The sequence below is a fragment of the Amblyomma mixtum genome, chromosome 3 (genome assembly GCF_055824585.1).
Source record: "Amblyomma mixtum isolate Tamu chromosome 3, ASM5582458v1, whole genome shotgun sequence".
Taxonomy (NCBI): domain Eukaryota; kingdom Metazoa; phylum Arthropoda; class Arachnida; order Ixodida; family Ixodidae; genus Amblyomma; species Amblyomma mixtum.
The window spans coordinates 2,533,436-2,821,793 of NC_143014.1; the positions used below are offsets into that span (position 1 = coordinate 2,533,436).

A 288,358-nucleotide genomic window follows, 5' to 3' on the forward strand; every position below is an offset into this window, starting at 1 on the left:
AAGCAAGGTGCCGATCAGCGCTAGAATCGTTTCCACAGTCTGCCTTACAGTGGGTTTGGCAGAAACTCCTGACACATTGTTTCCGCGTGTCCTCCTCTGGTTTTTCGTTCCTTCCTGCGGCGTTCGTGCTCCGCTGCGGCCACTTACTGGCTTATCCGCCAGCTTCTCACAGCTGCTTACTTCGTTCTCGCATGTTTCTTGCGAAAAGGGTTTCTCTTGCGCGGAACGTTCCTGCGCTACATTTTGCCGATCTTCCTCCTTGGGGGATTCTTTTATTTCTTCCTTTCTTGCGCTAGCTCGCTCGCGCTTCCTTCGCCGCTTTTTTTCCTGTCGATCACTGCGACGCTCTGACGTGCAGGATTCGGATGTTTCGCCCTCGCGGCGACCGTCTCGGTCCTTGGGAAATTTTGCGCCCTTGATGTTACCCAATATGAGGTCGTATATGGGGCGTTCCATGCAAAGTGCAGTCAGTTCTCCGCTGTAGTAGGGAGTCTGCACCTGCACTCTAGCTTCCGGTAAGCGCTTAAATGAGCCGTCTACTAGGCGCACGAGGCTCTTCGATCCAGTGAGATCCTTTTCTTGCACCAAGCCTCGCTTTATGATGACCGCGCTGCTTCCTGTGTCTCGCAGCACTGAAATTCTTTGTGGCCCTACTTTCCCTTCCGAGACAGGCATCCTGTGCATTCCGGCTTCGGGTCGCGCGTTCACTACGGCGTTCACGACGGGCACCTTCTTGCCGTTCTTCAGCTCAACAAAGCCGTTTTCGTCTTCTTCCTCCAGGTGATCACCTGAGGAGGCCCGCACGCACGATACCTGGGGAACGGACTTGCCCGGGTTGGAACAAGCCGCGGCTTTGTGCCCCTTCTGGCCGCACTTAAAACAAGCTGCAAGGCTACTGTTCGTAGCGCTGTTGCGGCAGTTAGATGCGTAGTGGCCTGTCTTGTTGCGCAGGTAGCACTTCGGTGGAGGCTTTAGGCTGGATCGAGTATCGCGGCTGTCGGATTTCTGTGCGCTTTCTGAATTTGCATTCTTAATTTTGGTCAGATTCGTTCCCCCTTGGGCTTCAAGAAATTGGTCGGCAAGTTCTAGCATTTCGGAGAGGGTCTTGGCCCTTCTCTCTTTGAGGTATAGCGCCAAGTTCGGGTGACAACTGCTCAGGAATTGTTCCTTGATCAGCAGCTCGCGGAGTGCACTATATTCCTGTGCGATTTCCGACAGTTCCGTCCACCGATCAAAATAGTGGCTTAATCGCGCCACACATTGGGTTGCCGTTTCGCCGTCTGTGGGCTTTCCTGTCCGGAATTTGTCCCGAAATCCCTCGGTGGTGAGTCGGAATCGTTTAAGCAAAGCGGCTTTCACCTTGCTATAACTTGCTGCGTCTTCAGGAGACAGTCGCCCGAATACACTTAGTGCTTCACCGCTCAGACACGTGCTAAGAACGGTACGTAGCGCATTCACTGTCTGACCAATTCTGGCTCACCGCGATCCCTTCGAAACGCTTAAGGAATGCGTCCAGATCGTCCCTTTTTTCATCAAATCTAGGGAGCAACCTGCTGGCATCTATCCGGAAACTGCTACATTCTTCCCTAGTGCTATGCACTTCAGCTGAGTGGTTCGCAGCACGTTGCAGTTCCAGTTTCGCGGCAAGCAGCTTCATTTCGCGTTCAAATTCTCTCTCTTTTTCTTTCTCGGCTTCTTCTCGAGCCTTCTGCTTTTCTTTTTCAATTCTCTCTCTCTCCTTTTCGGCTTCTTCTCGAGCCTTCTGCTTTTCATTTTCAATTCTCTCTCTCTCTTTTTCGGCTTCTTCTCGAGCCTTCTCCTTTTCTTTTTCAATTCTCTCTCTTTCCTGGTCCACCCATTTACGCAGACCGGCTCCGGACAACCCCATCTGGGTGCCGACCTCTACAAGCTCATTTAGCTCCTTGAAGCTCATATCTGGAGACCGAACTCTACATTCAAGGCAATGGATACCTCTAAAAGGAGAACATCCCTAACCGCTTCGGCGCGGCACCTCACAATATCGCTCTGCTGCTAACGCTCGTTTACGACCTCTTCGTAAACTCCTTCCGACTCTTTCTCCGTTCTCTGTGCTTGCAAACACCAAACGTCCTGTCGCAGACGCCAGAATATATTGTCACCCACACTTCGCGAACATTTAGTGGGAAGCTCCCAGACACCCTTAGAGCGTGTGGGGGTAGCGGTCTCGGACTCAAAGGAGATGCCCTCGGCTCAGCGTGGCAAACTCAGCGGAGACCAGCTACCAAGTGACAAGAGGTTTTTGGGCGTTTGGTGCCCAGCTTTCGCCGGTCGCAAGCCAGAGAATGGGTCGGAGCCAAAGGTTCACAAAACAAAACAATGTTTATAAAGCATTGAGACGATACAGAGGATTTCACAATCACTAGTACAAACACGTACAAAGTGATTAATAAAGCAATGCAACTCGTGCAAAGTTCAACTCGAGAGAGAATACAAGACAAAGGCAATATTGCACCTAAAGTGCACTAACACAAGAGAGAGGTAAACAAACAAAACACAATTTGTTCACCGGGCACTGCGGCAGTCCGACGACCAGAGTTCCACGACGATGCCGTCCCGCAGACTGGCGAACGTTGCCTCGTTGGTCCGATGCTGGCCGAGTGGTGTTTTCCCGGGAGTCGAACGGGCGCGCTTCGATGAAGCTTAAACGGCGGTCCGGACTGACTTGACAGCGGTCAACGTCCTTCTTTATAGGCTCGCTCTCCCGTCTGTTTGTTGTACGCGCCTAAGTAGGCGCTCACATACACGCAGCATCTCCCGTGCAGTTTCCCTTCCTTTCTCTCGCCAGCCGCGTGTCCCCATTGGTCAGAGGTCGGGGGTCGCGTCTCGAAGTTTCAAGCGTATTCTGGCGTGGCGCCATCGTGGCGGCGTCGCCGACGTCCGAGTGCAGAGGAGGGGGACATGTCTTAGCGCACGCAAGGCTTCCCCCTCTTCCCCCCGTCAGCTGTAGAAGCAACTCGGATGTTCTAGAGAAATCTTCGGCGTGGATGACTCATCCCCTCGGCGCACGCCGTGTCGGTGAGCGGTGGTGGAGGGGAGAGGGAGCACACGCACACAGGCTAGGTGCTCCGCGGGGGTTTCCTCCTCTCCCGTTCGTCTCGTGCCAGCGAGACGCGTCCGCGCGGCGCTGTTTTTCTTTGTTTGCTTCAAAAATGCGCCGAATTTTGTGACAGTCGTCTTCCACTGTTTTCCGCAAGATCATAAGCTCGCAGCGCAAGCGCTCGCTGCTGCGACGAAGAATTCAAGCCGACCAAAGCAAGCCTACTCTGCTCGAAGCACTTTCGTAAGAGCTGCTACATGCAGAGCTTGTCCCTAATGTGATCTCTGGAGATTTCTGTCGAAAAAGCGCGGCTGAACTATGACACAGTTCCTTCGATTTTTTCGCGCATGAAAGGCGTGTCCCCCTTCCGAAGAAGCGCCTCTTCTAAGAGTAGAAACATGCTCACTTAGCCCCCGCAGAAACCTTATAGAGGCTCAAGCATGTGTCGCTCTCCTCAGCTTAGGTGCGGCCAGACCACGTGAGGCGTGCTCAGCAAGGTTCGGTTAGTGATTTTATACTCGGCTCGACGTGTCCAAGCAAGCAAGCAAAGCAAAGTACGACAAAGTAAAGCAAGCAAGCATCGAAGCTCTTCATATGCGGCATCTCGTTTAATCGTAGCTAAGCGATGAAAATGAAAGCGTTCCACGTTGATTTCGGATGCAAATTTAAGCGAGAAATGAATGCCAACCAGGTTTTTGCAAAAAAAAAACAAAAAAACACCATGTTTCGCAACCTTACTCGGTTTCTTCATCAAGTTGTGGCAGCGGGCGAGTTGCAGCTAGCTTGGCTTTTAAACACACATATAGTTGGCCACTACTTCACTGAACCTAACCTGCAAATCTAGGAAGCGCGAATGTTTCCGAGGCAGCGATTAATATTTTCTGGCATCTGCTGAACGCTCCACGAGTGAAGCAGCAGCCTTGTGTGCTCTCAGCGTTCTCAGGCTTGGTTTCCAGCGCACAATGATTGCGTCACTATCCTGTGGTCTCATGCCTTGCAGTGCTTGGCCACTGCGCTTCGCTAATTTTTACATCAACTTTGTGTTGCTTCATCGTTTCCATGAAATACTTTTTTGCCCCAACCTACAACGCCAGGTACTGAGAAGAGGATTTTTTGTACACAGCGCTTTGGGCCTTTTCTTTAGGATGCCGCTCTTTCGGGCGAGCCAGGAGGCGTCCGGTGGTGGTAATTGACTTGAGTATTGTTCGCACCCCTTTCCTTCCGAGAATACGAGCCCAGGGTTGCGCTGGCACCTTTCACGCATGGTCTGCATACGCGTCTTTCACGCTGGCGTAGAATTTTTTGCTTGTGTCTTTTTTGCTTTCAGGGGATACGTGGAATGAACAAACTGTAGTATCCTTTTCTTTGGAGGTCAGTAAAAAAACAATCGCCATATTCGCTTTTAAAACACCACGGAAGGCTGCGATCTGCACTCAATGCAGCGCCGGATCCGCATCGGCAGCTTCTCTAGTCCTCAAAGTGACGTCACGACCTATCTTGACCAATCACGGGCGGCGGCGCGCCGCGCGGCGTGCCCCGCGGCACAGGCCGCATATTTCTGCTAAAAAAGGCAATTCGTGCTTGTTTTTGCCTTATTTGGACGCGATATTCCAGTATACAGCATGAAAAACTATAGGACGACGCTGCCAGCCTGATTTTCAAAAAAAGTGCTTCTGTCTCCCTTTAAAGAAACAACATGTCCAGCGGTTCTTAAACTACCTCAATGGCATAGAAGCCTCCATCAAGTTCAATGTAGAAGAGGAGGCGAATGGCTGCATCGCTTTTCTGGACACCCGTGTGACGCGAAAACCCACGAGCCTGGAGTTAACCGTGTACAGGAAGCCTATGCACAAAGGCCGTTATCTTGACTTCTATTCTGTCCACCAGATGGCACACAAGCGCTCTGTCGTCTCCTATTTAGTCAAAAGAGCAATAAACACGTGCTCTAACGAGCAATCCCTTAAGGAAGAGCTAACCCTGCTGAAAAAAAAGTTCTATGATGCAATAACCTCATAGATCATTCATCATAGAATATCATACAATCTGTATGATATATCATCAATTCGTATGATATTCTATGACATCTCTATGATGACTGTATGATTTTACAGAAATGTATGACATTTGAATGATAATATTCTATGGCCGCCGCGGTGGCTCAGTGGTTACGGTGCTCGGCTGCTGACCCGAAAGTCGCGGGTTCGATCCCGGCCGCGGTGGTTGAATTTCTTTGGAGGAGAAATTCTAGAGGCCCGTGTACTGTGCGATGTCAGTGCACGTTAAAGAACCCCAGGTGGTCGAAATTTCCGGAGCCCTCCACTACGGCGTCTCTCATAGCCTTAGTCGCTTTGGGGACGTTAAACCCCATAAACCAACCAACCATTATATTCTATGATTTGTATGATAAGTCTATGATATTTGTATGATAAACTATATGAGTTTATTGCATCATAGAACTTTTTTCAGCAGGGAAGCACTGTCGAAAGGGATTTGACGAGAAATGGCTATTCAAGAAGCTTTGTGGCGAACACAAAAAAGAAACTACTGAAGCGACCGCCACCTTCTGACGTCTACAACGCTTCTAAGCCAAAACGCGCCTCCGTCCCTTACATCCCACAGATCACTGAAGTGTTTGGTCGGGTACTTCGAAAGTACGGCGTGCAAGTTGCCCACGTTCCAACAAGGAAGCTTAGACACGAGCTCGTCAATGTGAAAGACCCGCTTCCCCCTGACAGATATCCTGGGGTCGTGTACAAGATTCCGTGTGAAGATTGCGACCGCAATTATATCGGGGAATCCGGAAACTGAGGAAAACGAATCCAGCAGCACAAAAATGACGTGGCGAGAGGACGCAGTGCTGCTGACGCTCTTGACGAACACATGCAAGAAACTGGACATGTCATCAACTGGGACGGGGCACGTGTGCTTGCCAGAAAACAGATCACTTCTAGACGCTTGTTTCTAGAGTCTTTGATGATACAGACCACTCCCGGCACACTAAATCGGACGCAAGGAAATCTGTCATCTGATCATGGAAGACAGTTGGGCTAGTTGGTGTGAATTCGTTAGTGACTGCTGGTTTTGGTTTTGGTTTTGTGGGGTTTAACGTCCCAAAGCGACTAAGGCTATGAGAGACGCCGTAGTGAAGGGCTCCGGAAATTTCGACCACCTGGGGTTCTTTAACGTGCACTGACATCGCACAGCACACGGGCCTCTAGAATTTCTCCACCAAAGAAATTCTAGCCGCCGCGGCCGGGATCGAACCCGCGTCTTTTGGGCCAGCAGCCGAGCACCATAGCCGCTGAGCCACCGCGGCGGCGTTAGTGACTGCGACATTGCAACTAGCGTGGAAAGCACAAGGACAGCGACAAAAGGAACCGACGGGACAGCACGCTAGACTTCAACTGACGTTTTAATGCACACATAACAGATTTTTACACTTCTATTCAGCGCATGCTCAGGAGACTGTACCCCCGCCCCCTTCTCTTTATCACGAAGCAGGTTGTCATAACAAAGAGTAAACAGTTAAACCAAATTGACGCGCAAGTTTTTTGACCAATACATTATCTCTTTTTTCGTGAGGGCTACTGAGGGTGTGCTCACGCACTTGTCCCCTGCCTTATCAATGCAAAAAGCTTCAAATATCTCCCTATCACCCTGCCTATGAAGCCGCCTCAGCACTCTCGTGTCGCTAAAGAGTGGAACGCATTTTTCTTCATTACCGCCTGTTGTTTTTACTATGCATTTGCGGCAATGTGCGGCCAAATGGCCCCCCGCCATCAGAGCTGCGACTGTAGTCCGGTGTTTTCGTAGCCTTTCGTTCAGGCACTGGCCTGTTTGGCCAATATAACATTTACCACAGGTCAGTGGGATAAGATACACTACACCGATGGTGCAGTTCACAAACCGCGTGGCGTGTTTTGTTGCGCAGGTTTTTGCCTGGTAAGCACTGTTGACCATTCGGCACATCCTAGACAGCTTTTGTGGGGCTGTCAAAACGACAGGGATGCCGCACTTTCCCGCGGCCTTTTTGAGGCGATGGGACAAGTTGTGCATGTAGGGCACAGGCACCGGACGTCCCCCCAGGCTGTCATTGCAGCAGCCTGCTGTCTTGCGTCCCTGTCGGAGCTCTTTAATAAGGCTCTCAGCGACAGACGCGAGTATGCTGTCAGGGAAGCCAGCGCTACGCAGACGGAGGACCTGCTGCTCAACACTCACGTTCACTTTGTGATCACAAGACTTCTGAAGAGCGGCTCTTAGGCAGTTCAGTGCTATCCCTCTTTTTACGGTTCTCGAATGGGCCGAATTATAGCTAAGAACAGGCTTTTTTGAACGAGGGAAGTATGTCCAGCATACTCAGCTACTACTAAAGCTAATGCTGAGGTCAAGGTAACGTAAGCAACCCTCATCAGGAACCTCAGGAGTAAAACTCAGACCCTTACCACATTCTTGGAAAACACTAAAAACACTCTGCACAATGTCATCTCTTCCATCAGGCGTCACACTTTTTAAAACAACAAGATAATCATCAACATATCTAAAAATTTTGGCAACAAAAGTCTTGTCCAGACGCGAAAAAATTTCTTTGTCAATAGACGCTAAAAACAAGTCGCTTAAAACCGGTGCAATACGCGAACCAATACATATGCCTTGCTTCTGCAAGTAAGAAGCATCGTCAAATTCAACAAGTGTAGAAGAAAGGTAAAAGCTAAGCAATTCTAAAAAATTATCTGCTGAAATCCCAGATGAATTTTGGAAGACAGTCACACCCAGCGCTTCAATTCGCTCTCTGACAGCTGTGCAGAGTTGTGTCTGTGGTATAGAGTAAAAAAGATCTACTACGTCAACGGAAAAGGCATAAAACGCATCACAGGTTTTTTCTTGTCTCGAAAGGAAGTCTATTACCTGATTGGAGTTCCGAATTAAAAACGGGTCATCCGGAGTCAACAAGTTAAGGTGTTTTTGTAGAAACTTGGAAAGCTCTCCCTGCCAGCAGTGTTTTTCAGTAACTATTGCCCTAAGAGGTATCCCTTCCTTATGGGTCTTAGCAGAAAAAAATAAGCTCAACCTATCCCTTTCCGAGCCCCCAATACTTTTTCCGAGTTTTTCAAGGTTCATGTCTTGGCATAGGGCTGACGCTCTTTTCTTCACTTTAGAAGGATGACTCATAACGCGGACGAAATTCTTGCTTATAGCTGCGGCTGCTTTCTCACCAAAAACTGACTTAGGCATAACAACAAAACCGCCCTCTTTATCAGAAACAAGCAAAGTCAGTGAATTACTCTTTAAGAACTCTACCGTATTTTTGACCGCTAAATTTTTTTGCAGATTTTAAGGGACCTGAAGGAAGACAGTCGACGCCATCTGACACACACCTACACTTTTCTTCACTGCTAGCACGGTTCGCTATGTTCCTTACAATACTTAGAAGAGAAGCAGGGTTCTCTTCGGGCTCAACGCAAAATTTTGGACCAAGTTTTAACACTTCTTCGACCTTATTAGGTAGCTTCTCCAGACCAATACAAGTTACCGGTGCAGCCCTAGCAGGCAATTTTTTGCTACAGTTCCTCCAAGTAGTTAAGCTCGGCAAGCACTGCTTCCACAAAAATTCGCAAACATTTGAAGCCTCACGAGTTCTCGTCCTAAGCACAGCCTCACAGTCCCGATGTACACTCACTTGCGACGAGGTGACGACACGTAGGCACACATGCAAGTGCCTCACTTGTCGCGTCTGTCGCTGAGAGCCTTATTAAAGAGCTCCGACAGGGACGCAAGACAGCAGGCTGCTGCAATGACAGCCTGGGGGGACGTCCGGTGCCTGTGCCCTACATGCACAACTTGTCCCATCGCCTCAAAAAGGCCGCGGGAAAGTGCGGCATCCCTGTCGTTTTGACAGCCCCACAAAAGCTGTCTAGGATGTGCCGAATGGTCAACAATGCTTACCAGGCAAAAACCTGCGCAACAAAACACGCCACGCGGTTTGTGAACTGCACCATCGGTGTAGTGTATGTTATCCCACTGACCTGTGGTAAATGTTATATTGGCCAAACAGGCCAGTGCCTGAACGAAAGGCTACGAAAACACCGGACTACAGTCGCAGCTCTGATGGCGGGGGGTCATTTGGCCGCACATTGCCGCAAATGCATAGTAAAAACAACAGGCGGTAATGAAGAAAAATGCGTTCCACTCTTTAGCGACACGAGAGTGCTGAGGCGGCTTCATAGGCAGGGTGATAGGGAGATATTTGAAGCTTTTTGCATTGATAAGGCAGGGGACAAGTGCGTGAGCACACCCTCAGTAGCCCTCACGAAAAAAGAGATAATGTATTTGTCAAAAAACTTGTGCGTCAATTTGGTTTAACTGTTTACTCTTTGTTATGACAACCTGCTTCGTGATAAAGAGAAGGGGGCGGGGGTACAGTCTCCTGAGCATGCGCTGAATAGAAGTGTAAAAATCTGTTATGTGTGCATTAAAACGTCAGTTGAAGTCTAGCGTGCTGTCCCGTCGGTTCCTTTTGTCGCTGTCCTTGTGCTTTCCACGCTAGTTGCAATTCCACGCTAGTTGCAATTCAAAATACTTTCCATACATAGCCTTTATTATTTCACCTTGGCCAGAAGATATAAGCAAGATCTTCATAGCGAGGAGGCTCTTATTCCATCCATAGCAAACTTAAAATTAAGAGAAGGCAGGTTGACGTCTCGGTCTCCAGAAATTTGGAAGGTTCCTTTTTTGCGTACAAATTTTAGCCGTCAAATGTTAGAGTATTCCCTTCCATCGTTACTTAACTATCTTCACAGTCATAACATCCATTTAGAAAATATTAGCATGTCAATGTTGAAGACTTTTTTTTCGTCATAATAGAGATGGTACCTTCACTAAGAATTGTATAATGATGATGTATTTTTTTTCCTACTTTTATATATGTATTGTGCCTATGCTATCTTCCGACATGAAAATGCAATATTCTTATTTTGCTATTTTGCTTCAGTTCGTGCAGTGGCTTTGCACATTCATTTTTTTTTTTGTGTGTGTTGAGTGTGTTTGGAAAATTAATCACTACGCTGCGCAACCGTTGTATGCCTTGTAAAGAGGGGCTTGAACCTCGTCAAGTGAACTATTTTTCACTTTTGTTCAAGCCCCTACCGCTTTGACGGAAATAAATCATATCATATCATAATGTCGCAGTCACTAACGAATCTGTCATCTGATTACGCAAGATCCTTAAGACGCGTTTTGAAGAAGACAAAAACGTATGCTTTCTGCCTGGTTTCGCCATTGTGAACAAGGAAGAGTAGGGCTTCCGAAACATCAGTACGATTCATTAAACTTTGACTTGGTCAGTGACCCTATGTTTTCATTACTTCAGTAGGCTTGTATAGTCTTTGAGACAGGTGAAATTTTTTTCCCACCTGACGGCTGAGTTGGATCGCTCAGCATTGCGAAAAAGGCATTTTTTTTTGCGTGAAAGCTTCTTTAGGGTACTACTGAACCATGGTTTACCAGCATCACCACGAATGAAAATGACTGGGACATGGGTTTCAATTAATGCAAAAGTTTCTGCTTGAATATTAACCAGTTTTGGTTGACAGTTCTTGAAGAAGCGAGCTGTTGAAAAGTGTCGAAGAAGTTGTCCAGTTCGGCGTTTATAAAAGTGAAATTTTCCCTCTTATAATCACGAATGCTTAGTGGAAGAGAAGCGAAGCGGCTTCGGCACTGCCACATTAAATAACATAAGGTTGTGATCGCTGGGAAAGTTTGTAGAAGACATTGAGTGGATCATTTCTGGATTCGAAACAAAAACCAGGTCAAGCCTGTTGCTGATCCTAGTTGGCATGTTAACTGTCTGGGTGAGGTTAAAGAAAAGTGCAAAATCGATGAATTCTTTGGATTTACGAGCAGTGGCGGTTAAATTGTCTCAAACAATGCTTGGGAATTCAAATCGCCACAAAGTATGAAATTTGCTCTGAGAAAGCGGCTGTTTAAGTCGAGAAGTACAGAATACAGTTCCTTGACGAAGGAAAGATCACAATCAGGTGCTCGATAGCAAGCGATGAGTTTGACAGAGCTTCCAGGAAGGAATATGCATACGCTGAGAATTCCATGATGACTTTTAATATCAATAGTAAATGAAGGAAGGGCTCGATTAAAGAAAAAAACTAGGATACCACCGCCTTTACGTCCCACCCTGTCACGCCTCTGTATTGTGAATGACACATTATTCAGCAGCTCTTCGGATGAGCAATATCAGTGATGGCTTCGACGCATTCTCTTTTGGGTAAGTAGACACGGATGTCTGTGAGAACAGCTGATATTTCGGAGTGCGCAGCTACGCGGACGGGTTGTTGTACTGGCTTATGCGATGTAGATTGAGTAGGGAACTCTATGATTTCAACTCGTGGACAGAATCTGACTCGGCATTGTAGGTGTACTGTTTTTGTTTTCCATGACCAACTTATCGAAGCGTATCTTAAAAGGTAAGTTGCTATCAAGGCCATACGAGTATCGTTTTGTTCGAGCTGTACGTCCACGCACTGAATAATCTTCCCGAATTTAAAATGTGGTTTCCTTTACCTTAGATCCGGAGTAAAGAATGTTTGACTTGGCTTTAAGCGGCCAAGTCGATGAGCTCGCTCAATATCTGAGCTCTGGATAGGTACTTCGATGTGCTCAGCGCAGAAAGACACGACTTCCGATTCCGACCTCGCCCACGTTTCGTCACTGGAATGAGGGATTACAAAAAAAAGGCAGATTGTTGCGGCGAAAGCGGTTTTCGGAATCGTCGCATTTCCCTGCGAGCATCTTGACTTCGGCGGTCAGCTTTTTAATGACAGTGTTAGATGCAGGTTGGTCTTCAGATTGGCATGCTTCGACTTTTTTTTCTAGTATGTCGACATGGCAGGAAAGATGGCTAACAAGGGATTCAATATTTGTTTGGGCAGAACGTATCAAAGCAAGCTCGGACAACATGGTGTTTTGTGAGAGCTCCATTCGCGCAATGGCCTCTGATATGGATTCCAGGTTTAGTGGTCCGGGGTTCAACTCAATGCCACCAGACGAAGCAAGTAAAGGCAAAACCAGGTGTGCATTGACACAGAAAGAACAAAGCATCGGGCCAAACAGATTCCGCCAGCTGCCACGGGTGTCAAGGGGGCACGACACCGCAAGTAAGAAAGGATCATTAAACCGAAAGCATTTAGCGTTCGGATGATAACTGACCTACAGCAGAATGGGCATCTTTGTGACCTTGCTTGAAGCGGTGGCGTGCCCGGTGGCGGTCGCATTTCAATGGAAGCGAAACGCTAGAGGCCCGTCAACTGTGCGATGTCAGAGCCCGTAAATGAACGAAATTTCCGGAGCGCTTCACTACGGCGTCCCTGGGACGCTCTGGGACATTCAACCCTCATCTTCCAGCAGCGCGCTACCATTAGAGATCCCTCCCGCTCGAGTGCTCCTTCTTTGTGAAATTGCTTCTGCCTGCGTGCCCATACATGCGGAATTGGTCATTCTTCACTTTTCACTAACAGATCGCGGGGAGCTCTGGCATCACTACTGGCGCAGCTTTTAAGCGATGCGCCTCTGACCCGGCGGGTGGCTGTTTCAGACACCGTGGAACTTGGAGGACTGAGGTTGCTCTTCCCGATTAACCTCTCGCGACCGACCACTAACTGCCACGGTGGGCAGTTTATGGTGACTTCATAAGGTCGCGTGACTTAGGTGGCAAGTGGGCCACCTATTTTTCAATCACAGCACTTTCTCGCTGACAACGCTACTGAAGCCACACGGTGTACGAGGCAATGAGGCCGCTGACGCGGCCGCCCGAGCGCTTACACACCGGGCTCCTCATACTAGCTCAGAAGCTCAAACCGCTTATGCGGTTCAGCGAAATCTTAATTCCTTACTGCGACAGCCACCGCCTCTACCCTGCCCCTAACATGCATCGCCTGCAAACTAATCGAACACATGATTTAATCTCAAGTTGCCCTACACCTTTATAACAAAGCATTCTTCTTAGCTAATCAACACGGCTTCCGCTCTGGTTTTTTTTTGTGTGAATCGCAGGTTTTTGAATTCTCCACTGATCTTCATTTGAACCTCGATTCATTTTTTCAGACTCATTTTATATTCTTACACTTTTCAAAGGCTTTTGATCGTGTTCCTCACTAGCGACTCATCTGTAAACTTTCTTCTCTCAGCCTGGACCCATTAATCTTATATTGGATTAAATGTTTTCTCACCGGCCGCTTTCAGTACGCCTTCATAGGAGGGCATCCTTCAGCCTCCAGCAAGGTTCTTTCTGGCGTTCCACAAGGTTCAGTCCTTGGCCCGCTTCTTTTTCTCATCTATATTAACGACCTCCCCTGGGGCATTTCATCATCAATACGTCTCTTCGCAGATGACTGCGTCCTCTATAACCGAATTTCATCTCAAACCGACCAGAACATGCTTCAGGATAACTTAACTTTAATAGATGACTGGTGTAATAAGTGGCTGATGCAGCTTAATATTTCAAGGCGCAAGTTTATGCAAGTTTCGCGCAAACGCTCTAGCATCACCCACGTCTACTCTTTAAAGTCAGTCAATATTTCACAAGTACTAATGATACAGTAACCTCGGTGTCTTAATCTCAAGCAGTTTAAATTGGTCCGAACATATTAAACTGCTCGCTGAGAGCTCTAAAACACTAGGCTTTATTACAATATTATCGTTGCACCCCCCCCCCCCCCCCCCGTCCGTCCGTCCGTAAACTGGCATATGAAACCTTCGTACGATCTAAACTTGAATACGCGTGCGCAATCTGGTGTCCACATCACACTTACCGTATTAATTCTTTAAAATCTGCGCGGAACCGCGCCGCTCGTTTTATATTCTCAATGTACGACAACAAAATCAGTATCAGCAGTATAAAATCATCACTGGATCTTCCCTCGTTGGTCTTCCGCCGTACGATATCACACCTAATGCTTCTTCCACAAGATATTCTATCATTTCACGCATCTGCGCCGATCTCTTCTTCACCCACCAGCGCGTTCACCTCTACGTTTATTCAATAGCTTAGGGGAACACCGCCTGCATGGATCAACAACTGCTTTTAATAAATCCTTTTTTCCAACACCAATACAGGAATGGAATGAATTGCCAAATACTGCTGTCATGGAAAGTGACCCTGTCCGATTCAAAGAGCGGTTTCTGTCTGGCTTTGAGCATTAAATTTGTCTAAATTTCTTTTCTCACCCTTAGTTTGATGCACTTGAGCAACTCATTTGTAATTCCCCTTGCTCTACTCGACTGCAATTTTTTTGTTTTGTTACTGTGTTAACTGGGTTCCCATTTGATTTTACTGATTGTATTCGTTGTCATCATTGCTCTCATTGTATGTTTATATATATATATATATATATATATATATATATATATATATATATATATATATACTGTAGTGTGCAAACTGTGACAGGTTCCGCTACCGCCATGCGCCGACACCGCGCTGCGCCTGACGACGACGAAGTTATGCGCCGACACTACGCTGCGCCTGACGACGACGAAGTTGCCCCGCTCTCTTAGTGTTCGCTACGCCCGTCTACGCTGCCAGATCCTGCACGGCGGTTCGGTCTCTTGAGGACGCCAATAAACGCACCCCTACAATTGGTGGAGGTGCGGGGTAAGTCCCCTACCAACCTGGAACTCCGGAGCCGTACGCTGCCGCCTGTGTCAACCATGCCAGATGAGACTGCCCCAACACCGGCGGCCAGTTCAACCACCGTCATTTGCTCTGGCGCCATCCGGCAGCGTGACCCTGCCCTCTTCAGTGGGACTGCCGACCAAGATGTTGACGACTGGTTGTCATCGTATGAGCGAGTGAGCAGCTATAACAAGTGGGATGACACTATCAAGCTGAGTAACGTCATCTTTTATCTCACGGACGTGGCGAACCTCTGGTTTCGAAACCATGAGGCGGACCTACCCACTTGGCCCGTATTTAAGAAGAGCTTTGCGGAAGTATTCGGCCGCCCTGCGGTGCGCAAGCTCCGTGCCGAACAGCGCTTACGGGACCGCGCTCAACACACCGACGAGACCTTCACAAGTTACATTGAGGACATCGTTGACCTCTGCAAACGTGTCAACGTCGCCATGCCAGAAGCGGACAAGATCCACCATATCCTCAAAGGCATCGCTGACGACGCATTTCAGATGCTCCTCGCGAAAAATCCCACCACCGTTAGTGAGGTTATTAAGCTTTGCCAGAGCTACGACGAGCTCCGCAAGCAGCGCGCTTCTACACGGCGTGCCGGTGTCTGCGACGAAGCCCTCTCCACACTGGCCCTGGGCGGTACTGCTCCTGAGGACTCCCCTCTTCTCAACCAAATCAAAGCCTTCGTTCGTGAAGAGGTCGCTCGCCAGCTGTCCCTCATATCCCATTTTCAAGACCCCGCCCGCCAAGTTCCTGACTCGACCCCGTCTTTGGCTCCTACCATTCGACGTGTCGTGCAAGACCAAGTCGCTGATCTGCTACCGTCCAGCCCTGTGCCCGCGCCTGTGACAGCACCCCTGACGTACGCCCAAGCGGTGGCCAGGCCACGACATACGCCGGCACCCGATTCCTACCAGGCCGCCCCTTCTTTCCGTCCTCCGCCGCCGTCTGAGCCCCCGTCTCAAGCTCCGTTCTCAAGGGTTCGCCCACATCCTACCAATCCCTGGCGTACTGCGGACAACCGACCCATCTGTTACGCCTGTGGTCTGCCCGGCCATGTCGCGCGGCTTTGCCGCCAGCGCCTTCCGCCTTCTCGACCTGATCTGCGCTCCTACCCGTACGATGCCGAACTATCCTCGCCGAGAAGGCCACCTGGTCCCCCCTTTGTTTCCCCTGATCGCCAAATTTACACCACTCGCCGATCGCCTTCCCCTCGACGCCGTTCCCCTTCTCCGATGCTGCGACGTTCTAGCTCCGCGCTTGAGGGAAACTAACAGCCGCAGTTCCGGGGGCAAGAACTGCGCTTGTTTCGAACTCCTCAAGTCCTCCGTGTCGTCCCGCTAATGTGATCGTAGTGTTCGTGGAAGGTGCCAAGGTTCTCGCCCTCGTCGACACGGGCGCTGCAGTATCTGTCATAAGTGAAGCTCTCTGCCGCCGACTCCGCAAAGTGACTACCCCACTTTCTGACTTTTCGCTTCGCACCGCCTCATCACAGCGCATTCATCCCTCAGCTGCATGTACGGCCCGTGTCCTCATTCAAGATGTTTTGTACACCATCGAGTTTATTGTGCTGTCTCACTGCTCACACGACATCATCCTGGGATGTGACTTCCTTTCGACTCATCGTGCCGTTATTGACTGCGCCCGAGCTGAAATCGCCTTTTCTCCGCTGTGTGACGCTCCCTTTTGCGACGTACCTACGCAGTCTGCCAAACTTGTGGTCGCGACTGATACCGACATTCCTCCGTTTTCTGCTGCCCTCGTGCCGCTCTCCTGTGTCGGCGTCCCTCATTCAACTGTTTTCTTCACGCCTTCCGAAACCGCTTCCCGCCATCCCTGCCTCCTGCTTCCCTTTGCAGGGGTGCGTTTATTGGCGTCCTCAAGAGACCGAACCGCCGTGCAGGATCTGGCAGCGTAGACGGGCGTAGCGAACACTAAGAGAGCGGGGCAACTTCGTCGTCGTCAGGCGCAGCGTAGTGTCGGCGCATAACTTCGTCGTCGTCAGGCGCAGCGCAGTGTCGGCGCATGGCGGTAGCGGAACCTGTCACAGTTTGCACACTACAATATGTATATATATTGTGGGGATACACATCAATCCCCTGTCCCATTGCAACGGCCGCGCGTAATTATCACGCGATGCTATGCGCGCGCCGTTCGGGAGGTTTTGCGAGGGAGGGCACTCACGCCACCCCCACTTCCTTCCTCGCCCCGCCGCGACGCCGCAGCGGGGACTTTCCCTCTTTCCCCTTTCACAACGGAGAGACCTCCTCTCCACAGCCCGGGAAGAAGGCGCGTTTCTCCCGAGGCTCGCTCGTCTTCTGGCGGGAGCCGTGCACACGCACGGTTCAGAGATCTGCCACGGAGACCGCTGCCCTTATCGCCCGGCCACCGTGTGTGACTTGACCGCCGCGGGCCGTGAGCGAGGAACCACGCGAGGTGAGCGGAACCCTCTTCCCCCACATTTTTGCGTGCGTTCTTTCCTTTGTGTTTTTCACCCCCGTACGCGAGCGGAACCCTCTCCATCGTTACGGCGATTCTATTGTTGCTGCTGCTTGTATTGCTCGGGAGCAATAAACGCTCATCCGAGTAGCATACTCGTGTTTGTCCCCTCTGGCCCGAACCCGCCCTGGTTGCGACTTACCGCACCGCGGGTTGGGGGTCACAGCTCTGACTGCTAGGGCTGGCACGCTGGTGCTAGAGAGCGACAACTGCTTCTAGCCCTTTGAGCGTTATCGCAAGAATAACCCCCATATTCTTGGCGCCCAACGTGGGGCCAGAGGTGTGACAAACCGAGTGTCTGTGTGACCGACTGCCGACATACAGACTAGCCATGGCGGCGAGCGGGTTTGACTTCCAGTCCCTGCTGTGGTTGTCCAATACGGCTTCTCAGCAGCAACATCCTGGTCACGGCACTCACTTGGCTGAGACGCCTAGGCGAGCCGTCCGGACGCCTAGCGCGATGGGCGCTACTCCTCCAGCGTTACGACTTTACCGTGCGCTACAGGAGGGGCAAGAACAACGTGGTGGCGGACGCACTTTCGCGCGCGCCCGTTGACGGCTTGGGAAGTAACAACACTGCCCACTCCGCCGCGCCCGACAGCCAGAGCAGCGCGACGGCCGCGCAGCTCACACAGCGCCCCGAGGGAAGGGACACCCCGCCTTCCCAGGGCGAAAGCGTGAACCACTTGGAAGGCGTCAGTTCCGTGGTGAGCGTTTTCAGCAGAAGGGAGCTATTTGAGACACAGCGGGAGGATCCATTTTGTCGAAAAGTGTTCGACGGGCTCAGGGAGCCGGGCGGCACGGCCGCGGCGCACATGGAGGCAACTGGTATTGTTGTCCGTGCGGGGCGCTCGAACACAGCTGGTGATGCTGTGAGCGCGATGGATTCCTACCTGCTCGACTCCAATGGCATCCTGCTGAGATACATCCCCTCCGAGAAGGATACACACGAGTCCTTCAAGGTGGTGATTCCACGCACGTTGAGAGGAGCACTTTTACGCTACTTTCATGACACGTGCATCGCTGGGCATGCGAGTGGCCCTAAGACTTACCTCAAGTTGTGCCGCCTCGCTACCTGGCCGGGCATGAAGCGGGATGCGATACGTTACGCCCGCTCGTGCGACGTGTGCCAAAGGGTCAAGCCACGTGGTGGACGCCCACCTGGGCTCATGCAGCCGATCAATAGCCAGGTTCCTTGGCAAATTGCGGCTTGTGACGTCATGGGACCTTACCCCAGGACCCTCCCCCGCCAGCAGGCAGCCGCACCGAGACGCAAGGCTCGACAACAGAGCCCGGCGCCTCGTTACAACTTGCGCCCACGGCAGAAACAACTCTGACCAACGCGCAGGGAGTAATTTCTCCTGCTTAATATGGACGTAACACCCCTTCCATATTTCGCACCACGGCTTCCTGAGCAAGCACACGCTTTCTCGTCGGAAAAGACCGAGCGGGGTTAGACTAGCTAAAAAAAAATGTGTAAATTGGTAATGTAACTAGAAAGAAAAGATAGCCTTACAGCCGCAGGCCAGCCTTCACAGCGTGCCCGGAGGAGAGCCAGCGGACGCCGCAACGACCATTGCTGCTTCGAACACCGAGAGCCAGGCCGTTTGGAGGGCGGCCGCATTCCAAAACCAAGAGCCCGCTGTCACCACCGGACAGCCATGCCGAAAAACAGCTTCCGGTCGGCCGCGGGACGAGCGAGCGAGAATTCGGAGAAACAAGGACCTGTGTCTACCATGGCGAAAACTGCAGCAGAGAGGCTGCCTTGGAGTCCCCCTGTCCCCGCGGCAGCGGCTTCACCCGTAAGAGAAGCTTGGTGCCCCGCTGGGCCGGCCTCGCAAGTCCTCTGCGGCAGAGGGAAAATGGGTCGGCGCGCCTTTGTCACCCCCCAACGAGAGGAAAAGAGGGCGAGCCAAGAGCAAGCGGTTCATCCAGCTGAGTGGGGGCCTGCCGTACGCTACGACAAAGTGCGTAATTGCCCTGAGCCTGCCTGCCGCCCGCGCGTCCCGACAAAGCTGCCCTGGCCGAATCACGGGACCTGCGGTCATCGACCCCCTTCAGTACTTGGCTCCACAGTCGTCCATGGCGGTCGTCTACACTGCCTTCCTGCCCTGGCGTCCAAGGCCTTCGACGACGGCACTGCTGGCTGTGAGCTGAATCTTTTCTTTATTGGTTTTTAAAGTTAAACGGTGTTTCGCCGGCCCCACTCGGTATACCCTTTTGTGTGAACGCGGTCACTTCTCGGCCGTAGGGCAGTTTTAAGGAGGGGGGGATGTGGAGATACACATGAATCCCCTGCCCCATTGTAACGGCCGCGCGTAATTATCACGCGATGCTATGCGCGCGCCGTTCGGGAGGTTTTGCGAGGGAGGGCACTCACGCCACCCCCACTTCCTTCCTCGCCCCGCCGCGACGCCGCAGCGGGGACTTTCCCTCTTTCCCCTTTCACAACGGAGAGACCTCCTCTCCACAGCCCGGGGAAGGCGCGTTTCTCCCGACGCTCGCTCGTCTTCTGGCGGGAGCCGTGCACACGCACGGATCAGAGATCTGCCACGGAGACCGCTGCCCTTATCGCCCGGCAACCGTGTGTGACTTGACCGCCGCGGGCCGTGAGCGAGGAACCACGCGAGGTGAGCGGAACCCTCTTCCCCCACATTTTTGCGTGCGTACTTTCCTTTGTGTTTTTCACCCCCGTACGCGAGTGGAACCCTCTCCATCGTTACGGCGGTTGTATTGTTGCTGCTGCTTGTATTGCTCGGGAGCAATAAACGCTCATCCGAGTAGCATACTCGTGTTTGTCCCCTCTGGCCCGAACCCGCCCTGGTTGCGACTTACCGCACCGCGGGTTGGGGGTCACAGCTCTGACTGCTAGGGCTGGCACGCTGGTGCTAGAGAGCGACAACTGCTTCTAGCCCTTTGAGCGTTATCGCAAGAATAACCCCCACAATATATATATATATATATATATATATATATATATATATATATATATATATATATATATATATATATATATATATATGCGTGTTTTACTACATTTCTTTTTTTTTCAACATCTTTGTCTTTGTTCATGTATTGTTCTATGTATGTGATGTGCTCGGTGGATCTGGAGCCGGGTCTTTTCACCGCATGAGGATGAGGTGGGCAGACAGCGGAGGGAAGCCTTCAGGAGAGATAGCAAACTTGATGGTTTATTTACATTATTTACAATATAAACAGGGAGACCAAAGGTCAGGAAAGAATCTCTTGACACACCACAGATTGCTGCTAAATACAGTTGATATTCCCCAAGCACCTAGCTAGAGAATCCGGTAGCTGGTCGAGCGTCCAATGGGCCTCCAGCCTCTTCATAGGCTCCGCCCTCACCACGTGGCCACGCACATCTCATAGAAACACGGACTGGCAAGGAGGAATCCCGGCGCCTTGCAGTCGCGGACGGCGTGGTTTCTCGCGGGCCGACCAGGCCCAAGGGTCGTCGGCTTCTGTGCGGTGATCCTGCCGTTAAAAACACGAGATCTGATGGCTCGCCACGGAGGGCTCTTCAGGAAGGATGAATCAGCCGTGACCACCCCCGCTTTGTCGGCTGCTCAGGGAGCACGCGGGCAATGGGTTGGCACCGCCGTCGCCTCTGCCGTCGCTGCAACTGGGTGTCGAGTCCGTCGGTCCGCGGGAATGCGCAGTTCGCGAAGCCGCATTCAGCATCACCGGCGAAGGGGATTATACGCCTTTGTTGACGGTGACGCCGTCGCCAGAAGCCACCCCCACGCCGACGTTTCTTGCGTCTTCCCCGAACCATAGCGCTTTTGGTCACGGTAACTCGATGGCGCCTGCCTGGCTCGCCTGTTTCCGCTGGCTGGGACCCCGATGACAACAGTATGTCACCTCCCCCCCCCCCCCTTATGCAATACCCTGTAAAGGATCCCTAAGGGTTCAATAAATGATGATGACCCGCGTCTTTCGGGTCACGAGCCGAGCGGCATAACCACTGTATCAACGCGGCGGCTACTCTATCGCAATGTAGTCTTAAGCGTTATGTGACGGAGAAATGAACAGTATCCGTGTGGGGACGCTAATGACGATATCGCGTCAAACACTTAAGGCGGAGCTTCAGTGCCTCCTCGAGTTTTTAAAACTGGCGCTCAGAAAAAGAAAGTAAATGACACAATGACACATAATTAGGGACTCAATAGCTTCAGGTCTAACTGACAAAACGCAAGCATATTTGGCATATTTGTGGATTGTGCACGTGTCGTTAAGTGGGAGCGACGACGGCATGGTAGAGACCATGCGGCTAAACCTACGGCTTCTCGAGCAGGCGCTGCTGGTCCGAGTACGGAGCCAAGGAAACACACGGAACAAGTGCCTCGTTAAGCCAGCTTCCAATACGGCTGTAATCAACGCATCGCCACAACCGCCGTCACGTGGGATCAAGCACATCCCCAGCTGGGCTTAGAAGCCACGTGCCATTGGCAGCCAGCTCCAGTGGGCGCGGCAGCAGCTGAGGCAATGCGCCTAATGCGCTATATTGCGCAGGTTATTAACTACTTAACCTGCCTACTGTTATCGTTGCGACATCCGCTTTTTGCTGCTGCTGCCCTTTCCATTGCGTTTGATGAATGTGTTAGCGCACGTTTTCTCTTTCCAAGAGGATCTTTTAAAGTGTGGCGACATGGAGTCAAACCCAGGCCCAGACATGTCTGAAAAGGAAATGCTTCACCAAGTTTTCCTGGGTCAAAACACTCTGACGTCGTTTGTCAGTGACATTCTTGCGAAACAGGGCACTTTTGAAGAAAAGATCGATGGCTTGACGGAGAGAATTAGAATCCTGGAACATGAGGTAGCAACTATCAATATTTTAAAAACAGAAGTAAAGGATCTGAAATCAATCGTTGCTAAGCTTGAGGCAAATATTTCATACCTGCTAAATAAAACTGACTTAGAAAACAGGAGCCGTAGGAACAATCTACTCAGTTATGGCATAAAAGAAGACGAAAAAGAATCGGAGCTAATAGAAAATATAACAAAGGATATTTTTGATGAGATGCTGGGAGTTACAGTCAATAGCATGTGTTGTATCGGCGCAGCGCTTATCAAGTTGCTAGTGTGCGCCGCGTATCTGATGTTCGCGATTACTGTTCACGTGTGCAGTTGTATCCCTGGCTAATGGCATGCCTCGATCGGTTGCACCCAGACTGTCTTTATACGGCGAAGCCACTGAATTGTTTCTGTCTGTTGTGTTCGGGTTGCTGCCCGAATAAATACTTGACTTCGCGGCGTCTGAGTCCAACATGGCGACGAGGATGGGATAGTTCGTGCAGAAGCATTGATCCAGCCTGCACAACCGACGAAGACGCCACGGCTAGCGAGGACATCAGAGATGACCACCACCCTGGGATCTTTGGCAGAGTTCTGCCCAGACTCTGGCAATATCGACGTCTACCTGGAAAGGTTCGACCTGTACGCAACCGCCAACGGAATAGACGCAAGTAAGAAGTTGCAAGTCTTCCTAACAATACTGGGTGAAAAGGCTTACGTGACTCTGCGTAGCCTGCTGCTGCCGAAAAAACCAACAGAAGTCAAGTACGAAGAAGCTGCCGAAGTTCTTCAAAAGCACTATGCTCCAAAACGGTCTGTGGTTACTGAACGGTATCGCTTCTACCAGCGAAACCAAGAGCCGAACGAAAGCCTGAAACAGTTTATCGTCGAGCTCAAAAGGCTGGCTGCTACGTGCTCGTTTGGAACATTCTTGGAAGAAGCGCTTCGAGATCGACTGAATCCGTACGGATTCGATTCGATGTCTCCTTCTTGCCCTGTCAGATGACGAAGTCACCTGGGAGCGAGTGTGCAAGGTCGCCACCGCCTTGGAAACGGCCCAGAAAGACACCCGGGAAATGCTGCCAGAGGGGTCAACCGCGAGTACTGCCCACGTCTACTGGCATCGGGAACCTGCCACGCAAGGCAGAAGACACTCGACTAAGGAGAAGACCGCGAGCAACGTCCAACGTAGAAGGTAACGTAGGAAAGGCACTGTTGTCATAAGTGTGGCGGACTGCACGAGTTGTCCTTTTCTCAAAAGCATATGCTTCAAATGTTCGAAGCGAGGTGCAAAACAAAGGTCGTTCACAAAGTTGAGGAAACGTTGTCGGAAACTCCTGAGTTGCTTACGGTTTGTACTACAAACAAGGTTCATAGCTCACCGCCCATCGTGCTTAATGTAAAGGTAAACGGCAATGATATCCCAATGGAATTAGACACGGGAGCCGCTGTGACCATAATGTCTGAAAGAGTCTTCGATGCAAATTTCCCAAACTACCCATGTTCCCAAGACGACGTACGTCTAGGAGTGGATAATGGCACTGCACTCAAAGTAAAAGGTGTAGCGAACGTGAGTGTCTCTTATCAGAACCGAAGCTACGATCTGCCTCTGATAATTGCAAAGCAAGAAACTCAAGCTCGCATGCCGACGCTTTTAGGTCACGATAGGATTGCGACACTAACAGTTGACTTGCAGAATGCTGTGCAGCATTTGCAGTATGACATAGACAACGTACAGTACGGCAGGCAGATGGTAGCAGCGGAATCCGAGAAAAGGTTAAAACAGCTCTACGGTGATGTGTTTGAGCCAGGCTATGGTTCTATCAAGGGATTCACTGGTAGCATCCAAATGAAAAGCGATGCGCATCCAACCTTTTGTAAGGCGAGACCAGTACCATATGCTTTGCGCGAACAAGTGGAAAATGAATTGAGCGACCATGAGAAAGCTGGTGTGGTGTACAGAGTCAGACACAGCAATAGGGCTACACCGCTCGTGATCGTACCGAAGAAAGCTGGAAAAGAGATTACGCTATGTGGAAACTACAGAGTCACAGTCAATAGGGATATTGAACTCGACCGCTATCCGCTGCCTCTGCCAGAAGACATATTCGCGTCACTGGTTGGGGGAACAGTGTTCACTTTGCTGGGTTTGTCAAAGGCGTACCTGCAACTTTAGCTGGATGAGCAGGCACAGGAATTGCTGACGGTGAATACGCACCTGGGGCTTTTCAGGCTTAGACGATTGCCTTACGGAGTGGCAAGCGCGCCGGCAATGTTTCAGGCCGTGATGGATCAGGTTTTGCGAAGCATCCCTGGGACTGCCTGTTACCTATACGATGTTTTAATAGTAGGTAAAGACCTCACAGAGTGCTATCGCCGTTCCGAGCAGGTGCTACAAGCACTTAGTAAGCACGGCATTCGTGTAAACACAGGGAAATGCAAATTTTTCCAAGAAAGTGTGTGTTACTTAGGACAGGAGATAGACAAGCATGGCGTACACCCAGCAGCGGAAAAAGTGAAAGCAATTCGAGACGCGCCGAAACCAAGTAACGTGACTCATCTAAAGGCATTTTTGGGCCTAATAAACTACTATGCCAAATTCTTGCCTGATCTAGCAAATGTGCTAGAGCCTCTGCACCAACTGTTGCGCAAGGGCAGCACATGGAAATGGTCAAGCCAGTGCGATGCATGTTTCAGTCGCTGTAAGAATTTGATCCGTGAAGACATGGTCTTGGAACTGTACGATGTAAGGAAGGAAATACAGTTTACATGTGACGCTTCTGCTTACGGCATAGGCGCAGTGCTGACGCACGTGGTTGAAGGTGTAGAACGACCGATTGCGTTCGCATCCCGGACAATGACTCCTGCCGAGCGTAACTACGCGCAAGTGGAAAAAATGGCTGAGGCTTAGCTAAGGTTAAGCCTAGTCAGATGCGAAGCATATTGATGGCTAGGCTTGGTAATACATGGCTTTCCTTGGTTGAATACTTGGTCATTTTAATACAACCACTAGAAGTGTAGCAAGGATTGCCGTGGCAGCTATATACGGGATCATCGGTGAATTCAATGCAGAGTGTACAACCGCTGCCCCAGCACCGGCTACAACAGCATTCTTGGCACCCATGGAAAGTACATTGGAAACACCCTTAGTTATTCCACCACCGCCACCATTCCCTATAGACTGTATTGATGTACCCCCAGCAGCAGCAGCAGTAGCTGTAGTACCGGCGGTTGTAGCAATATTTCCCCTCGACGTACGCCTATTCCGTTTCGTAGCATTCCAGCGTTCCGAACTTGTAGAACTACTGACGGACTCGGTGGCAGCACTAGTGGAAGCATTGCTGACAAGTTCCTCGCTTTGTTCTTCAGTTGTTGTAGAACGTTGTCGCCGAGCCGCATATTGAGCAAGCCGCTTAGCCAGACGTTCATCCCGCTCTTCATCGGTCTCTGTGGCACGCTGAAGCTTTCGGTTCTCGTTCAAATCAGCCCTGCTTCTAGGCGGCATCCCAACACCTGGCCGCCTCGTAAGTGCCCGGAGAGCGAGGCAAGCTCAGCTTTATATCGCTGCTGTAGCGTCACGTGGTCAGCTGCAGCGCCTCTGATGTGGAGCCTCCACCGCCGCGGCCAACCGCGCGAGCCGGCAGCCCATATCTCCTCTGCTGTGACGTCATGTTGTCACGTGGTCAGCCGCCGCGCCTCTGATGTGGAGCCTCCACCGCCGCGACCGACCGCGCGAGCCGGCAGCCCATCTCTCCTCTGCTGTGACGTCATGTTGTCACGTGGTGTCACGTGGTCACGCTAAAGGTCGATGGTAGCTCCACCGCCGCGCTCGACGGGCTGTAGTGTAGCTCTAGTAATATGCTTCGCATAAAAGCTCTAGTAGTTGTTTATGGAGCGCGGAAGTTTCATAAATATCTGTACGGGCGGAGCTTCAATGTAGTCACTGATCACCAGTCCCTTACCGTCCTTTTTGAGGCAAAGCATCACACAAATGCAGTAGCTGCAGCTCGTGTACATCGCTGGGGAGTTTTTCTTGCAAACTACAACTTTCGCATTCCGCACCGAGCAGGAATAAAGATAGCCACGCCTTCCACTGCCGGAAACCGGTGACGAGGCAGAAGAAATCTATTTCTCGCCTGTCAACAAACTCCCCGTTACAGCTAAAGATATCGAGCGAGAAACTGTGAAAGATCCAGTGCTCAGCGCTGTTCGTGAAATGGTATGGCATGGATGGCCGCGTGCTGTTTATTCAAGTTACTCACAGGCTCCTTTACATTGGAGCATTGTGTGAGTGGGGCAGTACATAGAAGTTTGAGAACAGCGCAAAAACAAAACACAAAAGAACAAAAAAAACGACAGAAGAAAAACGTTATACAATAGTTAGCAGGAGGCACTCAGTAGAATACAAATAAAGTAATACAACACACAATAATTACAAGTTTCAAAATTTGGCAACATGGAAATGGAACACGATTTGACAGTGAGGCTAAAGAGTGCACAAGTTAGTTCACACTAAGCAGCAATAAAACATTTTTCGCAAGAATACAGAGAACTGAGACACTAGGCGAGGATTGCGGTTATTTTATCACGAAATGTAGCAGGATTTCTGGTATTAGTAGCATCGTCAGGAAGGCTGTTCCAATATTTTATGGCACGTGGGAGAGCAGACATGTTGAATGCTTTTGTATGACCAAAAATACGCGTAAAGCTGCTATGATTATGGAGGCGATGAGATGTGCGACATGGCCGTGACAAAGGTAATGTGTGACTGTGAATACTGAAAATCATTTTATGAAATAAGCAAAGAAGAGCTACGGTACGACGTGATTCTAAAGACTCAAGTGATAGCGATAACTTGATGTTAGTGACGCTGGAATGGCGGTTATAATCGCGAGCGATGAAGCGTGCAGCACGGTTCTGTATAGATTCGAGATTACGTGTTAGATACGCTTGGTGAGGTGACCAGATGGGTGATGCAAATTCTAGTTGTGGGCGGACAAACGTCTGGTAGGCTAGTTTTCGAGTGTCAGATGGTGCACCATGAAGATTACGCTTTAAGTATCCAAGGGTTCGTGAAGCCTTAGCTGTAATTTTATTAATGTGTGTCGACCAGGAAAGGTTTTGATTTAGGTGAATGCCGAGATATTTATATGAGGACGCTGTTGTCACATGATTACTGGTTGGTTTTGGTTTTATGGGGTTTAACGTCCCAAAGCGACTGAGGCTATGAGAGACGCCGTAGTGAAGGGCTCCGGAAATTTCGACCACCTGGGGTTCTTTAACGTGCACTGACATCGCACAGTACACGGGCCTCTAGAATTTCTCCTCCAAAGAAATTCCAGCCGCCGCGTGTCACATGATTACTGCTGAGCGAGTAGGTGAAAGAAGAGTTTGAAAGTTTACGGCTGAAAGTCATTAATTTACACTTATCAGTGTTGACCGGCATTAGCCACATGGAACACCAGTTTGTTATATGGTCTAGATCTTTCTGTAAAGCGATATGATCGGATGGATTAGAAATTCTGCGGTAAATAATACAGTCGTCAGCAAACAAACGGATGTTAGAGGTAATGTCGGTTGGCAGATCGTTAATATATATTAAGAATAGTAACGGGCCCAGGACACTGCCCTGGGGAACACCGGACGATACTTCAGAGAGAGAGGATGAACAATTATTTATACTGGTAAATTGTTTGCGAAATGAGAGGAAATTTCTAATCCATGATAGCGTTAATGAGTCGATATTTCAAGCAGAGAATTTGGCAATTAAACGACAATGTGCTACCCGATCAAATGCCTTAGAAAAGTCGATGAAAATGCAATCAGTCTGTTGGTTATCATTCATGTTAGTCAGAATTTCGTGCGTAAATTCCATGAGTTGTGTATCGCACGACAGTCCTTTTCTAAAACCGTGCCGATGAGGGTAAAAAAAGCGGTTTTGTTCAAGGTGCTGCGCAACATTTGAAGCAATGATATGTTCTAGAAGCTTAAATGCAATACTGGTTAAAGATATAGGTCGGTAGTTACTGATGTTACTTCTGTCTCCGGATTTGAACACGGGGATGACTTTGCCTATTTTCCAATCAAACGGAAGTTCACCTGTAGATAAAGACTGCTGAAAAATGTGATACAAGATTAAGCTGCTCGAGTTTATAGTGAGTTTAAGAATTTTGGAGTTGATTCCGTCAGCACCAGAGCTAGTGGACATTTTAAGGTTTTTGATTAGTGACGCGATGCCTTCAACAGTTAATTCAATAGGGGTCATATATCTGTAGTCGACTTCGGCGGTGGCAGGAATGTTAGAAAGATCTTCATGGGTGAACACTGAAGTAAAATAATTGTTAAAGATAGTCGCACTTTCTTCGTCAGTAATCAAATTTCCGGTATTGTCCTGTAGAGCGATTTGGGCATGAGTGTTAGCTGGGGATATTGTACGCCAGAATTTTTTAGGGTTGTTGCGCATAAGGGATTGAAGATCATGAGAATAAAATTGATGTCTCGCTTTACGAACGGCACGGCAGTATTGTTTTTCGCAGTCTTTCTGTTGCAGTTTCAGAGAGGGAGATCCAGATTTTTTCATTGCTTTAAATAAGCGCTTCTTTTTATTCTTAATTGTGCGAAGTGACCTATGATACCATGGCTTAGAAATGTTGACCCGAAATGAAATTTGTGGTACGTGAGCAACCATTAATGACAGCAACTTTTCTTTAAATAAGGTCCAGTTTTCATTGACGGTACGGGAAGAGAAAGTGGAAAGGTGCGAGGAGCAAATTTCTTGCAGACCAACGTTAAGAGCATTGCAATCAGCTTTTTTATAGTTGAAGATGAGCTTAGACGTGAGATGCCGCGTATGTGATGGGATGCTAACTGCAAAATTAAGAATCAGATGGTCACTGAATCCCTCACTAGTAGAGACGGTGCTTGAATTGTCGGGGCATGAAGTCAAAACAAGGTCAAGAATATTCGTTCCGCGTGTGGGTTGGTTTACTAACTGAGTTAAAGAAAAATCTAAAGTTAAGTCGATGAAGTTTTTAGAACAGCGAGAGTCAGAGGTGAGGTTAGACCAGTCAATGTACGGGAAATTGAAGTCCCCCATCAGAAATATATTTGCTTTAGGAAACTTGGTCCTTATGGCACTTAGGTTATCGCGCAAGTGAGATATGAAAGCTGCGGAGCTATCTGGTGGTATGTAACATGCACCTATTATTGAATTAACGAATGATGACGTAATGCAGATCCATATAAACTCAAGGGGACTGGGTAAATTAACAAGATGAGATGCTATACGCTTCCTGACGGCTATTAGGACACCTCCTCCTCTTTTGTTTTCTCTATCTTTTCGGAAGATTATGTACTCGTTGGTATCGGGCAGTACCACAGTGTCAGAAATATCAGGATTAAGCCACGTTTCAGTTAATGCTAAAATGTCACACTCACTGTTCTCCAGGTAAGAACATAGTTCAACACGTTTGGGTAGCAAACTACGCATATTAGTACATGATAAGTGTAAACGTGATGGCGTGTGATTACGAGAAGTAGAGTTTGAATGATCGATTGTACCAGCTATCTTTTCCCGTGTGAGCTATCTTGTAGATCGAATGACGCTCCCAGATGCAGCATCAAATACGAAGGTGGCGTCACCGATGTGCAGTCCTACGCTAAGCTTATACGTGGCGTTTTGTGACTTCGCAAAATCAAGTAGGTGTTTCCTTGATATTCGTGTTTTTAACGAAAAATCTTCTCGTACAGCATAATTTGTATTCTTGAATTTGGGCCCCTTTTCCAGAACGAGCTGTTTGTCTTTGAAAAGTGCAAATTTAACAATGACAGGTCTGCATTTGCCTTCCTGGTACTTCCCGAGGCGAGGTGCGCGCTCTATTTGAGACGGCTCGACTGTTATACCGAGGGTTTCCGAGCATAAGTTCATAACTTTTGTCTCAGCGGATGACCAGGTTTCGTCAGAGGTGTCAGGTAGGCCGAAGAAAAGGAGATTGGAACGGCGTAGACTGTTTTCGGCGTCATCGCAGCGCGATTCGATAGACTTTAACTTGTCCGAGATTTCGAGAGCAACCTCAGGTGCCTGAACTGGTGAAGCACTACTGTTTTTTAGAGCAGCAGTGTCCACCTCTAGCACCCGAATTCGAGCTGACAGCTGTCTCAACTCGACATCAACGGACGCCTGCCAATTCTTTAAAGCGCGAAGGTCGTTGCGGATATTATCCTGGCCTAATTCAATTATTTGCACAGTTTCCAAAACAGTTGCTAGAACTTCTTCCGTTCCCGGGCCAGGATTCGATTCAACATCCCCTGACAGAAGCAATAAAATTCTACACAGCAGGTCTTTTACAAAATTGTCACAGTTCATGAAAGCAACAGACCACTCACTGGGGCACAACACCACAATAAGAAAACGATTGTCGCTCTTTACGCGGCAGTAGGAGCAGTCAAGGTAACTGACCTGAAAGAGCAACATCGGTGAGCGCTCCATTGCAGTCGTGGTGCTGTGCCCCAGCGGGGCGCGGTGAAATGGCGGTTGATATACTGTGCATCCTGTGGTGATAGCGTCGACACGTGTGGTCCATCCCGGTTGCCAGCAGAGGCGGTGGCAGCTGTCCAGAAGTGGCGACCGCTTCCAATTTTCGCGTCCATCAGGCCCGGTAGAGCTCGCGCAGGATTTTGCGGACTGTGCCTCCAGAGACGCGCCGAGAAAAAGGGCCACCTGAAAGAGCAACATCGGTGAGCGCTCCATTGCAGTCGTGGTGCTGTGCCCCCTGTGACGCTCCTTATCAGCCTTTCTTCGTGAGGCGATTTGAACTTACTGTGGATTGTGGTTGTTTGGTGTGGAACAACAGGGTTGTGATACCCCAGTCGCTTCAAAGTGAAGTTACGTGTTTGTTGCATGAACAACACATTGGCATTACTAAGCTGAAAGCACTTCCAAGGTCAATGGTTTGGTGGCCACAGATAGACAACTGCCTGGAACAAGCTGCGAAGCAATGCGAAATTTGTCAAAGCACAAAATCTGTGGGGCCACGAGCACCGCTTTCATCTTGGAAATTGTGCACAAACAGTTGGGAGAGGGTACATCTTGATTTTGCGAAAAAATAAAACCCGATGTTCCTTTTAGCTGTCGATTCCTATTCCAAATGGTTGGAAATCATGATCATGACGTCAACGACAGCGCAAAGCACCATCGAAACAGTGCGCTCGTTGTTCGCAAGTCATGGCTTACCGAGGGAGATAGTCACAGATAACGGACCGCAGTTTCGTGCAAAAGATTTTGAGGAATTTCTGTTGGCAAACGGGGTTAAGCACACGCTTACTCCGCCATATCATCCTCAGTCGAACGGTTCGGCAGAACGCGCGGTTCAAACAGTAAAGCAGTCGCTGTTGAAGCAATTACTCGAAGATCAGAGGAATAAAAGTTCCAGGTCAATGCAGCACAGAATCGGTAATTTTCTGTTCGCCTATAGAACAACGCCGCACACATTCACCGGCCAAACGCCAGCTGAACTCTTCCTGAAAAGGAAGTTGCGCACAAGATTGTCGTTATTGAAGCCAAGACTACAAGATGCAATCAATGCCAAATCGGAGAGGAATGTAGTACGCAGTGCAAACAAGCGGAGGAGTTCACCTAAAGCATTTTCTGTCGGGGATAGGGTGTTTGTGCGTTCAGTACGTGGGGAACAGGTGAAGTGGCGTCCAGGCAAGGTTGTCGATGTGAAATCTGCTATGACATATCTTGGCGTGGTGGATGGACAGACTCGGTTTGTGCATGCGGACCATTTGCGACATATTTGTGTGAAGCCTGCTGTTGTTAAAGAAAGTGAGATACATTTACCGCTTGCTAGTGATATGTTAGAAAGTGAGTGTTCCCTTGGACCCGCCTCAACTCCACAAGTGTTGAATGGTTGTGATGGTTGCCCACTCGTACGTGAAGCCCAAAGTGCGTCAACATCGGAACAGAGCGATGCCTGTTCGCCGGTGCTACCCAGGCGCAGCATGCGTGAAAGGCGGATCGTCTGACGTATGACATCAAGGCGGAAAGCTGGGCTAGTTGGTTTGTCATAGTTAATTAAAAGACTAGCGCAAAAAACTAGGACAAAGACAGAGGAGACAGGACGAGCGCTACAGACAGTTAGCGCTCGTCCTGTCTCCTTCTCTGTCTTTGTCCTAGTTTTTTGCGCTAGTCTTTTAATTAACTATGACGTATGACAGTTTCTGATCTTGTCGGAGGGGGAGTGTTGTATCGGCGCCGCGCTTATCAAGTGTGCTGCACTTTGCTACTGTGCGCCGCGTATCTGATGTTCGCGGTTACTGTTCACGTGTGCAGTTGTATCGCTGGCCAATGGCATGTCTCGGTTGCACCCAGGCTGTCCTTATAAGGCGAAGCCACTGAATTATTTCTGTCTGTTGTGTTCGTGTTGCTGCCCGAATAAATACTTGACTTCACGGCGTCTGAGTCCAACAGTATGGAAATGTGTCATCGAATAGATATGAAATCAAACAAGAATTGTTCTGTCATCATAAAATTGCGTGACTATTGAGAGAAGAATTCGATAACGAAGGCATGCCCGAAATTGAAAGGTGCAGAGTTTTCAGTCAGCGAAGACTTTTCCAAGAGAATGCGTGATGTCAGAAAAAAAATAATGGGAAAGCGCTTCCCAGGAAAAGAGTACCGGTGCTAAAGTGACGCTGTTTTTTTTTTTTTTTGAGAAAATAAGTATTGATGGTAATATGTTTGGACGGAATAGCGCAAAAACAAAAGGTTTAAGATTCCGAAGAACCAAAAATGACACCTGAGAAAGAACAGTCTGGCATTCAGAACTGTAAACACATATTGTCGTAGCGTTGTTAATAAAGTTGTAGAACTTAAGGGTATGCTGTTCTCGCACGACGCGGACGTTGCCATGCTTACAGAGACCTGGTTGAGCAGTGAAATATTTGACAGCGAATTTGTTCCTAAGGACAATAAGGTTTTGCGTAGTGACCGCGACAGAAGAGGGGGAGGAGTAGCCATTTTGTTCACAAAATCAACAAAACTTTTTAGACTCCCTGATGCGCAAGGCATTGGAGCTGTTTCCTGCAAAACGTACATCAACAAGGTCCGCTTTATTCTTGGAGTCCTTTATAGGCCCCCGAGCTCCTCTGCTGCGGTCCTTGAAAACCTAAGATAATACTTACAGCGTCATGTAAGATTAGACGATAGAATAATACTAGCAGGCGACTTTAACTTACCAAACATCAATTGGCACAATTTTTCATCTCATCCTGCCCATACTGTTGATAACACAATATTCGACATTATGTTCACATATGGCTTCCTGCAAGTGGTAAATAATTTCACGAGTGTACAAGGACCCACAGGATCAAATTCTCGATCTGTTTTTCATAAGCAGTGTCAGTAAGGCATGTTGACGGGCTAGTTGGTTTTTCGTCTTGAAACTTGGGAAAAAACCCACCTAGGCGCAAATGATTTCACGACACAAAAAGAGACGAGGAGACAACGGACAGGCGCCTGTCCGTTGTCTCCTCGTCTCTTTTTGTGTCGTGAAAGTCATTTGCGCCTAGGTGGGTTTTTTTCCCCAAGTTTCAAGATAAGCGGTGTCATCCGAAATATGTCTACCTGTGGGGTCACAAACGGAATTTCGGTCATGATGCAGTGCCCTTGAGCTTATCAAATGTGCATCCAGACTGCCACAATAGTGTTCAATTCTTTCCCAGTTTTTCGCGTGCTGACGACGAATCGCTTCTCGACATGCTTGATTTCTACTTGGATAATTTCAGAAACAGCACTTGTAGTGCAAATGACTTATGGCTTTCCTTTAAAGAAATCGTCTCTGAATGTATCCACCTTTTTGGTCCCAAAATTGCGAAAAAATCTGTACAACGCAACCCATGGATTTCTCGGGAGGCGGTACGATTGCAGAGAAGACTTAAAGGGCCAAAGAAGAAATCAAGAACAAATACATTTTTAAAATCAATCATGAAGATATTTCACAACAACTTAAGCAGAAAATAATTTACGACGAAGAAAAATATTATAGAAAGCTCCTGCCTTCGCTCATTAGAACGTCTCCCGAAAGATTCTGGCGCCAAATCACACTGAAGTCTTTTTCCTCCAATGAGTTCATTATTAACGACAAATGTGTGCATGATGAAGGTGTTGTTTGTGGTGCTTTTAACAAATACTTCCAGTCCGTAATTACAATGGTTGTTCCCTTCCGACACTTTCCATATCGCTGCCTGCCATATGCACCTGCCAAGCCCACTCTGTGCATGCGGCAGTGCAGGCGTCCCCGTGATGTGACGTTCCAAAAGATGGCGCAGTTGCACAAACGGAAGGCAGGACGAGGTCGAAGCCAACGTCGCTGGCTCGGTGCGAGGGCGGCAAGATGCATAAAACCCGCGCAATGAATCAAAATGGCTTGCTGAGCATTGTGCATTCCATTTCTTCCTCACTTCACTCGCGCCAAAAGTAATTGCTGTTAAGAACGCACGCCATTCAATAAATACATTTATCTTTTTAAGGAGCCAGAAGGGCTACACTGATTGCGCGAACAATCAAACAATGCCCAGTGGCCGAGAAAGCCTCGCCTTAAGCACAGGCTAAAACAACTGGTAGGGTTTTAATGTACTCACACCGAGGGGCATACGAAAGTATGTGTTTAGCCTGGTTGACTCATGGTTTTGCTTTGCTGGGTCGACGGCACATCTGGAAACGATATTTATTTATTTATTTGGAGATACTGTCAATCCTTTTAGGGATTTTTACAGGAGTGGATTAAGGACGTGTATACATTTGCTCATACAGCCATACACACGTTTGTACACAAGAGTATGCGAAGACCACTACAACAAAGAAGAGGCAAGCACATAAAAAAACACTTAAGATACCGTCATTCACGCACTGACATTATCCCAGATTTACATTTAAACATACAAGGGAAAAGAAAGATACATTAGTGATGACATTACACCCTCGTTGTTGACAGGACAGAATTGCCAGCAAGTTAAACAAATTTTTCAATAGTAGACTGCGAGACCACACTCTGATCTAAAGAATTCCACTCACGCACATCTCGCGGGAAAAACGCAAAACTGTATGTATTATGGCACAAAAATATTCTTGGAGTGTGAATTGATGCTTATAACGGGTTTCTCTTGAAGTATTGGAAGAAATGTAGGTATCAGGATTTACTTTAATCATGTTATGAAAGATAAGGTACAAAAATTTCAGACGTTGTAGCATCGCACGGCTGGTTAGTGTATGAAGCCCAATCTCGGTCAGCATCTGCGTGGGTGAGTCGGTGCGCTGGTATCTGTTGCAGATAAAACGCGTGGCCTTCCGCTCAACAGCTTCGAGCGTAGATATTTGATTTTTGGACAAACGGAAACCATGCCACGTTCGCATATTCCAAGATCGGGCGAACACACATCACATAAGTCAAACGTTTGACTTCCCTCCTAGGGTACCGCAGGGCCCGTTTTAGATACATTAACTTCCGCATCGCTTTGTTTGCCACATAGTCTACATGAGGTGACCATCCCAGATCTGATGAGACCACGACGCCCAAGTGCTTATACTCAGTGACTGTTGTCAGGATTTTACTGTCACATCCGTACGAAAAACAAAGCTTAGATTTCTTTTTTTGTTATAGACATTGACACTGTGTTGCTAAGGTTTATGGTCATTTGCCAGTCCGTGTACCATTGGGCTATCAAGCCAAAATCCTTGTTGAGAGCAATTCGGTCTTGCCGGTTCAGAACTTCTCTATACAGGACGCAGTCACCTGCGAATAGTCTTATCTTGGAATCCACCTGACTAGTTATGTCGTTTATATACAAGAGGAACAGGATAGGCGCTAAAACGGAGCCATGTGGTACACCTGAGAGGACTGGCATTGTTCGGGAAGTATGGGCGCCGAACTGAACAAACTGGCAGCGGTCAGATAAGTAACATCGGATCCATTGCACAACTGGCCCATCCCCTAAAATATATGTGAGTTTCAGAAGCAATTTTGCATGGCAGACATGGTCAAAGGCTTTTCAAAAGTCCAGGTAAATTACGACTATTTGTGTTTGGTCAGTATTGCTTTAGCCAAATCATGTAGAATCTCAACAAGTTGGGTGACAGTAGACAGACCTCTTCTGAAGCCATGCTGATGAGGGTGAATAATGTTATTTTCTTCGACAAACTGCGTAATAAATTGTAAAATTGCATGTTCTAAAATTTTGCAGCAAGTACACGTCAGAGAAATGGGCCTATAATTTGACTGGCAAGAAATATCTCCCGACTTGAAGATAGGCACTATTTTTGCACTTTTCCAATCCGCTGGGAGGCATTGTTCACTGATGGATTTATTGTAAATTAGGCATAAAATTTGCTTATAGGTTCCGCATAACGTTTAAGAAAACAATTAGGGATACCGTCTGGGCCACTGCACTTTTTGTCACCTAAATTTAACAGCAGCGAGAACACTCCTGCTTCAGTTATAACTGGTGCACCTAATGCATCGTTTTGCTACATAATTTCTGGCCTGTAATCATGCATCGTGTCATTATCAGGAGTAAATACGGAATGGAAGAAGGCATTGAACGCTTCAGCTTGCCTCCTTCCTTCCGTCGGTGACAACGCTTCTCGGGGGTTATCTTTGTGACTAATATAGCGCCAGAATTTCTGAGGCGAATCTTTGATAAAAGTTCTCAGCGTTGTACTGCAAAAGCGTTGTTTGGCTGCTGCTGTTTGTTCCTTTATTTGTCTGTTTAATGAATTCGCTTTTTTGTGGTAAGCTGGAACTGCGCGTAATTTATTAGATTTCCTTAAGCTTTTAATTCTGCGGTTTAAATGGATCACTTCACGTGTAATCCAAGGATTGTGTTTATTTATAGTCTTTATTACCTGTGGTGCAAATTGCCTCAAGCAGTGCATTACATGTGCTTTGAACTGTAACCAGATTTCATCTATGCTAGCAGAGCCCTTTGTAAAGAGTTCATGGAAATCGTAGTGCCAAGTCATAATGGCATCATTATCTGCTTTGTTAAATGCGTACACGCGCTTTCTAGTGCTGGGTTGGCGAATCTGATTTGTAATCGATAGCTTGCACAGAACCATATCATGGTCAGATAAACCTTCTAGTATATCGACATTAATACTTCCTTTTAAGAAGTAGTCACTGACGAAGATAAGATCTAAAATGGAACTTGAAGTGCCCTGCACACGAGTAGGCTTGGAAACTATTTGGGTCAGGTTGAAGGTAAACAGAAAACTGAGCAAGATGTTGTTTGTAACATTCGATGGGCTCAATGAGCTCCAGTTCACGTCCGGGAAGTTAGTCTCCTCCCATTATTATGGCACTTCCCACCATATGTATGCGCATATAGCCTAGAAACTGTTCAAGATAAGATACCTCAGCCTGGGGGGGGGGGGGGGGGGGGGGGGGGGGTCTGTACACGGCACCGACACAGACATAGCTCCGGCCTGCCTGGATCTTACACCAGACCGCTTCCACGCCTGGGACATCTGGCATTACTGAGTCGCTTACGCCTTGTTTCAGGAGCAAAGCAACACCACCGCCTCTAGATGCTCTATCTTTACGCACAATAGTATAGCCCGGTGGAACCATTCGTGGTTTTCAATGTCAGCGTGCAGCCACGTCTCAGTCAGGCAGATAATATCATGCGCGTGGGCGATAAGGATCGCCTCTAACTGTTCAATTTTGTTCACAAGGCTGCGCGCGTTAACATTGAGGACAGTTACGGCCGACGGCGGTTTCGAGTCCGCTTGGCTGGTCCCTCGTCCATGCCTTCGTTTTTTGCAGCTTCCACTATGTCATCGGTTTGTTCGTCCCAGATGTACAAGCGGTTATTAATTTTGACTTTGTCATAAGACAGAAATACCTTTTCTTTCCGGTCCCGATGAACTTTCGTTCTTTCCCATAGCTTCTTTCTAAGTCCCTTACTGTTCGCGAGAAGTCCTCACTCACTGAGTATTCTGATCCTTTTAGCTTGTTACAATTGCTAAGTATGGTGGCTTTATCGCGATTAGTCGAGTAACTTCATAATGACAGGTCTGGGCTTGGGATTATCAGTCTCTTGCTTTCGGCCGAGGTGGTGTACTCTTTCGAGACCAGCCGTTTTTATTCCTAACTTATCTTCAAAGATTGTTTTTTCGATAGCATTCAGTAGATCTTGAGGAGTTTCATTTTCGTGTTCTGTAATAGACCCTTTGCAAAACTTCAAGCAACATTGTACCACAGTCTGGCACCACTGTGCACCGTCCGCCATGGTGAAGGATAGGTGTTCGGATCGTCTATCTGTCGATGCTCAGTGACCTGCTTTATAGTTGCGTCTAAATTGTTATTTTTTGCTGCAACAGGTCCGTCGATGCTTCAATAACGTGTGTCAAATCTCTGCCACGAATGTGATTCAACATGCCAACTCACTGCTGCGTTCCGATGTGTGTAATCAATGCGGTTATGTCGACAAGGACGGACGAAAGGTACGCGTACTACATGCGTGTCTTTGTAGCGTTGATGCTTGTCGGTTTAAAGCGTAGCATGCGCGCTTACAGCTTTACAGAACCTCCGTATGTATTGCGGCATTTCACAGAGTTTCCAGTTTCAATCGGCAGAAAGCCGCGTTCTATACAAACTAAGCGCCGAACGGCAAGACGCGCGCGTCATCCAGGTGACACGATTTACTTCTGCGATTTGTTCTTCGCTCACAACGTTTATGGAGTCTACACCTGCACCCTTAGGTTAAACGAAACACCATAGGCTACGCATTCTTGTAAAACAGGGAGAACTACGACGGATGAGGGAGAACTACGAACGAGTGCTCGATCGTCCCCTGACCTTCGTGTTCTTTTCCATCGATCTTGCGCTGTTTTTGCAAGAACGCGTGACCCTAGCTAGATGTGTGCGATCTGCGGAGACACTACCGGTCCGCGGCACAGATCTCCCCTCCTTGCCTTACTACATAAGGTAAATTGAAAGGTATTTTCGGCAACCCCTGTGACAACTGATTTGTTGTCTGAAGAAACATCAGCGAAGTAATTTTTGGCAACTTTATTTCACAATTGTTCAACATAGCAGGCTACAGTACTGTGTTGCTTTGCCACAGCAATCGACGTGCATTGTTCACAGTGTACATTTACATAGTGATGACCAAGAACCGGGGTGTGTATTAACAGCAGTGGTTATTTTCAGGTTTCGTTTCACAGATTTCCCACAGACAAGGATTTGAAAAGAAAATGGATAGCTGCAATACGCAGAGATGAGGGACCCCTTTTCAAAATCTCAAATGCGACCAAAGTGTGTTCCCGTCATTTCACTGAGTCAGACTACTGGAAAAGTGTGGCAAGTGGCCTTCGCCTCCTCCATCGCTCTGCTGTGCCTTCAGCGCTTGCATTTTGCAAACCTAAGCCCTCACGGAAACCACCATGTGACCGCTTGGAATGCCATACTCCCAAGAAAAAACGACGCAAGCCGATGCAAGATTCACAGGGCAGCGTGCTTAGAGAGAATGAAGCACCATCCCCGGATGCACTTCCCAGAAGTCCATCTTCACAGCACGGTTCCATTTCCAGAACCCCTAGTCCGCTAAAGCAGATTTTCCCTCCAAATGCGCCTTCGCAGGAACAGAGTTTTTGTGGCTCGTGCACATGCAATGCTGCTATTATTGAGTTAAAGGCACAACTTGCAGGTAGCAATGAAAATGAGCGGCGGCTACAGGAACAGCTTGCTGCGAGCAGACGAGAACTGCTTGAGCTGAAAGGAAAGGTGGAGTATGTAGAAAATAAAATATATGCACAGACTCAGGAGCTCAACCTTCTTCGTAACGAGCTTGTTGATGCCCAGCACATTGTGGTAAAGCTTAAAGAAGAGTCTATGCCCTTTGGAATAGAGAAGTTTGTGGAGAGCGACGAGGATATGCAGTTTTATACTGGTCTACCGGACTACAGCAGCTTTACTGCCCTGCTCGATTATCTTGAACCTGGTGAAAATGGAAAAAAAACATTAAACAGCACAAAGCCAAAAGCAGAAGCCAGCGATCGAACGAGTACTGTGGCAGACCGCAAAAGTTGAGAGTGGAGAATCAGCTGTTCTTGGTCCTCGTGAAACTTCGACTCGGTGTGTTTCACCGACATCTAGGCCATCTGTTTTGCATATCACCTAGTACCGTCTCGCGGATATTTTCTGCATGGATAGATTTCATGTACTTGCAACTCACAACATTGCCACTTTGGCTGTCACGGCAAGCTATTGATGAAGATATGCCGCAGGCGTTTAAGGACTATGCCTCAACTCGTGTCCTGCCCGATGCTATCGAGATACGCTGCAATGTGCCAACATCTTTCGTGACGCAGAGCCAGCTGTACTCCCACTACAAGTCGGCCCACACACTCAAAGGACTTATTGGAGTTTCTCCCTCTGGTCTGGTTACTTTTGTGTCCGAGCTTTTCACAGGCAGCACATCGGACAGAGAGTGCGTGATTAGGAGTGGTTTCCTAGACCTGGAGTTTGACCCAGGTGATTCAGTGATGGCTGACAAAGGCTTCCGCATTGCAGACATGTTGCAACCAAAAGGTGTGGCGCTGAATCTGCCACCCTTCCTGAGGAGCAACCAATTCACGTCCACTGACGTGAGCAAAACTCAAGACATTGCAACTCTTCGTATCCATGTGGAAAGGCGAATACAACGTATAAAGGCCTATCACATATTTGACCGTCCATTGCCAATTTCTTTGGCTCCGTTAGCCAACCAGATGTGGACTGTTTGTGCAATATTGAGCAACTTTCAAGAGCCGTTGCTGAGGGAAGTTGACGAGACAGATGGAAACTGAAGACTTTTCAGGATTTGAAATGAACATGTTGGCACTGTAAGGGGCTTTACTGGCAAAAGACGCTTGGCCGGGACGACCAGGCGGAGCAGCGAAATCGCACGTCCAGGCTCGAACAGTCAGCGCTCTCGTCTTGCGCTAGGCGTTGGCGCTCCCACTGCGGGCGCTGATCGTCTTCTTCTTTACAGTCGGCCCCCCGGGGAAAAAAGAGCCATCCTGGCGACTTAAGGGGACGTCAATACGCATGGGTCGTAATGTGGCTTCAAGCGAGACACATGGACTGTCTCGCGCCCACGTCGTCGGTGATCTGGCGAAGGCGTTACAGGCTCGATTATGTAGGTAACTGGGGAAGTACGCTCCAGAACACGGTAGGGCCCATGGTACTTCGGAAGCAGCTTGGAAGAGAGGCCAGGTGAGGCAGGAGGAGCACAGAGCCAAACAAGGGATTGTGGTAGAGAAGTGTCATTGTCATGCGTGCTGTCGAAGCGGTATTTTTGACGCCCCTGGTCGGCGGATGTGAACGCCCGAGCGAGCTGCCGGCACTCTTCAGCGTGGCGAGAGGCTGCGGAAACAGTTGTGGATTCCGAGGAATCGGGCTGGTAAGGAAGAATGGTGTCAAGGGGGGACGAAGGTTCACGCCCGTAGAGCAGGAAAAATGGCGAAAAACCAGTTGTGCTCTGAATGGCAGTGTTATAAGCGTAAGTGACATAGGGTAGTACGGCGTCCCAGTTGGAATGGTCCGCGGCCATGTACATTGAGAGCATGTCACCTAACGTACGATTAAACCGTTCAGTCAGCCCGTTAGTCTGCGGGTGGTAAGCCGTCGTGGTGCGATGGGTAACGTTGCACTGCTTTAGAAGGGATGAAACGACTTCGGACAGGAAGACACGTCCACGGTCGCTCAGAAGTTCACGTGGTGCTCCGTGGCGAAGTATGAAGCGGTGCAGGAGGAAGGCTGCAACATCCCGCGCCGTAGCAGAAGGAAGGGCAGCGGTTTCGGCGTACCGTGTCAGATGATCGACAGCGACAATGATCCAGCGGTTTCCTGTAGCCGTGTAGGGAAGCGGCCCGTACAAGTCAGTTCCAACCCGGTCGAAAGGCCTGGATGGGCAAGGTAGATGCTGCATGGGGCCGGTCGGATGGTGGTGAGTGGGCTTGCGGCGTTGCCAGTCTGAGCAAGAACGGAAGAATTTGCGGACGTAGGTGTACATACCGCGCCAGTAATAACGGAGGCGAAGGCGTCTATAAGTTTTGAAGCCACCGGCGTGAGAGGCTGTTGAGTCATTGCGAAAGGAACGTAATTGTCTCGGGATCACAAGGAGCTGTTTGCGGCTGTCAGAGATATAATTGCGGCGGTACAAGAGCCCATCACGAATTTTGAAGGGGGCAGCTTGACTGCGCAGTGCTCGTGCGACCGAGGTGAGGGAAGGGTTCGAAAGAAAGTTGAAAATAGAAGCGATCCATGGGTCCTTGAGCTGCTCGGTGGCCATGGTGGTCATCGATAAGGAAGCGCAGTCGACGCGGGGAGGGAAAGCAGGTTCAGTGGTCAGAGGTGAGCGTGACAAAGCGTCGGCGTCTTGATGCTTTCGGCCAGAGCGATATACCACATGAAGGTCATACTCTTCAGGCGTAGTGAGGCGTCCATTGGGGTCCTTCATGGTGGACAGCCAACGCAATGAATGATGGTTTGTGACGACGTCAAATGGTCAGCCGTACAAGTAAGGCCGAAATTTTTCTATCGCCCAAACGATTGTCACACACTCTTGTTCAGTCACATAGTAGTTCAAATCCGACTTCGTGAGTGCGCGACTCGCGTATGCAGCAACATACTCAGGAAAGCCCGGTTTGTGTTGCGCAAGGACGGCACCAATACCAACGCCACTGGCATATGTGTGGATTTCAGTGGGCGCATTGGGGTCGAAGTGGCGTAATATGGGCGGAGAGGTAAGCAGGCGGCGCAAGGTTCTGAATGCGTCGTCAGAGGCAGGATTCCAGCCGCTGAGGTCGTTGCTGGCGCGAAGAAGCGTAGTCAGAGGCGCGATGATTGAAGCGAAATTACGGATGAAACGCCGAAAGTAGGAGCATAGGCCGATGAAACTGCGAAGTTCCTTCATCGTGGAGGGCTTCGGGAACACAGACACAGCACAAAGTTTTGCTGGATCGGGAAGCACGCCGTCCTTAGATACTATGTGGCCTAAAATTGTCAACTGTCGGGCCGCAAAGCGACATTTCTTCAAATTCAGTTGTAGCCCAGCTTGTGAGATATTTCAACACATGTTCCAGACGTGCGAGATGAGTCTGGAAGTCCGGGGCGAAAACAACAATGTAATCGAGATAGCACAAACAGGTTTTCCATTTGAGGCCGCGTAGTATAGTGTCCATCATGCGCTCAAATGTTGCGGGGGCATTACATAATTCGAACGGCATTACGGTGAATTCATACAGCCCGTCTGGCGTCATAAAGGCTGTTTTGGCGCGGTCATCGTCGGCCATCGGGACTTGCCAATATCCGGAGCGTAGATCTAGAGATGAAAAGAATTCAGCGCCCTGCAGACAGTCCAGGGCGTCATCTATTCGGGGCAGAGGATAGACGTCTTTGCGAGTGATTTTGTTGAGGCGCCGGTAGTCCACGCAGAAGCGGATAGAGCCGTCTTTCTTGGTGACAAGAACTACGGGGGAGGCCCAAGGACTGTGGGAGGGTTGTATAACGCCACGCTGCCGCATGTCGTTCACCTGTTCATCGATGACATGGCGTTCGGCCGGTGACACACGGTACGGGCGTTGGCGCAACGGCGAGTGGGAGCCGGTGTCGATCCGGTGGGTTACGGCCGATGTACGGCCCAAACTGTGGGTAGCGAGGTCAAAGGTGGAACGAAACTGGGCCAGCAGGGCAAGAAGCTGGGTCTTTGAGCTGGCGTAAGGGTAGCGTCGATAGAGCTGGCGAAGACGTCCACGAGAGCAGGATCAGTCGGAGCGGCACAAGGAGTAAGTGAATCCATTGGGAGACCGCCGCACTCGTCCTCGGAGTAGTCGCAGACGAGTAGAGAAGCAAATGGCTGTACAAAGCCCAGGCATTGGCCGCGATGCAAAGCAAAAGGGCACATGAAGAGGTTTGTGATGGGCATTTCACTGCAGCCAGCTGCGACTGTGAGCACGGCGGAGGGCAGGCAGAGACCGGTGCGAGCAAGAAAGGTGTCGGACGGGCTGAAGACGACAGGTCCGTCGGAAGCAGAGGCGCAGGATACAGAGATGAGCACAGATGAACACGGCGGTATCGCGATATCGTCGACCACAGTTAATTTCGCGCACGTTGTTTGGGGCGGGCCAATCAGGTCATCGTGGAAGGGAAAAAACTCGACCTCGGCTCGAGTGCAGTCAATGACGGCGTGATGTTGGGAAAGAAAGTCCAACCCTAAGATGACGTCATGAGAGCATGAGGAAAAAACGATGAATTCAATGATGTACAGAGCGTCCTTAATAGTGACCCTGGCAGTACAGGCGGCCAACGGATTAATCAGGTGCGAATTGGCGGCTCGCAGCGAAAGTCCAAATAGCGGCGTTGTCACTTTGCGCAACTTGCGGCACAGTTTCTCACTCAATACGGATACAGCAGCGCAAGTATCAACCAGGGCAAAAGCATCGGTGCCCTCTACAGAAACTTCAGTGACATTGCACGGAGATAGGCGAGGTCTTGAACTTTTCGTCAAACACGCAGCTCTTGCCTCCGGAACTGCGGGGGCTAGTTTTGCGGTGGGGAAGTAGGACGACGGTGCATCGGAGAAACCGAGCGACGACGGAGAGATGGGGAACGGTGGCGAACAGTCCGGGGGCCATCGGAAGTGGGGACGGTGTCAGGAGGGGAGGGAGGCTGAAAGTGCTGGGGAGGGGCGTAGGTGTAGGCGCGAGGGTCGGAGGTATCAGGAGGGGGAAGGTAGCGCCGGCGGCAGTGACGCATCACGTGACCCGGAATGCCGCAGGCGTAACAGATGGGAAGGTTGTCAGGCGTCCGCCAAGGGTGGTAGCGTTGGGGTGGCGGCCGAGTAGCAGGAGGGAACGGGGTCGGCCGCGGTGCAGGTCAAGACGGCACAAACGCCGCAGGGCGAGGTTGCCGGACGGCCTCGGCATAGGTAAGAGGGGCAGTAACGGAAGGTGGGGGACAACCAGATGGCAGGGCCTCAGACACTTGCTCCCGTATTTCTTGCTGAAGTATAGGCGCAAGATGAGATGGTGAACTCGGAACGGACGGAAGGAGCGACAGCTGCCGAGCGACCTCCTCACGAGCAAATTGCTTGATCTGAAGCAAAAGGGTGCTGTCTTCGGTACACACAAGGCCAGCGAGCGTCTTGGGCTGTGCAGAGGGTGACCGAGTGAAAACACGCAGGCAGCGGAGCTCGTCGTAGGCTTGGCACAGGTCGAATATGGCGCTCACGGTGGTGGGGTTCTTAGCCACAACCATGTGAAAGGCGTCCTCCTCGATGCCCTTGAGGACATGCTTGATTTTTTCTTCCTCTGTCATCGACGCGTTGACACGCTTGCAGAAGTCGATGACGTCCTCGATATAGCTCGTGAACGTTTCGCCGGTCTGCTGGGCGCGAACTCGAAGACGCTGCTCAGCGCGAAGCTTGCGGACGGCCGGGCGGCCGAAGATATCCGTGAAACTGGCTTTGAAGGCGGACCAGGTGGTAAACTCCGCTTTGTGGTTCTTATACCAGAGATTGGCTTCTCCGGTGAGATAAAATATCACGTTGGTTAGCTTCATTGGGTCGTCCCACCGGTTATGGGCGCTCACCATTTCGTAAGAGGAGAGCCAATCCTCGACGTCGTTGTCGTCCATACCGCTGAAGATGGTAGCATCGCACTGGCGGAGCGTACCAGGACAAACAACGGGCGTCGGTGAAGTGCCGACGGGCTGGGTCAGGGTGGTGTCAGATGGCATGGTGGTAGCGAGGGTACGGTTGCGTCGAGCCAGGATGGAACTCCGCGACCTCCACCAAGATGCAAGGGGCTTTACTGGCAAAAGACACTTGGCCGGGACGACCAGGCGGAGCAGCGAAATCGCACGTCCAGGCTCGAACAGCCAGCGCTCTCGTCTTGCGCTAGGCGTTGGCGCTCCCACAGCGGGCACTGATCGTCTTCTTCTTTACAGCACCACTTATGTTGCAGAGGTTTGAAACACTTCAGCTTTGTGAATTCCTCTCCAAATAGGGCATCAGTGTATCAAAGTAAAAGCTGTCCAGCATTTCCCTCATGCCCTCCCACTCCACCTGGTCGAACCTTATTCTTTCTACAAGAATAAAGTCTTTGCTGTAAACGACAAAGTCGCCCCAGCTTAGCCCAGGTATGGCCATTGTCCGATGATCTGAGCATAGTAAATGTGCTCTCTCTTGAGCATTGGGCCGCTGGATGTCATTTCTGAGCAGAAACTGTGTGCCGTGAGTTCGTTCCCCTTGACATCACGCAAGGAATAGGGACATTTGATTTCAAGTACCCCATGGCTCGACTCGACAGGATCAAATACAATTCTGTCCGGTGAAGCACCGAGCCATGGGAACTCTGGATTCACCAGTAGGCCGCAAGTGCTAGTTGTCACATCATGCCCCATGGACTTCATGACATCCTCGTAACGGTTTGCTGCCATGGTCTCGTTGGCAATTCCATACCTGCATGCAACAAAGAGTTGGCCATGAGCATAACAAAATATGGTCTCCAGAAGGGTCGGTTGTCTTAAGCAGGGTGCAAATGTTTGGTCCATCAGTCCTTTAGGATTTCAGCCCTTCCATGGCATGCAGTAAGCACAGCACTGTACTCTTGCATAGACTCAATTCTAGTTGTCACAGCTATTGTGTCTTTCAAGTCAAATTTTACTTGCACAACTCATTCACATATTACAGAAGTGCGGTATTGAAATAAACTCGTTTACAAAAAAAGTTTTGTTTTTTGCATACCTAATAGCCGGCACCTTTGATAGGTCTTTGGAGCTTGCTATGCCATTCAGACCTTTCAAAGTCCAGTTTTTTCTGTTGAGCACCACACCAAAATTTGATGCTGTCAGCCGGTGGCTTCGCTGCCTCTTCCATGTAGCACTCTTTGCCTGCGGCCGTGTGCTCTTTCCAAGCCCCAGTGATGTCTGATGTGTTGTACGCACCTCCTGCAGAGCGCATGAAAGTGGACATAACAGCTGCAATCAGTCTGTTGCAGCTTACATAACGTATCACAGAAACACATGAAATGATGCAAATGTGTGTGGGATTGAGAGCATTTTTGCAGCTTTTTGTCCTGTGGCTCTTTAGTGCCCACTTTCACTGGAAATGAATTAGAACATCATTTGCAAGTGAAACTGCTACCGCAGTTCCCTCTGTAAATTCTGTTTCACGTGCCTATAACACAAGACTTGCATATTTTGCTTCAAAATTTCTTTAGAAATTTCTTGCGGATGCCGAGTTCTAAATATGCACAACCATTTCTGCATACAAAAAAAAAGGTGGGAGAGGTGAACAGAAATTGACATGGTGAAGACAGAGTGAAAGAATAAATTTTGATAATATACTGTTTACAATGCTGAACGCAGAAATTACCTTCAGAAATTTATTTGCTTCTAGGTGGGCGGGTGGTGTCCATGCACTGCAACCTGCAAAAAATTCTGGAGGAGGTATAAGTTGCGCGTCATGAAGCTCGGCAAATGAAATGCCTGCCACATAACTTTTAAAGCCATGTGGCTGGAGTGGCTGCTGGTAAGCCAATGGTGCTGACGCTGGGGCCAAGCCATATTTTGTTTTTTTGAAAGGCTGCCCTGGTGTTGCAAGCAACGCCTTTGCAAATTTGTTTCCGGGTGCCAGTGCCAGCAGCCTAGTAGCAAGCTGCTGTTTTGCAGCATCTTGCTGCTGCTCATTGCGAGGGTGCCACCTGCGCTCCTTTGGTGTGGCAGGTTTTGGAACACTAACACCTCCCTCTCGCACACTTCTCCAGTCTACAGCCTGAACAGAGCCACCCTGAATGGTGCTTCTCCGAGGCACCCTCCACTGCTGGGGCAGGTCTGTACAGGAAATGTGATCGGGTGCTTCCGAAAAGCCTTTTGACTGCAGTAGCTGGACAGTCCGCAGCATCGCCATGAGATGGTTGCATGCCAGTTTGCCAGCTGGGCATTCACACGTCCCATGAACTATGTCGCCCTGGTCGTTGATGGCTGCAGTGACTGTGTACGGTGGGCTGTTTTTCTTTTTGCTGCGATAACGCGCAGCCTTTATGAAGACAAGCCTGCTGCTGAAAAAGAACAAAAAGAGTTTATTTAAGCAATTAAACTGCATGTTTCACGTGGTGCAACTTCATCCCCAAATTTCACGTAGTTTAATCAAGTGGCTGCATGCTAGCAATGCTTGGCTCCCACGTTTTGTCTGAAGTGTAGAAAACACCCAGTGTCAGCTGGTGTGTCACTTATTTTTTATTTATATCAGGGCCACGGTTCATTGAGTTACCGCAAAAAAAAGCACTAAACCCCACAAAGTACCGGCCATACGGCGGGGTTGAAAAGTTGTTTACCTTGCTCGAACGTTGGACGATTTTGGCAGCTTGCTAGGTATGCAAAGCACCGGGGGCTCTTTTTAACATGGGACAAGCGCGCTGAACTGTGCTGAAGCCGCATGCAGGCTGGATGACATTTTCCGCATGGACAACATTGATCGAACTTGGGATGGAAGGACTTAACAGGCACCTTTAACTGTGTAACGAAATGGTACATGGGGCTTAACGTCCCAAATTGATATCGGCTACGAGAGACGCCGTAGTGGAGGACTCCAGATTAATTTCGACCACGTGGGGTTAGCACGATGCACGGGCGCCTTGCATTTCGCCTTCATCGAAACGAAGTCTCGGGATCAGCATTCGAGCGCCCTAATCACTGCGCCATCGGGGCGAGTTAACTGCTGAATGTCGACGCCGCAAGAGGTAAATGCTCCCCCTACGAATGTGTGATCGCCCTGCATCTTCCACTCGCTCAGCTCAAGCATTCTTAAGTTTGAGGCGAAGAAATTAGCCGAGGGCATGTATGAAACCATCCAGGAGAAACCACAAAGCGCGTGTCTGTTCGAACTGGTTTGTTCTGCGACCCGCACAACTCTCGCAAGCTCCGTATTGACAACGATCGAAAAATGCATACGCCGCGCTCCAAACCGTACAGACGTAGTACATACCTTTGACTGGAACTGCATGTCTGCAGAGACGAAGGACGCAAGAAAGACTCGATGCTAAAATTGTAGCTTCGCCCGAGTGAGCGCTCCGATCCCGACCGGCTGCTATAGAAGAGCTGCATCTTCTGCTCTGTAAGGCGCGGAAGCACCGCGAGATTATTTTCCCATCCTGTGATCGGGATCACTATCGGGGCCGTAGTGCTCGCCATGCCGTTCAAACGCTGTAGCGTGCGCACGGTGTGCAAGTGACTGCCAGGCAGCTGTCGAACTCAACACATGCACGTAGACACAGACGCGAGCAACACTACGCCGCTCCTTCACGATGGCGGCGCTCTCAGGTTGCCAGACCGGAGGCTGACTAACTGCAAGGATTTGCAAAGGGTCTATACCATACACGATAAGGTTATGCGGCTTCTGTTTTCTAATGCGTCGACTTTTTTAGTCAAGGACAGAACCAGTTGTTCCAGATTGTCAATTCTATCCACGCATTCTGATAGCTGTTTTTCTATTTTTCTTATTTTTTCTAGCTTTTCGTCTATCGCGCCTAGCTTTTGATTGGTGACCGCTTTTTCATTCTTTATCTCTTGGATGTCTTTCGCAATTGCTTAAAGTTGCTCGATGAGTGTGGTATCGTCGGGCCCAGGGTTAGTCTCGACATCCCCTGCTAGCACCAGCAGAAATTGCAAGGAAACTAGCAGATCACAAAACCAATCAAGCAAAAGGTGTGGGCACGGCAGCACAAGAAGGCAGACATTGTTGCTGCGAAATGATTTGCTAAGCGTTTTCTCATCTGGGTTGCAAACAAGAACGGGTTTGAACGAAGCATCTTGGCATTGCTGCCGCATCCAATGAAGGTTTCGTCGCAGAAACAGTTCCTTAAGTAGCCATCTCGTGACGTCACCGTCGATCCCACAGATAGCGTTGCACTGTTCGGGGGGGGGGGGGGGGGGGCGTAGCCGTTGGCTCTATCTGGTATTTGATGAAAGTCCCAGTCATGACCCGGGATCACAGGCAGCCGGAACAATTCCGTCGTAGAATTGCTTGTGGAAGTCGTCGAAGAGGGTCCGGAAAAAGCCAGCAGCAAACCAAGCGAAACCTGGGTTGCAAACAAGAACGGGTTTGAACGAAGCATCTTGGCATTGCTGCCGCACCCACTCGACAGTAGTATTAGTTGACGACAGCGCGCGATTGCGTTGCAGCTTCACACGAGGCGCGGTAGGTGATATGCCGCGCAGGACCGGCCACCTGAATGGTTGACTCTTTTGACGCATGTGTGTCTCCCGTAATTTTGATGTGCAGGTGGAGTGCAGAGCCCGAAGGCATGAGAATGTGTGCCTGCATCGCGGAGTAGTATGTGTGTACGCAAAGCATCTGTAGGGTTATTCGTTTTCGGGTTTTATATTTTTTCAAATTCTGGGGGTAAAAATCGGGCGTTATTTTTCGGCTTGATAATAGGGCAGAAATCGGGTTTTCCGTGGAAAAACTCCGAAATTCGGGTTTTATCGGGTTAAATTTGCAAACTAAATTTGCTTAAATTTGGTTAAATTTGGTTAAATTTGCTCTAAACGTGGTATAACAATTAGAGCTATATTTTGGGCTGCTTTCAAGAAAGTATTGCAAAATTTGGCGTTTCTTTGGTAATTAATTATTACTCGCAATGAGAGGCAACGGTCAGTTTTGAGAAAAGAAACATTTTATTCACGAGGGCTGGTCATCGACGTTCTACACGGCCTTATTACCGTGCATGATCATCTGCATGCGCAACATCTCGGTTTCCATCCGAGACTCGTCTGGTCTCTGCAGGTACCTTAGCGGAGAGAACGTTCGCTCAACGTCACAGCTGCCATTAGCTAGGCACAACAATAGAGACTGCAGACCAGTTTAATCAGTTCTTCACAACCTACGGTCAGAACAGTGCGCAACCTACTTCCTTAGCTCCAGTGCCATCCGGCATACCTCGATGTATTAATAATGAATTCAGTTTCTTGAACATTACTCGCGATGAAGTTGCAAGTGTTGTGGCGAACATGCCCACGAATAAAGCGGCCGGGCCAGACGGCATAATGGCTAAGGTAATCAAGGACAACATTGATTTCTTTTCTGTTCCTTTGTGCAGAATATTCAATCACGCGATACACTCTAGCTTATACCCCGATACTTTAAAAGTTGCAAAAGTTGTTCCGATATTTAAAACTGGTGACCCTAACAACCCATCTAGTTACAGGCCAATATCTGTACTGAGTGTTGTCAATACCATTTTTGAAAAATTAATTGCTTTCGAACTGAAAACCTTTCTTGATGCTAATCATATTATTTGTCCTCAGCAACACGGATTTGTTTCTAGCAGGTCCACGTCCACGGCTGTAGTTACTCTATCAAAGCTTATCCTATCTGCTCTTCATAACCATAATGTTGCTGTAAGCGTATTTATAGACATCAAAAAAGCTTTCGACACAGTCTCACACTCCATTCTTTTAATGAAACTGGAAGCATATGGTGTGCGTAGCGGGGCACTTGAAGTCTTCAAAAGTTATCTTTCTACACGACAGCAGCAAGTTGTCCTCAAACAGTTCAAGTCTGCATACCAAACTGTTACGTGTGGTGTACCCCAGGGCTCAGTTCTGGGACCGCTTTTATTTTCACTCTTTATTAATGACCTCCCCAATGCAATACAGTGTTCTCAAATTTTGATGTATGCGGATGACACTGCACTTATCTTTACTGGTAACTCACTTGAGTCAATAAAAAATCCTATTAACAATGAACTCCAACGTATCTCGACTTGGTTCCGTAATAATCATCTAACTTTAAACACTGAAAAAACTAAATATGTTATTTTTTGTTCAAAACAAAAGTGTATTGAATCAAGTGATTTTTCTATATGTGTTGACAACAACGTTATTGATAGTGTGTCTTCTTTTAAATATTTAGGGGTCATGTTTGACTGCCACTTGTCTTGGAAGGAACAGGTGCACAGTGTGTGTAAAAAGGTTGCGTACGGTTGTTTTACGTTGGCAAAGGCACGGCGGCACTTTCCACCTGCTATTCTTAGATCACTGTATTTTTCATTATGTCACAGTCATCTCAGTTATTGCAGTGAATTAAGGGGGATCACATACAAAACGTATTGATCACCATTGCTAAGACTACAAAAACGTGCCTTGGAAACCATGGGATTACCATCTTCGAATAGTTCTAACAATAACATTTTTGACGCAATGCAAATCATGTCATTCACAACCTTACGCGATTACAAAAAAGCTCTTATGGTTAATAATATTATAAATACAAACTACCCCTTACCTCTTGGTGCATTCAGTATTCCCGTCCGCAACACTAGGCAAGCAAGCAATGGCAATTTTAATCTTCCTATTTGCCATAATGCGTACGGAGAAAGACGAACAGAATTTACAGGAGCGAAAATTTGGAACTCGTTGCCAATTGAAATAAAGCAAGCTAGGAATTTCAAACTGACATGCAAGAAACATTTCTTGGGAATGGAAGCAAGGCTACAAAGTTAGTTTTCTTCAATGTGTTTGTGATTGCTGTCCTATATGTTATTTTGTATTGGACCGCTGACTAGCCTCATTGGCTATCGGTCCAAATATCTGTGTATACATTTTGTTTGTGTTACTCAATAAAGACTTCTTGATTCTTGAATGACAACGCTGCATTTGCTAGCCTTGGGTAACGCACAGTTGCGTTGTTCCAATAGTCCATCACTTCAACACCTTCATTTGTGGGGCTTGCTGCCAGCAAGTACTGGTTAAACTCCTCACGAAGCGAGCCTACATCGTCCATCAAGGAAATAAAGAGAGGTCGGTAGTCATCAAATGACTGACTCAGCAGCCGCCTCTGGAAGGGATGGAGTACGGCTCCCAGTTTCCACAATGTCAACTGGTTTTCTTCTTTGTCTGAGACATTCCGTTTCAAAGTGCAGTCCCATTTTGTGGAGATTTTGGCGGTGTCTTGTCTGTCGGCCGCCTTGGCTGCCTTTCACCTGCGCGCCAACTGGAGGCACAGCAATTCCGTGGGCACAATTGTTTCAAAAATTGGGAGAAACCGGGTTTTACCCGATATTTTATGAACACGTTCGGGGTGCCAAAATCGGGTCAAATGGGGCTTTACCTGAAAACGAACAACCCTAACTGCATCTGATAGCTCAGCGGGATTGAATTCCATGTAATAAATAAAAATAAATTCCAGCGGTAGCATTGTGCTTTCGTGCACAACCAGCGAAGCTGACCTATTCTCGACGCCGCGGGTTCGAAACCCAGTCTCGGCGACATTTATTTATTTATTTATTAAAATCAGGCTGTAGCGATGAAACTGCTTTTGCTGCTTTGGTCGTGAAGTGGAGCTTTCGCTCTTAAAAAAAGAAGTCTGCCGTCGGATTTCACGCGCCCTTCTCGGCGCCTCTTGAAATTGATAAGCATGTGCCAGGTGCAGGAAAGAAGAAAGCCGTGGCATGAAATGCGTAGAGTACACTGCCCCGACGCCTTGAAAGCATTACTGGACCGGGAGAATGGCACAAAATTATTCCATGCGCAGGTCAGTTTGGAGAAGAAATAATTGACGCCTATGCAGTAAGACGAAGAGAGATCTTTATTATGCGTTCTGATACACTTAAGGTTCAGTAGGAAAACGGCGCAAAAAAACGTGGACGGAGCCGTTTTCCTCCTGAATCATGAACCAACTAGCCCAAACTGGAGTTCTTCTTGAACCCTTAAGGAGACCTGGGGGAGAATGAAGTAGATGCCAGAAAAGGGTCATCATCATCAGTCTGACTACGTCCACTGCAACACAAAGGCCTATCCATAAGGTTTGGGCTTGTTGGTTGCACATGATGTACAAAATAAATTGGAAGACACACAAGCTTCGCCTTAAGGAGTGGAACGCGACAGCGTGTTGCAGCGCTGCCAGGGAGTACAAGGAACGCCATCGCCCGTTCAGCGCGACGCTTTGCCCTTTGGAAACAGCTTTGAACACAGCGCATTTTGGAGCGCAGCTCTTCGGCGCCCGTTTCTGCGTTTCGCGGGGCGTCGCCATCGCCGTCGCCGTTGTAAGCAGCAGTGGACACCTTAGTCGCGTTTTAGCTACGAATCCAATGAAGCGAGAGCTTGGAAAGCAAAAGAAAGGCGCATAACTGCCCTATTGGAACAGTGGACACCTCAATCGTGCTTTAGGCTACGTGGGGGTGTGCTGCATGCGTTGGCATTGACAACGTTGTGCCCTTTTAAGGAAAGGAAGTGCGCATAACTGGCTCCCTGGGTTATTGGACTCTTGAATCGCGCTTATAATATAGGTACGTGGGGTGATGATACAGATGTGGGCTGCAGCTATTGACAACGTTGCCAGAAACGCGGCACTGAAGCCATAGGCCGTCGGCGTTCATTGTGTTGGCGTTAAAGTTTTACACTCCGATCATTTTAAGGAAAGGAAGTGCACATAACAGGCTCCCTGGGTCAGCGGATGCCTGAACCGTGCTTATAGGTACGTGGGGTGATGAGAGAGAGATGGGGGCTACATGCGCTACCGCTGACAACGGTGAGCGAACTCTCGCGATCAACCATTTACTGCAACCTGCCAGGGTGACAGGGTTAGTGGGGATTTTAACGTAGATATAAAGACAGACAGGAATTTCTCACTGCTTATGCGGAAGAACATCCCCTTCCTCTCGCTCGTAACGCCTCCCACGGCTGCCTCGCGAAATACTTGCCTAGACCTCGCCTTTGAGAACGAGGCTTTGGCATTTGTGCAGCAAGTCGAACATATATCCATCTATTTCTCCGACCAAAAACTTCCTTCATGGCACTCAAGGACTGTTAGTGGATGTTACTTGAAGAAGGAAAATGTGTGAAGAATAACAAGTTGTCTGTAATTGTACATACATGTCTTGCTCGAATTCTTTGCCTCAACCTATCGAAAAGCTGAAACAGCTGACGAGCTGCGCTCAAATTTCGCATTAGGCAGTAACGTAATAGTCGGCATTTTTTTTTTTAGGGGAGGAAATCTCAGTAATTGTCTCACATCTCGGTGGGCACCCAAACCCTACCGTAAGGAAAGTGAGGTAGGTGGGAGTGAAAAAAGAGAGACAGAGAAAGAGGTGCCGTAATGAAGGAAACGAAAATTGTATTTGAGAAAGGAAGTTGCAGTAACTGCCTCACACATCTGGGTGGACACCCGTAGCCCCGATTATAGGTCACCGGTTCGAATTCCTGCCGCAAGTTCTCTAACTTAACTAGTAAGTTTATGCTGCTCGAAACGCTGAATGGTATTACACCATCTGGAACATTCTGCGGCAAACGGTTGGCATGATAGACTTTTTTCCAAAGCGTGGTGCCGACAAGTACTAACTACGACGCCGACGGCTTTTCGACTGAACGAACTGTATACGCTGGTGTGTAAACGACTATGTGTGGAATACCGAAAAGAGCACCATAGAGCTACACAGATGAGAGGTCGCGCTCATATTCTCAACTCAAGCATATCGCATTAACAGCTGTCGCTGAAAATCGTCTTGGCATGTGGTGACCGTCATGTCATTTGTTTTTTGTTTGTTTTTTTACATTAACCCCAGAGTAAGAGACATGCAGGTTGTGAGGCATCACACGCGACCGTGGAGCGCTAGTCTTCGGTCGCAAGGATGCAGATGAGCAGTGGAAGTAGAAATTAAAAGATGGCCAGGCCACCCACGCGTGCTTTAAATCATGGCGCAGGGGTGCGAGTGTGTGAAAGCAACTGGTTGAAGCAGTAGTGTGTGAAGTTTGTACGGCTGTGTGCGTGCATCCTCCTCCCCCCAATAGTGTTGTGCGTAGAAACTTGCAGAGGCACCCGGCGAACGCGGTAGCTGCATTTCCGTACCCACGAAAGCCTGCATGACAAGCTTTGTATACGGCAGGACGTCCTGGTAGTCAATACACTAGATCAGTTAAAACTAATCCAAGCTACGACGCGAAAGACTTATGGGGTTTTTCGCTCAACGCCGCCGACGCCAGCTTTTCTGCGACACGGGGCCCCTAACGCTACCGCGTTCAAATAGCGCAACAGTACAAAGGGGCAAGCAAGAACACACACAAGCGGTTCACAATAAAGTGTTCGCTATCAAACATCTGCAATTAACCTCTCCTGTTGCAGCTGCGGCCACCTTATCAACGCAGACTTCTTAATCTCATCTGCCCACCTAAGTGCCCCCCTACGCTTCCGCTCTCTTGGCATAGAGTCCGTTATCCTTAATAACCATTGGTTACCTTGCCTTCGCCATATATGCCCTGCCCAAGCCCACTTCTTCCTCTTGATTTCGACTAGGACGCCATTAACCCGCGTTTGTTCCCTCACCAACTCTGCCCTATCCCTGCCCCTTAACGTTACATCTATCACTTTCTTTTCCATAGCTCAGTATGTTGTCCTCAACGTATTTGCTAGCCTCCACGTTTCTACCTCACAGGTGAGTACCGGTATCATACAGCTGTTTTATACTTTTCTCTTGAGGGATATTGGTAAACTGCCATTCATGATCTGAGAGGACCGCGGCCCAAACGCGCTCCATCCATTCTTATTCTCCTTGTTTCCCTCTCGTGATCCGGATCTGCGGTCCCTACCCGCCCTAAGTAGATGCTTACCACTTACTGCGCCTCGCTACCAATTGTAAACTGCTTTCCCTTACGACAGTCTTCAACATTCATTTGGTTTTCTACAGATCAATTTTTAGACCAACAGTTCTGCTCTGGCTAAGCCATTCATCATGTTTTGCAATGCGTTCACTGAGGTACTCTGTAAGGGAATGTGGTCAGCAAATCGCAGATTGCTTTGGTATTATCCATTAGCTCTTATCCCCAACTGTTCCCAATACAGGCCTCGGAATACCTCCTGCAAACAGGCGGTGAATAGCATTGGCGAGATCGTGTCTGCCTGCCTTACACCGTTCCTTATTGGAATTTTATCGCTGACTTTATCGAGGACAGTAGCGGCTGTGAAGACTTTATAGACACCTTCGAGTATTTTTTACATAACAATAATTTACAGCTTGATTCTGTAATGCTTGCATGACTTGTCAGATTTATACTGAGTCACATGCGTGCTCGTAACCAATGAAGCAAAAGGAAGATGAGAATTCATTGGGTACATATTGGTTACATAAACCCAGTACACAGGCGAGGGCCCCAAAGTGAAGCGACTGCCACGGGACCCCCGGCAGATTAACATTAACCTAAATAAAAAACAAGCAGCATCACAGACAGGCACAATTAGCAGTAATAACAATGGTAACTTATATAAGGAATATTTATATAATGGAAATGAAATAGAAGATTAGCAGGGCGAAAAACAAACAGATAAGAGAAACAAAAATAACAAACCACTATAAATAATATTGTACAAAATACAGCGTTGTGAAAAGACATGTAAAGAAAGAATTTAGAATACAAGGATAGAGTTGTCAAACCCCAAAAAACCAAATCGAAATTTCTAGCAGATAATTAAGGACAAGAATTTTCTAAAGTGAATAGAAGCAGTTCACTCCTCTTATTGTTGCAAAAGAAAACTTTTTAAATTCGTTTTAAACACAGATAAAGACATAAGCGATTTTTTAAAGATATGCGCGAAAAGACACTGGCGGCCGCCGCTGGGAGGGACAGAGCCCAAAGCTCGACCGGTCAACGCCGTGCGGCCGGTCGTATTTGACCAGTGGAAAGCACTTGAAAGTCACGAGACCAGCTGCACCAGGGTGGCCCAGGGGGAGCAGGCCACGCCGACCGCGCGGTCTTCCGCCAGCCGCACGGCTCGCCAGCTCTCCTGCGTCGTCCCGTTGGGCCCAAGCTGGCCATAGTCGTTGCTGCCCCAAGCCCAGGCCGAGCCGTCCCCTGTGCGGCACAGTTCCGTCACATAGCTGGCTACGCAACATGCTCATGGTACTCAGGTGACCCTGAAGACAGCTGCTCACTGTTTTTTTTTTCAACGATCCACCTTCCGTAACAATCGCCCTAAGTGGGCAGTCCACCTTGTGGGTCTTCGCCGCGAAGAAACCTTTAAGCCGGTCGTTGCCGCACTTTTCCTTATCTATGTTTTTACAAAAGAATGGAATTTTACAAAATCCCGTTCTTATGCTAGACCCGTTTAATAAAAAATAACGCGTCTAGCATATAGCACCTGTTTTGTGCAGTATTTTCCCGGCTAACAACCTCATTAGCACATCTTTCTTTCTTTCTTTATTTCATTTTCTCACAACAGAGAAAAAAGGAGCAGGAGCTAAAGGCTCATAGCCTGACAGAGGCTCCTGCCCCAGGTAACACAATTCGGCATTTCAGTGCACAAAGAAAAAATAGACAGGGAAACAGTTCTCAATTACAAAAACACATTTGAACATATAAATATTTCAACATATAAGAGTGAACATATAAATACGGAATTAGACAACACTTAGTGGAATTTAAGGGAAAAAAGAAACGCTAGATGCACATCTCGGCACTCTGCAAAACTCATGTAATTGCAAACACACGCACACATAGAGCCGCCGCGGTGGCTCAGCGGCTATGGTGCTCGGCTGCTGACCCAAAAGACGCGGGTTCGATCCCGGCCGCGGCGGCTAGAATTTCTTTGGAGGAGAAATTCTAGAGGCCCGTGTACTGTGCGATGTCAGTGCACGTTAAAGAACCCCAGGTGGTCGAGATTTCCGGAGCCCTCCACTACGGCGTCTCTCATAGCCTTAGTCGCTTTGGGACGTTAAACCCCATAAACCAAACCAAACCAAACACGCACACATAGATTACAGACACTTAGCACACCGTACTGTGATAATATATATACACCTTGATTACACCAAAAATTAATTAATACAAACAATGTCTTATTGAAGAAAAGAAATGGGTTTTTTTAACAAATACGATTTGACATATTTCTTAAACTCCGGTTTTTGGAAATTAATTTCTTCTCCTATGAAATTTAGCAAATAAGGAACTTGGAAATGTAAGATCTGTCTGCCATAATTGGTCCTAGTGAGCGGTATTCTTCTTGTGTGTTTACGTAAGGTGTATTTTGATTCTTGGAAGTTTGCTTCAGCGAGGTACAATTTATTGTTTTTTATGTATTGTAATAACTTGAAATAATATATTTGCGCAGCTGGAAGCATTTCATGTTTAATAAATAGCTTGTCTGTTGGAAGATCAGATGGTTTTCCTTGATAATTTTCAAATATTCGCAACACCTTTTTTTGGAGGATCGTTAGTTTGTTATAGTTATGAGCTGTAGTAGTACCCCACACTAGACTACAGTATGATAACTTGGAGAGGAAAAGAGAGGAATACAATGTTTTCTTCAACCACAAAGGAATGAGCTTACCAATTTTATACATACAGCCCACGGTTTTTCCTAACTCTGCAGCTAATTTATTCACATGCGTATTCCAGGACATATCATTTTGAAACCATACGCCTAAGAACTTTTGAACTGTCACCTCATGCAGTCGTGTGTTGCGAAATAATATTACAATATTTGCAAAAGACTGTTTATTTATAGGTTTAAATATCACATATTTGGTTTTACTTACATTTAACTGTAACTTATTTGTGTCCAACCAGTAAGAGAGGTTGTCTAAGTAATCATTTACTGTTTTTTCTAAGTGAGGCAGTGACGCATTTGAAAAGAATAGGTTTGTGTCATCTGCATACATGACTATTCGAGGGGAAGAAAGTATTAATGGAAGATCATTTATGTACAGATTAAATAACAAAGGCCCCAGTATCGACCCTTGAGGAATACCATTTACAATTACTGATCGTGGCGAGGACAGTTTATTGAAAGACACATATTGATACCGTTTGGTCAAGTAGCTCTCTAAGAGTTTGTGCGCATTCCCCCGTATTCCATACCTCTGCAGTTTACATAAAAGAATGTCATGATTAACGGAGTCGAATGCTTTACGAAGATCTAGAAATAAGCCTATTGTGTATAAACGATTTTCGATGTTCTTTATTATTTCTTGCTTAACGTTGAGTAGTGCGAGTTCACATGATTTGTTCTTCTGGAAACCGTACTGAGCATCGCTCATTATACTGTATTTATCTATGAAGCTTATTAATCTTAAATTTATGATAGTTTCGAACACTTTTGAAAAAATTGGAAGGACAGATATGGGCCTGAAGTTATTTACTGAACTATCATTCCCACCTTTATGAATAGGACATACTCTAGCTATCTTAAGGCTTTCGGGAAATATTCCCGTCTCAAGCATACAATTGATAATGTGAGTTAAGACTGGTGAAATAATGTCGGATACATGTTTGATGGGGACAGCTTTGATATCATCAAAACCAGGGGCAGAATCATTCTTTAGTTTATCAATAATTTTGCTGACTTCATGAGGAGAGGTAGGGGACAATATAAGCGAGTTTACCACGCTTTCACTTGGCGGGACAGTAGAAAGAGTAGGCTGATGGAGACTGCAAACTTAATTTCCACAACTGATAAAATGTTCATTCAGCGCTACCAATGAATCTTTGACATTCAGACTATGGTCATTTTGAGTAACACTCAACGTGTGTTCCTGCCCATTTTTACCAGTTAAGTTTCTCACTTCATGCCAAATTTTTCTGGGATCATTAAAAATACGCGTAAATAGTTCTTCATAGTATTTAAGTTTGGCCGTTTTTATTTCCGTATTAACCTTATTGCGAAATTTCTTGTACCGAACAAGTTCACTCGCATCGCGACTCTTTATAAATGAATGGAACATTTTATTCCTCTCTTGTATTTTCCTGTACAGTGTGACATTTATCCATGGTTTCCTTACTTTTTTATGCTGGCTAGCAGTTGTTTGCACAGGGAAAGCTCTTTCGTAGCACGTAATAAAATAACTAAAAAATTTATTGTAAGCATCATTTGGGTTTGACTCATTTATTACCGATATCCAATTGATATTTTCAATAACGATGCGAAAATGTTCCAGTGAACTTGAATTTATGCGGCGGTAATAATAAACACTCCTTCTACTTATGCTATTATGGTGCGGTATGAAGAAAAAAATTGGTAAATGGTCACTAATGTCTACAGACATAACGCCGGCTGACGAGTTTGGGGGATGTACATTTGTGATACACAAGTCTATCAGAGTGGAACTATGCTGGGTGTTACGTGTGGGTATAGTGATAGCGTTTGAACATGCGTAAGAGTTTATTAAGCGGTTAAGCTGCCTTGAACACGTGTCGTCGATCAACATATCTATATTCATGTCACCTAGAATTGCAAACGCTTTGCCGGAGTTATTCAGATACGTCAACAGGTCCTCAAGAAAAGAAAAGAACTGGATTTTGCTCCCGCATGGCGGTCTGTACAGCACTGCGACTAAGGCACCGTTTAAGCGAAGTAGGAGGCATTCTACATTCTGATTTATCAGGGAAAATTCAGGGATGACTTCGTGTTTTATAGTCTTTTTTACATATGCTGCCACGCCACCACCACGGTTGATGGCTCTGTTTCTTACGTGACATACATAATCTTTAACCTGCATGGGACTATCGCGTTCGGTTAGCCATGTCTCCGAGAAGAACAATATGTCAAAGCGAGATCTAGTGTGTACAATTAAATCATGTATGCAGTCTTGTTTGTTTCTCATACTACGAGCGTTTATGTGTATCATAGAAAGAGACCTATTAAAGTCTGAGTAAGTCTGATTAAATGTTCTGTAATCATAATAGCAACACTGAAAGTTGTTTACAGAGTCCATTTTCCTTAGTCATCTATGCCGCTCGTGTTCAAGTAATCTAACCTGTCATTTGATCTAGGTCTGCAGTACAGGCAATGTGGACAATAGTCGACGTGTCATCTTGTCGAGCTAGCACTTTTCCTCCGGCTGTCCACACATACTTCCATCCTATGTCCTTCTTCTTTTTCTTAGCAGCCCCTAACAGTTGTTTTGCCTTCCTTGTCAGATGTTCGTTGACATAGATATCTCCTGTTTCATCAAACCCAAGCGTTTTTGCGTCGATTTTTGTTTTCCGTGCTTTGGCGAGAAAGGCATTCCTCTTGGTGCGTTGCACAAAGCGGACAATGAGGTTTGTCTCGTTATGTCTAGAAGTAGGGACTTTGTGGCATACATCAATATCCTTTTCATCGATTTCTTCTTTCAGAAGTTCCCCAATTTTCTTTACTGTTTTCACTGGTTCCGCATCAAAAGGAATACCTTTGATTTCCAAATTATTGGACCGCTGATAGCGCTCAAGTTCCTCAATTTTTTCTGTCAGTTGAGCATTTTCAGCTTTAAGAGCCCTGTTCTCTTTTAAGACTTGCTGGATTTCTTGTCTTAGGTTCTTAATGTCTGCAATGTCTTGTTTCAATGTCTTGATTTCATCCAATGCCTCTTTTATCTCTTCAAGCTCCTCAAACAGCTCAGTGCGAAGATCTTCAATAGCCTTTTTAGCCATGGCTAATACACTTCACGCGACATGCACAGCGTTTACAAGCATGAAATTTCACTTTCTTTCGGCAGCAGTGCACAAAGAGATAAACAGAAATACGATATTGATTTCCCTTACCTGCAAAAGCAGATTCGTTTAGTTGCGTTCTCGAGGTGCACTGCTGCCGAAATGCGGGTAGCGCTCGCCGTCCAGCCGTTTATGTAGCCCACAGAATCTCTGGAAACGCCCCCCACGTGGTCGCGTTGGTATCAGCTGTATCAGCAGGTCAACGAATTGCAGAAACCGAAATGACGACGTCGTCTTGCGGCCGCTGCCTCGCTCCTTTCCTTCAGCTGGTTTATATCGTCGCCGTGGCCTGGCCCAGGATTCCGGAGATGGCTGCAAAAGCAGATTCGTTTAGTTGCGTTCTCGAGGTGCACTGCTGCCGAAATGCGGGTAGCGCTCGCCGTCCAGCCGTTTATGTAGCCCACAGAATCTCTGGAAACGCCCCCCACGTGGTCGCGTTGGTATCAGCTGTATCAGCAGGTCAACGAATTGCAGAAACCGAAATGACGACGTCGTCTTGCGGCCGCTGCCTCGCTCCTTTCCTTCAGCTGGTTTATATCGTCGCCGTGGCCTGGCCCAGGATTCCGGAGATGGCTGCAAAAGCAGATTCGTTTAGTTGCGTTCTCGAGGTGCACTGCTGAACGAAGATCATCTGGTCCGCGTATTTACGCATGTTGATGATTTTTTTTTTAGTTTCCTAAAAATTCTTTTTCGCTGCTACCACGTTCAGGCAGCGTCATACAACGGACAGTGCAAATGATGCACTCGGTGCCACGAGCGCTGCGCTGCTTTCGTCGCTGCATGAGCCCAGGAACGACAGAATAAGCTCGAAAATACACGTGACCAGACGCATGTAGATTTCCGGCAACACTTTGTTGATGCGCAGCTGGCCAGATGTTTCCTCGGATATCTACCTTCCTGCGAACCACAAAATCGCAGTAGCGCGTGCTCTGACGAAGACGTTGAACACCAAGTACGAGCACTCCCGTACTGCCAGGACACTTCAACCACGATTAGTTATACCCCGTCCCTAAATTGATAGCTGGCAGCAATCTGAACGAGGATTAAATGGCCGCCCTAGATAGCCTCGAAAGAGCCACAACAGGCTCTACTTTGCACAAGTAGGCGCGCATAACGCAGTTTTATAAGAAATAAACGCCACTTTTAGCGGCCTTAGTATTTTTTGCTGTTATACAGAGAGTCCACTTACTACCAACATCAGATATAACGAACGGAATCCGCGTGACCGTCAGGATCGTTTCGACTGGGCTCGACTGTAGCTTCGATCGGCCACACAAATATTTTTCACGCTTCAATGATGCACCTTACGCGCTATAGGCCCGTAACTTCGCGCCAAGGATGCGTTTGTGCCGTAGTCAGTGAATTGCTGCCTGTGCGATCAACGAGAAATCATTGAGAAATACAATGATTTTTTGCTGTCATGATGCAGTGTTTTTCTGGAAATACATCAGCAGTCTCTTAAAAAGGACATTGAGATCATGCACTTCACTATAACATTTCTGTCTGCGATGGAAGACTCCAGAATTCTGTGCGAACTCTTCGTGTTCATAGGACTGCTTAGCGTGTGGAAAACCCGCATGATGGATGAACAAGCAGAACCGCAGCGTTAAACGAGAACAGTGCTCTTTATCACAGGAGAAGTATGCTGCGCAAGTTCAACCTCCTGACTTGTTCCGGAATTTTGATGGGCGGGCTGAGTAAGGAAGTCATGGCGGCGTAAGGACTTATGCCAAGATACCTGAATTCGACAAGATCAAGCAAGGCACAAGGAAGGTTAGAGAGTTCCCTAATATTCCATGCAACAACGATAAAAAGAAGCCTCGGAGATGGCCGAGTAGCCTAAGGCATCTCTAAACGGAGCTTTCCTGTTGCGCCGCCACTGGTACGACTCCAACTCTGAGTATGCACGCTCTTTTGATTGTTCTTTTTACTGCGTTAGCAGTATAGCCTCCTTTCCCAAAAATAACTGCACTGTGTGTGTAAGTGTGCGTGTGTGTGTGTGCGTGCGTATGTGTGTTTGCGCAGGTGCGCGTGCACGCGTGCGTGCACCGCCACCCTTGACGCACGCTCCGGTGGGCGCACATCCGGGCACTCACTGGTAAAAATTCATCTTCAACAATCCGTCCCCCACCTGTACTCGATGCAGCCGAGGCGGATTGTTGCAAAGTGTGCCGTCGCCCAAGCGTTCTACGAAAAAATGGCGACAAGCGTAAGCCTCTCCTCTCAGATATCAAGAAGCGGCAGTATGACAGGCAGATATAAGCCGCCAGAATGAGAATTCAAGATCCACCAGTCCGAGAACAGCGAGATGAAGCTGCCCGCTAGCGACTGGCATCAATTCTTTTACAAGCAGAACAATTCAGCTAATCGCCGTAATGAAATCATTTCATCGCAGCTACATTTCATTGCAGTAGCATCTCTCTGGCGGTAATCGCTATCACGTGCCAGCGAGCGCATGTACTCGGCCACTGCCCCTTTGTGTAATCGGTACTTAATTTTTTTCCTCCAAGTGTATCTCCACCACTGAGCTGTTATCCCACTACTGTGGCACGTCCCCTGAATGCTCCCTATGCTGTAATCCTCATTATCTAAAAAAAATTATCTATTGCTGAGACAAAACTTGAGCAGCTCGCGCTGAGTTCATCGACGTCGAGGGGGGTGCGACCAGGAAGACCGCTCTCTGCTTTCAGGGTTTCTCTGCATCTGGCTACTGCCAAATACACTGGGACAGTAGTGAAAATATAACGGCGTCGAAAGAAACCATGACGTCCCTTAGCTTCGCTACAAATGCGGATGAATTTTCGACATGCGTCGGCTAGGAGGCTCAACATCTGGTGAGGGTAGCCCGATAGTCGGCACAGCTGTGGTCTCGTGAAGTCGACGATAGGCCGAAGAGACACGCCAGGCTTGTGTACTTTAGGCAGGCCGTAGATTGCAGGTGCTGAGCCGTTCGTGCAGCGCAATCGGTAGTAGGGGCCCTTGTGGTGCAGAGGAACCAATATGGACAGCCTGGCTAGTAGTTGCTGCAGCTTGCTCTGCAGTTGTAGGCTAGAAGCCCGTACTTCTGTTCGTCTTCGAGAAGAGCCAACATTTTTTCGTGGTAGTCGCTCTTATCAAGCAAGACTAGCGTCGCTTTTGGCGGAAGGAAGAATGGCGACGCTACTCCAGAGTCTCCTGATGGTTTGCTTCTCCACTACTGGCGACCGCGTTCTTGCAACATGTTTTCGTAAAGTGGAGGAGAGCACACTAATGGCACGCGTGCGCGCTTCCTCTCGCGCTTCAGAGGGAAGTTGACTGCCCACCCGTTGGACCACACAGACCACATCTCTTGGCCTCGGTGGTGTTTCCGTGTTGAAGTTCCAAACCACGGGACATTTCCTAGGCCCCCTCCTCGGTCGGTGAGTACGAGGATAGACATCTTGTGCGACTTGTGACATTTCCGGCCGCAGTGCCTGCAGTTTAATATTTTGCGACGTTCTATGACGACATTCTCTCGTGTTTGAGGTGCTGTGTATAAGATACCATGCGCTGATTGCCATCAAGTGTACATAGGCGAAGCCGTAAAGTTTTCAAGACGGCTCAGGGAGCACAACGTGATGTCAGAAATCATAGTCACACAAAGAACGCCATAACCGAGCATGCACGTGAACATAAAAGATTGACTGAGACACCAAGAAAAAGAATGTGTCATCCCGGTGGCTGCTAGAATCATTAATCATCCAGTCAACGCTAGCTACGCTGAACCGGACAGAAGGGACTATGCCGGCCGTTTACGCAGGCTCATTGCGTAACGTTCTGGCTACATAGCTGACGACGATTCCTTGTCCAACTCAGTAAGCAAGGAACCCGAAGCGTCTATATACTTCTTCAGACTTGTTCAGTGACCGTCATTCACTTCTTCCTCAGTTAAAGCTGGATCTGTGCTAGCACACAATGTACCAAAGATACATACGACTTGCAACTAACGCGGTCGGACACCTTTCGGGGTAAAAGGCGCAACATAGCCGGGTCAGCCCTTCCAATGGTAGGACTGCGTTGGTCCCTGACTGGAAAAAAGTCGTGCACTTGACCTTCAGAAGCGACAGTTTTTCACTCCTTTCAAGAGTACAGAAGATGCGTAACTCGAAAAGAGGAGTCGGAAAACTGCGGTCACAGTGGGAAAAAGATGATGCTTAACGGGACAAATGTACCCGACAAATGAACAAAGACGGATCTGTGTTGAATGATGCTAAGGAACGGTGATCAATGCCGACGGAAGTAATTCAAAACGTGCCGCTCAAAGCAGCTAGACTTGGATTCTCGAGTTTGATCCGGGGAATAAGTGTCCATCTAAATTCTTCCCAATGAAGATGCACCAACAAAAATTTTGCACGCCGGTGTGTCAGAAGGAAGAGTTGCAAAGTTGTGCAGCCCTAACAGTTAATGTTGAGAAACAACGGAAGGAATTCGCAGCTCACTGCTATACAGACAAATCTTGAGGAAGCTTTAAGGATCACGACCTGTGGGGGTTCATCTTGCGCATGTAGCCACAGTATAAAGTCGTACCCACATAACAATTTCTTCTGAATCCCTGCAAAGCTGTTGACCTCTACAATAGTGGGTTCCAAGCTGTCGAAGAGGACGGATGCAATGTGTTTGTCGGAAGTGGTTCGCAGTAAGCGCAGAAAATTTCATGCTGAGTATTATGAGAAAATGTAATGGCGGTCAAGATGAAATCAGCGCGTTTTCTCACCTAACAAAGCGACTGTGTGGCGCGAGCCGAGCGCGACGGCAGCCACGTCGTCGAGGGGCAGCAGGCGTGGGTTTGCGGCCAGCGGCAGCTCGCAGGGTGCGCCACCCAGCTGCCCGTCGCGGTTCCAGCCCCAGAGGTAGAGGTCACCGTGGGCGAGCGCCGCCGAGTGCCAACCGCCCGCGGCGACCGCCGCCAGCCGAAGGCCAGCCAGGGCCTCGATGGGGCGAGGTGCTTCCTCCGTGGCCACGCCGCCGTGTCCCAGCTGCCCACGGCCGCCGTCACCCCAGCTCAGGGCGCCGCCATCAGCAGTCAGCGCCAGCTGGTGGCCATGGCCGCAGCTCACCTGCCGCACGGCCCGGGCCACCGGCCGTGCAACCGCCAGACCGTCCAGCCGGAGCTCCAACACGCGTCCCCCTGCGTCCCGAAAATGCGTTTTAAAACAATGCAGACCTTCTTAGAAAGCGTTCTTGTGCACATATAGTTGAAATGTTTTATGAGGATCAAACATTGCAGCGGAAGCCTGTCAATTATAAACTTCCCCGCAGGGGGGGGGGGGGGGGGGGGGCATCTGCAGGATGCAGACGTGGGTGAGTGGCGACACCACGGGGTTTCCCGAGCGTCCGCAGGGACATCCCGCAGGGGGGTGATTGTGAGCAATGCGTCACCACGGACCCGAGCATCCGCGCTTAGCCGTGTGTGGCATCGCCGTGTCCGGGGAAAAGGGGATCCGGTGGTTGAGCCAATGCCGAGCGTTCGGACCTTTAAGGCCCCTTGGCGGAGGCAACACACCACTTTGGCCACAGCTTCCTGTAGAGGGCACCTCCGGCTTGACCCGACCGGGGGAAATCGGCAGTCGCCTTTTCCTATCCTATCATCCCCTCTATCTTTAACTTTCCTATCTTTTTCTTACAACTCTCCTGTCTCCTCCTCTTCGTTTTTTCACTCTTCATAGGCGGCTAGGGTTAACGTTGTGTGGCCAACTACCCTGAGTTGCGTCATATTTGGTTATAGTTGAGGTGTACAGCTGGCGTGGGCAGGGCTTGCTTGTAAGTTCCTGTCCCGTCTCCTTGTTGGACTCCATGCTGGGTGGCTGGCACCATGACCAAAAAACTTGAATTTTTTATGGCTCACCCTTTTTCCAAACCAGATCGCTCTCTCAATAGAAGGCGGAACGATGCAGATGATTTTTTTTCAGAAGAGAAAGCTATCTTTCCCAAAATTTCATGTTGTCCATAGCGCAGCAGAAGGAAAACAAGCAAGACTGATATCCCCGTTCCTGGTAGCAAAGTGCCTTACAGATACCTTGGGCCTTGGGTACAAGGTATCCAAAATGGCCAGCGGTGACTTACTGCTCGAACTACGTGACACTGTCCAACACTCTAAACTCTCAAACCTTGTGTCCATTGGGCAAATTCCGGTCTCTGTCACTTCACATCGATCTTTAAACACTGTCCGAGGCGTCATATCTGAAATCGACTTTATCCACCTCTCTGAGAAAGAAATGCTTGAGGGCCTTACTGACCAAGATGTCATAATATGTTCAGCGCATAAAGATCCGGAAGGATAACAAGGAAATAGACACGAAGCACCTGATCCTCACTTTCAATACCAGCACACTGCCTGAAAGCATTGAAGCTGGTTACCTGAAAATAAATGTAAGACCATATATACCCAACCAACGAAGATGTTTCAATTGTCAGAGATTCGGCCATGGCTCACAGAGTTGTCGCGGCCGCAAAATATGCGCAAAAATTACGAGGAACTTTAGCGGCTAAAGTGGTGAAAGGCGAAAGCCTGAGTGCTGCATTCTGCTACGCGATTGTTCACTTCACATTCTGTTGGTGCATTAATTAACTGCAAATTAATGACGCTTTAGCTTCGCCTTTAGAAGTGGAACGCGACAGCCTGTTGTAGCGCTGCCAGGCGGTCCACGGAACGCCACCACCCGTTAGGCGCAATGCGTTGCCCTTTGAATGCAACGCTTTTTGAGGAAAGGTTTTACGCCTTGCTCGTCAGTAAATTGGTTTTTGAGGAAAGCAAATGTATCAGTGTCTCATATCTCGGTGGTCACGTAAACCTCACCGTAACGGGAAGGGAGGAAGATGGGAGTGAACGAAGACACCGTATTCACTAGACGCGCCTTTGTTCATTCCAAGCCATCGAGCTAGCATGGCGGAGTGGTAGCGTGCTCGTCTCGCACTCCGGAGACCGGGGTTCGATTCCCGAGCTCGGCCACTTTCCTACTCGGTTTTATTTATTTATCTGGTCTGACTAGGAAGGTTAATTAGGCTAATTGGTTAGGTAAGTCCCACTAACTTGGAGAATCACTATACAATCCCTTTAATTGGTTGCATGGTTAGTAGCCAAAGTACAATTGGCCCCGTTTGAAATTCGCGCACTGTGACGTCACGACCAATTCGACCAATTGAAAAGCGTGACATTTTCTGTCGACAACTTCTGCTTACAACGATGAGGCATTAAAGGCTTCCGCCTTAAAATGCTCGTCAAAGTAACACCAATCCGAAGAATGTGTTGCTACACCGCGGTGTGCAAACTGTTAAGGAGACCATGCTGCCTACTCCAGAGCTTGTCCTTCTTGGAAGAAAGAAAAAGAAATAATTACTCTCAAGACTACTGAAAACATTTCTTTCAAGGAAGCAAGAAGGCGATATGCTCAAACAAACACATTCTCCTTCAGTGCAAAAACAAACTTCGCCGATGTGGTGCGTGGGCGCGGCACACCACACCAAGGCTTCGGCATCTGTCCAGGCCGCCACACAGTGAGCCTGTGGCGGGGCCACCCGCGCCCCCTTGTGGAGTAGCTAGCGCTACTCCGCAAGCCCCAAAGGAGGCAACGCAGACCCCCGGGTCGGCGGGCCTCAAGACCTCTTCCCACAGGTCGAGGTCTAACTTGAAAATCAACATGCCTCCTGCACGGTCGTCCAGCGCCTCTGCAGAGGCGCTGGACAAAACCCAAGGCAGCCCCGTGCCGTCCACCTCGGACGGACGGAGAAGCTCCTTGGATCGATTGAAAAATTTGAGGTCCCGAGTCACGGGGCCGAATCCAAGTTAATTCAGTTTTTTCTTGACGCACACACAACATAAAGATGGCTTTCATAATACACTGGAACTGCCGACGACTTTTAAATAACTATACAGATATCAAAGACATTTTAAACACGAATTCTCCTGTTGCTTTATGCCTGCAGGAAACCAATTTAGGTCCTCGGCACACAAAGGTGCTAAAGAAATACATTGTCTTCCGCCATGACCGAGAAGGGGCGAGCAGACTCTCGGGAGGCGTAGTCATCGTTGTGCAGCCTGGAGTAGCAGCTCGCGAGCTCAAACTGAAAACCAGATTCGAAGCCGTATCAGCCACTGTGGTTGCTCACAAAACCATCACACTTTGTTCCAAATATCTTCAACCGCACCTCGAAGTAACACAGCATGAATTAGAGAACCTTTTAGAACAGTTGCCAGCGCCATACATGGTGGTAGGAGATTTTAATGCACGCTCTTGTTTTTGGGGCAGTGATAAAACCGATAGCAGGGGCCATGTCGTTGGGGATTTTATTCTATCTAATAATATTTGTCTACTGAACACCGGTAAGCCCACTTATTGCTGTCCTAGCTCAGGAAAAATGAGTGTTTTAGATTTGTCTTTTAGTTCTCCATCTCTTTTCAGGGATTTTAAATGGGATGTTTTAGACAACCCCTATCGAAGCGATCATCTGCCTGCCTGTCATCCCCACCATCAGTCATCCCGATAAAACCACGGCGCTGAAAGCTTCATTTAGCAGACTGGCAACTTTTTAGAACACAAGCCACTTTACAAAAAATTGTTTTAGAGAATCTTAATGTCAATGAAAAAATCTCTGCCTCTCCCGTGTTGAGGACGGAGGGGCCCCGCGAGTTGTGGGGGGGGGGGTCGTTCAGGGCAGCAGGACCCGACTCGGAAGGACGATGGCGAACTCCATTTAGGAGGAAAGTGTACAGAAGGTTTATTCACATATTTACAAGCTTAAGAGAAGTGAGCGACCCTGACACCGCATCTGGCTTCCCGATGACACACGTCGGGAAGTAGTCTTTCCAGGCCCGTGTACTAGGACCTTAACACCCGTAACTCAGAGTAGATGTTGGAGGGGAGGAATAACCGCTAGCTTGACAGGACTGAAGAACGAGAAGAGGAAAGGACGAGCGGTAACTAGCAACTGAAGTTTATTGAAAAAGACGTGTAGCAGCAAAGGTTGCATCTGCGCATAGCGTACGAGAACGGAGATAGTGACACGTGGAACACACGAGATAGTTAAATCGAAAGGAACAAAAAACGAACAAAAACAATGAAATGCCCGTCACAGGTTTAACAGAAACCGGGTCTCTTTATCTAAAAGCGCCACGGAAGGCTCACTCACACACATATCAAGCCCAAGTTTGCGCATGTGTGCCGCTTCTAAAATCTCTCTTTCAAGCCTCGACCTGCCCCTTCCGATGATGGTGGCTTTGTTGAACTGTGGGTAGCAGCCATCGCATTCCCTGCAGTGTCTCGGCAGATTAGCGCCATTATCAGGTTTCAAGGACCGGAAGTGCTGTCGTAGCCTATCGTTTAGACATTGACCCGTCTGGCCAACGTATATTCTGCCGCATCGCAACGGGAACTGGTATACCACATCAGTGGCACAGTTGACATATATGTGCTCATGTTTCGTCGTGCACGCGACCCTGCGCCTACCTTCCGCCACGCGCCCGCAGAGCTGCGATAGCTTGCAAGGGGCTGAAAAAACAACTTGAAAAAGTTGAAAAAGTTTTCAGATATGTGGATGATTTCTTACTCCTTTTAAATGTTGGCCACGAAGCCCGTCATGACACAGTCGCGGGGGACGTACTTGCGGTTTTCAAGCATTGTGCCCATTCCTTAAACTTCACCCTTGAAAAGCAGCAAGAACAGTGCATTCAGTTTTTGGACTTGCAGCTTTCTTTTAGCGCCAATGACCACGTGTGCTGGGCCTACAGGCCGCGTTCAAAAAAGGCCGTGTTACCCTTCTCTTCCTGCCACTCCAAACTAATTAAGAGAGGCATAGCCATGACCTGTATGAGGTCAGCTCTCTTGAAGTCATGCCAGCACAAAGCTGCAGGTAGTTTTCAGGGCCAAGTGGAAGTTGCTGCAGTCAGGCTTTCCACCACCCGTTCTCCAAGCAGTGGCGGAATCTCTGTTGTGGAAACTGCGGAACAAGGTGCGTGGCCATGAGGAGGCGATCCCTCTGGACAAAAGGCCGCTTGAAGTTGTGCCCTATGTTCACAAGATGGTCCATAACCTCAAGAGGGTGGCAGGTAGGCAAGGCATTCAAATTGTTTTTTCAGCCCCTTGCAAGCTATCGCAGCTCTGCGGGCGCGTGGCGGAAGGTAGGCGCAGGGTCGCGTGCACGACGAAACATGAACACAGATATGTCAACTGTGCCACTGATGTGGTATACCAGTTCCCGTTGCGATGCGGCAGAGTATACGTTGGCCAGACGGGTCAATGTCTAAACGATAGGCTACGACAGCACTTCCGGTCCTTGAAACCTGATAATGGCGCTAATCTGCCGAGACACTGCAGGGAATGCGATGGCTGCTACCCACAGTTCAACAAAGCCACCATCATCGGAAGGGGCAGGTCGAGGCTTGAAAGAGAGATTTTAGAAGCGGCACACATGCGCAAACTTGGGCTTGATATGTGTGTGAGTGAGCCTTCCGTGGCGCTTTTAGATAAAGAGACCCGGTTTCTGTTAAACCTGTGACGGGCATTTCATTGTTTTTTGTTCGTTTTTTGTTCCTTTCGATTTAACTATATCGTGTGTTCCACGTGTCACTATCTCCGTTCTCGTACGCTATGCGCAGATGCAACCTTTGCTGCTACATGTCTTTTTTCAATAAACTTCAGCTGCTAGTTACCGCTCGTCCTGTCCTCTTCTCGTTCTTCAGTCCTGTCAAGCTAACGGTTATTCCTCCCCTCCAACATGTCAGACCGACTGGCCCAAAGCTTCCCCTTGTTGAACCCCAGAGTAGAGTAAGCATAAAATGTTTAAGGACATAACACATTGGCTATAGATGGTACTTGTCAAAATCTTGAAATGGGTCTAGTGTTCAACACACCACACTCTTCTCGTTGCGTCGAAGCGATCGCCTGCAATACTGCGGGCTTAGGTAGGCAGCCGGGAACCATGGAGGACTTGTCGCTTTCGGCAGCGGCCGCATATCATGGCGTTTTCGGCAGGGGCGAGCAGTATTCTGCTGTGGCGTATCATCCGCAAAGCGATCGCTTTCCGCAAGACGCTTCCTATCTCTCCTTTCATCAGTGCTTGGCTTAAGCAGCTGTGACGGTGGCGGCATTGAAATGCAGGACGATGCAGAAGCGTACAAGGACACGACGAGACGCAGGCCTGACAAGAATGTATCTGCAGCGCGCTCGAATACTCCACGAGCGTGTATTCATCTGCCTGCCAAAGGGGGAAACTTCATTAGCTGAAGGCCCAGCGGCCGGTCTTTTACATGCATGAGTGTGGGACCGTAGCGCCATCCTTGGGGACGGCGCGGAAGCGCGGCCCTCTGTCTTAGAGAGTCTCGTTAAATCTCGTACGGTGCCCGGATGCTCTCGTTTCAGTGCCCGGATGAGTGGAATTCAGTGCCCGGATGAGTGGAATTCAGTGCCCGCTTGTTGGCTCTCGGTCTCGGCGTGACGTCACCACACTGCCGACAACGGCAGCTAAAAGCATTTCATGCTTAAAATGAAAAGTTCACAACTTGCATTCTCGCTGCCGTACACTCGGCTATACCTCAATCTTCAGGAATAGTACGGCAGGATCATAAAGTGTGCTGGACTCAAGATTGCAAAAAGCAAAAAACTGCAAAACAAAGCTGGGGGTATATTTCGCAGATACCCTACGCAGGAGAACCTTATTAACTTTAAAAAAGCAAGAGCTAGGGCTCGACACGTATGCCGAAATGCCGAAAAAGCATCATGGCAGAGCTTCGTTTCATCAACCCAGCAAACCACAAACCTCCCATAGATGTCCAGATTAAGTCTGAACGTCTATGTACCAAAGCAAAATCTCTCAGACGTCTTACCTACCAACCTTTTTTCGTGGAAAAGCTGGAGACGTACCCACGACATTATATCTGCCTTAACCTAGACTCCTTGTAGATATTACTTGTCACATCCTGGGTATGTAAGTGAGATATATAATTTAAGAATTCCATATTTTTCAATCGTTCGATATTTCGTGTCGTCTTACTGCATTTAAAGTTGCAAATCGCTGTTGACTACAAATTGGAGGCATGACCAGCGCTGCCTGTGTTGTTGTGTTTTTTCGTGCTCGCTTCACGGCAACATTATCCTACCTAGAAAGAAGAAAAATACGGGAAATAGTAAAGACAAATCTGAATGCACACGCATCAGGTTTCTGACTGAACTGTACGCAGTTGGTTTGAAATGCCAGTCACTTTGGTCAGGATTCGCATTGTTATTTCATTACTATTCTTACATTCAATTTATACCTTGTGCTACAGCCTGCAAGCTATCTCAACCACACTGAAAAGTGAGGACACACTAAAAAACTTTTTTGTTATTTAGCAGCCAGGACTATATAATAACCATTTTTTCTGATTAAGCATGTTTTATTCAACTTATCCAACTACTTAATGTACAAAAATTGGACAGTTCAATTTTTGGGAGTTATTTTTTCTCAAAAATGTCTTAAATCTGCTAATCGCGCTAGCAATGATAACTAACTATTGGAATGTTGAAATGAGGAACGCTTAGGCATTTGTGTAGCTGAATGTGTGACCTCATATTTCTTGAGAATAAACTTCTTGATTCCCGCTTTTTATCATCATGTCAACACTGTAATCATGTCCAGTACAGGCTAAAAATTTCTCCAGCTAACCCTGTGCCAGGGGCGGCCCCCTTATCCCAGCAAACTTCCCAACCTCATCTGCCCACCTGCCCTGATCCTCTCTGCTCTGCTTGCATTCTCTCTGAATCCAGCCCGTTACCCTAACGATAATTGGTTATCTTGCCTTCATGCTACATGCGCTGCCGATATGCCTGTTCTATGCCGCGGACAGGCGGCGGCGGGGAAAGCGGGGTACGCCGCCAACGCGTTGTAGTTCGTATCGTATTTTATCAATAATAGCGCAAACTGCGTATGGCGATTGCAGCTGTGAAAAAAGTAATATGCTACAATTTAAAAATTATCAACTTATTTTTCGTGCCACAGCAAGCCTGCTACTAAGTACAAAAAAGAGACGATACAAAATGTGTCAGTTTCACACATCCGCACGAGGCTAGGTTCAGCCATGGCGGCAGTGGTAGAGCGCACGGCGTGTGCGATTTCTCATCGTGTTCCGTGGGAACGTTGTGTTTGAAGAACCTCGACACAGAATTAATTATTCCCTTATTATTGCTGGCGAGATTGTTCAACCGTTCTTTCCTTGATGGAGCTGAAGGAAGGCAGTTTGCTTGCGTTTACTACTCAGCGAAGTGGACCCGTCAGTACGAATTAGGACTACAAGTCGTTTTCACCGGCTGGAATCGTGACCTTTCCTGGTGCGTACTCAGTCTCAGTTTACTCATTGAAGTGTATTTTATGCTATTCTTGCGCTCGTAATGAAAAAATTATAACGCATTTATCGGCACTCGTTTGGCTGTTTTGCCAAACTCGCTGTGTATTGAAACAAAGGCTGGTGATGTATGCAACTGGCCTCTACTACCGAAATGTGGGCATGCGTTCGGATGGTGTGCCGAAGTGCGTGTGCAAGGACACTCCGCTCAGCACGACTGCCTTTTAGTGCTTCAAGGGCAACCTTTGACGCTTCACAGACTTGCGTCGGTAAAAGTGGCGTAAATTACTGGGTTTGTTGTGGTTGCTGTGCCATTCTCTTGTCACCTGTAAAAGTGAACAATTATGTTTTCTTTTGCAGCAACCCTGACTTATTGGGCTCGGCAGAAGAGTATTGATGCCACCGCAGCTGTAAACTGACGATTATGCTCAACGAGAAGATTCAGTGAAAGCGCCGTGCGCAATAAAATACTGACGCACTCGGAAGTCATCTGCAGTGTTTAGGGCTCCCGTGATGGCCATGAACTCGCTTACTCAACTGTATTTGAGCTAGCTGGAGTGCTTGGACGTCCCGACGACTCCATAGGGAAGTCTGTGGCTGGGATGCAGTAGGTCTCCGTTCCATCTGGAATTGTAACAGGTGTCAGCTGCATCTCGTATTGCAGCTGGTTCCAGTCGCAACTGGTTTAAGGAACAAATTTCCAGTTGCAACAACTGGAAATGTGTCCCTTAAAACAGTTGGACTGGAACCAGTTCGAAATTTTCACCTGGGTATTGATCTATGTATAGTCATATTCTCTTTATATAGACGTCTAGGCTACATAGACTGGGCGTACTTGCATGTTCACAAATATCTGATAAATGTCGAGCGTGATGTCTGCAGTACGTACTTATAACGTGAACTGGACCCCAATTTTCATGTTGTAGGTACGTAGATTTTTCGTAAACGGTACTAAAATGGATGTCTAATGGAGGTGTCTAATGTCCAGCGTAAATATCTCGCTGATGTCTATGGTACGTTTTATGGTTTACTTGGAATAAATAGCCACATCACATAAAAAAAAATGTGGGAGCAGGTACACAAATTAGATGGTCGTTACTTCCCATTCACGGTTCCTCTTCTGACGGCTCCTGGTGTGCAGACAAATATAAAAGAACAAGCAGATATATTAGGTGAACATTTTTCCACTATATCGAGTTCCTCTCACTACACACAATCATTTTTAAAATATAAAAACACAGCCGAAAGACAGAGACTGCCGACAACAGGCAATGCTCACGAAGCATATAATATCCCAATTATAATACAAGAAATTAAGAGCGTACTTTCTTCCTGTAGAAAGACAGCACCAGGACCAGATGGCATTCATTACGAAATGCTCGCCCATCTGTCTGAACCTGCTGTGGTATCACGTCTGAAATTTTTTAACAAAATATGGGTATCAGGAGAGATACCAGAGGCTTGGAAAAAAGCCATTGTGGTACCATTGTTGAAGCCCGGAAAGCTGCCTACATCCCCTGGCAATTACAGACACATAGCCCTGACAAGCGTACTTGCAAAATCCGTTGAAAGTGTTCTGAACATTACGTTAATGTTTGTGTTTGATTCGTGTGAACTTCTCGACATTCATCAATGTGGGTTAAAAAAAAACATGCTTTACAACCGACCATCTTGTTCGCCTTGAGAACACAGTTCGAGAAGCATTTATACACAGACAACACTGCCTTGCGGTTTTTTTTTATTTAGAGAAAGCTTATGACACCACATGGAGGTTCGGCATTCTGCGGGACCTTGGAGACCTCGGCATACGTGGTAGGATGCTGAAATGCTTGAGTGACTTTTTGTCCCACCGATCATTTCAAGTACGTCTCGGTGCCACCCTTTCTAAGTTCACTCAAGAGAATGGCGTACCTCAGGGATGCATATTAAGCACTACGCTCTTTACAGTAAAAATGAACTCCCTAGCAAAAATAATTCCAAAGTCCATCATGCATTCAGTCTGTCGACGATATCCAGATTGCTTGCACATCCTCTAGCGTTACATCATGTGAAAGGCAAATACAGCTGACAGTAAACAGACTAGCAACATGGGCAGATAAAAATGGTTGCAAGTTTTACTCGCTAAAGTCAGTAGCTGTACTCTTCTCGCTTAGAAGAGGGCTGCACACTGATCCCACTCTTTTCCTGAATGAGGTCACATTACCAGTGAAAGATGAACACAAGTTTTTAGGAGTAACTTTTGACAAAAAAACTCACATTCCTGCCACACATAAACACCCTCAAAAAGAAAGCTTCTCAATCCCTGAATATATTAAAAGTACTGTCATGAAAACACTGGGGTTCCGATAGGACATGTCTTTTACAAATTTATCGCTCTGTAGTACGGTCTACCTTAGATTACGGGTGTATAGTTTATGGGTCAGCGAGACCATCTTACCTTAAGCGGCTGGATCCAATACATAATTTAGGGTTGCGCCTTTCCACTAGTGCATACAGAACGTCACCAATAAACAGTCATTATGTAGAAACTAACGAACAATCACTTGCTGGGTCAGCGAGACCATCTTACCTTAAACGGCTGGATCCAATACATAATTTAGGGTTGCGCCTTTCCACTGGTGCATACAGAACGTCACCAATAAACAGTCATTATGTAGAAACTAACGAACAATCACTTGCTGGGTCAGCGAGACCATCTTACCTTAAACGGCTGGATCCAATACATAATTTAGGGTTGCGCCTTTCCACTGGTGCATACAGAACGTCACCAATAAACAGTCATTATGTAGAAACTAACGAACAATCACTTGCTGGGTCAGCGAGACCATCTTACCTTAAACGGCTGGATCCAATACATAATTTAGGGTTGCGCCTTTCCACTGGTGCATACAGAACGTCACCAATAAACAGTGTTTATGTAGAAACTAACGAACAATCACTTGCAGACAGAAGAGCCATGCTCACATGTTCCTATACATGCGAAAAATCCGTTCACTACAGAAGCATATATGTTACCCCATCGCTACAAAGTGCCCCTCTAGAACGCTTTTTAACAACAAATCGCAGGCTTCCCGGCCACTGCTTTTGCGATTTGAAGAGATATGCCAGGACCTCAGCGTACTTAACACATTGCCAAGCATTGCCCAAAGGCGAGACCCACAGCCACCATGGTACAATTTTCGTACAATCTGTGATTTCACTTTTACAAAATTCCGTAAAACCCAAACGCCTCAACAACATATCATACAAGAATTTATTACACTTCAGGAAAAGTACAATACTTTACAGCTTTTTACACCGATGGTTCAAAAAAGGATGCCTACGTTGGAAGTGCAGTGGTACAAGGCAATTGGAATGAAATAGTAAGGCTTCCAGAGTGTGCGTCTATCTTCACTGCTGAATGTCACTCCATCTCTCTAGCCATAAAAAAAATTGTAAATGAGAACCTCACAAACAGTATTATATACACAGACTAAGTGCACTTACAGCCCTTCACTCTAGAAATGCAATCAGTCCGCTACTTCGTGACCTCATACACAACATAACAACAGCCCTAGCTCAAGGACAAAACAATAAATTCAGGGGGCACTTAGGCTCTCTAAAGTGCTGCAAGGCGAAAGCGTTTCCTGGCCACTGTTTGTTTTTATTTCCTTTTTTATTTTTCATATTTTGTTTCATATTTATTTTTGCTCCTCTTCTTAATTTTATTTTTTTATTTTATTTTCACATCTTATTTTTATTTTGTTCTATTTTTGTTTATTTTCTTATTTTTATTTTTTATTTTCCTTTTCTTGACTTTACTCCTTTTATTTTATTTATGAAGCCCATGCATTCACTAGATGCGCCTTTATTCATGCTGGAACCTTGAGCCTTTTAAGCAGTGACGCCGAAAGGCGGACGAATCTGCCGACGCGTCTGTCGACACTCCCGCCGACGCGTCTGTCGACACTCCCGCCGACGCGTCTGTCGACACTTCTGCCGACGCGTCTGTCGACACAGCTGCCGACGCGTCTGTCGACACGGCTGCTGACGCGTCTGTCGACACTCCTGCCGACGCGTCTGTCGACACTCCTGCCGACGCGTCTGCCGACGCGTCTGTCGACACTCCTGCCGACGCGTCTGTCGACACTCCTACCGACGCGTCTGTCGACACGGCTGCCGACACGGCTGCCGACGCATCTGCTAACGACAGTATGAGGCATTAAAGTCTTTCGCCTTAAAACTCTGCTGGGTACCAAGTCATATTGGAATTCAGGGCAACGACAGAGCAGACTTGTGTGCTGCTAAAGCCTTTAAGCGCAGGTATATTTCAATATGGCAAACCAACTCGCCCAACAAACCACTCTGCTAAAGCCCGTTGCAGGCAAATAGACAGCGTAGACATACCCTTTGAAGACTGCATGCACTTGGTACACCATGAATTAAGGAAGAGGTGGCAGTTAACTTGGAACAGTGAGGTAGGTAACAAACTACATTTTATAAAGCCAGTGTTGGATGAATGGAAGTCTTGCACACACCAAGAACGTTTTAAAGAGGTTATTCGCTGCCGGCTTCGTATAAGACATACACACCTTACTCATAACTTTTTATTGACAAAACAAGAAAGACCTCTGTGAAAAATGCGGAGAAGAATTAACAGTAAATCACTTTTTACTCTCATGCACTAAAGTCGAGAAACTAAGGAAAATTTATTTTACTGAGTTTTATAATAAGCACATTCCTTTACACCCAATGTTACTCTTGGATGAAGATACAATTGTCGCTATATCTTGTGTGTTTAGCTTTTTGAGAGAGATAGGTTTTCTCAACAAGCTCTAGATTTCAGCCACTGCTTTGCTTCATTTTTATACACCTCAGCCAATTTCTCAATCCTGAGAAAAAGGCTGAGGCCTTTATTTTATTGGCTGGGAGCCTCGAGATCCTTGCTCAGCCAAGGATTGTCACAGAGGTTACCCAACCTCTTTTAAATCCTTTACTAGTGAATACTTTTAAAATTTCCTTCCTTCATCATCATCAAGCAGTAATAAGTAACATTTTAGGCCCTTTACACCACCCACCGCTCTTCACTTCAGTTAAAATGTCCCCTCTTCGGCTGCGCCAGTTGAAATCCTCTCTGAAGATCTCATAGAGGGGAATTGCTGTTGAAGATAATTGTAGGATGCTTGACGTCTTGCAGATTCGAATTGCTCAATCACATTGCAAGAGGACACTTCTGGAGAGGTTAACTTTTTATAACAATTAAAAGCACAAAGGAAGATACAAGCAAGGAGAAAACATATTTACATAGTATATAAGTGAAATGCGCAACAACTTAGACAGGACACAGAAAGAAACACGTACAACAGTTCACGAGCGTTGTATGTGTTTCTTTCTGTGTCCTGTTTAAGTTGTTGCGCATTTCACTTATATACTATGCAGAACCAACTAGCCCGACAACACGCTCTTCTGAACACATTTACACTTGACTGGCTCGTACTTCTACGTGACGAAACCAGCCCTCGGTCCTGCCGAAACAGCTGGTTTTAAAACCTAAGTCCCCGTCCTCGGTGGGGAGAATAACCAATCAGGTCACTGTACAAACATCCACCGAATAACTTATTGGGGAAAGGAAAACACAACCAATCAATGATTGGGGAAAGACGGTAGCTCATCACGACACCGTACACATATGCACACTTTCCACCATCACGATTTCGGATAATTATGCTTTCCTGCTGCGAGCTTCACGAACACTCGCTTTCCCAATGTCCGGTTGCCCCAAGTTCAAGGAAAGCCACTTCAACCCATCTGTTTCTCATCGTCGCTCCTCATGCCTGCAGCTAGCGTGACAATATGTCAAAGCACGCCGCTGCAGACATGGCACAAAAGCCACGCACTGTGACGCGGGTTCGCCTCGCCGTAAACACGTGCACACAGGATGCGACCTAACGACTCCGTCCATGAGGGGAGTTTGACCTCTCCCTTAATCCCCCGCCATCCGGCGCCCCCCGTATCCGGCTGGGTTGAGCTCACCCCTTCTGTGCGGTTGTGCAGAGGGCCCAAGAGAAAGGACGAAATGGGCATTCCACTACGCGACCGGATGCGGCAAACAAAATACAGCACCGCGTACTTCACTCCTCCCAACCAAGAATGTCACACGGACACTTGTTGTCAGTGGGGCATTGAAGTTCAGCCATGGTGTCCGACAACAAAAGTACATACACACGCACGCACCCGTACACCGGCTGTCCAGTCAGTCCACCAACACGCACACATGCGCCGGCTGTCCGGTCAGTACACCATGGATGGATAGGAGCGCCCCCTTTGAAACGGGGTGGTGGCAATTGCCACCATGCTCAGCTTTTCTTTATTTATTATTTTTTGTTTACTGTGTTGGCAATTCTCATTAAGATTCTGCATCACCTCTGCCTACGGTTTCCTACAATTCTAACCTTATGCCACATCTCTGCTTTTCAGCCACCAATCCTCCAATCGCTTTTTGCTGACTTCCACTGCAGATTTATTTACATGACCATTGTTATCTTTAAACCCTAGGGCCTCCGGAAGAGTGACTGTGCCTGCATCGACATCCGGATGGATACCATCACATTTGATTATGAGGTGTTCAATTGTTTCCACAGATCTACCACACACTGCACCAGCACGCACACATGCGTGCACAAAGCGGATATTTCAACCCGCACACACAAGGCCGGAAACCAATCTGCACATTCCAGAATCCACCATGTCAGATCGGTGCCCCAAACTCGCAGAAATTACTTCTAGCCGCCTACATCTCGAAACAAAAGTTGTTTCTTTTGGGCTTTGTCCAGAAGACTGGTCCAAAATTCCGAATTATCTGGGACAACGCCGGTTTCAAAGGCTGCCGCCACCGTCGGAGCAATAGAGCTCACCTGCTCCCCGCGGGCTACGAAGATTGCTGCTGCCCTCGCGTCTGCATTCTCCACTTCTTTCAATTTTACAGTTCGCTCAGGCCTCTCATCCGCTACTTCACATGCAGTTTTGCATAGAGATTCAAGTAGCGCTAGCTCTTCGTACAACTGCCCACCGATGTACGCTTGAAAGAAAATCGTGCCTTCCAGTTTTCTTTTCTCAAAATTGCCTTCACCAGATTGCTTCCGCACCGCTGATAATGAAGCATGTTGCTCCATATCGAAACATGCAGAGATGGGTACATTATTCAAATCCCCCAGTTCCTTACCTGCCGCGAAACCCAGTGCAGCGATCCCTGTTAGTTCACAATCTTCTGCAAAAACTTTTGCAGCTTCCAGATCTGCCTGAAAATGTACTGGGGCCTCAGGTGTATCTAGAACAGATTCCCGGAAAATTTGGAAATGCTCTTCACAATCAGGTTGCTCTGTTTCTTCATGCAGCCGCTCCTTTTCTGGCTGCTCTAGCAGCGAGAGCGTTTCAGATGATATCAACTTGCCTACACCTTCGGGCAATATTGTGAACACCGGCTGGCTAACCCCCTCATCTTTCAGAGATAGTTTACCATCACCTGCAAAAGGTGTTCCCATTATCCGCGCCTGCTCTACCTCTTCGTCGAGCGTTACAGCTGCCCCGGAGTTTGCGCCAACCTGCTCTGGCCCAATGCTGAACTCTTGTTCACAAACAATGCACTCATGTGTCTCTCGGGTCTGCTCTGACAGGCAGTGCTTCACAGGCGTAACTAACGCCCCTATGCCCTCAGCCATCTCTCCTGGCACGGCACACACGGTTGGGCCCTGCTGCCTAACCGCTGCAGCTTTCACACCTATAGCCATTGGCACACCCGTCATTCTCACCACGGGAACATCCTGTTTTTGCTTTGAGTAGGGACAGTCAGTCATAAAATGCCGAAATTTCATGCAGTCAAAACATTGAACTGCTGCAAATAACATCCCTCTATCAGATTTCGTTCCCTGGTTTAATTTAGATTGCATCTGTGCAAGTTTTATCTTTTCTCGCTCAATTTCGAGTTTCAACTTGCCAATTTCAAGCAGCTGCTCTGCCTTCTGCTCAACCTCCACGCATCGCATCATGCCCTCCCGATTATACCGTACGGCAGCCATCTCCCTTTTCCGCGCTATCCTTTATAGCACGAAACCACTACACCGACATGGTGAATTCGGAGAAAGCAGAAAGGCTCCTACCTCGCTGGTTGCTTTCCTCTGCCACGGTAAACTCGTCGCCCTGAGTGACGACAGCGGGCTCCTCGACGCGGATGAGTTGAGCCCCGGCTTCCACGGCAGCTCGCTGACTTGAACCTCCCTGATGTCACCTTGCAGCTTGCAGTTTCTCGACGCGACAGCCCGGTTCATACAGCAGCTTGCTGACATGTGCCTCGTTTTACTCGCTGGTCGCCTGGTTCTCTTGAACCTCAACGTGGACGCCTGGTTCCTTCCACAGCTCACGGACTTGGCACCTCCACGACACGTCGGTCGCCTGGCTCCTTCAGCTCCTCGCTGACTTGAGCCTCCTACGTCCCGTTGACCTTGATCAGCAGTCTCCGAAACTTCCAACGTCAATCTATGACTCTGACTCACGTTCCTCCTTTAGGACCTACCGCTCTGCAGCTTGTCCACCGACTTGATCTTGCGCCCTCCGTCAGATACCTCGAGCAGAAAGACGTAGCAAATCCCGTCTCGACTGCGCCAGTTAAAATGTCCCCTCTAACGTCTGGAGGGGTTACACAAAGGATCATAGCAAGGAGGAAACATATTTACACTTGACTGGCTCGTACTTCTACGTGACGAAACCAGCCCTCGGTCCTGCCGAAACAGCTGGTTTTAAAACCTAAGTCCCCGCCCTCGGTGGGGAGAATAACCAAACAGGTCACTGTACAAACATCCACCCAATACCTTATTGGGGAAAGGAAAACACTACCAATCAATGATTGGGGAAAGAAGGTAGCTCATCGCGACACCGTACACATATGCACACTTTCCACCATCACGATTTCGGATAATTATGCTTTCCTGCTGCGAGCTTGGCGAACACTCGCTTTCCCAACGTCCGGTTGCCCCAAGTTCAAGGAAAGCCACTTCAACCCATCTGTTTCTCATCGTCGCTCCTCGTGCCTGCAGCTAGCGTGACAATATGTCAAAGCACGCCGCTGCAGACATGGCACAAAAGCCATGCACTGTGACGCGGGTTCGCCTCGCCGTAAACACGTGCACACAGGATGCGACCTAACGACTCCGTCCATGAGGGGAGTTCGACCGCTCCCTTAATCCCCCGCCATCCGGCGCCCCCCGTATCCCGCTTGGTTGAGCTCACCCCTTCTGTGCGGTTGTGCAGAGGGCCCAAGAGAAAGGACGTAATGGACATTCCACTAAGCGACCGGATGCGGCAAACAAAATACAGCATCGCGAACTTCACTACTTCCTTATAAGATTCTGCAGAAGACTATTTTCTATACCCTGTGCTTGGCGCATGATAGCCTTGGCCGCTTAGGCGCCATTAAACCCAACACAACACACAACCGAACGTTTAAACTACAGCATGAATTGGAGTCCGGCGGTTTTGAAATGTGTCAGCCGCGGGTACTTACTTCCCCCAATTAAAACCCCACAGAATACCGCACGCCACTCTCCTGCGGGAAGTGAGCACCATGCACCCCAAGAAAGCGCTGCGGGTATGTGATGCCACGTGTGTGCTTGGTGGATCGAGGTCGGGAGAAGCGTGGAAGGCCGCGTCATTCTATTGCTTTGTCAGAAAAAGAGAAACGGTTTGCCACGCCTGGTTATATGTGCTACGGAACTGCATTTGTGTTCCGTTTGTCCAAGCAAAATTTCAGCTGTGGCTTAGCGCTCGTCCTGTCTGTTTCTACCCTTTTGTCCCAGTTTCCTGTGCTAGCTAGTCCCTTCATTCAATCCGTATTGAGCTTGATTTCGTGGGTTACAACCCAGATCTCAACTACAACACCAACGCTTCCAGAGAGCCCACTTGCCTGTTAACGGTCACGGTCTCCTGTATACACAGTGCTACATGAGACGAAATTGATTTTTTTAGGCGCAAAGGCATCTGCGGCCAAAGAGCGCCACAGCAAAAGGTTTTTCCCTTTCACTCAAGGTGCTGTCAAAGACCCGGTTTCCAAGCATTTCAACCTAAAGAAGCCGAGCCCCAGGCAGGGGATCCCCGGCCGCTCTGGGGATCGAACCCCGCACCTCCCCCATGCGAAGCCGCTCACACGACTAGGCCATCGCTGAGGTGAGACAGAATTTAAGAGGTCTGTTGCATCGCTATAGTTGTTTAGAACTCTACGGCAGTTCCAGTGGATAAAGAACACTAGAATAATTTTGGTAGGGATACATTCAAAACCTTGGGTCCCGCCTTGCTGAGGGCTCGCGGTTTTTTTGTTCACTCATTGTGTCCGTGGCCTCACGTTCCGCGGAGAACCCACGGGAAGAGGAGTTGCGGGCTTGTCCCGAAGGGCCTGCAGAGCCTTTTTCAGGGGTGACAGCAGCTTTCGCTGCGTCTGCCAGAGGTGCAGTTGGCCCTCTCTCAGCCTCACTGTTTGTGAACTGGGCAGGTGCCGGACACTGGTGCGGTGGGCCGCGCCTACGCATCCTATTGGCGAAGTTTGTAGGGGCTGTGAAAGAGAATGTTTTTTTTTTTTGAAGCGAAAAGTTTCATTAGGCTCGTCAACACCGGGTCTGGCGTGCGCCGTGATCAATTTTGGCCACAGCTGCGCATGCGCGAAACCGAGCGACGTCACGAGGAGCGCAGGTGGCCGCTGCTGCCGCAGCCGTCGCCGCGCGCTGATTCCGTCGTCTGAGCGTCGACGCTGCTCCTCCTCGCCACCGTTTTTACCCTTCGCCGCTGCCGCGCGGTCGCCGCCGCCGCCCCAAGAGGAGAAGGTTCTTTCGCAAGGCGTTGTGAGAACGCGTGAGCGGCGGCGGCGGCCATAGAAGAGGCGGCCATCCTCGCCCCCGTTTGACCTTTCGCCGCAGCCGTGCGCAGTGCACATTTGAAAGGAGGGGTATATAAGGCGCGCTTGCCCATAGAACAGCCGCTGACACTCGCCATGGAAGGAGAAGAAGCAACAGTCGGACGGCGCAGAAACACCGATCCAGAAGTGGTAGCTTGGGAGTTGGCTAAAAAGCAGCGGGAGCTTTTCGCTTATCCAGGCTTAACCTTAGCTAAGCCACAGCCAATTTTTTTATGGCGCTTTAACATCCCAAAGCGACTCAGGCTATGAGGGACGCAGTATTGAAGGGCTCCAGAAATTTCGACCACTCGGGGTTCTTTAACGCGCACTGATATCACACAGGACACGGGTCTCTGGAATTTTGCCTCCTTCGAAATTCAGCCGCCGCGGCCGGGATCGAACCCGCGTGTTTAGGGACAGCAGCCGAGCGCCATAACCACTGAGCCACCGCGCCGGCGAAAGAGAATGTGTTGAGTCATTGTGTAATGGTTTCTGACCTCTTTAAATGTTACATTCTCTTTGGTCTTCATGGTAACTATTTCCTTTTTTTCCAGGAAGAACATTACCTTGAATAACCGGCGTGCTCAGTCGTCGGATCATTTGCGGCACATTAGGCACAAGCATCACAGCCGCGACAGCTTTGTGAGCCGTGGACAAACTTCTGGCATTTGAAGTAGCATCGAGGGTTAGGTATATATGGACGGACGGAGATTTTTGCGTACGCAAACTCGACTGACTCGGGCAGGGTGCAGGAGGCGAAGGTAGGACCAGGTGTGTTGTTGGAATTTCCTTTTCTTTGCGGATTTTAATTGCGTCGCAAGAAGAAGACAACTCAGCCCTGTCGCGCTTCGTCGTCATCGCTGGTGGCTAGGGCGCGAGAGAGAGAGAGAAAAACTTTATTATGGCAAGTGTGTTTAGACCCCCCTTGGGTCCCTGGACCACCGCACGGTCCCACTCTACGTCGGAACGTTCATGTGGTGTTTGTCCATGACGTCGACACCCCGAAGCACCGCAGCAAGCTGCGATGGCGGGTCCGGAGACGAGAGCACGACCTCCCAGTCCTCCCAACTTGATAACGCGAGTCTTGTGCTGCAGCTGCTGCCTCTGGCTGGCACTCCCTTCCTGCTGCGACCTGACTGTGCCAGCGTTGGTCGCCGTGACCAATCAATAAATAGACTCTTCACTCAGTGGAGGTGCGGAGTGGTTCAAGAGCTCCTCTCAGCTTGCACATACGTTCACCGTGCGACTACAGCTTACCACCCGCAAACCAGCGGCCTCACAGAGCGGTTCAACTGCCCTCCAGGTGACATGCTCGCAATTGCTAGAGAATTTGCTGTCGGCAGGAACCCAAGCTAAACGAGGGTTTCGGCGGAGTATATCGGAGCAGGCTCGGCATTGTCGTGCAGGTCTTTGAGGTAGCCTTGGGTGTCGGAAGTAAAGGTGCGGACAACTGACGGCACTCCTCAGCCTTTTGAGCGACGTCACTGATTGCTGCGTGCTCATAAGGATCAGGAATCGTGTCGATGGTACAGGATGGCTCACTGCCGTATAAGAGGAAGCAGGGGGAGAAGCCTGTAGACGTTTGATGGGCCGTATTGTACGAAAAAGTGACAAATGGGAGCACTTAATCCCAGTTGGAATGGTCTGACGTAACTTGCATTGCCAGCATGTCACCCAGACTGCGGTTGAACCGCTTTTTGAGGCCGTTTGTTTGCGGGTTGTAAGCTGAAGCCGTACAGTGAACGAATGTACACGCTGAGAGGAGCTCTTGAACTACCCCGGACAAAAAGAAACGGGCTCTGTCACTCAGAAGCTCCCGGGCACGAAGTGGTGTAGAATAAAGTATGCGACGTCACCGGCCTCCGCATAACGGGTTAGGTGATCGACGGCGATGATTACCCATCGGTTACCGGCGGGGGTGCAGGGAAATGGGCGTGTGGGGGGCGATGCTGCAGCGGGCCATCCGAGCGACAAGGTGATGCTGAGAGGCGCTGCACCCACGGACAAAATTATATAGCGCTGATAGGTTTTCAGGAGCATGACCTCAGCGTGATGACGGGCACAAACTTCGGAGTGCAGGATGGAAAGTAGCCATTTTCTGCCGCCAGAGTTGTGAAGAATACCATCCCGGACGGAGAAATGGGAAGCGGAGGGCCCGAAGATGTGCAGCCATGGAGGGGATATCCAGCAGGGAAGCAAGGATCTCGCCGCTGCTCGGAGGGCATATCCGAGATTGTGAGGGCGGGAGGGTTGGGCGTGGGAAGAGTAAGGGTAGGAGATGGCACCGGAGACCGAGTGTTGGCGTCAGAACGCTTGCGGACCGAGCAATACACGACACTGACGTCACCAAGACAACACCAAACATCCTGAGGACGTCCTCAGATGGTCCGAATGTCCTCAAGGCTTCTAAAATATCCTCAATATCTCCTCATAATGTTCTAGGTTGGAGTGTCCTGGAAACCACCTCAGAATTATGTCCTCAGGTCATACGAGTGGGTTAGTGGTCCTCAAAATGTCATTTCGAGGACATATCTGCGAACACGCATGCAAGAAAAATCACCAGTAAAATAATGCATGTAATTTGCATTCTAGCATATAATTAGATGCTTTTGAGATGCATTACTGCGCGGCGCTAGCCTTGAGTCTGAACTCTCCATTTGACAACCTCATGTAGAAAAGGTTTTTTTTTATTAACGACAGCAAGCCTAGTCCGCAAATTGCTGCGCGCGGAAACGAGAGCAACCGCATTCAGCTGAATGCAGCGCACTCATGCAGGCTCCTTAACGTAAGTACGTTCTACTTGAACAAAGAACATGCTTGCTGCGCACGAAGTGCAAACGATACAGAGAAAAAAGTTTGGGGCCGGTCCGGTTCGGGTTATGCAACGTCATACTGAACCTTATGCTACAACCTGCACCGCTGCTTGTTTATATGCGCTAGGAGTTCTGGTGTCTCGCAGTTGCGAATGCGGTTCTTTATGCGATGATGCAATCGTGCTAATCGTTTCCTGCTCTCCGTGATGTAAACAATGCCGCTAGCCATAGAGTTAATACATGGCTTGCACTGACGTCACTTCCGCAAACGCGATTTTGTTTGCCGGCATCGTGGAGCACCGCACCGCGGACCAGCGGAGCACCATTGCCATTGCAGTCGTGTGAACACACTGTTTTGAAATGGCTATCTGCGCTGTTGTTGGCTGCAGCAACCGCAGTAAAAGCAGTTCGAGGAAGGAGTCGGCCAACACAAACCTTTTTCGCCTTCCGAAGGTCGTCGAGGGCCAATGCGAGCGAACGAGAACACTTAGCGTGAAGCGGCGCAGCCTGTGGCTTGCGCGTATCAAGCGCTCCGATCTAAGAGTCGATCTTCCAAACATCCGGGTGTGCGGCGCCCACTTTGTTACAGGTAAGCCTTCGCTATTATTACATAAGGCGCACTTGACACTGCGCTAGAATAACGTTTGCTTGCATTTGTAGGGAGACCCTCCAAGCTCTGGGACGAAACCAACCCGGATTGGGCCCCAACTCTTTTGCTGGGATACAGCACGAATCACGAAAGCACTGCGCGTTACGAACGGGCTGCAAAGCGCCGTTTCAAGCAAACAGCCGAGGTTGACAAGGAGATCACAGCACCTGCAGGAGCATCCGGAGTCGCCACCACGCCATCTGGCAACCGCTGCGACGGCGATGACGACGACAGCACATATGCTGAGAACAACCTGTCACTACCGCGAGCTGAATCTGAAGTCAACGTTGTCGAAAATGAATCAGGTCAGGGTCTCCTTTGACTTTGTTTTAAGTCTGGAAGGTAGAATTCGTTCATTCTAGATCTTTGTTCTGTTTGTTTATATTACTGTTATGATATGTCTGCATGCTGGTGAGCCACTGATTTCATCACTCATGTTTGCATTGTTAATTTCAGGAGTTGCTGTACAGGCAGATTTGACAATGAGACACATTGCAGCCTTGGAAGAACAGTGCACTACACTCAATGACAACTTGTATGCACTGCGTACTCAGATGGACAAACTACAATGGACGGAAGCCGCATTCAGCAAGAGCAATGCAAGGGTCGTCTACTACACTGGGATGGCAAACTTTGACATTCTGTATGGGATATTTGAAATCTTGCAGTGCTATGTCCCACACGGTGCCAAAAACAGCTTAACTAAGTTCCAGGAGTTTATTCTTTTTTTAATGAAGCTGAAGCTGAATTTTCAAAACACTGATCTTGGCTTCAGATTTGGAATTTCAGAGGCCACAGTGTGTCGAATTTTTGATAAGTGGCTGCATGTTGCAGACTGTAGGCTGAAGTCTTTTGTATCATGGCCAGAGCGAGTCTCACTGCAGGACACAATGCCACAGGCTTTTTTTATTCATTTGGTGCTAATGTGGCAGTCGTAATAGACTGCTTTGAAATAAAAATAGAGCGGCCATCATCGTATTCAGCACGAAGCGAGACATGGTCACAATATAAGCACAGTAACACAGCGAAGTTCCTGATTGGCATTGCTCCTCAAGGTGTCGTCACCTTTATATCTAAGGGTTGGGGTGGGCGCTGCAGTGATAACCACATCACAGAGCATAGCGGCATTTTAGATAACCTGCGCCCTGATGATGTTGTGCTTGCCGACCGGGGATTCAACATCTCAGAGTGTTCGCTTCTATTGTGCACGGTTGCATGTACCTGCATACACTAAAGGAAAAAGCAGCTGTCCGCAGCAGAAGTTTTGAGCACCAGAAAGCTTGCTAAAGTGAGAATACATGTTGAACGTGTGATTGGTCTAATCAGAAACAAGTTCACCATCCTCAAAGGCACTCTTCCCATACAGTATGTTGCCCGTCGAGAGGGTGATGATGCACCGCCACTAGATAAAATAGTGTCTGCTGTGCTTTGTCGAACTTGTGTCCGTCAATTGTAGCAGAGCTGAAGGAAGCTGACAGTGAAGTGCCTTCACCTACATCAGAGCTTCACTAATGTCTCTTAATGCTAAATATAAAAAATCTGGCTACTATGTAGTGCTACAATATCACAACTGCCTTACTATTTGTTCTGCAGATAGAATGGTTCTGAAAATAAAATTTATTTATTGCAGAGTTTGTGCACTTCTTTATTTACTAAAGTGAATAGTTCAGCAGAATGAAACACCAATGCCAAGCGAACTAATTCTCTTTATTTTGCTTGCATTGTGGACAATGCCACTTCTTGGACTTCGGCGCCCGTGTGATTCCTACACACGAAAAATGAAACCATTTAAATTTGCATGTCGGGTTATCCCATGCAATCATGCGCCTTGTCTCCGGTCCTTGGCAGAAACAGTAAACATCTGCGGATGGCGATGAATTCTCTGGGACTGTCTGTTGCCGTGTGTAAAACTTTGTGAACAGTTCAGGAAGAATAACTTTGATGAAAAATTCCTTCGCAGTTGCAAAAATTTGACTGCAGAACTCATCGTCTCTCCAAATCCTTTGTACATGGAAAAGGTTTGGAGCCCACACAATGAAGTCGCAATATTCTACCTTGCATATAGCCATCTGGGCTTGAACTTGGTAGTAGTACTCATGTTGCTTTGAAAGCTGCAGAGTACCATTGATGCTGGTCAAACAGGACCTGGCATTCCGCAGCAAGTAAGGGCACTTAACCTCGGCTACGCCTCTACCACAGCACGAGATCAGTGCGTCTGGTGTCGCTCCAGCGAATGGATAGGAGGCACTGAGATGGAGACCTGACTTGGAACAGTTGAAGTTGTCGTGCTTCTGCTTGTAGTAATCTTCATAAGCCTTCAGAGCATCCTGTTCATGCTCTAAACCCGATACAATGGCTGGAATCTTCAGTGATTTTTTTTTCAGGATAGCATATTGATTTCACTAAGGATAGACTAGGATTACCTAGAGCTGTTCGGCACACATTTTTCATAACTGACGCAGTTACTCTGCCGGCTCGGTATAGATACCAGTCTGGGGAATTGCTCTGGTTTTTTGTTTTACTTTCGATAAGTTTCACTGTTTCATCAGTGATGTGAAACTTGCCCAGAAATTCGTTAGCCTTGTTAACAAGCGCGTCAAGTCCTTCGGATAAAGCGTCTTTCATGTACAAATTCCGAAGGTGTGCTGGCTGTGTGGGCACTGGCTTTTTGAAGGCAGCACAATGGCTGGGCAGCACAGAAAAAATTGCAGGCACAACACCACTTTTTTAAAGACGCTGCACAAGCGTTCCACCTCTGCTGGTGAGGCTGGTGGCACATCCAGTCTCTGTCTTGCTATTTTGCTTGTGGGGGTGCTCTCAATCCTGTCGTCAAGCTGTTGTTTTTTTCCCTTTGGCGGATGTGAAATCTATCTCTCTCAACCTTTTAAACTGGACTTTTTCCACATAGGTGGGGAGCCATATGTTATCTTTCTGAGTGCAAGTAACTGATTTCCTCATCCTTACACCTGTGTCGACAGCAAACAAACAGGCATCGACATGGGAACAAGCTTCTCCCACACCGGCCATACAGGTACAATGTGCAGTCAGCACGGATCCATTTTCCTTGCACAGAATCCACACCTTCAGTGGATGCTCTCCGAGCCGTTGTGAGTGGTTCACCTACAAAGCAAATCGAGGAAAAATTAAAATGGTGAGATCAAAATGCAGTTACTGCACACAATGCAGAGGTATGCGAACAAAAAGCATGACAAGCACACAACTGTGCATTTGTTCAGCCATAAATCACTCGCGCCAACGTCTGTCTTTCTTGTTTTTGAAGATTATGGGACCTGAGGCACTGCACACAATGCAGAGGTACGCGAACAAAAAGCATGGCAAGCACACATACTGTGCATTCGTTCAACCATAAAGCACTGTCGCCAACGTCTGTATTTCTTGTTTTTGAAGATCATGGGACCTGAGGCATTACACATGAACAGTGCTTGCGCGATTCTTTTAATCTTAAAATGGTTGAGTTGATTTCTCTGCACAGCGCTGCAATGTCGCGCGTCTCTTGTACACACCATCGGCTAATCAGGAAATGCCTCTGAATGCTGTGGACGAAATGCGACGCCAAAAACGATGGCTTCAGCTTACCTCTCCCAGTGGCAGCACCTTTTCTCCTTGCAGCCGCTTCGCCGACAGAGTTTCCACCCAGCCGCCGCTCGTGAAGTAGTTGTGGGCTTCAAGTCTTTCATCTCTTGCAGAGTGACGAAACTTGAAGAAAATACCAAATAGTTCACTCCGTGCGAAACCTCGGGGAAAGCGCTGACGTCCATCATCGTATCCGCACCGGGTCGCAACGTGTACGGGTCCACATCGTCGCAGAGTTCTATCTTTTCTTCGTATCGCGCACGCGCCGACCCGATCAGACCCGCGTAATATGCCTCGTTGAACGCAGGCTTACTGTATACAGGCGGCATTTCTCACAAGAAGCGGCGACAGTCGCATAAAAACGCAACGACAAACAGGAACACTGCGCGATCAGCCAACGCAAGGGTAGCAAGGGTAGCAGCGGCGGCGGCGCGCGCGGTGCTCGAGCATGGATCCGACGCGTCGGCCCAGACGGATGTGACGTCACGTGCCCGCTAGCTATTCCTTAAAGGGACTATGCAGGAAATTAATTGAGACTACGTAAAGCAGAAGAGAGATATTCAATCCATCACTCGTCACCCCAGCGCAAGAACTTTTCAGCTAGCATCAATAACAACGAAGTTATAGACGATCAAAAATCACGCTCCTCCTGTCCCCCTCAACTCGTACGCGCGGGGCACCATAAAAAAATAAAGAAAACAGCTCCGGGACTGGGCTCCGCCCACGAATACGTCATTCGCTGACGTTCCGTTTACGACTTCCCGTTGCCGCACTCCCGAGGAGTAGCGTGCGTCGTCTCTCCGGTCTCTGCGCGCGTTGGTCGAAGCTTCAGGTGCTTGACATTCATGCCTGACTGTCGAACGAGCGCTGGGTTGTAGTAGTAAGCGTCAGGTGCGAAGTGTCGACCGCAAACGCGGAGTCTTCGGCGGGCGTGCGACGCTGGCAGTCCGATGCGCGCACTCCAGGCTGCTCGCTCACGCACGTCTCTTGGAATAAAATGCCTGAGTTGAACACCTCGCCAGTCACTGGGTTTGCAGCCGACGACACAGCAAGGCGTATTCATCTTGGGCAGTCGAAAAAGGCACTGCGAGTGGCTCCCGAACTCGCGACAGAAAGAGGCGGCAGAGGTAAATTAAATCATATGCGCGAAGGAAATGCCCTGGCTCGCACTTCCCCGAGGGGGTCGCGCGGCGGCTCGAGCAGACGATTTTCACCGCTACCGGAAGTGTGCCCGTGACGTCGTAGCTGCCGCGGCTCGAGCGAATGACAGCGTGTGGTGGCCTGCCGACGTCATGGGTCTAGTGACGTCTGTTTTCCCGATTTTTCCCTACGAAGACACCAAACGGGCCGCGAATTTTAAAACGCGGTTTTTAAAAATTCATAATAAATTGCCGGCTCAGTTCCGAAGGCTCATACTTGGTGTGAATGCTTCTGAGCATCACTTCTAACATTTACAAGCTGCTTTGTTCACATGCAAGCGACTGAGCCATTAAGCGGCGCGTCGCTGCGAACATTTCCAACTTGGAACCTCGTCGCTCATCTCAGCGACGACTCAAAACAGGTTTTTCCGCCGCGGCGGCAGGATTCGCTAGCATTTTCGCTTGCATGTGAAACAGGCTTTAGGCGAAAGAGCCCGCGCCACAGGCTTGAATTCTGGGGGGCCTAGGGCCCATCTGTGTGTTGATGGGTAGACAAATTTCGATAAATAGTTTGCATTTCGGCAATATAAAATTTGTTTTTCATAAAGTCAATCGTTCCGTAATATTTATTGCCTCATAAAATCGCATACCGACCGCAACGTCATCATCATCATATTGTGTGCGGCCAGTTTGCATTCAAGCCAAGCCAAAGTCCGCATCCGCAACGCCGACTCACGCAAGGCGCGCGTTGTGCTGCGCAAATCATAAATACACGCAAAAAAAAGTGAGTGATGCCTTTGTATATTTTCACGATGTCAGCCGATAGCCATGGCCGGCAATTTTGTGCTGTCTGCGTGTGCCAAAGCTGATCAATTGTCAGAACAGTGCAACCAGCTTCACTGTGAGCAAACATTTTTTCCCGGACATAGGACGTGCCGAAGACTGGTTTCAGAAGCGATTCGCCGACGTGGCATGCTTGCGCCATCTGACGACGAAAACCAATACCAACTCGGTCTCTTCGTGGCCTCCGCGATCTCGATATTCACGTTCGCCTGTCGGCGCCATATTGCCTCTCAGAAGTGTCAGTCACCGTTAACGGGTGTGTCATTCGCGTTGACGTCGAATTGTCGTGGCAGTGAAAATGTATTTTTTGCAGCGCTATTCTTGGTGCCCGGCTGGTACATATGTGACGTTCCCGCCTGTCGAGGGTCAGTCTGAAAGCAACCCAATTAGTTGCTGTCTACGGGTCCTGCTGAAGGGAGAATTGAGCCAACAAGGCGGTAACCTGGCAAAATATTATTTATTTCTCTGCCTGTAGGCGAAACTGGGAGTCCGCTCACCGCTGGCTTTTGGCAGAACTGGTTGTCCGTCCGGCAGGTCGGGGCTTCACTCGGCTCATCTTGCTTGGACAGGCCTCGGCTGCTTCGGCTCGCCCATAGTCTGCCTCTCTTCTCGGCTGATCGTCTCTCTCTGTCCGTTGTTCTTTTCCCGCGACCACCGCGTCTCTCCAGCTTCTCCTCTCTCGGGGTCCTCCTCTCCCAACGGTCTTTTTCGCCTTCCTAATTCGTTGCCCCTACAGCCGGCAAGGGGCGTACGCCGAATTTCCACGAAGCCGCCGCCATTACGACGGGAAAGACGACGGCCTCGTTGTCGGGGGGATCAGGTGCCCCTCGTAGGGGTGCACTCTCCTGCAGCCAATGCCTTGCCTCCTCTGCTGGCAGCCCGACGAATTCCTTCGCCACTTCGAGCCGTTACGCAGTCTGTTGAGTCTGCTGCTGGTAGAGCCGCTTGCCGGCCGCACGCCCACACAAACGCGCTTGTCTGCCCGCACAATCTCCCAACAAACTGCAGGGAATCGTCTGGCACCACACGTGGCCTCTCATCTTCTCTCCTCTGGCTGTTTGTGGTCGTCTGTCATCTGTAGCGCCCTTCCAACACTAGCCGATGGAGTTCTTTTGAGCAATGCATAGGCCTCACGTATGCAGTCCTTCACACATATATGCGATTGTGAAGGGAAAAGAAGCTACAAGTGGTGCGTACAAGAGCACTTGAACTCGACTTGCCAATTTGGAGGAAATAGCAGCACAACGGGAATGGCAGCTTCCTGAAATCTGATTGGTTGGAACAATGTCACGTGAAGCACGTGATACGCGCACATTTTGGAGTGATGTCGAATGGACGTTTCATCACGCTTACATTGTGCCGCCATTGAAAACAATGGCTGAAATTCACCGCCATTTCGCCCATCGAAAGGTACCCGAATCATGCAAATGAGTTAGTGAAATGCTGATTTATACGGCGTTAGGTAGCCGCATTTTAACAGGTATTTATTTCAAGGCAAAACTAAGCTTACAAAAGTCTTTTTTTGATTGCACAATGCGATGATATGACGTTACAAGGGCACATCTAAAATAAGCAACCCTTGAGAGCGTTAAAGGGTCCCTGAAAAAGTGGTCATGTAGGCAAAGAGAAGTCGAAATACTGATAGACATTGAACGATCCATCATGCTACGGCAAAAATTTTTGGTGTACCTTGTATGGAACCAGAGATAATGGGTATTAAAAATGACCACCAGCCTTTCCCCTCTCAACTCGCACACCGGAGCGAACCATAAAAAAATAAAGATTACAGGCCGGGACCATGCTCTGCCCACAAATACGTCATCGACGAGATCGGTTTGTTTACTTCCGGTTGACGCGCTCTTTAGCTCGCTCGCTTTCGCGCTGTCTGCTGTGTTCACCTGTCTCGCAACCGTCGCTGCGGCTTCTCTCGAACTATGGACCCCGAGCTGAAGGAACAACTTTTGCGGATGAGTGCCGAAATGGTATTTTTAAGGCGGGGACACATGTGCGAAAAGTGTGTGCGATTCGCTGCGGCGCGCCGTTGCGAACGGCGTCGCAACGACCGATCGCAGCTCGTCGCCTGCGTCCAACCTGCTGGATGTCAACGACGAGCCGCGCGCGGCAAACGCAACGATGGGCAGCTGGAGCTGATACGAGCGCGGAGAGCGGCAGCGTCATGATGGCGTACAGCGCGCTCCTCAGGGCGCTCGGGGCCGAGCCACGCCGGGCCGGCCTGCCAGCCTTGATGCCGGCCGCGGCGACTGAAAAACGCGCTAGTAGTGTTTGTTCTCGTTCATAGCAAGCCCTGGGATAGATGCATGTCAAAAAAGCATCATTTCTGACGATCGTTGGCCAATACCGAGTTGCTGGCAAAAGTGATGACTGCGATACAAGCAAATTTCATCCCACAGCCGCTGTGGTGCGGCTGCTACTTGGTGCGGTTCGCCTGCCGTTTGCTAGCTCCGTTGCTGAAGGCGTCGCGCAAAACGAACATATCTTTTATTATGGGTAGAGTTCGCAGTAAATCGATGTGAATAGTAGGCAGTTTATTATAGCGCAGGCGACTTCCGAAGCGCCGTCAGCTGCGGCTTCGATCCGAAACCACCTAGGCCTAGCGACGACTACGGCAACCTGGGACCAGCGCGCAGTTTGTCGCGCGGCATTGCCGCAGGCGGTGTCGTTGCCAAAAGATCCGCTTTTGCACAGGCATACTGTAGTTGCTCGAATCTAGGAAGCATCTTCTCTGGTTTCATAGCTGTTTTGTATTTTCTTGTGCGAACGTGAGGTACGCCGAGCATGCCGGCCGGCCGGCCAGCCTGGATTCCGTCTGCCGGCGTCATAAAAACGAGTTGAAGTGTGTTCTTGACGTAAACAATAAACCCTGGGATAAGAAATGTGAAAAATGTGTTATTTTTGAGGATCGCTGGCCTATACTGAGCTGCTGGTAAAGGTAACGACTGTGATACGAGCAAACTTCTTGCCATAACCGCCTCGGAGCTGCCGCTGGCCCGACGTTGGGGTCCGGCTCGCCTGGCGCCCGCTCGCTTCGCTGCTGAAGGCGTCGCGGAAAGTGACCTGTGGTGGCGCCGAAACATCGGAGACAAAACAAAGAAGGACGCCAAGGTTCGTGGCGGCGGCGTGCCACCAAATGACCCCCGTTTATTACGGTGACGATGTTTGTATACACATGAAAGTGGGTGGTGCTCGCGATGCGTGATAAGGACAGCGCATATGCATGATAAGACTAACGCCCTCTATACACAACATCTTCCCCCCCCCCCTAGAACAACAAATAGAGAAACGCATGCTAAAACTCCAAAATTTCTTCAGGCAGGCGAAAGGAAAACAGAACACTAACTAGCGTATTCCGGCTACATAGTCCCGATACCGTGTTGGCACTGTACGTTGTCGCTGCGGTCTTCGCGGCACTTCTTCAGCCGCATTTTCCGTCCGCATAGTGGTTCCTTGCTGTTGACAGTGCTCTGTGTGTTGTTCGCCAGGCACTCCACAATCTGCATCAGCAATCGGCGTAACTTCTTGATGCCTTGTATCCGCCTCTGCTGCATCCTGTACCGGCTCATGACGGTCGCCAGCTGTTGATGCAGTGTCTGCTGCTACCGTAGTATTGAGGCCTGCAGAAGTCCTGAAGTGGGGCAAATCAGTCTCGAAATCAACCACTCCACCACGATGCCCTTTCACCTTCTCAACCAACAGCCGCGCATCTTGTTGGCCCCCTCGGGCAACTACTGTCAACTTCGACGCATTCCACTTCTTTCCGTCTTCCAGTAAAAATGAATTCCTGCCTATACGCTTCTTCGCCTCCAGTAGCAAGGAAAACTTCTGCTCGCTTTTCGTGCCGATATCTCTCCGTATTTTCACAAAGTCCCCTGTGTTGATGGTGGAATCTCTGGCACCCCGTTATTCATCCGTGTTACTTTTCACTCGTTGTCGGTTTTTGACACGCTGTCGCAAGCCTGCCATGTGCACCACTGGTTCATCAAAGAATCCGTCTCCTGGAAGGCCAACAACATCTAACCTAGTTCGAGGTCTCCTTCCGTGTAGCAAGAATGCTGGAGACACCCCTGTTGTGGCATGTGGTGTAGCCCTGTAGACACTCAAGTACTCCAGGATGACTTCCCTCAATGGCCTGCACTCCAGTGATGCAGTCTGCATGTACTCCTTCAGAACGCGATTGAACCGTTCGACCTGGCCATTGCACTGAGGGTAATACAAAGACGTCACACAATGTTCAATGCCCCTGGCCTGCAAAAATTCCTGAAAATATGTGGACATGAATTGACGGCCATTGTCTGTGACCACACTCCCTGGGTACCCTTCCCGTGCAAAAAGCTCTAGCAAGACTTTGAATACTGATTGTGCAGTTATAGATGCAACAAAAAAAAACTTCAGGCCACTTGCTGTGATAATCCACAACTGTTACTGCAAACCTGCAGTCTGGCGGTGCTCGTTCCATTGGCCCCACAATATCTACTCCCAACTTAAGCCATGGCTTCTCTGGCCATTGCACTGGCTGCAGGGGGGGCTGTCACAGCTTTTGCAGACTTGTCTGCCGTTTTGCAAACTGCGCATCTCCTGATGCTATTTTCCACGTCATCAGCCATTCTGGGCCACCAATACAACTCTCTCAGCCGTTGTTTCATCCTGACAATGCCCGGATGAGATTCGTGAGCGATTGCAACAAACTTTGATGTGAGGTCTGCTGGAGGCACTATTCGCTCTGCACGAAACAACAACCCCTCCACAACAGAAAGTTCATCTCGAACGCGTGCGAACAGCAACAGTTTTCCTGCGAGCTCCTTTTTTTCTGGCCATCCAGATACGACATACTGCATCACCTCTTGCAGCACTGGGTCATTCTTGGTTGCTTCCTGTAGTTGACTTTTCATAATAACACTTCATACTGTAGCAACTACTTCTTCCAAAGGCTCACCTTCCACTGATGGCATGGGCAACCGGGACAGTGCATCAGCCACCACATTGGTTTCTCCCTTTGTGTATAGTACCGTGAAATTATGCCGCATGAGCCTTACACACCACATTTCTATTCGAAGGGGGCGTCGACCTGTGCCATTGCTGGATAGTAGTCACCAGTGCCTGATGGTCAGTCCTTAGAATGAACTTTCGGCCCCATAAATACACATGCCAATACTCGCAAGCCCATAGGCATGCTAATGCTTCCCGTTCTCCTGTAGAATATCTGCGTTCTTGTGGTGTCAAAGTCCTGGATGCAAATGCCACTGTGCGTGACTCGCCATCAACAACTTGTTGCAGCACAGCCCCTAACCCATAGGCTGAGGCATCAGCAGTCACTTGTACAGGTAGCGCCTTGTCAAACATGGCCACAGCCCCGCACGATGCCAGCAGTGCCTTGGCCTTGCAGAGACTGTCCTCTACGCTCTGGTCCCAGCAGAACTCCTGGCCCTTGCGAAGAAGCCGCCGCAATGGCTCCACTTCCTCTGCATAATGTGGAATAAAACGAGCATAATACCCCAGAAGTCCCAAAAAAGAACGCAGACCAAACACGTCAGTCGGTGGCTGCGCGCAAAGAACTGCGTCGACATTTGACGTGAGGGGCCTCAGCCCTTTAGCACTGACATGGTGGCCCAGAAAAGACAGTTCCTGCACTTCAAACACACATTTCTCCTTTAGTTGCAGGCCGGCTTTAGCAATCCGTCGCAAAACCTCCTGTAAGTGGCCGATGTGTTCCCCCTTCGTCCTGCCGAAGACAATGATATCGTCAATGTAGAACAGAGTGCCTTTGCAACCCTTCAGTATCTCCTGCATCATCCGCTGAAATGCAGCAGGGGCTGAGGCGAGGCCGAAACATACTCTGCGGAAACGGAACAGTCCTTCATGCGTCACGAACGTTGTTATTTCTCGACTGCCTTCAGCCAGCTCCACTTGGTAGCCACTTGGTAGTATGCGGATGCCAAGTCCAATTTTGAAAACCATGCGGCTCCATTAAGCTCGTTCAAGAGTTCTTCAGTGTGAGGCAGTGGGAATCCATCCGCAACAACTGCTTTATTTGCTTCGCGCAAATCGACGCACAGGCGGATGCTTCCATCTTTTTTTTTTTCACTACAACTATCGGCAACACCCATTCCGATGCGTTCACACGCTCAGTTATGCCTTCCTGTTCCAACCTTGCTAATTCATTAGAGACTTGCTCTCGTAGCGTCAAGGGTAGGCGCCGAACCTTCGCTGCCACGGGCTTCACATCGGCTCGCAGCTTCACTTCATTACTACGTCTTTCGCCAAGCCCAATTTGTCAGCAAAAAGGAAAGAAAACTCACATAATTCTGGGGGCAACGACGTCTGCAAGCAAGCCAACGATGCTTCATCAATGCGTAACCGTAGCTGTTGCACTGCATCCAAGCCCAATAACGCAATGCCCTGTGGAACCAGGTGGAAACGAACGTTGGCCGACACACTCCCGTGCACAGCCTTTGCCACAAAAGAACCGGAATCCTTCGGCCAGAGAAGTCCCGCAGCGTCGCCACGGCAGGATCCAAGTCAAACCGGCAAGCGAACTTTTTTTGGTATAAAAGGTGAGGTAAAATGGACACCGCTGAGCCTGTGTCTACCAGCAGCGGCACTAATTCGTCCTCGATGCACACATCGACCACCAAAGTTCCCCGTTCCGCCTGCGTCACCGTCAGCACGCCCAACACCTGTGTGCAGTCTTCATCTCGAACAGCCCGCACTTCTGCTTCTCCACGGCCTTCACACACTACTTGAAAATGCCCAACCCTGTGGCACCTTGCACAACGCTTCCCACGAACCTTACATTCCCGCGAGTTGGCTAGGTGTCCAGCTGAGCCGCACCGGTAGCACTTGCGCCCCGGAGCTGACGAGGAAACGCCCCTGAACGGTGGACCTCTTGCCTCCATCACTCGCTGAACTCGGTACGCGTCGTAACCGTCCTCAAACAGTCGGGCGCCGTCTACTGCCTCTTCGTACGTCCGCAGGATGTCGACTGCTTCATTTAACGTAAGCGTCGATCCTTTCAATAACAGCTTCTGTCGCAGTTCCACACTTCGAACGCCATCGACAACCTTGTCACGCAAAGCTGCCTCAAGAAAGCCGCCGAAATCACAGGTCTTTGCCAGTTGTCGGAGGGCTGTGAAGTAGTCGCATATCGGTTCATCCGGAAGCTGCCGTCGCAGCACGAATCGGCGACGCTCAACGAGATCATTCACAGTGCTTGTAAGATGGCGTTCCAGCAAGGCGAGCGCTTCATTGTAAACGTTAACAGGGGTACTTGTTTGTTCAGTCTTTTGGTCGAGCGAATCCGCTGCAGCGTCCGAGGTCTTCGGTCCCGGAGCAAGCGAGCGGAAAACCCGACGACCCTCAACGCCTAGACATTGCAGTAGGATGGCCCTCTTCCGAATCTCGGACTTCTCGTCGAATCCTGTTGCTTGTAGAAAAATTTCGAAGTCCTCCTTCCACTGGTGCCATGGTACAGGCGGTTGCCCAGGTACGTACTTCCAGAAAAAGGGCCACTGGAGAGTATCCTGGACTTGCAAGTAGAGATCGCGATAAGGTTCACGCAGGTTATGGCGGCATCTTGCTTGCTCGAGGAAGATTCCTCCTCGAGCAAGGAAGATCCTCCTCGAGGAAGATCTTCCTCGAGCAAGCAAGATGCCGCAATAACCTGCGTGAACCTTATCGCGATCTCTACTTGCAAGGCCAGGATCCTCTCCTTATATCTCAAAAGGAAAATTGTACCGTTTGAAGTGCAGTTGTTGTTCGGACCTGTGGAGCCGTCTTGGGGGCATGCTCGACGTATGTGCAAGATTTTGAAGTCAGAGCTCTGGAGGCAAGTGCGTCTCTTCCATGATTGGCTCGGAGTACTAGTGCTTCAGAGGCCACATTCGAACAGTCCGAGCTGCACGTACGATGAGTACAAAAAGCTCGCAGCAAAAACGACTGAATTCCTATGGCACCAGTCCCGTCTGTACCTTCCAGTGAGGACGAAGGAAAAGAAGCCGCCTACGACTAACGTCACCGTTCTCGGAGGTGCTTGCCTCTCGTCTGAGGACTTGAAGGTCCTACAGAAGGGACCCAAATTCAGCTTTCAACCACCTTCAAATAAGTACCAGCTCCTGGCAATGGTGCGGCAGATGGCACAAAAAGTTCCGGAGCAAGACAAGGCGCGTGCCATTGGGGACGGTGTCGACGTGCTACGCCGCTGTGGGGCCTCGCTCACGCAGGCTAAGCCTCCCATAGTGTCCATCGCCAAGCGCCTCAAGGAGGGAAACTTTATGGCACTACAACGCGACAAAGAAGGCGGATTTGTCATCCTCCCTGACCACTTGTACCAGGAGAAGGCTGTGGTAGCGCTCGAGAAGAACTTCAAGAAGGTGCAATTCCGGCCCAGTAGACAGAAAGCAATTGCTTTAAGCCTACTGACGAGTTTTCACCTCGATAGAATCCGGTCATTGGCTGAGAAGGCACGAAACTCTTTCTTGGAAGTCTTCTTCACAGGCAAAACACATATGCCCGACTGCCCTCTGAGGACCATCATCTCGGAAAAGGGTACGTGGCAAGCCGAAGTCGGTGCATACCTACAATGACCCTTTTCTGGTAAGGAGCTCATCAGAGGCGATACAGCGACTCAAAGGCAGTACAGACGCTACGACTGGCTTCACTATCGACGTAGAAGTCCTGTTTTATTCCGTTCCGCATAGTGGCCTGTACGCAGCTGTGCGCGATGTGATTCAAAAGTCGGGTGACGTGCGCTTTCAGAACAGCACGGGTGTGAGCAGTGACAATTTTCTTCGCCTTCTGGAGTTCTACCTTGAATCTACAGTTGTTCAGCACAGTGGTCAGTACTTCGTGCAAAAGAATGGCATTTGCATCGGGTCGTCAATCGCGCCATCCTCTGCGACATATACCTGGCCGCCGCCGATCAGCGCATTAGCCAGGATCTCCCAAGTGCTGTGGTCCATTCGGTCTACCCGTACGTGGATGATTTTCTGATTGTCCTCAAAAGCTGCCCGCCTGGTTCTGTAGACCGTGTTACCACTGAGATTGTCGCCCTTTTCAAATCCCACTCTGGGGGACTCAATTTTACGTGCGAACCTCCGAGCGGCAAGGCTGTACAGTTTTTCGACCTGCTGTTTAGCTTTGAAAAAAACCACCTCTGTTGGACGTATAACCCTCGCTCTAAGAAGGGACTTCTTCCGCATGACAGCGCACACTCTAAATTGATTAAGCGAGGCATTGTTTCATCCGCCATCCAGGCAGCGCTCACGAAAAGCTGTCCCCAAACGATGCAGAGCAGCGTTGCGAAACAAGTCCAACGTCTTTACTGTGCTGGCCACTCACCAGCACTGGTGCGTAGTGTGTCTGAGACCCTTCTCCAGAGGTTAACAGTTCAAGGCAAAGACGCAGGCAAGCCTGAGCAGGCTAAACGGCCTCCCCTGGCCGTAATCCCATATCTTCACAAGCTGTCCCATAACTTAAAGAAGGTCGCAAAAAGAAACAATGTTAATCTTGTCTTTTCAGCCCCGTGCAAACTATCACAAGTTTGTACCTTGCTGGCAAAGCAGAAGAAAAAGGTTTGCCCTGTAAGACATGTCGATCCGTTTACGCAGTGTGCTACACGTGTCGCCTATGAGATACCTTTGAAGTGTGGGAGCGTTTATATTGGCCAAACCGGCAGGTGCCTCAACGAGAGACTTCTTGAGCACCGCCGGAAGGTACGCAACAAAAGCGGCGGGCACCTGGATGACCACTGCAAGATATGCAAAGGGTGCGAACCATTCTTTAAGCGCACGGTGATCAGAGCACGTGCGAGGACCGAAATAGAAAGGGTCATCATTGAGGCACGGTTGATCGCCAAAGCTGGAGACAAGTGCGTTAGCACCCCTTCAATTTTACTTTTAGACAAGGAGTTCAGTTTTCTAGGTCCGCTTTAATTACCTCTCTGTTTTCCTTGACTTTTGCTCTTTAGAACTTTTTTGACATGTTCCTTAGAACTTTTTAACTTTTTCTTAGACTCTGTATCGCTTTCAGCATTTGACACAGCTTTCGCGTAGCTTTCCATTTTGTTGTATTGTCTCTTTGACTCTACTTTGCTTCGACTTTTACACAGTTTTGCGGTATTGTTTTGTTTTGGCTTTTGTTCTTTGTTTCTGCCAATTGCCTCACGATGAGTGGACAGCAGTAGACGATAATTCTGTGACGTTCCGTGCGTGAGCTACCAGGGCCCATATCTTCGGCGGAATCTTCTCTGTGCTCAACCGTCCTACTCCCTTGTCTCCCCTTAAACGGTCCGCGTTCGGCGGCGCCGCGTAGACGAAGCCCCCAGCGGCGGCAAAGCCACTGAAGGGGTACGGTCCGCGTTCGGCGGCGCCGCGTAGACGGAGCCCCCAGCGGCGGCAAAGCCACTGAAGGGGTACAATGGTACAAAGACGCCGGCGGGAGGGAAAGCCAGCCCAATTAGGCTGCCTGGCCGTACAAGGACACAGGAGAGGCTGACAACCCGACAAGAGAAGAAAGCTGCCGACGGGAGACAAACGACATCCCAACGAGGGAGGTCGGGGGTGCCGCAGGCGCCGCCGTGGAAAGGAGGAAGAAGGAAACAATCCAGCCTGGAAGAGAGGCGATCGGGCGTGGCCGGCGGAGCACATATAGCTGGCCAGTGCGGACGAAAAACACGCAGAGGACGACATCGTTCACGAAAAGGGTCCTTCAGCGCCGAAGCCCAACGGCGCGCGGTTTCTGCCAGCCACCGACGGATCGCAACTCCGGAGCCCCTCCATCGCCCCCATGAAGGCGTCGCCACGTAAGCTCGGACGCCCCAGCCTCTGATGTACAATGTGTAATTATTGAATACATCACTTTGTTTAAACTGAGCCATACGGTGTCTTCTTGCCTCTCCGTCCCGTGTGGACCTGCGCATTATGTGGGGTCATCACACTGGTCTCAGAAGTGGGGTCTCAAAAGCAAATGTCCTCTGAATGCTGCGACATTCATGACTTAAAAATTGTAATCAAAGGGGAATCACGGGACTGATTGTGGGACTTTGACCCCATTTGAGAGGCTTGAGGCACCGGAGGGCTGGAGCGGAAAAAATGTCTGTAACTGACGGAGCTCCCACTCCACAGCCGTCGCTCGGAGCAAGCATGCTGGCATTAGGAAGCGTCATTCCGACGTTTACGGGAGATAAGACAGGGGTTCCAATCTGCGATTTCTTTTCCATGCCAGAAGAGATTGGGAAAATGGGGGGATGGTCCGATGCTCAAATGCTGGGAATGGCGAGGTGTAAGATGGCAGGAGCTGCTTATGATTTTGCTTGGCGAGACGAAAAAGTAAAATCCACAAAATCATTTGCGGAATTTAAGAAGCTCGCGTTCGAGCATTTCGACACTGAACCACGTCATGTGAGGGTACAGAGGTTCCGTGACGCCGGACAGATGGTAGGGGAGGACGTGCGAACGTTTGCGTCGCGGCTTCAGCGCAGCGCGCGATACGCTGAGTAGGGAGGAGGAAGGAGACCAGCTAAAGAAGAAATACGCGGAGGATCTACTTAAAGAGGAAATGACCGCTTTGTTTGTGGCTGGTCTGCAAGACCCCGTGCGCCGGTTCGTGCTCTCGCGCAAGCCGAGCAATTTCGACCAAGCCGTGGCGGCCGCATTGGATGAGGAACGAAATGAGGCGCTAACGGCGGCCGCAGCGAGAGTACGCGTCATAGAGAGAGCGGTGCCCAACCCTGAGGTTGCTCTCTTGACAGAGCGGTTAGATCGCTTAGAGCAGCTGCTATCTCAGCAGGTGGAACGCAAGGTTGAAGCGGGCGCTCAACGGCGCCCATTCGCTGGAAACCGGAGACCGCCACAAAGCTACAGGCGCGGTATGCGAGATTTTGAAGAAATCGTGTGCTTCGCGTGCCAGGGTCGCGGACACATCGCAAGGTTCTGCCCAAACGTGCGCCGTGGGGAGCCACAAAGAGAAGCAGGCGAGACACGCCCTAAGCAAGCCTACAGCGAGGCTCCAGATACAGGGACAAAAAACTAGGTTGTCCTCCCCATCCTGATGAGTGTGGGGAGGGAGCAGTGGGTAATGAGGTGGTGGTGGTTTGTCTGGCCGACGAGGCATGCCCTGTTGTGCGTTGCAAGTTAAACGGTTGTTGCATGGAATTGTTGATAGACACGGGGTCAAAGGTGACCTTGCTTAAGGAAAGCAGCTTTAACACGCTTCGAAGGAAAGGGAACCGCGAGGTGTTGGAAGCGTCTGGTGGTATGGCAACCAAATTTTTAGGCATAACGGGGGATCCTCTTGGCATAAGTGGGCTCTACCGGTTACACTTCACTCTCGGCGGAATTGCATTGGAACACCCCTGCTACGTATGCCCGGACACGGTGTCTCTGCCAAACGGAGTGTCAGGTATATTAGGGCAGGATTTTTTGAGAAAAGGGAAGGTAGTAGTCTCATTCTCTGAGGAAGAAGTTAATGCGGGGGGCTCAAAAGTTCCGTTTTTGAACAGGAGCAGGGCTGAGATTCGCAGTACCGATATTGACACCCGTCAAACAGTGGGATCATTAGAGAAGGTATATTCGCGGGTTGCCGTGAAGCTGGTCGATGAGGCGGTCGTCCTTCCGTGGTCGGAGCACATTTTGTACGCTTATGTGCCTGCAGATGTAGAGAGCGGCGCCGTGGGAGTGCTTGAACCGGTCGACTCTCTTAGTAATGGCCTGAAGGCAGCCGCGTGCCTCGTGACTGTTAATTACGCCCACAGAGTGCCCCTACGGGTGGTTAACTGTAGCCAGCAGCCACTGAGCCTTCCCAAGAACAAAACATTGGCTTTCTTCACATCTGCGATAGAGAAACGTGAGCCCACCGATACGGTACTCGCAACTGTGGAGCATGCTAGTCCTTCGGCTCCTCTAAATGCGTTGTTCGATCTTTCCCACGTAAAATCCAGGGAGAGGGAGGCTCTGGCTGGTTTGCTGAACGACTACTCAGAGGTATTCCCCGCGTCCAACCTGGATTTGGGCTGCTGTGGCGTTATAAAGCACAGGATAGAAACCGGCACTTCATCGCCCGTTTACCAACGTGCGTACAGGATTCCTTACTCCCAACGTGAGGAGATGGAGCGGCAGGTGCAGGACCTTATTGATCGCGGCATTGTCGAACACTCAAAGTCACCATGTGGAGCACCGGCACTATTGGTGGAAAAGCCAGATGGCTCGTATCGATTGGTGGTGGACTACCGCAAACTAAATGCCGTAACTCGCATCGATCCATACCCCATTCCCAATATACAGGAGACGCTTTCTCAGCTGGGCTCTGCCAGGTACTTCACGGTAGTGGACATGGCGGCGGGATTCTGGCAGATAGCAATGGATCCGGCAGATGCTGAGAAAACGGCATTCAACACGCCCTCAGGGCACTATGAATGGAAAATAATGCCGATGGGTCTGGTCAACAGCCCTGCTGTCTGGCAGAGAACCGCTGATGTTATCCTGGCGGGTCTTCTGGGGAAGCTGTGCTTCGTGTATATGGATGACATAATCATATACAGTGACAGTTTTGAGAACCACTTGCGCGATATTGAGCAGGTTTTGGTGCGACTAAGAGGAGCTGGTCTCAAGCTGAAGCCTTCTAAGTGCCAATTCCTCAAAAACGAGGTGAAATACCTCGGGCACGTTGTTTCAGCTGACGGCGTGCGACCGGACCCTGAGAAACTAAGGTGTGTCTCGGATTTTCCATCCCCGACTAGTGTCCGCCAGGTCCGGCAGTTTCTCGACCTGATCGGTTACTACCGAAGGCACATAGAGGAGTTCGCCAAGCTCGCTAACCGCTCACTGCCTTAACAGCCAAAAATGTCGTCTTTTGCTGGTGCAAAAACGCGGAGGATGCTTTTGGGGCCCTGAAGAGGAAGCTAATGAGTGCACCGCTGTTGCGCCACCCGGATTTTAATTTGCCCTTCGTTTTGGCCACAGATGCGTCAAAGTTCGCAGTTGGTGCCGTGTTATCTCAGGTTATCGAGGGCAAAGAACATCCCGTGGCTTTTGCTAGCCGACAGCTGAGCCCCACAGAGCAGAAGTACGGAGCTACAGAAAGGGAGTGCCTCGCCGTTGTCTGGGCAGTAAAGCACTTCAGATGCTACCTTTACGGCCGCCAATTCAAGCTAGTCACAGACTGCCATCCTCTGAAATGGGTGATGAGTGTCAGGGACCCTAGCTCGCGACTCGCTAGATGGAATCTACAGCTGCAGGAATACTGCTTTGAGGTGGAGCACAAGTCAGGAAAGACACATCTGAATGCTGATGCGCTCAGCCGTACAGCTGCCGTGTCAGCTATAGATGAGTTTGTCCCCGTAGTCGACCCCGCCGAATTACGCACAGAGCAGTGCAAAGATCCTGACCTGAAGCGAATAATCGAAAGCTTAGAGGGCGCACCATCTCACCCCGAACAGCTAGGTTATTTCATTCGCAAAGACGGCACCCTGTGTCGGCGCACGAGGCCAACCAGGAAAGGGAGACCAGAGAAAACCGCTTGGGAGAGAGTCGTCATACCTCGGTCGTGGACAGAAAGGGTTCTTCGCGCGTTCCACGATGCGCCGTGCGCCGGTCATTTTGGCGTAGCGAAGACACGCAGGCGCGTCGAGCGTTTGTACTTTTGGAGTGGCATGCGACAGGATGTTAGAGACTACTGTGCGAAGTGTCATTCCTGTCTCGAAAGAAAAACACCCAAGGGACGCAGGCCAGCACCAATTCAGCCGTTTCCTGAGGTTTCGGCTCCTTTCGAGCGGACAGGTATGGATATAATGGGCCCATTGCCCACGACCACTTCTGGAAACAGGTACATTTTAGTATTTGTCGATCACCTTTCAAAATACGCGGAAGCCGTAGCACTCCCAGATCAGAAAGCAGACACGGTTGCAAGAGCATTTGTCGAACAGATCGTGCTCCGACATGGATCTCCGAGGCAACTCTTGACAGATCGGGGAACGAACTTCGTGTCGCAGCTAATGAGGAGAGTTTGCGAGCTGCTTAAGATCACTAAGAAGCAGACAACACCGTACCATCCGGCTTGCAACGGCGCGGTGGAGCGACTGAACCAAACCGTGGCCGGGTTCCTGTCGCATTTTGTTTCGCGCGACCAGCGGGACTGGGACTTGTGGCTCCCGTATGCAATGTTTGCCTACAATTCCGCAGCACACGAGAGCACGGGCGAATCGCCATTCTTTCTTCTCTACGGCCGAGACCCGGACCAGCCTAGTCAAGTGCCAGAGGGCCCCCGTCGTGTCCCATACGCTTCACTGGACGACTATAAGGTTGAGCTAGAATCGCGCTTGCAAGTGTCGAGGGACATCGCAAAGGAGGCCTTAAAGAAAGCGGCGAAGCGCAGGAAGGAGGTGCACGATCGCGGTGCTAGAGACGCGCCGTTTGATGTGGGGGACAGCGTGTACATCGAAAACTGCCAAAGACAGATTGGGTTGGCTCGTAAGTTCCAGACGAGGTGGAGAGGACCGTGCGAGGTTGTCGAGAAGCTTTCTCCGGTAAACTTCAGGGTCCGAGACGTGAACCGCCGCTTGATAAGGATACACGCAAATCGCCTCAAGTCGGCACCGGTTCAGTATTCACGAAATGAGGAGGGGGAAAGCGCGGATTTTGATGGGGACCGAAGTGAAGCGGAGCGCGCAGATAGTTCGCAAGAAACGCCCTCTCCTGCATTTGTTCGGCAAGCGCCAGAGGTTACGGCAGGAATGCCACCGGATTTACTTCATGCATTGCTGGAGGAAGAAGCGCGCGAGGTTGCCGCGCAGATAACGCCAAGAGAGGCTCCTGCCACGAGCCCTCGCGAGTCTCAAAGCAGACAAGGGGTCACAGAATTACTTGGTACGACTCATGAACGCCGATATCCGCTTCGAAATCGGAAAGCTAAGTCGGACTAATGGCGTAAACAGAGCGGAGTTGGGGACTGGTTAAGACTGTGTAATGCTGCAGCTCATAACATTGCTATGTGCTTATGTGTTAAGATATCAGAGTTGCTAGTTAAGCCTTTCTGTCATTAAGTAACACTTTTACAGGATGCAGAACATGCCCGACTTCCTTTCGTTATCTTTTTTTTGTCTGTGCCGTGATTGTGCTGGAAGTGGGAGCTCCTTTGTAACTGTGGTAAATTTATTTCGTCCAGTTTGGACTAGCAAGGAGAGGCTTGGGTGCCGAGTTTCATGTTTATCTGTGAACGAAGATCAGTGCTGCCCCTGGAGACGCCAGTTATGACAGCTGAGGCATATGGTGCTGTGCAGTGGTGTTGTGTGCAGCGAAAAGTGTTTTGTCGGACGCACTGTGCGAGGCGATTCAGAAAAAGAAGGGGAGCTGCATGGACTCAAATGTTCGGAGAACAGTCTTCTGGAGGGTGAGCGAGTGTGACGTTCCGTGCGTGAGCTACCAGGGCCCATATCTTCGGCGGAATCTTCTCTGTGCTCAACCGTCCTACTCCCTTGTCTCCCCTTAAACGGTCCGCGTTCGGCGGCACCGCGTAGACGAAGCCCCCAGCGGCGGCAAAGCCACTGAAGGGGTACGGTCCGCGTTCGGCGGCGCCGCGTAGACGGAGCCCCCAGCGGCGGCAAAGCCACTGAAGGGGTACAATGGTACAAAGACGCCGGCGGGAGGGAAAGCCAGCCCAATTAGACTGCCTGGCCGTACAAGGACACAGGAGAGGCTGATAACCCGACAAGAGAAGAAAGCTGCCGACGGGAGACAAACGACATCCCAACGAGGGAGGTCGGGGGTGCCGCAGGCGCCGCCGTGGAAAGGAGGAAGAAGGAAACAATCCAGCCTGGAAGAGAGGCGATCGGGCGTGGCCGGCGGAGCACATATAGCTGGCCAGTGCGGACGAAAAACACGCAGAGGACGACATCGTTCACGAAAAGGGTCCTTCAGCGCCGAAGCCCAACGGCGCGCGGTTTCTGCCAGCCACCGACGGATCGCAACTCCGGAGCCCCTCCATCGCCCCCATGAAGGCGTCGCCACGTAAGCTCGGACGCCCCAGCCTCTGATGTACAGTGTGTAATTATTGAATACATCATTTTGTTTAAACTGAGCCATACGGTGTCTTCTTGCCTCTCCGTCCCGTGTGGACCTGCGCATTATGTGGGGTCGTCACAATTCATTCTTTTGTTACTTGTTTATTTTGGCTCATCCTGGTCATTTAGCCATGCAGTTTTAGGTACCGGGGTGACATTGCGTCGCCTCGAAGTGCTGTTTCTTCCTTGTTCTGTGCAATGATGTGTATCAGTGTTAGATAGATTTCACACGCTGCTTTATCTGGTCACGTGGGTGTTGGATGGCATTATAAAAGCTGCTCGTTTCTTTGAATAAATGTGTTGGTAGTCAGCGCCAGTCCTGTCCACTTCTTCGTTTGTCCGTGTCTTTTCGCGCTGCATTCTTTAACCATGATCACTGACCAACAAGCCCAAACAGCCACTTTAGCTTTTACGTGTTTTGACGCTAACTGTGAACATGAATCGTGAGCCGAGGTCATCAGGATACCGCTGCGCTGTTGCTGGCTGCACCAACAACTATCGCAAGCGGAAAAAACTAGCCGCAGAGCCATGCGCACAGCATCAACAGCCGCGGCGTCAGTGCGGCTGCGACCTGTTCCATCTGCATCGCTTTCCGTCAGATGAAGACGAGCGATGTCTTTGGCTGGCTAGCGCTAACAGAGAGGATTCTGTGCCTTTTTGATGTCACATGCTTTCTTCTCCAGCAAATAAAAAATGATGTGTGGCATCCGCACGTGTGGCCACTTCAGTCAGTGACAACACTTGGATGCCTGTACAGCTTGTGACCTGCAGACAAGTATGAAGGTCACAAAATCAGAGCAATGGAAGTAGATAGCTCAGATAAGCAGAAAAAAGACCTCTCCAAAGTTTTTGTTGCATGCTAAATATGACAGCAAATGATATGCGATATTACAGCACTGCCGAGTAAGAGATGTTGTTGCAGCAGTGTTGTTACCGCGAACAACCGGGCCTTGGCAGAAGCACAAGAGCGTGCTCACTGCACCAGTCGTCAAGATACCAAAGTCTGCAAAACTTGTGTGAAGACGCGTAGCGTGCCGACGACCGCAAACGCGCTTGCTCACCAAAGCACAATCGAGCTGCGGGTGGCGTGGCGAATTTCTACTGCCGCGTGGCAAATACCCATGCAACCTCTCATCTAACTTTCTCTGTTTAGTGCGGACATTTATTTAGGGCTGCATCACTTTTCTTTCGACGAGTGAATAGTGGACACGTACGCGAAAAAAAGTGGCGAGGCAGCGAGAATGACCATTGCTCGCGCTCGCTCGGTGGCCAAGCCCCCAAGCAAGCAACGGTGACATACGCGATGTCAACTAGCTAGACAGTGCTTTCGTTCGGTGCCTGCACGCTCTGGCTTAGTAAACATTTTCGCACCTACCGCCTAGACCTGCTCGTAGGCGAGCATTTATCTCCAAGTGGTAACAAGCTGAAACGCAGAGAAGACACCAGACATGAAACGCCTGAATCTAGCACGACGCGTATCTGGCAGAGAAGTGCACTGTAGTACCTGTCTGAAATTGTGAAGTGTATACGGGTCAGCTTTCACGAAAGAAATTCATCACCGTGAGTGGTCCAATACAGTTCGCGTCTGCGCACCACGCACACTTAAGCAAAGAGAAGTGCGGCTAACGTAAACATTCATGAAGTGACTTTGTTATGCTGGCTGGTAATCGTAGTCTATCGAACTCAATAAGATAGCATAAAAGAAGCTTGGCGGCTGCCCGTGTCACCTCTTCGACCGCCGTCGTAGATAGCGGTGCGACCGTTGCTGTGCACTAGAGCAAACAAACAACTCGTCAACAAATTTCGTTTGCCGAGGTCAGTCATCGGAACGACGGTGGAAGTGCCTCCTGCCCCATAATTCGATGAAGTTCCGGCCATCACTAAATCAAACGGCGGCAGTCTTGCTCGAAAAGCTTTTCCCGTCACCCAGACGTTTTTCTAACAGACAAAAAAAAAATCACAAGCTCCGAAACGCCAATTTGCGACGACGCCGTACTGCACCGTGGGCGCAGCACAAATGCGCACGCGCATACCAGCATGGTGCTAGGGACAAGAACATAGACGGCGCATGCATGATAAGACTAACGCCCTCTATACACAACATGACCATACTATTACTTTATTGTGAGATGATGCTGTTGATTGTAAAGCGATGTGTAGAGTAAGCCTTTTATTATAGCTCAGGCGACTTTCGAAGCGCCGGCCGCTGCGGCTTCGATGCGAAAGAGGCTAGCGACGACCACGGCAGCCAGGCAGCAGCAGAGCTCGTCGCCCGGAGCGCCCGCGAGCGGTGCCGTTGCCGAAAGCTCGCAACATAAGCAGGCATGCTTTGTCGCTGCTCGATCAGTCTTTCTGATAATAAGGCGATCTTGTCTTTTCTTGTGATATTTGTACACCATCCCAAGCAGCGCTCAGGCACTGCTGCGCACGGCGGCGAAGTGCGACACCGTTTCTGGGCGGAGCTTGGGTAGAGCGGCGCAGCGATGCTCACCGCTCCGTGCGTCCCTGCTTGTAGTGGGGCGGCAGTTCGCAAGCGACGATCGGTGCGGCGCGTCGGCCAAATTTATAAGCACACGCCGTTCAGAAATCCGGGGCTGGATCCTGACGATTACGACAGCTCGCTCGCTTCCATCTTTCGGCAGACAGTGCCGAAGGGCAACATCTTGCCGAACCCTGCCTATGCAACCAACGACACAGCACGGCCAATCCATCTTGATTGTGCACGCGACTGAGGTGACGACAGAAATCAGTAGTGCGGTGACTCCAAATCGCACCTCGATTCTCGATTCGGTTCGAGGCGGCGCCGGCGGACTGACACAAGCGGTACGAGCAGACGACAAAATTGTAAACCGGAAGTGCAGTACTAATTTCTGACAACCAACACAAAATAGCCGCGTAAACATGCATATAAACGATAACTCTTTCCAAAATTTTGGAAAGGGTAGGATCTCGCCGGAAGCGGCAAGGATTCTGGCCAGTAGACAGCTAAACAGAAAAGTTAGCTTAATTTGGACTCCCGCACACGCGTCCATTCCTGGCAACGACGCGGCCCACGAGTTAGCCCGAGCTCTCTACTTCCGGGTAGCTGTGGAGCGGCCCGACTGCCGGAACATGGACGAGCGTCTGCAAACATATACGGAAATTGTTGAAAATTATAGGTTACAGAGGAGACTGCATGGTGCACCGGATAAAAGTTTAGACAATAGGGAGGCAATCCTATGGCGACGCCTCCAAGCTGGGAACTTAGTCAGCGGCGCTGACTTAGTAAACCCGGTCTGGGCCTATCATGTTCATAGGGATAAAGAAAACGATTAGTGCAAGCACTGTGGGGCGAGAGGGACCCTCGACCACATAATCTGGGAATGCGCTAGCTCCCCAGGGGCTAACGAAAACATAAATTGTAGAGAAACCTGGGAAGCCCTGCTGCGGAGCGAGGCCCCTGCTTCACAGCAACAAGCCACCCGCCTGGCGGAAGAAGCCGCGAGGAATCAAGACCTCTTCGCCTGCTTCTAATCGCCGAGGTCCCGGCCCCCGTCACCAAGGCCTGCGTGCAGGGGACGGGGAGTAGGGGGCTTCCTTATCTGGCGGAAAATAAAGTTATCATCATCAAACGATAACTCTCCTTGATGAAATGCGAAATGTTTCCGAAAAGAGTAAGAATGTGGAGTATCCAGAGCTTTTAGTTCGTTAAATGCGTGATTTCACGTTGGCACCACGAACCAATGATAGCCCTGCGCTGGTGACGTAAGGAGTACTAAAGTGACGTAATGAGTACGGATTCGGGCGGAAGTTCACCGCCGCTGGTCGCCGCGAGGCTCGGGACGGTAGTTTTTGAAAATTTATTATAAATTATCTACTTGCTTTTGATGTACTGTACGCGGCATGAACGTTGAGTGGCCTACGCTCCACATAATGCAAGTATTTTTTTGCCAACCTCAGACACCCCTTTCACAGCCGCATAGGGGCGCTAACTGCTCTCCCGTTGCAAGCCCTTCGCTCGCAGTGAGAAATCATCGATCCGTGCGGTTATAGCGAAAATTGCTTTAATAGCGGTGCCGGCTTTATGGTACCGGTACCGTAACGTTGGCCGGTACCACAGAGTTTCTTACTATTACCTAGAGAGAAAGCTGACAACCCGTCTATAGGAGTTTGCATGAAGGCCCCTCGTGACCACTTCAGCCACCATGGGCGCTCAAAGCATCATGGGGCTAGAGTTACTGTATATGCTACCATTGGTAGCATATACAGTAACTCTCCATGGGGCGGTGAGCTACCGACTGCAGAACTACAACTTTTGGCCAAAAAATAATAAAAAATAAAGCTGTTAAATAACTACGAATGTCCTAACATTCAATATCCTGCCTGTAAATTGCAACAAACGAGCAGAAAAGCATGTTAATGCGAAGTTTGCCCAAAATATGAGATGGCTAGCTTTACTATTGGCCAAGTAAAGAACACTATAAAAACTAATATTTCGTAATTAACAGGCGCATTTTTAAAAGCAAATATGTTTTAAAAAAATGTTGTTGCTTAGATACTTTAAGCGGTTTTTTAAAGGGATTTCGGAAAAGTGAAACCTTTTATTGGCGCCGTGTGCTGTTGCGTTTTCATTACTATGGCTTTTGCACACTGCGTTCGCGCGAAAGTCGTCTGCGCACACACGAACAGCGTTTTCGGAATGAAACGTCATAAGCCTCGTATACATGGAGCCCGACGTTGCGGGTCGGGTTTAAAACAAGCACAAGAGTATGTGCAGGATGCATGCTTCGAATCCGAAATTTGAATTCGGCATGTTGCGTTGCTTTTTGCATCATACTGTGTTTCAGTTTTGGCACACAGCGGCAAGTTGAGAAAACAAAGCCTAGCATGCTAATACGTTGGTCGATTTCTTTGTTTTTGGTGTTGATGAATGTGAAAGGCAGCATAGGTGAAATCAGCTTGAAGGCGTCGTTTCCTTAAGTGTGGAAAAAACTGTGCGAAACTCTAAAAGAATACTATAACCTGGCATAAGCATTATTAATGAAGCACACAAAAGTGGTTTCACTATTCAAGCTGAAATTTTCATAACAATGTTACATCATCAGTTACACAGCAGTCACGTGGAAATGACCGTAGGAGGGTGAAAAAAATTATTTCTCTAAGGGCACACGGAAAACAAATATATATGAGTCTTGTACATTTTATTTACAGATGTGGTGTTCCTGCCGGTGAAGGTTCCAGCTCACAAGAAGTGAGTGCGGGTACATCCATGACCCATTTATGATCAATCTCTCTCCATGTGCTGCCCGCATGGAAATCGTCGAACTGTTGAGCACATGCTTATTGTGTTGTGGCAGGCATGAACGGATAGCATGTTTGCCTGCAGTAAGATTGCATATGGCTAATGATATCTGATTGCATTTATGTACAGTTTATTCAGCAAGGAATAACAGTGTAAATAGAACCACATATGAAAATAATGTAAATTAATCATGTCTGTACTTTTGAGGTGACAGTGGAGATAGGTGTGGGCGACACCTAGTATTGTTGTATGGCTTTGAATTTTCTCTCAGTGACCACAATGTCAAGGTAGCCTCATTTCGATTGGTGCAAAATGCAAAAGCATGCATATACTAAAAAACTCAAGGTAGTCATAAACAGTTAAACTTGTGCCCTTCCTTGCAGTGCATTCTGTAGCGGTTTTCTTGAGTATAAAAAGACTGCAATAATTATTTGTGTGCATCAGTTTGGGAAATCTGCCACCAAGTACCTCTAGCTATATAAAAACAGTTCGTTTTGATACTAATGATTGGTTTTGCAGTGAGCGTATTTTACATTTGTACATAAAACTAGACTATAGTTGAACTTGCGGCTTAACAATTTCACATATTTGGAAACACAATGTCTAGCTCGTTGAGAGATTTCAGTGCACAGTGTTGATTAGTGTGCAGGTGATGGTGTGCATCTTATGCAGACGTGGCGGACCACCCTCACCATGGGGTCTCATGTGCTCTGGAGCTGGGATGTTTTTTTTTTTCGCAGCTAACACTCGCTGTGTAAGGCCCCGCGCGCTACACCGCTGAAGACGTGACATGGTGAGGTAAAGCTTTCCAACACCACTGACACGTTGAGGTTACGATCGAGAGCCAGCCGTTTCTCTGCCAGTTCCTCTCCCCGTGACGCCGATCGCATCTCACAAGTGCGGAATCGCCGCATGTGACGATAATTGGACACGACATGCTGCGCGGTGGCTTCGGGCGATAAGCGGTCGCTTCATGCAGTAGAATTACCGCTAAACTCTTATCTCCGTGACGACCGGCCCACAGGGTCTTTCACGTCGCATTCAGCATACCGTCACTGTGTGTGGCGTGTACGCCGAGACTGCCGCCACAATGCATTTCATCGTCCATCCCTACGGCGCTACTGCGTGACGCGTATGCACCTACGCGCCGCAGCTCGGCGGTGTTTTTTTATTGCGAAAGCTCCCAAGAACGGCCTTTCGCGTAGCAGCAGCCACTTGGCACGTTTGACCTTTACAATGACCCCTGATGTCATACCATGCCTAGTGACGTCATACCAGGAGCGAGAGACGGGCTACCAACTCAGCTCGTCGGGTAACGGCGGCCGCTTCGCACGGCCGGCCGCGCTCTTCCCACTAGAGGCGCTGCATATGCAGTATAAAACACCTGTGCAAAGGCGTGGGTATAAAAAAAATTTCCAAAGACGCCTTGAGTCGTCACGCAGCGGCGGCCAGTAGCCACGCGTGACCTGTAGACGCGGCGCACTGCATTCCTTCAGTTGGAGGTGCTGCGTTTTTGTTTTCGCAACCTATCAGGCTTAACCAAAGGTAAGCCCCCGGCAATTTTTGTACTTGGCGTCAAGTAGTAGACCACATTGTTTATTTCTTTTCGTACTTTTTTCTTTATTTTTCAATTTTGTCATTCTATTCTGCGTTTACGCACTTTTGCACCGGCCCGATTCACACGTAACGGCTACGCCCCGCTCTGGGCGCGTTGGCAAACATTGAGAATCGGACCCCTGCTCTATCGCGGAGGCCATGGCTGGCCACGGTCCCACCACTGATCTCCAATCTCCACTAGGGGGCTGGATGGCGCATCGAGCGCCCAAAAGTGAAGCCACCGGAAGTAAGCGGCCTTGTCCCGGAAGTCAGTTTGGCAATGCACGAAATCTGACCTCAACACGGTTTTTAATGGTGTCTTCGTCAGAGCCGCACTGCCACCGTGCCAGTGCGCAGGAAGTGACGTCAAACACGACACGAGTTGTTCTCCTTCACGGTGCCACCCGAACGTGCGGCGGCGTGCAGCGTGCTGCTTTCACCTCTAGCGCCCTCTGAGAAGCGCGCACGAAATTGAGTTGAGCAGACGACAGGCGAGCGAAAGTCGTCGCCTGTGAGAAGTGTTGCTGGTGCCGGTGCAAAATGAATTCAGTTCAGCTATATGTCGACGGGAAATGTTATAAATGTGAGCTTACGAACGAACAACTGCAAACTCTTCAGGCAGGTAAGGAAAAAAAAATGCTTTCTTTGGAGGGTACAGGAAGGAGAATGAAATGAACTTGGACTGTAAGGAGCCAGCCTGGCTTTTCTTGCGTCGCTAATAGTTAGGCATTTTTTTGTTATTGAATATTAGATCCATCTAAGGTGCAAGAATTCATAGCAACACTTCAAGAGGGCCAAAAGACATCCCTAGGGGATGACTTGGCTGGTAAGCTGGGGCAAATTTCACGTCATTTAGATCAATATGGGACATCGAGTTACAGGAGCCGTGAAAGTGTTTGAAACTGATTGAAAGACACAACGAAATCAATAAACAAATTTCAGAGAATAGAGAAAAAATTATTTAACCTGCAGGTATAGCAACTCGTCTCGTAATCTGATTTCGCCTTGTCCCAGAGTTCACACAGCAGCCTATTAAAACCATTGATGGAGAGCGCGACGTAACTGCGACACGCCGTGAAGGACGGTGTATTTCTCGAATAATCCTGTGTTGCGCATGTTCTTCTGTCATGTTCCAGAGTTAACAGCGATCCAATTGATGTTGGTTACGATATCTGATCTTCGATGAAGACATCGTTTTCTGAAATGAAATAGGCGTCATCTAACGCGTATGCCAGGGGCGGATTCATACGGGGCAATGCGTGGAGGGTGCGGTTAGGGAATAGCCTCATCTGTTCAAATGCATGTCGTCAAATTTTTTTAGTGGAAGAAAAAAATGGTGAAGGATGCGCTTTGGCCGTGGAAAATTCCCGGCCCCTTCTCCGCCCCTGGATTGCAGGAAGCATACCTGATAAAGAAGGTTCATCAATTAAATTAAACATAAAACAAAAGGTTTGCATTAGCCAAATGGCGCCCGTTCGAGGAGTAAACACACACATACACACACGCACAAAAAAATTGTTTTGGGATTCAGTTTATTAAAAAAGGTCACTGAAATGAAAATAAAAACGGCGAACATGCAAGGAACAACAACTAATTAACTAAATTTAAATGTAAAAAAAAAAACAATACTGAGACTACTGGAACACATTCATATGAAAAAAGAACATATTTGTACTATGCAGTACAGTATGCAATATAGAGTATATCATATATTTGTTACAGATGCAGAGCCTTCCGGCAAAGAATTTGTCTCCGCGTGGGACGAAAGAGAAACACGACTGCTTCTCGAAAAAGTTGCCCTTTTCATGCCCGACGTGGGCCCCATGAAGAAATTCAAGGACAAAAAAAGCATGTGGGCTGCGATTGCGGCAGAAGTGGAAGCAGCTACAGGAAAGAAAAGAACCGCGTTGCAGTGTGAAAACCGCTTTAAGACGGTGAAGAAGAAGTACGCGCACGCACGTAAGCGCAAAAGACAGAGCGGGGCAAGTCCAGTAGAAATTCCTTTTGCACAGGAAATGGCCATGGTGGCTTCGGTAGACTACAGTGTATGCCCCGAGATACTGCGAGGTGTGGGGCGCATTGAGCGCATGACACCGAGCACAAGCCAGGCCGGCACATCAGAGGCGGCCAGTGTAGCGGGAACTGACGCTGCGGAGACTGCGCCTCCGGCCGCCTCGGCGAGGTTCTCTGGAAGATACACAAGGACAGGGAGGAGTCCAGGGAGAGAAGGCACAAAGAAAAGATGGAGCTCATCAGAAGCCTCCTGTCAAAAGACTAGTCGGGTTCCTGCATTAATTGGGCTCCGAATTAGTGTTTTTGCGTTCAGTTTTTCTCTGTGATTAAATGAAATAAAAGCTCACCATATGTTGTGCATTTTTGTCCTTGCTTTAAGAAAACGATTGCGCCAAGGCGCGCCTTTTCATTTCTCCAAGTTGCCTCAGCAGTCTTTCGGTCGTGGTCTCCTCTTGTGGTGTGCTACTGTTGGTGGTGCTGTGGTCGTCGGTCGACTGTTCTTCATGGTTCTCATCTCCTTGCATGATGCAGACATTGTGTAGCACGCAGCAGGCGATAATGAATTTTGTGGCCCTCTCCATGCCGTGAAAGTCGAGGTGCAGCAACTGCCGAAATCTGCATTTCAGAATGCCAAAAGTGTTTTCGATCCGTGCTCGCGTTTGACTCAGTTTGAAGTTGAACCTCCTCTCTTGTGCAGTCATGTGTCCGTGGTCGCGGAACGGCGTCATTATATACTCGCGGAGAGGGTATGCAGCGTCTCCGAGTACATGGAAGCGGCCCGCCTCACATGCTGCCGGCAACTTCTCACTCAGGAAAGAATAACTGTAAACGCTGGCGTCGTGGAACCGTCCCGTGGGACCGCAAAACACGTCTATAAACATTCTTCTCTCGTTGCATACCCCTTGAAGGGCATAAGTAGGCGTGTCATGCCTGTCGACAAAACTTGCCTTGACTTTCTTGTCAGGACACCGCGTGGGTATGTGGGTGCCGTCGAGAGCTCCCAGCTCATCTGGAAATCCAGCGATCCAAAAAAAAAAAAAAACGGGACAGGCATCGCTCGCACAATACACTGACGATTATGAGGCGCGTGAGGATCGATCCTTCACCTAAATAATCGCGTGAAAAGACGCGTGGTTAAATCTATATAGCGCGGTCCTACTTTATATCGTGCTTGCGGTTATTTAATCATTCAGTTTGGTATCGTACGTGGCTAGACTGACCTAAGTCGCAGAACATAACCGCACATGAAAGAATAAACAGTGAAAGTAATCAATGATCTCTTATAGGCCAAACAAAAACTGCAATGCACCTGCAATAGCTTAACATGTACGAGGCAGCACACATTTCCTAAAGGTTCTGCAGGAAAGCAAACTTGCCGCTTTGAAGCCGGAGCTCGTCTGGAGCTTCTCGGCCTCTGTACCGGGCATCTTGATGTACACTGGAGCGACGTCCTCCAGAAAGCCCGCAACTCTGTCCACCACACTATGTAGCGTGCTCTCTGCCATTCCAAAGAGTTGTGCCACAGATCTAAACGTGGCTTTGTTACCGGCATACCTGCAAAAACGAGTCAACCATTCGAGCGACTGGGAACGACTTCTGTGAACATATATATGAAAAGGAATCATACAAACACATATATGTTTTGCGCGTTGAGGAAATGATAATTCTTTACGAGGTCATTTACCACAGAAAGGACAAAATGTGTTCTTCGGCTGTCTTCTGAGGTGTTCCGCCATGCCAATAATTTTTTGGATACCAGCTCGAGCCTTCGAACTGCGTTGTCAGGAAATTACATGTCGTTCGGATCAGGCGAAAATGTCTCCGAAACTGAAAATAGACACCACGAAGAAATGAAAATGAAAAATAGACCAAATAGCGGGGCACAACAGATGGAAGCAAAGAACTGCCGTTATTAAACGTACCTCTTCATCGCTGTATTGCGGCACTACGGTGGTCACACAGTTCTCCACCGCTGGTAAAGGCACATGAATCGCGGCTACTAGCTCACTCTCCGATGGAGTCCAACAATGCAAGCAGAAAACCAGCGCGTTCCTCCCGCTGAACACGGTAGGGAAGCTGTAGGAGGCACGGGTTTGCCGAGTCGTCTGCTCCCGGCTCTCCAGGCGCCTGCTAGCGCGCGCTGCACGATGGGATTGCACCGCGCTCCACCGCGCGGTGGAGCGCACGCGTGTCGTGCTCTATCGTGCTCGTCCCAGCCGAACGTACGGCACCGCACGAGTGGCAGCCAGCCGAACGTGGGGCACCGCACGAGTGCGCAGAAAACGCCACGAGTGCCGTCAGCCGAAGACACCATAAGTTTCAGTTTTGGTTTTCCACTTAGCATTTCATCTTTTCGCCGTTCTCGTCTTTTTCCACGACAGTGCCTACCTGTTGCACAGTCAACTGCACGAGGAGACTGGCAAACTCTTCGGAAAAGACGTTTCAAAAATAAGGGTCCATTGCATCGCAATGGGACTACCAACTAGCCCAATTTGAAACCCTCTCAACCCTTACAAGGTCCCGGAAAGCCACGACGACTGTCGTTGTAATAAGTAGTGATGTATTTGAAAGTAAATTCAGCAGACAACAGGACGTCGCTACACACAGCAAGTATGGAGCCTCGTCTGCTCAGCTCTGTGTCGTCCCGTTGCGCTAGTGTCGCCACCTCTGCTCTTTAGTGTGATGCTTGTTCACATGCTCAAGCCCAAATTATGCTGTAAATGGGGGATAAATTTAAGAAAGAATAGGTGGAAACCTTCACCAGGCAGCCGACTTTGCAGTGACCATTTTACCGAATTATGTGTAGACCGAACCGGAGCGAGGGCTGAGCTACAATCTGAGGACGTTGGTTGGTTTATTGGGGTTTAACGTCCCAAAGCGACTCAGGCAATGAGAGACGCCGTAGTGAAGGGCTCCGGAAATTTCGACCACCTGGGGTTCTTTAACGTGCACTGACATCGCACAGTACACGTGTAGAATTTCGCCTCCAGCGAAATTCAACCGCCGCGGCCGGGATCGAACCCGCGTCTTTCGGGTCAGCAGCTGAGCACGATAACCACTGAGCCACTGCGGCGGCTCAATCTGATGAAGTGTCGACGGTGTTCGGCTGGTTCATATTAGCGCCTCCAAAAGGTATGGTACTCCTTTTTTGACGGAGCATGTCATGTACTGCTTCGTACTGTAGCAAGTTAAGCCTGAATGGGATTTTACCCAGCAAACCACAAACCTCCCATAGATGTCCAGATTAAGTCTGAACGTCTATGTACCAAACCAAAATCTCTCAGACGTCTTATCTACCAACCTTTTTTCGTGGAAAAGCTGCAGACGTACCCACGACATCATATCTGCCTTAACCTAGACTTCTCGTAGATATTACTTGTCACGTCCTGGGTATGTAAGCGAGATATATAATTTAAGAATTCCATATTTTTCAATCGTTCGATATTTCGTGTTGCCTTACTGCATTTAAAGTTTGAAATCGCTGTTGACTACAAATTGGAGGCATGACCAGCGCTGCCTGTGTTTTTGTGTTTTTTCGTGCTCGCTTCACGGCAACATTATCCTGCCTAGAAAGAAGAAAAATACGGGAAGTAGTAAATACAAATCTGAATGCACACGCATCAGGTTTCTGACTCAACTGTACGCAGTTGGTTTGAAATGCCAGTCACTTTGGTCAGGATTCGCATTGTTATTTCATTACTATTCTTACATTCAATTTATACCTTGTGCTACAGCCTGCAAGCTATCTCAACCACACTGAAAAGTGAGGACACACTAAAAAACTTGTTTGTTATTTAGCAGCCAGGACTATAGACCAGATTCTTTTACCCTCACACGCAGGCTGCTGGCGCGCCCCTACTCTCGACAACAGTCGCCATCTATCGGCGCGCGCGGACCGATGGACTGCGGGTCGCGCCGGCGCCGCGCGTAGAATACATGTTTACGTGTTCGCTTCTGTCGTTGTAGTGCTTCATCATAACGTATGAGAGTGTGTGCTGTGCGTCACTACTCACATTTTCCCTCTACCAGACAGTACTGCGGTTATCTTGAGCGCAGTTAGTCGTTAACGTGACATCTCCGAGTTTTTTTCCGTTCATTTGGATGTGAGTAAGGGCGGCGAGGCAGTGCGCGTCTGTCTCGTTGTTTGTGCCCACCATGATGATATTCATATTGATGATTAGCGCTCGTGTCCTGTCTTCACCTTTTCTGTGTCTCGTTTTTCGCGCTACGTTTTTCAATGATGATATTCTGCTGGCTCAGGATTCTAAACGCTGGCACCGCAGCGGCGACGCTGCTCCACCGAGCCGCTGGTGCGGCGGCGCTGCTCAGGGAAATTCTGGAATAGTACTGCAAACAGCAAGGATTTTTCCCGCGGAGTAGTCGGCCAGGTAGCGTACGGACTGGAAACTGGAACTTCTAAGCAGATTTCTGCACTGCGTGTCGTTTGTTGCCGTCTTTTACATAAGCTAGCATCTATGATAATTTTAGGCGCAGGAATGTGAATTTATTGATTTGAATCAGTGGTGTAGTAACTGGATAGGCGAGGTGCAGACTGAAGGTTGTCCCGACGAAGCGCGTGTTTTCGATCACCTCCTTGCGCTGAGCTTGCTCTAGTTCCCATTGAACACATTTCATGCACAGGATTGTAAGCACGACCGCTACCGATTTGAGTTGCTCTTTCCGCACGCATGTCATAGGGATCAAGGGAGGGGGGGTAACGAGTTTACCGTAGTGTCTTTCTGCTTTTGCTATCTACTTTAATCATAGAAAAATATGCGCGATTTTAATACATTCATTCACACTTAGCCAAACGCCTACGCAACGCTGTCACACGCGGCGAGAGCTACCGAATAGAATGAACGCGACTTCGGACCTCACAATTCGTGAAAGCTGGATTCGCTGCTAATATCTATTCAAGCTTTGATAATTTGAGCAAAAGTACGTTTTTATGCACCAGGTTGCATAAACCATGACAAATTTTGTTTTTTGTTGGCGCTGCGACTCAGTTAAGCTCACAGCGGTAATTTGTTTATAAACTGGCGCACCACGCATGCGACAAGAAAGCCCTGTTTGCGGGTGGTACTTTATGGCCGAAGGATTAAGAGTGCATTGGAATTGGAACTGCATGCTAGCCGCACACCTAATACTTGATATTGAACAAAAAGTTTTCTTTTTTGCAGTGGAGCACCAAGACGGTAGCGATATAAGCACGTGCGCGTTCTAAGCGTCAGCACAATTCACGTGAATGTCAAACTAAATGTCAGTAAAACACATCAATGTGCTCCCTTTGATAACGTGAATACTTCCTGCAACACAGCCACGCAGCGGAAGTATGCTCGGCAATGTTTTTTTAGCGCCCGAAGCGCGGCTATATGCAGGCGCGGCCGCAGAGCTGCCGCAGCCCCGCAGTCCCCAAAGAAACGCCCGCACCGCGGCGCACCAGTCGGCGGAAAATGGCCGCGCCCAGGAGCGGCTCTGGATTCTGGTCTATATAATAACCATTTTTTCTGATTAAGCATGTTTTATTCAACTTATCCAACTATTTAAAATACAAGAATTGGTTCAGTTCAATTTTTGGGAGTTTTTTTTTCAAAAATGTCTTAAATCTGCTAATCGCGCTAGCAATGATAACTATTGGAATGTTGAGCTGAGGAAAGCTTAGGCATTTGTGTTGCTGAATGTGTGACCTCATATTTCTTGAGAATAAACTTCTTGAGTCCCGCTTTTTATCATCATGTCAACACTGTAATCATGTCCACTGCCGGCCAAAAATTTCTCCGTTAACCCTGTGCCAGCGGCGGCCCCCTTATCCCAGCAAACTTCCGAACCTCATCTGCCCACCTGCCCTGATCCTCTCTGCTGTGCTTGCATTCTCTCTGAATCCAGCCCGTTACCCTAATGATAATTGGTCATCTTGCCTTCATGCTACATGCGCTGCCCATATGCCTGTTCTATGCTGCGGACAGGCGGCGGCGGGGAAAGTGCGGTGAATTGTCTCAGCCGCCATTGCGTTGTAGTTCGTATCGTATTTTATCAATAATAGCGCAAACTGCGCATGGTGATTGCAGCTGTGAAAAAGTAATATGCTACAATTTAAAAATAATTAACTTATTTTTCATGCCACACCAAGCCTGCTACTAAGTACAAAAAAGAGACGATACAAAATATAATTCGCACATCCGCACGAGGCTAGGTTTAGCCATGGCGGCAGTGGCAGAGCGCAGCGCGTGTGCGATTTCAATCGTGTTCCGTGGGAACATTGTGTTTGAAGAACCTCGACACAGAATTAATTATTCCCTTATTATTGCTGGCGAGATTGTTCAACCGTTCTTTCCTTGATGGAGCTGAAGGAAGACAGTTTGCTTGCTTTTACTACTCGGCGAAGTGGACCCGTCAGTACGAATTAGGACTACAAGTCGTTTTCACCGGCTGGGATCGTGACCTTTCTTGGTGCGTACTCAGTCTCAGTTTACTCATTGAGGTGTATTTTAAGGCGGAAGCCTTTAATGCCTCATCGTTGTAAGCAGAAGTTGTCGACAGAAAATGTCACGCTTTTCAATTGGTCGAAACGGTCGTGACGTCACAGTGCGCGAATTTCAAACGGGGCCAATTGTACTTTGCCTATAACCAAGCAACCAATTAAAGGGATTGTACACTGATTCTCCAAGTTAGTGGGACTTACTTAACCAATTAGCCTAATTAACCTTCCTAGTCAGACCAGATAAATAAATAAAAACGAGTAGGAAATTGGCCGAGCTCGGGATTCGAACCCCGGTCTCCGGAGTGCGAGACGAGCACGTTACCACTCCACCATGCCAGCTCGATGGCTTCAATGAACAAAGGCGCGTCTAGTGAATACGGTGTCTTCGTTCACTCCCATCTTCCTCCCTTCCCGTTACGGCCAGGTTTAGGTGGCCACCGAGATATGACACACTGATACATTTGCTTTCCTCAAAAACCAATTTACCGACGAGCAAGGCGTAGAACCTTTCCTCAAAAAGCGTTGCATTCAAAGGGCAACGCATTGTGCCGAGTGGGTGGTGGCGTTCCGTGGACCGCCTGGCAGCGCTACAACAGGCTGTCGCGTTCCACTTCTAAAGGCGAAGCTAAAGCGTCATTAATTGGCAGTTAATTAATGCACCAACAGAATGTGAAGTGAACAATCGCGTACCAGAACGCAGCACTCAGGCTTTCGCCTTTCACCACTTTAGCCGCTAAAGTTCCTCGTAGTTTTTATGCTATTTTTGCGTTCGTAATGAAGAAATTCTAACGCATTTATCGGCACGTTATATTTTTACGCTCACTCGTTTGGCTGTTTTGCCAAACTCGCTGTGTATTGAAACAAAGGCTGGTGATGTATGCAACTGGCCTCTACTACCGAAATGTGGGCATGCGTTCGGATGGTGTGCCGAAGTGCGTGTGCAAGCACACTCCGCTCAGCACGACTGCCTTTTAGTGCTGCAAGGGCAACCTTTCACGCTTCATAGACTTGCGTCGGTAAAAGTGGCGTAAATTACTGGGTTTGTTTGTTGTGGTTGCTGTGCCATTCTCTTGTCACCTGTAAAAGTGAACAATTATGCTTTCTTTTGCAGCAACCCTGGCCTATTGGGCTCGGCTGAAGAGTATTGATGCCACCGCAGCTGTTAACCTGACGATTATGCTCAACGAGAAGATTCAGTGAAAGCGCCGAGCGCAATAAAATACTGACGCACTAGGAAGTCATCTGCAGTGTTTTGGGCTCCCATGATGGCCATGTACTCGCTTACTCAACTGTATTTGAGCTAGCTGGAGTGCTTGGACGTCCCGACGACTCCACAGGGAAGTCTGTGGCTGGGCTGCAGTAGGTCTCCATTCCATCTGGAATTGTAACAGGTGTCAGCTGCATCTCGTATTGCAGCTGGTTCCAGTCTGGAAATGTGTCTCTTAAAACAGTAGGACTGGAACCAGTTAGAAATTTTCACCTGGATATTGATCTATGTATAGTCATATTCTCTTTATATAGACGTCTAGGCTACGTAGACTGGGCGTACTTACATGTTCACAAATATCTGATAAATGTAGAGCGTGATGTCTGCAGTACGTACCTACAACGTGAACTGGACCCCAATTTTCATGTTGTAGGTACGTAGATTTTTCGTAAACGGTACTAATATGGATGTCTAATGGAGGTGTCTAATGCCCAGCGTAAATATCTTGCTGATGTCTATGGTACGTTTTATGGTTTACTGGGTAGTCGTGATGCTTGGCACAGTTCACTTCAAACAGCACTTCTTATGTGCGCTGCAGCATTTGTCTTTTTCGTCAGTCATTTCTCTCGCGTTATATGCAGCTGAAACGTGGCTGTGCTTTGGAGTTAGGTTAAAAGCATGTCTGGAAGATAAATGACACCATAAACATCACCTGCCATCGATGAGAAGAGTCATTGTCCCACAAACTCTAAACTGGAACTGCAGCAGCTGTAGAACGAGTGGCTCTTCGAGAGTAAGGATTTTCGCACCATCGTTCGCCTTCTCTTTGCTACACGAAAATTCGATTTTAAGATGACCTATGTCAGCCTTGGTGCACACGATTGACATGACCAATTCTTCGAACATTTAATGAAGGATTAACTGGATTACATGACTATCTTGACGAGTGCGTCCTCGCGGCCTGAACACTTCGCTCGCTCTCCCGTGCCTCCCCGCGGAGACGATGCCAGGGTGAGGACGCTTGCTCTTGCTTCCTCTGCTTGGCAATAGGTGGTGCGCCAGCACATCATGTCGCTACACCAACTGGCCCAACGTTCTGCTCTGCAGTCTACAGCAAGCTGGGGCCAAAGTGTTCTTGGGCACGGCTGAGCGCGGGTACTGGGGTCCGTGGTGACGCACAGCTCACCATCATCCCACTACGGGGATGTCCCTGCGGATGCTCAGGAACCCATGGTGTCGCAGCTCACCCACATCTGCATGAAGCAGATGCCCCCACGAGGTGTCAGTCCATACATAAAATTCCGGACACCCGTCAAGAAAAGGAAACAGCCAGGAGGTTGAACTTGCCCAGTACATTCCTCCTGTGCTAAAGTGCACTGTTCTCTGAACAATGACTTCGCTGAATATGGCGGGTCTGCGTGTTCATCCATCATGTGGGTTTTCCACACACTAAACGGTCGTATGAACACGGAGAGTTCGCATGCGATTCCGGAGTTTTCCATCGCAGACAGAAATGTTAAAGCGAAATGCATGATCTCAGTGCCTTTTTCTTTTAAGAGACTGCTGAAGTATGTCTCAAGAGAACACAGCATCATGACAAAAAAAATTATTGCTCAATGGTTTCTCGTTTCTTGCACAGGCAGCAATTCATTGACCATGGCACAAACGTCCCCTTCTAGCGAAGGTACGTCCTAATACATAAGGTCCATGTTTGAAGCGTGAAAAAGGTTTTTGCAGCCGATTGAAACTACTTACCCGCCGCAGTGGCTGAATGGTTACGGCACTCGGCTGCTGGCCTAAAAGACGCAGGTTCAATTCCAGCTGCGGCAGCCGAATTTTGATGGGGGCGAAATTCTAGAGGCCCGTTTACTGTGCTATGTCAGTGCATGTGAAAGAACCCCAGGTGGTCCTCATAGCCTGAGTCGCTTTGAGACGTTGAACCACAGTAAACCAAACCATTGAAACTACAGTCGAGCCAACTTCTAACGAACCTGACGGTCACGCGGATTCCGTTTGTTATATATATTCGGTGTTCGTACTAAGTGGACGTATGACAGCCAAAAATACTAAGGCCGCTAAAAGTGGCGTTTATTTCTTATAAAATAAGGGAGTAATTACTCATTGGCATCCACCCAAGCGCAGCCATACGGCTACAAAGGAAAGCTATACAGCTTTCTCTGAAACTTCGCAGTTAAAGAAATATTCGTCCTGGTCCGGGGTTCGAACCCGGGACCACCGCTTCACCGAAGCAGTCGCTCTACCAACATAGCTAACAGGGACGCAAGCTTATGGTAGGGCGAGAGCGAATTGATCAATAACTCGAAGTGGGAACAGTGTTGGTCAAATGTTTTAGGGGAATCCCCCAAGGTGGAGTAAATTTGTAATAAGGGAGTAATTACTCATTGGCATCCACAAAAGCGCAGCCATACGGCTACAAAGGAAAGCTATACAGCTTTCTCAGAAACTTCGTAGTTAGTAGTTATTACAAGGTGAAAAAAACAGCGCAAACTAAGACAGCAAACACAGAAAAGAGGGGAGACACTACAAGCGTCTCCCTTGTGTCCTAACCCTTTCGCGCAGTAAAATCTTTTTTTCAGAAATGAACCAACTAGCCTGGCAAGTCCTTTTGCGAGGGGTTGTTTGTTGTTTTGAAAATAAATGCTGAAATGGTGCACGCCAGATTCACCAGACTCTATCAAGGGCACAAAAAATTTGGTTGACACACAGGCTGCCTTCGATAGCGCCCAACGAAAAAGTAACAATACTTCTATGTAGTGCAAGTATTCCTTCTTTCTCACACAATACTGCACTTGCAAGAATGTTGCAGCGCTATGTCGCAACGAAGATTTTGCCAATTTGTGTCCGTGCAAAAACGAAGCATTCTCAACACATCCAAGCGAGCTTTTTTATCATACCCTCTTTATCCGAACAAAAGCTGTTGACTTCATCATAATAAGCCAAAGACATAATTTCTCACAGTACTAGCGAGAAGCCACAACCAGCTGTGTTTTGAAGATATACTGAGCTATATAGGGACTCGACATATATAACGTGAGTCACAAAAGTGATGCTGAAGAGGTGATTTAAATAAAATATGTTTGGTAAAGCTCTGGATGCTAGGGAGAGCCAATGCTCCCACAAGGCTCTTGTTGGGTGGGGAATGGGCGGTGGAGGGGTTCTCGCATATTCTCGTGCCATGTAGTAAAGGTTGGGGGGGGGGGGGGGGGGGGGGTGACTGGCAAGTTGGTTTTGGGGTGATGATGATGAAAAGCATTTAATAATATTTACAGAGAGGTTAACAGGGAAGCAACCTCTGGTGGGCCGCTCCCCTTACAATATTACTAGGTGGAGTCCCTTATTCAGGGACCCCACTGGTCTGGACCGCCACACGAGCTCTCTGAACCAGGGCTTGTTGGGCCGTTAGGTCCAGGGAGCCGAGCAGAGCCGCCTCCCAGTCCTCTCGAGTAGGGGAATGGGTGGAAAAGAAGGATTTTGCTGGCATGCCCTGACCATGTGGAAGGTGTCAGCCACCTCCCCACAGAAGGAGCGGAGGCCAGAGAAGGAAGGATCGATATGTTTGAATACTGCCGGGCACAATAGAGTGTTAGTACAGTCTACGAAGTATTCTTTCGCCCGCTTTTCCTAGCCCCATGAGAGGAGCCAGGCACAGACGGTGCGAGTCCCGGTAATGAGCGGATATATCTTTGAATGGACAGGTGTCCTGATCCAGATCGGGAGGGTCTACGTTGGGGGCCCGGTTAGTGATTGCGCGGGCGGCCGAGTTCCCTATTAAGCCCTGGTTACCTGGCTTCCAAATGAGAAACTGGATCGTGGGGTCCTGATCCTGAGCTGCTCTTCGAAGTATTCGTTGCACTGTAGGCGTTATCCAGCCCAGCTCATAATTCCGACAGGCCCCTCGCAAGTCGGATAAGATGAATTTAGATTGAGGGTAGCCAGGGCGACTGCTACCTACTCCACGTGCATTGCGCTAGGGGCCTTAAAAATGAGGCCGTCCACCTGTCTTTCCTCGTGAATGACTGCGGCCATGTACCGTCCTCTCCTGGAATGGTGTGGACCTGCAACGTCTATGTAGAAAACACTGTGTTTGGAGCCATAATGGCAGTGCAGGGCATTCGCCCGTGCCATACACCGTCCACTGTGGTCTTTTCTGTCCACTTTGGTAGGAGGGGGTCGAACATGGAGGGTGCCTCTCCATAGCTCGGGCACTCGTGCCCTTTCCTCAGTGTGACTGTCGTGTTGTATATTATATAGCCGGTCTGGAAGCAGACCACCGGACAAAGTCTGGGCAAGACGGGTGTATTGATTAGTGAGGTACGCCTCGCGCAGCTCCCGACAGGTGTTCACCATCCCCAATGCAAGCAGCCTCGCATTGGAGGTCGAGCACCCCCTTGATCACCTTCCGGAGAGTAACCTCCAAGATGTCTTCATCATGCTTGCGCAAGTGCAGGTATGGGTCTTTGTATACAGGTGCCGATACATGGCATATTCCTTTCTCAATAGTGCGCAGGAATGTAGAGGGTGCGTGCTGCAGTCATGTTGGCGCCTGTGTAAGTACACTGCGTATGAGAAATTCCCGACTGACTCAAGCCTCAGGGGAGACGTATTACTCGCGCGACGGGGTCTCCGAAACTGCTCAGGATGCGGGGTTTTGTAGATGCTAAGTCCACTGGCTTTCCGCCTTATACTACATCAGATGGATTATAGAGTATACATAGCCGATTTACATTAATTTTGGGTTCATTTCATTTTGTGGCTCTTGCCGCAAATTCACTTTTTTGTCGCGGGCAATAAATAAAGTGGGTAAAGTGAGAACATCTCGCATTAAACAAATTTTTGCCTCTTTTTATTTTATACACCGATGGGCCAGAAAAAAGTAAACAGCATAACAAGGTTGATTAAAACCCATCTATGCTAAAATTTTTTTGTCCTGAACCCGTTTCAGCCGGTTCGAACCGAAACGGAATGTCGCTCTGGAGCCGAACCCGAAAAAATTCTGCTTCAACACCTTGGTTCCTCGGTGATGGTGCCAGCCACCCACGAGAAGCCCAACCAGGGGATGCGACAGAAACCTTAAAAACAAGCCCTGCCCTGACCAGCTGCTACACAACTGCTATAACCAAATATGGCCTAACCCTGGGTAGTCCGCCACACAAGGTTAACCCTGGTCGTCAATGAAAAGTGAAAAAAAAAAACGAGAAGGGAGGAAGAAACCGGAAAGGAAGGATAGGAAAGTGAAAGGTGGGGGAGAGCGACCATGCAGGTCAGGCCGGATGTGCCGTCTACGGGATACTGGGGCCAAAGTGGTGTGTTGCCTCTGCCGAGGGGCCTCAAAGGTCCAAACGCGCGGCATCGGCTCAACCACCAGGATCTCCTTTTCGCCAGACACGGCTAAGAGTGGGTGCTTGGTGGCGCACTGCTATGCTCGGGAACCCATGGTGTTCATCAGATGCCCCTACAAGGAACTGGGGTGATGAGCAGCACCCGACGGTAACGCCGGGGGGAGAGGTATTGTCAAGTGCTATCTTTGTCCTTAGTCCAGAACCTAGTTGCGATTTTCACGAAATCGACGCCACACTCTGGTGGCACCAAGATGTATTCTCAGAAGGATCGCAGAGCGTGGAAGCATTTGTTTGCTCCTTTGCGGGTGCTTCGTCAACGCATTCAAACGTTGTAGTTGTAATGGAGATTTTCACGATATAGACGCCACTCACAGAGATGCCAGAAGGTGTACCGATATTTAAAGATGGTGACCCTTCAGACCCCTCATGTTACTGCCCAATATCAGTTCTCAGCATCAACAACAACATAACTGAAACAATATTTTCGACTCAAATCCACAAGTTTTTGGAGAAACATAAGGTAATATGCCCTCTGCAACATAGCTTTTGCCCAGCATTTTCTACTTCAACCGCTGTCCTTACACTCACACAACTGATCAATTCTGCACTAAGTAGCAACCAACTCATTTTTGTTATTTTCCTTGACCTACAAAAGGCGTTTGATACTGTTGGTCACAATATGCTATTAAATAAACTACAACATTATGGCCTCCGTGGCAGAGCTTATGAATTCTTCTCCAGTTACATCAGACAGCGTCGCCAGGTGGTTGTTATTAATAATGTGATATCATCCCCCAACTGCTGCATACAAGAGTACCTGCAGCAGAGTACCTCAGGGGTCGGTACTTGGGCCACTATTCTCATTATACGTAAATGATTTACCATAAGTCATCCATTCAGCAGACATACTCATGTACGCAGACGACACAGCTCTCGTAGTCACAGGAGACAATATGAAATAAATTGACAGCGAAACCAATGCAGAACTATCAACATGTCTCGTTGGTTCATGCAAAATAAACTAACTGTGAATGTGAAAAAAAACCAAATACATGGTAATCCACTCCCGGCGTAGATCAATCACCTCAAATATTAAAATAAAAATGAACAATTGTGAACTTGAAAGGGTTGGGTCATTCAAGTATCTTGGCATAATAATAGATAACCACTTGAATTGGCAATTGTACTTCAATTCAGTCTGCGCGAAGCTATCATCTGGCTGCCATACACTACTACAAGTAAGAAATCATTTTGACGATAAGGTGTTAAGAATGTTATATTTCGCATACTGTACAGGCTCTTGGGGATGGACATACACGACACATCTTCAACCACTTAGGCAGCTAGAAAAATGAGCTTTGCGAATACTTACGACCACGCTATGACCACGCAAGCAAGGTACTGTTTCATAGATTACAGGCATTGCCCTTTGACATACTCTGTGAAAAAAATATGGCCATTACCGTGAATACTGTCCTCAGAAACATCCATCCTTTCCATGCATCATTATTCTACTCCTCATCCCACACCACCAGAAGTTATGCATTGGCAGGCAACGTTAATTGACCCCCTATAAACAATGTGTATGGGGATTGGAGACTTCAGTTCAGGGGCACAAAAATACGGAACAGCTTACCATTGGAAGCGAAAACTGCATACAGTTTTTCCGCACTAGTCAAGTTGCATTTTCTGTCCTTGCTTTCTCATGCTTAAGAATTATAACATCTTGGATAAGTGCTTCGAGTTATGTATGGGGATTGGAGACTTCAGTTCAGGGGCACAAAAATACGGAACAGCTTACCATTGGAAGCGAAAACTGCATACAGTTTTTCCGCACTAGTCAAGTTGCATTTTCTGTCCTTGCTTTCTCATGCTTAAGAATTATAACATCTTGGATAAGTGCTTCGAGTTATAAAGAGTATTTCTCATGCATATATTGTGTGTCCTTAAAGGCCTACTTGACCGAAAGTTTACTTCGGCTAATTTTGCGCTCGCTATAGTGTGCATGTTATGAACAATATTTATATTTAATATTAGGGCTGTGAAACGTCTTGAATTTAAGTTAGAAGCGTTCAAAAACCCCTGTAGCAGACGACGCAGTCCCCTAGCGGTGAGCTGGGCAACTAACAAGCCTGACCGGAAATGACGCACCATTGAGACACCGGCATCGCCGGCTCGCCAGTTTCAGGCGTTCTGAAGTGAGCGAGCGCCCCTTGTAAGCCCTTCTTCAGGCGCGTTTCTGGCTGTTTTCACGGCGAAGCTCGATGGTCTCCGAGAAAAATAAACTGCTGGCATCATGTTGACGAAGTGCATGGTCGCGGAAAGGAATACGAGGAATGCGGAGAGCACAATGTGTACCTCTCGGCCACTGCCCTTCACCCCCGATCTCGAAAGCTGGTGTCAGCTGTCTGGAGCTCAGGTTTTAACATGAATTCTCCTCTCTTCTTCAAAAAAGATAATGGTGGGTGACTGACGCTTCTGCCTCGTGCTAACCCCTTTTGTGTGTTGGGCTTTGACAATAGACCTCTCCTGGTCTCCATCAAGCATCAGAGCACGCACGTGTTTCTGGCCCGATCGGCAAAGGATGCCACGAACCGAGAGGGTTATAACTGGGAGAAGAAAGGCTTCGAGGCGTCTCTAATCCTGAGAATAACGAAGACGTGAGACCACTCGTCACAAGCTAGCTTAGCCGATTCAGAAGCTAAAGTGGATGGCTTTGCTCATCGAGCAACGCCCTTTTGAAGTCACGTTGTTTACACCAGGCAGAACTCTAATAAGAGGACTGCTTCTTCTGAAAAGGAATCAAGACATGCACGCGTTTATTGCAGGTACAGCTCTGCCCAATGCGCAATATGCTGTCGTGCGCCCAGTGTATCTCCTGCCTCGAAGATTTGCAGGCCGGGCTGAGAATCCTGGAACACCACATGAGCGCTACAGAAAACGTCGAATTTCTTACTACCTCACGCCAACGCCTCCTTTATAAAACTATGCCTGTCAAAAGAGCCCCCCTTGCTAAATCACCCTCTTTCCTGTCCCTCTTTCCCATTTGCCAGCGCTTGCCGCTCGTGGCGCTGCCGGCTGACACTAGTCCCGTCTGGCCCGACCGTGTTCGTACGTTGGTGTGCGAGATCAACAAAGCAAAATATTATTCTCTGGTGTCAACGTGCGCAGGAATATGCCGTGACGTTTGGTTTGCTTCTGTTTGTCTTCTGAGAGCGTGAAGAATGAGGTACTGCTGTGTGCCTATGTGCACATCAAGTGCAAAAAAGAAAGACGCCGGGGTATCGTTCCACGAGATTCCTGCCGACCTCGAGTTGCGCCAACAGTGGCTAAAGGTGATCTCGCGAAAGAACTGGGAGCCGAACACGACGTCGAATTACTCCGTCGTTTGCAGTAAGCACTTTCTTGCCTCGGACTTCAGGGAGAATACCAAAATTCGGCAACTGAAGAAGGCAGCCGTGCCCAGCGTGTTCCCGTGCTACCCCTCGTATATGAAGCCTGCATTTGCCAAGGTACGCAGTGATCCAAGTAGTCGAAAGCGTGCAGTGCAGCTCGACTGCGGCCAGGAGGAGGCATGTAAAAAGCGGAAAGTATTAACTGGTGCCGGCTTTGACGATACGCGGCCTATCGATGAGAATGAAGACGCTGGCTACCCTGCCGTCGCGTCAGTAGCTGTTGCGCGACCAGCCTTCGCGCCGTCGCCAACTAACAGGCCAGCATGCTCTAACGCAGCTCCCACTTTGGGTGACACGTTATGCTCTGTAGCGACGACGGTGCATACCGAATCGTTAACTGACAGGACAGCGGCGTTTGCGAAGCGAACATTTTCGACACAGACGGACTGGGCTACAACTACAAGCAGCTTCGTAGATCGCCGAAAACAGAGAGCCAAAGAGAGATCCCTTCGGTTACAGATCGTCAGGTTGCAACAGACGATTGACAGATACAAGGAAGAACTTCGCAAGCTGAAGGAGGACTGCAGTGTAAGTGCCTTTGTGGACGTTGTCGCCGATGCGCACCAGAACAAGGCAAAGGCTGTATTCATTGTGGACCAGGTTACGAATTACGGTAGGAAGAGACCAACGTGGTCTGAAACCACCGTGAGGAACTGCGTGATTCTGAGGAATCTTTCGACCAAGGCCTATGAATACGTGCGGTCTGAACATCTTCTACGTCTGCCGTGCAGGAACACTCTGCAAAAGTATATTGGGTCGGCAAGTGGGGAAATTGGTTTCAGCCCTCTGGTTCGCTGCAGGCTCAAAACAGAGCTTCAAGGCCTAACAACATCTCAGTCAAAAGTGTGCAGTTTGGTAGTTGATGAAATGCACATCAAGCAAAAGCTTGAATATAATAAACAACGAGATGCTTTTGTTGGCGATGTGAATATGAGCGTTGACCTGGACCATCTGACACCAAGTGACAGCGACCAGTTAGCAAATTCATTGCTTTGTTTCTTGCTCTGTGGTCTGTCAACACGCTTTAAGATACCTGTAGGGTACTTTTTTACTAAGGCCTGCACAGGAGCCGAGCTAGCGCATACCATTGTTCACGTTGTCAAGAAGACAGAGGAACTTGGTTTTGAAATAGTTCGTCTTGTTACTGATAACCACAAAACAAACGTTGCTGCCATGGACATTTTAAGCAAGGGAACAGCCAAAATATCTGCTCCACATCCAGCGGATCCTTCAAGACGGCTTTATCTTGCTTTTGACCAATCCCACATTATTAAGAATGTTAGGTCACAATTTCTTGCAAAGGAGATAGGTGGCAAAAAGCAAATTTCATCAGCCCCTTTGAAAGAACTCTACAGAATGCAGAGAGGCTCAACTGTGAAGCCAATAAGATACTTAACACGGAAAACATCTCTATCCGTCAAATATTGAGAAGATGAGTGTCAGGCATGCAGTGCAAATCTTCTCTCCGCCAGTTACTGCTGCACTCCAGTATCTAAGAGACCAAGCCGGCCACACCTGTGATTTGGAGTTCAAGTCAGTGGGCCCAACTGTGGAATTTATGTCGACGATGCACAAGTGGTTTTCACTGATGGATGTCAGCAACACCCAGCAGCACATCCACAGAAATGACCCTGATAGCCGGCATTTCAGTGATGTTGATGACATGAGGTTGAAGTGGCTGGAGACTGACTTCCTTGAATACATTGAAAGGCTGAGAAAGGATAGCCACCCTGACAATTTCCTCACCAGTGAGACGTACAGAGCACTGGTCCTAACAACAGCATCGAATGTGGCATGCATTCGTTTCCTTTTGAAGGAAAAGAAGTTCATATTTGTTTTGTCTAGAAAGTTTTCGAGTGATCCAATTGAGGCCCTGTTCGGATTCCTTCGAAGGACATCAGGTTGCAATGATGCAATGGACGTGAAGACTGTAGTGTGCGGACTTGAGAAGATGTTGAAGACTGGTATTGTGTCTGCATCAGTTCGAAGCAATGTCAATAGCTCCTCCTCATTCTGTACTGATGCAGCGCTTTCCAATGGAAACACTCAGAAACGCAGCTGCGCAAGCAAAGGTTTTTTCCCATCAGCAGCAAAAAACAGGCTGCGAGATCTTTGCACTACACCATGGCTCCCCAACCCCGAAGTGGCTAGTATTGCCCTGATTGGTGGATACCTGGCCAGGGTCTTGTCAGAAAGGGTCAGCTGCGAGACCTGCATTCAACTTGTGGAAAAACCAAAGGGCAATGCCCCTGTTGATGGGCTGATTGCTCACCAAGACCGCGGTGGACTAAAGTATCCAACCAAAGAGTTAGTGTCAGTATTGATAGGTCTCAAGCGGTTTGTGGACATCATGCTATTTTACAGGAAGTCAATTTCGAAACCATTAGAAACAAGTGTGGAGCATGCTGTTGATGTGCTTGTGGACATGCCCATTTTGGTGTGCAAGAACGAAGAGCCAGGCCACAGGAAGATGTTCCTTCAACTCTTGTGCCGCAAATTCATAAAACCGCTGCTGACTAACCATGCTTTTAATATCACAGACAGGAATTCAGTCGCCAAGATGTATGCAAAGAAGCCACTCTCGCGGAAGCTGCTAAAATTGTAGTATATCGTGTCAACTGTTGCAGCTAGGCATGTGATAAGTACTGCAAATAAATGTTAATTTATTAAATGTCTCATGTTGTTGGGTGTAAGAAAATTTGGGCCGTAGGAACGAACCGAAAGCTTGTTAAAAAGCAGGGCGAATCATAAAATCGAGGAAAAGCACAGTTTTTGGCTATTATTACGCTTTGCGTTCCTGCCCAGCCCCGTGAGCGACAGCTGAAGTGTTTGGCTAGTGGGCTACACGACATTAAAACACCTGAACGAACAAACGAAACTGCTCGCGACTGCCGCAGCGGCTATCTCACGCAATCATATCGCTTGTATCACTTTAAATAACACTTGAGCAGTGCTTCGTTAGCATACACTACGAACTAAATTAAATATAGTGCAATATGCAACTCTACAACCAACATTAGCAGCGCAAGTTCGGCGCGGCGCATATGTTCCAGCACGTTCTGTACGACGGCGTAGTGGCAGCTAGCAGCGCCGCGGTGCGAGCGGCACGTGAAGCGCGGCGTCCGCGGCGGCCCTATTGTGTGGCGCCGGAACTGACAGGCATAGTTTTATAAAGGAGGCGTTGCTCACGCCATTCATACTTGACGTCAATTAGAGGAAGCTTCAGCATTACGTCTCCAAGACCTCAGAGACCTGAACGCATGTTATTTGAATGATAATATGTTCAAACGAAGATAACCCGTAATTTTGATTATATGTTCTGCATTATTGCTCAGTCGATACAGGTACACTGCATGCCTACCGGCAATCTGCGTGGTAGGCGTGTACGGTCGACTGGGGTCCGGCAACCACGTCGTTCTGTCCAGCTGTGTGGTTTGAAAAGATTAGAAAAACTTTTCCGTCTCTACAGTACACATCCTTTAAGCGATTCTAGGAAAATGCAATAATGAATGCAGCGCGTAAGTCTTTGTTCATATCAACCAGCATGTATTTTAAAATGTGCAGTGGTTTGCCCGACCGAGGCGCGCAAAGATGAAACAGCCCACCATCGACACCACATTGATGCCATGGTCTTCGAAGAGAAATATATATATTTATTTTGCAACAAAAATTTTCCTTCCGGAATATTATTTCGCTTAACACAGCGCTTAATTCTCTTGAGCTCCCTTTTTAGACATCGAGCTGTTTTTATTGATTTACCTCGCGTTCATAGCACCTGTTCCAAATTCCTATGCACAGGAAGGAATACCTTTCGACGGGGGAGAAAAATGAGAAGGAAAAAGGAAACGAAAAGGCAGGTCATTTTTTTTTTTTGTATCAAGACAACCACATTGCACGCACAGCAGAGCACACATGTGCTGTTGGCACGCGCATGCCCGCTCAAAAAAGCCGACTTGATAATACAAGCACTTATTCTACTTGGCCTCCATTTGAATATGCTTCCTTCCTCCGCTATAGTCGAACTTTGTAAAAGCTGTAATCGAATACTGCCAGACAAACAGCGCTCACTAGCACTGCGGCACGATCATCTTCGCTGAGGTTGAGCGAGGGATTTCCTAGTCTACTACAGCAAATAAAACACGTTTAAAACATTTTCTTGGGTGTTTCATCCGATTTAAGATATGTGTTTTCACATATAACCCGTATTTATTGCGCAAAGTGCTGCACGCGCTACCGGTACCAGCGCTTTGCACAAGCTGCAACGAGCAGACGCTCCGAACCTGTCCGGACTGCTGTCTCAAACATGCGTCACTTCCGGCGGGCGGCAATGGCGCCCGTTTTTCCAGTCTTGGTATCGAAAACTCTGACTTTTGCGTGCCGTTGGCACCCTAAATGCTTGAAACTGGAACGCAATGTTTTGTGGGTAGCATAATACGGATGTGTACTATGAAAAAGTAACCTTTTTACGGTTTGAAAAATTTCTGTCAAGTAGGCCTTTAAGTGGTATTCCCAATGTATCTATAGTGCTATACTTGTAATGTACTCATGTATGGAATATTATCCGTTGTGAATACCCATGTACCGCTTCCTCCCACATATTGAATATTTTGGTTTGTACCCTTACATATATACAATGCCTGTTTAATTACGCGCTTGACTTGGACCCATTTACTAGCCTCTGGCTTCTTTTTTTTCCCCCTTTTGTATTGTACAAGGAACTAAATAAACCTTGAAATGAACTGATCTGTCCATAAAGAGAACTTGATTCGTGCCTCACAAGCCCTTTCAGGTGTCCTCCCTGGAATGCAGTGGCACAAAGAAGGCTGCTGCATGCCCTTTTGTGTATGTCAGCGAGAAGGAAAAGCCAGGAGGTGTCATTCCATTCTTCAACCACTGCTGGCAGCCTGAAAATAGTTTCGGGTGCAGACACCGCAGACTGGTAAGCAGCTCACAATGTCAATGTGTTCGCGGCGTTTTCAGGGAGGCTTCTTTCTTTCAGGCAAGGAATCAGTGTCATTTTAGCTTTGTTTAGTTTTACTTCAACAACTACGGTGATAATTGCGGCTAGTTGTTGTGACTGCTGCTGCGATCCAACCATAATCCACTCAAAATTTTACCTCGTAACCGCAGTTGAAATTAAAGCACCGGCATTATACTCTCTGCGTTCTATACTTCCGCATTCCAGTCTGTTCGTTCTGAACACTCGTGTTTCACAGTCCACAAAATAAAACCCTTAAAGCGAAGAGACTGAAACGGTGAGAGACAAGGGCATTTGATAAAGTATGAGCCGGAGGAGTAGGAATTTACATGCCAGACCAGATCGGTAAATTTCACTACATTCTTTTCACAACTGGGAATTGGACCTGGTACCGGCAAGTGAACGTCTAACTGTTGTGGGATATACAGATATCCCTCGCCGCCCCGCGCTGAGTCACGCGACGAAGCGCCGCCGCCGGGCGTGGGGAGAGGGGGGCCACGCGGCCACTCTCCTCACCCCCCAGCTCGGACGTGACGTCACGCCTACGCTCTGGCGTCTTAGGAACGGGGTGAACGACCCCTCTTGGTTGCAAACGGTTGCTCAAGGGGGTGCAATGTTGTAGGGGTTTAAGGAGAGCTCACGCGGGAACAAAGGCTGTCTAGTCTCTCCTCTCGCCGTGGTGACTGCCCGATTGCCCCGCCGACCCCGTCTCCTGCCCGCGCCCTCCCGGATTATCCAACGCCAGTCGACGACGACTTGGTAAGCTGCTGAACCATCTATTATCGGATAGAACATTCTTCCGCAGTGTGCTTTGCCTTGCGCTAGGTAAATAAACGGTTTCCTAGCGTACTCTGTTCGTTGCCTACTTCGTCCGAACCCGCCGTGGCTGTGACTCTGCGCCACGGGTTGGGGACACGAGAACGCCCGCGCATAGCTGGCACGGAAGCGCGCCTTCCCGGCCGGCTGCTCGCGGGTGACCCCATATCTTGGCGCCCAACGTGGGGCGAACTAGGCATTGAGCAGTGTACTTTGTTGGAGCGAACGACTGTCGACGCGCTAACAAAGGATGGCAGCTGATAGGCCTGACTTCCAGTCTTTGTTCATGCTGTCAGAGCTAGCGGCACAGAGCCAGGGCTCCCTACTTGACTTGCCTATGGAAGGCGTAAATCTTGAGTGTTCCACGCGGAATAGCCGAGTTGCATTCCCGGGCGCGTCGGCAGGACTTAGGCCTGGTACGGAGGGCACCACATCGGGCACCTCGCCGCTCCGTGGTGCGAACAATGGGGCGCCTAGGCCTCATTGTTCGACCCCATCAGCGGCTGCGCCCAACTCCGGGGGCGTTAGTCCGCAGTCATCCGAGGTGCTCTTGCAGAACGCGATGCAAGTCATGCAGAGCTTAGCGGGTATGTTGCAAAACAATTTGCAAGCCCCGGCCCAGACACCCCGTCTTAGGATAGACGTACCTACCTACACGGGGTACCACGACAGAACAGGGGCTAATGAGTACCTCGACCGTCTGCTGCATTATCAGCAAGCGACAGGAATCGCAGACGCCGAACTGCTCGCGCGTGTTGTGCCTGTTTCTTTGACGGAGCAAGCGGCCCGCTGGTACCGACTAACCGGCAACCGAGCGAGGACAATGGAGGAGTTTAGCGCAAGCTTCCGCGACGAATTCCTCCCCGCAAACTACGAGTGGCGTTTGAGGAGGGAGCTGGAACTCCGCACCCAGCACCCCGACGAGTCTTTAGAGAGTTTTAGTATAGCGTCACGCTATCGCTTTGGGTCATAGGGGAATAGCGGGACGCTACTGCGCATGCGCAGAACGCTATCGGCCCTTGGGTCTTTGGGTGAGCGGGCGACGCTAACGCTAAATCGGCGAAATAGCGTGCGCCCCAAAGCCGCTTTACGTTGGGTCAACATGGCGGCGCCTCTCGAAGCGGGGCCTCACGCTTCAACACCGTTCGTCGTTGCCGCTACTCTGTGGCTCACGCTCACGGGAAACTAAAGGCGAACGAGGCTTTCGCTTTGGCTGAACTTGCCTGAACCACAAAATTTAAGCGATAAAACACGCCTAATTTTCAGATTGCTTCCTTGTTTACAGAGCTGCTAGGCTTAGCGAGTACTCGACGACTGACGTCAGAGCGCGCGGGAGGTTCGAACTACTGATCTCCACAAACTGGTTTGCAATTTTGGTCTTCCTGTGTGGATAGTCTTGGCTCAGATTGAGCATGTCCGCGTTATAAAAAAAAATATTTGCATCATTTTTTCCATTTTATAAGTGGAAATTGGTAATTGCAACAGTTTGCATGTCGTTTTATTTACACAATGAAAAAATACAGCCTATATATTAACTTATTTGTTCTCGAAGCTTCTCTTTCCCGCCGTTATGGCGCTGCCTTCAAACAACGCAAAGCGACCATCCACGACCCTATTCTATAAACAGAAAACGTGAACCCGTTCCCCTAACGCTAAGCGCATGCGGATAGGGTCACCCTATTCGCCACGACGCTATTCTAAAACTCTCTTTTGTTAGAGTACGTCCGAGCGATGGACGAACTGTATCGCCTCGCTGACCCTCGCGCCACAAATACGGAGAAAGTTGAGCGTGTCACACGACAAGCGCACCCGACTTTCGTGGCCTACCTGAGAGGAGGCAGGTTTAGAGATCTGGACGAGCTAGCTGCTGAGGCGAAGCGCATCCAGGGAGACATCCTCTCTGCGCGAGCGTATCGGCCGCCGCCACCTGCATCGCAGTCACTCGAGCCGCGCTGCGCGTGGAATGGCAGCTCAGCGCGTAGTCCGTCTAGAGCTGAAGCGACAGCACAGTTTGCTGACGAGCGTGTCCCGAGGGGTTGGGAATTGTCCGACCGCGCTTTGGACCCATTCAGCTACGCGCTGCGAACAGCACACGCTGCCGCAGAGCGGAACACCTGTAGCCGAGATCGCGAGGCCGACACGCGGCCGCACGAGCGGCCCCCACCGTCCGCACCGCGAGATCGAGACGACCGACCGGAACGTGGCGACCAGCGCCCAGCCCGTCGGAGCCCGAGCAACCGTTGGTACCGGTGCGACCAGCCGGGGCACTTCGCCCGCGACTGTGGCCGCCTCCCCGCCCGTGACCAAACACGGTCGGGAAACGGCTACAGCCGCCGGTGATCGACCTTCGATCCCGTGCGGCTTACACAGAGAACCCCGGTTTATTAGCGCCTTTGGCATGTCGCGTAGGAAGTTCTGTTGACTTGCCAGCGCCGTTCATTGAGCTAACGATAGCTCGAAAGAAATTCACCGCGTTACTCGACACAGGGGCAAGCGCTTCTTTGTTCGGTGACGAAGTGCTAAACCATCTCCGCCAGAACAAAATCCGGTTGAGAGAGTGCGATACCACTTTTCGCCTCGCGAGCGGCACAGCGCAATCCAGCGGTGCAGCTAGGATAGTGGTTCGCTGGGAAAGACGCGTGCGGCGACAACGCCTCGTTCATCTTCCCTGTTTATCCGTTCCTGTAATTCTTGGGCGAGACTTCCTAGCCAAGACAGGCATTGTGATAGACATAGCCAGCGGAGGCTATCGAGAGCGCACCACCGGCGCCTTGAAGCTGTTTGCAAAAGCGCCCGCGGCCTCGCAGTCAATTACAGCTCCGAACGCGGAGCTAGCGGGGAGTGACCGTGGAAAATCACCCCCGCCGGCCCGGAAACAAGCATGCGGGCGGACAGTCGCCGCTGAGAGAGGGCCCACAGAGAATGTTGTCGCGGTAGAAAGCTGTTCTACCGTGCCACGGAGGGCAATGCACCCTTTGTTGTCGGAGGTGAACAGCGTATCGGAAAGGGAGAAGGCACGTTTGTCATCTCTCCTCTACGAATTCAACGCGACATTCACGGACCGGCCTGGCCTGACTACACTAGTAAGGCACAGAATAGACACGGGTGATGCACTGCCTTGGAAGTGCAATCCTAGACCAATCAGCTTGGCTAAGAGAAAAGCACTGGACGGCGCCTTAGACGAACTTATCGATACTGGCGTTATTGAGAGGTCTAACAGCCCTTGGGGCTTCCCGGTAGTCTTAGTCCCGAAGAAAGACGATACATATCGGCTTTGCGTGGACTACCGCAGACTGAATGAGGTTACGAGGAAGGATGCGTACCCTCTACCAACCATTTCTTCTCTAGTGTCCGACCTAGGTGGGGCGAAGTACTTTACTACGCTCGATGCTAGCCGCGGATACTTTCAGGTTGAAATGGATGAGCGTGATAAGGAGAAGACTGCTTTCACTTGTCACAGAGGTCTTTTCCAATTCAAGAGAATGTCTTTTGGCTTGGTAGGATCACCCGCTACTTATCAGCGCCTAATGGACCGTGTTCTGGGAGATGCGAAGTGGCACCACGCGCTCGCATACCTAGACGACATCGTGGTGTACTCGAAAACGTTCGAGGAACACCTGCGCCACTTGAGGGACATCCTAGAGAGGCTGAGGTCCGCGGGAATCACTTTGAACCCGAAGAAGGCGCAGATCGCCGCGACCCGAATAACACTGTTGGGGTTCACGATCGACAAAGGCCGCATTCTGCCGTGCGAGGATAAACTCGAGGCTTTGCTTAAGTTTCCGTCGCCGTCAGATCTAGCTGGTCTCAGACGCTTCCTGGGAATGGCGAACTTTTATCGCCAGTTCATCCCGGATTGCGCAGCGCTGCAGGCACCTTTGACAAAGCTTTTGAAGAAGGGCGAGCGCTGGAGTTGGGGTCCCGAGCAAGAGGCTGCACTGCGCAACCTCGTTAAGGTGCTCGCGGACACGGCTGAGTTGCAGCTACCCGACCTAAACAGGGAGTTTGTGATTCAAACCGACGCAAGCGAAGCGGAAAGTTGGGCAAGTTGGATAACGTTCATGATGTAAAAAATAGCGCACAGGGAACACACGGGACGGAAAGTAAACGACGCAGACAAGCGCAGTAGCGCTTGTCTGCGTCGTTTACTTTCCGTCCCGTGTGTTCCCTGTGCGCTATTTTTTACATCATGGACGCAAGCGACCTGGGCTTAGGAGCAGTGTTGCTTCAGGAGCATGAAGGCGTCCTCCGACCGGTAGCATTTGCGAGCCGTTCACTGACGCCGGCAGAGAAGAACTATTCGGTGACAGAGAAGGAATGTCTCGCGATAGTTTTTGCTCTGCGGAAGTTCGACTACTACGTCGACGGGGTGGCATTTGTGATCGAGACGGATCACATGGCGCTCACCTGGCTGAGACGACTCAGCGAGCCGAGCGGCCGCCTGGCGCGTTGGGCCCTGTTGCTGCAGCGTTACGACTTTACCATGCGCTACCGCAGAGGGAAGAACAACGCCGCGGCTGACGCACTCTCGCGAGCGCCTGTCCCGAGCGAGGAAGGTCACGCGACCGACCGCCCGACAGAGGGAGAGAGTGAGGGATTGTCGCCAGCCGTAGCCGATGTGAGGGACACGGACCGACCGTTGACCCCAGGCGAGAGCGTGAACCACGTGGACTACGCGAGTTCCGTGGGGATCGTGTTTAGCAGAAAGGAGTTGCTCGAAGCTCAGCAGATGGATTCATTTTGTCGAAAAGTGTTCGACGGGCTCCGGGAGCCGGGCGGCGGGAGCCGGGCGGCCGGACCGCCGCGCACACGGGGACAGCTGGTTTTGCTGTCGGTGCGGAGCGCTTGGAAACAGCTGGTAGTGCTGTGAGCGCGCTGGATTCTTATCTGCTGGATTCCGACGGCGTCCTGCTGAGGTATATCCCCTCCGAGAACGACACAAGTGAGGCGTTCAAGGTGGTGATACCGCGAGCGTTGAGAGCGGCACTGTTACGCTACTTTCATGACTCGTGCATCGCTGGGCATGCAAGCGGCCCCAAGACTTACATTAAGTTGTGTCGCTTTGCTACCTGGCTTGGCATGAAAAGGGACGTAACACGCTACGCCCGCTCATGTCATGTGTGCCAAAGTGTGAAGCCCCGGGGTGGACGACCGCCCGGCCTCATGCAGCCGATTAACAGCCAGACTCCCTGGCAAATCGCGGCGTGTGACATCATGGGACCGTATCCCACGACACCGAGTAGGAACAAGTTCCTGCTGGTGGTCACGGATCACTTCAGCAAGTGGGTTGAACTTTTCCCCCTGAGAAAGCTGACGGCACGAGTGATCATGGAGAAGCTGATGGACGTATTCACCAGGTTCGGTTTCCCAGAGCAGCTGATAACGGACAACGCGTCCTACTTCACTGCGAAGGTGTTCGTAGATTCGTGCGCTGCACTTGGCATTAAGCACAAGAAAACGACCACCTATCATGCTCAGTCGAACCCCACGGAACGAGTCAACCGCAACATCAAGCACATGCTTGTCGCGTACTCTGACAGGCACAAAGATTGGGACTCCTATCTGCCGGAGATCGCGTTCGCTTTGCGTACGACCGTTAACCGCTCGACTGGGTATGCGCCGTCTTCTCTCAATCTGGGTAGAGAGCTGCTAAATCCGATGGACCGGGTTCTAACGGACAGCAGGAAGACGCCAGTCGCTTCGTCAGCACGAGCTGAATACGCGACACAGCTGCGCGCTAAGATGACGGAGGCCTTACGCAAGGCTCGCCGAAACCTGAGCACCGCTAGGGCGCAGCAGAAAGCACAGTACGACCGTTCGCACCGGGATGTTCACTACGAAGTGGGCGATCTGGTGCTTCGGCGCCAACACGTTCTGAGCGATGCTAGCAGACAGTTCGCGGCCTCGTTGGCGCCGAAATGGATCGGGCCGTTTCGCGTGCGAGTAAAGCTTTCTTCGCTCGTTTACAGGCTCGAGGACTTGCGGTCGAAACCGACAGGCGGACCGGTGCACGTATGCGACCTGAAACGCTACGTGCAGCGAGATGAGTGGGTTCAGGACACAGCCCGACCCGCGCCGCAGTCGGAGAACGAGCGCTGCGATCAGCCGGCGAACTCTGCGTCCCGCTATAACTTGCGCCGTAGGCAGAAATAAAATCTGCCTGCGCGGACTAGAGCGAGGGCGCAGGTCGACACGCAGTCTCGTTAGATGCATGAACGTACAGGCCGCTCATGCCGATCAATGTTACGTGAGACTTACTTGCGTTAACCCTCATGACTCTCGTGAGGGCCGAACAGCTACGTAGCACGCGCTGCGGGAGTTGGTTACTTCTGTGTTGACCTTTTCAGCGCAGATGGAAAAGAAGCAGGGCGCATCAGAACGACATCGTTCACGTCTACCAACTAGAAGCCACCATCCAGCTTCGGCAATGCGCCGCGCCCATGGCCCGCCGCTACGCCCAGCCCGCGACCTGAAGCCGCCTCCCTGCTGCAGCCAGGCGCCCCTGCCACCTGCCACATCGCGTCGGAGCTGGCCGCCTGCCGACTGTACGCCGCTGCACCCGCCTGCCCAAGAACAAGCTGGTCAAAACACAGAGATCGCAGCCGTGGCCCGTTTACCACCTCAACCCTGAGCCCTCGCCAGCTAACCGGGCACGCCAGGGCAGCCTAACCGCCCGGTCTCTACCATGGAAGCGCCGCGGCCCTCGCCTCTGAAGCCACCTGACCCAGTCTCTGAGGGTGGCGCGGCCACGGACCTGGCCTCCAAGCAATCCAAGCCGGTGCCACGGAGGCGGTCAACCACCTTCACCGGAGCGGCGCAGCCGCGCGCGCTCGGAAGACTTGCAACCGGCAGCAAGTTGCCTTTCAACGTCATCATCTCGCGGGTGGTCAAAGCCTTCGGACCAGCTGATCGGTGCGGGCGTGGCGCGGACATCAACAAGTGTACCGGCGGGAGCCGAAGAACTTCGATCCCTGGATGACGGAGAAGATTAAGTAACGTGGCGCCTGCTTCTCTGTCCGGGAGGCTTCTTAAGGAGGGGAGGATGTGGGATATACAGATATCCCTCGCCGCCCCGCGCTGAGTCACGCGACGAAGCGCCGCCGCCGGGCGTGGGGAGAGGGGGGCCACGCGGCCAGTCTCCTCACCCCCCCAGCTCGGACGTGACGTCACGCCTACGCTCTGGCGTCTTAGGAACGGGGTGAACGACCCCTCTTGGTTGCAACCGGTTGCTCAAGGGGGTGCAATGTCGTAGGGGTTTAAGGAGAGCTCACGCGGGAACAAAGGCTGTCTAGTCTCTCCTCTCGCCGTGGTGACTGCCCGATTGCCCCGCCGACCCCGTCTCCTGCCCGCGCCCTCCCGGATTATCCAACGCCAGTCGACGACGACTTGGTAAGCTGCTGAACCATCTATTATCGGATAGAACATTCTTCCGCAGTGTGCTTTGCCTTGCGCTAGGTAAATAAACGGTTTCCTAGCGTACTCTGTTCGTTGCCTACTTCGTCCGAACCCGCCGTGGCTGTGACTCTGCGCCACGGGTTGGGGACACGAGAACGCCCGCGCATAGCTGGCACGGAAGCGCGCCTTCCCGGCCGGCTGCTCGCGGGTGACCCCATACTGTCTAACTGCACCATCAGTATCGCGCTGTCGGTATCACGCCAAAACTATACAGCAAGCTTCTATCACAGTGCTCGAGCGGTCCACCACACAGTAAACAAATATTTTACAGCAGGTATATTGGCTTTCATGGTTCATGCTTGCGCTGAAGCTTCTTTGAAAAGCAATGAACATAATTTGTTCCACAGCACACCTCCTCACGAAGGCACTACATAGTTGTCTGCTTGATTGAAGTATAGCTGAACATAAATCCAAGCACACGACGGTGAAAACCAAAACCATCGCAAACCATTCTAGCTTTCAGCGCTATGTTCACAAAGCCTTGCTAGCCTTAACAATACAACAGTAAAACTGAGACAGGAAATAGGAACATTGCTAAAAACATCCTGGAGACAGGCGACGACCGTGTGCGGTTCCGTTGCATGGCGGACGTTTGCAGACGCAGGACATTGGTTCTGTGCTTTGGGCCGACTAATACAGTGTTTAGCTACAACTAGGTGCTCACCTTCAATGAAAATCAAGGAAACTTGTTAATGCTCCCCGGATGATCACAGGCGGTGCCCTCTTCAGAGTTGCCATCTTGGCTTGACTGCGGCACTGCCTGTAGTTCGTTACAATTGCCAATAGCTCCATGAGGTGCGTTGATGGCTAGCTGTTCACCTTTGGAACATGCTGGGCTCAAGTGCATTCGTCCATATAGGGGTCAAGTCGGTACTTTTGGACACGCTCTAGTTTTATTACCTGTCTCTTGCAGCAGCTTTTGCTTCGTTTTCTGGCTTGTGAACATGATCAATAAGCATCAAGGATGAGGATTTTTGTACTTCATGACAATGAATACGTTTCAACAATCCAATTAGTTTCTGAATTTCATTTGCAACACCTCCCGCATTGTATGAACAGTATTGCTCTAAGGTCTTTTGCCAAATGTGTTGATTGTGTCGATGTCCTGTGATAATGCGTTCAGGCACAAAGTGGTTTATGAAATAAGAATGCGCATGTGCTTTTAATTTTAATGGGGTGTTCGGTTATATTGAAGAAAAATTATTCCAGGCATCCAGTAGGCACAGTAAATTCAAACTCATTGTCTGTATTGTGAATCACTATAGAAATGTGGTACTATGCAGTGACATTACAAGATAGAAAACTAAACATCGGAGCCGAGCCTCGGCTCCTTCTTCAGGGGCAATAGCTATCACCTTCAAGTATCCATGGAGGGCAGCAGGAGGTCAAAAGAATGAAGCTGTGATGCGAAAGGGGCAGGGTGGGGTGGTTTCAACGTTGGGCTTAAAGTTTCTGGTTGGAGATGCGTTTATTAACACATTACTGCAAGATAGTCACCAAGTAGACGAAGCACAGATGAAATCTTGAGTAGATGAAGCGCACAAAACACAGCACAGGGGCAAAGAACGACACGAGACAGGCACTACTTGCAACTGTTTATTGAATCCAGGTGGGGCTCATTATATAGCCAATAGGAAGGCGTGGTAGAAGGGGAGATAAAAACACAAAAACAAGTAAATGACACGTGCGAGGACAACGATAATGCAATGGAGGCAACAAAAAATTCAGGGGGCACTTTGACTGTCTAAAGTGGGTAGAGGCGGAAGCGTTTTCCGCACCACCTTCGCTGTTTCTGTGGCACTGGTGGCGTCACATATAATTGAGTACTAATTACTAAGTGATGATAAATCACTAATTAATGGTTAATTACTGATTAATGCCTGAATACTAATTAACTGCTAATTAATGACGCTTAAGCTTCGCTTTTAGGAGTGGAACGCGACAGCGCGTTGTAGCGCTGCCAGGGAGACCACGGAACGCCACCACCCGTTCGGCGCGATGCCTTGCCCTTTGAACGCAATGCTTTTTGAGGAAAGGAAATGGCGCAGTAATTCTCTGTCATCTCGGTGGACACCTGAACCGCACTGCAGAGGAAGGGAGGAAGTGGGAGTGAAAGAAGATAGATAAAGAGGAGCCGTAATGAAGAAAATGAAAATTGTATTTGAGGAAAGGAAATTACGCAGTAACTGTGTCACAAAATTCAGGGGGGCACTTTTTTGAACTAAACTGTGGTCACTGATGTGTGGTTAAGATGTTAAGCTTCGCCCCTAAGAGTGGAACGCGACAGCGTCTTGCAACGCTGCCAAGGAGTCCATAGAACGCCATCGCCCATTCGGTTCTACGCCTCGCTCGTCGGTAAATTGGTTTTTGAGGAAAGGAAATGTATCTGTCTCTCATTTGTCGGTGGACACCTAAACCTCGCCGGAAGGAAATGGAGGAGGATGAGAGTGAGTGAAGACACCGTATTCACTAGACGCGCCTTTGTTCATTCCAAACCATCGAGCTGGCATGGCGGAGTGGATAGCATGCTCGTCTCTCACGCCGAAGACCGGGGTTCGATTCTTGAGCTCGACCAATTTCTTAATCGGTTTTATTTATTTATATGGCCTGACTAGTAAAGCTAATTAGGCTAATTGGGTAATGAAGCAATTAACTAAGCTCAGTCCCACTTACTTGGAGCACCACTATACGATCCCTTCAATTGGTTTCATGGTTACTAGCCAAAGTACAATTGGCCCCGTTTGAAATTCGCACACTGTGACGTCACGGCCGTTTCCACCAATTGAAAAGCGTGACATTTTCTGTCGACAACTGCTGCTTACAACGATGAGACATTAAAATGATTCAATGCTCTTGAACTTATCTAAAAATGCACTTTCATTCTTATTAATGACAAGCGATGGAGTGCTAACACAGGCAGTCCCGCTTTTTCTAATCCGGTGGGCTTCTAGCAATTCACGGGCAGTTTTATCTTTGCTTCTGCATAAAATGTTAGTATCTTGGAACCTTCCTTCACAAGTTCCCAGCACTTTTTTACCACAACCCTTGCAATGATGCAGCAAATGTGACTTGGTGCCCTTTCCTAGCCAAAGTCTGTGCTCAATTAGACATTAATACATCGGCCTGTCTGGCCGATGTACACCTTCCCACAAGTCAGCGGGATGCTATAGAGCACCCCCACAGCACATTTCACAAAAGGGTTTCCATGCGCATTCTGTTGACTTGTCAGTATCAGTTCCACTCTTTCGACACTGCGATGCAAGTTTTCTGAAGACCACAGGTACTTTGTATTGCACAGCTACATGCTTATGATTATGAGTTGCTATGTGAGGGTATGGAATCACCACTGGTTTGATTTTATTTTCAGAAACTTCACCCTCCTTGCTCTTTCTTTTCTCACCTTTTTCAGCAACGCTTCCATGACAGAACTTAAAACCAAGGAAGGAAAGCCTGCCTCTTTAAGCTTTTGGATCTATGTGTCAAAGCTTTCCTGCATGATTCCTTTAGAGCAGATTCAAGGCACATGGCTGGTGCTGCCACTGGCAGGGCTTGCAAGACCCAGGTTCCTCTTCCCAAGCCTTCCTCCACAATCCCGGTTGTGGTGGCGCCACTCCAGTTGTGAGGCTTCAAAAGGTCGCCACAGCCGGACAATTTTTTCTCACACAAGGGCACAAACGTTCCCGCATTGAAAGAGAGAACCTTAAATAGTGCGCTGTTCGATGTGTATGTTAGTTTCGGCTCTCTTTTTCTGCTGCACTTTGGCAGCAGCTGCGTTTCTGTACACAATGCCAGTTCATCACTCGTGAGTCCTTTCTATCAGCTCGGTTTTGTTCTTTTGTCAGTGTGCTTCACTCTGGACTTGTGCTGCCCCTGAAGGCGCATTCAGATTCTCCAGTCAGCCCTTGTGAACGCCCTCTTCAGCTCACGCTGTAAGAATACAGGTGCTGATGCTAACTGCCCGCTACGGCAGAGAGCGTGCACTGACAGCAGCGGGAGGTAAATCAGGAAATATTGGCTAAGAAAATGGTTAAATAAACAGAGACGGGTCTGTGGAAAACAGGGATGCACATGAAATAATCAGTGGGAACATACAGAACGTTTACGCAGGAAATCGCCAAAGAAATTATCTACGATAATTCTAGGGGAAGCTCTTACCAAGTCAAGTACCAAGACATACCGAGTCAAGTACTACGAGATAGACATGATATGCGGCGCGTGTTCAGAGGATGAGGAAACGGCTCAACACTCCATACTTTTGTGTAGAGAGCTTCACCCTATAGCTGGAAGCAACGGGGCTGATTTATTCAAAGCATTAGGGCTTATGGACAGTACAACAAAAAATAGATTATAAACAAGTAGAAATAAGGTTACCTGACTGGTGGCTAAAATCAAGACAAGAGTGAAATGTTACGGTTCATGGCTAGGTGGCAAGAGCCGCCGCCTGAGTTACAGAGTGCAGCCTTATCAATCATCCACACATTACCGGACGCAGCTAAGCAGAGTTTCAAGTTGTGTGAGAGAGTGTACCTCGATGGTCAGGTTCTGTGTTGCAGTTTGGTATGCTCATTGTTGTGCAGGCTTCAGTGGTATACAGTGTTCCGAGCCGGTCGTCGTGGCCTATGTAATGTATCAGTCGCGCATGCGCTCTTTTGGATGGGCCCTGCCCAGCGTGATATCTGTAACACGTGGCTGTTATCATGCAGCCGCCTGTAGGCTGTATATACCAGCAAGCAATCTCGAATAAAGGTTCTTCTTGTTGCTTCCACGCTGCGTGTTCGTTGTTGGACGCCGGAACACGGTGTCAGAAGTGGGATCGCGTTCACGTAGGCAGTAACGCGCTGATCGAAGTGGTGTCACTGTGCACTGCACGATGGATTTAGTGAAGCCACTGCAGCCGCTGGTGCTGTCCGGTAGCACCGCGAATAACTGGAGCCTCTTCAAGCAGTGGTTCGAGCTGTTCCTGTAGGCCACGGAGCCGACGAAAGAACCATGGACGGAAGGAGCTAAGACCGCATTGCTGCTCTCCGTGGCCGGGGAAGACGCCCTAGAGGTATTCAACAACTTTTTGTTTTCGGAGAACGAAAGCAAGGAAGATTACCAAACAGTTACGAAGAAGTTCGAGGAATACTGCAAACAGCAGCAAAACGAAGTGTACGAGCTTTATGTCTTTCGCGTAAGAACGCAAGCTGAGGGCGAACCTTTCGAACACTTTTCACGGGACTTGAGACTTGCACGAAGCTGTAATTTTGGAACCTTGAGTGACTCCATGGTCAGGGACCAGGTTGTCTGTGGCACAAATAATCTGAAATTGCGCGAAAAGATGCTGAAAGTTAAAGACCTTACTTTACTGAGGGCGGAGGAAATTTGCAAGGCTGAAGAGGTATGCACCAAACAAAACAGTACAAGGGCTCAAGCGGAGAAGCAAGTAGCACGAATTGAAACGTGCCAGCAAGGCAAATTTTCAGCCTGTGAACAGTATGCAGAATGTTCGAAGCAAGACGAGGCTCAACGAGAACAGGAAGTTGCTCGGATAAAAACACGCAGGCAGTTCAAATGTTCTAAGTGCAACCGCTTCCACGAACGTGGCAGATGCCCAGCATTTGGAAAAACATGCTTCCAGTGCCGTGGCCCTAACCATTTTTCGGCCTGTTGCAAAAAAGTGTCTCAAGTAAGCGAAGTACGGGGCGAGCAGGAAGGTTTTGAAATGCTCGACGTCAACTTAGGTGACAGAGCTGATTGGGTCATTCACGCGAGAGTGGCTTCCCAAGTAGTGTCTCTGAAAGTAGACACAGGCTCGCAAGCGAATTTATTGCCTTACTCCGTTTCTCAAAGGCTCAAAGCGAAGTCTGGTTTAAGAGCAAGCCCCTCCGTCCTCCACTCATACACCGGTGACCTTATAAAGCACATTGGCGTGGCTACGCTGCAAGTGATTGTGAACAACCAAAAGGGGTACTTTGACTTCATTGTAAAGAAGAGCAACCAGGCCATATTGGGACTGTCTGCAAGTGAAGCGTTAGGTCTGTTGTCGCGTTCTGTGAACACTGTGCACACGAACAGCACTGACCAAGTGGTTAAGGAATTCCCCGAGTTGCTTCAGGGCATCGGCTGCCTAGCACGCCATTACCACAGGGTTCTGTGCGAGGATGCAACACCGGTAGTCCAGCCGGTGCGACGGGTGCCCTTCTCAAGCCCCTGCGAGAATAGCTGGATCGGATGGAGCATGCTGGCATCGTGGCCAAAGTCAGCGAACCAACTGATTGGGTGAGCCCGTTTGTTGCAGCAAGAAAAAAGGATGGGAAACTGCACATATGTATTGACCCCAGGCGAATTAACGAGTGCCTAAACGAGATGACATTGAGGCTGAGCTTCCTTTTTCTCTTGCATCAACGCATATTCAGGGTTCCATCAAATCCCGTTAGATGAAGCTACATCAAAGGTACGCACAATTGGAACACCCTTTGGGCGCTACCGTTTCTTGCTACTTCCCTTCGGCGCCTGAGGTTTTCCAGAGAACTATGAATGAAATATTCGACCAGGCTCCAGGGGTCCGAATCTATGTCGATGACATATTGATGTGAGGGAGCACAAGGGAAGAGCACGATCCGCCCAGCCTTGCAACTAGCCAAAAAGGCTGGCCTGATGCTCAGTGGCGAAATGCAAATTCAGTGTCACAGAAATTGACTTTTTGGGTGACGTCATAAACAAAGACGGAATAAGACCTAACCCCGCACTGACCGCACCATTAGGTGAAATGCCTCAGCCAAAGGACAAAGCCGGCGTTCACAGAATGCTCGGGGTAGTGAACTACTTCGGGAAATATATACCGTATCTGGCGGAAAGGACGACAGTTCTACGAAGCCTCATTAAAAAAGACACCCTTTTTGAACGGTCTGCCAACCACTGTAAAGAATGGTAAGTTGTCTGTGACGCACTGAGCGGTCCACCTTTGCTAGCCATTTCCGATCCTGCTAAAGAGACCAAGGTCGTTGCTGATGCTTCGAAAAATGGGATTGGTTCTGCCCTTCTTCAGAACTACGGTGGTAGTTGGCCTATGCATCACGTACAATGACGGAGGCAGAACAAAGATACGCGCAAATCGAGAAAGAAACAATGGCCATTACTTTCGGTAGTGAAAAATTTTTTTATTTTGTTAACCGCCGCAAGTTCGCCACCAAAACAGACCACAGACCACTGATAGCAATTTCTTTGAAAGCCCTTGCTGACATGCCACCAAGACTGCAGCAATTTTTCCTGCGCTTACTAAGGTACGATTACGTTCTTCACTTTGTCCCAGGCAAACAGCTGTTCCTGGCAGATATGCTTTCAAGATCGTTGCCAGCCGTTTCAAGCAAGCATGATGACTTCACTGATGACGTCGACGTTCATGCAGTGAGCGTGACTTCGGAGCTGGTAAGCAAGAAAATGTATGATCGACTGCGACAGCCTCTGACCCAGACTTGCAGACAGTGTTGCGGCAACTAAGGAATGGAGAAGAGAAGAAATTGAAGGCTGGATGAAACCTTATTATGAAGGGGACAAAGGTCGTCATTCCGAAGGCTATGAGAGCTGAAATACTGGATCGCATTCATGAAGGTCACTTAGGCATAAATAAGTGCAAAGCGAGAGCCCGTCGCTTGGTATTCTGGCCGAGACTGAATATAGACATTGAAATCATGGTGAAGACCTGTTCTGTTTGTCAAAAATACGTGTACAAACAAGAAGCCGAACCAGTGGTGCTTAGGCCGATCCCAGACCATGCCTGGTACAGGGTGGGTGTTGACATCTTTATGTACGGCGGGAACTCCTACCTGTGCGTGTTCGATGTGTTTTCAAACTTCTCTGAAGTCGAAAAGCTTACCGACACAACGACATGCACTGTCATTGGAATTCCGTTGGAAGTCTGCACCGACAACGGTCCTCAGTTTTCATCATATGAATTTGCTTTGTTCACCTCCAGATATGACTTGAAGCATGTGACGTCAAGTCCGCAATTCCCACGGTCCAATGGTCTCGCCAAGAAGGGAGTCCAAGTTGTCAAAAGAATAATGAAGATGACTGGTGAACTCAACGAGGACTTCCGGTTGGGCCTTCTCGGTTATCACTCGACTCCACTAGCCGAAGGTCCTGGAGAGCTTCTTCAAGGCAGGAAGTTATGCACTCGGCTACCAGACTTCGTGTCATGCTCCAGTCAACAGACGTCCCGGTGCCAACCACGCCAGCAAAGGCTCTCCAAAGGAAAAATTCTACCTGAACTCAAGAAAGATGCAGTTGTAAGAGTGCGAGGGGATGCATGGGACTGCAAGGCTTGAGTCATGGGCCTGGTGGCACCAAGGTCCTATCGCGTCCTTACAGAGGACAACAAAGTGCTTCGACGCAACCGACAACATCTTCTGGCCACACGTGAGCCATTCTGAAGCGAGTGAACGGAAGATGACTCTGATAGCGAAGATCTTTCCCAGGAAAACGCGGAAGTGTCACAGTCTTCAACACAGCCCATGCAAGCCCAGGAAAATTCGGGAGCGTCTCAGTCTACAACACAGCCCACGCAATTTGTGCCAAGGCAATCCACCCGACAAAAAAGACAGCCCCAATCGTCTTCACTACAGTCAGAATTTCCAACAAGTGTTGCGTATTGCACTCTCAGACTTTTAAAGACTACACCGAGGAAGATGTATTGTATCAGTCGCGCATGCGCTCTTTTGGATGGGCCCTGTCCAGCGTGATATCTGCAACACGTGGCCGTTATCACGCAGCCGCCTGTAGGCTATATATGCCAGCAAGCAATCTCGAATAAAGGTTCTTCTTCTTGTTGCTTCCACGCAGCGTGTTCGTTGTTGGACGCCGGAACAGCCTATGCGCCTGATAGCTATGTACTGTTGGTTGTTGCTGCGGCAGCCGGGTTCAGGCGCCGCGATTATGGGCAATGCCTGCTTTGTGCTCAACTGCAGTTGGGGCTAGCACGTGGTGCAGGGCAATCATAAGGTGTCTGCGATGCAGTTATCAGTCTGGCATTGAGTGGATGCATGTTTCTTCCTCCCCTGAAACTGTGTATTGTGTTGTGTTGTGTTGGGTTTAATGGCGCATAAGCGACTAAGGCTATCATGCGCCAAGCTCAGGGTATAAAAATTGTTTTATATAGGATGTTATACAAAAGTCTAAATGAACGGAGGTGTAAAGGGCCTAAAAAGTTAATTCGTGCAACCTAGTAAAAATATAAGACAAAATTTTAAAGGAGACTTATGGTGAATGCTTTAAAAAGGGTTGGCAACCTCAGCAGCCATCCTTGGCTGTGCAAGGATCTCGAGGTCCCCAACCGATAGAATAGTGACCTCAGCCGTCTTATCACGACGAGAGGGTGGCTAAGGTGTGGTTCGAAAAAATTCGCAAGTTGTAAAAAACTGACCATTATTCAGAGTTTCGAGAGTACATTGGCTTCTCTTAAAAAGTTAAAAATGCTTGACTTATCAATAAGAGCTTCTTCACCTAAAATCAATGACGGATGAAAAGGGATGTGCTGGTTGTGAAACGGGGTAAAAAACTTGTTTCTGAGTGTTTCAAGTTCTGTGAATGAGATTAAGATATGAGTTACTGTCAGTTCATCTCCGCATTTTTCACAAGTAGGTTTGTCTAGTTTTGTTAGTAGAAAGTTGTGGGTAAGGTGTGTGTGTCCAATACGTAAACGACATAAAATAACTTCAAAAAACCGTTCCTGATGTGTGCATGATTTCCATTCTCCTAATATTGGTTTTATTAAGTGTAGCTTGTTATTTATCTGACTATTCCATGTGCTCTGCCATTTGTTCCTCAGTCTGCTCTGAACGAGCTTCATGCAATCATTATGTGGCATGCTTATTTTCTGTATTTCCTTGTTGTGGGCTTGAGCGGCGCATGCGTCCGCTCTCTCGTTACCATCAATTCCAACATGGCTTGGAACCCAACATAATTTTATGTTATGCCCTTGTGTTACGATCCTTGTTATGTTGTGTTAGACCTTACCTAGTGATGGCATGACTGCATTTCTGGACTGTAGTGCTTTCAGTACACTGAAGGAGTCTGTGTAGATAATACTGTTTTCGATGTTCTTGCTTATTATTTTCTCCGTAGCAAGAAACACAGCATAACACTCGGCTGTAAAAACTGATGCACACTGAGGAAGCCTTACTATTTTTTCCCAGTTCCCTTCCACTACTGCACTTCCAACATAACCTGTAGTTTTCGATCCGTCTGTGTAGAACTCGGTGTAGCTATCATATTTTTCCTTTAGTGTAAGGAACTCTTGTATGATGTGTTCTGCTGGAGTTTGTCTCTTGTTGAACTGTGTAAGACTTATATCACAGACCGATGGAAAACTGTACCAAGGGGCAAATGCGTCACTACGTTCTGCAACATTTGGTAATGTTTCTGATAGGTCGAGTTCTCGGCAGATCTCCTCAAACCGCATTAGCAAAGGCCTGGTTGCTTGGGGCTTATTTGTAAATATTATTCGAGAAGGGCATGTTGTGACGATTGAATAACGCACGTGTTTTGTTCGCGACCTAATTCTAAGAATGTATGAACATGTAAGTGCTTTTCTTCTATCTTCCAGTGATGGCTCATTTGCTTCAACAAGAAGGCTCATTACCGGAGACGTTCTGTATGCTCCACAAGAAAGGCGGACACCTAGATTATGAACTGGATCTAATCTTTTTAGGTATGAAGGTCTTGCTGAACCGTACACTATACTCCCATAATCTAGACATGAGCGCACTAGAGAACGGTAGATATGAAGCAGGCATGCTCTGTCAGATCCCCAGCGTTTCCTTGAGAGTACTTTAAGGATATTCATTGCACGGGAGGCCTTTACTTTCAAGTTGTTTATGTGCGGCAGAAATGTAAGTTTTTTATCAAATGTTATTCCTAAAAATTCATGTTCTTGTTTTACCGGTAGTGTGGCTCCATTTAGGTGTAAGTTCGGATCGATCTGCAAGCCTCTTTTAAGCGAGGAAACAGCAGCCACTGTTTTCTGTGGAGAGAACTTGAACCCATTTTTTGTCTGCCCAGATTGCTAGCTTGTTTAATGTGAGTTGCACCTGCCTCTCACACGTTGACAGGCTGGAGGACGTGCAAGCAATCTGAAGGTCGTCGACATACACGGAATACATAATGGAGTTGGGAATTATTTTCGCTATGGAATTCATTTTCACGACAAAAAGAGTGGTACTTAGGACACAGCCCTGCGGTACCCCGTTCTCCTGGACAAAGCTCTTCGAAAGGGTTGCACCCAGGCGCACCTGAAAAGACCGGTCTGACAGGAAATCCTTCAGGCTGTTCAACATCCTACCCCGGATGCCAAGATCTTGTTTGCTTAATTGCTTAGCGAGGGTCTCGGTTCTGGCAGCCTTGACGCCATAGGAAGCATAAGAGGGTTCTCACACAGCTTCCACCCTCGCCGTTCGATGGCGTTCTACGTCACACCAGCGGTAACTCAGGACGTTCCACGTCCGCCGCTTACGAACGTGGGTGGCGCTGATGAACACTCTCAAGGTTAGGTTACTTGTAAACATAAATACCCCCAAAAGCAGAAGGTTTGACAGCCGTCACCGTAGCTCAGAGGTAGAGCACCGGACGCGTAATTCGGAGGTCGTGGGTTCGGATCCCACCGGTGGCATGTGGTTGTTTTTTCTCCTGCTTTCGTAATCAATTAGCTTTAAGCGATGACATATTCAGTAATATTCTTACTTGATCAACACCACAAAAAAAAAATAGAAAATAAATAAATTAAAAAATCCCTTGTGCTGCTTGGTTTCTGTGGCTGTTGGCTTCTCTCATATCTCCATGTGGTATCGTATGCCTTCTCCATGTCAAAGAAGACTGCCAGACAGTGTTGTTGATGTATGAACACCTCTCGAACTGTGTTTTCTAAGCGGACGAGATGGTCAGTTGTCGAACATCCTTTCTTAAATCCGCACTGGTGGATGTCAAGGAGTTCGCGTGATTCAAGAATGAACATGAGCCTAACATTGAGCACACTTTCAAATGATTTTGCTATGCAACTTGTAAGAGCTATGGGCCTATAACTATTAGGGGAGGTGGGCGGCTTTCCAGGTTTTAAGAACGGTACGATAACAGCTTTTTTCCAAGCCTCCAGCATCTTTCTGGACACCCCTTTTTTTGTTGAATAATTGCGAAAGTGCCCCTACAGCAGCTTCGGAGAGGTGGACAAGCATTTTATAATGTATACCATCCGGGCCAGGTGCTGTCTGTTTACCGGAAGAAAGTACGTTTTGGATCTCCTGAATTGTAAATAATGTACTGTATGTTTTGTTTGTACAGTCGTTGGAAGCTTCTGCTTTTCAGTTGTGTTTTTGTGTTTTAAGAATGACTGTGTGTAGTGTGAAGAGCTTGAAACGTCAGAGAAATGTTGTCCTAGTATGTCAGCCTGTTCATCTATACTTGTTTGTGTTCCAGGGGCTGTTAGAAATGGTACTGTAAAGGGAGAGAATTTGCCGTCTAATCTACGCACCTGTTCCCACATCTTTTTTGATCTAATCGAACTATTGATGGATGAAAGATATCTCTGCCATGAGGCTTTCTCAGCACTGCGACGAACGCACCGAGATTTGGCTCTCGCCTTTTTAAAATTTAAGAGGTTCTCATGAGTCGGATACCTTCGAAACTTACCCCAAGCTCTATTTTGTTGTTTTTTTGCTTCCTTGCAGTATTTTGTCCACCAAACTTTGTGATTTTGTGACACCACTCCTGAAGACTGCGGAATAGCTAACTGTGCGGCAGTTACGATACAATTTGTGAACAATTCGTTTATCTGGTCAATGCTTAAATTATCTAAAAGTATATTTTCTAAGGTGGCTTTTGCTCTAAATAGTTCCCAGTCTGCTGCATGCAGCTTCCAGCGTCGCGGCTTTCTTGGGATTATTTCTGGTGAGGAAGTTAAAGTGATTAGTATAGGGAGGTGGTCACTGCCATATGGGTTGTCAATGACATCCCATTTAAAATAGAAGGTGAGCTAAATGACAAATCTAAAAAGGTCATTTTCCCCGAGGCAGGGGAGCAGTAGGTGGCTTTTCCTGTATTTAAAAGACATACATTGTTTGTGAGCATAAAATCTTCGAATATTTGACCCCTAGAGTCACCGCACTCGCTTCCCCAAAAAGGGGAGTGAGCGTTGAAGTCCCCAACTACTAGATGCGGTTCTGGAAGTTCATTGATAAGTTGTTGTAAATCGTGGACTGTTAATGTAAAATGTGGAGGAATATATACAGAACAGATGGAAATTGTTTTATAGCTGACGACACTGACCGCAACGGCTTCAAGTTTTGTTCTGAGTTTGATTTCTTGAGCAGGAACGCCGCTTTGTACGATAATCGCGACGCCTCCAGAGAGTCTACTTGCCTGCTCACGATCACGTCTGAAAGTTTTATAATGCTTCAGGATGTTTATATGTTGTGGACCTAGATTGGTTTCCTGGAGACACAAGGCTACGGGTGACATTGACCCTGAAATATTTTTTATGTCATCGTAATTTCTCAATATTCCTTTACAGTTCCACTGAACTAGAAAAGCCATGTTTATGTTTTGGGGTAGGAGCGACGAGGGGCTTACTTATGTTCTGGGGCCGTTATGGTGGCCCTGCCTTTTTTTCCGCTCAAGAGAGCTGTTCCGCCGCTGTAAAGCAGGCGGGCTGGGAGTTTGGTCCATCACCTCGCAAGAGGTGCTAGACGACCGCGGAGATGCAGCGGGTGTGTGGGTGTCAGGCCTCCCCCGACGGGGGGAAGACCTGTGGGATGCTGACCCGTGGGCCGGCACTCCCTGGCTTGGAGTTGGCAGAGCAGCCTTGGCTGTCTCTGCCTGGGGCGTGGGTGGCCCTGCCACAGGCGCGGTGGAAGTAGCCGCGGCAGGTGCCGGAGTGCTGTGTGGTGCTACGCCCCTGCGCACCACATCAGCGAAGTTTGGTTTCGCTGTGAAGGAGAATGTATTTGTAAGTGCAAAACGCCTTCTGGCTTCTTTAAATGAAATGTTTTCTTTGGTCTTTATGGTGATGATTTCTTTCTCCTTTTTCCAGGACGGACTCGCCCTGGAGTATGCAGCGTGGTCTCCTTCACAGTTCGCGCAGCGTAGGGCTGTGTCACATTCCTCAGAAGGGTGGTCCTTCGAAGCGCATTTCAAGCAGGTTTTGCGGCCGCGGCAACTCTGTGAGCCGTGGCCAAACTTCTGACAGTTGAAACAGCGGCAGGGATTCGGTATGTAGTGTCTGAAGTGATTTTCAGGTATCCAACATCGATCGTTTCGGGCAAACTGCTGTTAAACGTGAGGACCATGTGTTTGGTGTCAATTTCTTTGTCCTTGCGGATTTTGATCCTGTGCACGTCAATTACATTTTGATCAGAAAGTCCTTGAAGCATTTCGGTTTCTGTTAGACGGATGAAGTCAGCCTCTGAGATAACGCCTTTAACTGTGTTAAGAGATCGGTGGGGAGTCACGGAGACAGAGATGTCCCCTATAGAAGCAATGTTTGAGAGTTTCGAGCATTGGATGCTCTCACGCAGTTCGAGGAGTAGGTCGCCACTGGCCATTTTCGATACCTTGTAGCCAGGCCCTAAGGTATCTGTTAAACATTTGGTTACAAGAAATGGGGATATTATTCGGGCTTGCTTTTCATCACTGTTGCTGTGTATCACATGAAACTTTGTGAATGTCGGTTTCTTTTTCGAAAAAAAGTCTGCTGCCTCGTTCTGCCCTCTTTTAAGAGGGTTTGGAAAGGGGGGGAGCCATAAAAAAATTTAGTCTCTAGGGTCATGGTGCCAGCCACCCACCATGGAGTCCAACAAGGGGATGCGACAGGAACTTGAAAGCGAGTCCTGCCCACGCCAGCTGTACACCACTGCTATAACCAAATATGACGCAACTCAGGTTAGCCCTCGCCGCCAGGAAAAAAAGGAAAAAACCAAGAAGGGAGGAGGATACAGGAAAGTTGTAAGAAAGGAGATAGGACATAAAGACCTCCCCTGAAACTGGCACGACAAGAGAGTGCACTCGGCCTCCTCTGCTAATAACTCCACACAATAAAAGCAAGACCGTTAACAGCCTTGCCAGCAACAAAATGCTTTTTTTTTGCCTGCTGTCATTGCCTGCTGCTGTTGGCCTTATGCTGAAATGCCACAACACATTCACACTTGCATTGCTTTTTCTTGTAACACGCAAATTCTGTTGCAAGACAAGTCAGTCTTTTTCGTCTTGAGCTCTAGCGGACATATGACGTGGTAACCAAACATTTTTTTCTTGTTGAAAGTAGCAGTCCCTTTAGGAATTATTTTAGGTACGCTCCAAGTGCTACTCGTGGGTGAAATTCAGTCGATTGAAACGTCAGGGCAACAGGCCAACGCCTTGGTCGGAGGAGGTCCTTTGAAGAGACTTGGCCACTTTGTTCTTGAGTTGTATCTGACTAGAGTCGCCCCACAATGTAATGCACTTCTCCCTGACACACCGACTTTTTGTTCTGCACAAACCAAACGCAAGTGACCAGAACCATTTGACACCTAGGCGGACCGATTTCATGACTTAATAAACAGAACCCCCATATCAAACGGCAACTCACCGCCGCCGCCCGTCTGCTGCAGTAGCAGTAGCGCTGTGCTGGAGCCCACAGCGGCGTCACACAGTCGCTCATCCAGCAGCCACTGGCGAGGTGCACCTGCGCGGCCCAGCCACACCCCACCGGCCTCGAGCAGCAGCAGCCAGTGGCCGCGCGAACCCACTGCCGCCTGGGACACGCCGGCCTCAGCCAGACGCCGGGGGCCGCCCCAGCCACGGAGCTCGGCAGCACCCACCTCTGCAAGTTGGACAGGGGCCTTTTCAGTGCTGGTGTGAGCCACAATCAAGCGCAAGTGCGGGAGAAGTAATCTTCGTGCGACCATCGATCAACAGGCAACAGAGCGCAATGTTCTCTTCCGCAGTGTCGGGATTCTCTTCGACAGCCATGTTCCGTCAACATCAACTACAAATTGCACGCTCTTCATGGTGTCGACATTCCAGTCACCAGCAAGGACGACAGGCGGACTGCAGGAGTGTGGGAGAGGAACTTTTACAGCAAGGGCAATAACTAGTACACTTTACGAGGGGTCTCCTGGGAAAAACACCCGACTGCATGCCCATGGAGGCAGCTGGTATGGCATTGCCACAGGCGCAGCGGTCTTATGTCACCATCCTCATCAGCTTGACTACGCCCACTGCAGGACAAAAGCCTCGCCCAATCAGCCCTCAGCTGTGCAAGCTGCGGCCACCCTATCCCCGCGAAATTCCTAATCTCATCTGAACAGCTCACTTTCTGCCACCTCGCAGTATTGGCTCAGTGGTTATAGTGCTCGGATGCTGACCCGAAAGACGTGGGTTCCATCCCGGCCGCAGCGGTCGCATTTCAATAGAGGCAAAATTCTAGAGGCCCATGTACTGTGCGATGTCAGCGCACGTTAAAGAACCCCAGGTGGTCGAAATTTCCGAAGCCCTCCACTACGACGTACCGCATAGACCGAGTTGCTTCGGGACATTACCTCCATAACCCAAACCAAACCCAACTTTCTGCCGACCCCTGCTACCCTTCCCGTACCTTGGAATCCAGTCTGTTCCCCTTAAAGGACCAGCGGTCATCTCGCCATCGCATTGCATGCCCTGCCCAAGCCCATTTCTTCCTCTTGATTTCGACTTGGATGTCATTAACCCATGTTTGATCCCTGACCCACTCTGCCCTCTTCCTGCCTCTTAACGTTACACCTACCATCTTTCCATATCTCATTGCGCTGTCCTTAGGTTGAACCCTTTCTGTTAGCCACCACATTTTTACCCCATAGGTGAATACCAGTAAGATACAGCTGTGATATACTTTTCTCTTGAGGAATATTGGTAAGCTGCCATTCATGATCTGAAAACCTGCCAAGCCCGCTCCATTCCATTTTTATTTTATTTCACTTTTGTGATCCAGGTCTGCGGTCACTATCTGCCCTAAGTATATTGTTACAGGTTTATTTACAGGGGTGAGTCGACCTGAGCCTGCGTTAGCACGAAGTTGGCGAGCTTCTTCTTCTGTGCCCCCACTTCTTTGTCGTCTCTTCAGTGTTGCGTGACACTTCCCCCTCGCAGACGAAGCCCCCTGGGCCAGTCAGTCAGGCTCCTAAGAGTGGCAGAGCTTCATCCGCACATGCACAACTTGTGTTTTCCGAGAGCGGTGACCTTGTGAAGATTGGCGAGGCGCCACCTAGTTGAGGTCACTGATCTGAATGAGCACAATAAACGGGCCTGTGTAGTGTGACAGCAGCTTCTGGGACAAACCACGACTGCGGAGAGGCGTCCATAGCCTTACTAAGTCTCTGGGCAGGTAGCAGACATCCCTGTGCCCGCGGTCGTAGCGCTGCTTAGAGCGGTCCTGCGAGGACAGAGTGCGTAGCCAGGCGAGCCTACAAGCCTCTTCAGCGCGGCAGAGGGTGCTTAAAATAGAAGACTCGGCATCAAGAGAGAAAGGCAAGATGATGTAACGAGAACTTCATTTGAGGCGGACGGGCATACAGAAGGAAAAAGGGCTAGAAGCAGTTGTTTCATGCCTCGGCGTGTTATAGGCATATGTAATGAAGGGAAGCACGTCATCCCATTTCTTGTGACGGGAGTCGACATACATCACAAGCATGTTTGTCAGTGTCCGGCTTGTATGTTCAACGATGCCACTTGTCAGGGGGTGGTACAGTCTTAAGTGACAGAAATGGCAAGAACCAAGGCACATCTGCTGTAAACTGGCGGCCACGGTCACTGATAATGACACGAGGAGGCCCATGACAGAGGACGACAGCATGAAGAATAAAGAGGGAGCCTTCAGCTGCAGTGCAGGAAGGTATGACGGCAGTTTCACGGTAACGCGTGAGGTGATTTAACGCACACGGTGGCCCAGCGGTTGCCTTCTGACGAGCGGGGAAACGGCCCCAAGAGGTCAAGACCCACTTGCTCATACGGTGTGCTCTGATCAAGGTAACACTGGATGCAAACACTGGTAATCCTGTGGATTGGTAAAACCTGTTACTCCTCCGTTTCGACGCGGCAGACCATCTTAAATCATCGTGCGTGAGGACAGCACTGGCTAGGCGAGGAGGGAAGTCTCCCTCAAGGGCAGTGCTGCCAACCCTGGGGATTTTTCCCTAAATCTAAGAAATTTGCACGTCGTTTAGGGGAAAAGAGATTTTTTGTATAATCTAGGGAAATGTCATTTGCTCGAATTATTTTTTTCTCCCTCAAATTGTGAAGACAGTACAAGCTCTTCATTGTTTTTTCTCTACAACTGACCGAGGCCCGCACAACACCGCCGCGCACTCGAGTAAAGCCTGTTTCACGTAGAGGTGAAAACACTGTGTTGCTGCAGCGCAAAAGTTGTTTAGAGCCATCGCGGCGGCTCCAGCAGCCAGAGCGGTGATGTTCCAACAAGTTGCAAATTTTTCGCAGCGCTGCGCTGCTCAATTTTCAGTCACTTGCATGCATGTGAACCAGCCTTTACACGGACGTAGTCGGACGTGTATGGTCCCCGACGTGGCCAGTGGCACCCGCTGATGTGATCTGGCGCGCCACTGCCTTCCCTCAACACGCGTGCCCTTTCCTCACGCTGCATGTGGAGCTCGCAGCACGACGTGAAATTCCTATTTAGTAAGCATATCTGCATGTTTGTTTTGATAGCTAGAAAATAACAAGGGCGCCTTTTTTTATGTAAAGGAGCGCCGTGTTGGAAATCTAAGCTAGTCTAACTAAGGGAAAAATTCCCAGTTCACCCGCCGCGGTGGCTCAGTGGTTAATGGTGCTCGGCTGCTGATCCGAAAGATGAGGCTTCGATCCCGGCCTCGGAGGTCGAATTTCGATGGAGGCGAAATTCTAGAGGCCCGTGTACTGTGCAATGTGAGTGCACGTTAAAGAACCCCAGGTGGTCGAAATTTCCGGAGCCCTTCACTATTTCATCCCTCATAGCCTGGGTCGCTTTGGGACGTTAGACCCTCCAAAATCATAAACCATAATTTCCAGTTCCACCACAACGAACAAAGTGAGTTGAGGTCACAAGAGGCATACAAAAGCCAATCACTGCTTCATTGTTTTAATTGACTCAAACTGTTATGTCAGCCACCCTCTAGAGCAATCGCAGCAAATGAACAACCAGCTTTTATATCGCAGTTTCCATACACTCCTCAAGTGACCTCCAGGCATTTTGTACGTGGTATCCTTCGGCTGAAGGCTAAACCGACACAACATGAGGGAAAAAAAATTCAGTTAATTCCACATGGTGATGCATGTTTACTAATATCTTGCGTACGGTGAAAAAAAAAGACATACACGATATAGAACCTTTAATTTGTAATTTCCAAAGAGTGCTACGGTTTATCTTGTAGCTTCATTTAGAAGCTCTTCATTTTACATCCTTCATTTCAAATTTACAGCTTACCAGCGTCTGGTAATAGGGTAGCTGCATGATAAAACTTGCTACTGAACTACGCATAAATATACAATTTTGCAATATACAACTGAACACTATTTTTCGCATCTAGGGAAATCTAGGGAATTTTTGGTTGCAAATTGGGGGAGAAGCGGCTCTGGAGGTTGGCAGCACTGCACCAGAGAGTCAATAACACTAAAGGACGGCCGCCGCGGTGGATCACTGGTTATGGTGCTCGGCTGCTGACCCGAAAGACGCGGGTTCGATCCCGGCCGCGGCGGCTAGAATTTCTTTGGAGGAGAAATTCGAGGCCCGTGTACTGTGCGATGTCAGTGCACGTTAAAGAACCCCAGGTGGTCGAAATTTCCGGAGCCCTCCACTACGGCGTCTCTCATAGCCTCAGTCGCTTTGGGACGTTAAACCCCATAAAACATAAACCAAACTAAAGGACATAAATGGAATTTTGGCTCCCATAGAAGAAAGCACGGAACATCCAAACAATAATTTCAGCAAAGTATTTACAGACGAGTCACCTATCCCCGAATACATTCAGCTTCCGGTTCCATTCATTTCTTATCACCCTAGTCCTATAACTATCTCAGCAGATGGGGTTCTTCGTGAGATTGATAGGTTGCCATTAAATTCTGGCCCTGGACCTGATGGCATAAGTACCAAACTTCTAAAGCTAACCTCTCATGTGTCTGCACTATTGTTATTGCTTCTATTCCAGCAATCTCTGGGCAGTAGCTGCGTTCCAGATGATTGGCAAACTGCACACAGTATACCAATACTTAAGTGTAGGGATATTACAGATCCCAACAACTATTGACCAATTTCTCTTAAGTCAGTGCACTGCAAGCTACTGGAACACATAAAATTTACCCACATCATGAAACACCTTACTGCAAATGACCTGCTACTTGAAAATCAGCATGGTTTCGGGTACCGGCATTCATGTCAAACCCAGTTATTTGAATTAGTAATGGATCTCCATTTTACAATTCACAGTGCCTCGTACACTGACGCAAATCTTACCGACTTCTCTAAAGCCTTTGATTGGGTAGTCCACAAGCATCTCATGAAAAAAAGGTGTATAACTTACAACTTGATCATAATACTACAAAGTGGATTGAAGAATTTTTAACTAACAGGCAACAATCCGCATCTGCGAATAACATCATACCTCAAGATAAACATGTTATATGAGGTGTACCACAAGGATCCATCCTGGCCCACTTCTGTTTTTAATTTAAATTAATGACATCGCGACAGACATTAGCTCCTCGATAAGTTTTTTGCTGACGATTGTATCATTTATAGGGAAATAGTTAATCCTAACGATTTTGTTGCCTTGCAAACAGATCTAGATAGGTTAGGCACTTCGTGCAGTGTTTGGCAGATGGACCACCGACAAAACCAAACAGATATGACTTTCTCTGCACCCTGTAAAACTCCAGTAAACCACTGCACTATAAACAAAAGTAGCACTGAGCACCCATCAACTTTCAGACATAGGCAATATTCTTTCCCCGGACCTAAACTGGCATGGCCACATAGAATATATCACCAGCAGATCTTTGAAAAAATTAGGCCTTCTCAAACGTCGTCTAACCCTGACACCGAACTACAGGCCTACACATCTCTAATTCGGCCATCATTTGAATACTGTTCAGTGGTATGGCGTCCACACCAAGGAAACCTATCCTGCTCTATAGAATTGGTGCAAAATAAGGCAGCACGCTTTATTCTACGGTCGCACTCTCCCTACCAGAGCGTTTCTGCAATAAAACAGTCTCTAAATCTTCTGGACCTCAATATACGATGGAAATTCTTTCGCCTATCGTTGTTCCACTCCCTCTGCTACATCCATTCATCTTTCGCATGCAGGCACATCAGAGCAGCACCTCACGCATCTCGTTCCAACCATGCGCATAAAATTCCAGCAATTTTTGCCCGCATAAACGAGTATCAGAATTCCCCATTAGTTCTGGCTATAAGGGAGTGGAATGCTTTATCTGGTAGCATTGTGGCTATTAATGAACCATCATCTTTCCATTCATTGTTAGTAACATTTCTTGAATCAGGCACAGCATTGCAGTCTGTTTGAACTTGCCGTCTTGTACGTGTGCTTTGCCTTGCGTGTGCACATATTATATTTTTTGTTTATTGCACACTGCACCATGCCCACGATGTATAACACCAACCTAATTTGATCATTCGAGCTTTGTTACTTCATTCTTGTTTTTCCTGTATTTGTATTATGTATGAAGTGAACCCTTGTGCAATTTTGTTATCTGCTCCCCCCTCCCATGTAATGCCCAGCCAGGGCCTTGGAGTACTGAAATAAATAAGTCTGCATTATTTCAGAAGGCGAGTCACACGGTGAAAATTTTGAGTAAATAAACCTTACAGCTTTCCTCCGCTTTCCTCTTTTCAAAACAGGCAACACTGTGCTTAGTAAATGGGTCCAAAAGAACGCATGCGTATTCGAGTTTCGGTCTAATTAGTAAATTGTAAGCAAGTAATTTTATGCTATGCAGTAAATTTTTAAGCTTGTGTCTTAAAAAGTATAGCTTGCGGCAAGTGGATGAGCAGATGTTTGTAAATAAATATACATATTTATATAGTAAAGTATATGCTTCGTTAAAGGAAACTTATTTTGTTTGACTTGACGTTTCGATCGGAAAACTGACGTTTTTCAAGGTTGGGATTTATCTTTGCTGATGTTTCCCTTTTATACGGATTGGGCACAGAACAGGCGAGCTATAAAAGGGGATACTCTTGAAAAAGATCGGTCTTCCGATCAAAACGTCCAGTCAAATAAATGTTTCCTTTTATGAAGCGCTTGCATCGCTACATATTCCTTTAAGCAGTCAAGTACTTCATGCTCTCACAACCTATATATATATATATATATATATATATATATATATATATATATATATATATATATATATAGCGAAGTATACATTTTGTTAAAGGAAACACATTTATTCGACTCGACGTTTCGATCGGAAGACCGATCTTCTTCAGGAGTGATTTTACTTTGTTAATGCATCCCCTTTTATAGGGTTGGGCACAGAAAAGGTGAGTGAGACACACCTGTTCTGAGAAACACACTTCGCTAAACATGACCGCGCGCACTGTTGGAAAATCGAGAAGGTTCCAGCAAATGCTACTCATTGCAGACGGCATAGCCTCAAGCATACTGAGTGATGTCCTCTCCACTTCACTCACACGCCAGCGCATTGCAAGAAAGAGCTCGAATGTTCTGGAAGCCGCGGTCTTCGCGCCTGACCAATGGGGGGACGCGAGAATGAGAAGGAAATTGTTAATACTGTATGTGCACGCCTGCCCTGGTGCAAAGAATGAACAGATATGAAGGGCGTTAACCGCTGTCCGTGCCGCCATTTAAGCTTCAGAGAAGTGCGCCCGCTCTACTCCCAGGGCAACACCACTTGGCGAGACAGCGCGCGCCATCCTTCGGGACGGCCTCCCAGTGAACAAATTTTGTTTGTTTGCTTCTCTCGAGTTAGTTCCCTTTAGATGCAATATTCCTTTTGTATTGGAGTCTCTCTCATTGTGTTGGGTTTAATGGCACATAGGCAGCTAAGGCCATCATGCGCCAAGCTCAAGGTATAAGGAAATTGTTTTGTGCAGATAGTTATATTGGGTTTTATGGCACAAAAGCAACAAAGGCTATGATGCATCAAACACAGGGTTAGAATGTCTTGTGTTAATGGAAATACCTAAAGTTAGTTTAAAATACTGGCTTCTTATAGAGACTTCTAAAATACTTGAAAAATCAATAACACCTGAAAGCAATGTGCGGTGTAATGGGATGTAGTCACTGCAGAATTTTCCAAAATGCTTTTAGTTGTTCAAGTTTTGCACATGAAATTAAAATGTGTAGTTCATTGCCACACATTTCGCAGAGAGGCTTTCCAAGCATGAAGTTGTGTGCAAGGTTGCGGAGCCGACATGTCCATTCTCCTGTAACGGGCTTTACAGAATACAGTTTGTTGTTTACCTGCTCTTCCCACGCAACCTGCCACTCAGTGTACTGTGCATTAACTTCAAACAATCCCTGTGCGATATGTTCACTTGTTTTATTTGACCATTCCGGGCTTCTGCAGCACATGCATCTGCTTTCTCACTACCCTCAATTCCAACATGGCTAGGGACCCAGCAGAATATAATGTTATGTTTTTGTTTTGTGATTTTAACTATGTTATGAATGATGTTTCCTATAATGGGTTCAGCAGCATTTCTGGAGTGCAATGCTTTGAGCATAGTCAGGGAATTGCTGTAAATGATGCTATTTTTGATGTTCTCTCTTAATATTTGTTCTATGGCTAAGAATATACCATAACACTTGGCTGTAAAAACCGATGCGCATTCTGGTAGTCGCATTATTTTTTCACTTTTTTCTTGAATTACTGCAATTGCAACGTGACTCTTTTTGAGCCATCAGTGTAAAATTCAATGTAGGTGTAATATTTTTCTTGCAGTGCAAAAGAATTCTTGTAGTATGCTCATGTGGAGTTTTCCTTTTTGTGAAAAAGTGACATTGTGAAGTCACATACTGAAGGGAGGCTGTAACATGGTGGCAAATATTCATATCTTTGTGCAATATTCAGTAGGGCATCTAGCAGTGCTAACTCTTCGCATTTACCTTCAAAGCGCAGTATTAGTGGCCTGATAGAATGTGGTTTGTTGCTTTTGGATGGGCATTTGGTGAGATGACAGATGTTTCGGGAGAGAACAGATTTTTAAGACATATGTGCACGTAAGCGCGATTCTTTGGTCCTCTAGAGCAGGCTTATTAACCAGTCTTCAACGTAAAGACTGTAACCAGTCTTCAACGTAAAGACTGGCTACCGGGGATGTTCTGTATGCTCCAGTTGATAGGTGCAGACCAAGGTTATGAACAGGGTCTAATCTTCTTAAGTAGGGTGCTCTTGCTGAGCCATATACGGCGCACCCGCAGTCAAGCTTGGAGCGCCCCAGAGAGCGCTAGATTTGCAACAGGCATGCTCTGTCGCACCCCACCTTTTCACGAGAGCACTTTTAAGACACTGAGGGCTTGGGAAGCTTTCTTTTTAAGGTTGTTAACATGTGGTAGAAATGTGACTTTCTCGTCAGAAGTGACGCCTAAAAATCTGTGCTCCTGATTAATTGGTAGTGCGGTATTCTTCAGGCATAGATTGGGACCGACCTGCAGGCCTCGTCGCAATGGGAACAGAACAGCTACTGTTTCTTTGAGGAGAGTCCCTTTCTCTCAGCCCCAGCAGCCAGTTTATTCGGTGTCTCCCACAGGCAGACATGCCGGAGGAAGTGCACGCTGTCATCTGCACACCATGGAGTTCATTTTCACTACACCCCTGGGGTTCTCTTGTGTGAAAGTCAAGGAGAGAGTTTCTCCCAGAGTGAATGTGCGGTTAGCCAGGCATCCTGCCGCTCTGCTAGGCCACGGCACGTGGTATCATAGGCCTTCTCCAGGTCGAGGAAGACCCCGATACAGTACTGCTTGTGGATGAATGCCTCCCGGATGGCGTTTTCTAGGCGGACAAGGTGATCAGTGGTTGATCATGCTTCTTTTAAATCCACATTGATGTGTGTCTAATAGCTGCTGGGATTCAAGTACAAAGGTCAGTCTGATGTTTATTGCACTTTTGACAGATTCAGCAATGCAGCTGGCGAGGGCTATTGGTCTGTAACTACTAGGGCTCGTTGGAGGTTTTTCAGGTTTCCGAAGAGGTGCTATGGCTGCTTTTTTCCACTCCTCAGGTATATTTCCAGTTATCCATATTTTATTAATGAACTTCAACAGTGCTTCTACGGCAGCCTCAAAGAGATGGCCAAGCATAGCGCAATGCACCTGGTGCTGTCTCTTCTCCAGAAGATTATACCTTAATTCCTGCAGTGTGAGAGGCTGGTTGTAGTCCTCATGCACACCTGCTCCAGATGGAAGTTCTTGTTTTTCAGCTGTTGCTTTGTGTTTCTGCAAAGTGTGTGTGTAGTAGGACGAGCTTGAGACCGCAGCAAAATGCTCGCCCAATTATCTTCTTCTAAAAACGCTTGTGTGTACCGGGTGATGTCAACAGCGGAAGTGTGAAAGGAGTATGGTCACCAGTGAATTTACCAACTTTTTCCCACATTCTCTTCGGTGTTACGGAGCTGCTTATTGAGGACACTTAGTATTTCTGCCAGGAGGTTTCCTCTGCCCTTCTTCACACATACCGCGCTGTGGCCTTGGCCCTCCTAAAGCTGAGCGAGTTCTCTGCAGTGGGATACCGACGGAGAGCTCCACAGGCTTTGTTTTGCTGTTTTTCTGCCAATATGCATTATTGTGTCCACCACACTTTGTGCTTCTCCTGTGCGAGTCCTGTTGTTTGTGGTACAGCGAGCGTTGCGGCTGATATTATGCATGTTCTAAATTTTTTATTAATTTCATTTGTGCTGAGGTTATCACAAAATTCATTTTCCAGAGTGGCACTTCTTGTAAAAAGTGACCAGCGCTGCGGCCTTGTGGGGATCACTGGAGCAGATGACAACACAGCAGGCAGGTGATCACTACCCAGAGGATCGTTTAAAATACCCCATTTAAAATCGTTAAAATGGATGGTGATGTGAAAGCTAGATCAAGGAAGCTCATTTTGCCCGAGCTTGGGCAGCCTTTTTCGTATTTGAAAGACATATATTATTTGCGAGAATAAAACCTTCGATTATTTGGCACCTGCAGTCACAGCTTTCCCCAAAAAGGGGAATGAGCATTAAAATCCCCAACTACCAGATATGGCTCTGGCAGTTCATTAATTAGGTCTTCTAGTTTATGGACTATTACTGCGAGATGTGGAGGAATAAACACAGAACAAATTGTTATCGTTTTGTAGCTTATGATGCTGACCGCAACTGCCTCTAGTCTTGTTTTTGATTTCTTGAACGCTTTGAGTGGCAATTGCAATGCCTCCTGAGAGTCTATTTGCATGTTCGCAATTGCGTCGGAATGTTTCAAGTCTCCGGATATTCACGTGTTGTGGACCAGGATTCGTCTCCTGAAGACATAAGGCAACACTGACCCTAGAATACGTGTCATCTCACTGTAATTCCTAGCTGAGCGGATTGAAGGGGTTTGCACTTCTTTTCTGAGCCCTCTATCGGGGTTCTGTATTTTCTTCGCTCAAGAGAGCTGTTCCGCCGCTGCGAAGCGGTCAGACCGGGCATCCATCACCTCGCTAGAGGTGCTGGAGGAAGCCGTGGGTGTGTTGGTGTCAGGCCGGGGAAGCACCTTCGTGGATTTGGGATGTCTCACGTTTATTTTGAGGTAGCCTGCTTCTATGGACTCGGGGAGTGTGGTCGAGTTGAAAGTTAAAATCAGATGTTTTGTGGGTATCTCTGTCCTCTTTCCTTATTTTTATATGATGTACATTTATTACATTCTGGTCTCTGAGGCCTTCAAGCATCTCTTTCAAAGTGAGATGGATGAAGTCTATTTCAGAAATGACAGCACGGAGAGATTGGTGTGCTGAAATTGACACGGGGCTGCCCCCGATGGACACTAGGTCGGAAAGTTTTGAATCTTGGGCAATGTCTCCGAGCTCTAGCAGCAGGTCACTGCTCGGCATTTTTGACAGTTTGTAGCCTGGACCCAGAGCATTGGCCAGACATTTGGATGCTAAAAATGGGGACATGGTTCTTGTGGTTTTTTGCGTTTCTTCGCTGTGAAGAATGTGGTACTTTGGAAATGTTGTCGGTTTTTGAAAGAACTGTGCAGTTGCCTCATTCCACCCTGTTTTGTGAGGGCGATCGTTTGTTGGGAAAGGAGGAGCCATGAAAAATGTGTTCGGCTGTGGTGCCAGCCACCCACCATGGAGTCCAATGAGGGCACGAGACAGGAACTTGAAAAGCAAGTCCTGCCCACGACTATAACCAAATATGGGGCAACTCAGGGTAGCTGCACCACACAAGGTGCCGCCAGGAAAGAAGGAAAAGCAAAGGAGGGAGGAGGAGACAGGAAGAGGCCGATTTCCCCCAGTCAGATCAGGCCGGAGAGGAAGCTGGGGCCAGAGTGGTGTGTTGCCTCCGCCGAGGGGCCTTGAACGCTCGGCATCAGCTCAACCACCCTTCTCCCCGGACACAGCTGAGCCGCACACGGCCAAGCGCGGGTGGTGCACTGCTCACCATCATCCCCCTTCGGATGCTAGGGGAACCCCGTGGTGTCGCACCTCACCAACATCTGCATGTAGCAGATGCCCCTGCGGGGGTGTTTTGTGGAGAGCTTTATAGGAATATTAAAATCATCAGTAAAGATGGCCTATAGCACTGGTATGTATTACCTAGTGATGACAGAGGAAAGAAATTTCATAAACGGCTAATAGTTAAAGCTTTAAAGAAGGTCAGGAAGCCTCAGCAGCCATCCTTGGCCGGGCAAGGATGTTGAGCCTCCCAACCAACCAGAAAAATTGGTTTGGTTTATTGGCGTTTAATGTCCCAAAGCAACTCAGGCTATGAGGGACGCCGTAGTGAAGGGCTCCGGAAATTTCGACCACTTAGGGTTCTTTAACCTGCACTGACATCGCACAGTACATGGGCCTCTAGAATTTCGCCTTCATCGAAATTCGGCTGCCGTGGCCGGGATTGAACCCGCGCCTTTCGAGTCAGCAGCCGAGAGCCGTAACCACTGAGCCACTGCGGCAAGAAAAACCAGAAAAAAATTTCAGCCTTCTTCTCAGGGATGAGAAGGTAGCTGAGGTGCATCAAAAAATGAAGCGAGGCAGTGGGTAAAAATTAAGAGTTTGTCGAGAAAACCTGCTTCTCTTAAAAAGCCAAACACACAACACATGTCAACAATTACATCTTCTCCCAACGATACCATCAGGTGTAAAGGAATGTGGTCATTATAAAACTATGTAAAATACTTTTTTCTTTGTTTTTCAACTTTTGCGCATGAGGAAAAAATGTCATTTACTGCTAATTCTTCTCCACACTTTGCACGAAGAGCTTTCTCATTTTGTCAGTATGGCGTGTCGAAAACTACGCTGAAAAAAAAAAGAACTACCGACAAACATGGAGATGCCCCAAATGCAGGAAACCAGACAGCGAAAACCAACAGCTTGAAAAAGCAGACACGGAGCCAAGCATGCAGAACATGTGAGAAATGTTCATAGCCATCAATCGCAAACTGGAAACACTGATGCCATTGAAACAGACAGTTGAATGGTTAGAGCGGTCTGTACAATTCATGTCCGATCAACTGACTAACTTACTGAATTGTGTTGACAAAAACGAGCACGCGATAAAGGACATCAGGAGCCGAGTTAAAAAACTAGAAGAAGAAGAATGGCGAAATAGGTGAGCCAACTTACAGTTCCATGGCATACCTCAAACAGATAAAGAAGACCTCTTGGCGAAAATCAACACTATCGCTGCAAGGATTGAGCTTCGGCAACTTTCTGATGACGACCTGGATGCAATACACCGGTTGCCGTCAAGGCGCGGTAAGATCCCTGCTATTATCTGCCCCTTCTCAAAACAAAAAACTCGTGACGACCTATGGTGGGAAAGCAGGAAAAAGATCGGGAATGGATATGACAATGTGCATATTCTTGAGAACCTAACCAAACGAAATCAGGAGCTGTTGCAAAAAACACAAGAATGGACAAAACAACATGACTACAAATACGCCTGGCACAGGAACGGAAAGATACTGGTCCGGAAATCTGACGGCACATCGGCGATAGTGGTGTCCAAAGCATGTGACCTCGATCGGCTTTCATTGGCTCCTACTCCTAGGCATACTGTTTTTCCGCACCCACAGGCCCCTTTGTTCTCTCTCGGGCCAGACAACGTCCTTACGACCGTCTACCATAGCGCCCACTGTGAGCAAGAAAGTGTCGTTCATTCACATCAACGCTCAATCGTTGCGCAACAAAGCTGATGAGTTTCTTCTTTCCACACTTTCGTTTCAACGTACTCATGACCACTGAAACTTGGTATCAAAAGGCTTGTGAAGCACTGGACTTGCCAAACTACAGCACGTATGTAGTGAATCACTCTGACAAGCGCGGCGGCGGTGTTATGATAGCGATAGAAAAGGATCTGAGCTGCAGCCTTGTCACCGACTTTACTTACGTTCGTGATGACTAGAGACCGGATTTTAGGCAAGTGCCTATTTTTTTCAACGCTTCGTAGGCGCACCATTTTTACATATGAGCACGAATTAGGTGTTGACAATATGTTTAATAGTCTTTTTATAGTGCTTATAAATGCCTATTTTGGATGTCAGTGCCTATAAATGCCTATTTCCGACGTCGGTGCCTAAAAATGCCCCATTTTACAGAAAAGGGGCCTGAAATACGCTGTGGTTTTGCTTTCAGACTGTTTGCTTTCGAATCCATTTCGGTTTTGAGTAGAACACACACATGGCAACATTAGATGACCTCGTCAGTTGGCTGTGGTGAACACTACACCTACGCCGGCTGCGTACACAATACCAACCACGTCAGCCGAACATATCGAAGCAACCTTTTTCCTATTTTCTGCCATTTTATCGTGGCAGCTTGTTGATGACTTTGGCTGTTAAAGTGGTAGTTGACCAGGTGGCACCACATTTCGGAAAACATACGGAGTAAGTTATAGGTTCGTCCAAATAATTCCCAGTTGGTTCCAATTGAAACCAACTGTAAAATGTTCCTCGTATCTCGTATTTATGGTTTCCAGAGCCTTCTAATGGCAAGCACCATTTGATAGTCACATGGCTCCAGACACATGAAGCCACGAACTATAAAACACCGGTTTACACAAATGACAAAATATTTATTAATGTTGAAGCATCGTGTATGCCTGCAATAAATAAGTCCAATTCCTGGGTGAGCGAAGATTGAACTCATTTGTCAGATGCTTTGAATTGGCAATGTTTCTATTAATTTCTAAATACATGGCCTAAATACATGGCCTCCAATTAAGGTGTTCATCGTTTCTACTTTTGTACACGACAAGCGAATTGTTTCTTTCGAGGTATACCAAATGTTTTAAAAGGGTTGGTAACCGTCCCTTTTGCTCTGCTGAAGCATGTGTATTGTACGAAAAGTTGCGTGACAGCCTTAAAAAAAAAAAAGGCTCCTAATGTTCGCACCTTACTTAAGGTGCCAAATCATTTCTGCTGTGTTTTTGTTTTATCTTACGGCAGATATTGCGTGCTGAAGTTCGGAACTGTGTGCAATTTTGATAAAGTTTATAGTGCCTATTTTTCTCCGTTAGGTGCCAATAATGCAATTTTAGCCGCCTATTTATGGCGCCTAAAACGTGCTTTTTAGTGCCTAAAAATCCGGCCTCTAATGATAACTATGAAATGGTCAAATGGTTTAGGGGAATCCCCCAAGGTGGAGTAGATTTGTAATAAGGGAGTAATTACTCATTGACATCCACCCGAGTGCAGCCATACGGCTACAAAGAAAAGCTATACAGCTTTCTCAGAAACTTCGTGGTTAAAGAAAAATTCGCCCTGGTCAGGGATTCGAACCCGGGACCACCGCTTCACCGGAGCAGTCGCTCTATCAATTGAGCTAACCGGGACGGCAAGCTTATGGTAAGGCGAGAGCGAATTGATCAATAACTCGAAGTGGGAACTGTGTTGGTCAAATGTTTTAGGGGAATCCCCCAAGGTAAAGTAGATGGAGTAGATGGAGTAGATTTGTAATAAGGGAGTAATTACTCATTGACATCCACCCGAGCGCAGCCATACGGCTACAAAGGAAAACTATACAGCTTTCTCAGAAACTTCGTAGTTGAAGAAAAATTCGTCCCGGTCCGGGATTCGAACCCGGGACCACCGCTTCACCGGAGCAGTCGCTCTACCAATTGAGCTAACCGGGACGGCAAGCTTATGGTAAGGCGAGAGCGAATTGATCAATAACTCGAAGTGGGAACTGTGTTGGTCAAATGTTTTAGGGGAATCCCCCAAGGTGGAGTAGATTTGTAATAAGGGAGTAATTACTCATTGACATCCACCCGAGCGCAGCCATACGGCTACAAAGGAAAGCTATACAGCTTTCTCAGAAACTTCGTAGTTAAAGAAAAATTCGTCCTGGTCCGGGATTCGAACCCGGGACCACCGCTTCACCGGAGCAGTCGCTCTACCAATTGAGCTAACCGGGACGGCAAGCTTATGGTAAGGCGAGAGCGAATTGATCAATAACTCGAAGTGGGAACTGTGTTGGTCAAATGTTTTAGGGGAATCCCCCAAGGTGGAGTAGATTTGTAATAAGGGAGTAATTACTCATTGACATCCACCCGAGCGCAGCCATACGGCTACAAAGGAAAACTATACAGCTTTCTCAGAAACTTCGTAGTTGAAGAAAAATTCGTCCTGGTCCGGGATTCGAACCCGGGACCACCGCTTCACCGGAGCAGTCGCTCTACCAATTGAGCTAACCGGGACGGCAAGCTTATGGTAAGGCGAGAGCGAATTGATCAATAACTCGAAGTGGGAACTGTGTTGGTCAAATGTTTTAGGGGAATCCCCCAAGGTGGAGTAGATTTGTAATAAGGGAGTAATTACTCATTGACATCCACCCGAGCGCAGCCATACGGCTACAAAGAAAAGTTATACAGCTTTCTCAGAAACTTCGTAGTTGAAAAAAAATTCGTCCTGGTCCGGGATTCGAACCCGGGACCACCGCTTCACCGGAGCAGTCGCTCTACCAATTGCGCTAACCGGGACGGCAAGCTTATGGTAAGGCAAGAGCGAATTGATCAATAACTCGAAGTGGGAACTGTGTTGGTCAAATGTTTTAGGGGAATCCCCCAAGATGGAGTAGATTTGTAATAAGGGAGTAATTACTCATTGACATCCACCCGAGCGCAGCCATACGGCTACAAAGAAAAGTTATACAGCTTTCTCAGAAACTTCGTAGTTGAAAAAAAATTCGTCCTGGTCCGGGATTCGAACCCGGGACCCACCGCTTCACCGGAGCAGTCGCTCTACCAATTCAGCTAACCGGGACGGCAAGCTTATGGTAAGGCGAGAGCGAATTGATCAATAACTCGAAGTGGGAACTGTGTTGGTCAAATGTTTTAGGGGAATCCCCCAAGATGGAGTAGATTTGTAATAAGGGAGTAATTACTCATTGACATCCACCCGAGCGCAGCCATACGGCTACAAAGGAAAGCTATACAGCTTTCTCAGAAACTTCGTAGTTAAAGAAAAATTCGTCCTGGTCCGGGATTCGAACCCGGGACCACCGCTTCACCGGAGCAGTCGCTCTACCAATTGCGCTAACCGGGACAGCAAGCTTATGGTAAGGCGAGAGCGAATTGATCAATAACTCGAAGTGGGAACTGTGTTGGTCAAATGTTTTAGGGGAATCCCCCAAGATGGAGTAGATTTGTAATAAGGGAGTAATTACTCATTGACATCCACCCGAGCGCAGCCATACGGCTACAAAGAAAAGTTATACAGCTTTCTCAGAAACTTCGTAGTTGAAAAAAAATTCGTCCTGGTCCGGGATTCGAACCCGGGACCCACCGCTTCACCGGAGCAGTCGCTCTACCAATTCAGCTAACCGGGACGGCAAGCTTATGGTAAGGCGAGAGCGAATTGATCAATAACTCGAAGTGGGAACTGTGTTGGTCAAATGTTTTAGGGGAATCCCCCAAGATGGAGTAGATTTGTAATAAGGGAGTAATTACTCATTGACATCCACCCGAGCGCAGCCATACGGCTACAAAGGAAAGCTATACAGCTTTCTCAGAAACTTCGTAGTTAATGAAAAATTCGTCCTGGTCCGGGATTCGAACCCGGGACCACCGCTTCACCGGAGCAGTCGCTCTACCAATTGAGCTAACCGGGACGGCAAGCTTATGGTAGGGCGAGACGAGAGCTTGCCGTCCCGGTTAGCTCAATTGGTAGAGCGACTGCTCCGGTGAAGCGGTGGTCCCGGGTTCGAACCCCGGACCAGGACGAATTTTTCTTTAACGACGAAGTTTCTGAGAAAGCTGTATAGCTTTCCTTTGTAGCCATATGGCTGCGCTCGGGTGGATGTCAATGAGTAATTACTCCCTTATGGCTATGAAATCCTCTCCGTACGCAACGGCAGAAATATCTTCACTGTTTTCTACCGGCCGCCTAAAGGCAACTTCTCCAATTGTAGCAGCTTTCTTGACGAATTCCACGAATGGGTCACAGAAAATAATCTTAATCTTGTTCTAGGTGGGGATATCAATGTAGATTTGCTCGCATATTCTACCAACAAACTAGAAATTGAGTCCATATTGCAGTGCAAAAGTTTTATTTCGGTTATAAAAGAGCCCACTCGGTTGCAGGCAGCAACGGCAATCGACGTCTTTTTCACCAACCTTCCAGCTGACTGTTTGAAATCGGGTTATTAATGCTCATATCAGCGACCACCTGCCCATATAACTGACAGTCGATTCTTTAATGTCTAAAACACAATGTATTTCCCCTGTAACAAAATACCGGCGCATTAATCCTACCACATTAATTAAATCACTTTCGTGTTGCACTTGAAAATATTGACTGGAGTGATACCGATCCTAATGATACCTATAATGCGCTCATTACAATATTTAACTCTAAATGTGAAGAAAACTTTCCATACGAAACCTTCCAAAAACCCCGGAAAGCACGAAAACCGTGGATAACCACAGAATGCCTAAAGATGATAAAAAGGAAAACAGACGTGTACAACCGCTTTGTCCAAACTAGGTCACTGGATGACCTTCAACAATTTAAAACATACCGGAACCAAGTTACATCCTTCCTTCGTCGTGCGAAAAAAGAGTACATAGAAAAACTGTTCAACGATGACTTGCTTAAAAGGGCTGACCTTGTGTGGCGCAACACTAATCAAATTTTAAATCGAGGTACAACTCCTAGTGGCGTGTCCGAAATCTTGGTCGACAACAAACCTGTGAATGGGAAGGCGTTAGCAGACACTTTCAACAGTCACTTTGTGTCTCAGGCAGCTCAAAATGGGAACTTAATGAGTGTGCAATGCCTGGACGATAGGGTTGTTTCTAGTGCATTCCTGTCACGAATGAAATCAGAAATGATCTCCTGACCTTACCCAACAGTAAGGCACAGGATATTGACGGCCTGAAAACGTTACCAGTTAAACATGTAGCCGATATCGTTAGTCCAGTGCTGGAATATATTTTTAACTGCTGCATAGAGCAAGCAGTGTTCCCCAAAAGAATGCAGATTGCGAAAGTTGCGGTTATTCACAAAGGTGGTGGAGACAAACATAATCTGTCAAACTATCGACCTATCTCTATTCTACCTGTTTTCTCATAGTGTCTAGAAAAGATACTGTATAAACAAATAAACGGTTTTTGCAGCAAACATAACATTATTAATCCCAGCCAGCATGGCTTTCGAGAAATTTTTTCTACTGAAACCGCGCTCTTAACCCAAAAAGAACTTATTTTAGAATCATTTGAGCTGAAACTACTTACACTAGACATTTTTATCGATTTTTCTAAAGCTTTCGATCGCATCAATCATAAAATAATGTTAGCTAAGCTCGAGCACTATGGCTTCCGCGGCAAGTTTCTTCAAATAATTCAATCTTATCTAGGCTTTGGCGTGCAACAGGTGATAATAAACAACTGTTTATCAGACGCCTTGCATATCTCTTCAGGCGTTCCACAAGGTAGTATACTGGGGCCCCTGCTTTTCCTCCTTTACATCAATGACATCGTCTGCATAAGCAATCATCCAAGTTATGTCCTTTACGCAGATGACACTTCCTTATTTTTCAGAGCCGCAAACTTGGTAGATCTTCAGCAACAAGCAGCAGATTGCTTACACTCTCTACATGAATGGTCCAAAATTAACTCCCTAAAATTTACACTGAAAAAACAAAAGCAGTGCTTTTTAGACCTCACAATAAACTGACTTTACTGTCACCACTTTTTCTTAGGATGGGATCATCATCCATTCAGTTAGTTCCAACTGTCAAAAGTCTTGGTGTCCTTTTTAATGAAAATTTGACTTGGAACGATCACGTCGACCTTGTGGTTAACAAACTGTCTAAGGCCGTTGGAATTTTATGTCGACTGAGATATTTTATGCCAAAGCATATAAAGCGAATGCTGTATAACACACTTTTTTCTTCTGTTGTTGATTACTGTTTACTGGTCTGGGTTTACATCAACCGCTTGCATTGTTTACAAAAGAAAGCTGTTAGAAATATTGTGAACGCTCCTCGACTCGAACATTCTGCACCAATTTTTGAAGAACTAGGCATCAACCCACTTCCTCAGTTATACAAAATGTTACTTCGCAAACGATACAAGGCAAGCGTCATTAAAAACAACTGTTTTATGTTACAGCTGTCAAGATTACAGTGTAAACATTCCATGTATTCAACTAGAACAAGTTTGAAATGGTTGTTACCTAGGACACGCACAAATTATGGCTGTCAAATGTTGCGCTTCACTCTCCCACATTTATTAAATTATGAATCGGAGTTGACGAACAACTGATTGATAACTATACTATCTCATGGCCTCAATGTTCGAATGTTAATCCATGTTCTTCTTTGTATCAACTTTGTTTGTATCAACTACCTCATGCCCTCAATGTTCGAATGTTAATCCATGGTCTTCTTTGTATCAACTTGGTTTTTTTTTTCCTTATGTGTGCCACTACCAAACTGCCTCTGTAGGGTGCGCCGGCCTCGTCAAGCCTCATAATTGGCTTTTTGCCGGTGCACCCAACATCCTGATGATGTTGAATAAAGTATTGATTGATTGAAAGTTAGTAAGGTGTGTGTGCAAAACTTCCATTCACCTAAAACTAGCTTTATCAAGCGTTGTGTGTTATTTTGTTTCATTGTCCCAAGCTAACTGCCATTTTTTTTCTTAATTTACGGTGTACTAAGTACATGCTTACTTTATTTGCTAGCAACGGGCTTTAGCAGCGCACAAGTCTGCTCTCCCATTGCCTTTAATTCTGATATTACTTGGTACTCAGCACAGTTTTATGTTTTGTCCTTGAGCTATGGCTGTTGCGTACAATGTCACCAAGCAGCGGAGTGTGTGCATGTCTAGAGTGAAGGGCTGCAAGTACAGTTAGCAAGTCTGTGTGTATACGGCAACAGAGATGGCGTGACATTCGGCAGTGAAGATGGATGCACACAGGATGTTTCATCTCCTATTCGGCTTTTTGCGGATGATTGCATCCTTTATCGTCGCACTGTCACTAACAGGGATCAACTATCGTTTCAGAATGACTTACAGAACGGTGGTGTTCCGAATGGCTTATGCAGCTGAATGTCTCAAAGTGCCAATTCATGCAAGTATCTCGAAAACGTTCCAACATAAGATCCGCATATTCACTCCTGTCAACACGGTAACCCAAGTCCAATCATATCGGTACCTTGGAATCACTATCTCCAGCAAATTGACCTGGTCGGAACACATCTTATATCTAGCATCTAGAGCATCAAAATCACTTGGCCTCATCCGAAGATCCCTGAAACCTAGCCCCTCCTTCTGTTAGAAAATTAGCATACGAAACATTCACCCGTACCATACTTGATTATGCAGCGGCTATATGGAATCCTCCCCAAGCATACTTAACACCTTAGAAGCCATTCAAAACCGAGCAGTCCGTTTTATATCCTCAAATTACAATAGACACAGCAGTATCACCAGGATTAAATCTGCACTTAACATCCAGCCACTAGAGCTCCAACGGAAAATCGCACGACTCTGCCTCTTTCATAAATTATATTACAATTTTCCTGATCTTCGTGACACATTATTACTAGCTCCCATCAGAACATCGCGCCGCCTGTTTAACCTCGTCAGCATTCAACATATACATGGATCAACCTTGGCATTTAATAAATCTTTTCTTCCAACTGCAATAGAAAATTGGAACCTGCAACCCGACTACGTTGTTAACGAGCGCGACGCTACTGAATTTCGACAGGCATTAATTAATCACTGTATTGAATAAAAGATATTGCCCATTTGTCTCAAACTTCACCCATTCATGTTGGCAATATGCACCGCGAGCACAGAAGGAGCTACTACCGTATGCTTCGGCACTATTCGAAAACTGTGAAACGCGCCATTGCCAAGCTTTGCCTTGAATCGGCTCTCAAGAAATCGTGTTGTCATATCATGCAAGGGAGCTATGACAAGCAGGTTGAAAGATTACTTTCGGCAGGATTTCCTGGCACAATCATCACAGCGGTTGCTGAAGCCCTGTTAAAGATGAAAGCCATCAAGTTGCAGCAGCCATGTGATAACAGAAAAGTGGTTGTAAAACCTGAAGTAGTGCCGTATTTGCACAAGGTAGCCCACCACTTGAAAAAAGTGGCCAACAAACATGGCGTACCGGTTGTTTTCTCGGCCCCACGCAAGCTGGCACAGCTCTGCGCGCTCATCGCGAGCAAAGACACGAGTGGGTGCCGCATCAGACAGGCAAAGAAGTTCACGAATTGCTGCATCGAAGTGGTTTATGAAATACCGCTGTCATGCGGGAAGGCCTATGTGGGCCAAACAGGGCGGTGCATCAATGAAAGGGCAGGTGAGCACGCCCGGTCAGTGAAGGACGTAAGTGGTGCACACCTTTCTCAGCACTGCGCTGAGTGTTATGAATGCCCTCGAGCGGCAGAACATTTGCCACAGGCTAGAAGCAAGTACTGCAAAAAAGTGTCAACCACGGTTTCACGAGATAAAGATTTTAGGTAGAAGCAAAGATACACGGGCAAGGAAACTATTGGAAGCATTTCATATAAGAAAGAGAGGTTTATTCTGTGTTAGCGATACGTCGGTGAACCTCTTCAAATCGGAAATGGCGTATCTTGAACGGTTCTGTAGATAGTGTTGTGTGGAAACTGATACCTCTCTGCACGTGTCCTGGTTTTCCTTATATTTCCTGCACTGTTAGTGAATAAAGTTAGATGAAGTTTAGCGCTAGTCCTGTGTGGTCCTCTCTTGTGTACGTCTTGGTTGCGCTACAGTTCTTTTCTTACATTTCTAGTGGGCATATTTGATAAAGGACGTTGAATATGATAGCATCTGCAACGCATTTATTCGTGCTGCAATCACGTAGCTACCGTCCGATGAGCTAAGTACATGTGGCTAGCCGTACTTTTTGCCAACTTAAACGCAAGTTAAAGGATATCAGTGAGGTGACAATGTCAAAAGCTGAGATCAGATTGAGAATCGTCTGCAGATATTTTCGGAACTTACTCTAGCTGAAGCTCTACAGCGTATACGCATTTAAACCAGAAAGCATAACGTTGTGGTGTGGTGTCTGACAAACCTCATATATAATTGCAGTATTACACATGGGCGTCCGGAGGGGGGGGCAAGGGGGGGCGGCTGCACCCCCCTGGAAAATCACTCCCTCGAACCGTGAGTGATGGCCGCACGCCAGGGGCCGTGGTGGGCTCAGCCAAAAGGGTAAAAGCAGCTCCGCTTCCACGCTTTGGGTCACATCTGCGAAATGCCGCGTCCGGGCACGCGTCTTTATGCCGTTTTCAAACCACGCCATCGTTAGCTCTGTTGAAGGCCGACCTGTGGCAGACATACAGCGGCACCGGCGAGCATGTGTTTCAAGCCGTCTTGAAATGGGTGCCTGTTTCTTTGATCTCTAGACAGATAGCGACACGGAGGCAGACAGTGCACAGTGCATCTTGTTTTCGCCTTCGTTATGCCTGCCACCGATGAATTCTTCAGGAGGGAAAGACAAATCAGCCGTGTCCACCCCCGCTTTGTCGGGCTGCTCATGGGAAAGCGGGCGATCAGTTGGCGCCGCCGCCGCTCGCTGTGCCTCCGATCCACAGGAGAGCGCAGTGCGGTAGAAGCGCCGCTATCAGAATCTTCGGCAAAGGAGATTAGCATCTTTTGTTCACGGCGACGCAGTCTCCAGAGGCGCCCCCACACCAGCGTCCCTTGCGTCTTCTCCGAAAACCAGCGCCTTTGGTCAACGCAGCCCGATGGCGCCTGCCTGGCTCGCCTGTCACCTCTGGCTGGGCCTCAAATGACAACAGCGCCCGTGTACTGTGCGAGGTCAGTGCCCGGTAAAGAGACCCAGGTGGTCGACATTATCCGGAGCTCTGTACTACTCCGTTCCTCATAACCTGAGTCGTTTTGGGGCTCTGAACCCCATAAAAACACACAAAACAAATTTTCCTACCGGAGTGGCGAGTGTCCCTTCCCCTTGGAAGTCGCACGGAAGTAAGCCCTTGCACGTGTGCGCGCCTCTGTATTTGTGCTTCGGTGTTTTTAGTGGCCGTTTGTCAACGAAGCTGAGAACAACCAAGACAGTGGACGAGAAAACTACGAGCGGCGAGCAGTGTGCGTGCGGTTGCTCGACTGTGCGGATGCGCGAGGAAGATGGAGCGAGGTGTATGAAGCTGCGAGCGTGCATTTATCTTGTAAATAAGTTTTCGTTGTATGTATAGACATCTTTTGTTTTCAACGTGCGCGTTCAACCGTTTTTCCAATCAATGTGTGTGACGAGTGTGCACCGAGAGCGTGTAATGAAGCACAGAAATGAATTTATCACCCGTGTAATCACGCAATTCGCCCAGAAAAATCCGTGGAGTCTACAGTTGCTGTTCAAGGAAGACTGACTGAGTGACTGTAGTTGCGTGTTTGTGACCATATTGTGCTGTGTGCTGGTCATCAATCCGGGTGAGTCGAGAACCCGTATGCAGCAATACTGAGCACTCTTCTCCACGAAGTGGCAGTATATTTTTGGATTTGTTATTAATTTTAATTGTTTCTTCGTTGATAAACTGCAATGTATCTCTCCTAGCCACACTTTAATTTGCTGTTTGTAATTTTTATTTCATGTGTGTATTTCACTTATTTTTTATTTATATATAAATAAATAAATTCATACCGCAAATAGTGCCTTTTTGCTACGAACATGCCCCCCCCCCCCCCCTCCGGCGCCAACAACCAATGGGGCCCCCCCCCTGCAAAAAATTCTGCGGACGCCCTTGGTATTACACGAGCATGCTCGTGGGTCCTGCGTTTCCCACCGTTTCTGTGAGCGGCTGTTTCAAGCACAGTCCTCCGCAGAGGCTGTACAAATTGCTGGTTGCAGTCGTTGGCCGCTCGTAAGAATGGCCTCTCATATTTTCAAGGGTCTCGGAGGTCACGGTGAACAGAAGGCAGAAAGAGCGACGGCACATTGCGGGTGTTTTGCACGCTTGGCAGACGTGTTGTATTTGACGCCGCTTCCTGCGCTCCGGCACCTAGGAAGCGATCACTGCATAATCAGCTTAACGCTAGGTAGAGGTTGCAGGCTAAGGAAGATAAAAAACCCAGAAATAACAGAATGGGACCAGTTGAGAACACTCAGGCAATCTGAATGCACAGAAAGCATCAGCTGCATTGAGACCTGGACAAAAGAAGCCACAACAGTGGAAGTGCAGGACAAAACAGCAGAAAGAAAGAAGGAGCTGGGGGAAAAGAGAAAAACGGCAGAGAAATACAGTAAGCTAACGGGCAGAATAAGAGAATTATGCACTGAGATCGAAAGACAGGGACTAAGGGGAAGAAAAACAGTATGCGACGAAATGAAACGGCAGCACGGGGGTAGCAAAAACATGGAACATGCTGCGGCACATGCTTGACCCAGAGTCGACCAAAGGAGAAGTCAACATTAGACAAGCTAAAGCTAGGCATATTTTCAAAGGCACAGAAGAAGAGCTGTGCAACAAGCTGACGGAGACATACATCAGTCAGCGCACAAAAGAAGTAGGAAACTACGGGAGCGAAAACATAGAGCTTGATGAGCCCTTCACAGAGGCTGAGGTCAGGGCTGCCCTAAGCAACCTGAAAATCAACTCAGCGGCAGGACCAGATCGAATCAATAACAAAGCACTTTGAAATTTAGACGATATTTCGGATAGACACCTGATGGGATACTTGAACGAAGTATGGCAAAGTGCCGAAATGGGCGGAGGTTGTCTTCATACCGAAACCAGGTAAACCAGTGAGCCTAGACAAACTTGAGAACAATATCACTTATGTCCTGTGTCGGGAAGGCCATGGAGCACGTGGTGCTCAACAGGCTTTCCGGACACATGGAAGAACAAAGAAAATGGCCACACGGCGTGGTGGGTTTTCGTCCAGCTCTCAGCACACAGGATGTCATGCTAAGATTGGAAAACGATAGCATCAAAGGTTACAAAGGGAACACGAGGGTCATTTGTGAGGGTATCCGAGAGGCAGGCCTCAAAGACTTCGTGGAAGGCAGGGATATAGCTCTCAAATTCCAAGACATCAGATGAGAATAGGAGGAGCCTAGCTTGTGGCAGGAATTCAAACCGGCTAGCTAAAATCAGGGGCTGCAGGTGTCCACCGAGAGGCAGTTGCTGCATTACTTCCTTTCCTCAAATGCAATTTTCATTTCCTTCATTATGGCACCTCTTTCTTCTTTCACTCTCACCTTCCTTTACGATGCGGTTCGGGTGTCCACCGAGATAATTACTGCGCCATTCCCTCTCCTCAAAATGCGTTGCGTTCAACGGGCAAGGCATCATGCCGAAAGGGCAATGGCGTACCGTGGACTCCCTGGCAGCACTGCAACACCCTGTCGCTTTCCACTCCTAAAGGAGAAGCTCCAATTTTTAAGCCTTTAATGCCTTATCGTTGTCGACAGAAGCTTGTCAGCAGAGGTGTCAAGCTTTTGACGGGTGTCCACCGAGATATGTGAGACAGTTACTGCGTAATTTCCTTTCCTCAAATGCAATTTTCATTTCCTTCATTACGGCCCTCTTTCTCTTTCTTCTTTCCCTCCCACTTCCTCCCTTCCTCTACAAAGGGATGATGGGTGTCCACCGAGATATGTGAGACAGTTACTGCGTAATTTCTTTTCCTCAAATACAATTTCCATTTTCTTCATTACGGCCCCTCTTTCTTCTTTCACTCCCACTTCCTCCCTTCCTGTACGGTGCGGTTCAGGTGTGCACCGAGATGACAGAGAATTACTGCACCATTTCCTTTGCTCAAAAAGGGTTGTGTTCAAAGGGCAAGGCATCACGCCGAACGGGTGGTGGCGTTTCCGTGGGCTCCCTGGCAGCGCTACAACACGCTGCCGTGTTCCACTCATAAAGGCGAAGCTTGAGCGCCATTAATTAGCAGTCAATTAGTATTTAGTAATTAATCTGTAATTAGCAATTAGTGATTTCTCGTTACTTAGTAATTAGTACTTAATTGAGTGCAGGGTTGCCGTTAGTGGCTACTTTGCACCAAACTGGCTACTTTTGCAACCCTTCTGGCGATGAAAATTTTAGGTTGGCTCCCCGGCTACTTCCTGGACTTTGAACTTTTATTTTGGCGCATTTACTAGCCATTTTTTTAACTTGCAGCATCCCCGCCAGCAGGGCCGGTGCGCATTGAGGCATCCCCACGCACGGCTAGGGTAGCTATGTAGCTTACATGCGCGCGCAGAGCGACGCTGGATAAGGTGACATCTCCAGGGAAAAGATTTCACTAGACCAAGGAGCCGTGATAGACCGCTGCTTCCAGTTCTTGAGGCAAATGTCGATACAACTCCTGCAGCGGTTTCCAAATTCCTTGCATTTCGGAAGCTGCATGCCATCAATCCTGATGACATAGAAAGCACGAAGGAAAGCGAAGGCATACTAAAGCTGCCACTGCATTTTTATGGATGTTTCTCCATCGAGCTGGAGTCAGAAATGCGGCAACTGCAAACAATAGCGTGACCTTGATCACACATCATGTTTGAGTTTGGGGCACACAGTGGCCGGATCGTACAAAGACACTTGCGGCGAATGGCCTTTTCCACACCTGGCTCAATAAGGCACAAAATTTTGTCAATTTCAGTTTCCAACTCTGATGCTGAGCAAGTGTTCTCCTGTGATAACTTTTCTTTTTAAAAAAAGAAAAAGGTGCGCAACAATATGATGCTCCAATGCATTACACAAATCAAGTTCGCCATACGGCTTCAAGGTTAAAACAGCTTGTGTCCTACTGGGCTGTTGGCTAGAATGTTACAAAATCACTCGCAAGCTAGATCACACTATCCACGCGCACAGAGCATTTAATAATTAATCTATTTGCAATATACCTGCGCCTTGAAGACCACGAAAAAGGGCTAAAATTTTGTGCTCTTTATTCTGTTTCTTGGGTTAATTTAAAATGCTAACAGTTATTGTTCTTCGATAAAAGTCAGATTCGTAATATCGCTTCTATTCTATTTGGCTACAAATTTGGCGCCAAGATTGAATGGCATGGCTACTTTTGGCTACTTTCAGCTCAAGTTCTGGCTCCTTTTAAAATATTCCCAACGGCAACCCTGATTGTGTGTGACGTCACCAGTGCCACAGACTGGCCACAGAGGCAAAGTGGTGCGGAAAACGCTTTCGCCTCTACGCACTTTTTAGTCAAAGTGCCCCCTGAATTATTTTTTTTAGTGATTCATGTTATTTCAGTGAAATAGGGGTTGGAAACAACACTTCCACGCCGCCCACACACAAACGATTTTTCTCGATAGCAAAGGATAATGTGTGCCTGAAAGGGTTATGCTGCAATAGATGACGCAATAAATAGATCAAAACCTACACAGCTGTCCGAGTGAATGAAACTTGGTCAATCTGAGGAGACAGGGTCGGCCTTTCTCGGTCGCAGGCGCTGTTTCAACGATACGTGACCACTCTAATCAGCATTTCCGAGCACGTTTTTCGCCGCGCCAGCTAATGCAGGCCCAAGCGCTGCTCACCTGTCACTAGGATGGCGTTCGCCCAACCAACGTGCACAGACCGCACAGGGCTGGCATCCTCCGGGCATGACCTAAAGCATTTGCCGGGAACAAAACAAAAGCACTCGAATTTGTCGAAACCGTAGTAAATATACGGCATGCTTAAATCACTTTGCTGAGGTAGTGTGGTAGAGTAGAGTGCTACTCGTGCTACCCCCTTGTTTTAAAACGCGGCATGAATTGGGCCGAAACACATCGCCTACCTTCAGAATACTTCACGTGTCTTTCCGAAACGTTTGTTAATAATCTTTTTGCCTTTACAGTTTTTTGATGGTAGCGTCACTGCCCAGTGGCAAAAATACGATAATCTGACTGTGCACTTGGATGCGTCGCGTGTGGCAGCACGTTCGCGTAGCGTGCCGGCGCCAGCACTTGATGGCTGAGTGCGTGGCGGGGACCTGGGGATGCGCAAGAGACGGGTGCCTTTGCGGGGCCTCTCTCATACGGCGAGCGTACTGCTGGCGTACTGTTGCATCCTCGTGGATCTAGCGAACCTGGGTGCGTAGGGCTGTGGCACAGCGTGCGTCCGCTCTAACGCGTCCCCCGTCGCTTCTTTTCAGTGTCGGCCGATGGCAAATTCCTGAAAGAGGACATCTTCTTCGAGATCCTTGAGCCCGAGAGCCTGAGGTACACGTTTCGGCTGAGGCCCGCGCACGAGTTCGGTGCATCGTTTGTAAGTGGCCGCCTTTTCATTGCGTTGCACTGTTGCGGCCCCGCTGGCCAGGTTTCTCCCATTTCCTCGTTCGGTTGGGCCGCTGTCGTGAAATCTTCGCTGCGCTGCAAGACTTGCAGTTAGTGCAGACCGAGGTCGTAGGAAGCAGCCAAAGAGCATGTGGCCTTTGTTGCGTGAAGGTATGAGGACGGCCTGGATTTCTGTGCGCTACTGGTGCTTCCAAAAAGTCGTTATTTGCATGAGACCCTTTAAACCAAGCTGCAACACTTCGTGCAATGACCTGTGAGGTCAGTGAGAGTGCAACATCTGCTGCAGGTTGCCTTTTTGCGCTGCACATAGCCCGCATTAGTGTCATTGTATGTACACCATTTTTGAAATGAAATGCAGCCATCCTGGCTGTCAGCAGTGCGCCTAGAACAGAAGCATTTGCATGTGATTCCAAGTTAAGCACTGTTTGTCCGGAAGCCTTGACCTGAACCAAACCAGGCAAACTGCCAGTCCCTTTATGCTAATTCTCGCGCTGGTTGTAGTATTTTTAATGATTGAAGCACGTCTGGTGGCAAAGTGGAGGGGTGAGGGGGGAAGGTGGCTTCCACAGGAACAACTGTGGAAGGTGGTGCCAATCAGCTTTCGCTGATTAATGTGCCAAGTTGGCAACCTTAGCTCATCAAGCAAGGAATATTGATAATTAAACACCCCTGTAATCTCTATCACATCAGTCTGCTTCTGCCTGTTTAAAATATTTCTGTGCCTTTGGGTACCAGTAAGTGGCAGGCATCGAGACGATAGCTTGTCTGTGCTTGCTCAGTGTTCAGTTGTGGCAAAGGCAGAAAGCAAGTCTTCCAGGCGTGCGTGACAGAAGGTGGCTGCGACTTAGTTATGCATGGGAAAGCACAGCTTTCGCCACTGAGCGTCCTCTTGTTGGCCACAACAGGTGGCAGACGCAGCTGGTGTGACAAGTCATCATACTTAAAGGCTTTCTCTTGAGGAGGATGCTTAATGCCTTCTCATCCTTTTTTATCGTCTTTGTTCCTTTTCTTTCTCATTTCTCTCAGATTGCCAATCCACAATCACATTACCCAATACTGCCATTGATTACAATGATTTGGTTTGGTTTATGAGGGTTTAACGTCCCAAAGCGACTCTGGCGAAGAGGGACGCCATAGTGAAGGTCTCCAGAAATTTCGACCACGTGGTGTTCTTTAACGTGCACTGTCATCGCACAGTACACGGGCCTCTATAGAATTTCGCCTTCATCGAAATTTGACTGCTGCGGCCGGGATCGAACCCATGCCTTTCGGGTCAGCAGCCAAGCGCCATAACCACTGAGCCACTGCGGCGGCTTTATCAATTACAGTCACATTTACCGATTACCAATCGGCAGTCGTTATCTAGGTTCCACTGCACGACATACTACACCACTGCGTACACATACACATCACTTATTTCAGTACAGTGAGGCACCGTAACGCTGCCTTTTCATTCTGCGCAATTTGTGATGCCTAATTAGCATATTTATATTTTTAAAAATTTGTAATTACTGTAAAATCAGTAGATATCTCAAACATGTCATGCACACAACGCATTCACGGGGTGCACTCACTCAAACCAATGACCCTTCGTGGCCTATGCGTTGCATGCCTGCCTGGCACGCAGAGGGCCTGGGTTCGAACCCCAATGGTGGCTATTTTCTTTTAATGGTTTGCTTCTATATTCTGCGATTTTTTTCTGACTGATGCAGGACAACGGCTGATGCCAGGTTTTCAGCGTTACGCTATCGCCTAATACAGAGCAGCTTAAGTCATTAAAAGAAGTGCAATACAGTTGAATGAGCAGCGGGGTGACTGAGAGGGTACATGCATTTGTTAGTAAATCAGCAGCAATGGTTAATAACAAAAATAAACAAGATTACAAAGCAAATGCACTATGTGAAAGTACATGCCCCAAACTCAGGCACCTAGACAGAGAAGCACACTATGCACTGCTAATAAATAACCATCATTTCCAACCATACACTCAGATATGTAGGCTCTCAAATGGTTGAAGGCCCCGCCGCGGTGGCTCAGTGGTTACAGCGCTCGGCTGCTGACCCGAAAGACGCGGGTTTGGTCCTGGCCGCGGCGGCCGAATTTCGATGGAGGCGAAACTCTAGAGGCCCGTGTGCTGTGCGATGTCAGTGCACATTAAAGAACCCCAGGTGGTCGAAATTTACGGAGCCCTTCACTACGGCGTCCCTCATAGCCTGAGTCGCTTTGGGACGTTAAACCCCAATAAACCAAAACCAATCAAATGGTTGAAGACAGCAGAGGTGAATCATGCGGCAGAGAATTCCAGTCGAATATTGTTTTTGGGAAAAATGAATATTTGTAGAGATTCGTGCGGGCAAATATTGGCCTGATGCTATGACTGTGTTTATGTCTTGAAGGTTTGGTTGTGTCCCTTTCGAAGTAGTCCTTTGACTGAATGCCTAGCTTCTAAAAATACAAAGAGTGAAAACAACGTAGCCGGGCAGCCTTTCTTGTTCCAGCTGATGGCTCAAGGGCTGCCTGATGTAACATGATGGATGGAGAGTCCCTCGCTCATACCGGTTATATATGAAGCTTACTGCTAATCTCTGGATTTTTTCTAATTTTTCTATGTTGGATGTGGTGTGTGGGTCTCATACTATGCTGGCGTATTCAAGAATAGGTCTAACAATTGATTTGTACGCTTGAAGTCGAAGTACGCTTGACGAATTGCCTAATTTATATTTTAAGAAGCCTAGCTTTTTTCTTGCAGAGGAGCAGATGTTGGAGATATGGGATGACCATTTAAGATCAGATGTTAAAGTCACGCCCAGGTATCTGTATTCTTCCACTTGAGTAATTCTGTTGTCTCCAATGGCATACGTAAATTTCATTTTGTTGATCTTATTCGTAGCACATAAATAAACGGTTTTGTCATAATTAATTGTCATGTCCCACTTGTGACACCAGTCTGCAAGAAGCTGCAAGTTCGAAGTTAGGACAAGTTGATCGGATACAGAATGAATGCTTTTGAAAATAATGCAGTCATCGGCGAATAACCTGGCCGACGTGCTTAGTTCCAGAACGCCTAACAGGTCATTAATGTAAATATTAAATAAAACAGGCCCCAAGACGGAGCCCTGAGGAACACATATAGGAAGCGGGAGCAGTTGCCATCAGTTTCCACATATTGTTTTCTATTTTGTAAATATGACATAACCCAAGCGATGATATGGGAAGGGATACCTATTTCTTTCACTTTAGTTATTAATTTAGAGTGAGGAACCCTATCAAAAGCCTTGGAGAAATCCATAAAAATATCTACCTGACCGCCACTGTCAAGAGTTCTTCTTAGATTATGTACGGTATCAATTAGTTGTGTAGTAGTGGAAAAACGTTGCCGGAAGCCATGTTGCCTGTTGCTAATTATTTCATTCGTGTCTAAAAAACTGTTAAGGTATTTGAGTATGATATGCTCGATTAATTTGCAAGGAATAGAGGTGAGAGATATTGGGCGGTAATTATTGATTTCCGATAGATTTCCTTTCTTTAATATGGTTTCGACACCTGACTCTACAGATTTTTGGAAGATTACGACAAGAAATCTACCCAGAATTTCTGCATACGTTTTTAAGAATGCTGCAGGAATATTATCAGGGCCTGCTGATTTTTTTGGATCCAGTCGCAAAAGAAGTTCGGTAACACCTTTCAAAGAGATGGTAATGTTGCTTGCGCCTTCGCTAACTGACGCGTTATCAATCCTCGCATCAGGTCCTGAAAAAACGCTCTGAAAATGGAGGTTGAGCCTGTCTGCCATTTCCTTTTTGTCTGTGACAACTACCCCATCAACCATTACTTGCTCTAACTTTTTATTTTCCTTATTCGACAGGTACTGCCAAAATTTCCAAGGATTTTCCATTGCAAAATGACCAAGTTTCTCGGAAAAATACCTGTCTCTTGCCTTTTGCAATCCATGCTTGAGGGAGGCGGTTAATTCTGTGATTAGTGACGCATTTTTATTCTTTTTCTTCCTGCAGCACTTGATTTTCCGTTTTAATTGTATTAGATCTCGGGTTAACCAAGGGTTTGTCCTCCCCAATTTTTTTTTTTTTTTTTTCCCGGTACAAAGTTTCGTATGCAGTAATCGCAGAGGCATTTAAACCCTGTCCACAAAGCATTTACGTCGTCCTCGCAAAGCGATGAGAGGGCATCTTCCAGATAATGAAAAATATGTGGGTTGTGTGCCGCTTCAAAATGCTTCACAGTTTGTGACTTTGGCGTGCCCATTTGACGAGGGAGCATGCAGGTGAAATAGACTAGTTTGTGATCAGAAATGCCCTCGTACACTTCAGTAGTGCAATGCCTGCGCAGCATAAAATGAGGTCTAGAATTGAAGAAGCTGAACTAGTTACGTGTGTAGGAGAGTGTACAGTCTGGACTAGATTATATGCCAGCAGTGTAATACTTGTGAACTACGCGCATTGGGGGGACTAAACTTCATGGTGCCCCAATCAGTGTGGGGAAGATTAAAGTCACCTGCAATTATTATATTCTGATTTAAATACTTTTCTGGGTGATCGTATAATTCCAGTAGATATCCCGCCCCAGGAGGCCTGTAGATTCCAACAGTAGTGATTTGGTTGCCTGAGAACATCAGCCTACACGAAATGCCTTCATGATGAGTGGAAACATCGGGCAAAAAGATCCAGCTTTCACGAGAAGGGCACCGCCCCTCGTGGCGCGGTCCTTTCTGTAGCATGTGTATGAAGGCGGTACGGCGCAGCTATCAGGAATGTCGGCATGAAGCCAAGTTTCAGGTATAATCGCCATGTGTGGATCATATGAGAGTAACAAGTGCTCGAGTCGGTCTTGCTCGTCCCACAAACTTTGCGCATTCAAACGAAGGGATTTTTCCGCAACGCGTGTGGTGGTATCTGTTCGTCAATCTTGGGACGTGTGGGCTGCTTTGTCCTGCAGTTATTCTGCTCGTCCCACGCATAAATGTTACCATTTACGTGCAGTTTGTTGTAGACGAGCGTTATTTTGTCACCGGGGCGTTTTTCGCTCTTATAGGATTGCCAAAGCACTTTCCTTATATTTAAAGTGGCCTGCGAGTAGTCGTCAGATATTGACACTCCGGAATCTTTGAGTTTGTGGCCATTCGTAAGTACGGCTATTTTTTCATTATAGTTGTAGAGCCAAAGAATAACAGGCCTGGTTTGATCATCGTGTTTTTTGCCAATTCTGTGTGTACGTTCTAGAGAATCAATATTCACTTCTAGTTTGTCCATACAAACGTCTTGAAGAAATTTTTTTTCGAGATCAGACCGGGTTTCACTAGCATCTTCCTTTATTCCAAAGACTACTAAGTTATTCCTACGGCTGCAGTCCTCAAAATCTATCAGTTGTTTTTCCTGTGCAGCAACAACATTCTTTAAGCGCTGAACTTTTTCCTCGAGGTTTAGTACCTTTTCTTCGTTTGCCTTGGGTATCGTAAGCACTTCATCTAGTTTGGACAGCTTTTCGTTAATTTCTGCAAGGGTAGCGTCACGCTTTGAATCAGCAAGTTTCAGAGCCTTTAATTCTGCCTAGATTGTGCTCAGTGTTGGCTCATTATCACTGCCAGGACCGGGATTCGTTTCCACATCACCACATAATAAAAGTAACAACACAGACCAACAATCATCAAGAATGCTTATGCACATCCGAGGGCACGGCATCATCACAAGACCATAACAAATGGTACGTAAGCAATGGTATGAATTGTTAAAACAGACCTGCACAACGAGCCATGCGAAATGTGACATGTTCCGATGAACGCTGCCGTGCCCTCATACTTACATTTATAGTCTCAGGCAACGCCCACATTTTCACACCACGTGCCTTATCGCAGCCGTGACTTATCGCCTAGCACGATCATTATTGCACAGAAAATCGTACTCTGCCGCATACAGTTTAACTGACGTGTAACTCACGCACAAGGCTGCCTTTTTCATTATGGGAAAGGCTTCCAGTAAAAGCCTTGCCTGGTTGATCTTGCTTCTGCTAGAATCCTCGCCTTTTCCAGTTGAGGTGCACACTTGCACGTGTTAACATGGCTCACCAAAGTGGCGTATTTATCTTTATTATTCTCTACCATTTTGTCATGTTCCCCATGGCGTTTGTTGATGCACCTCCCCGTTAGCCCTATATATAGGGACATTCCACAGGTCAGGGGTATCTTGTACACCACTCCTTCCATACAGCTGATGAAGGTACGCTGATGTTTTGTACTGCACCCAGGGTGGTTTAACTTCTTTGGGGCTGAAGAAACCAGCAGTACCTTGTGCCTGTTAGCCACCTTCTTCAGATTGTTTGACAGTTTGTGTACAGGTAAAACCTGATAATCCGAAGAAGTTGGCTAACAGGCACAAGGTACCGACACAACGCAAAAATAATCCCCGAAGTATTCAGTGTATGTAGATGACCTGCAAATAGCATGTGCGTCCTCCAACGTATCAACAGGTGAGAGACAGATACTGACGACTATAAATAAATTCACTAATTGGGCAGATAGAAACAGATTTAAGTTTTCCCCTGAAAAAAACAGTGACTGTGCTGTTCTCACTCAAACGAGGCTTACATACCAACGTATACCTAAATGAAGTTGTTACCAGTAAAACAGGGAAAGAAAATTCTTGGGCATAACATTTGACAAAGAACTCACATAAGCAACTTAAAGAAGAAAGCATCTTAATACCGCAACATACTCAAGGTACTTTCGCAAAAACGCTGGGGTTCCGATTGCAGAGTCATCGCTCTCTAGTGTGCTCCTGTTTATAGGCTATGGTTGAGCCAGGCAGTTGTCTGGACCCAGTGCAAAACTTGGGTCTTCGTCTTTCAACTGGAGCATACAAAACATCTCCTATAAGTAGCCTTTATGTAGAAGCAAATGAGTTATCTCTAGCACACAGAAGAACAATGTTCACGAGTGCATACTTGCTGAAAATAAGATCTCTGCCAAAACATATTTGTTATCAGACTGTTACGAAGTGCGCCTGCAGAACACTGTTCAACAACAAACACTAGTCAATCAGATCGCTGCTTCTCCGCCTTGAGAATGGTTGTGAAACCTTAGAAATACTGGATGCCCTTCCTGATGTCGTGTCAAGCCACAACCCGCTGCCCCCATGGTACAGCCTTCCTACTGCATGTGATTTCGCATTAACACACTTTGAGAAAGAAAAAAAGACCACCACACGAACACACATCACAGGAATACCTGGCACTACCAGAAAAATATGTCAACTACAGAGAATTTTACACTGATGACTCGAAAACAGCACGCTACGTTGGAAGCGCGTTAGTGTAAGGAAACTGGCAAAAAATAGCTAGGCTGCCAAAGTGGGCATCCATTTTTGCTGCCAAATGCTGTGCTGTCTCTGTGAGCAGAATAGTGAGTAACAATATTGAAAACAGCGTAATCTACACGAATTCACTTGGCCTTCGCGCAGTACTGCATTCCAGAAATGCAGTCAAACCGTTAGTAGGGAACTGAATACACAAGACAGGGACATAAGATAAAATTCTGCTGGGTGCGGAGCCATGTTGGAGTAGATGCAAATGAAAGAGCTGACCTATGTGCTGCACAAGCTCGCAGTCATGAAATCAATCAAGTCAGCATGCCCTGTAGAGAAATTAATGCACAGTAATCTGAAGGCTAAATGGCAGACAACGTGGGATAAGGAAATGAACAACCAGCTGCGTTTAGTAAAGCCTGTCCTCAGGGATCCCTGCATGCTCCTACAAGACCATTCCTGCTTCTGACCATTGATTGCACACACACACACTCAATCCACTGCAACTCCTTCCAGCACTGAAATGATGTCCACTAATGTAGTGGACACCACATCTAAGTCTAGCAGTTCTGTCGCATCATTTTTTAGTATGCCCATAGTGAAAGTGGCATTAAAAAATTGGCTGGGGTTCAACCCGGCTGAACCTAGTTTACAGAGTGGAAGCTCGACTACGCATGGTCAGACACGGTTTGCTGTGGTTTTCACCGACTGTCGATGCAGTGGTCGCAGCAGAGTCAACGGAACCGTCCGCTACCAGCTTCCTCTGTCGTTCACGCTGCTTCTCCAGACAAGCCTCTTGTTCAGTTTCTGCTTCAATCTTGGCACGTTTCCTTGCTCTAATCTTTGCCAATGCACCCTGTCAACGTTCTTGATCATCAGCCTTCTACGATGCACAGCCAAGGCACTGGTTCCAACGCGGCACTCCTCCATGGCGAACGTCAAGCAGCGCTTTTGATTAGCAGATGAGTCATGTGGTTCAGCACAACTGCGAGGAATGCCTCTGGCTCCACGTGCTGCAGAGGCGCGCTGAGTCGCATGGTATAGACAAGCGTCAGGCTGTGACTTTCGTTGTGTAGGCAAAAGCCTGTACCGTGTGCCTTGGGCATGCCATGCTTGAGGGTTTTTGAACGCATTTTGCAATATTCCGGCGAGCTGTGGTGCGGGTGGTTGAACCGCAATGCTGAAGAAAGGCAGCGGCACAAGTTTCCACAAGTTTATCGCGTTTAGGTTTGGGCCAAAGCGATGCGCAGCGGTCGTGGAGCGGGAAAAGTTAGGCGACGGATCGGCTGCGCGGCTTGTATTGAATTTCTGCATCGAAATATGATAGTTTGCGTCTCTTAATCCGCATGTTTGCTCTTCAGTCGCGCGGCGAACAGTGCAAGAATCAATGTCTGCAGCTTTTTCGCGTTCTGTCGAGCTCTCATTATGAGAAGTCTGGACGCAACATTCCATGTGGGTGTGACCGTAAATTGAGCGCAGGGGACCGTTTTCGCGCGACAATCACCCGGACTACGTCCCGGGCATCTCTTCGCGCTAAAAAAAAATAAAAAGTCGCCTTCAGCATTTATCGGGCCACTAAGCGCGACATTTGAAGCAGCACTGTAGTCCGTTAGTAGGAATATATGACGCATAGTTTTTCTCTATTTTCGCTTCCACGAGCTTCAACTTGTACGTTTTTTTTCACCACCTATCTTAGAAAACGATTAAACGTCGCTAAGGTATCGGCAAAATCATGCAGTGTTATTTCCTATTTTACCTGAATTTTACAATTACTGGTCAATCAGAACCTGGCGAAAACAGCAAATACCAGACCAAAAACCCGTTATCAAGCAGAATAAGGCCCGCAATCAGAATGACTTAAAATATTTAGCTCTGCAGAGCAAACGTAACTTCGTTGTAGCTCGAGGTAAGCTTCTATCCATTCGCCTGTGCACCTCTCCTAAAGCCAAGGGAATAAAAAAGCATTTTTTCACACATTACCAGTGAAGATCGCATTTGCATGACTCATTCAAAGCAACTGCATGGCTTCAGTGTCCAGTAGTGTTCGGCGTTCTCCGCACTGAAGTGGCTGGACGAGAGCAGGCACATCGCAAAGGTTCGTCATAGGAAAAAGCTGCCTCCGTCGTCCTTCTTCTTGCACTTAGCGATTGGGCATGCTGTATCACCCCAAATGTTGAGACTGCAGACCTGTATAGCTTGTGCTTTCTCGGTTTCATTTAATAAGTCAACCTAGTCGACCGCCGTAGCCGCGCCGTTGCTGCCAAACATAGGAGAGCAGAAGGAAGCCTGTGCAGCGCTTCGCCAGATAATTCCGCCTGGCGAACAGGTTGAAAAAGTGCTGAACTGCTCTCCGGTCACCAACAGAAATGTTTCTAACCACAAGCGACGCGCACGCTTTAAAATATGCGCGCACGCGAGTTGGTTTCGAAGGCAACATCGCTTGGCGTGAGGTAGGCAGCTACGTTTTTGCCTACACCCCGCATCGCTGCCGATCGCAGCGCCACCTTTGTTTACAAACATGACGATTGTCTATAGCCACACCCCCGCGTGAAGGTCATTCTTCGGAGCGACTTGAGGTTTTGCACGGGAGCTTTAAAAAGGCTTCAGGGTTCCAGCATCAGTTCATCTGGGTAACACTTATTTTTACGCGAAAGCTTCCATGCCCCGTCGACGAACTGAGGTGGCTGTTACCGCCCACAGGTGGCGCACCTACACCAGTGACGGATTGGGTTGTGAGTCAGACACACTGCCGCTATGCCATGCAGGCAAGTTCGTATGGCTTGGTTAAAACCAGGGCTTTATATGTATGTCATGTGGTCTTTTACATAATTATTGTGCAAAAAGGAAACAGTGTCCATGTCTGCATGGACACAAAGACCTGCTGTCACCTTCAGGGCGGAGCTAAAGTGTCCCCTCGGTTTTTCCAATTCTTTTCCATGCTGGTGCAAATGCCGCCTGCAGCTTCAGGCAAGCAGTTTTTCACAATTTAAAGGGGACGAAACACGGACACACACGCGAGCGCTGTGTCCTCTTCGTGTGTCCTTGTTTTGTCGTGCTGTTTCTTCCTTTAAGTGCATTACCAAACATGCAAAGTCTGTTTCAAACCTTCCCCAAGGAAGCGAGAGCAGTGCCTGGTTCTGAAATGGCTGTGAGGCATGAAGGGGCCACTCCTGAACCCAAACTGCACCACTGTTACTGCGCTGAAGGAAACAAGCAAAGGTGGGGGCCAGCTGTGTTAACGCTCGCCTGGAATTCATGTTTGCTACAGTTCGTAGACGATGATCTCCAGCCTTGCTCAACATTGCTTTTTTATTTATTTACAAATACTGCTGAGGAGAGACATAGCAGGAGTGGGTAAATACTTTAGTAAAAACAAATAACATGGGTAGCATAGAGATAGATAATACACAAGTATTAAAAACTGATCAACCGGTCAAATTGTCAGGCAACTGAACAACAAACTCTTCAATTGGCAATAAACGAATTGAGCCATCCAATCCATTCCAAATTTCAACAGTTAGAGGAAAAAAATAAAATTTAAAACAATCTACCTGTGGTGTGAAGGGAACAATGTTTAATGGGTGGTTCCGTTTGGTTGCACGTGCGCTTGATGACACAAATGGGAAGGGTGCCTGAATGCCAGATGACGTGTGAACGATCTTGTGCAGCATAATGATGCGTTCACGTGTGCGCCTACGTTTGTAAAGATAAGCTGTGCACATGGGAAGAAGGAGAAAACTTGTGATCGTAGCGGCCGAAGATGAATCGTATTGCTTTCTTTTGAACTGATTCTAAGCGGTCAATGCCGCGCGCGTAATGAGGGGACCAGACAATTGAGGCATACTCCAGGATGGGTCGAACTAGTGATTTGTAAGCAGTTAATTTACATTCCTTCATGGCATTTTTTAAGGTTCGTTTGAGATAGCCAAGTTTGCGAAGTGCTTTGCCAGATATGTTATTTATGTGAGCATTCCATTTTAAGTTATGCGAAAATATGACGCCCAGGTATCTGAACTCGCTGACGTGGGTCAAGCAGTTGCCGTTATTACTGTAAGGGAAATGCAGTGGATTCTTTTTGTTACCAAAGGTCATTGCAACTGTTTTAGTGAAATTAATTTTCATTTGCCATGCATTACTCCATTCACAGAACAGTGAAAACACTTTGTTTAGTTCCTGTTGATCATCGGTGTTAGCAACGTTGCGGTAAAGCACACAGTCATTGTCATATAGGCGTAACTTCACTGCGGTGTCATTAGTAACATTAGCTACATCATTAATAAAAATTATAAAGAGTAGAGGCCCAAGCACCGATCCTTGGGGCACACCTGAAGTTACAGAGACTGACGATGACTGTGCATGGTTAAAAGTGACAAACTGGGATCTTAAGTGTAAGTAGTCGGTTATCCAGTCCAGTAACTTATTGCCGCTAAACATGGTGCGTAGTTTACGAAGAAGCTTATTATGGCAGACCATGTCAAATGCTTTGGAGTAATCTATAAATATTGCGTCGATTTGATCACGGTTATTTAAAGCGGAAGCGATGTCGTGAGTAAATTCAATGAGCTGAGTGGAAAAACCAGTTCGAAAGCAGTGCTGACAGTGTGACAGTAGATTGCTGAAATCCTAAACAAGAGAAGATACGCATGAGGGCAAGAGCAGAGTTTCAGGAAGGACAACGCTGTGAGGGGGCTTTGAGCCTACTCACATAGTGTGGGCAATGCAAGGTGCGTCCGTGGTCAGTTGCCAGCCTTGTCATTGGAATGCAGTTGCACCGAATGATGGGTACAGATTACCTGTGCCCTCAGCAACTGGGAAGTGCATCTTCAATACATTGTACAAGACGAAAGTTAGTGACTCGCAGTGAGGGATAAAGCAAAGTTACTGCCCTTCAATTCTTGCACCAGAGTGTGGCCAGCAACTGGCTGTTGACATGTGGAAAGAGATAGGATGAAAAAAAGCCAGCTTTTAACAGACCAGCTGCGGAAGCTTTCCAGCAAGGTTTGTTTCCCAGCCTTGGGCAAAAAAGATTCTGCAGCATAACCTCTGGATGGTTGGCACTTGAGGATGGCAGCTCTGGTGGCCCCTTCTCAGTTTTCCCTAGTGGTGAGGGTGTGCAAGTTCTGGTCCCATGTTGGGCTCCGCAGTGGGCAGCTGCCACCGAATAACAATTCCTTTTTTTTTTGTCTTTTCTCCAACCAATGATCGCCCTGAAAAACGAGGGTGGACCGATGTCACTGCCCAGTTCTGGCAAATAAAGAGAAATTTTCCCAGGATACCATATAGTGCATAGTGAAGAAACGGAGCATTCGTGGCAGGATTTTAACCTGCCTAAAGCCTTCTTGTCTAACCGTTTCTTCCATGTACAGGCACGGCCATAAGTAAATGGAGCACACTATTCCGTTCCAAGTGCAATCACTATTGGCAATGAAGGAGCGTTGTTTGTCTACAAGAAAGCCCACCAACCTCCTCTACCAGCATGCGCGTACCACTGCTGGAAATTTCAATTAGGTGATGCGTGAAGAATATTCCAAGACAGTTTACTTTTGTCCGCGCCTGTACGCTTAGGCTCAACCCTTTTGAAGAATTTTATTCAGGAGAATGGAGTACCTCAAGGATGTATTTTAAGCACAACATTGTTCGTTGTAAAAACGAAATCTATTAGGAAAATAATCCCAAGGTCCATTGTGTATTCAGTCTGTGCTCTCGATCTTCAGATAGCTTGCACATCCTCTCCAACATATCTACATGCGAAAGACAAGTACAGCTAAAAGTAAACAAACTGGCAACATGGGCAGACAGGAATGGATTCCGGTTCTCTCAGTGCTCTTGCTGTTTTTCACTTAAACGAGGCTTACAGACAGATCCCACATTACACCTAAACAAAACCGAGCTGCCTTTAAAAGACTAACACAAATTTCTAGGCATAACTTTCAACAAAAGACTTACCTTCTTGCTTTGCATAAACGCGCTGAAAATTAAAGCGTCGCAATCTTTGAACATAATGAAAGTCTTTTCACGTAAACACTGGGGTTCTGATTGGGTATGCCTTTTACAGATTTATCAGGGGTATGATCGTGCTTAGAATACGGTTGCTTAGTATCTGGTTCAGCAAGGCTGTCTTACTTAAAACGACTAGACCCAGTACGCAATTTAGGTTTAAGTCTTTTAGCTGTTGCTTACGTTACGTCACCCATAAACAGGCTGCATGTAGACACCAATGAACCACCACTTGCAGACAGACAAACTATGCTCACATGCTTGTGCATTCTAGAAATTCGTTCCCTGCCGAAACACATCTTGCTACCCAAGAGTTCCCATCTCAAACACTGTTTACCTACAAACCTCTGGTGATCAGACCACTTCTCTGCTTTCAAGAGAAATGCCAAGAATTAGTGTACTGGACACATTGCCTAATATTGCCTGCAAACCTGATCCACTCCTGCCTTTGGAGAGATGGGCAGAACGGCTCAGCTCACTGAAATGAGCCGGCTCATTTGAGCGGCTCACCTGGCTCACTTAAATCTGCAACAGTGAGCCGTGCTTCTTTTGGAGAGAGGAAGCCGGCTTTCTCTCTCGTTCACACCGAGCCGTGCCCGTGGACGTCCCGAGCCGTTCCATCGCAGTCGGGTCTTCTGCCGATTCCGCGCCATCTACTAGCGGTGCGAGAAAGCAACTGCTCTGCCACTCTTCCTGGCAAAAGTCGCAACCAACCCCTCACCTTCGGCTGTCTCCGCTCTTTTTAGTGAACGAGTGAGCCGTGGTTCTGTAAAAGTGAGCAGCTGTTCTTGCAGAGAGCCGGCACTCTGTCGTTCAGGGAGCCGTACCGAACCGTTCCATTCACAGCCGTGTCTTCTCGCAAAGCATTGGCAAAGAATGGCGCCGTTCGTTGACCGCTGCTGTTCGGACGATGTCTCACAACTCTCGCCGATCTTGCATCGTGTGTTGATGCAACACTTGAAAAGTCATTTTTCTTCGACGGAATTCATTCTAATTGGCTATAATTGGTTAACTAATCACTCTAGAGTCATCAAGCTTGGCGTCGGGGTTACATTTTGTCCCCTGTATCTGATGCTACCATTCTTTTTCTTCCATCCTGATTACTTGCCGCGTTATTTATGGAAGACAGCGTTGCACCGGACATGACCTTGGCCGCGAGTATCAGCCATAAAAGAAAAATGCGGGTGTGGGTGGTTGCAAAGGGCACGAATGCAGTTGCTTTCTTGCACTGCTCAGTAGATGGCCGCACCCTGCAGAAGGTACGACGGCTCTGACGGAAGGGCTTGGCACGGTCCGCAGGGTTCCCTGAGCAAGTGAGGACCGGCTCTCCAAAAGAACCGCCGCTCACTTTACTGAGCCATGGCTCACTCGCTCTCTAAAAAAGAGCGGCTCAAAAGATGCGGCTTGCTCCTGAGTGAACCATCTGTAGTCTGCCTGCGACTTCACATTAACACACTACATGTCATTTGGTATGGGGCACGACAACGACATAATAAAATTGAAAAATCTACAAAAAAAAAGTCCTTCGCATTACTGCCAACGTAGCTTACGATGCCCACACGTCTCCGCTTTTTTCCTCATTAAGAATAACACCTGTCAATGAGCTTTACAACACGTTATTAATTCATCGTTATAAAACCCATCGAAAAAACAAGAACCCATTTTTCGACAGTCTAGCTCGCTTAACCCCCAAAGATAAACCGTACACAACACGAGCTAATGATGATTGGTACATACCTCACTCCCGCACTAATTATGGTCGCCAAATGCTTCGAGTTCTGGTTCCCCAAATGCTTAATAGTACATATAACTCCTGTGGTGCTTAAATGACAGTCTTAACTAATTTGAATGGATGCATTTGCTGTTTTTTTTTGTTGTTGTTGTTGTTCTGTCCATTAATAAGCCTGTATAGTGGTCCTATGCAATTATTAACCTTTGCTGCACGCAGATACCACATGATGTTTTTTACTGTTTATTTGTAACTCGCCCCACTGATGTAACCACCTCTGCTCTGTACAGGGGGGCACATTCCCCGTCAAGCCTCTTTTTGGCTTTTTGTATGTGCCCACCCAACATCATGATGTTAAAATAAAGCTTGATATGATTTGATTTGATTTGATATATTACAAAAATACTTAGCACTTAACAAAAAATATGGAGAATACACAGCATTTTATACCCTTGGATCAATATCTACGCGCTACGTTGGAAGTGCTGTGGCTCACAGTAATTGGGAAAAAACAGCATGGCTACCTCAGTGCGCATTCATTTCACTGCCTAGTGTTATGCAGTCTTTGTGGCTGTAGAAAACAAAAAATAAATTAATTGGGGCATTGTGAATAGTATCATTTATTCTGTTTTCTGAGCAACCTCGACTCGCTTCACCGTAGAAATGCAGTTGCACCACTAATTGGTCACATCATACACAACATAACAGGGATAAGACATAAAATTGTGCTAGGTTCCAAGCCACATCGGAATCGCTGGCAATGAGAAAGCAGATGCATGTGCTGCAAAAGCTCGGAACAAAGAAATAAAGCGAACATTCCCTACAAAGAGGGCACAAAGTTGGCACAGTGTAAGCTCAGGCACAAATGGCAGTCTGAATGGAATATTGAAGAAAATGATGAGCTACACCTAGTAAAATCCATCACAGAAAGAACGTTTCATCCCAGTTATTTTATGCCATCTACGTATTGGACACACACCTCACACGCAACTTCCTACTGGCAAAAGAACCTGTTGGTGAAAAATGGGGAGATGAACTTACAGTAAACCACATCATATTCTCATGCACAAAACTTGAATCGCCGAGGAAAAAAAAAAATATTGTACTCCATTTTTATAAAGAACATCCTGCCATCATCCTGCTTTGATATTAGGTGAGCCACTACGGGGGTTATGGTGCTCGGCTGCTGGCCCGAAAGATGTGGGTTTGATCCCAGCCATGGCGGTCACATTTCGATGGTTTCTCAGTGCTGGGAAGGAGGCTGAGGTCTTTATCTGAGTAGTTGGGAGCCAAGGGTGGAGGTTACCTGACGTGTAAAGCTTCCGTTTCTAAAATGTTTGTCCTTTATCAACTAGGTAGTACAAAATAACATTTTAGGCCCTTTACACCACCACTTTGTTATAAAATTCTGCACAAAACAATTTTCCTACACCTTGAGCTTGGCCTGAGACGCTTATGCACCAGTGAACCCAACACAACACAACGTATCCCCCCCTGAAAGCAGAATTACGCCCACTGCAGGGCAAAGGCCTCTCTCTCCCCTGTCAGTTGCCGCAGCCCTAGCCGTCTCTGGGAATCCAGAGTGGTGGGTCTCAAGAGTGGTGACACCCAGGCGAGTCCAGAAGATCGAAGGAGCTCGTGCAGGGCACAATCGAGGTGTGGTGGTGCCCCGTCTCCGCCAACAGGTTTAACCTGAAATGGTTGGAGGTAAAATTTTTTATCATTACAGTAGTAATAATCGCTCTTGAAATTCGTTGTCTTGGACAAGTTGTGGTAGCATTTGTGCACTTTTGAGGAAGCTGGTATGGTTGTTTTTTTTTGTCAGTGGCAACAGTGGTGTTCCGTTTGCTGCAGTGTGTTGTCACCTTGGTTCTTTTTTTCTACAAAATAAGTTACATGTTTTCAAGTTCCATATAACTGCTCAGATTTTATTCCCCTGCGTGTTGTCAGCACGCAGCCGCCACTCTAAAGGGCTTGGAGATCTCCACGCTGACTCGATGGCCACTGATGTAGTAGCACTTAATTGAGTCCATAGGCTACCAGTTTGATGGCCTTAAAGATGACTGAGTGACAGGGGTATAAAGTTAAGTTGACCATTCTGGAAAGGGACTAACAGTTTGATAATAGGCAGTGAAGCATTCCAAGGGGTAAATCTCCTCTTCTTTTCTTTGTTGTGTTTGGAACGTGGAATCTGCTGTAATGCATTAATTACTTAGTGGATTTAACTTAATTGCCACCTGGAGGGAGGGAATCCTTCTTTAGGGGAGAGGGTGGCCAGACCAGATTCAGGATTCCAGGGCCAAAACAAAGCTATGTTCTGGCAACTCAAATTATTTGTGGAAAATTTGCTTATGATTTGGCAAAAAAAATTGAAATTGACACTTACTGAAACATTTATTTCGCAATACTTGGTGCAGCAGCTGCCGTGGTAGCTCGGTTGTTATGGCGCTCGGCTGCTGACCCAAAGGACATGGGTTCGATCTTGGCCATGGCAGTTGAATTTCGATGGAGACGAAATTCTAGAGGCCCATGTGTTGTTGTGCAGTGCACATTAAAGAACCCCAGGTGGTGGAAATATCCGGAGCCCTCCACTGCGGCATCTCTCATAGCCTGAGTCGCTTTGGGACGTTAAAACCCCATAAACCAAACCCGCCCATACTTGGTGTCCATTCTGCACAGTGTTGTTTATTTATTTATTTATTTTATTTTTTTATTTATTTATTGGAAATACCTGCAGCGCCCGTAGGCATTATTGCAGGGGGGGATGAGGATACATAACAGAAGAATAGGCCAGAAAAAAAAAGAGAAAGAAAGAAAAAAGCAATACAACAAGGCATGACACAGCAAGTACAAAATAAATGAAATATGAAACAACAAAAAGACATGACGAAAAAAAAAGAAAGCCAACTACGGACTCATACATCTGACAGCAACGCGCGGAACATAGGTTCGGAACGGCACTCAACAATGTCATGGGGCAGGCGATTCCAGTCATGAATGGTAGATGGGAAAAATGCGTTTTGATAAGTGTTAGTTTTGCATTTAATTTCTCCATCCATGGTCAAGTCTGTTTGACCTGAAATGCGGTGGAAGCAAATAATTTTCTTTATCTATTTTTATTTTTCGATGAAAGATTTTATACAGCATTTCTAACCGGGAGTTGGTACGGCGTTTCCGTAACAGCTCCCATCCCAGTGTTAATTTAATGTTAGTAACACTGCTGTTAAAATCATAATTACTTGAGACAAACCGAGCGGCAAAGTTCTGAATACGCTCAAGCATGTCTGTTGAATTTAAAGTAGGGGGGTGCCAAACTACACAAGCATACTCCAATATTGGCCGAATATAGGTGAAATATGGAAGCTCTTTAACTTTTAGTGGTGCCATTTTAAAATTTCTTCTTAGAAAATTTAGCATGCCATAAGCTTTAGCAGAAACGTGCTCGACGTGCTCATTCCAGGTGAGATTAGACGAAAAGTAAACGCCGAGGTATTTATAGTTAGTAACTCTGGAAAGTCGGGTAGAATCTAGTTTGTATTCAGCCAGGGAAGGGGTGATGCTTGCGCGTGAAAGAAATAAGCTGACATTTTATTGGGTTCAGAAACATCTGCCACTTCAAACACCATTGTTGTATGCGGTCCAAGTTGCACTGCAAATGACAGGAATCTGAAGAACTGTTAATAGCATGGTAGGTAACACAATCATCAGCATATAAACGTATTTTGCAAGTCATATATTTAGAAATGTCATTAATATGAACTAGAAACAGCAGAAGTCCTAAAGCAGACCCCTGCGGCACCCCCGAAGATACAGGAACATAATCAGACTGGGACCCATTAATCAATACACGTTGTTTGCGTCCCTGCAGGTAACATTGAAGCCAGTTTAGAAGGGAAGTTGGAATCTTGATCAAAGATAATTTATACAGTAGCAAATCATGAGGTACCAAATCAAACGCTTTCTTGAAATCTAAAAAAATGCAATCCGTTTGTAGACCCTTGTCAAATGATGAAAAAATATCATTGCTGAATTCTAAGAGCTGCGTCGTACACGAGTAACCTGATCTGAAAACCATGCTGAGCTTGAGTGAAAAATTCATTTTGTTCCAAATGCTTCATCAATGCGCTATATATTATGTGCTCAAGCGTTTTGCAACTAATACTTGTAAGTGAAATTGGCCTGTAGTTAGCAACTATGTTTTTAGGACCACCCTTATGAATGGGCACCACGTTAGCGTTTTTCCATTGCTGGGGTATTATTCCTGTATCTAACGATTTCGAGTATAGAATAACTAAGTAATGAGCAATGATTTCAGCACAGACCTTCAAGACATGACCAGGAACATCTTCGGGCCCGCTTGCCGTTATTCAGCAGGTTTAACACACCGTTGTATGTAATTGCTAGCTCAGGCATTGTCTCTTGCACATGGGCATCCATGACTGGCATTTCATGATGTGAGTTCGCTGCGAAAACAGACTTAAAATAATCATTGAAACAGCATGCCTTATCAAAATCATCAGTTATAGGTTCAGCTTTATTTTTAACTTGCACCTTTTGAATCCACGCCACACTTGAGTGAGCTGTGGTCGTGGTCACGTCTGCCTATTACAGGTCACCGCCGTGCCAGTGTTCAAGTGCAGGGTCACACAGTTGTGGCCTAGTATACTCTGTGGCATGCGCATATTTGAGGGAAAAAAACCTAGTACTGAACCAGAGCCAAAGAGTTGAGGGGAGCTCCACAGAGTGGTTCACTGGACTGCCACAAATATCCCCCCACAATCCCTTACCCTTCAGGGTTGTTGGCGAAAAGCAATTATTCATCCATAAATTTAAGTTTGTCAAATAGTAATTTTGAATGGAGTTAAGTGAAACACAATATGTATTCCTCACGAAAGGAAAAAAATTGACAGAAATCCACAAAAATATTTAATATATTCACTTAGACAATATGGAATTAAAGAATCTAGAATATACATTTTAACTCTTTCCCTACCCTGGGGAAAATGACCATTTTCTGAAGGTTTCAGTACATTTTTTTTCCTGTAAAAACTACTGCATTCAGTATTGATTGCAATACAAAAAAAACAGAGCTGAATAAAGGTGCTTTCTATTAATTTACGTTTAAACAACAAATTGCATGTTGCAACAACAAATTTTATTTGCTAAAACGAGACTTTTAAAAAAAATTCAATGAAACTTGCAAAAACACGCTTGTATATTAAAAGAAAAAATTTAAAAATTTTCTAAAATATGCATAATGTTTGTTTGTCTATTGGCCACTCTCTGCAAAAAAAAAATCATTTCTATCTTGAATAGTATTGTTGCCACAAAAGAATAACTGGAAACCCTATCGTTGTGCATCAGAGCGTGGCTGCCTGTGTTTCAGGCTGGTTTCCATCATCGCCGATGTGAAAACTTCAGCACCTTGCAACATTTTCAGGCTGGTTGTTGCACAGGGCGTCGACTAAGCCACTCGCAGGCGAAACAGAGTCCTGAGATTTGCTATGTCTTAGAGCGCGTGCCACACATGCGGAGGCTACCAAGCGACCTTGATGGTACCGCATCTTCGGCGTGGTTTCAAAAAATGCCGTTTTGTAGGGGGAAAAAAAAACTACATCGGAAACAAAACTTCAGTTCTCCGGCTATAAGCCAGATGCGCATCGTGCCTGTAAGCAATGCAGAACGCTCCGAAGTCGAGCGGCAAAGGCGTCATCTGCGGGCAACATGGCGGGCAATGAGCGCAGGTCCGCGTCTTCATTTCTTCGCAGCGCGTTAAAAAGTGCCCCCTCGCGAGACAAAAGAAAACTACATTGGAAACAAAACTTTGGTTCCTGGCCTACAAACTACATCTGCAGCGTGGCCATTAGCAACGCAGAAGGTTCTGTAATCGGGGCATGAAATGATCGTTAGCGGGCTAACGATGCTCAATGGGCGCGGTAGGGAAAGAGTTAAGTGCCACTCTTTCAGAAAACAGTCATCAGAGTAGCAGAAGTATTCAACTGCTCCGCAGTGCTCTGTCAGGGTCAGCCTGAGGCTGTGCTTCACTGCCGGTGGCGCGAAATGGTTCAGAAGCATGGCTGGCACCTTCAGAGAGGGTTCTGGGAAAGCAGGGGACGCATTGGGGCACCTCTGAGTAATCTGGCTTGAACTGAAACCAGGCTGTCGTCTGCAGAGCCAAATGGTGAGCTGCTGAGCGGGGTCGGTAATCACTGCACGTTTCACAATGCGGCTGACAAGGAATGCAGACAGCACTACCTGCCCAGAAGTGGTCTGAATTGGAGCACTGCACGGGCCAGGACGACCCGCATGTGGAGGGGCTGAGTGCAGCTTTTGATTTCATCACTGCAGGGTGAAATAAGCATTGAAGTAGAGCCACTCTCCATCCTTTCCTTGAGCTGATCGGAACAACGCCTGTGGCCGCATTTCTGGCACAGCCTTGTCAATGCCCACATCACCCCACGTACCTATAAGGACGATTCAGGCGTCCACTGACCCAGGGAGCGCACTTCCTTTCCTTAAAATGGCCAAAGTGTAAAACGTGGTCAACGCCAATGAACACAGTGAACGCCGACGGCCTATGGCTTCAGCCCCGCTTTTCTGGCACAACGCTGTCAATGCCAGCGCACACCTCTCACTACTGCCACGTAGCTTAAAGCACGATTCCAAGAGGGCAGTTATGCGCCTTCCCTCTGGACACCTCGCCTCACGCTGCGTATATCCGGGCATAGCAGAGCCACTGCCAGTTTTTTGGCATCTGCTAGGTTCATGTTCTTCACCTGGGAATGGCGACTTTTGTTTTCGACTGCTTCCCAAAAATGTTTCCAGTGGTTCATGACTCTTTCTCTTTGCCCCCGCAGAATGAGAGAAAGCTGAGCTAATGCTGAGATAATTTCGGAAGCCCATGCCTTGCCGCACTGAACGATACAAAATATAAATCTCCAGTCTTGCTGGAGTTCTCCAGCTCGCGTCGCATTGCTGCACGAGGGTGCTCACCTACCAACAGCATTGGCTGGTTCAGCAGCTGTCAGGAGGCGCTCATTTTTGTGTTGCCGCTCTCAGTTGAAATCTCATAAGAAGCGCTGGAGGAGGGCCTTCTTCCGACTAATGACAGGCCTTCGCCTCCCTACGCTATGAGGGATGCCTTAGGAAAGAGCATATTGGTCGTGTCTGCGCACACGTACTGCCCAATAAACAGGCGCTTTTATTAGTTTTCGTCGCCATAGAAACGTGCCCAGCGAGGCCATAATTCAACCCATGAAATAGTGCTCATTAACAAAAGGAAATGTCATTGCTACACCTTTGAGCACATTTTAATGTTTCTGACATCGTGGGCAGTTAAAAATGACATAAAAAACCTAGACGTGACGCAAAGTTCAGGGCTATTCACAAACAAGCAAGCGGGAAAATCTGCCTTATGTTCTCCTTATGTATTTTCCAAGCCACCTTTTTTCAGTCTTACTTGAAATATGAGTGCCTTTGCCAGCCACTTCGTTCCAGCATGAGACTGGAAAGGTTTAGTACCACCGTACTGTAAACACAGCGACTGCTACCAAACTGCAAATGTGGCCTCGCAATGTCTGCGCATTGCCGTATTTACCGAATGGCTGTCCAGCTATGCTAAAACTGTCTACTATTTGCACTGAGTAAACAGCTTACCACTTGAGCTGCTGTGGGAAAGGGCCCGGGCCGGGCTTGGGCTTTAGAGTCTCAGGCTCAGGTCGAGCTCGGGCCTCAGAATGTGGCCCGTGCAGTGCTCTAGTCTGGATAGCATAGAATTGGCCATTAGGCAAGGTAAGTAAAGAGTTATTCAATTACATTCATGACATCCGAAAACATAAGTTAGAGTGATTGGAATTTTACGAGGATACTTGCTAATAAATTTGGCAATACAGTTCTTTGACTTTCAACCCAAGAGATTTTATATAACATCAAATATAAATTTCAGTCACTTCTGGTGGCCCAGATGGGAGCGTCCTTGGGCCATTATTGTTTCTTATTAAAATAAATGGCATTACTGGCATACTAACTCATCCAGATTAGATTAGGTTGTTTGCTGCCGATTGTGTTTTGTTTGATAAAGTTCTAACCTGCTTAATACGAGAGTTATCCAAAGTTACAGTCTCGAGTTGTTTCAGAAATAGGCAGAAACGTGTATTTTCAACAAGTGATACATCAGTAGAACGGTTGAACATTCTATTTTTCCACATAATCGCCATTTTAGTCAGCACATTTTTGGGGCAGTTTTTGTGTGCCCTTGTCATACCAGCTGGCGGCCATGTTATACCTCAGCTTTCACTCAGTCATCATCATCTTCAATTCGCTGGGTGCCAAGTCTAGGACCGGTGCTGCAGGAGAGTCACTGTTTGGCGTGGGGTCGTGTCGCGCCCTTGCTCAGCATTCCTTTTCTCCTATTGCCCGTCTGAGTTGTTTCAGTGTCTCACAATGCCTGTCAGTATTTCTCATGGTCGCAGGAGCCATGAAGTCGACCAACCCTTTGGGTCCCAAAAAACGTGCGCTTGAACTTTTGCGGCTCAGGTGAAGAAGAATGTCGCCACTCACATGATTCTCAGGGGAGAAGTGGAATGTCCTCAGTGGAATCCAAAAAGGTGTTCTTTTCTTCTGCATAGCACCCAAGAAATTCTTGGTGTGAGCTTCATGGGGCCCATCTTGTGCACTCCGATATTGCAATCTTTCATTCGAAATCCTATTGATGGCATTTCGAAACACCTCAGGAGCTAAAATCATCGACAGGGATCTTTCAATCTTTTCGCATCATTTTTTCAGCCTTGGTGACTGCTGCTTGTTCGTCAGGAATGCCTGTGCGGCCAGCTCCCTACACATTGATATTCATTTCTGTCAGTTGGTGATGGCGATAGCAACAAGCTTGGGAGGGAGCCCTACCCTCCTTCCTCCTGTGCGGGTGTTTGCTGGGGATGAGACACTGGAGGGGCTCTCAGCTGCTCCGCAGAATTGCTCTCGGCCGTCTCTTATTTTGCCCCAAAACAGGGGACCGGTTGCACTGGCTTAGAGGATCCCTTGGGATGTTGCGGCCTCCCCCGCGCACTGGATAAGCCGGCGTTGGTCATATCACTAGCCAGTGCCGTGAGCGAACCACTCTGTTAGGATTCGTGCAGAGAATGAATTAGCGTAAAGGTTCATCATCATTTTGTTTGGACATGGTGGTTTTAAGTGAGTACCTTCGTTAATTTCAGTCGTCTTGTGGAATTCTGGGAACAACAATTTCACACTGAGTTTTTTTCAATGAGAGAACAATTCCAATTCACTTTTCATTTTAGTGCAGCTTTGTCCTCGCTGATACTGTTGCATCACAAACATTGAATGTGATGAATAACTATGAAACAGGATTGCAAGCATCATACGTCCCAGAATTTTTCTCTCTATTCGTGCAGCAATGAGGTTTTTCAACCAGTCGAACTGTTTAGGATGGTCTACAAGCAAGCGCCCAAAGTCGCTTAGAAAGGAGCTTTAAAATGTGCACCCTAACCCAAGATGGAGTCCAAAATGGCCCAGCATGTGTCTTCCTGCGCACGCTGCCAGCAGTCTTTTTCTTCGCTAGTTTGGCAGTGAAGACAGCGAAAAAGACTCCCAGCTGTGAAAAGTGATCAGGCATCTGCAGGGTGCTTGCGCTCTGCTGCTGAGGTTATGTCCATCAACTCAAAGGACACCTTCACTGTCCAAGAAAGAGTTGAGATCCCATATACGGGACTTGTTGACTAACGGAGAGCCCTTGATCAAGCAACTGGAAGGCTTCATTTTTTACACATAAGACCCAGTGTCGTTCATCCAACACAAGCTCTTCGGCCGTCAACGAACCAGTTTCGGTATTTTTGCGTTGGCATAGGTTGAGAAATCGAAAAACCCATGCTGTGGCCCTGAGGAGCCGCCATATCTTATTGTAGCGTTTGCAATCAATCATGGGGCTCGGAGCCGCCACGACAGCAGCAGCATAAACCACAAGCGTTTCACTGCTGACGCATGTTTTGCTGTCGAGAGAGCGGTTGCAATGGCCTTTGGTCGGCTAGTCCTTGGAGCCGACCGTGCCCACATGTGGGGCTGCACATGATCTTTTCAGTGGACACTCCACGAGTTGGGAGGACTGTAGGATTTTGTCCCATCCCGGGCAGTATCTCCATTGCGATGGATTTCTGTTGCCCTGTTGCGGCTTCCACTTGACTGCACCGCTACGCATCACTGCGGACCTTGAACATATTAGTTCTCCGAGCAGCTCCACCCTGTGAGAAGCAGGCGCGCTTCTTGCGTCACAGAGCACTTCTAGCGTGCTTCCGCCACTGATGTAACGTGGGACTGAGAGTGTCTGCATTTTTGGCAGCTGTACCCACTCGTGCTGAAGGTCTTCAGGGAGAAGATTGGTATTGTAGCGGCCCCAGTGTGCCCCAGAAGAGGGGAAGAAGCGCACAGGAGGGAAATACAGTTGGAAATGGCCGCCAGCCGTGGCATTCCCCATGTCTGGTGATTTTTACTATGGAACTGTCGGGGTCTTCAGCTTTCTCGTACAATATCTACATAAATGATCTTGTAAATACATGCACTGAAGCCAAGTATATATTATACACTGATGATGCCAGCATATTTTTTTCCGGCCGAGACTATGAGCACGTCTGCATCACAGCTAACTCCCTTCTTGAAAAACTTAGGGAATGGTCCGCAGCAAACCAGTTAGGAGTAAACATCAATAAAATGAAGGCTGTACTGTTTAGACCAAAATCAGAACATGTGAATTTCAAGCATGCATCTCATGTATGGTATCGCAACAGTAGAGGTAGTGAGCAGTATCAATATTCTTGGAGTTGGTTTTTTGCAAAATATGCTTTGGGATATTCATATTGATTATTTGCTCTGAACTGTCCAGTATTCATAGGGTTCTATCGCGATGTAGAACAATAATACCATTTAGCGTAAAAAAACTTGTATAAAATTCTTTTTTTATTCTCATCTCTGTTATTGCTGTTCAGCATGAAGTTCTACAACAGCAACAAACTTGGAAAAGGTGTTTATGCTGCAGAAAAACTTTTTGATGTTCATTACCACTGTCATACTCATGATCCATTTCTTCAAGAAGGCATAATACCTGTTTGGAAATGATATAACTATAGTCTAAGTGTCTCATTTGTGCGTAAATTAAACGAAAACCGTAGCTTTTTTGACAACCTAGCTCAGCTCAAACCAAAAGCTACAAACTGTCATATACTACACACCATGCTGAATTCGGGAACGTCGTCACTCCTCGCCCCAATTGTTGCATGGAGGCATTGTTTTGCATATTACCTACATTTCTTAAAACTTAAATACATCTGGAATTGGTTTAGGTTGCACTACTAAACAACACCACTTTGTATTGCATGAATGTAAATAATTTCATTTTTTTTTCTTTCTTTTATTCTCCTTTAAAATAAGGCAGTTTTGCATTTTCTATTTGTAAAAATGTCTATAAACGTTCATGTCTGCTCCTGTATTGCCCTGTAGAGGGGACCATGGGCTCTGGTCAAACTGTCTTGCAGCTTTTAAGGCGGAAGCCTTTAATGCCTCATCGTTGTAAGCAGGAGCTGTCGACAGAAATGTCACGCTTTTCAATTAGTCGAAACGGTCGTGACGTCACAGTGTGCGAATTTCAAACGGGTCCAACTGTACTTTGGCTAGTAACCATGGAACCAATTAAAGGAATGTTATAGTGATGCTCCAAGTAAGTGGTACTGAGTTTAGTTAATTGCTTAATTACCCAATTAGCCTAATTAACCCTTTAGTCAGGCCAGATAAATAATACTGAGTAGGAATTTGGTAGAGTTCGGGAATCGAACCCCGGTCTCCGAGGTGCGAGACGAGCATGCTAACCACTCCACCATGTCGGCTCGGTGGCTTGAAATGAACAAAGGCGCGTCTAGTCAATACGGCGCCTTCGTTCACTCCCATCTCCCTCCCTTCCCGTTACGGCGAGGTTTAGGTGTCTATGTGAGACAGATACATTTCCTTTTCTCAAAAACCAATTTACCGACGAGCAAAGTGCAGAGCCGAATGGGCGATGGCGTTCTATGGACTCCCTGGGAGCGTTGCAAGACGCTGTCGCGTTTCACTCTTGGAGGTGAAGCCTAACACCTTAACCATGCATCAGTGACACAAGCAGCGACCCTGCGCCTAAGGCTTCCGCCTCACCACATTTTAGGTCAACAAAGTGCCTCCCTGAATTTTTACCCATGGCCACCTCCATCATTTTTGATGGAAAAAATAAAGATTATTATTATTATTGAAATCTAAGGTTTGACACAATCTCGTCTGGTCGGGTAGTAAGTAATTCATTTCAACAGAAAAACAGAAGACGCTGACCAAAGGTTTGTGTCAAAACAAGACGTTTCAGCTTCCATATGGAAGCCTTGTTCACTGAAATTTATTCTAGAAGAGCGACACTTAAATACGCTTCAATAATCGTCCTAGGCATCTTGCGTATGTTGGCGGGAGACTGCCGGCGTTGCGATTGTCTTTTTTCAGTAGTCTTAATCACCAAGGACTCGAGGTACTGGCGTGAAAGCCAATTCTTTTCTTTGGCGATGATCGAAGCCCCTTCCCAGCAGACATCATGGCCTGCCAATATCCGCAAGTGCGTTGGAGGTGACTTTCTTGTTCTTCACGTCCAGCATATGTTCTTTCAGAGGCCTTTCAAAATTCCCGCTCTTGCCTGTGTGAACATAGTTGCGCAGGGAATTCTGTTTCGGAAATTTTTCTTTCTTCAGTTTGTCTGTGACATTCACGAGCCGTGACTTGCGGGCGGGAACATGGGCAATGTGCGCCGCGTCGTACGTGCACAGGACATGTCTTTACTTATGCCGGGCACATAATGTATGACTGGCAGTGGCTGCCAACCGATTCTGTTGGTAGCAAGCCACAGTTCATCAAGTCATGGCTCCCCTCCTGCCCAAATGGACCTTGACCACCACGGTGGCAGCGGCGAAGACCGGTGCAGGCCAAAGGTGCGTCAGGTGGCCGAGTCTACCCTCGGGCCGCAGGTGCTGCGCAAGGTCAAGCTGCTGCTGTTGACTGGAAGGCGGCTGTGTCCTCGGCAGAGGTCTCGTGCTTCGGACATCCGGCGTTCGTTCACCTGCTGGTAGACTGCGGGAGATTCCTTTCCCGCAGTGTTTGATTACTCAGCCTCTGCCCCTTCCCATCGACCGAGCTGCGAGAGAGCCCAGCACCGCCCCCGGCCGTGGGTGGTACCAACAGTGTCCACAACTGCCCATCTGATTGGACGTCGTTCTTCCAACTTTATTCCCCAGTCAGGGATCTGGGGAATACGAACCGTATTTAACGGGATGTTGTTTTGTGACAGGGGCACTCCCGTTGGCGAAGAAGTTCCACTGAGAGTCACTCTCAGTTGCTCTTTTGTAAATCATGTAAATAGCCTGTATAAAGTTTTTCTTGTTTTCTTCTTAACTACATCTCCGACTTCCTCATCCCCTCCTACGGCCCGACCACGCTACCCGATCCCAAGATGGCGCACTTATTGTATCAGTTCCGAGTCACAATCTACAGGTCGTAAGCAGATTTTTTGGGATCGTTGAATCAGCGAAGCCGCAACTGCACGTTTGTGGCATGCCGGGTTGATTGAGTTAAAATGCAGGTACCTGCCCGTGCAGTACCTAAAGACTTGAAACAAAAGGCAGCAGCCATCTCTCTCTACTGACATGTCCAAAAAAGGCTGACGGTTGGCAACTTTCTCCCCGACAGTGAGCGTAATGGCCTCTGCGATGCTGTTGATGTGCTCTATGAAGGCGGCGAGCACATCCTTTTTCATGATGCAAAACAATCATCAGTATATAGCAGGAAGATCTAAGGCCGAGGTTGGAAAGACGCCAGAGCTCGGTTTTCTGTAGCTTTTTAGGTCAGGTTGGCAGCCGTGACAGAAATGGCTGTGCCCATTGCTCCCCATACACCTGTTTGTAGAAAGTCCTTCGAAAGACTAAATGCGTGTTTTCTAGGCAAAATTTCAACAGCCTCAACAGGTCCGGTGCCTCGAAAGGTGTTCTTTCGCCGAGGTTCTCATCTGACTGAAGGGCAATGCCGCATACATCCACTGCTAGATCCACAGGGACGCTGGTGAATGGAAAGTTGAAGGACACCATTATGTCATCCACGGAGATGTCACACACCTTTTCGATGAACTCGTACGAGTTTCGTATAAATGTAGACCTGACTAGTGGCGCAAAGACGCAGTGACGGCTGGCACAAGGGGGGAACGGTAAAGTCCACCATCGGTCGCATAGTGGGGCCCTCCTTGTGGATCTGTGTGGACCCGTTGTGGCAGAGGAGCCTGAAGGGAAGTGGATCACGTCAGCAGGAAGCTTGTGCAGCTCGCTTGAGAGAGAGGTGCGTGCTCCTGTCCTGTAAAAGACCCAGCAATTTTTTGTCGTAGTTTGTGTCGGTGGGAAGGATAACAATAGAGAGTTTTAGCAGAGTGAGTTTACTGTCTGCTCCGCTCGCAGTTCCCAGCAGAGCCACAGCGGGGCGTCGTGCAAGAGTAGAGTTTTAGTGCTGCGTCTTCCTCGTCCACTCAAGCGAGGCACCTCGCTGCGCCTCCTAGTGGTGGTAACTGGACTTGCCAGAAAATGGTTATTAGTAAGCCTCTCCGATTTATGTCTGAATGAATAAATAGCTGTTTACATTTGCTGTATGCTTTTTGGTAACAGCAGTGCTTTGGAGTCAAGTTTTCGTAATACGAAAAATTGAAAAGTCTGCCACTGCGAGAGCCAAGCCAAGACCACGCAGCGTCAGCTTGTACGCATGTGTATTCATCCTCTATGCCTGCGATCGAGTTGTGTTTGCAAGTTATCCGACACCGCCTGTTTGCCATGCCTGCAAGACCCGCTCCTGTTGTCACACACTGGCGGCTGCCATGTTGGATGTTTGTTTGGTTCGTCTAGCGCACTCCCACCTGAGCGGAACGAGCGCACACAGCTGAAACTCTAACTGTGCAAGCTGTTAACAACAGCACTGTGTTCCTCAGCAAGCATGTGGATGCGCTGTCAGCTTGGAAGTTTAGCAAGAATACTCACTGCCCGTGTTCTTGCCTCATCACGACGACTGCGGTCAACTTTGCCAATTGCACGTTTGACAGCACATATTATTTTTCTTTTGTCTGGTGCAGTTGAAGTTTAGTCCAAGCTCAAGTGCGGATAGCTCGGGTTGAGTGGGCTTGTAAGTGGTAAGATTGTATACAGTCAAATGGGTGTGGCCAGTGAAATTAGCAGGGTTGACTTCCTTGTGGCAGGGCATAGCTTTTTTCTGTTGAAAGGAACTATTAGTTTGGTTTTGTGAAAGCTTAACGTCCCAAAGTGACTCAGGCTATGAGGGACGTCGTAGCGAAGGGCTCTGGATAATATCGAACACCTGGGGCTCTTTAACGTGCACTGGCATCGCACAGTACACGGGCCTCTAGAATTTTGCCTCCATCGAAATTCGACCGCCACGGCCGAGATCGAACCTGCGTCTTTCGGGTCAGCAGCCGTAACCACTGAGCCACCCTGGCAGTGAAGTGAATCATTATTAAAGTCACTACACAGAAACATAACATTGAATTCTGCTGGGTCCCCAGCCAGATGCATGCGCAGCACAGGCAAAATTTGTTCAAATAACACTCGTGAACATATCGCACAGAGGTTGTTTGAAATAAATGCACAGTAAATGGAGAATGAGTGGCAGGCTATCCTCCACAACGACAATCCCAATGATGTCGAAAATTACCACCCATTTACAATACTTAGTTGCATTAATACGCTCTTCGAAAAACTAATAGCTAACAGAATAGAGGATTTTATTGAAAAATATGGCATCTTAGCCAGAGAACAGCATGGTTTCTGCAGAGATCACTCAACAGGCACAGCAGTACACTCAGCAACAGAAATAATTAACCGGGCTTTAAATTCAAACAAGATTATTATAGGCATATTCCTTGACATTAGAAAAGCATTCGACACTGTTAACCATGACATTTTGTTACAGAAACTTGAAAGTTATGGATTTCGAGGACCAGCCAGCAATTTTTTCCGTAGCTACCTAACTAACCGCATGCAATTCGTGCAAATCTCAGATCAAAGATCTTCAATGGGGGAGGTTAGGACAGGAGTTCCGCAAGGGTCAGTACTTGGCCCCCTGCTTTTTTCCCTCTTTATAAATGATCGTTACATTGAGCATGGACAAGCAGTCATGTACGCAGATGACACAGCTCTACTAATATCTGATCAGTGGGCAGAAAAGGCCGAATCTCCTGCAGCAAATTGGTTTGGCACTGACAAATGTTGAAAAAAAGCAAGGTTCATTGCTTTCACCCATTGAAAGGGTTCAAAGCTACAAATATTTAGGAGCAACTCTTGATGATGATGGGCACCTCATATAGACAACTTATAACCTCTGGATGCTATGCACTAATTAAAACATTTTGACAAGAACACACTACGAATGATATATTTCAGCGTTTTCCATAACCATTTAATATATTGTATTGAATCCTGGGGTTTCACCTTCACATCTTACTTAGCAAAAGTTAGCACTCTCCAGAAAAGGGCTGTCAGAATAATATCATCTGCACCGACAGCAATACCATCCAAACCTCTTTTTGATGAATTAAACATAATGCCCTTCACCAATGTACGCGAGTACAAAACGGCCATTTTAGTCCACCAGATAATTAGCACCAACTCTCCACATCCTTCTTCCATATTCATTTCTCCCAAACGTGACACTAGGCAGGCACAGCACAATAATATTAATTTATCCATAGCTCGCAACATATACGGGCGGCGTTCCATATCTTTTACCGGGGCTAAAATATGGAATACCGTTCCGTGTTACATGAAATACACGTCCAACTTTGTTTCTAAACTAAAACGGCACTATCTCAACAAGCAATCTGATGCACCAAGCTAAACGCGTGTTGTTGTTCATTGCAATTCTCCATATAGTGATTGTTTAACTCTGACAATGTTTGTAGTGGATCCATCACTAGCCATAGCGGCTAAGGATCCAGATGACTGCACAGCAATTTCTGCATCAATTTCTACGTGAATAAATGTTCTGATTCAGGCTGCATAGGAAGAGCAGGTAAACAACTGAATTCTGTATAGCCCATTTTAGGAGTATGGAAATCATGCAGACGTGAACGCTTTGCAGAAGTTATTTTATTTCGACTGCGCATTGGTCACACACCTTCTGCACAACTTCTTACTGACAAAACAAGACAAACCTCTTGGCGAAATGTGTGCTGGTGAGCTTGCAGTAAACCACATTTAATTTCGTGTATAAACTTAAACTATGAAAAAGGTATTTTACGACAATCTGCATCCCATTACACCCCATGTTGCGGGCGACCAAGGACTTGTTGATTTGTGTATTTTAAGTTTCTCGAGGAAATTTCAAACAGTCTATAGATATCAAAAGCTTCACCTTCCCCAAAAGCTTGACGAGCTCACACTAAACCATATTTTACTGCCATGCACAAAACTAAAAAAAAACTGAAAAATTTTACTATTATAATGAACATATTCATTTTCATCCATTGCTGCTCTTAGGTGATAGAGCAGTTGTTGACATACCTTGATAAACTAAATTCTAAACCAGCGCCTCACTTGTTTTTGATGCACCTCAGCAACTTCCTGAGAAGTAGGCTGAGGTGTCTTATTTCATTGGTTCGGATCCTCGAGATCCTTGCCTACCTTTAAAGCTTTTTGCTGTAGCGGCGGGTGCCACACGAACTGCCAGCAACCAAACCATCCCCCGCTTTGTTGCCCCACATGCAGTCGTATATACACACACAGCGACACTCGGAACCAAAAAGAAACAGGTTCATGGGTTAGTGGTAGTAGGTTAGCGCTGTTTTACAGAATTGTATTTACAGTAACAATAATGTGCTTGTCTTATGCACTTAATACAAAAATATAAAACAAAAAGAGGAAAACAAGATACAACTCCATTTATGTCCATATTTCACAACGTCAGCAAACTCAACACTCGTGCAGATTGTGACAGGTTCGTGTTCACTGCAAAACGTGTCTTTCTGTACTTAGTGTCCATAGCGGTCTGGAGGTCGTCTATTCCTTGATGGCTGTACCCTACGCTGTGGTACCGATGCTTCTGAGAAGCCACTGGCGGCAGGCGAAGTCTCTTCCGGCTCACAGCCGGTCACTGGTGGCATAGGCGGCTGCTTCGCAGCAGCCACAGCTGAAGTTCCGGTTGGCGCTTCTGAAACGGGTCTCTCCAAGGTAGGCGGTGCGCTGCTTTCCCTAGCGGTGTCATTTGTATCACTCCTTTCCCCCCACCCACAGAGAGATGCAGAAGCTCGTGGCATCCTTGACAACTTTGAAGCGTTCCACGTTTTTCCATCATCAAGTTGGAGAGACGATTGCCCCTGCTTTATCACTTTTCTTGGGTGGCTAAAAGCCGGGTCACCTTTAAAAGCGTGCTCGTACAAGGTCCACTTTGGTCTCCCCTGCGACGAGCGTCTGTGTGTAGTTTACTGGATTGGTGCTTTTGCTTCACCTGCTCGCGTGGGCGGTGGAGCTCTGCACTGGGGTCGGTCCTTGTCAGACGTCCATGCAGGAGAAGTGCTGGGGCAACTGCAGTGGTGGCATGCGGCGTACAAGGGTAAATGCCCAAGTATTCTGTTACCGTTTGACGCTGCTCGAGTGTAGCCACTTGAACAAAGCTTGTAAAAACTCTGTTGAACCGTTCTACCTGTCCGTTGGCTTGCGGGTAGTATACGGACGAATGCCGCAAGCAGATGCCGCGATCCTGCAGAAAAGCTTGGAACTCTCGAGATGAAAACTGTGGCCCGTTATCGCAAACAATTGCCTCTGGGTAACCTTCACGTGCGAACACTGACACCAAGAAGTCTGTTACTGTGCGTGTTGTGGCTTGGTTGCAAAAGTATACCTCAGGCCACTTAGAAAAGTAGTCGACTAGCGTGATCGCATATCAACAATCATGTGGTGCTCTTTCAAATGGGCCAACAATGTCCATGCCCAGCTTTAGCCACGGATCCTTTGGTAAGGGGACCGGGTTCAATGGGGCAGCCATAACCTTCGTGCTCTTGTCCGCTGCCTGGCATATACTACATGTTTGAATAGCTAGCTCGACTTTCCTATCCATGGCTGGCCGCCAAAATTTTTCTCGCAGACGTGCTTTCGTTCGTACAATTCCAGCGTGAGCCTCATGAGCAGCGGTAATTATCCGCGCTATAAGTGATGCGGGAACCACAAGGCGTTCGCCACGCAAAATCAAATTGTCCACCACTGACAGTTCATCGCAAAGTTTGAAGAAAGGTTGAAGCTCACCCGGCAGAGATTTGTGCGCAGGCCAGGACGATTCAATGTAGGCCTTGATTCGTTGCAGTGTGCTATCTTCTGACTGGGCCTGTTCAAACTCTTCCCTGGTAATGCAAGAAGGTATAAGGGCAACTGATACAGTTTCATGTGGTAAAGTCTCTTCTTCCTGAGGAGGTGACGCAGGGAGACGAGAGAGCGCATCTGCTACTCGATTTTGCGAACCCTTCCGGTACTTTACTGTATAGTTGTACTGCAGTAGGCGCTCCGCCCACCGTGCTCTCCGCAAAGGACGCCTTCCTGGCCCTTGAGTAGACAGCAATGCGACCAAGGCTTGATGGTCAGTAAGCAACGTGAAATGGCGTCCCCACAAGTAAACATGCCACTTCTCGCACGCCCAAACACACGCAAGCGCTTCGCGTTCTCCTACTGAATATCTCCTCTCTGCAGATGAAAGCGCTCGAGAAGCAAAGGCGACAGTGGGCAGTTTTTCTCCTGTTGGAGAACCGCTCCAAGCCCGCAGTCTGAAGCGTCAGTGGAAACAACAACTGGAAGAGATGCATCGAACATCCGCAGGACTATGTTGGATCCAAGTGCCTCTTTGATCTTTCGAAAACTGGAGTCTACCTCACCAGACCAAACAAATGGTTGCCCCTTTCGAAGAAGAACGCGCATCGGTTCAACCATATCGGCAAAGTTGGGAACGAACCTAGAGTAGTATTCGACCAGTCCCAGGAACGATCGAAGGCTGGCTGCATTGGTGGGTGCTGGTGTATCCTTGATGGAAGCAACCTTTTCCTCCAGCGGAACAATACCACTTGCTGTGATCCTGTGGCCCAAAAATGAAAGTTCCTGCGTATCGAAGATACATTTGCTGTTCAGTTTGAGTCCTGCCTCTTTATAGCGTTTAAGTACTGCTGCAAGGTTATCTATGTGCTCCTGCCGGCCCTGCCGAAGACTGTAATATCATCTATATAGAAAAGCACGCCCTTACATCCTTGCAGGACTTTGGACATCATACTCTGAAATGCAGAAGGCACGGAAGCCAGTCCGAAGCACACTCGTTTAAAACAAAAGAGGCCTTCGTGAGTTATAAATGTGGTCAAATCGCGACTCGCAGGGTGAAGCATGACCTGGTGGTAAGCTGATGCGATAGCTTAGAAAAATTTGTAGCCCCCACTGAACTATGCAATAGCTCTTCTGTATGAGGAAGGGGAAAGCTGTCTATTACGACAGCTTTGTTTGCTTGTCGAAGGTCTACACAGAGGCGAATACCTCCGTCTTTCTTCTTAACGACCACAATGGGTGACACCCATTCAGATGCCTCCACCCTCTCTATCACGTCCAGATTTTCCAACCGATGGAGCTTTTCCGAGACCAATGGTCGTAGCGAGAGCGGAAGGCGCCGAAGTTTGGATTGCACTGGCTGCACCGTGGATCGCGTTTTGACGTGATGCACAAAACCTTTCGTGAGGCCAAGGCCTGCATCGAAAAGAGATCCAAACTCGCTAACTAATTCCTTTGGGAGGTTAATATCCTACACGGCTTTCGTCGGGTCAGAGCGCTGTTCCCTTCACGAATTAGACGTTAGCGTCATTTCAGGGCATTGAAGAGATGACCCATCAATCTGTAGACCGAGCGCCTTGATGGCATCGATACCCAAGAGTGAGGTGCCTTGTTCTACGCCGTAGAAAAGGAGGCTTGTTGTGCCAGCTTTGTACGTAACGTCAGCGAAGAAACAGCCATGAACCGGAATTGGCTGTTTTGAATAGTCCAGTAACCGAACAGTCAGGGCCAAAAGTACTTGGCCTTCAAAATACTGCTTAAAAAGATCGTGTGCAACAATGGAAACTGACGACCCAGAATCTACAAGGAAAGTTATGTCCGCACGGCCAATCGAAACTGTGACGTGAACAGCGGAGCGAGCGGCCGTCGTCACAGCCAGAATGCTCAAAACTTCCTCGCTAGGAGAATCTCGGCTGTCTACCTCACGCACCGGAGCGGAGCCTCGTTTCTGGCAAACAGAGCGGAAGTGACCCATGACACCGCAATGGTGACAACGCTTGCTTTTGGCTGGACAACGAACTGATGCTGCATTGTGCTGGGATGAACCGCAGCGGTAACAATGAGACTGGCGGTTGTGTGACCGCTTCGAGCTCTCGTCGGATTCTGGTGTACGCGTAGGCGTATTTCCACGAGTATTTATGCGTCCAACATCTACAGAAGGAAATTCTTGCAAATCATTGTACGCCTGCTCAAACTGCCGTGCCAGTAGTACTGCTCTAGCGAACGAGAGAGACGATCCTTCAAGCAGAAGACGCTCGCGCAAGCTCCGAGACGAAATACCCGCAACGAACTGGTCACGCAGTGAATCTTCTTCGACAGGAAAAGAGCATGTAGCAGAAAGCTCCCGCAATGCAGTGATGTACTCATTCACTGATTCACCAGCTTGCTGGACTCGCCTACTGATGCCGTTCGGCAACAACATTGCTTGTTGCCGAGAAATGAGCGTGCAGAGCGGCGACTGCGATATCGTACGACGATACCTCAGGCCTTGTGTTGCCTGTGCCCTTGCTATCTCTCGACGCTTTCTCAGTAGCAATTTGCGACGCTTTCTCAGTAGCAAGCTCACCGAGCTTGGAGTTGTCCAACGATGAAAGTGGTAATGTGTAAAATTTGCGCTGACCTTCTACGCCGAGACTGTGAAGAAGTAGTGCTTTGCGACGATCCGGCGTGCAGTCAGAGGCCCCCGAAGCAAGCAGGTAGTTCTCGAAGATGTGGAACCATTGCGGCCACGCAACAGCAGGTCGACCAGGCACAGGCAGGAACGGGGGCGGCGGCGCGAGTCCAGAAATGCTCATGGCGCCGGAAAGCAAGCGGCGAAAGTCACGCCCCCGAAATGATCCCATCCTCGTCGCCAATGTTGTAGTGGCGGGTGCCACCCAAGTACACGAACTGCCAGCAACCAAACAATCCCGTTTTATTGCCACATGCAGTCATATATATATATATGCACATAGCGACACTGGTGCCCCTGGCGGCAGGTGATCCCCAAATCGGAACCAAAACCACATATACAATACTTTTACCATTAGCCATTTCTAAATTTTTGTCTTTTATCTTCACTATGTAGTACGAAATAACTTACTACGCCCTTTACACCAACAATTTTCTGTGCCTTGCGTTTGGCACGTATTTATGTGGCACTAAATCCAACGCAACTTCTGCTCACGGTCAGTGACGACTATGACATGGGCTCCTTAACACTGTCGCTTTAAAAAAATTGCCTTTAAAAACTGAATGACTCTCCGCTGTTCTCTGCCACGCTTATCCTGAAGCTTTGCTCGTCCCCTGTGGTTTGCTTCCTCGTTTTCCCATATTGGTTACCCTAACGAACAAGGGAGGGTGCCTGTGCGCGCGGGGGAGTCTACTCTCTCTTTGGCTCGGGAACTTGGACGCACGCTCAAGTTCCAGCGCGCCACACCGCTCTTCGTCAGTGGGGCGAGGCTTCTCCCGCATCTCGTCCCGACTGGCCACGGAGCTTTTTCCCGGCTCTAGTGTGGGCGAACATTCACTCGTAACCATGCTGGTGAGTCGGACGTCCTCAATTCCTTAGCGAATTTTGTTGCTAGCTGGCAATAAATGCCTGTTTGTGTCAGCCAAAGTGTCGTTCCTTTGTTCTCTCAGAGCGAGGCCCGCCATGGTCGGCGTGCACTTGATAGCGTGCGTGATCACAGGGTGGGGACTGACGTTTTTTAATTGTATCAGCCGTGGTTAAACGGGAAAAAATGTATTATCCCCCCTATTACAAGCCCACTAGCTGGAGATGGAATGCCAAAAGCAGCCACAAGAATCTGTTGCGTCCGGCTTGAGTGGTCGCATCACCAAGTGGCGCCTCTGCATGCTTTCAGCATGAACAAGCGAAAGGACAAAGCTTGGTGGCATTATTTCGATAGAAGTGTTAAAAATAATGCACAACAATTTCAAACACCTTTTATGCTCTATTATTTTTCCGACTAATTGCTATCATTTGCGAATAACTTTCTTTCAGATTGTTTAGCTTGGAAAAAGACGTTATTTCTTCCAGTGTGACAGGGTATATTCCTACGGAGGGACGACGCCATCAAAATACGCCTCTGTGGGCTGCCCTGGCAAGGCACAGTGGTGATTGGTCATGCGCAGAAGATATTCGTGTCCGAAATAGCAACGCTTGCTATCAAATGCAGTTCAACCAGTGCTAATTTTGTATCCAATGCAGCCTGGATAAGCATCTATATGTACACCAACGAAACTTCTTAGTGAAGCAGTTTCTGAAAGCTATGTCTCTGAAGTAGATTATGTCAACGGAACTACTGATTTCGTCATCTGCAATATCGTCTCTGTGCGGTTGATAATGTGGCTACCCAATAGTGGTATGCACTGGCTGACAGTTTGTGCATTAAGCTTTCGAATGATTATACTGTTCTCACAAGAACACAGCCTGAAATGGCGTAGTCGCCAGCGTCACACGGGGATTGATTGTCCCTGCCAGCCGCTCTGCAGCAGCCGGGGGAACACTGAAGCTGACACATACTCTGCTGTATCGGTGGTTTTTTGTATTCATCTGTCCAATTTGCATGCAATGTCTAGAAATTTATCCCTGTAAAAGGAAATCAAATTCTGTTGACTTTTACTTGGTTCCATTCGTATCTTGTCACTGCCCTGCTTTTAAGCCACCGATCTTTCATTAGTTTTTTACTATAATAGGATACAACAGCAGTTGCTGACATTGGACCACGATCCACGGCGTCCTGTATTTTTACGCTGGCCAATCGCGACAGTAAATGAAATCAGCTTTTTAATGTTTGTCTATATCAAACAATCCACGTATTCTAGAGCTGATAATTTTTTCTTGTGAGAAGCTTCTTGTTTAACTAACAAGAAATGTTTAAACAGTAGACTACTTTTTGGAAATTCTGTGCGCGGGAGCTGGATGTGGGCGGTGCTTCACTGCAGTCTCAAGTTGTATCCAACTATGCAGATGACCTTTATCTTTAAACCCTAGAGCCTCAGTGACTGTGCGTGTATCGACATCTGGATGGATGCTGCCATATATTCTAATATGTTGAATTGCTACAAGCATCCTGTTCCAAGATAGGCTATCTCTCTTGAAGCAGCAGGTTGCTGCCCCTTGAATTGTGATAGAGCGGTTCTTTCCTGGCTTCACTTTTCCGTTTTCTGTACAGCTGCTTTTTCTCCATTGAATTACCCCTCTGTGCTTATGACCCGGCATTCTGGTTTCCCAAATGCTTATTGGTTTTCTAGCATAGTTTTCCAGCTCAGGGTACCCATCCAGCACCGACTGCTCTTTTTTCCAGGCATAGTGATTGCCAAAAACCTGCGCGAAGACGACAGGACAAGAAGAGGTGCTTTGTGTGTGCCTCTTCTTGTCCTGTCGTCTTCGCGCAGTTTTTTGGCAATTAACGGACTAGCCCCAGTGTCATATTGAGTGTCGCGGCTCCTCAGGCGGGTGGTTCTTCCCTGCAGGTCTCTCAGCTCTCCAATGTGGGCCTGGTGCTGTCCGAGCCCCTGCAGGGCTGCGCCAGCCTCGTGAACCGGCTCGAGCTGCGCCATAACGTGGTGCTCGTTGAGCGCGGCGGCTGCTCCTTCCTCACCAAGTGTGTCGAGGTTCGGCGCCAGGGGGCGCTTGCCGTCATCGTGGCCGACAGCGACCCAGGCAACGACGACCAGTACGTGGACATGATGGACGACAGCACGCGGCGCAACTGCAGCATCCCGGCCGCCTTCCTGTTGGGCAAGGACGGCTACATGATCCGACGCGGACTCGAGGCCCATGGCCTGCGACGGGCCCTCATCAACATCCCCGTCAATGTGAGCGGAGTGCCCGCCCACCGGCTGCGGCAGCCCCCCTGGCTGGTCTGGTGACTCATTTTTTACATTGCGAGTGAATAAATACATCTTTACAGCGCACACTCGTTTGGCCTTCCATCCTCTGGTCAGGGGCTCACGACTCTTGAGGCGCCGCTCTCCCCTTGCACGGTTGGCAGAAATGCATGTGGGGATCGGTATGAATCTGGTGCCAACAGCCGCGCGTAATTATCACGCAATATTATGCGCGCGCCTTTTGGTAGGGTTGCAAGGGAGGGCACTCAGGCTTTCCCCCTTTCCCCTCTTAGAACGGAGAGACCTCCTCTCCACAGCCCTGGAGAACGCGCATTTCTGCAGAGGCTCGCTCGTCTTCTGACCACAGTGCTGTGGTGTCAGTCTTTTCTTTGTCCTTGTCTGCAAGTTGCACTGTGTTTTTTACCTGTTAAGCAACGCCTTGGCAACGCCTTGGGCCTCGTACAGAGCCTCACGGGTGTTGTGCAGAACACGCTGCAAACATCTGCTCAAGCGGTGAGAGCTACAGTGGCTATCATGATCTCGTCAGCGCCAAGTACCTGGAGCTTAACTGGGCTTACCAACGGCGACATATTGGCGCGTCGCACTGACCACGATCAGGCCGCCTGCTGGTTATGAACCCCTCACTGGCCACGGACAATGGAGGAGTTCTTGCCCACATATTACAAGCGTCGTCGGCAGCGCGGAGCTGTGTACTGTTCATCCGGACGAATCCTTGCTTGAGTTTGTGAGGGTGATGGACGAACTTTATCGTATCAGCTCGAATGGCGAGAAGGTAAACTGTGTCGCGTGACCAGCAGACCCCACCTTCGCAGCCTACCTAGGGCGCAGTGTGGTTCAGTCGTCTCGGCAGCCAAGCAGGCGGACATGCCTGTTGCGCCGGAATTATCTCGACCCATACTATCGTGAGCAATATGAGCGGGAACACAGGAGCGTGTGACGCCACAACCCCTGCTTGCGTGGCGGCCGCTTTCAGAAACAAAGTGGGAAGGGAGTCCATTTCTCAGAAGAATCAAGTAACTCAGCAGGCAACCCGAGGACGCAGGAGCAAAGCGCTTCTGTCCGTCCGGCGGCAACGGTCAACCGGCAGCGGCCCGAGTTCCCCCGGTGCAACCAGCGAGAGCAACCCTCCCGCGCGGCGGCGACAAGAGAGGTGTGCAGACGAGCGGACCGGATTGCGGATGGTCCGGGCGCTGTTTGCGTGCCACGTGACATGAACGTCACTTCTCTGAGCGGGCTGCGCAGACTTTTCCGGACCAAGGACCGGATCTAAAAGGCAAGTGCCTTATTCAGTCCGGGGCTTGGCGGCGGACCAATATTGCTTTTGTGCTTTTTTGCATCTAGGTCTCTCAACGTAGTCCCAAGCACTCGTCTGGCTAGCTATCCAGAATGAAGTCTGCTTCGCTTTGTGCTGACTCCTTTTGTTTTGGCGCGTTTTTCGCCGCATTTGCAGCTTGAGAGCAGCATTGTGTGTCCTCCTTTTCGTGTTTCGCTCACTGCGTTGTTCACTCAGTGTTTGCTGCACTGCGTTGTATTGTGTGTTTGAGCGTGTACACGTGTGTGAGTGCCCGCTTTGCTTTGTTGTTTCTGCTAATATGAGTGACTTGAATAAACACCGCGAACGAAGACGAGCACAAAAGACAAGGAAACGGACGACACAGTGCTGACTAACAACTGAGGGTTTATTGCTGATCAGACAAGTATAAATACATAGACGTCGGCAGAGAGGGAAAGATATACAAAGTGCAAAAAAACCATAAATGTGACAACAGCAACAGAAGCACGCTAGAAATCAGCAGAGATTATCAGCCCCCAGGAGTGACAGCTCTTTTTGCAGTAGTGTTAGCGAGGTAGTGCTGGTACATGCATTTCCTTGCTTCAATATGCTGTAGGCCTCGATAATTTCCCTTGCAGTTTTTTCCCGGTTTTTGGCAGTGACCTTAGTTTCACGATATAATGGTACGCACTGTTTTTTCTCTTTCTTTGCCCATCCCTGCAGTGAATGCTGAGGTGACCGGAAACTACTTTTGAGACTTTATAGCTGTGTTCGTTCAGCCTTTTATTGATACATCGTCCCGTCTGTCCAACGTACTGCCCTCCACAGGGCAGAGGGATGCTATAAACAACCCCCTTAACACAAGGGATGAAGCATGACTGGTGCTTTGTTGTGCACTTAGCCACTTTTCCTTTTCATTAACAGATCAGCACAAACCAGCCAGACGATCAGGCGCAGAAAACACAACATCGACACCTGCTTTTCTCCCCACTTTTTTCAGGGAGTGTGAAATTCCATGTAGATACGGAATCACAGCGACACGTTTGCGGTTGTTGTCCAATTCCTGGCCGTCCCGTGTAGCTGATTCTGACTTTTTCTTTAGGGCCGACTCAGCTACTGCCATAATAAGTTCTAGGGGGTACCCTGCCGAGAGCAGCCTTTTTACCTGGTGTGAAACACTGGAGTGCCATCTGTGGTAGCAGAATTTTGTTAGTGTGCTGTTCAAGCAAAACCGTATGATACCCCTCTTAATGAGCTTGGAATGGCAAGAACCATAGGGAAGAAGGGGCTTGTTACCTCGAGGTTCGAAAGCCCAGCAAACGTGGCTAGGAGTGAAGTACAGGCCAAGGTCTAGAAACTTGATGCAGTTGTGAACAGGGGTTTCATAAGTGATCTCAAGAGGGGAGAGACCGTCAGAAAAAAAATGGACAGACTGCGAGACACCTCGGCTTCAGAATGCGCTCAGTGACGAAGCGACGGTCATGTTTTTAGCACTTGTTGAGAGCTGCCAACCTATATGGCATATTGAACACATTGACCACCTCGACATGGCGCTAAAGAATAGGTTGTGGCAAAAGATTGCCACGGAAATGGATGTGCGACATCCCGAGTCGGCCCCATACACAGCCGGTACATAATGTTTATATTTTTTTTTCTACTGAAAACTTCGAGCTAAGAGAACTTCTGAATTCGCCCTTGCTATGCATTTTAATTTGTTGCGATACCCTGAAATAAGCTCCGGATGTTTCGAAATGAACACAAAAAATTGAGAGCGGCCAGGGCACCAACAAACCCCACGTGGGGCACGTACCCCAGCTCCCGTACCAAAGCTGTCATTCGCACCGTGGTGATAGGTTGTAAGGTGAAGGGTAGAAACCATGAGCAGGGCCGCGGTCAAGCCCTGGCTGGCGGGTTTCTCATCTGTCTACCAGGTGGGGAGGCTTCCTGTGTATAAGACGGTGAAGCAGGCGACATACGAGGAACTGTCATCTAATTCATATCACATGGATAAGTCTTCACAAAAAAAAACATGATCGGCCCCCCGAAAAGGAGCAGCACCGAAGTCGTACAAAATACTGCACCAACTGACCACTTTCCAAAGTTTCTTATACTACGCCCTCTCACTGAGTCCAAACCTGTCAATGACCTGTCAGTTTTTCTGATTGCAAATTCCCTTATGACGCTCATAGCTAGGATCTGGTGATTTACTGATAGAAGTATCAGACAAAACCCAGTCCGACAAGCTCCTCAAAATAGACATTCGCACATTTTGATGCTCAAATATCACCCCACCGAAGCCTCAACAGCTGCTACAGAATGATTTCTGAGCGAGACCTCCTAAATGAAACAGCCAGACCTTCTTGAAGGCCTCCAGAGTCAAAGCGTAATTTCATCTAAGAGGGACTCAGTGCCTCGTGAAAAATCCACATCTGCCTCTGTACCTCCTCCGAAGGTGATGGAAGTTACCCTGGACTCCGCAGCGTCAGCGGCGCCTAGGGAGTCCCCTAATGAGAGGCAGGGCCTTCTAGACTGCTTTCAAGTCCAAAAAGTATGCACCAGTCAAGCCACCCGAGAAGGGTGGCCCAAAGTCCTCTTTCTCTTTTCCATACTTAAAAAACATGGCTGCCGAGAGCATCATATATTGGCATTGCCGAGGTATACTTAACAATCTGGATGACTTATGTGAAATTTTTGCTGAACACCAACCTAACATACTTTGCCTGCAGGAAACTCGTTTAAAATCAACACACACTGGTTTTCTGAAACTGCAATGTATTCCAAAAAGACAGGCAAGGTAGCACCCACTCATCAGGTGGTGTTGCCATTGTAACTAAGAAATCAATTCCTTGTCAAAACATCTCACTTAATACAGATTTAGAGGCAGTGGCAATACGAGTCTTAATTTTTGGTAAAATATGTTCACTATACATTCCACCAGATTATAGCCTATGTAGCAAAAATTTTGAAAAACTGATTTACCAACTCCCGGGACCATTCCTGGTCGTCTCAGAATTCAATGCACACCACCCATTATGGGGATGTTTGTGTTGGTAATGCATATTCGAAGCAGTACATACAGGAGTCAAAAGGAATTCTTTAAATGGTGTGCTGCCAAAAACCATATCGTATTCTGTATACATGGATGATCTCCAAATAAGCTTTAAAGGAACACTGTGGAGAAATTGAAGTTCTTGTGTCAATAAGTTGCCCGCTCCTGATTACAAAAACGCCACTCATACTAACAAAGCTCTTGTAACTAGAGTGTACTAGAATACTTTGGGTAGTGGAAAGAGCGCGTGGCGCGGCCTGCGAGAGAGCTGTTGCCATTTCTGTTAACCGCCGCGCGTGGCGCTGGCGTCTAGAAACGGAGGAGATCGGCGCCGCAGGAGCGCGTGTTGATTGCTCAGTTGGTTGTGCTCATGCGCTGTTTCTGTTTTCTTTAAAGCGTTTCTGACATCTTATAGTTTCTTGCATTGCGTCGTACCGCTCAAACAGTGGTTCGCTTGCAGTCATGGAAAAGAAAACCAAAAGAGTGGACACGCACTGCTACGCACCAGGTTGTAAGACCGGGTACCCTGGATTTCGTGTGTTGAACGGACGGACGTTGTCGTTGTTTAAAGCCCCAAAAGACGAAGCCCAACGAAAGCAGTGGGAGAGGAATTTGCACCGCAGCGATAAGCCACTCTCGGAAACGTCGGCGGTGTGCAAAAGGCATTTCGAAGAGCCGTTCATCGTGCGGCATTATGTGCACAAAATCGACGGTAAAGAGGTGAGGATCCCTCGTGGCAAACCTGCGCTGACCGCTGATGCGGTCCCAACCTTGCTTCCTGACTTGCCGGCCTACCTTTCCAAGCAAGTTCAACAAAAACGACGAGAGAGAAAGCGTCCAGCTGCCTGCGCAGTGGAACCGGCCAAGAAAGTGCGCTTGTCGCGGCGTGACTTTCACGATTCCTGTCAACACGACACAAATGTGCAAGAGGAGAGCGTGAGCCCGAATTTTAACGAGCCTAGTGAGCCTGCTTCATTGCAGAAAATCGCTGACAAACTCAGCCTTCTGAGCACATGGACAAGCCCGATTTTGATGGAGCTGTGTGCGCTACAACTACCGTGACCAGAGATCCATTTCTTGTCGCGCACGAGAAGCTGCTGGTGTGTACTGCAGACGACAGGAAACGGGTCTTCGCTCGCCCTTATTGTCATGGCAAAGAAGCGAAAGAAGTTGAAATCAAGACCATGGTAGAAGCTCGAGAACTTCTTCACCAAACAGCCATTGCCATTGTTTGCAAAGGAGCGATGGACCGACAACAGTACACCAGCGACTACGCTGAACACCTTACAGACCGGCTGAAGGTTTCTGTGCTCCTCGTACAAGATAGTGCGTTCAGCAAGTCCTGCACAGGGACTGTTACTCACAAAGGTAAGCAGCTAGATTTCGTTGCCAGGATAAGATAGGTTGCAATGAAAGTACTTTTAATCAGCAAGGAAGATCATTGTAAAAATATTGTACATAATCGAAGCTTATCACCCCGAAATTATACATTTTTGCTGTTTGAGTAATAATGATCATATTTTTGGTTTTAGGTTTCTTTTTTGCTAATGCACCTGTTAATTACACCACCAAAGGCCTGTATTACCACTCATTTACAGAAACTACATTTTAGCAAAAAGAGCACATCTTTCACACCCTGTGCTTTTAAATTACAGGTATTGCCTGTCTGGCGTGTCGCTACCTCGGGAAAGGGCTCCAAGCAAGAAGATTCCGAGTAAAAACGCAGAAACCAGTGAAAAGAAATCTTCGAAATTTGCTGAAGTTTTCCCGGCAAAAGACAAAGCGCCTTCTCTCACGTGTGTGCACGCTGCGGCAGCATATTCTCAGAATGCAGGACCAGAACAGTCGCATTACTGAAGTTTTCAAAACAAAAATAGAAAGCCTGCCACCTAAGCAGAAGCAAGCAGCCCATCACATTTTTGCAGCAGCCAAGCGTAAGAGCACGAAGGGTGTGGTTTACTCAAAGGAGTGGATGCTTGAATGCATCATTATGAAAATGAAAGGACCAAAGCTGTATGAACATATGCACAAGCAGCAGATCCTTGTCCTACCATCAAAAGTCACCCTACGGAATTACACTGGATTCAGCAGAAAGGTCTTCAGTGTGCTAAAGGAGAAGACGAGCTCAATGGATGTCTTCAAGAAACACGGAGGACTCTTGGTCGACGAAATGAAACTTTCGGAGAACCTTTCTGTGATACCTGGTGGCCACATTGATGGGTTTGTTGATTTGGGCACTTTTACCCCAGACACTGACAAACATGCAGTGTGTGACCATGGGATGGTAATTGTTTTTGTGCCTTTTGTTGGCAGTTGGACACAAATTATTGCCGTGTTTGCTACACACAGCAATGTGAAAGGAAACCTGACAGAGGCTGTAATTCTTGCCGAGCAAGCAGGCCTATTTGTTGACTTTATTACCAGCGATGGCGCTGCATGGAACAGTAGGATGTGGGCACTCATGGGTATTCGGGCAACTCCAACTTTCACTAGGAACAAGGTGCAGCATCCAGTGGATCCCAGCTCCTCACTCCATTTTGTATCCGACTTCCCTCACCTGATAAAATTCCTTAGGAATGGACTCCTGAAGTCGAGCTTCAACACCCCAGCAGGCGAGGTAATAGCAGCTTTACATTTTGTTCTTTTCCTAAGGACTCTGAGCAAGAAGCATTGAGCCATATGTGTAGTCATGTGCAAACTATTTCTCATGAAAAATATATTTTTTATGTATATTACAGGTGTCACTTTGGCCTGTGCGAGAAGCCCTGAAACTCGATGGATGTAATGTTACCCTTCAAGCTATGCCCGGGATCAGAAGCTGCCACGTCAACCCAAATAATTTTGAAAAAATGAGGGTCAATTATGCGTTTCAGCTGTTTGGCGACACTGTCCTCAATGGCCTCCGCCTTTACAAGACCGAGCTTGAAGCAAGCTGGGGAAGCCTAGACCCAGTGCTCACATTTTTTGGGTAAGTTCTTTTCTCAATGAACTTGTTGTCTAAGCATGAAGGCCATTTTTGTTCGACTGCAATGAAAAAGAATACAGTGCTGTTTAGAGTAAAAACAAATTATTATCTTCAGTATTTCAAATATGTTTTTATCATACATTTGTACTGCAGAATGATTCGAGACTTGATAGAAATTATGACGTCCCGGTTCCCTGCCAAAGCCCTGCGGCCTGGATCTGTTGCTGAGGACCAGTTGCTGTCTTTCCTGGCCTACCTCACAGAGTGGGAACTTCATGCTGGGGGACAAGGGGGCTTCCTGTCCACATCTACAGCAGTGGGACTTCGAGTTACTGTGTCTAGTGTTCTATCCATTCTTGATTATTTGTCAAAACATGTTAGCTACAAGTGTGTAATGACATCGAAGCTGAGTCAAGACCCTGTCGAAAACCTCTTTGGGATTGTAAGACAATCATCTGGGTGCAACAGTCATCCCACACCGCAACAGTTCCTAATAACTGTTGGCTACCTAAGCTTCTACGGGCTAGCCAGATCTGTGTCAAATGGGAATGCGGAGCCAGGTGTACTGACGTCCCTCCTAAAACCAGACGGAGTAGGCCCTACTAAGCAGAGTAAGCAGGACCTCATTGAAAGGTTGCTTGAAGATGGCAACCTAACTGGTGCAGAGCAACACATCAAAGACCTCAGTAATATTGTTCCAGATCATGGCCCATGCGTTGTTGCAAAGAGTGATGCAAGACTAGTTTTTTACATATGTGGATATGTAGCAAGGAAATTTGTCCTCAAAACAAACTGTGAAGAGTGTTGCACATTGCTCCTAACATGCAAGGAGAGTGTAGAGTTGCTGGGTGCTGCTGACTACACAAGGCTGAAAGACAAAGGTGGTCTCCTGTACCCTCACGGTCGCCTGTTCCGGTTCATCTGTAAACTGGAAGACCTCTTCACTAGTTGCTTCAGCTTACATGAGCTTCATCATGACAGTGTCATGGACATTGTTAATTTGATAAAAAGCAGCAAGAGAGCGTTGGATGTGCTAATCATTCCGAGTCGCTGACAGTGCAAATGGTTGCCTTCTATGTGACCACACGTCTACACTTTTTTGTAAGGGCTCTTAATCGCACCAGGTGCCAGAAACGGGAAACCGCTAACTACCTAAAGCTAAGCCACTGCACATGAGCGTGTTTGCTTGTTTTTCAGAGAACCTTATTTCATTACTTTGCGCTTTCGTGTGAACAGTTTTCAAACAGCAGCTTTCAACAAATTATATTGTGATCATATTGCACTTGTCTTGAACCAATGGTTTTAAATAAACGTTTGGTGTGTAAAAGTGTTTTTTCTTCAGTACTATATAAAATGATAGCTTCGTCCTGCGTGTTTGAAGAATAAGACAAAATCACAACAGAGCAGAGGTCGGCGACCCCAGGGACCGGATACTACAAAACGAAAAACACGCAGAACACCTGGCATTGACCTTAGATCAGTAACATATAATAGCTGCAGTGAAATTTGGAGCAATTCTGATGTTTTCACTGCATTACTGGCGATGCTGTCTGCTAGTGTCGCAGAGGCGCGAGCGCCTGTGATAAGAGAACTGGAGTGCGAAGCGCCCAGAACGTGCTGCTTGCCTCTCGCAGGAGCTGCTCGTACTAACCCGCCAGTAAAATGACGCAGATGTCACCGTTCAGAGCAAAATCTGACTGGTTACTGAACTAAACGCAAAGCTTCACGCATTTCGCGCCTTGCGCCGTCTGCTCATCTGATATAATCTGACGAAAACTTGGCTTTGCTGAAGTCACATTACTTCGATTAATTCGCTCATAAGCAAATAAGAACATTTGCATCGGGAGTACTACGCATACATGCGCCAATAATAAAAGAAAACTTCCGTTCTTGCTGCTGCGTGGCTGCTGTCGGTCTCTGAATGGTGCTGGGTTAGGCACCGCTAGCGCCACCTGGTAGAGTTAACATGAAATGCCTCACGCGCTGACCGCCGCTCTTTCCACTACCCAAAGGCTTTCTAGTACACTGTACTTGTAACGTAGAAAAGAGCAAGAACGAAAATACAGAAAAACACCATCTGTCGGGCTAGTTGGTTGCGATCCATATGTATCAGCAGCGCGAACACCACACAGGAAGAAGAAGGAGAAGAAGGTAAAGAGCGCTGAACTTCCAACTTTTATTTGAGCAAAAATTGAACCCGCACTTTTATACACATACCAGGTAAAATCCCACCAGGGGGTAATCAAGGCGTTCTATCGAATTGGGACCAACACGATGTCCAGGGCATCAAAATGATAACTACTATCACACTATTCAAAGACTTCCATGAAAAGCACGAATGACATGCGGAAAAAACAAGACAATGTAAAAACAGGGCTGAGTGTGCGCGAATGGAAAAATGGAAAAACAGGGTTGAGGGCGCGAATTTTTCTAAAACCATGAGAAGGCAAGAACACGGTAAAAAGGTAAAAAACAGGGTTGAGTGTGCGCAAATGGAAAAAATGGAAAAACAGGGTTGAGGGCGCGAATTTTGCTAAAAGAAACAAAGAAAAAAAAAAAGAAAAAAAAAAAAACATGAGAAGGCGAGACACGGTAACAACGTAAGCGATGCGAAGGGATGAGCGCCAACAATTAACACGGCTAGAACTAAAATGCAGGGTGCCCCTAAAAACCAGGTAAAATCGGGTAAAACCAGAGAGAAAGGTGATTTCTTTTTCAGATAATGAGATGGAAGGGGTGCTTACGCAACCTTCTTTGAGCCCTGAGATGTAGGTAGCTTCAATGATTTCGCGTGTTAATTGGTTGGAAGTTCAGCGCTCTTTACCTTCTTCTCCTTCTTCTTCCTGTGTGGTGTTCGCGCTGCTGATACATATGAAAATACAGGTATCGCCGCCACAGGCCGAACTCACAAGTACAAGCGTGATGACGTCATAGGACAAGACGGTGTTGCTAGAACCAATGATTTTAGCAACACTGGAACACTAGAATCCACGAATCATTGAGGCTGACAAATGACCGTTGCACGGTTGAATACTGAGGTAAGTTTTGTTTTGAAACCAATAGTACGCTTTTATCACACAAGGAAGACCGACAAAAGACAACCTGGATGTTGTAAGCAAAGAAAATCAATACTTAGTGGCGCCACAGGTGGCCACATGAGTTTCGGTATATCATGGCGCTTCGCGTCTATGCGCTCTGCATGCCAACGTGGTTTTGATGCGCCTCAATTTACAAGCGCGCAACAGCAGAGGAACTCCCAAGTGTCGCTGCAAATGCCAGTGAACTTTTGAAGGAGAGGTTGGTCAGATGATCGCCACAGTCGAAAAACTATGGCATGATTTTCGGTGATCGTACAAGGCAGTTTGCAGTGTAAAGAGCACCTTGAGTCTTCGTACGCTTGCCCGGCGAAACATTCCCGGTTGTGCCAGTCAACTTCCAACTACTTGGCGCTCTGTGGGGCTGAGGTCGCTGAAGTGCAGGCCGAAGTTGTTAGACATTTTTTAGCATACAGTGTTCCCGTTACTGGTACCTGAGTTCCGGGAGCCCGCGAGCAACCAATGCATGCGCAAATCTTGACGTCGCCACATGGCGCCACGTACCCGGTAGCTACGCGCGCGCCTGCAGCATCCGGACCAATCAGCGCCTGCTCACCGGCGGTAGGCGGGCTCTCGGTACTCCGCTAACGGTAACAAGGTACACTGTATGCTAAAGGTGTCTATTTGCGAGAACTTCGTTGACGACTTGATCCATCGTAACGCTGGCAAAACGCCGGTGCAAACGTAAACGAAGCGACTGTAGCAACGGCCGCAATAGCCGATATATGCCTTCAACGTGCGGCCGGCGGTAGCTTTCATTTCGGGCCGGCGTTATTGCGACCAGGTGAGAATAACGGAAATCCAAGCCAAAGTGTTATTGCGACCCAGTGGAAATAACGAAAAGCCGGCCCAAAGCGTTATTTTCACCCATGGATTGCCTTGGCTTCGTTTATTGTTGTCAGACGGCATTTGGGCCACCGTTTTTGCATCATTGGCTTGTTTGATCGGCCTCTGTCAACACCTGGACGTGTGATTTCGGGGTCGCGCTTAGATTTTAGGCGGTGTGGTAAAGTTTCCTATGGTCATGCAGGCGTTTTGCATCATTCTCACCGTGTATATGTGACCTTGGCTTTTGCGTGATGCGTTGTGATCGCTTGATTCGTTGTGAAAGGACTCTTGTGTGCTTGCGTTGTTTGGGTGCTCGTGCTTGTGCAGTGCCTTCGAAGACGCTCCAGCTTTCTCCTGAAAATCTTGTTATAATTAATCGACATGAATATGTGCGCTCATTCGTTTCGAGCATTCAACCTGATTTGCGCAGAGGATATGCAAGTTAATAATGTGAATTCATTACAATGTGGGGCCAGGGTCATAAATACGATCCAGGCACGGTGGTTTTGCAGTCTCCGAGGCATTCGTCGCTTGAAGCGAGCAGTGGTTCCGTATGTACAAGGTCGTCCACCTTAAAGGGCCACTGCCCAGGGTCCGGACATTTTTGAAAAACAAGCCCACTGCATAGATGAGGCATCGAAGATAACCTCTGCAAAATACTAGAGCCATGCGCGCCCCGAAAAGCTGCGAAAATTCAAATCAAAGCCCGTTCGTTCTTTCCTTCCTTCAAAAACGGGCCCGGCCCACTACTCTGCACCCCGCTGACGTCAAGGGGGGCTACTTTCGCTAAAGGCACTCCATTGGTGCATCGTTCTGACTGACGGGAGAAGGTTGGGCGTAGCCTTGGCGTCGCGTCGTCTGCACAAGGCTTTCCGCAGCGCCTTCTGTTCTGGCTCATGCCTACAAACCCGCATGAAGGAACAAAAAAAAAACTGCGGAGGGAGCGTGCGGCGACAGCCTTGAACCCAAGCCATAAAAAGTAAAAAAATAGTAAAACTGAGGGAGTTGGTTCGCCCCCCCTCCCCCCCCCCCCCCCCCCCCCCCCGCCGTGATCACGTCACGAGACGCTCTGCGTGCGCGCTCCCTTCTCAGTTTCTTTTCTTCTATGCGAGCCCCCCAAAACAAGGTTTTAATTAGTAGTGCAGCAGAGCCTTTCCCTCACTCGCCCACTTCACCGCTCCGCACACACACCGCTTATCTTTCGTGCATCTTGCGTACGCCTTGACTCCAATGAATGACATATGTTTTGGAGCGGAGAAAAGACACAAACACACAGAACACAAACACGCATGGAGAAAAGCAAACGGGCGGTTGCCGGGTCCGCGCTTCGCCGTGTGTTTCGAACACAACCGACTTCCGCCCCTCCGCTCGTGAAACGGTGGGGAGGCCTAAAAGAAAATGAAAAGGTGGCTCGTTAACTGGGAATGACAAACAGATGTATGAAAGGATGCGCTCGCTAACAAGTCTAGGTGGTCGAGCCGATCGCGCCTCTCGATCGTTCAGTGTGCGGAGAAAATGCAAAAACCAAGAAAAGAATTCTATTGAAGGCGGGGCCATGACGTCGCCCTGTGACGCACTCCACAGACACCACGCCTCCGGCTTACACCGGAGAACGAAGGGGTAATTTTGCCTTGCCGAGCCTACTCGACGAGGAGCGGGAGAGAAGAATTTCGAGGAGGGAATGGAAGGAGAGGAGGCTCGCTCAAAGAGAGGTAGAGAGTGTCTGCTGCGCTGGGGTGGGCACAGGCCCTTTAACACGCGAGTGCGTGGCCTCACTCTGGAGGGCCACTGCGTCCGGCACGGCCGCTCATCGCAGCCAAGTGGCGCAGGAGAACTTGGACCTGGACGTGGTGCTTCACGTCATCTACCACTTCGCTTCGATGCGTGGCCGTGTCGTGCGCAGTGGCCCTCCAGAGTGAGGCCACGCACTAGTGTGTTCGTACTACGAGTGGACGACCCTGTACATTCTAGACGAAGGGCAGGAGTTTTCAAAATGCACCTGGTGAATACTGCCCACGTGCTAACTAGTAAATTGCGCGGGGATTTTGCAAATGTTGAAGATGCTCTGCCTCGTTCGAAGTTCCCTGGAATCGTTTATCTTGTGACGATTAATTCGATCTACATAGGGGGAGACAGCTAGAAACATACCCAGGCGGCTGAAAGAGCATCGCAGTGACGTCTGCTGGAATCAAGCAGCTGCTGTGGCAGAACGTGCACAACCAGGGCGTGAAATTGGGAGAATGTGGAAATCTTTCCCACTGAAAGAAATTTGTAAGTGTGGCTGCACCTGGAATCCTTTATAATATATAGATGATGCTGAAGACAGTCATCAGAACAAAGGGAAACCTTCACCAGGCTTATGCAAAGTCATTGCCCTGATTAGTTAAGGAGCTGCTTTTTCATGACCGGTCCTTCATTTCGAACGAATCAGCAACCTGTTAGGGTTCTGAAATGTCAATCAATGTGTTCGACATGATCAGTGACCAAAGTTTCATTCTACTATTAAGGCAAAATGAAAACTTCATGACAAAGTGTGCCCTATGCACCGAAGCTAACAGCAGTTGTGCCCTAAGCCCACAATATATTCCACAACATCAAAAAGGTGGCCAGCTGGTTCGGAATCCTTAATTGTTTTGTACCACTTCTCTCAAGCTTTCTTGCCTGAATCCACGCACATTTTGTGTTAGAAAGCATGGGTGGCAGGAAAGACATTCCGGACAATTGGTGTACTGCAGTGGTGTTCTGTGGGAATACTGAATTCTGTCAGTAGGTCATGCTAGATGGCGTGGCAATGGAGTATACCCCCCCCCCCTTCTTTAAGACACATTCATTTACCTATGAGATTGAACGTCTGTTAAGGGATTAGGGTACCGGTTATAATAGCGTAGACATGATGGTACGTGAACAACTTTCGTAACTGGCTTGTCTTTTGAATTTCTTATTTAATTGCAGTATTGCTTTGCATTGAAGCCATACTAATAATGATTCATTTCTTACTGTATACAGTGCTTCAGCCAGGAAATAAATTGATTGGTTGCAGCTTATTTCCCATGTTTTCATTCCTTGTTTGTGTGCTTAAACTACTCAAACTGATATGCCTTCTTCAATTCTAAGCCAACTTTCTCAATAATAACTCACCTTGTAAGCAATGCATATAAGCGGAAGTAATTCACAAGGCACGTTTCACTTGGCCGTAAGTGTCACAAAGAGACTCAAGATCGGCAGGTTGTTTAGAAGCAAGGAAAACCTTTTGTTTGTAATAAGATATTTGTGTATGTTACTTGCTGTTGGAATGAGGCCCTCGACGTGCGCATGGTCGGCAGCAATTTCATGGCACTTTGTACACTGCCAACTTTTTCCTTCTGTTAACAGGTTTGTAGAATGCTGTTTAAAGAGCTGGGTTCATGTCTTGTTGGGACCAGCTTAACGAGAACCACTGGAACTTGCAGAAGCACAATGAGTCCTTCAACTGGGGCTATTTGATCTTGCAGTGTGATGATCATTTTAATGTTGGATAGTTGTAATTCAGCTCTTGCTGTCTTATTAATATGAGTGGTAGACACCTTTGACCATGCCCCGAAGTCTCAACTTTACAATCCAGAGGTATGGACACGTTATACAAAAAGTGTTTCAAATTGTGCTCCTAGGTATTACATGCTTCAAAAAAAAAATTTTACCAGTTTTGGCAATGGCAGAGCAGCAAAGGCGGGTATTAAATTTGAATCAAAATAGTTATTTTACCACACATTCTAAAATTGTCTACAATTCTTGTTAAAATTTGGGAGTGATATTAGGATGGCAAGATGTTTTTAACATTTCAAGTGCCTTTTTTTACGCCAGATTTGTCACAACAATATTGATATTTCTTTTGCTTTACTATAAATTTTTCTTTCTTTTTACCATTCAGTTTCAACACTACAGACAGTCTTGTTTTCTGTTTTAAAACTTCTATTTCTTTCCTCTGGTGCACTGATTTTCAGCTTTTCACGAGCACTACAATGAGCCCTATATTTCATCACGTAATGACCACATGTTTAAAGTCTGTGTTCTCGCACGTCATATATTCATTTTATCCACACACCAGTAATGACTGGAACTACTTTTTTGCCTTTGTCACTGCGATCGTCAATAACATCCCCTTCAAGAAAGCTGCAACTGATTTGTTCTGTTGATAATTTGTTCTGTTCACCCATGTCTCTAAATAATGCCCTTGAGCCTTGAGAGTGAATAAGTGCGGTGATGGAAGCAAATATTTTAACGCATAATTTCTTTAAATTCAAATTGAATTTTCTTTTCGTGCAAAGAGTGAGCAGCCACAAAAAGCTACTGCTGTCAGTGGCTTGACAAAGTGACCCAACAGATGATGACAAATGCAGTGTATGTACCGAAATTCTGAATGAAAAGCATGGGCAAGCCGCCATGATGGCTTAGTAGTTGTGGTGCTCAGCTGCTGACCTGAAAGATGCGGGCCTGGTCCCGGTCTTGTTGGCCTCATTTCAATGAAGGCGCAATGCTAGAGGCCTTTTGTACTGTGCGATGTCGGTGCACGTTAAAGAACCCCAAGAGGTCGAAATTATCCACAGCCCACCACTACAGCGTCCCTCATAGTCTGAGTCACTTTGGGACGTATGATAAACCGCATAAAACCAAACCATAGACAAGCATGGGCTCATTCTACGTGGTCATAAACTGCACACACATACTCATTACAGCATACTGAACAGCAGAACGAAAGCAAGTGATCTATTGTCCTATATACGATACAAAAAAGAAGTAGGTGAATGAGCAGCATTATTTAAAGACGTGGGGTGAAGCAACAAATCATCCATTTAATTTACACAAAGGGAAGAAGGTTGATATATGGCACCCACCAAGCTAAAGAATAGACAGGCACTCCAACATAATCACCAGTAAACAAAATATATTAAGAGGAAAACAAGGTTTCAGGCAAGTTTGTTTGACACTTCAGATGTAACTGCAGCGCAAACACCCACATTCAAATTAAGGAACACACGCATACATGGATGCTGCAGCAGCTCTACGTGTGTCCGAGAGAGAGATAGAAACAGATTTATTATGATGCAACATGAAGCGCCGTGGATATCTTGTGCCAGGGTCACCAAAGCCATCTGGTCCATATCAGCTTGTCCGATGCTATGGGTAATGCTGTAATTGAAAGGCAATGGGGTTCAGCTTAAGTTAAGGACAGCGCAGTGAGCTATGGAAAAAATGATAGGTGTAACATGAAGGGATCGGAAGAGGGCGGAGTGGGTGAGGTTACAAACGTGGGTTAATGACATCTTAGTTGAAATCAAGAGGAAGAAATGGGCTTGGGCAGGGCTTGTAATGCAAAGGCAAGATTACCGCTGCTCTTTAAGGGTAACAGAGTGCATTCCAAGAGAAGGCAAACAGATAGCAGGGGGCAGCACAAAGTTAATTTGGCGGATGTGATTAAGAAGTTTGCGGGGATACGGTAGCCGCAATTGGCAATGGACAGGGTTAATTGGAGAGACATGGGAGAGGCCTCTGCCCTGCAGTGGACGTAGTCAGGCTGATGATGATGATGATGGGACAGGATAAGAGGGAACGTTCCAGATTAGCATAGGGATCATAGCAAATGGGGCATGCAGGCGAAGCTCTGAGACGGTAGACAAAAAATGGCCATGGGTGAGGGGTGTAACGAAGTTGGGGAGTGGTGAGAGGTTTGTCAGGAACAGGAAGGCTGCAAAAGAGATCCTCTCATATTGTCACAAGATTATTTTGTGCCTTCATGCGAATGTGAGTGCTCGTGCTGCAGTTGCATCGGAAGTATTTTAGAAGCATTTCTTAAACTTAGAGTTGTTTTAATGCATACAAAGCATTATCATCATTGTTACTGTTATTATTAATTAAACAAAAAACCCTCCAAAGGTGTCGCAGATTAACCCCCTTCGCGGAAGAGATAAGGTCTCTCAATACACTGATGGTTTGCTGAATAATCCATCATAAAAAGCTGATAATTTCAATCAATATTTCAGGCTTGCAACAAGAATGGCAGTAACACAACACAACACCACTTGCGCACTAAAAAAAACTTTCACCTACTTTAACATACATTCTGAGGCCCTCGAAGGGGGATCTGGCCAAGTTAGTGCACTTTTAGGTGAAATATGCCCACTTCTTTGCTACCATGGTATCATCATGTTCTTGCAAACATTCCGTTCTTTTTGACTGAACGGTTTCAGGAAAATTCTGTCGTATGATTTGATAAGCTTTGATATAGGCCACTATTAAAGGGAAGACAAAAAATGCATTGAGAACTACTGACCAATTTACCTGTTATTGACCCCATCCCAAATACTAGAAAAATTCCTATTTGAATGCATGACAAAATTTTTAACATTCTCTGTTTTTTTTATCATCAGGAAGGCGATATTACAAGAAGGGGCATCGCATTAATTCTTGACAAATTTCCAGCTGAGCTGTATTCGTCATTTGACAAATTGTTTAACTGCGCTTTTTTTCTCAGTGTTCAGAAAATCTTTGATGTGATGAAACAGGATTTTACCAAGCAAACTGTGCCTGCTTGGCTTTTGAGCTCCCTTTTTTGCTATCCTTGAGAATTTTTTGTATAGTCGTTCATTATTAAATTAAATAACCAAACTGAACCTGCTGGTAAACTGCCAATATATAGAGGCTGGTAAACTGCTGGATTCTATTTTATCTTCCGTACTCTTTAAAAAAAAATTTAATCACTAATGGCTTCAGCTCGATAACTTCAGGTGCTTGGTCTTTCAGTGCATGGACAGCACAGTTTTTCTCACAGATCAAGTGCACTTTGAGACAGCAATGCATTAGTTGCAGGAAAACAAATTATATGCTTAAATCATTTCCTGACAATGGAATTTCAGGTAACACACAAAAGAATTATCTCTTTCAGGAATATTTCAAAGGCTAACAGATAGAGTGGTATTTTACTTAACTGTGGTTCTCCCTCCTGCAGCTGTAGTTCAATAGAATATGTGAACTGAATCAAATATCGTAGCATATTCTCTATTATGGTATGTTTGTGTCACATTACGGAAGATTCTGTGAATCGGCTCTAGTATCCATGAGAAAAAAAACAATATTAGAACTCAGATATGATACTATTAGATAAGGTATTACAATATTTGTTTCAACTCCTTCATGTTTGCCATATGGGCAATATAGCTTGAAGAATGTTAGAAATGTGTTTTGAGCTGTCTTATGTCACCAAGTGTTCGCATTTTCCTGTTTCTAGGTCTTTCCATAGTCTTCTTTACAAACAGACAGCACCATTTTTTACAGACATTACTCATCACCATTTTTAGATATGAAACTTCAACAAAATCCACTTCCCATCGGAACCACAAAATTTTTGCTAGGTACAGGAAGGCAGCACACTGGCATATATGTACCTGACAACTTTGGTGGATCACACGAAGAGCTCTTTACTGTACCATCTGTGCACAGCCTAAAGGGGCAGCTGAAGCTGCTGTATTATCCTTCAGTGTTTTGCTGCATTACCACGCGCAGTCTTCTGGCAGTGAAAAAGGTGTGTGTGTGTGTGTGTGTGTGTGTGCGTGTGCGTGTGTGTGTGGGGGGGGGGCGTGCGTGCGTGTGCGTGCGTGCGTGCAAGTTAAATGAAAGTGCCTTTCCGAGATGGCATCTTGGGAAAGAACTTAAATAAGGTGAGGCTGAAAATGTTTAATCACGGCACAATAGAATCTATGTCATGAAAAGCAATTCTACTTGATAGCACACTTCTTGCAAAATCACATTCTCATTATTGAAACACTAGGATCAGTATGACTGTAACATATCAAAAAGAAAAAAATTAATCTGTATTTGTTGTGCCTGTAATAATTGTTTCTTGTAGCTTTTGCTTGTTTTGATTCTTTTGCTGCCGGTAGGAGTAATTGCACAGTTTGCCCTTATGTATCTACATTTGTCAGACTGTTTGTAATCTTTAATTTAATATTGTGTGAATGGAAGAAAAACAGCAAAGAGGTCTGTTACACTGTCAGGCATTCATTCATGCCTTTTCAAAAATGTGTGGGCAGAATGAGTGCAGTACATTTTATTTGTTCTGCTCAGTAAATGACCTGATTTGAAACTTTGCAAGCATTGTTCTGAACATATTGATTTATGATTGATTTATACTGCTTTTAAATTCTTTTACAGGGGCTGTTGGCTCTTATTGTACTGTCTGCATCATTTTTTCAGTGAGCACAGGTGATGGTATGTTCTTCCATGCTTCACCTTTAATGGGGTAAAATGTGTGCTTTAGACAATTTTCTTGCCTCAGCAGCTTTGATAACAACTAAAGTCAAGAGCTTTCAACCTGACATCTGAACAATAAGCAAATTATTTCTACTTCTATTTAATAAGAAAAGTTCAGCTTTGTGATGACCAAGTAACCATATGACCCATGTCCCACATTTCAGTTCTAATCCCTACTGTATCTCTCTGCTTGATGAAAATGCCATCATACCTTTCAATGAAAATTAAGTGGGTCTTGTACTAATACTGCACTTACTTGAAGGAGCTTTAAACCTTTTTTTCTACAGTCATGAAGGCAGTAGATATAAGCTATAGTTCAGGTGAATATAATTTTCTTTCACTGGGCAATTGCCATCTGGATTTACATACATGCAAGGGAAACATCCTAAACTGAGAATTTGACATAGTTGCAGCTGATATGAACTAGTATCACTCAGTCTCAAGCAGAAATCTGTTGGCCACAGTTTCAAATTAAGAATCATAGCTGTTTGCTAATATATGATGCCACACCTTCTCTTGCAAAGCAGCTTCACTGTTCGAGCTGGAACCAAGTGAAACTGTGTAATCAAAACTGAAGTGTGCCTGAAATATTATTGCAAATAGTTCTAGTTAATGACATAATAAAAGCCAAATGTTTGTCCTAGTCAATAGCAGGTCAACTTCACAAACATGGCAGATTTCGAGTGGTCACCAGCTATGGAAACCACAGGGTTGTGTGTGATCTCAGCAGGGGTCAGTTGGGATTTGTCAGACTAAACTGTCTACATTTTCAGTTGATACCAGTCAGAAACCTGCAGGTATTGCATCTGTGTTAAGGCTTCTTCTGTAATCTTTCTGTGCAAGGTGTGTCCCAGCTGGGATTAGTTCTTTTATAAGGAATTAACAGCTCTTAAAGGGATTTGCTTTTACACTGGCTGAGCTTGAAAAACAGTAGTAGTGAATAAAGTGTGTATATACTTTAGTGACTGCAGTGGGAACTGCTCGAGGAAAGAGCTGGGTATGCACTCGTAGGCACGGCTGCGAGTGCTCCTGGCCCATGCAGTTTCGCCCATTTGGGCACCCCAAACTCAGTGCACTGCAGCCGCGATGAAAATTACAATTTGAGATATCTAAAAACTGATGCGGTTATTACGGTCAGCTATAGTCAACCTCTCAATAAATAAGGGTCATTACTGTAACTGGCAAAAAGTTAAATATTATATATTAATTTACAAGCCTGCAGGTTAAATAAACATCTTAGCTGTGTTTAATCCATTTAAAAAATTGCCACATCTTCAGTGAAACACTCCGTAGGCCGTCAATTTTGGACTAATTATAGCTTGTAGAGTACTTTCTCGAAAATAAATTAGGATTGGCATATATACTTTGCAAGTGAAAACTCTCACGTTCACCTGCTGAATTAATTTAATTTTATTTTTTTGTTTTTGCAATACACACTTTACTTATTTTCTTCTTCAGTGACTACTAAGCATTTCACATTGCAGTAAAACCCAGTTCAGGTGCAAATGTCGGTGCACATACTACGACACATTTCGCTAATGATTGCTTCTCTGTTGCAAGCGATCAACCTGTGCCAGCTCGCCCCGTTACCCATGCTTCTGGCTGAAAACCTCAACTGCAGCCATGGAATCGGCATTCTTGAATATGCATGACATCTGTGGTCATGTTGTCCAGGTGGTGATGTACGTGATTTGTGTGCATCTGGGAGAGACAATATGAAGTTAAATTTTTGGGCTACATATATGCGTGTACGACCTAAAGTGAGAGTTGAGAGTGCACTCAAGTATCCATATATAGTTGTTAAATGCACCAGTGTCGAATGCAACAAGACACATTGCTGCAGAGTTTTTCATAGGACCACAAAAAAAATGTAACTGCCAGGAAACGTAGCAGATGAATGTTTAGCGCAAAAAAAAATTGTGCACCGTTGCCTGCAGTTTTTTTTATTATTATGACATGTGTGCCATATCCTTCTCTGGAATTAGCAAGGCTGTGTGGTTCTCACGATTGTTCTGCATGAGCAAAGAAGACCAAACAACACAAGTGATGAGTGTGCTATTTTTTCCATGATGCTATGCCAACTATAGCTCAAATGTCGATTCTGCTTCTGAGCAGCTGTCTGTGGAAGGGTTTTAGCAACTAAGAGCGAGCATGCCTAGAGCGTGCCAAGCTGCGGTACGCGTGCTCCTCTTCGCTGTTATCGCGGTGGCCGCCTTAATCCCATAGGATCATCGCCTATTGGAATCTCGAAATTGTGTATCTTAAGGTGCAGGTGACAAGAATAAAGCGGATGGCAAAAACAAAACCGTCGGAGCCAACGCGCGCAACCGCATCTCGTACTGTGCTGCTTGCGCCGTCTGCCGCGGCATAGTTTCGTTTTCGCGCGTTAGGGTCGTTCGCGCTGGCATCACAGCGGCGATATGTAACTGTGCCAAGAGCCGCACCAAAAATCACCTATTCTGTAAGCGCGCTCGCTTTGGCGTGCGGCCTCCCGCTAGAAGTCGCCTAACACAGCGGCGGACAAGCGCCGATAGAGTGTGTAGTTTCGCTTTTTCTACCCGGCACTGACATTGCACACGCATTGAACGAATGCCCGAACGGTGTAAACTATCACCGCGAGGCGACTTCCGCGGCATGCGATGCGGAAATGATGCAACAATTGCATTATGTAACAGATACAGGCGATCGAGTTTCATTGACATATACATGGGCATCGAAGATCTATGGCAGCTGGACTGGCTCATGAAGACGTAGCACTGGTAAAACGCAGCAACCGCGAACGTAACAGCGGGGTTCTACTCGAGGTTTGTTTTGCAGAAAAAAAAAATCAATCCTTCCACTTTGCATTGTGAGGACTATAGAAGCGCCAGCTGCGGAACAACATATAACGCGTACTTCTATCTCGTATCGATATCACCGTTTCGCTGTACCGCACGCAAGCACCACGATCAGTGCTTTTAGTGGCAAAACCTATTGTGCATGACCCTTCCTCAAACACACGCACTCACGGTGAACTCTCGTTGTTTCGTGCTCACATTCTTAGTTAAAACTTTTGGTCAAAGTCTATTTGAACTGAGGGCGCCAAGAGTGGACACGTGTGTGCGGCACGGTGGTTTTGTAGCCGCGTGCTCTCTTTGAGCAGTCTTATATTTATGTTTGTTGCGAGTGAACTTTTGAGATTTGCGCCAAGACTTTTGAAGATGAAGGCAAGGAACATCACGTTAGAGCCAAATTGTGCGCGCGCCATGAAAAGGATATATATCGTTGCAACGCCAAGCGCCATTGGTCGGGCATATCTCGACGTCTAATGCTTCAAACTGTTAAGGGACTGAAAATTTGTTCAAATCATGCCGATTTGAAATTAAGGGTAAGGGGACCGAAAATAGTTCTTGACGCAGAGTTCGCAATAAAGGGAGCCCGACCAGAGGGTTTAATTGATTCACTGGTCTTGTCATTCTTATGCGACCGCTCATCAGCACTGGCAGCATTAGCGGCGACTCATAGATGCCACTCGATCGGCCTAGCATGCTCTAAAATAAACTGGCCCCACGTCGTGACAGGAGCACAGGGAAAAAAAAAAGAACTGCAGTGAAGCAGCCGCAAAGACCACAACCCACACCAAGCAACGCGCGCATAGTGTAATGGCGCATGTAATGACCTTTCATAGACTATCGGTCCGGGGGCTGTCGAAAGCACGATGGCCGCGTGCAGCACGCTGCATTGCCATGCTTCATCATCGGTCAGGACAGGTAAGCTGTACGGCCGTTGAATAAGCGTGCACTTCCGGCAGTTTTGTCGCACTGAAATACGAGATTTTGACGGGACCGACGTACCTTTTTGTAAATACCGCAGATTTGAATGAAGCGATTTCCGTGTGTGTGTACAGTACACACCCTACATACGTCTTCGGGCAATAATGGCCCTTAGCAGCTGAGAAAGGTTAGAGCAAAAAAAAAATATTAAATCTGACATTAACAAGTGATGCGAATTCAGTCAACCACTGTTCTGTTTGAGGAAAGATAGGTCAGAAACTGTAAGAGAAGACTGAAAATCCAATGTACCAAATATCATTTTAATGATTTAGGGCCCTTTGTTAACAGGTAAAGACCAACATATTACCCAGTTTGTGCACCCAAAGCATCATCATGAAAACTGGGTGAAACCCAATTCTTGCTCAAAAAGTGCCTTCAAGAGAAATGTAGTTTGCAACAGACTGAAGCTACCGTATAAAAATTGGCAGATGTCTTGAACCTGAAAACAATGGATGAACTAGCCACGTGATGTTTTCCATGTCATGTTGCATGGCATGAATTACCGTGGAAGAGTTTTCTTTATGCTCTTTCAGAGTGCAGTTTAGGGAGATACCAATTTCACTAACTGCCAGCGAGAGCCAAGCGCTACAGAATCTGCCTCATTTGCAGTGGGTTGGAATCCCAGTAGTGCTAGGACGGTTGCCTAGCCTTTTTGAAATACCTACAAAGACCATTCAATTAAAATCACCTAGATTACAATATTCAGCAAGAGCTTTCCTAGCACTGTCAGTGCTGAATGAGGTGGAAGTATCCCACATCAAGGGATGGTACAATCAGAAAAGGTGCTACCTACCTGTAAAAAAAGTTGAAATTGGTCCCTCCTATGCATCGAAAGTACACGTGCAGCGCCCACAAATATTCATTACCTGATCTACATTTTCACTGGGCTTCAGTACCCTTTTAGCAGTAGTCTCAGAGCAGCTTGTCAGTGAAATTTCTTTTCCTCATTAACTTTGTGCAGCATTTTCTGCTGCAGGGGCATACACAGAAAGGCAATATGCGGCTCTGCAGAGGAAACAATGTGGAGGCTGTATGGTCTCAACCGACTGTTTTGTAACATGATTTTTCTATAGGGCCAACGAAGTTGTTAGTAATTTATTCATATGCTTCATTAATCACCGACAAGGCATGTTGGTAGGACTATTTTATTTGGCACAGCAGTTCTGGCAGCAATGGGTATATTGTCATTCTGCTTGTAGGCCAGGGTGCAGACTTGTGAGCATGTTCTTGAGCCAGTAGCCTGGAACGATGAATAGGTGCCTTGGACCAGAGAATGCCACGCCCCGCAAGGTCGGTTGCTGCAGTCCCTCCCCTAGTGTCAGCTATATGCAGGGTTGGATGCCACGAAAAGAGAAAACAAAAGTGGGCAAGCTCAGAAAAGTAAAATGCAACTAATAAACCACTAAGAGAAACCCACAAACAAATGTATACACAAAAAAATGGAATGCATGCAAGAGAGAAAAAGATAAGGACATCTCCCAATTGTGTTCAGGAAAGTAAAAACAGCGCTAAATTCTACACAAACCACACAGAAAGACTGACAGGATGGGCGCTGCAGTCTTTCTGTGTGGTTTGTGTAGAATTTAGCACTGTTTCTACTTTCCTGACCACAATGTCACACCAACTAGCCCATCAAAAGGTACTGATAAACATCTCCCAACAGACTATCGCAGCAGCCTACGCACTCCTGTAGTGGCTTGTGCATGGACATTTGAAAGATCTTAAAAAAAGGATAAAAGAAACATTGTTGAAGATGTGCTGGAAGAACCACACACAAAAAGAAGTGTGCACAGAGCTCAAGAGAGAATGAAAATAGCCAAGACAAACAACGAAAGGGTTTCAATGGGTCGGACCAGCACTAATTAAGAGAATGAAATTATCAGGTTTCAAGTCTTGGCAGTTAAGCTTGGCCAGCCCACAACACTGCCGCATTTCCTTTCGCGGCTTCCGACGCTGGCACACAGGAGGTCAAAAGCTCCATACGCTAAACCCAAAACATTAAAATGGGGGGACACACCAAATTTTTGGTTGGAGTCTGTTTCAAATATTGCATTGCCCAGGGCACATATACACGACACATGCTGCACGATTCATATATGCACTATAAATAATTTATTACCGTGTTACTTATACCGAGCGGTTTCGCTTTGTGAGCGCCGGGGTGTGTTATGACGTCCTCCCAAGAGCAGCAACCCTGGTCACGCGGGCTCCAAAAGTAGACAAAGGGACTGCTGCGTCGTCTGCTCTCGTACACATGCTCTCGTACATAGCAGGGCTTTTCGAATTGTCGACCGGTACTACGATAGGCTTAGCAAAGTCAAGTGGGTGAGGGGCAACGACGAGTTCTGAAACCAAGCAGCTCACTTGGGACGATCTCAGTCGGAATACATGATTTCAGCGTTGTATTTAGCTTTGGAATCACTCCGCCCATTCCAATAGGATAAAAGGGTGCAACAATTCCTGGGAGTCTTTTTGGTGATCTCGCGAGTATATTGTGCATTCATAAGCAGATAAAATTTGTTTTGTACAATGCATTTTTAAAATAAATATTTGCTTTCCTTGTGCTTTGCTGCGTATGAAATTAGAGCTAGTTCTCAGCAATGCTGCTGTTCCCGTTGCAGCTTGGATAAGCCCTGGTGATCTAGATGCCAACTGAAAGCAGCATCTGCTTGCATTGGATGAAATGCTCCCAGTGCAGTGCATTGCTGCTATCCACATTGCACATAAAATAAGAATCTAATCCCACTCAAACAAATACCTTTCCGCGTGGTTTACATAGTCGAGTTTCCTTGCGGTGTGGACGGAATAACAAAAATCTGCGGACAAAAAGACTAAAATGTAGCCGTTAAATGCATTCCTGAGTTAAATCTGCTATATAGGCGAGCTGAAGCATTCAACAAAGAAAATTAAAACTGGGTGTAGAGCAAGCTACTCATTTTGAATTCCCGACGGCCGAAGCAAGAAACAGTGGTGATAATAATGGACAGTATACATGATCAATTTACATTAATGAACTTAATGAAGCCGCAAAAGCTGCATTGAAAAGAGATTTGCTTCCCCTGTTCGAGAAAGCTCCTTTTACGAAGCCCATCTCTTTATAACAGGTGGCTACCCTTTTCTTTATTCTTCCCAGCATTTGATGTTGTCACAAAATTCGGCGCAATTTTGGAAACAAAGAAGCAAAAACAGCGCCGTGCGGACGCGTCTCGCCGGCGCGAGCCAAACGGGGGAGGAGGAAACCCCCGCGGAGCGCCTAGCCTGTGTGCGTGTGCTCCCTCTCCCCTCCACCAACGCTCAACCGACACGGCGTGCGCCGAGGGAATGAGTCATCCACGCCGATTTCTCTAGAACGTGCGAGTCGTTTCTACTGTTAACCGGGGGAAGAGGGGGAAGCCTTGCGTGCGCTAAGACACGTCCCCCTCCTCTGCACTCGGACATCGGCGACGGCGCCACGCCAGAACACGCTCGAAATTTCGAGATGCGACCGCCGTACTCTGACCAATGGGGATGCGCGGCCGGCAAGAGAAAGGAAGGGAAACTATACGGGAGATACTGCGTGTATGTGCGAGCCTACTTTGGCGCGTACAACAAACAGACGGGAGAGCGAGCCTATAAAAGAAGGCGTTGACCGCTATCAGTCAGTCCGGACCGCCGTTTAAGCTTCATCGAAGCGCGCCCGTTCGACTCCCGGGAAAACACCACTCGGCTAGCATCGGACCAACGAGGCAACGTTCGCCAGTCTGCGGGACGGCATCGTAGAGGAACTCTGGTCGTCGGACTGCCGCAGTGCGCGGTGAACAAATTGTGTTTTGTTTGTTTACCTCTCTCTCTTGTGTTAGTGCACTTTAGGTGCAATATTGCCTTTGAATTGTATTTTCTCTCGAGTTTAACTTTGCCCGAGTTGCATTGTTTGTTAATCTGTATGTGCTTGTACTAGTGATTGTGAAATACTCTGTATCGTCTCTTTGCTCTATAAACATTGTTTTGTTTGTGAACCTTTGCCTCCGACCCATTCTCTGGCTTGCGACCAGCGAAAGCTGGGCACCGAACGCCCAAAAACATCTTGTCACTTGGTAGCTGGTCTCCGCTGAGCTTGCCACGCTGAGTCGAGGGCATCTCCTTAGAGTCCGAGACCGCTACCCCCACACGCTCTAAGGGTGTCTGGGAGCTTCCCACGTAAAAGTGCGCGAAGTGTGGGTGACAATATATACTGGCGTCCGCGACAGGACGTTTGGTGTTTGTAAGCACAGAGAACGGAGAAAGAGTCAGAAGGAGTTTACGAATAGGTCGTAAGCGAGTGTTAGCAGCACAGCGATATTGTGAGATGCCGCGCAGAGGCGGTTGGATACGGTTCCCCGAGTTGAGCTATGCTCGAGGCTTGAACAGCTGAGATTCCAAAATGGATCTAAGAGATATCGTGAAATTGGGTCGTCAGCTGGGCCTGGAAGAATCCGAGATTGCGGATTGGGTGAACCAGGAAATAGAAGGAAGAGAGAGAGAACGAAAAGAAAACGAGAAGAGGCAAAGAAAAATGGCTGGAGAAGCCGCCGAGAGAGAAAAAGAAACGGCTCGAAAAGCCACTGAGAAAGCGCAAGAAGCGCAGAGGGAAAGGAAAAATGCCCGAAGAGAGGCAGAGAAATTTGAATTGAAACAAGAAGTTCATCTAGAGAATGAGATTCTCATGAGGGATGAAGTGAGGAATAAGAGCGAGCTTCAGCTCAAAGCTCTGAGGAAAAGAAGGGGCAAGCGTGGTAGAGTGCCAGAGCCCTCGCAGAAATGCTACCGGTGCAACAAGATAGGCCACTACGCCTCGGATTGCCGTAGCAACTTAGAGAGCAAGAGAATGCTTGTTTGTTTCAAGTGTGGAGATAAGGGGCACAAAGCAGCGGCGTGCCCAAGTCTCGAAAAGCCAGTCCCACAGGTATCGCAACCCTGTGGCTCTTCGTACGACGGCGAGGAGGAAGACATTAGGGCCGACTGCGTAGAAAAGGCGTACTGGGAGAAACCTCCAGTGTTATGCACAGTAACGTGCGTCAGACCAGGGTCTCTAACTGAGGGAATGCCGGTTCTTCCCGGCAAAATTCGGGGAAAGTCGGTTTCCGTCCTGAGAAGCACAGGAAGCACCGGAGTTGTCATCAAAAGGGAATTGGTCACCGATGAAGAACTTACTGGAGAAATGAGCCCTGTGTATTTCTTGGATGGTTCCGCTCGGCTGTTACATGAAGCCAGAGTGCACGTGAACACTCCGTACTTCACCGGAGAAGTGACAGCGTTGTGCATGGAGCGCCTACTCTATGACGTCATCCTGGGTAACATCAAGGGCGCGAGATCGCCGAACGACCCAGAAATTTGGGCCACCGATGTGACTGACGACACCGTCGCCCCCATACGGAAGAAAGGTCGGCAGGCGATAGGTCTACAGTAGAGACGGCGGCGCAAGCAAAAGCGGAGGTGCAGGAAGCGAAGCGTCATTTGTTAGCCTCTAGCGAAAACATGTGCAGTAATAACGAGACTTATTCTCTAACAACCACAGAAGAGGTTGTAACTAGCTCCACTAGTGAGAGTGAGGTTATGGAACAGCCTGTTCCTACAACTGAAAGCACGGAGAGTGCAGAACAGAACGAAGTGTCGCTTCCTCTAGAAATTGATTGTGTAGCTACTACCGAGGTGGTAGGCACTGAGGTGAAGGCCAATCTGACGCGTCAGTTAGAGGGAACCCTAGAGCAGCCTCCTGAGGGCGAGGAAGCAGTTCGGATCTCTGTGGAGGAGTCCCAGTACAACACCTCTGAGCCCGGCAGTGAAGAGCACGAGAAAGAGTGGTTAAATGGCACTGAGTGTGAAAGCTCAGACGTGGTAATACCCGAAGAGAGCGCACCCAGTGAAGACCCGGAAGCCGTTGCGAGTGAACCCTCGGGCAGCGAGAAGGGCTTTTCCCATGAGGAAAGCGAGGAAATTGGTTCCTATGACGAAGTCGTGGAAAGTTTTGCCACTGATGAAGGAGAATGTGCAGTGGGAAGAGAGGAGCAGACTGGGGAATGGTTTGCTTACGACTGCATTGGAAGTAACCACCTTACAGAAGGAATTGAGGAAGGAGTACTGAACAGTGAGGAGAACGATTCTTCAAGGAGTCCCGAGCCATGTTTAGAGTGCCCCTCACGAGAAAGGCTCCGAAAGAGCAAGAAAAGAAAAAAGGAGTTCGAAGGAGATGAAAGCGCAGTCCTCGAAGAACAAAAGAGACCTGAACCAGTGGCTTCTCCGAGAGAGAACAGCTCGGATGACGCAATTGACAGTGAACCGGGCTTGACCCCCAGAAGAGCTTGGAAGAAGGAAAAAAGAAAGAGAAATGAGTCGGAAACCACCGAAGCAGGTGAAGCCGAGAAGCAGAAGCCCTGGAGAAAATTCAGGAAGAAAACGGGACGGAACAGAACCAACCCAGTAAACCATAAAACGTACCATAGACATCAGCAAGATATTTACGCTGGACATTAGACACCTCCATTAGACATCCATATTAGTACCGTTTACGAAAAATCTACTTACCTACAACATGAAAATTGGGGTCCAGTTCACGTTGTAGGTACGTACTGCAGACATCACGCTCTACATTTATCAGATATTTGTGAACATGTAAGTACGCCCAGTCTACGTAGCCTAGACGTCTATATAAAGAGAATATGACTATACATAGATCAATATCCAGGTGAAAATTTCTAACTGGTTCCAGTCCTACTGTTTTAAGAGACACATTTCCAGACTGGAACCAGCTGCAATACGAGATGCAGCTGACACCTGTTACAATTCCAGATGGAACGGAGACCTACTGCATCCCAGCCACAGACTTCCCTATGGAGTCGTCGGGACGTCCAAGCACTCCAGCTAGCTCAAATACAGTTGAGTAAGCGAGTGCATGGCCATCATGGGAGCCCAAAACACTGCAGATGACTTCCTAGTGCGTCAGTATTTTATTGCGCTCGGCGCTTTCACTGAATCTTCTCGTTGAGCATAATCGTCAGGTTAACGGCTGCGGTGGCATCAATACTCTTCTGCCGAGCCCAATAAGCCAGGGTTGCTGCAAAAGAAAGCATAATTGTTCACTTTTACAGGTCACAAGAGAATGGCACAGCCACCACCACAAACAAACCCAGTAATTTACGCCACTTTTACCGACGCAAGTCTATGAAGCGTCAAAGGTTGCCCTTGCAGCACTAAAAGGCAGTCGTGCTGAGCGGAGTGTTCGGCACACCATCCGAACGCATGCCCACATTTCGGTAGTAGAGGCCAGTTGCATACATCACCAGCCTTTGTTTCAATACACAGCGAGTTTGGCAACACAGCCAAACGAGTGAGCGTAAAAATATAACGTGCCGATAAATGCGTTAGAATTTTTTCATTACGAACGCAAAAATAGCATAAAATACACTTCAATGAGTAAACTTAGACTGAGTACGCACCAAGAAAGGTCACGATCCCAGCCGGTGAAAACGACTTGTAGTCCTAATTCGTACTGACGGGTCCACTTCGCCGAGTAGTAAAAGCAAGCAAACTGTCTTCCTTCAGCTCCATCAAGGAAAGAACGGTTGAACAATCTCGCCAGCAATAATAAGGGAATAATTAATTCTGTGTCGAGGTTCTTCAAACACAATGTTGAACACGATAGAAATCGCACACGCCCTGCGCTCTACCACTGCCGCCATGGCTGAACCTAGCCTCGTGCGGATGTGCGAAACTGTCACATATTTTGTATCGTCTCTTTTTTGTACTTAGTAGCAGGCTTGCTGTGGCACGAAAAGTAAGTTAATTATTTTTAAATTGTAGCATATTACTTTTTTCACAGCTGCAATCGCCATGCGCAGTTTGCGCTATTATTGATAAAATACGATACGAACTACAACGCGATGGCGGCTTAGACAATGCACCGCACTCAAGCCGCACTTTCCCCGCCGCCGCCTGTCCGCGGCATAGAACAGGCCTCCTGGAACAGGCATATGGGCAGCGCATGTTGCATGAAGGCAAGATAACCAATTATCGTTAGGGTACCGGGCTGGATTCAGAGAGAATGCAAGCACAGCAGAGAGGATCAGGGCAGGTGGGCAGATGCGGTTCGGAAGTTTGCTGGGATAAGGGGGCCGCCGCTGGCACAGGGTTAACTGGAGAAATTTTTGGCCTGCACTGGACATGATTACAGTGTTGACATGATGATAAAAAGCGGGACTCAAGAAGTTTATTCTCAAGAAATATGAGGTCACACATTCAGCTACACAAATGCCTAAGCTTTCCTCAGCTCAACATTCCAATAGTTATCATTGCTAGCGCGATTAGCAGATTTAAGACATTTTTGAAAAAAAAAAAAAATAACTCCCAAAAATTGAACTGAACCAATTCTTGTACTTTAAATAGTTGGATAAGTTGAATAAAACATGCTTAATCATAAAAAATGGTTATTATATAGTCCTGGCTGCTAAATAACAAAAAAGTTTTTTAGTGTGTCCTCACTTTTCAGTGTGGTTGAGATAGCTTGCAGGCTGTAGCACAAGGTATAAATTGAATGTAAGAATAGTAATGAAATAACAATGCGAATCCTGACCAAAGTGACTGGCATTTCAAACCAACTGCGTACAGTTGAGTCAGAAACCTGATGCGTGTGCATTCAGATTTGTCTTTACTACTTCCCGTATTTTTCTTCTTTCTAGGTAGGATAATGTTGCCGTGAAGCGAGCACGAAAAAACACGAAAACACAGGCAGCGCTGGTCATGCCTCCAATTTGTAGTCAACAGCGATTTCCAACTTTAAATGCAGTAAGGCAACACGAAATATCGAACGATTGAAAAATATGGAATTCTTAAATTATATATCTCGCTTACATACCCAGGACGTGACAAGTAATATCTACGAGGAGTCTAGGTTAAGGCAGATATAATGTCGTGGGTACGTCTGCAGCTTTTCCACGAAAAAAGGTTGGTAGATAAGACGTCTGAGAGATTTTGGTTTGGTACATAGACGTTCAGACTTAATCTGGACATCTATGGGAGGTTTGTGGTTTGCTGGGAAGCTGAACACAGCCGCGTCGAATGCAAGCGAGCTGCACGAACATCACAGCAAAGCGAGAAAGAAGTTGAGATGAACGAGCCCAGCGTTCAGCAAAGACTCAGTCCGGAGGTGCAAACGCAAACAGAAAAGCGCGCGCCGAGAAGGAGAACACAAGAACTGGAGCCGTCATGAGCGAACTGGCGTTAAATTTGTTCGCAACGGACGCGCTAGCCGTAGGAAAAGAGGAAGGGTTCGAAGCATGAACCGATGCACAGAGAGCAGTACGAATAGGAAGCTGGGCCAAAACAGCGTTCGGAAGAGAAGCCTCAGAATGAGGCGGAACATGAGTCGAACTCGCGACAGAAAGAAAAGCCGCAGTCGCTTGCGAAAGAGATTTAAAAACGCGACTGAAAGCTTCAGAGAAACAGTCCTGCTCCGAACCCACTGTGTAGGATGAACGTGGAAGTATAGGCAAAAGTATGCCTCATACTTGTGTGCCTCCTGTTAGCAATGTTGTGTTAATGTACTGCCCAATCGCGGTGTGTTTTTATCTGCATTGTGAACATTGCATAGAGTTACGTATGTGGAAACATCATTGTATTCATGTATATATTTTCACATGTAGTTTGTGAGCGCATGCATGTGCGCGCGAATTGTACCGCCGAACTGCGGCGTGTTTTGAAGTGAAATCTGTCCATTGCAATTTATGTGAAACATCATTGTATTGTTGTGTGTATTCTGGCATTCGCCTTGAGTTTGTGAGCGCATGCATGTGCGCGCGACTTCTACCGCCGAAATGCGGCGTGTTTTGATCTGCAACCTTTCTATTGCACTGGGTTATGTATGTGAAAGCATCAAGGTATTGATGTACGTATTTCGGCATTCGCCAATGACTTTGTGAGCGCATGCATGAGCGCACGAATTTTGTGTTTTGTGAATATTGTTACACAATATTCTTAAAGGAAGGGGCAGTGTCGCAAAATTCGGCGCAATTTTGGAAACAAAGAAGCAAAAACAGCGCCGTGCGGACGCGTCTCGCCGGCGCGAGCCAAACGGGGGAGGAGGAAACCCCCGCGGAGCGCCTAGCCTGTGTGCGTGTGCTCCCTCTCCCCTCCACCACCGCTCACCGACGCGGCGTGCGCCGAGGGAATGAGTCATCCACGCCGATTTCTCTAGAACGTGCGAGTCGTTTCTACTGTTAACCGGGGGAAGAGGGGGAAGCCTTGCGTGCGCTGAGACACGTCCCCCTCCTCTGCACTCGGACGTCGGCGACGGCGCCAAGCCAGAACACGCTCGAAATTTCGAGATGCGACCGCCGTACTCTGACCAATGGGGACGCGCGGCCGGCGAGAGAAAGGAAGGGAAACTATACGGGAGATACTGCGTGTATGTGCGAGCCTACTTTGGCGCGTACAACAAACAGACGGGAGAGCGAGCCTATAAAAGAAGGCGTTGACCGCTATCAGTCAGTCCGGACCGCCGTTTAAGCTTCATCGAAGCGCGCCCGTTCGACTCCCGGGAAAACACCACTCGGCTAGCATCGGACCAACGAGGCAACGTTCGCCAGTCTGCGGGACGGCATCGTCGAGGAACTCTGGTCGTCGGACTGCAGCAGTGCCCGGTGAACAAATTGTGTTTTGTTTGTTTACCTCTCTCTCTTGTGTTAGTGCACTTTAGGTGCAATATTGCCTTTGAATTGTATTTTCTCTCGAGTTTAACTTTGCCCGAGTTGCATGGTTAATCACTTTGTATGTGCTTGCACTAGTGATTGTGAAATCATCTGCATCGCCTCTTTGCTGTATAAACTTTGTTTTGTTTGTGAACCTTTGGCTCCGACCCATTCTCTGGCTTGCGACCAGCGAAAGCTGGGCACCGAACGCCCAAAAACCTCTTGTCACTTGGTAGCTGGTCTCCGCTGAGCTTGCCACGCTGAGTCGAGGGCATCTCCTTCGAGTCCGAGACCGCTACCCCCACACGCTCTAAGGGTGTCTGGGAGCTTCACGCTTAAAAGTACGTGAAGTGTGGGTGACAGGTGTTCTCTGCCAAGTGCGTGTCAACATCAAATTTTTCATTTTGAAGCAGATAATAGTAATAAAATTGAGAGCAAATACAACTGAATATTCTAGAGTAGTTCAGATATCAATACAGATAGTTAAAGTTACAATACAAACATGTTTCCTCAAAATGCAGCAATGAAACAGAATATTCCACACCAATATTTTACTCCTCATAATTTATCACATCCTAATGCTTATTGAGCATCTCAATTAATGAGGGGAAATCATGTAGAATGCACACTAATATTTTACTCCTCAAAATTTATCACATCCTAATGCTTATTGAGCATCTCAATGAATGAGGGGAAATCATGTAGAATGGTAAAATTTGCCTAAAGCATAACTGTGTGCAGGGAAAAACCTGACAGCTTGAATTTGCAAGCTGGCAAGTGGAGATGCTCTTGCCACAGTTCGCACTGAAAAGGAGTATGACGTGATGTGGCACACTGCTGAGAAACAAAAGATTACACAAAAAATCAATAAACAGCAGCTTAAGCTACAACGTGAGTGAGAGCTTTAACAAGACTGCGTCTTCCACGCTGCCTCGGGACACCTAGAGACAGTTCCAACCGTGAAATGCTGTCCCAGATGCATCATTATTGACGGGACATGGCCCACTTAACCCTTGTGTATGAGTTTCACCACACTGGAATCCCTAGCCATAACGGGCCCACAGACGCTGGCACATTTCAATTCGGAATCTGTGCAGCAATTTCAGCAGCTGTTTTCCTTCTCACCAGACGAAAAGTGCCTCGGTGATCTGGACTCTTAGATTTGGAAGTTTCTTAAAATTATGCTCACAAGTTCCTGCTCTCTTTTAATGGTTCATAAGAGTGGTGGCCATGTGTGCTTTCACAGAAGAAACAAAGAGCACCACTTTGAGAAAATGCTGGAAAATTATCTAAACAAAACACTCCGCATGCTTTCAGGGGATTCATAAACTGCTCATTGTACTGCCAGAGATTATTTCAGGCTTTTAAAGGTTGGTTTTTCCATCAGTGAAAAGTACTGTAATTTCCTGCCTTTCCAATGAAGGCACCCTGTGCTCAATCTGGCATCCCTTTCGACAGCAGCAATGCCATGGGACAAGCACCAAGAGATTTCCAAAAGAAAATATCAGCTTTCTATGACCTCATCACAGCTCGAACCGCAGAGAAACTAGCCTCTATTTGTTTGTTTCCGCGATGGCCTACAAGATTGACGAGGCCTGAGAGCAAGATTTCCAGATTGATTTTGACGCCACGCTAGGGTGGCGTGGCTCCTCGCATTATTACACTGAAAGTGCATGAATTCTGCACATTGCTATGACTACGGCTTATTCCACAGAAAATACTTTTGAATGCAGCTAGGTCTATCCATATGCACCAGCCCAAATTTACCGTCGAGTGCGGGAACCTGTACACCCAAAACAGACAGGCTGCCATGCCTTATACATGTTAGAAGCAAAAATATGCCACGCCAATGTGAACAGACCGTGTGCTGGGCACTCACAGTACCGTTGAAACTTGTGGCAGACCACTGCGTTAATTTCAGTCAGTCCTTTTTTTCAACTTGGCCACTTTCTTGATCGTATCCCTCACAATTCACTCATTTTTACAGGTAAAGAACATTCCCCTGATGATTCAAGGTTGCTACACACCCTGTAAAGCCATCACAGCCCTTCAGAGAAATATAGCAGAACCTTGCTATTCTGTTCTTGGTTGGTGTAATGTGCCGTATAAGAAACCCAAAAATTATGCGTGTTACGCTATTTTTCTTCACAATATAAATCCTGGATAACTTTCTGAAATGATTCCCTGGTGTACACGTCCATAATTTCGTCAAATTCTGACGGCATGGTGCATTCAGAGACCAAGAGGAAATGCCAACCAAGCTAGTCATCATTTTTCGGTACTTTGCCCAAAGGCACCTCAGCACTGCAGAGAAGGCTGTGGAAAAAAAGCAAGGAGACAAAGCATCATTTTAAGAGCAGCGGCGGCTCCTCCACACTACACAAGTGCAATGGGACAAAGTATCTGAAAACGCCAAGGAATAGTTGATGGACTGGATGTGCCATGAAGCTCCAGCCCCATGAAAAACGAATATATGGAAAGAACTTGCAAGCGCTAGAAAAGGAGCTTTCCAAAATTTGTGCCAGCACACACACACAGAAGTTTTCATGAAGTGAAAGTGCCAATAAATGCCAGGGATTAGGAAAAGGCGCAAAACCTGGACATGGAGACAATCGCGTGCAGAGCAGAAAAATCAAATTTTTCAAAGCTCCTAATTCAAGCTTCTTGCATAAAACAGCACTCGCGACATCCAAGAAAAAAAAATAATAAAAGAAGGAGAAAAAAAAGGGGGGAGGGGGGGTGAAGGTGGCAAAAAAATTTGCAGACACCATCGCGTCAGGATTTAGCATTCATTGAAAAGCAGAGTGCAATCACCTTGAAATCAGTGGATGGCCAAGCAGCTGCCTAGGAAATTTCTCAGTGCCCTTAATTAAGTTCTTACGCAAACGATGATACACCACCCAGCTTGCCATATGTGACAATGCCCATGGGAAAAATGAATATTACACACCACACAGCATGTGCAGAGGAGGCAATGGCCACGAGCATTTTGGAGCAGTCTTTGTCGCAAGCCAAAATTCCATTAGGAGCAGTTTTCCAGTTTCGTAGCAGGTGACCAATACTGAGAGAAGGTAAAGATATGGATGTGCCAAGGTTTAAAAAACTACTGGCTGCACAAAAGACTAACAGTGCACCGTTTTTTTAAAATGCATATTATTTAAAAGGAAAGTTCACGAGTGCTCTTAATGCATACACCACACTGACATAATGAGACATGTTGCTGACATGCCAAGCCTACTTGCGGCTGCTTGTTGGGTCTGGAAAGAGAGCACTCTTCCCTCCCATCGCGAAGGAAAGGGGGGTGCCAGCCTGTCCCCGCCACACCCGAGGCCCGTCACTAACCTGTTTTTGCAGGTGCTGGTGTACGAGCAGCCATGACCCTAGCCATGCAGATGTGCCCATTGCTATAACTACTGATTGAAGGAATCATATTCTTAGCGGTAAGAAACAGACACAACACCAAGATACACACACACAGGACACCAGCTATAACTACTGCTTATCGCTGTCACATGACTTGGCCTTTCTGCAGCAGATTTCAGTTTTCCTCCATGCGCCGCACCTGCCATTGGTGCGTTGCCGGCTGATCTGCGCCACTGTGCAGCTGTGGTCCAGCCCCATCTCATTGCGTTCTCATATTACCAACGTTTTCATGGATAACGAGCTTCCCAAATGAAATAAGCTGCAGTGTGCCTCACATCAGGGTGAAGGACTCTTTGCAGATGTTTTGCAGCAGGATGGCAATGTCATCATTATCATCAGCCTGACTACAACCACTGCAGGGCCTCTCCCATGTCTCTCCAATTAACCCTATCCTTTGCCAGCTGTGGCCGCCGTATCCTGGCAAACTGCTTAATCTCATCCGCCCACGTACCTTTCTGCCGCCCCCTGCTATGCTTGCCTTCGTTAAGGACCCTTAAGGACCAGCGGTTATTTTGCCTTCGGATTACATACCCTGCCCAAGCCGCGTTCAAGGCTGAACGGTAGCTATGCAGTTAAAAAGTTTCGTGCGCACATTTTTAAAAATTGATCAGGAATCATTTTTTACCGGGTAAGTGGATATATTCAGGCCGCTTTCAGTTTGGGCATATTGCCGCCTTGCACATAGTTTTTCTGCAGTGCTACGAGGTACGCCTTAACGAGGTTTCAGTGTACTTATGAGTAGTAAGGTTGCCGAATTTGATGCGTCTCAACGTGAAATCTGAACTGACTGATACACCTCCTGCAGTATAAAAGTGAAGTTCTGATCTACTGCTATGCAATGCATTCAGAACAGGTGCTGCCCTTGATGGCCTCACAGATAACTTTGACAACAATGGCAACACAGACATCAAAGTTTGCTCTCCACCATTGCTGCCATGTTTGCTGCTGCTCTAATGCCATTTTCCACAGTGGCCCACTCACAAATCACCTCAATCCTGACCGCGATGCCAAACCAGCAAACAACCTAGAAGTGGTACTGTGCGGATGGATCTTATGGCCATGCCACTGCTCTAATTACATCACACCACTTTCTCTCACTCCCATGGCGACATTCCTAGCAAAGGTGGGGGAAGGAGGAAGCTGGAGCACCACGGAAGCCAAATGTACAACACGGACACAGTGCAGTGGCCTCGCTCAAAGCTCTTGCAGAGAGGTCAAACAGCACAGGCGTTTCTGGCTGAGCTTAAAACTTTTGTCACACCCAAGTTGACGGCTCACCAGCCACACACACCGCAACAATGCAAGATCTTGTGATATGATGTTAAGCCATCTGTGCTTTAACCAACCTGAAATTCTTACCACTCAGTCCAGTAGATGAACTCTGTTCTCTCCGGCGATACACCCAGCCATTACTGTTCAGAGCTATGGTAAATTATCATTTCGACGTCTCAGATTCCCTCATCATGAGACATGAGGGCAATTGATGAACTGTTTGGTTCTTCGGACCAAGAGGCATTGAGCAATAACTACAATTTCTGGGTAAACCCTCCCTGAAGGGGCCACAGAAAATCCTCCACCAAAGCTGCAAATTATACTGTTTGAACAGGACCTACTTTTTGTTGTTTATCAGTTTAGCTGTACCTCAACGGCCCAAAGGCAGCATTACATAAGGGGTGGGCTGACATGTAACCTCCTGCCACAGAATGTTTCACAAAAAGCAAACTGAAGAGCTAAACTGCCCATCCACATATTTGAGGCTTTTTTTCCTCTCATAATTCCTACTGCACTGGAAGCCCTACGTTGGTGCTTGAACCTGAATGCCACACACCCATAGGTATGCCGCACACATCTTTTATCAGCATAGCACCATGTAAGATCATGACAATGCCGCATTTGAGGTCAAGAGGTGCAAGTACACAAAATACTAGGAACGAAACGAAAACACTAATGCTGTGCGAGTCATCCCTGTGCTCCATCTTTTGGCTGCCTCAAAAAGTGAAACTACAACAAATATCTACTTTTAACTTGTGGGAAAAAAAGAGACAAACATAGAAGGAACAACACAAACAACGCCTCGTCCTTGTCTTTCCATGTGTTCTTCAAATACGGGAACTACTCCCTCGTTCAGCTACCTGCCCTACCTACACTCGTCTATGGCTTCTCGCCACTGCTTGTCTCTAGGAGCACAAACATTCCCAGTTTCACAGCAGGAAGCCCACTTTCAAAATTACAATTTGCTTGATCCGTGACAGCCTAGTTGCTTTGTTCACTATACAGGCAGGCTTTGTTCACTTGGGGTCTGCAGGTGAAAGCCATCTTAAGAGTGAATGTTTCCAAGTTTTCTTTTTGTTTCTTCTTTCCATGTGATGGCTAGGGCGAAAAACTACCGCCCAACCGATGCAAGGCAAATAGCCACGTAATTATTACCACAATGACCTGTCACACACTGCAACAGTGCCTTGCGAGCTCTATGCACCTCACAAGCTTCCAAAATAGCAAAGGACATCAAGCACCTTGTCCACAATGTTCACCTCCTTCAGGCGCCTCTGCAGCATCACCTGTATAAAGGCTTTAAGCTTAGAGGCCTTAAAAGAACGCTTGCTTTTCCAGTTGCCTCATGCGCTCCGTGCTAGTTGGCTACCTGGGTCCAAGCACCTTCCCCATGTAAAGCCGATGCTCAGTGCAGGTGGCACAACACTCGTTCTAAAATTCACAGAAGGTGGAGAGCTCACCCTGTGGCGCCTTCAAGCCTTAAATTTGCTGCTTCCGCGTTTTATCGTCTCATTTGTTCAGCCTCTGCGGCAGCAAGCGAACGCCGGACTCGAAGCAGGAATCGGGAAGGCCCGTACATACGAGTAAACTGCATTTTGGTTTTTCAAGTGCTGTTTTCTGAAATGAAAATAAATTCAAAAGAAGAACATGTTTACGCGCTCCAGACACCAAAGCGTAATCGCTTATCTCGCCGCAATTAGTGCACCTGTTTCGGAAAGCGGCTCGTATGGATTCACAGCAACACAACTGTAAAATGAACCATTAAGTCAGTATTCGACACAATTTCCTAGCAGCGGGGTCACAAAAAATAGGACCGCGTACAAAACTCATCGCACAAACGGTTAGCTCAACTGGGCTGCTGTCAAAAGCTTCCCGCCCTTTTTTCGGGCGCACGCTAAAGGTGGTAATAGACAGTTTTAGTATAGCGTACGCAAAACCTTTGCGTACGCAATAAAATAGCGCATGTAGAATGCGCATGCGCAGAACGCTAAAAGAAGCTTAGCGTTTAGCGTACGCACGCAATTTTCTGGAAATAGCGTAGCGTCTTTGCGGGGCTTGCGGAGTCAACATGGCGGCGCCCTGTTTGCCCGCTTCGGTTCTAAAATACCTCGTCATTGAGTTATTCGGCGCTCAACTGGCAATAAATGGTGGTATTCGCTTCCGCTTTCTGTCGTTTCACTGGGACGCAATGCTATGTGCGATAACTTGCCGGTACTTTTGAGATAGCAGTCCGTTTTCAAGCCCGTAAGCCTAACGACAGGTTGTGTACACTGTCGTCATGGCAACGGCCATTTTTAGTACTTCTCAGAAGTTTTAGTTTCGTTTTCGTACACGTGACAACCATGGCCGCTAGCCGCGCGCGCTTTTCGGTGGCGGATGACATAGAGCTCTTGCGCGAGGTTCGCGAATGCAACCCATTCGCAAACCCGCTCAAGTGGGCCGAAATCGCAAGAACTCTTGGCGAGTATTCGGCGAAGGCGTTCACAGCTCGCGCTGTACGCGAACGTGCCGAGCTGCTGCTGAGCCAGTACGCGGCCAACGATCGTGTGAACCTGCGCAAGTAAGTTGTTTTGATTGCATGAAAAGATAGTCGAAACGTGTAGAGTGCCAAAGTTTCAAGCTGTTCCCGTCGTTGACACGCAGGTCTGGAACTGAAGAGCAGTACAGCGAAAGGGAACAGTTGTTGCAAGAGATAATAGATATAGTGAGGGAGGGCGGGCATAAAATTAGAGCGCCTCGGCGAGCAAGGCCTGAACCCCCAGTGCCAGCAAAGCGCATCTCTGGAGCACGGGCTCGGGATTTTGCTGCGGATGGCGTCGTATTGGACGTCACTGATGACAGCCTGTTGCAATCGAGTAAGTATGCGGCCACCTGCAGATCTAGTCATTAAATTTACATGACATCGCTGATTAATGTGTTTGGATTTTTGTGCTCCACTTCAGGCAGCCAAGATGACTCGGGCGCATCACGGGTTCAGCTCTTCGTAATCGACGAAGATGGCAATATGAATCTGCAGCAGCTAGAGGGGCCCTTGGAGCAGTTTTCCCCCCGCGCCAGCCTACCGGACGCTGACGGGAGCAGTGATCGGGAGCCTGCTGCAGCAGCTTCTGAGAGCCAGTCTTCGTGTGAAGCCAGTACTTCCTCACGGCCAGCTGCCCGAAGTGAGCTGCAGCGAGGTAAGCGGGGTCTGCACATTTAATGCTTTTGCAAGACGTGTTCTTATAGAAATAAACAGCCCTGCAAAAAGATGATGCACCTTTTCAACGCGAGGCGTTGTGGTGCATCAGTTGCACAGAAATTATTAGTACAAGCTGGTTGCACCTATAAATATTTCCACGAACCAAAACTCCAAAGGGTTACATTATTGCAACTTATAACAAAATAACCACTTCACAATAAACTTCACAAGAAGAATAGATTTTTAAATCAGCAAGGTCTTGGTTGTCATTGATTACTTGAGGTGGTCTGCACCACTTGTTTTTACTATACCAGAATTAAACTTAGACTAAGTTTTATTTATATAAATTAGATCAGAGGGCTCATTGTAGGTACTTGTTCACAGAACTGCAGTGATACAGACAAGCTAGGGTTTCTGTGCAGTGGGCTATGAGGTGTAGCATGAATTACTAAGTTATCTTTCGCTGCCTGCATTCTTCTGCTGTGTGAAGTGAAAGTGCCACTAAAAATGTAGCATCTCATGATCTACCAGAATCAATTCTTCACTAGCTGAATATGGATGGACTGCTGTCACTATGACTGAGACAAAATTAGCAGGCCTTAATACTGATTGAAATATGCACTCTGAAATAGTTATTGCAAAACAGAACCAACTTGAGCAGGAAGTCATGCAGCTAGAGATTATACGAAGGCTTGATGCCAATTGAGAATGAGACAAGTGCATTCTTCTCAAGTGCATAGCAATACACTGTTGACTGTAAGCAATGCGAGGATTATATGGCACATTATATAGAGGTTCGCCACTCGAGAGCTTTTTTTTATTATCTCCAATATCAGCGTTGTTATTCTGGTCACAAACGTGTACACATGAACCCTAAATCTTGCTCGACAACAAGAACATTGTTTGGATTTCCGAGAGACAAACATTGAGAGACAAACACAAACAAAGAAACACGGAAATTTGTAGGACTTTGGTGTTAGTTTGGCTCAATTAACCTTTCTAAAATCCCTGGAAGCAAAAATTGAACACAAATCAAGGGGAAGTGAAAGCATAGCATCGGTTTAATCACATACATGACACTGAAGGGTAACAAAATGAATGATTCTTTTCTCAGGAGTGATAACACCAGTACACCTGGAACGTGACAGTGAAAAACATTGAGGCATACAGGCTTCACCACTTTGACCCAAAAAGCATTTACATCATTACTTTTCAAGTAAGAGGGATGTCAGCAAGGGAGCTGTATTCTTTGTTGCCTTTGATCCGCATTCTTCAGACCTTTCCGTGAGAGTGATGCCGACTGGTGAGGCATTCCATTTCACATTGGCCTCACATGCGAAGGGTTGCTCGTGCGCCAGCTATGTTAATAACAGTGGTTTCACCTGTGTTTCTATTTAAATTTTAGCTCATGTGTATGAAGTTCCTGTGATGCAATTTGCATTAGTTGCATGCTTAACAGGTTTTGTGAATTGTCCTCTGCAGGGTAAAGGAAGCAAGACAATATAGATTATGAGTTTCTAGAGAAGAGGATGAGGCATGATATGCTGATGAAAGAAAAAGATAATCTGATCGAATCACGGCGCTTGGCTCTTGAGGAGAGCCGGCTTGCGTGGGAAAGGGAGCGAACCCTCACCGAGGTGCGTTTGAAGGAGGCGGAAGCAAGCCGCAAAGCAGAGAAGCATGCAGCACAGCTTAGGATGCAAGAGGAACTGCTACAGCAGCTTGCAGAAGAACGTCATCGCTCTGCAGCCCAACATCAGGCAATGATGAACGTCGTGGACCGCCTGCTTACAAAAATAAATAAACTGTAGTCCACAAAAACAACTGTGGGAAAGTGCAATGTCCTACACAAACAGGTTCTGCTATATTTTCTTTGCATGCCTCCTTTAAATAAATTAAAGTACACAAAGACAATGGTGGAAAATGATTGCTTTCATTCTATACCACTCCTCATTTCACCTGCAAGACGTGTACTTTCATTACCTTCATTAGTGTGACTGCAGATGAGGAAAAGACCCATTCACTTAGTCCCTTCAAGCACTGTGTCAAGGTTATGTGGATACAAGCTAAACGTTGTTACAGTCGTGCCTCTTTAATATGAACACTTTGGTTTCCGAGCAAACGAATCGCAAAGAAAAAAATACGTGTTATGGTTAAGGTATGGTTCTGTGCATAATGGGGATCATTGAAGCCGAGATGAGACACAGTTTTAGGATTTCCAAAGTGTATTATCCTGAGTGCCATTACACTCAAAATAATGTACCATTTCACGTGTGTAGGGATATGTGTATATGCTTCATGGCGTCTCATGGCCAGACGAACTGGTTCCTTCTACATCTGTTCACATCCCAGGGCCTCACGACTCTGTCGGCTAAGAGCTGCTGAATTAGAATACCTACTTTCCTTCAGAGCCGTTTATGCAATATGGCAAATGGTAAGGGAGCGCAGACTTAGCAACCTTTCACTTTAAAGCCCCTATGGGCTCTGAGCATTTTTCTTTGTGCATTCACCACACAGCGAGTTTCCATATTAACAAGGTATGAACCCATTAAAAAAAGTTTAATCCCCAGAAAAGTTGTCCATAATTCATGTCGTCCATATTAACGGGAGTCATATTAATGAGGCAGGACTGTTGTTCTCCCAGCAGGTTTGATTGGTGCTTGAAGGGATTAGAGTGGCATTTTATGTAGCAGATGGGGTCAAGTAAGTCTTCAGCAATGGAGGGCACAGGCCAAAGTATGAAGACACCTGACTGCCATACATGCAGGTGTGGCAGTTGGTGAGAATAGTCCCAGCTTTGTACATCTGTGCCACCTGTTGTCTCAGAAGCTTCTGGTTCTTTTTGAAATCTAAAAACGCGGATTCTGCGGCGACCTTCCCAAATCCCCATTCAACCGCTAGCCGAACTTGGCTCATCGCATGGTTAAACGCCTGCTGACGAGGTGTCAGGAAAGCACCTCCGTAGGGCTTCAGCAACAGTGGTTTCAACGGATACGCCGGGTCTCCGTAGATAACAAAGTTCTCCTCGCTGGCAGGCTTTTCAATTTTGGAGTATGCACCACTTGCCTCCAGTATTCCTGCAACACAAAAACACACATAAAGGCACGTGCACAGAAACCTAAAACTAGAGCAATTCCTGTAGTCAAAGTACATAGCACCCTTGCAATAAGGTTAGCTCTGTACACTAGACAAGACATGCGAGGCCAGAATAACGAGGTATATAAATAAAAGCTACTCTCCCATTATGCCTCTAGCTTTGATAGCATATGTATATTGTGTGTGTGTGTGTGTTTGGGGGGGGAGGTGGACAGGCATCCGAATTTTTTGAAAATGAAGCAAACACAGTCATGCCAGCATAAAATTTGTGACAGTAGTTCTGTGAAGTAATGCGAGCATGCTATGAAACCTTAGAATTGACAATCACAATGAAATGCATGCCTCTATGATGCATGGTGAACGTTCCATTATTTTATATCTTTACTTTGTTACTCTGCGCCCGAGATACTCAACCTGGATCTAATTCATGCACAAAATCAGCTAAATGACGAAGTTCACAATCTGCAAGTGTCTCCTGTGTCCTGAAACCAGTACATAAAAAGAAGACATCTGAAGGGCAGAAAGTTGGCCAACAATGTCTGATTAAGCACATTCAGTTGCATGTCCAATCAACAGTTCATTACTAAAATTTAAGAGTATTGCAAATGAAGTTGACACTTTTCAGGTGATTCTGCGAACCGTGAAATGACATTTTTTCACCGAGCCGTGGCTTCATTCAATGATCCCCGATAGAGTTCCTTCAGGCATACCAGTCATAGAAAGATACTTTTAGGCCTCCTGAAATCAATCTGGCTTTGGAACACGGTTAACCTCTGTCACTAAGTGCAACTTGCAGTATGATAGATTCTATGTTTTTGTCCGCCAGGTCATGAGTTTCAAAGCTGTGACACGTTGCAGCAGATTACACAACCATAATTGCGTAATCTAGCCCAGTGACTTACCTGCATCATGTCGTCTTCCAGGATAAGGTCCATCTAGTTGGCACACGATACCATTCGGACACATCAGTGATTGATATTTCACGCAGTGCATTCTTTTGTGTCCCGAAAAGTAGTCCTGCTGGTTCCTTTTGGGACGACATATGGCACGGGCAGTGCCATCAATGAATCCAACACAGTTTGACAGAGGTGCACCTTTGTTTTTGACAGCCTGTAGCAACAAAAAATGATTAATCAATAACCGTGTGGGGCATACATGAAGCTTCACACCATAAAAAACCATAAATGTGAGCTTTTAAAATTTTAGCACAACACACTGTGGTAACGGAACCTGCATGATAAAATCAGAAATTGCGTTATAAATTCTTTCCTCGGCTCAGGCAAATTGCATGCGGCGATCCATACCGACTGATCTTATGCTTCATCTTTGGTTACAGCCAAAGAAAGACGAGCAACTTGCCCAGCAAGACGTTCTTTTATGCTTCATCCCAGACACAGAACACACCAGCGCACTGCTGCCCCCGCACCATATAGTAACCTCACACTGCTAAGGTGTAAGGTTTCTATTTAATTATACGTTTTGGCGGGCTAATTGGTTAAGCATCTTGAATAAACAGCGCAAACGAAGACGAGCACAAAAGACAAGAAAACGGACGACACAGCGCGGATGTGATTGCTAATATTGTGTGTGTGTGTGTGTGTGTTGTGTTGGGTTTTATGGCACATAGGCAGCTAAGGCCATCATGCGCCAAGCACAAGGTATGGAAAATGTTTTCTGCGGGATTTAATAAAAATGTGGAACGTGATCAGTGGTGTAAAGGGCCTAAAAAGTTTAACTACCTAGTAATAACGGAGAAGACGAGATCTAGCAATGGCTAATGGTAAAAGCTTTAAAAAGGTCAGGTAGCCTCAGCGGCCATCCTAATATTGTAGTACCTCACATTTATGGACCGTTGCGACGTGGAACTATTGACACTTTCGCAACATGTCTAATTTTTGGAGTGATAAAATTCAAGGGGAACTTTGGCTCTCTAAAGTGCTGCAACGCGAAAGCCTTTCCTGGCGCACTGTTTGTTTGGTTTTTTATTTTATTTTTTCATTTTTATTCTTATTGTTTTTATATCTTACATTTAACATTTACTTTCTTTTTGTTTCTTTTCCTTTCGTTTTTATCTATTCTTCTATTTTATTTTTCATTTTATTATTTATTTTATTATTTTTTATTCCCTTTATTTTATTTATGAAACCCATGCGTTCACTAATGCCAAAGGCCCTGGTTCGATTCCCAGTATTCCCAGTATGAGGCATCAAAGGCTTTCGCCTTAAAACTGACTTACATTAACGAATTCCCTGAGAGTGGGAGAGGAAAGCCACTGATGGTTGTTAATGTCATTCAAAAGGTGCCCGAAGTTGGTGACGATGTGGTTGAGCATTTTCGATGTTATGCTCGACATGACCGAAGTGTGCCTCCCGAAGATGAGCTCTAGGTCGCACCATCGATTGGGGTACGCCAGCCGACGAAGGGTGAGGCAGAGTGCTTCGCGGCCAGGCACCTTGACGTTCTGGGCACTAATAACAGTGTCCGGCACCATCAGAGCACATAGCAGTTCGGTAATGTCGTCTTTTTCAAACCGAAATTGCTGCTTGAATAAGGAGCTCTCGATGTTGTCTATGTCCAGCAGTCCGTGGCGGGAACGGTATCGCAGTAGCTCCGACTCCCGTTGGCGCCTCATTTCGTACTCCAAGTAGTCCACCGAAAAATCTCCTCTCAGTAACCATCGCTCCGCATGCGGCAACATGAGGTCGTCGATTTCCGCCCAAGTGAGCACAGAGAGGAGGCGATGATCGCACAGGATGCTTGAAGGCATGTCCTGAAGGCTGGGGAAATCACCCGAAATAGCAGAGGTTGCAGACAAAAACGAAAAAGCGCGCGCTTTGAGAGTTTGGCTTGGTTTGGATCAAAACGACCTCAATTTTTTTTTTCGACGTGTGGTGGCGCTAGGTACTTACCCAAACGGGGCTGAACCTGGATGTTGTATGTCTAGTTAGCGCCTATTGCGGAACGGTCCGCAACGCTCACCTAAAAGTGTTGTTCGCGCTTTGAATTTAGCGTACGCAAACATCTTGCGTGTTGCGTACGCAAAAAACGCAAGCGCTATACTAAAACTGTCTAATGCTCGGGCCTCGGCTCGGCAGCCTCGGCTAAAACATGAATCAAACAAAAAAAAATGGCCGGACGTGACGTCGTTTTTTTTAAATAGGCAATGAATGGAGACACGCGCGTGTCACCATCCAGGTAGGGGGGCTATATTGCTCGTGACACGCAGATACCCACGTGACAACATAATTAAACAAAAGGGCGCATAAAATCGACATAAACTTTTTATAATATTCAGTTACAGCTTAAATACTCACCTATAATAGTACAAGTGTTGGGTTTTGTTTTAAAATTTGGTTGAAATGTTTTTAAAGCGCATGAGTTGAGGCGAGGCGGCGGCCATGGCTTGCGGCGGAGGTCGCACCGATAAACTGCAGGAAATGAATTCAGTTCGGTTCGACGGCATTTAGATCGCCCATACGGAGATACTCGATGCCGAGCAAGCGTACGACAGCGTACCCCATGCCGTGCTTTTGACCTTGTTTTTACCTCCCTGTCGGACTCGACCTGGGGCCTCCGGAGCGTCTGCTGGTCGACATTCTACGTCTCTGTGAGGAAAACACGGTCGTCGCGCACTTCGGGTCCTCGATCGGCCCCATCGCAGTGAAGAAAGGTCTGCGCCAAGGGTGTCTGTCGTCGGCGAGCATCGAGCGAGAGCTGCTTAGGTAGCACATCGGTTTTCGCCTCAGCTGGCATGGATGACGACCGCTGACTGCCGGGTAAAACTTTCGCGGACGATCTAGTACTGCCTGTGGAATACGCGCCAAGGATTTGCAATATCTGCTGAGCGACTGCCAGAATGTGGTTACTCGTTTGAACCGACGGCTCAGCTCCAAGAAGACTGTGGTTGTCTGTTTGGCTGGAAGCAACACGGATTAACCTTGGAAAATAAGACCTTCGCCCAGAGTTTATAGTTCTGATGTCTGGGAGTGGAGATGTTCGCTGAAAATCCGTTACGGCCTTCACAAGGCTACCGAAAGGCTGCCCTTACCTTCCGTGGCGCCGATTTCATCAGACAGTGGAGAGCACGCTATGCTGAATGTGTGAGCAAGCAGACAAAACTGCGGAACACTTGGCTCTCTGCTGCCAAGGCCTGTCTTGTCCACCACGGATGACAAATTCTACAGGCGTTTGGGTCTCCATTTCCCACCCAGCTAGAGGAACTGGATCGCGATCACAGCGGCAAACTTAATATCGGAGTCCCAGTGGAGACCATCGAGAAGCACCTTGCTGGGTGGTGGGTGCTGTGTACCGACGATACTAGGAGCACCTCAATAAACACTGGTTGGGGGTGTCATGTGGCAGCAGTCACTGAAATGGCCACCAAGCTTACGATGTGCTGCTGTCATTTCTGTTCCAGTTGTCTATATGTGTTTGTGTGTTCATGCATGTGCATGCGTTATGTGTAGGGAGTGACTAGTTGTGTGTGCTATGTGCATGTGTTTGTGTACTCTGGCTGGGCACCACACCAGCTGTGCCCATCTGATTCAAAGGACAAGGCCACAGTCATCATCAGGCTGTCTCGACTAACTCAGCTCTCCACTGTTCCACAAGGGGGAAAGAATTATCATGCAGGATCTCAGAAGATTTGGCGTGCATAGCAGTTTCATGGAGTGCAATGTCTAGCTACATACAGGGCTTCGATGGCGCACTGCGCTCGATGCCACTCTGATGCTTCAAGCTATTGAAAGCAAAGAAAGTTCCCTGTGCCCGCCCCTCAAAATTGTTTTTTTTTGTGGTTATGAGGATTCCATGAGGCCTTCAAATACGAAAGACCTGAAGTGCTCTGTAGCCAGACTGTTTGTCTGGCTTCCATTGGTTACTGTCACATAAAGAGAAGTGCATGTCTGCGCATGTTTCTGTAAATAAGCTCTCCAGCAGTGTGGCCTGGAATAAAACTCTCCTACTTTTGTTTTTCAAACGAACAGATCAGCTTCGATGACCAGTGCTCTACAGCACTATGCTGTCGGCACAGCCGATCACGCCTCGTGTTAAAGTACAACACACTCTTGCACTATGCACTGCATATTGTCATCTTCATCAGCTTCCAGGCGTGAATAGATCGGATCACCTTAGCCTCGATCAGAGCTTAGCCTAGTCTAATATCCTTGCCAGACTTGCCGACGACCCAGCAAAACAAAGCCATGAGCCAATCAGGCTAAACACACGCAATTGCATGTCTGTTCAGGTGAACTATGTGAAAACCCTATCCTTCTTTGTCTAGAATTAGATTATTATTTCTTGTCTGACACAGTGAGAACTGCAGTTGGAAATGGTGCATTGCATATCTTGGTTGCACATATGAGGATATATGCACTGATGTAAAATGTGTAAACTGGGTGCAGATAGCTTTGGGTTCTGTTTTTCGAAATGCTCGAGCTGATTCTTGTAGGATATAAGCAAGGAAAAGCTATGTACCACATTTTCCTAGCTTTGTATTTGCAAGTTTTTTTCTTTCTAGAGTCCTTTCCGCAAAATTGTTTTTCCTGCTGCTTTTCTATCTACTCCTCCAATTTGAACCACTGGGTCAGTGGCCTTACCGCGGCATGTGGCTAGGTCAGTAGGACTTCAGTCAAGGAGAAATTCAGAAATCCTCAGTTGCTGTGCATTGCACGTGCACCCTTAAGAACCCCAGCTGGTCAAAGTTAATCTGGTGTACATCGCTATGATGTTCCTAATAGCTCACATGTCGCTGAGGGATGTTAAGTCACAAAGTTTACAATTTAATTTTTTTTCCAATTTCTAAGGAGCTCAAGTTAGTCTTGTGTCTCTTAACGTATATTTCCCACCATAGGAGAGTAGGGAGACATTTACACCCATTCACGATAATTGTTATACACGGTGGGTGAGTGGTGCCATAGACAGAGCACAAAACTGCATGGGAACACTTAATTTCCTCATCCTCATTAACCTTTGAAAGGATAGAGCAGACCAAAAAAATGGCTGAAACATCTGTGTTCTAAGGCACTTTAGCTGAGTCCCAGAGCCAAAAATAGTGTGCTGATATGACTTATTTTGCAGTTCTTATAGTCGCTTCAGTATGCCTGCAGTGCCAAATTTAAGAGAAGAACGTTGCTCTGTTGGCGGAAAGACTTGGGAAAGCTGAAGAAAAAGGCTGCACCTTGCCCTCAGGGGCACCAGGAAGAGACACAAAAGAAGGTCGTGTCCATTCCGTATCTGCTCGGTGTGTCTCATCATCTAGAAAAGATCGCGGTGCAGTGTTCCGGCGGTGTTCTCCGCCGATCATAAAGTTGGGAAAGTGAGTGCTGCAGTGAATGAGAAGCTGGAACCGGCCTCTTCCTGAAAGTACGTTCAAAAGGGCTCTCTATCACATGCAGACAAGTTCATTAGTTGCAAAGAAGGGGTGGTGTGTAGGGTTCCTGTGTCATGCGGAAAGATATATTCTAGGCAAACGGCTAGGTGCTGAAACGTGATTGGAAGGGTGCGAAAATTCCCTTGGCAAGAAAAATACCCTTCTTCTAACCTCGTGCTACACTGCTACGAATGCAAAGAACATGAAGATATCCTTGCCTGCCGGACTCA

General features: G+C 47.7%; 6 protein-coding genes, 1 long non-coding RNA gene, 1 other non-coding gene and 3 pseudogenes across 12 annotated transcripts; 5 read left to right on the plus strand and 6 right to left on the minus strand.

The window, feature by feature from the left end:
- The first annotated feature begins 22,641 nt into the window (after positions 1 to 22,641).
- LOC149349105 (uncharacterized) lies at positions 22,642 to 23,278 on the plus strand (annotated as a pseudogene).
- Positions 23,279 to 29,723: 6,445 nt separating this feature from the next.
- LOC149349106 (RCC1 domain-containing protein 1-like) lies at positions 29,724 to 195,981 on the minus strand. Of its 4 annotated transcripts, XR_016289957.1 has the most exons (5): positions 195,764 to 195,981; positions 167,164 to 167,397; positions 67,314 to 67,727; positions 62,633 to 63,154; positions 57,835 to 57,967 (listed from the first exon to the last, which is right to left on the minus strand). XR_016289957.1 is itself a non-coding variant. In XM_089578066.1 (4 exons), the coding sequence occupies exons 1-4, from the start codon at positions 195,900 to 195,902 to the stop codon at positions 30,728 to 30,730; spliced, it is 858 nt and encodes a 285-aa protein (XP_089434192.1). In that variant the 5' UTR covers positions 195,903 to 195,981; the 3' UTR covers positions 29,724 to 30,727. The 4 variants fall into 4 exon arrangements, 3 of the variants coding, with proteins under 3 accessions (XP_089434192.1, XP_089434191.1, XP_089434190.1); XM_089578066.1 differs by lacking the exons at positions 57,835 to 57,967; positions 62,633 to 63,154 and adding an exon at positions 29,724 to 30,798; XM_089578065.1 differs by lacking the exon at positions 62,633 to 63,154 and having other exon boundaries at positions 53,689 to 57,967; positions 195,764 to 195,980.
- LOC149349107 (uncharacterized) lies at positions 40,168 to 41,243 on the plus strand. Its single transcript, XM_089578063.1, has one exon. It carries the CDS (start codon positions 40,297 to 40,299, stop codon positions 40,924 to 40,926), a length of 630 nt encoding a protein of 209 aa, XP_089434189.1. The 5' UTR covers positions 40,168 to 40,296; the 3' UTR covers positions 40,927 to 41,243.
- On the minus strand, positions 46,127 to 50,107 carry LOC149349108 (uncharacterized). The gene is made up of 3 exons (XM_089578062.1): positions 47,499 to 50,107; positions 46,869 to 47,071; positions 46,127 to 46,583 (listed from the first exon to the last, which is right to left on the minus strand). Exons 1-3 carry the CDS (start codon positions 48,225 to 48,227, stop codon positions 46,253 to 46,255), a joined length of 1,263 nt encoding a protein of 420 aa, XP_089434188.1. The 5' UTR covers positions 48,228 to 50,107; the 3' UTR covers positions 46,127 to 46,252.
- LOC149349109 (uncharacterized) lies at positions 88,584 to 94,101 on the minus strand (annotated as a pseudogene).
- Positions 89,864 to 91,848, plus strand: LOC149349110 (uncharacterized; annotated as a pseudogene).
- Positions 182,822 to 182,895, minus strand: TRNAT-GGU (transfer RNA threonine (anticodon GGU)). The gene has a single exon. It is a non-coding gene; the product is annotated as a tRNA-Thr (tRNA).
- Positions 195,676 to 236,853, plus strand: LOC149349112 (protease-associated domain-containing protein 1). Of its 2 annotated transcripts, XM_089578069.1 has the most exons (4): positions 195,676 to 196,300; positions 196,363 to 196,475; positions 206,933 to 207,036; positions 213,065 to 224,999. In XM_089578069.1, exons 1-4 carry the CDS (start codon positions 196,207 to 196,209, stop codon positions 213,237 to 213,239), a joined length of 486 nt encoding a protein of 161 aa, XP_089434195.1. In that variant the 5' UTR covers positions 195,676 to 196,206; the 3' UTR covers positions 213,240 to 224,999. The 2 variants fall into 2 exon arrangements, with proteins under 2 accessions (XP_089434195.1, XP_089434194.1); XM_089578068.1 differs by lacking the exons at positions 206,933 to 207,036; positions 213,065 to 224,999 and adding an exon at positions 236,410 to 236,853 and having other exon boundaries at positions 196,056 to 196,300.
- A 27,899-nt stretch (positions 236,854 to 264,752) lies between these two features.
- On the plus strand, positions 264,753 to 280,541 carry LOC149349113 (uncharacterized). The gene is made up of 4 exons (XM_089575405.1): positions 264,753 to 265,491; positions 265,749 to 266,195; positions 278,427 to 278,660; positions 280,169 to 280,541. Exons 1-4 carry the CDS (start codon positions 264,774 to 264,776, stop codon positions 280,471 to 280,473), a joined length of 1,704 nt encoding a protein of 567 aa, XP_089431531.1. The 5' UTR covers positions 264,753 to 264,773; the 3' UTR covers positions 280,474 to 280,541.
- LOC149349114 (uncharacterized) lies at positions 267,032 to 269,124 on the minus strand. Its single transcript, XR_016289958.1, has 2 exons — positions 267,544 to 269,124; positions 267,032 to 267,161 (listed from the first exon to the last, which is right to left on the minus strand). It is a non-coding gene; the product is annotated as an uncharacterized LOC149349114 (long non-coding RNA).
- An 803-nt stretch (positions 280,542 to 281,344) lies between the features above and the next one.
- On the minus strand, positions 281,345 to 284,544 carry LOC149349115 (uncharacterized). Its single transcript, XM_089575406.1, has 3 exons — positions 283,995 to 284,544; positions 282,661 to 282,868; positions 281,345 to 281,739 (listed from the first exon to the last, which is right to left on the minus strand). The coding sequence occupies exons 1-3, from the start codon at positions 284,523 to 284,525 to the stop codon at positions 281,345 to 281,347; spliced, it is 1,134 nt and encodes a 377-aa protein (XP_089431532.1). The 5' UTR covers positions 284,526 to 284,544.
- Positions 284,545 to 288,358: the final 3,814 nt, after the last annotated feature.

Excerpts from the sequence above, each read along its gene's own strand:
- LOC149349108 (XM_089578062.1), bottom strand. The coding sequence starts at position 48,227 with ATGCAGTTTAATTGCTTAAATAAACTCTTTTTGTTCTTTTTCAGCAGC. Across the intron at positions 47,072-47,498 it reads AAGCAAATAAATTTCTGAAG|GAGGTGCGTACAACACATCA; the intron begins GTAATTTCTGCG and ends TGCGCTCTGCAG. Across the intron at positions 46,584-46,868 it reads TCAAAGGTGCCGGCTATTAG|GTATGGAATTGCCAACGAGA; the intron begins GTATGCAAAAAA and ends TGTTGCATGCAG.
- LOC149349106 (XM_089578064.1), bottom strand. The coding sequence starts at position 83,965 with ATGGCTGCCGTACGGTATAATCGGGAGGGCATGATGCGATGCGTGGAG.
- LOC149349113 (XM_089575405.1), top strand. The coding sequence starts at position 264,774 with ATGAGGGATGAAGTGAGGAATAAGAGCGAGCTTCAGCTCAAAGCTCTG. Across the intron at positions 265,492-265,748 it reads CGCCCCCATACGGAAGAAAG|CTACTACCGAGGTGGTAGGC; the intron begins GTCGGCAGGCGA and ends TTGATTGTGTAG. Across the intron at positions 266,196-278,426 it reads TGAGGAAGGAGTACTGAACA|GCAGCCAAGATGACTCGGGC; the intron begins GTGAGGAGAACG and ends GCTCCACTTCAG.
- LOC149349115 (XM_089575406.1), bottom strand. The coding sequence starts at position 284,525 with ATGCCTTCAAGCATCCTGTGCGATCATCGCCTCCTCTCTGTGCTCACT. Across the intron at positions 282,869-283,994 it reads CTCTCAGGGAATTCGTTAAT|GCTGTCAAAAACAAAGGTGC; the intron begins GTAAGTCAGTTT and ends TTGTTGCTACAG. Across the intron at positions 281,740-282,660 it reads TGGAAGACGACATGATGCAG|GAATACTGGAGGCAAGTGGT; the intron begins GTAAGTCACTGG and ends TTTGTGTTGCAG.
- LOC149349112 (XM_089578068.1), top strand. The coding sequence starts at position 196,207 with ATGCGCAAGAGACGGGTGCCTTTGCGGGGCCTCTCTCATACGGCGAGC. Across the intron at positions 196,301-196,362 it reads CGTGGATCTAGCGAACCTGG|TGTCGGCCGATGGCAAATTC; the intron begins GTGCGTAGGGCT and ends GCTTCTTTTCAG. Across the intron at positions 196,476-236,409 it reads ACGAGTTCGGTGCATCGTTT|GTCTCTCAGCTCTCCAATGT; the intron begins GTAAGTGGCCGC and ends TCTTCCCTGCAG.
- LOC149349107 (XM_089578063.1), top strand. The coding sequence starts at position 40,297 with ATGTACTTGCAACTCACAACATTGCCACTTTGGCTGTCACGGCAAGCT.